The sequence below is a fragment of the Rhineura floridana genome, chromosome 3, assembly GCF_030035675.1.
Source record: "Rhineura floridana isolate rRhiFlo1 chromosome 3, rRhiFlo1.hap2, whole genome shotgun sequence".
NCBI lineage: Eukaryota > Metazoa > Chordata > Lepidosauria > Squamata > Rhineuridae > Rhineura > Rhineura floridana.
In genome coordinates, this window is record NC_084482.1 from 64,304,305 (window position 1) to 64,592,662 (window position 288,358).

General features: G+C 41.8%; 2 protein-coding genes across 8 annotated transcripts; one reads left to right on the plus strand and one right to left on the minus strand.

Annotated features, from left to right (window-relative positions):
* The first annotated feature begins 17,335 nt into the window (after positions 1–17,335).
* Positions 17,336–18,953, plus strand: LOC133382156 (GTP-binding protein Rhes-like). Its single transcript, XM_061621827.1, has one exon. It carries the CDS (start codon positions 17,555–17,557, stop codon positions 18,179–18,181), a length of 627 nt encoding a protein of 208 aa, XP_061477811.1. The 5' UTR covers positions 17,336–17,554; the 3' UTR covers positions 18,182–18,953.
* A 46,638-nt stretch (positions 18,954–65,591) lies between these two features.
* Positions 65,592–222,577, minus strand: TNRC6C (trinucleotide repeat containing adaptor 6C). Of its 7 annotated transcripts, none has more exons than XM_061616341.1 (23): positions 221,009–222,577; positions 187,579–187,675; positions 179,530–179,551; positions 147,968–148,300; positions 126,869–129,457; positions 110,348–110,554; positions 109,572–109,741; positions 107,882–107,962; positions 106,854–106,911; positions 106,419–106,564; positions 100,925–101,074; positions 97,277–97,423; positions 95,886–96,005; positions 94,169–94,252; positions 93,650–93,881; positions 92,517–92,684; positions 89,833–90,024; positions 89,251–89,394; positions 80,820–80,936; positions 76,174–76,368; positions 72,493–72,563; positions 70,123–70,262; positions 65,592–68,772 (listed from the first exon to the last, which is right to left on the minus strand). In XM_061616341.1, the coding sequence occupies exons 2-23, from the start codon at positions 187,639–187,641 to the stop codon at positions 68,412–68,414; spliced, it is 5,790 nt and encodes a 1,929-aa protein (XP_061472325.1). In that variant the 5' UTR covers positions 187,642–187,675; positions 221,009–222,577; the 3' UTR covers positions 65,592–68,411. The 7 variants fall into 7 exon arrangements, with proteins under 7 accessions (XP_061472325.1, XP_061472324.1, XP_061472330.1 ...); XM_061616340.1 differs by having other exon boundaries at positions 110,348–110,557; XM_061616346.1 differs by lacking the exon at positions 147,968–148,300 and having other exon boundaries at positions 110,348–110,557.
* Positions 222,578–288,358: the final 65,781 nt, after the last annotated feature.

A 288,358-nucleotide genomic window follows, 5' to 3' on the forward strand; every position in this document is an offset into this window, starting at 1 on the left:
GGCCCCAAAACAGATTCTCCTGATTGCTGACATGGCTTCCTCCAGGGATACTAAACACTTGTTGAGTTTAAGCAAGCTTGCATGCTGCCCCCTTTGATAGGGAGATGTTCCCTCTAACTAATATTTAGGGAATATCTCTATGTACCTGTTTACCATGATGTAACTTCCTTAAAGGGTGGGGTTATTTACCTTCTTCCTCCTCCTTTGTCTGGAGATATTGTTGATTCCTGCATATCCACCATTATTGAGCGTAACCTCTAGCAGAGGCAGCATGGCAGATGCTCTTCCAGGAGCATCATCGCCAAAGCCTAAATGGACTAAGACTCCTACTTTTTCCATCTAAGCTAGAGTCTATGTTTCCTGAACATATGAAAGGTCGTGAGTAAATATTCTTTATTTCTTTTTACCTAAGAAGACTGTGTCTGTTGTTAATTGTGTCTGAGGGAAAGGTGGGCTGGTTGATTCTCAAAATCCGCTGTTGTTACTAAATACTTCTGCTAAGAAATAGGACTACATACAGGTCCTATTTCATTTTTAAACCAAACAGGTTATGGGCCCAGAGTAAACTGAGAATTAAACCAGATTTTTTGGGATTTATTTTGAGTATTTTTTTAGCATGTTTGTTTCCCCCTTTGCTCTGTATCAGACACTGTTTTTTTAAAAAGAGAATTTTTGGCTGCTGAGTTAATTTGCAGACCAAGTGCTTCTCAGACCAGCAAGAAAGAATGTATCAGCATAACAATAAAGGTCTTGCCAGACTGCCACAGCTAACTGCTAGAAGGATCACATGCCCCTATAGGGCCAATCCAGGACCCCAGTTTGAGTAAAAAATACATCCTTTGGTCCAGTGGGGGGCCACATGCTCACGGGGGAACAGATGGCTTCCATTTCCAGGGTAAGACATCAGGGATGGGGCTTCTGGGGGGCAGGATATCCAGTGAAGTCATCAGGGGACCGGAACTTCCAGGGTGGGATTTCTGGGGTGCAATTTCTGGGGAGGGATATCAGCTGACATCGTCAATCAAACTCAAAAGGGGCGGGGTGTAGCAGCTTGACAGGCGGTGGTCTTATCCAGTACTACTGTATACTGGGCTTGTGCTTGAGGGCAGTGTTAGATGTAAATTCACAAAACAAATTAATTGGACAAAATTAGTCAGCAGTGCAAAGACCACTGTAGGCAGTGGCATTATTGACTTTATGGATCATAAAATTCTGACAATTTTCTTTCATAGGCTGAAGTCCTAAGTATATTTGCCAGGAAGCAAGTACCTATTGAAGGCAGTAGATTTTATTTCCAAATAAACCAGGATCAGGATATTAGCAGTACAGTGCCAGTGTGGTCCAGTTGATATCTAAATGAACTTAATGCTAACAGACAGACAGCCCTACCATTAGGCAGAGAGAGACAGCCAACTCAGGCTGCAGATGCTGAGGGTGTGGAATGGACAGAGCTGTGTGTGCCATGGGATCTACCCTACATCCTCTACACCAGCCTTGTCCAACCTTTGGGTTCCCAGAGGTTGCTAGACTGCAACTCCCATCAGCCCCAGCCAGCATGGCCAATGGTCAGGAATTATGGGAACTGTAGTCCAGCAACATCTGTGGCCCAAAGGTTGGACAAGGCTGCTCTACACCATTTTCAGTCCCCAGATGTTATTTATTTATTTATTTATTATTTCAATTTATATACCGCCCTTAGCAAAATAGCTCTCAGGGCGGTGAACAAACAAGATAAAATACAATATATCATAATAAAATACAAAAACATATACAAACAAACAACAAAAAGCACAGCAAAAACAAAATAAATACTACAAAAATTAAAAATACAGATTAAAAGATTAAAAAAGATTAAGAAGATTAAAATGCCTGGGAGCATAAAAAGGTCTTTACCTGGCGCCGAAAAGATGGAAGTGTAGGCGCCAGGCGTACCTCTTCGGGGAGGCTGTTCCACAAATCAGGGGCCACCACAGAAAAGGCCCTAGATCTCGTAACCACCCTCCGGGCTTCCCGATGGGTTGGTACCCGGAGGAGGGCCTTAGATTCTGAACGAAGTGAGCGGGTAGGTTCATAGCGAGAGAGGCGTTCCACAAGGTATTGAGGTCCCACGCCGTGTAAGGCGTTGTCAGACTACAATCCCCATCAATCCCCGCTTAGCCAATGGCCAAGGATGATGGGAGTTGTAGTTCAACAACAACGTCTGAAGACTGATGGTTGGATAACAGTGCTCTAAACTAACCTGCTGTGCAGTGGAGGATGCTATCCCATCACCAGTGTTGAAGTAAGATTCAGGGATCAGTCCACTTAACTTCTGTATGCAGAATGGGAAGGGCTTCATCTTGTCCTTTGCCTTGGGCAGCAAAATGTCTTTGTCTGGCCTTGGCTGGAAGGACTGCTTTCAAATCCCATAAGAATTGAAGGATTGCCTTACTGAACCAGGCCAAGGTCCATGACCACAGCAATCCATTTCCCAAAGCAGCCAGCCAAATGCTGTTGGAAAAATCACAAGCAGCTCATGGTGTCAGTGACTAGTCCTTTTTGTCCCCCAGCCAGCCAGCAATTGGCAATCGGAGGGACACCCATATATGCCACTCTGAGCAATGCATCAGGAGGATGGGATAAAAATGTAACCAATTACAGGTGGGAGAGAGAAGCCTTACAGTGTAGAATTCCTGAGTGGAGCTTTCAGAAAGCCTTGATTAATTTCAGAGCATGAAGGACCAGGGTGGTGGAAAGAGAAGCTACTGATGGCCAGATCTATCTCATCAGCCCCACAACAAAATACTGACATGTTACTTGCACTGAGTTCACAGTGGGCTTTCTAACTCTGATACAGTTGTGAACACTATGCAGTATCCTATGAATGACAAGTCCAGTCTGTTTCAAGCACATACTCAGGAACATGTAAGGAAATGAAAGGCATATCATCTAGCAGTGGCTACAATTGAAGGGGGATGCATATAGACATGTAAACAAAGTTAGTGGGGTCAGACAACAAGGCTCATAGTTGCTCTTTGCAGTTCTCTCTCTTACGAAAATGGCAAAGTCAATCGGACAGCAACCACACCCTTAGTCTGGCGCTTTGCAGTGACACATATATATGCTGTTTCAGAGAACTTTATCTTCCCTCCCAAAGAACTCCTTTATAATTACCCATTAATGGTGATGCTTTACAAACTAGAATGACAGGATAGGATCCAAATGGTCTCTTACGTATTCCAAGGCTTTCATGGTTTGTTGGTTTGGCTTTTTTGTCTCAGTTATAGTTCTTCAAGCTGCAGTGAATGCCTGTCCCAAACATCCATACACTTCACAATTGCCCAGCATAGGAAGTTGTGCTCAGAAAAAGAGAGAACTCAGAAGAAGCCCTACTGTGGACAGGCTGTTCCTTTAGTCCTTTGAATCCAGACCATAGTCAAGGATCACCTGACCTATCCTCTTCTCTCGGAATTTTGTTGCACTATTGCCCTGCATCTCATTCTCTCTTCTTTATATACAGTTGCACTGTGACAAACCAATGGAGCACATTAGAAAAATAGGTTTATAGCTCTGATATATACACAAGATCTCTCTCTCTAATCTATCTGTGTTACAGATTATATATATCATATTACAGATGACGAACTGAGGCTGAGAGAGAATAACAGAAAACAAGAGTTGGAAGAAACCATAGGATCTTGAGGCAGTACACTTATGGGCTACATGTTATGAAACGCATGGTTAGCCCATTCCATTGGCTGGCATTCTGTGATAAATCAATGTGCTGGATAACCAGGCTTGGGAATGTGTAGCTCATTCTCCCAACTGTAGGATTTTGCATGAGCCTCTGTGAGAACAGAAAAATGGAGGTAAACAGGAGGTATATGGCTTATGGATTGAAACCTACATAACCAGTCTGATCAAGAGTCTGATGGAAGCCAGCAACAAAGAGGATAATACAGAGCTGGAAATACATATGGAATCCTCCCTAATATAGCTGCCCTGACATAAGGTTGACAATGGTCCTGTGGGCTGTTACCAAGGGTTATGCTGTTATCAAGGCATTATTGGGTCTTAGAAATGAGCGGTAGTGTAGTGGCAAATTCAGAAATGCAGGGTCCTTTCATGATAGTCACAGCTACACCCTCTCCCTTTCTTTTCTTTTTCTTTTGCTGCTGGGTTGAGAAGGAGATCCTTGTTATGCAAACATCCTTAGAAGCCAATAAGCATGAAAGGGGAGAGTGTTAGCTACTGAGAGGTGTCTTCTCAGTGGCTGACACACCTCCTTTCATTTTGATTGGCTCCAAATCAGCAGGAAAGGACAAGGTAGCATGTAAGAAGGCTCTTCTCAGTGGCTAACACACTCTCCTTTCATGCTGATTGGCTCATAGGATGCTGGAGACATTGGGACCCTGCCCCCAAAGAAGTAAGGGGTCTAAGACCCCCTGAGTCCTCGGGCATCTATGCACCTGTAAATGAGGTACCCTGAGAGGTCTGCAAGCCCCCTCCAGTTGCACAGCACCTAGAGGTTGAGCCCGTGAAGCCGGCACAGCAGCTACAACAGGGAGCTGTCAATGGTGCTTAGTGTGATGGTGCAGCCAGGCAAAGCTGCTTTTATTTAACTTTGAAAATTAGTCCTCAATTTAGCTGCATTAATAAGCAATGAAAACCAAGGATAAAGAGAGGGAGCAGCTGCAGCTGCTGTCATATCTGCCTGCTCTCTAGGAGAAATGCTATAGTTACTGTGAGCAAGTGGAACTACAAGGAGTGACTGGCTGATATCTCTGGAAGATGGGCTGATAAGGAAGACCAGATTTCCCTTATTCGAATTAGTTTTTCCTTACTGCAGAACAACATCGCCCAGGGGATGAAGGGTGACTCTTTAGATTACTACCAGCAACACAGAATTCTGTGGGTCTGGAGAATCCCTAATTTGCGGTCAGGCAGGCATATGCTCTGTTATCAGTGTGGCTACGGTGCCTGATGATGTGGAGTGCTGCTTAGAGGCTGTCTAAGCACATTTTATTGATCAGTATTACATTATATGTTTTTATCTTTGGTTTAAAATTGTTTCCTTGACTTTTTTTGTTCCCAGCACGAGGGTCTTTGGTCAAGGCTATCTTTTTGTTTACTTTGGGAATCCCTAATTTACAGGCCGGCAGGCTCATGCTCTGTTATCATTCTTGCTGGCATGTACTATCTTACTATGGGCTGCTTAGAGGCAGGTCTGTACAGTAGTAGCTCTTGAGTACAGCAAACAGAGAACAGACTCACTCCAGTTTATAATGATAGATGTGAATGAGTGTGGCTCTTTGATAAATAACACAGCTTCAAGGTTATCATTGCCAAATGGAAATCACTGCTACTGGCCCACCGCATTGTTGGAAATGGAATGGTGATTCTAGTGTTCCAATATATCTGTTCAGAACAAATCACAATGTCCTTGGTCAGTAAGCACTTGGAAGCTTTATGAGGACACAATAGGTTGAGGCCCGATGTCATGCAGAAAAAGTCACAAGATTGCTTCACCGTGTGAGGAAGTCAACGTAGGCTGACTTTATCACATCAAAACGCACAAAACTATGATCATGTCCATTTTTTCTAGGTCAGGCTGCTGCTAGTACTGCTGCTGCTGTCCTTCCAGTGCAAACTTGAATTTTGCTACCACCACCTACAGCCCTGTCACTCAAGTAAAGTGATATGAGGAAAACGCATTGTTCAATGTACCTTAAGATATTGCACCAGGTAATTATGTTCCATGCTTTAGGCATTCCAAAGTCTGATCAGCTTTAATCTGGAGCCATATGTCATTGCTTAAAGACATTCTGCTTGAACTGAAACAGCAGGGCAGCTAAAAGGAACTATTCCCTCTAAAGAAAAACTGGAGGGGGCAGGGGTGAAAGAGGCTGGAATATTATTTTATCATTTATCACGTTTCACTAGGGATGGGGAAGAAATTCAGTTCAGTTTGCATTTAAAGCCGAATTTATCAAATTTGCACTTTCTGAAACAATATCAGAACTGAAACACAGCCATCCTTTGAAATTCGTGCTTATCTAAATTTTGCGATGCAGTTCTCAAACCAAGCAATATTTATATTCAGTGAAATGGAAGTGGACTGCCTTCAAGTTGATTCCGACTTATGGGCGACCCTATGAATAGGGTTTTCAGGGTAAGCGGTGTTGAGAGGGGGTTTATCATTGCCTTCCTCTGAGGCTGAGAGGCAGTGACTGGCCCAAGGTCACCCAGTGAGCTTCATGGCTGTGTGGGGATTTGAACCCTGGTCTCCCAGGTCATAGTCCAACACATTAACCACTATGCCACACTGGCTCTCCTTATATTCCGTAATAGGCAAAAAAAAGACATTTGTGGTTTAAGAATGTACTTATAGCCAACAGATATTTCTATCAAACTTTAAAAAGCGGGGAAATTGGGCAGCTATAGTGAATGCACCAGGGGAGCAGAAGACCTGACCTCCTCTCTGAGATATTGTACTGCCCAACAAATTTATTTATTTATTTATTATTTGATTTATATCTTGCCCTTCCTCCAGCAGGAGGAAATTATACAGTAAATTTGTAAAAATGCAAACACAGTTTGGGTTGGTCTTTCACAGTCCAATCTACTTCCTATGGAGCTTGGAAGAATTTGGCAACATGTGCCTCTGACCATATGGTGAGTGGTAACAACACCTGCAATCAGCAGGTGTTGATAGAAATATCTGTTGACTATAGGTACATTCTTAAACTGCAAGGGTTTTTTTTGCCTGTTAGTGAATTTCTCTGCTTTTTAATCCGGTAGGTACGAAATAGGATCCTGTGCAAGTTTGCTGAGAATGGATTGATCATTTGCATGATTATTGAGGTCAATGGGATTTACTCCCCTGTAATCATGCTTAGGATAGGTGAAACTGACCACAGGGGATGGGGAGGGGAGGAGGAGGAAGGGCAGAGGGGAGGAGGGGGAGGGAAGCAGGCAGGAGGGGGGAGGAGGAGGGCAGGTTTGATCATTTGCATGCTTATTGAGTTCAGTGGGATTTACTCCCCTGCAGTCATGCTTAGGGTAAATGAAACTGACCACTGGGGGCAGGGAGGGGAGGAGGGGGATGGTCAGAGTATGGGGCAAGGTCAGTAATAGGATTACAGTTACTCAGTGAACATTGCTGATTTTTAATAAATTTCAACAAATCATGAGAACTCTGACAGAAAATAGTTCAAAAGGGGTCTGGTTTCTCTCTCTCTCTTTTTACACTTTGAACTCTCAAGTCTCTCTGACTGTTTTGTGTATCGCCATGAAAATTTAGAGGGTTGTTAAGCAAGTGTTTCTGAGTTCAGAGCTATACATTTTGTAAGGTTTTGTTTTGAAATGAGCATACGGGAAGCATCAGAATGGCATGGGGGTATTTTCAATTTAATATTGAGGAAACTGAAAAATCCATGCTGACTATAGTATACAGCCCCTCTTGTGGCTGTATAATAACATACAAGGATGCATTATATTAGGATAAATTTCTTGCAAAAATGTGTACATTAGTCCAAATGGCATACAAAAAAATTAGGAGAAATTTGAACTAAAATGCTGAAGCATTTTCATGATGATTTTTTTTTAAATCACAAATTGCTGCAGAAATGTGCAGAACCAAATTTAAGATTAGAAAAATGAGAAACTGAGAGCACCAAAATTGGCAGATCATTCCATTCCTACCTGCCAGACAGATTTCAAGATGATGTAGAAAATGCAATAAAAACAGCTGAAACAGTTTCAAACAATACAGAAAAGAGCAGCAGATTTTTTAAAAAACAGTACTAAGTAGACAGCCATGGCAGAGACCCATTAATCCAGCTGGGAAGGCTTGTCGGAACAAAACATATCTTCAATTCTTTCCAGAAAGTGCAGATAGTGGGCACCTGCCATATCTCAACAGGAATGCCATTCCAACACACACACACACACACACACACACACACACACACACACACACACATGATGAGAGAGAGAGGGGGGGGGGCACTTCCTGACTGATGCAATTTCTGAGTGGGATTCAACCACATACCGCAAATTTAGGCTGTGCAATTATAGTTCATGGGAGGACTTGCACTACAAACTGGCTTCCACAAAAGAACAGACTTTTCGTGATAAGGAAAGTGATGGGAAATGCAGCGGAAAGTATGGGATAATACTTTCTTTAACTCAATGCCCTTTAAGCTCCCTGCAAACAAATCAGAATAAATGCTCAGTAAATAGCTGTCATTGTCCAATCTCCCAGCAAACAAATCAGGATGAATGCTCAATAAACAGGTCGTCTGGAAATGCCCAGTACAAACAGCAACAAAGCAAAATAAATCAACAACCTACCAATTAACACCCCTACCAAGCAACGACTCTTTTTCTCCTGTCTCATTTTTCCATGCAGGGTTGGTGATCTTGCTTGAATCATCAGGATGACTTTGACTAGACTACTTCCTTAGCCTGAATCACAGAGTAACCTCCAAACACACACATGTATGTTAGATGTACCAGTTTTCTCTAAACCCATATCCTGATGATTCATAGCAATGATTCATGCTGAGATGAACGCTACAAGACCTATGCATGCTTATTCAGAAGTGAGACAGTTCAATGGGACTTACTCCCAAGAGAATGTATGTAGGGTTGCAGCCTAGATGACCCACAGCTAGACCCAAACCCTAATCATGCTAATAAATAATGTTTAGCATTGAAATCCCACTTGTTCTATCACTTTACATACATATATGGCATTTATTTATGAATGTCCCACACATCTCAGTAATCCTCAGAACCTTGTGAGGTAGGTCTGGATTCTTAACCCAAATTGCAGATGTGGACTGAGGCAGGAAAATAGTGGTGGGGCTTGCCTACAGTGTCTTAGACTGTATATACCTTAAATGTGCCTGTAATGGAACAGTCCACTTTGGACACATAATGAGAAGACATGATTCACTAGAAAAGACAATAATGCTGGGAAAAACAGAAAGGGGTAGAAAAAGAGGAAGGCCAAACAAGAGATGGGTTGATTCCATAAAGGAAGCCACAGATCTGAACTTACAAGATCTGAACAGGGTGGTTCATGACAGATGCTGTTGGATGTCGCTAATTCATAGGATCACCATAAGTCGTAATCGACTTGAAGGCACATAACAACAACATCAGTATACCACACAGCCCCTATTTTACTTGGGGTGAAGGTGAGACAGGGAGTCCCAAAAGAGGCATGTGCTCCATGCAAGAATCCAATGTTTTGATAAATGGAAAAGAAGGCGAAGAAACTAAATTAAGCAAATCCCCACCCCACCCCATGCGTGAGATTGGTTTGCAGAAGAATTTTAGCAATGTATTAATAGAAGAGGAGAAACTAGCACGATGGCAAATCCATTAGGAAATGATCCTCAGTTGTTAGAGGGACTAAAAAAGTTTGATGTTCGTTGCTTGTCACCAATTCCTGTAATATGTTTATGTTGTAACACATTCTTTTATCACTTGGCAACATGAATGTGTGGCCGTTTATCCTAATATCATGGGCTATGAATCCACTTTTTCTGACATTGCATCTGCCCTTTATCTACACATAAAGATTACCCAAATACTTTTATTGTTCACATAATCTTTGACAGATACAACTTGATTTTAAAAAAAGCAGCAAGGGTAGAGCTGGGAGGGGAAAGCAGGAACTGAGAATTTAACTTTGCATTTGCAAATCTAAGCTGGCATTACAAAAAATAGGACAGCCTTAGCCAAACCTCCCCTATCTGAAGCTTGCCATTTTTAAATTCATTGTTTAGTGATTGTTGTCCATTGTATGTCTCCATGTTGGTAGGCAGACTTCAGTGTTTACTTGAACTTATGATTATTTATTTATTTAAAGCATTTATATACTGCTTTTCAGGCAGACCTCACAAAGCGGTTTACATAAGATTATTACAACAATATTTTTTTTAAAAGTTACAATTAAATGGAAAAGACAGCTTTTTTTGTTTGAGAAGAAACTCTTATTGCTTCTTCTCACTCCCCTCAAGGTAAGATGGCTGTGCAGATGGTCCCTGTGGGGTGACAGTTGCAGAAGGGGGAGGGGCCAGTATGGGAGCTGGATGGTGACAATTCCTCAAGCTTCTTTTTTCTTCTCTTCCCTCAGGGCAAGACAGGTCTGCAGATGCCTCTGTGGTGACAGTCTGGGGAGTTTTGAATGACTCCTTGTCCATTTGGAAAAATAGATAGAAACCAGTTGCAGAAACTAAATGACCAATATTGTGGACAGGCATTTGGATACTGCTCCTGTACCATTTTGAAATGTCTGATGCAGCATGGGCAGGAGTGGGATAAAATTGCTGTCTCTGTGTGTGTGTTGCATTCAACCCCCCCGTCTCTTTTTAAACTATGGTTCTGCTAAAATACACAGGCCAGGGGAGTGGAGGGGTCCCTGTTATGCATTCTTCTGCATCAGCATTGGCCTTATCCACACAGGAGCATTACTTCATACTAAAAACACTGTTTTACCTTCATTTTCTGTTTGCACCCTCTGCAGTGAGTGCTCAATGCTAGCTGCAAACATGGTCTTTTCCATTCACACCCTCTATGAAGGATCAAACACATAGTTTCCTAATGATCACTCCCTCTTTTACATTTCCACTCCCTCTGGTTGCTAGGGAACAGAGCATGCTCAGTTTGTTTTACCAGCTGCAGTAGATTACATTATAAAAACAGACAAACTCAGAAGTGCTTTTTTCACTGCCTATGGTCCTCCATGGCGCAGAGTGGTAAGCGGCAGTAACGCAGCCGAAGCTCTGCTCATGGCCGGAGTTCGATTCCAACGAAAGGAGGAAATCAAATCTCAGGTAAAAGGGGTTGAGGTCCACTCAGCCTTCCATCCATCCGTGGTCAGTAAAATGAGTACCCGGCATATGCTGGGGGGTAAAGACAGGCCGGGGACGGAACTGGCAATCCCACCCCATATATATGGTCTGCCTTGTAAATGTCGCAAGATGTCACCCTAAGAGTCGGAAATGACTCGCACTACAAGTGCAGGGACACCTTTACCTTTATGGTTGCTAGGTAACTGGGCATGTACAGATTTCTGTATTTCAGCACGGCAGACAATACATAAAATTAGTGTAAACACATTAGATCAGGAGTTCCGAAACTTTGTCCCCTACCATACCTCCGAATTGCCAATGGTCTGTGTAGGCAAATGAATTAATTTTATTCCTGTTTTAGCAATTGTAATTTGCTGTGCTAGATAATCTATGACTTTTACATTGATTTGTATTGCTACTATTATTTCTGCTTGGAGTTCTTATATATATTGATACTTTTTCAACTTCCATCTACACAAAAGCTGCTTAAGTACCCCAGCCAACTGAAGTTCAATGGCTAATCTCCTAATGCATCACCAGATAATAATCTGTCGTTAGATATGTTAAATCGGGTATCCAGCATGGCAACAACAACCAAACTAGCTGGACAAGACCAGGAAAAGGTGAATCCCCTATCTACAAGCAGACCACAGATTTCCTTGTAGATCATTTCAAGTGAAGGGTTTGAGGTATTGCCACGAATCCTCTAAAACCTTTTAAATGCGTTTGAGTTGGTTATACAGCTGTACAAAATTACAAATTTACACTTTACACTTATGCCTAAAAAGGAACCCTACAAACATATATCATTCCCAAGGACCTCTAACCAGCAAGACACATTGCCCTCTCTTTGCATTGCCCCAAAGGACAACAGATGCAAGATAAATCCAAGAGAACACAGAGAGAACAAATATCAATTAGAAGCAAAAGCAGTTTATTTTAAGTTGGTAAAGTTTATTTTGAGCTGATACAGGTGAAAGTACAAACCTTTGTTTGAGCAGCATTACACTTTTGCGAAGAAGTTAGGGGCAAAAGAAAAAGAAAGAAAAATAGTGGGGCTGCTTGTTGCAGTAAATAGCTGTAGAACATTGTCAGTGGTCTGCCCCCTGTGGCTATTTGCAGAATTGCAGAACTGTTTGCCAGCAGAACTGAGAGCAACTGGAAGTTGCTTGTCAACCCACAGGAAACAAAATGAACAAAGCTAATTATATAGTGGGTGTGGAAAGGGTTGCATGAAAAAGTAACAATTGACACACTCACCTACAAACATTGAAGCAAAGCGTCTGCAACCACTGATGGAGTGGAGTGGAGAAGGATTGTTCTCCACTTTTCCTATTATCAGCAGATTGGGTTGGTAAGGATTTACAGGGGGCAAACTGTGTGATCGCTTCTGTTTGCCAGTAACGTCGTGTGAACAATGCAAATTAAAAGGAGATGTAAGTAGCACCAAACACACAGTAAACCACAGGGTAGACAAACCCGTTATCTGTGACTTCATCTGCTTCTATCCCAACCATACATACAATAATATTTTACGTACCTTTCATATGCAATTCAAAAGAAACAACTAAAGGACAAAAACGCTAGGCAAACACAGCCTCTAAGCATGCCCATACATGCCTTCTAAATTCCCCACAAGTGTTGCCAGATTGAAGCCTCAAAAATGATGGTATTTTTCAGACTGTTGATAGAAATAGGAAGGGTCTGGAAAATCTGAAAAAGCCCTAGGATGTGAAGTGCTTTGGGGGTATTTATCTGCCACTGCCCTCCCCCCGTCTCCTTCCTGCTTTTCATTTTTACTTGTGGGGTAAGTGGTAAACAGAAGCTCAGGTACTTCACTACTGAATGATTCACGGACAGCTGCTCTCCCTCCCTGCAGTTAAAGCACAGTCAGAACATGATCTGTGGTCCTGTAGTTTGTGGCATATTCAGAAGTGCAGGGTCCCTTCATGATAGCCACAGCTCCCCCCCTTTTTTTTTTGCCCTTGGGTTGAGAATGAGATCCTTATTAATAACTTATCCCTCGACAACAGATGTCCCAAGTAGCCAATAAGCATGAAAGGGTTATTCTCAGTGGCTGACTCACCTCCTTTCACTCTGATTGGTTCCAATTAGCAGGAAAGAGAACAAGGAAGCATGTTAGAAGACTCTTCTCAGTAGCTAACACACTACCCTTTCATGCTGATTGGGCTGTAGGATGCTGGAGACATGGAGACCCTCCCCTCCCAAAAGTAGGATGTCTAGGATCCTTTGAGATCCTGGAGGACTACACTCTTGCCTCCAGCACAGAAATGACTCAGGTAGTTAACACTTCCGCTTTGATATTCCAGGGCAGTGAGGCCAGGGGTGGGAACAGTTTCCCCTGTTTAGGGGCGGGAGGATGAAAACTGTGGAAGTGAGTGATGTATGTCCTTCAGCTTCCTCTATTATCATGGAGTATCCCTACTTTTTGGTACTTGCCCCAGTAAAAACAGTGTCTCTATTTTTGCCTTTTGGAGGGGGATGTTGGGAACCCATTTTTTAAAAATATTGTTACGGAGCAGTATTCACTTGTATTAAAGTTTCAGCCCCCTGCTCCCAATTGCCTAGAATGATGTATCTTGAGTGCACATGCACTTGTGTGTTCCTGGGAGCTGTTCTATAAAAAGTACAACCGGATTCATTCAGAAGTTCAGGATTCTATTAAATGTTCTTACATTTTAAAAAAAGCACCTACCCACAAGTAAGGCTATTTAATAGAATTTTTAAAGTGCAATTTAATTGACAGCAGGTGAAGAAGACCAATGTGTAATAAATGTGTGTGCAAAAGAGAAAGAGTGATGAAAAGAGCTCAGGCATGTGTTATAAGTCCATGTGTCCCTATTTTAACTGAAGAAAATATGGGAGTGCATGTAAATGCCCATCCATTTTTACGAGGCTTGATTGTTCTGGAATGTAGAATAGATCTTTAAAATAAGCGGTGTTGGCAACACTGCCTCCAGTTCCAGAACTTTCTGCATAGATGCGAAGAAAAGATGTATGCACACAGCCACAGGTCTGAGGTGCTTGTTCTGATCTTTTGGAAAGAGGTAGGGAAACTCCTGGGATATACACCCATGTTAGAAGCAGCATAAAAAAAAGTGAGATCTACACACAATTGTCTTGTTCCCAGGACAATTCGATGATCTCCCAGACTTACTTCCTGTAGGCTTAGCCTCTGGACATTTTTTCACAGTGAATGTGGACATTATAGCTCTGACAGCAACTTTTAATGCGTTGTTAGAAATGGTTATAACTTCGAGCAATTAGAGTTAAAATATGTAAACAATGTGACGTTTGTTCTCTTTCTGCTCACTGAGTGCCGATTCACACATAACAAGGGTCGGAAAATAATGTAAGGGCATCAGTGTAAAAACCTGTGAAGATAATGCCTGTTTTGCCAGCTGTGCCCTTCTTAGGAAACTGCTCCCACTCGTGTACAGGGGTATAGTCATCCAAGTTCTTGGGTGTGTGTGTCTTAGACCCCTTACTTTTTTGAGAGCAGGGTCCCTGCAGGGTCCCTTTGTCTCCAGCATACTATGGGCCAATAAGCAGGAAAAGAGAGTGTGTCGGCCACTGAGAAGAGTCTTCTAACATGCATCCTTGTCCTTTCCTGCTTATTGGAGCCAATCAGAGTGAAAGGAGGTGAGTCAGCCACCAAGAAGGCTCTTCTCAATAGCTAACACACTCCTCTTTCATGCTTATAGAAGCTTGTATAATCACAAAAGGCTATGAGAGGGCGTGGCTGTGAGCATCATAAAGGGACCCTGTACTTCTGAATTTGCTGCTACACTACTGCTCGTGCATACTTACAAGCAGTGCTTTTTTGGTAAAAAATGAGGTGCCAGTATTAATCTTCATAAAAGTGCTGCTGGTGCCCGCACAGAGTGGTTGCCATGGGCAGCAAAGAAAGAGGTGCCAGTACTCCATACTGGTGAGTATGGAGCATATCTGTCACAGAAAACAGCACTGCCTACAAGGATACCCCTAGCAAAACAAACACTTGTGTGATCATTGAGTGCAATGGCATACATGGATTTCCCCCCTGTATCATTGTACACATCAGCAGGGGAACTATCTGATGGGGTGGGAATGGAAATGAGAAGCAGAGGAAGCACACCCTGAAAGCTCGGGAGGTATTGCAGCACAGAGAGTCCCCAGCATCTCCAGACAGGGCTGGGAAAGACCCAGAGCCTGGTAGTCATTAGTGACAAAAAACAAATTACTTGTAATTTATTACTTTTTTGAGGAACGAGTGGGTAATTCCTTTACATTTTGATTGTAATAGGATGAGGAGTAATTTTATTACTTTTGAGCAGTAATTGTAATATTTCCAGCATTACGTTTGGGCATTACTTGGGGGGGAAGCAGGGGAAGTCTTCTGCTCTTCTGATTTGTGGGTGAAAATCCTGTGCCTCAAACTGGGCTTCTGTGCAGCGTTGCTCTTCCCTTGTGCTCTGTGGGTGGGTAGGAGGTGACAAGGGAGGAGGTGGAGAGCGAGATGGGGGTGGAGTGGAGAAAACACTTGTTTAAAAAAATGTATGGTGGTGGTGAAGAATGGAGGGGAGGGAAAAAGGAGCCGGAGGGAAGAACATGGATAAAAGAGGAGGAGGAGGCAGCAGCAGAACGGAGATAAAGAACTGTGGAGGTGAAAGATGACTCTGTGTGTGTGTGTGAAAATATTGTGTTTGCACTTGGCACGCAAAGCGGCCACCACCGCCCTCCCTGGCTTCTTTGCTGCATTTGCAGTGTTTTATTTTTGCATATTAGGAGAAAATGTTTGCTTAGGCGGGTGTCCCTTAGCTGGTGGCAGGGCAGGGTCTGGGAGGTGGTTAAGTGAGAGAGATTATGCTTGCTAGCTGAGTGAGTGTGTGTGTGGTGGGGTTGCACTTGGTTTGACATGCAAAGATCTGAGTAGTGGTCTCTGCCTCCCTCCCCATCTCCCTTACCAGCGGAGTGACCGCCACTGCTATCTTATGGATAAAAAGTATTATTCTATTACCTCTCTCTGTCTGTGTTTATTTTTAATGTTGTTTTAGGTGACTTAGTGTGCAGCAGCCAAAGCCAGCGCCTTGTAGACACTCTAGGTTTTCTTTAAGTAATTTAAGTGTAATAATTGTAGTGATTACTTTTGAGTAACGGTAAAGTAATCAATTCCTTTCAGAACAATTGTAATTGTAATTTATTCCTTTTTAAAAGTAATCTTCCAAGCTCTGAAAAGACCCTATGCCTGAGAGGGCTTCCCATTCCAGATGGAGGGTTCATAATACAAATGAGATATTGAGATATCACAAATGGGCCATTGGCAACATGGTTCTGTTTTTGTTTTAATTTGTTGGATTTTCCCTAGAAAGGGTAAATCCAAAATATATGGAACAGGAAATATGGGCTGAATGCAGATAACATTGTGGGGATTCCGCCGAAAAACTTGCAAGCATGACCAGCATTACCATAAACAGCTGTCCGGGAGCGCACTGAAACCCTGGATAGCCACTGTCAGTCAGTGGAGACAATCCCAAGCTAGATGGACCAATGGTATGGCTTGACATAACACAGCTTCCTGTGTTCTTAAAGGCTGAAGTGGGAATTCACTGTTTGCTTTCACGCTGGCTGCCTTTCTCTCCCTTATTCAGCTTTGCAGAGCCCCTCCAGCAAGGGCAGTAAATGAAACGAAAGAGGCATTTGGTTGCTCACGGTGCATTTAGCAACTCCAGGAAATCCATCTCCTGAAAGCCCCAGCCCTTCCCTTCCATTAGCCTGTAGTGTATTGAAAAGTGTGTGAGGCTAAATTCATGAGGAACATGAGCCTGCTCTAACATCTGAGCTATGCATTTTATTTGTGACAAATATTGGTGTTTTTTTTTAATGGGACGCAGAGTCTGAGCTTCACAAGGAAAGTACACTTTAGGAAAAAGCAAGGAACGCCCCCCCCCCCTTTCAAATGCTGATTTCTTTCTTATCTTAGTCTCACACAACCTCATTTGTCTGTAGAACCAACGCATTCTGTATGTTAATTTAAGCTTTCCCTCCCCTGCAGTACAATCTGCCAATGAAGGGCAGGAAAAGGGCAGTGGACTTTCTGGGAGTTATAAAGAGCAAAATAATTTTGCCATCTAAAGTGAGCTAAGCTCCAAGGAGGGCAAAAGCATTAGGGCTTGAGTGTGCACAGCAGCCGAAAGGCAGTCAAGCTCCCTCCGGCAACCAGTCGTGGAGTGCGCTGTGTGGGATGTGTGCTACTGTGTGTGTGTGTGTGTGTGTGTGTGTGTGTGTGCGTGCGTGTGTGCGTATCTCTCTCTCCCCAGGGTCTGAGGATGGATTTCAAAGAGAGCGCTCAGCTGATTGGCCCAGAGCATCCTTCTGTCTCCTGCATTTTGCCCCTTCCCCAACATATTCCCTACAGCAGAGATTGGAGGAGACAGTCAAGGCAGTGTGTGTGTGTGTGTGTGTGTGTGTGTCAGGAGGGAGTGTAAATAAATGGAAAGACAAGCTGGGTGACTGTGTATACAGTAGCAATTCAGCTGGGAGAAGTTGATGAGTAGAGTGGAGGCGAAGCTACAGTGGAAGGAGACACTGCTCCCTAAAACTAGTTCACATAAAGACCAGGCACACATTGCTTCAGCACGCATTTGGGACTTTAAATATCTCGTCTCCCTCTAACCCACCAGACCCACACAGACAGGTCCAGAAGCATGTCTTTGGAAGTGAAGGAGAAGAGCCAAGTGCGCCTGGTGTTTCTAGGCGCAGCAGGAGTTGGAAAGACGGCCCTGATCCGGCGCTTCCTTCAGGACACTTTTGAGCCAAAGCATCGGCGGACAGTAGAGGAGCTGCACACCAAGGAATACGAGGTGAGTGGAGCCACCATTAAGGTTGAGATCCTGGACACCAGTGGTAGTTACTCCTTCCCAGCAATGCGTAAACTCTCCATCCAGAACAGCGACGCCTTCGCTTTGGTCTATGCTGTGGACGATGCAGAGTCCTTTCAGTGTGTGAAGACTTTACATGAGGAGATCCTTGAGCTGAAAGAGGACAAGTTTCCACCCATCGTAGTGGTGGGCAATAAGGCAGAAGCTGGTGGGCTTAGACAGGTGTTGCATGAGGATGCCCTTTCCTTGGTGGAGCTAGACTGGAACAGCCGGTTCCTGGAGGCATCTGCTAAGGAGAATGAGAATGTGATGGAGGTCTTCAGGGAGCTGCTTCACCAAGCCAACCTACCTAGCCGGCTGAGCCCTGCCCTCCGCAGGAGACGGGAGACCTTTCCCAAGGAGCCCCCACTGAGGCCCCCCATGAACAAAGCCAATAGCTGCACCGTCTGTTGAACTATGTGAGAATGACATCTGCAAGAGTTTTTGAAGGCCTTGGGACCTCAGTATAGCAATCAGGTTGCACCTGCCACAATAGCATTGTGGTACTCAGTCATTTTGTGGCTCAGGACCCTTTTGTGAACCTTGATGGTTTGTCATGACATAATCATCTCAGCTTTAATGCCCACAAGTAACCAGTATTTGTGCCCATTTCATTCATTTGATTTTGAGCTGCAACCTAAGCATTGGGAAGCCTTGATGCTGTGCGCAAAGCAACATCTGTAATTCTAATCAGTTGTCCTGATCCAAACTCTTAATTTGTAAATTGGAAGAGATGCCCTTAAGTCATGGACCTTGATGACCCAGTTTGGTCAAAGCAAATGATGACTGCATGACCAAACAGACTGATGTTTGAGGCAACATGGCTGATGTCGACATCGCATGAACTTGGAAGGCAAGAATTTGAGGAGTCTCTTAGGAAACATTCACTTCCTGGGATACCTGTTTACTTTTGGTGTTTCACTGATTTCATTGTCTGTGTTTTATGAGTGACTGAACAGACACTGTATGCTTGAAAATGGGAAAGACAGACATTTGTGGTGTTTGTTGAACAGCAGGTGTGTGTGTGTGTGTGTGTGTGTGTTGCCTGCCTCCCACACAACAAGTGGTTTTTGCTTTTTATGTCTGCATTGACAATTTGCATGCATGTGCTCTTGTGCAGATTTTTCATTTACACTGAGCTAACCATTCTCCAAGGCAACTTTGCATTGTGGAAAGTAGTATGTGTTACCTGGTGGGTCAGTCTGTGCCTGAATAGGTTTGGTTTTAATTTTTAACTTTTCAAGGATTGTATCGAATAAAAGAAAACTCAAACACCAAGGAGGAGTGCTGAATTTTATTTTACTTTGCTGTGAGAGTTGCAATTGGAAGACATCCACACTACCAGATCTTGTTGCCTGGTAGTTACATTGTCTCTCTTACATTCTGGTTTATGCTTTTGCCATCCTGTCTTTGTAGGACATCCACCCTGCTGAGTTTGTGTAGGAGCTTTTATGCTCTTACGATTTTTATGACAAACGTAGTCAAGGGACAATATTGTCAGATTCGCTCCTAGCAGACCATGGCTCAAACTCCTTCTGATCCATAAACTCATGGGCTTACCCAAATCACTGCCTTTCAACTGGGTTTCCACGAAATGGGAATATTAATGATAACTCTTACAGAGCTTTTTTGAGGACATTGAGAGAAACACTACACATTATTTAGCACATTAGCACCCCAATCCTAAACTTAGTTATTTGGAACTATGTTCCAATAATTTCAGTGGACTATACTTGTGACTGATGTGCTTAGGATTGCAACTTGAAGGTGGTGAATAGACACAGCATCAAGTGTTACTAAGGTGGGAAACAAGTAAATGTCATTTGTCTTATCACAGCAGAAAAAGATGAGGAGCCATGAAATTATATTTCATGTGGTGAAATAAAATCATAGATACGTTGAAACAGAATGCAGTTAAAGATCTCCTAAATTAAGCCACACTATGGGGCTATCTGTTGGATTCTGATAATGTTTTGAAGCCAAACCTTTCTGTAATTGGTGGAAAACAGACACTAAGCTTATGGCCAATAAGAATACAAATGGCTCTTAAATACAATGCTGTTTCTCATGCAAAGGGTGCCCTTTAAGCAAATACAGGGTTATGGTTATTCCTTTAGGGCATGGATGGGGAACCTGTGGCCCTCCATATGTTGTTGGACTCCCAACTCCTTCTGCCCTAGACAGCATGGTTAGTGCTCAGCAATGATGGGGTTGTAATCTGGAGGGCCAAGGGCTTCCCATCCCTGTGTTAGAGCTCTGTGCTGTTATATATATATATTCACAGACCAAGACTGCAATCCAATACACACTTCCCTGGGAGTAAGTCCCATTGAACCCAATGGAGCTTATTTCTGAGTAAACATGTATTGACTTGCAATCCAAGACAGGATCCTGGGCTAGAAAGAAGACAATTGGTCTGATCCACTACGGCTTCCCTTGCATTTTATACTCTGTTGGTGAGCATTGGAGTCTACACTCGAGTCTGTCACTACCATTTCATGAAACATGATTAGCCAAGCATTCTAGTTTTTTTTAACTGTCTGCTTATATTATAATTGAGCATATTAAACATGGCACACCCCTCAAAGCTTCCTTCATCTGCTATGAGAACAATCATAAGCCCTATTTTTTCCCATCTTCAATATGTTTATCTACTAATGAGCTACATTTGAACCCAGCTCTTTTCTGTCTATCACTCCACATTCAGGGCCTTACCACTTAATGCCACTGTCTTGCTTGTTTTGATTTATAGCATCAGTGCTGCAGCAAACAATCTTCTGAAAAGGACCTCAGTTCACTCAGACTCTCACCTATCCAGGTATCAAAGGACTATTTTTCTTTGTCCCCCCCCACATGCTGAAGGTGTGTGTGGGGGGGGGTACATAAGCTTCTGTGACAGGTAAGCAATCCAGTCACTGCAACTGAGAGATTCATTACAGGCCCATCCATACCTGACCACAAAATCCACATTTTCCATATTCCATATTCAGTTGGTGGCCTTGAGACCCATACATGTCCTGTTCGTGATCAGATTATTGTGAAAACCAGATTTTCAAGCATCCATACATGTGCATCTCTCCCCCCCCTTAGCTTTATCATTGGCCACTCCCCTAAGTCCATCCCTTTTCAGTGCTTGGCCCATAACGGTTGTTTGCTTTTCATGCACTTTTTTGGAAGAGTGCAGAAACATACTGTATGTCTTTTTTTAAAATTCCTATGCATGCAGAGGTTTGTGGATGTGCAAAAGGGGAAAGTTAATGACCCCCCCCAAGCAAAATAAACATCTGGGCTGTTACATATAACGCAATGCATACTAAGGATGGGAGTCACTGGTTACTCCCAATTCCACTGAATTTGTCGAACTGGGAGGCAAATCCCTTTCTATGTTCAGTTGTTTCCCACTATCTCCTGCTGTTACCATTTTGAAAGGGCTTTTCTTCTGCCCAGTGCACCCACCAAATCTCTTCATGCCCCCTCCTCCTAAATTCTATTAGATCCAAGAGATTGCCTGACATTCAGTTTCGAGTTAGCAAAGGGAGAATCCAGATTAGTCAGTTTCAGGCTTGGAGGAAAAGAACACCACTTAAGAGTGCAGTGGTCTCTCTCTCTCTCTCTCTCTCTCTCTCTCTCTCTCTCACTCACACACACACACACACACACACACACAGAGAGAGAGAGAGAGAGAGAGGGAGAGAGAGAGAGGGAGAGGGAGAGGGAGAGGGAGAGGGAGAGGGAGAGGGAGGGAGGGAGGGAGGGAGGGAGGGAGGGAGGGAGAGAGAGAGAGAGAGAGAGAGATCTGGCTGCCTGGCTCTTTGGTATGTTTGGCTTCCCTTCCCATCCCCATCACCTGCTGGGTGGAAAAAGGGAGGCTTTGCCTGCTGCAGGATCAGCTGCAAGATCAATGCCACATTAAAGTACTAGAGCTTGGTCCTTTCCCCCCTTCCCCCTATCAGCCCAAGGAAGCTCAGTTAAAAATCTCTTACTTTAAACTCTGTGTTTTCAATGAATTGTTTGCATAATATCATGAGATAGCTTTTAAGTGGAAATATTTTTCATTAAATTTTTGATTTTACATTTGACTGAAAAAAGTAATATTTTTTTAAAAAAACAATGTGATACAGTTACAGAAACCAGAAGGAGGAAGTACCCCAGTTTAGTACCAGAAGCAGGAATGAACTGTATGCAAGAAGGAGGAAGTGTGGACAGAAGGTGGATCTAACTTCAGAATTCAACTGGGCTCCTGCTGGGAGGAAGGGCAGGATATAAATCAAATAATAAATAAATAAATATTAGGGGGGAAGGAGATGGGGCTTGGCATATGATGGAGGAATGCCCATGGACCACTTATTGCAGGAAAGTCTGCTGCATTGTGTCCGAGCGCACAGATATTGATGTGATTGATTATCGATACAGGAAAGTATATTGTTTTTTGGGGGTATTCCTAATGCAGATTCGTGAATGCAAAAATCCATACTAGCTTGCAATGTCATATGGATGATGGTGAATTAATGAGGACACAAAGCAATAACACTGCATATTATACAGTTTTATGGACTGCCCCTACATCTCCTAATTTTGCATGAGTGGCAGCTGATTCCTTCACTATAGAGTCCTAACTGGCAAACATTTTCACCTGATAACTATGTAATTTGGAGGTACACTCTACATTCCAAAGATGGCAGCATCATATGTTTCTTTACTGGCATTGAAACATAACTGCATTTTTATGCAAGGTATACCCTGAATAGGAACCCAGCTGGACTACTGTCAAGAATAAATGAAAAAGCTTCTAGCACAGTTGCTCAGAAGTTAAAGCTCCAATCCCATGATGCATATGAATACCACTTCTGAATTTCAGGGCTCATCTACACAGGGTTTTACTGTGTGTCTGGTGCTACTCACACCCCTTTTAATTCTCATGGTTCACATGATGTTACTGGCAAACAGAAGCTATCACACAGTTTTCCCCTTGTAAATCCGCACTAACCCAATCTTCTGATAATCCAAAAAGGGAAGGAAAAAACGTCTTCACTCCATATCTCTAGGGTTTGCAGATGCTGTGCTCCGATGCTTTTAGGTGGGTGTGTCAATCATTCCCCTCTACACACCAACTCCCTCCTCCTCCCTTCGCTCATTTTGTTTCCTGAGGGCTGCTGTCTCCCATTTTGCAAGCCTTTTTTAAGCTGCTGCAATTGGTGCTTTATTTTTCTTTTCCCCCTAACTTGTGCACAAAAGTATAACACTGCTAAAACAAAGATTTGTATTTGTATTGTACCAGTGAAAATACAAATAATAGCACTTCTGGGTTGTTGTTTTTTTAAATGAAACTATTCACTTTTAAATGAAACTGGAAGAACAAACTGAGCATGCCTGGTTGCCAGGTAACTAGAGGGAGTGAAAATGTTAAATTAGAGGGTGTGGTCTTTAGGAAAGTGCGTGATTGATGCTTCCCCATAAGTGTGACTAGAAAACACCATGTTTGCAGCATGTATTGAGCTCTTACTGTGGATGGTGCAAACAGAAAAGGGAGGTAAAAACAGTGTCTTTAGCATGAAGTTATGCTCCCATGTGGATAAGCCCTCAGTTGCTGGAAACTGCAACTGGAGAGAGTGCTATTGCACTCAGGTCCTGCTTATGGATTTCCCACAGGCATCTGGTTGGCCACTGTGAGAACAGGATGCTAGACTAGATGAGCCATTGGCCTGATCCAGCAGGCTCTTCTTATGTTCTTATATGATTTAAGTGTAAGTACACTGCTGAAAGCAGTGGGGCTTACGTCTAAATATGACATACATCAGATAAGTCCGCAAATATAAAACCTGCTAATTCAGTTGGTACTATGGAGTCTACACTTTGCCAACAGGCACTGGATGCCTGAATGTTGCTGGGCTTGGGAGACATCCAGCATCTTATGTATGAAAAATAAAACCAAGCATAGTTGTACACCGGGGCACAGAAGCCATGATGCTTCAGAAGTAGCTGAACTAAAGCTCACATCATCCCAGACCATTAGTCATGCTGCCTGAGGCAGATGGGAACTGGTGTCCAACTATATCTGAAGGGTTGCAGGTTCCCTGCCCCTGCTGTACTAATATAGCTACATATATTCACACTCACCTTGGAACAGGGCTTCCAGAGTTTGGACTACAACTCCTATCATCCTTGACCAGTGGCCATGCTGACTGGGGCTGATGGGAATCTGAGTCCAACAATGTTTGGACAGACACAGGTTTCCCCTCCCTGCCTTAGAAAATTCCTATGGAGATTAAAAAGTTTCCAAAATATCAAGGGATGTAAACCATGGCTCCTTGGCTGCAGAGGAAGAAGACACTTTGCACCCATTTCCCACAACTGTAGCTTTTTGTAAGGGGTGGATTCTACTCATTTTCTTAAAAAGACTTTCCTCCCTAGAGTACCTGAAACATGTGGAAATATACCAGTTGAGTGAATAACCTGACTTTTGTTGTTGTTTAAGATCTTGAGTATTGTAAGTACAGTTACATTATAGTCCATCTTCTGAAGTTGCCAATACTGATTTCAGCCATGGTTGTGAGCAATCCTTGGTAGGGTCTTCTTCCTAAATTAACAAGGGAAAAGCACTCTCACACCATAGCCCGTTTGAAACAAATCTGCACCCAACTGTATGCTTCTTTATTGTTTGATTGGACTCCACTCAGCCCCTCTGCTAATGTTAGACCTTTTAGGCCTGCCTACTGCAAAGTGTTTCCATTGGACACACCTCGGAGTCACAAGGGGTTGATTGACAAAACAGTTTTGAAGTTGATGTGAAGCTGGCTTGAAGGGAAAATGCATCCAATCTCAAAAATCCCAGATGTTGGGGGGGAAAGGGGTGGAGCATAATAAACATTGTGCGCACCTAGATTCAAAAGCAGAGGTGGAAAAGCAATGAAGCCAGTATAACTGCAAGTGTGTCTGCACACAAATATGCTTAATTAGGTCAGAAACAGGAGACCACATATCAAATTGTTGCTTCCACAGCAGCTTAACTCAAGTCAACTGCACCCTCTCCTGGCCTTATCTAAAATTGCCAGTTATCCCCATATCATTAGAGGGCAGATTTACATATTTACAATTGACTTATAATAGATAGTAGTATCTCTTGAGCTAGCACAAATCTCTGTGCAGTATCACACTAGATATTCCCCAGGCCATCACAGTTTTCAGTATGGGTCATTTATGCATCAAGCCAACCTAATTTACCAACATGTACAACCACTAATGGACATGTTGATCCTCCAAGCCAGTTCTCATTTTGCATTTAGGTATTGATACCTCCAGTATAAAATACATGCACCTCCTGTCAAGTCTGAGTGTTGCTTACATTTAAAATTCAGGACATTCCTCTTTAAAAGCAGTACTGTGAAAGACGCATAGACCTGTTTCCAGCTGTGAATTTTCTATGCCCAACAAGTAAGACTTGGGAACCCAATTAAATAAATAATAAATAAATAACTTGAGTGCAGAATATAAAGTGCAAATCAACTAGCCCTCAATGTCTGCAGCATGTCAGGTGAAGTGTCAGGCCTGGCAAGTCCCACATCACTTCATTATTCTCAACATGCATTACTCTCACTGCTGCCACAGGGTGATACCTCTGGCACTAAAGTCACATGTTTTGAAGAATGGAGTAAGAGGAAGGAAGGTTAATGTCAAATGGGATAAGATATTCATGAACAATTTGTGATACCCCCCTCACACACACTTGGTTTTTTTAATTATAAATGTGCTTCTAAAGTTGCACATTTATACGTTCAAGCCAGAGCTTGGAAGTAACTCATTATTTTTAACGAGTTACTTGTAATTCGTTACAATTTTAAATAACGAGTGGGTAATTCCATTACATTTGGCAAGTAATGGAACGACTAGTAATTTCCCTACTTTTCAGCTGCGACTTTAACGTTTCCACATTAGGTTGGATGTTACTTGGGGGCGGGAACAAGGGGAAGTCAGCTCCTGGCTGTGATTGGTGAACACAAGACATGTGCCTCACACTGATTGGACCTCTGCGCAGACTCTCTCTTCCCTCGTGATAAGAGGTGAATAGGCAGGGCCTGCTAGCATCTGAGAGGAAAAAATGGACGCTGGAGGAAAAAGCCAGGGCAAGGACAATGGAGGAGAAGGCAGCAGCAGAATGGCGAAGAGCTGTGGAGGTGAGTGATGATGATTTGTGTGTGTGTGTGTGTGTGTGCCTCTCCTTACCTCGCTGCTGCCTCCGCGGCACCTTCTGCCCCCCCACGGCCTACTTCTCTTCCTTCCCCCCTTTTTGAACTCTCCCCCTTGTTCCCATGCATACCTGTGTGCTGTATTTATCCAGACAGAGCACTCCTGCCTTTTAAAATGCCGGCTAGCTTTTTATTGTATATTTATTTGAACTCCATCTTTCTTTTTATTTGTATTTTTGTCCTGTTTAATCACAAGACTGAATTGTATGTGGGACAAAAACTGTCTCAGTAATAATAATAATAAAAATAAAAAATCATTAGGCATATAATAAATGGCTTAAGGCTGATTTTTTTGTTCTTGGCAGAGATGAGGTGAGAAGTAGGGTCCTTGCAGCTCCTCCTCTCAGTCCCCCAGCTCTCAAACTCATGTTCTGTGAGAAAGAGAGAGATTCCCAGTCCCAGAGAGAGACAACTCCTGTAAACCCCATTCTCTCCAACAGCATCCCCAGGCGGGGTACCTGTGAAGATCACGTCTTGTTGAAAAAAATCCATTTATTGCAGCTGAATATCTGGGCAATGTAAAATTAAAATGTTTAACTGATTAATCCTCTCCCTTTCAATAAACTGATCAATTACATTTCAATTGATTTGCTTATCACCAAGACTTCAAATCTATGAGAATTTCCAGAATATAATAATTAAAAGGAGTGCAAGACAATGAAGAATTCAATACAGAAGCTCTAGGGCACACAGTTAAAAAAAATCAAGGCTGATCTTTGTTATTGTTTCATGCATTCCCCGGTACAGTAACACACAAAATTACTCTAAAAACAATAAACAAGTGTCTCATATTAAAACTCATTCTTACCAATAAAAATAGGCCCCACTGATTAATCAACTCTCCTTTTAGTTAATTAATCTGCTGAAAATTAAAGCTTGTAGCCCTAGAGTTGGTTTGTTTTTTTTAAAAAAATCATTTGACCAGGAAGACAAGTACCGTTCAGTTAGCATACAGTGAATTTCAGAGTTGAGATTAATCTGTTCTCATCACAGCCCAGGCTTGTGTATTTATGTGCAAGCCCTTTCTTGATGACATTGCCATGTGGTGACCAAATCAAGGAGGAGAGAAGTCTCAGGCTGTGTGGTGCAGTCACTGCAACACAATTGCTGCCTAGAAAAGAATGTGCAGGTGCAAAAAGCAGAAGCTCAAGTAAGCTTCAATAAGATGAACAGTGCCAAAGCTGCACAGGCTGCAATAGGCAATGTTGCGGGGTTTCATCATTACTGCTTTTTAGGAAGTGAAGGTCAACCACTGTCAGTGCCGCCCTGGGCTCCTACTGCGAGGAAGGGCGGGATATATATAAATATAAATAAATATATATATATATATATACAGAAAGAAAGAAAGGAGAGATGTAAAGGGGAGTATTTCTTTAGATGTTACCCTACTTTCCATTTTTGCTTTCTATTTGCTTCTAGCCCTATTCTGTCACTCTCTAGTACACATGAAGAAGGGGCAGTGAGGGCAACTCCCAAACCTGGGTGTTGCGCCTCCAAGTTAGTTACTTAGAACTAGGTATGCCTTTCCTATCTACGATGTATTTCTATAAATGAAATAGCTTTTCTTGTTTTACTAAGTCTTAAGTCTCAGGGATCTCAGTGCAGGGTAAAAGCCTGCCACAAACACACACATTGGCACACACAAGCATCATAGACTGTTGACAATCTCTGCTAATATCTATACAAATGTACATAACATGCATCACTTGAACTCACATGATCTAGAGTTACCTTAGATCTTGCAAGATTTGCAAATGAGAAGCAATAGGGTTTTATATTAGTTCTGATTGTCTATTGGGCTATCATAGGTTATATGTTTTTTTCATTTTCTATGGCAAAAACTCCAACTTCAGTGGAATTTATGTGATGTGTTCTAATCATTTGAATTTGGCTAATGAATGCTTTATTCTTTCTTTCATCAGAACTTTAGCAGTAGTACTAAAATATTAATAAAAAAGAAAAGGGAAAGAAAAATACTTTTACATACATCATTCAGCTGTATTGCTAATTATAGATATAGATATAAAAGATAAACAGCATTTTGTCAAAAGTATTTTTGTCTACATTTTATACCTCATCCTTGGTTTTCCAAGCTTGGCATGGAATGCTTCTCATACAGAATTAATTTGAAATGCTGCATATTTATTATCATAATCATCATATTCAAAATAAAAATATATGTACCGCCTTCAAGTTGATTCCAACTTATGGTGACCCTATGAATAGGGTTTTCATGAGGCTGAGAGGCAGTGACTGGCCCAAGGTCACCCAGTGAGCTTCATGGCTATGTGGGGATTTGAACCCTAGTCTCATTTTGTTCTCACAACAACCCTGTGAGATAGTAGGTTAGACTGGCCCAGGCAGGGTTATTCAGTGAGCAAAAATGATGCAAATAGGATCTCTTTTAATTGTGCTATCATCCTGCTTACTTCCACTCTGACTGGGGGATCTTGCAGCATGGGGAAGAGATGGGGGCACATCACAGCTGAAGTTCACCCATATAGGAGCATTATCTCTTGTTTATTACAGAGACGCCTGTTGCAGGTTTTGCTGCTGAGAGCAGCAGTCAGTTAGTGTGGCCACTTGAGTCACAGCTTGTTGATCCTGAGGAGGCAAAACTAGAAAGTGAGGTTCAGAAAGGAGGCCCTGTGCATGAGGAGGAGGAGGGCATGAAGCAGTGCCAGTTGCCCACAGCCACATCTGCAGAACAGCAAGTACCATGGTTTGGCTTTGAGAAAGCTTGTACATTTGTGAGCCAGAGTGGGAAAAATGTTGTTGTACGATGCAATTACTGCATTCCAAGGATCAAAAACCTGAGATCAGCTGTTTCCTCCTCATCCAATGTGAAGAAACATTTTGAGGTAAGCCTTTGTCATGCTGGTCCTCAAAGAGTGTCCATTGTCTATTTATGTTTAAATTGTGAAGTTCCTCTTCCATTTTTTCTTGGATTCATGCTTTGTTCTTCTTCCTCAGAGGGCACACCCTGAGAAGCTGAGAGCAATTGAAGAAGCAATAAAGGCAAGGAGACGTGGCCTTCCTGAACCAATGCATGACACCCCTCCTCCCAAAATGCTGAAGCAGCAGCAGACAACCCTTGAGAGGTGGGGATCTGGCAGGGAGCCTGTCACCCAGAGCAATCTCGACAGGAGAATCATTGATTTCATTGTAGAGGAGACATTACCACTTCAGTGGACAAACCATCATTCATTAATCTGGTTCGCATTGGACTCCCCAAAGATCTCACCATCATATGTGCCAAGACTCTGAGAGACAGAATTGAGAAGAGAGCATGCCACATGAGAGAAACTCTTGCAAACCGAATGGGTGCTGTGGCATATATAGCAACCACTGCAGATTGTTGGACCAATGGCAAGAAGAGTTACTTTGGGGTAACAGCCCACTGGATCAACCCAACTACCCTGAAACGTGAGGTCGGGGCCTTGGCTTGTAAGTGGCTGAAGGGGCGCCATACATACGATGTCCTTTCAAAAGCACTGCATGATGTACATGTGCAGTACAGGATCCACAACAAAGTTATGTGCACTACTACAGACAATGGCTCCAACTTTGTGAAAGCGTTCAGAGTTTTCATGGCCAAAGAACCAGTTGAAGCTGCAGGCACCAGTGACGATGATGGTGATAACCAGGAGGAGGAGGAGGAGGCTGAGGTGGAGTTTGTGCCTATCTGTGAGATCCTGGACACAGGACCTGAGGCAGAGGAAGAAGCTGCAGACTCAGGAGAGGATTTTGTTTTACCACCACACCAGAGATGTGCTAGCCACACCCTCAACCTTGTGGCAACACAAGACATAGAGGCCATGCTTTCTGACTCCTCCAAAAGTAGTCTTCTTGGTCCTTTCAAGAAACAGTTTCGTTCCTTGATGGGAAAGTGCAGCAAGTTGTGGTCCAAGCAGAACCAGTCAGCACAGATTGCTGAGTATATCCATGCGCAATGTGGTGTGTATCTGAAGGTACTGAATAAGACCAGGTGGAATTCCACCTTTGATGCGTTGAAGCAACCATGAGCTCCTGTCAACTGTGCCACTAAAAATGCATGCCATAATGGACCGCTGCTCCTTGTCCAGGATCACAGCTGCTGAGATTGAAGTGGTACAGGAATACACAGAGATTATGGAGCCACTAGCCCAGTCCCTAGATATCCTGCAACGGGAGAACGGCATGTTCATGGGGTATTTGCTACCAACGCTCTACAATCTGGACCGCAAGTTAGAAGGACTGGAAAACAAACCTGAGAGGTACACATACTGTTTTCAGCTGCTGAGAGGTGTGCGCAAAGCCCTAAGAAAGCGGTTTGCAGCTATCTGGGAGGACAAGAGGCTTCTTCTGGCAGCCTGCCTACACCCTCGCTTCAAACTAGATTGGCTGGAATCGTGTCAGGCCACCACCCATACCAACAAGTAAGAACATTAGGGAAGCCCTTTGGGTGGATTACTCCAAGGGAAATGTTGTCTCAAGGGAGGCATCAGAGGGCTTAAGGTGGTAGGCAGGGGCTGGGCCTTTTCTTCCTGGGGCTCCTCATCACAACCTTGGGTTGCTGCAGGTAATCCTTAAGGGTCTGCTGTGCTGCCCCATGAGTGTGGTGACTTGGTCTCCTTCCTATCTTCCATGTCATCATCCACAGGCTCAGGCTGGACCCTGAACCAGGGGACATGACAAGTATCAGGAAATGAAGAGCAGATGATGGTTTCCTAACATATATGTGTTAACATATCCTCTCTCTTTCTTAGATACACAATGGAAGCCTTGTTGAAAGCTGAAATAAAGATGGGTGTACTTAATGAGGACAGTGATCAGTCTTCAGATAAAGACCAGGAAGGAGATGACTTAGCAGATGACTTCTTTAACTTTCTGCCCCAGGGCAAGAAGTCAGCAGTGGACACTGCTGAGGAGGAACTGGTGAGGTACCTGAGGTCTCCCAGCAGGGAAGTGTCATCACTCCATGGCTTTCCACGTGTGCTGCAGTGTTTTTTGCAGCACAACACAGGCATGCCTTCAAGCGCCGCAGTAGAACGCCTGTTCAGTACTGGTGGCAACGTAATGACTGTAAAAAGACATTCCTTGTCTGACATGCTCTTTGAGCATCTTGTTCTTTTGAGACATAACATAAACATATTATAAAAGTATTTCAAGTGTAAAATTTGATTTCAAGAGTTGAGGTATCATCATTGCTTGGGGGGATGTGAGATTCTGTTATGCCGTTATGTTAATCTTCAAGTGTTGGGGTATCTTCATTGCTTGGGGGGATGTGAGATTCTGTTATGCCATTACGTTAATCTTACAGATAATTTTTTTTATTCTACTACCCCCTGTGTGTGTGTGTGTTTATTTTTAATATTGTTTTAGGCTTCTTAGATGTGCAGCAGCCAAGGCCAGCACCTTGTAGGAGTTTTTTTTTAAAAGCAACTGAAATGTAATTGTAGTGATTACTTTTGAGAAAAAGTAAAGTAATCAGTTACTTTCAGAGCAATTGTAATGGTAATGGTAATTACTACTTTTTTGGGCCAAGTAATTGTAACTGTAATTTATTACTTTTTAAAAGTAATCTTCCAAGCTCTGGTTCAAGCCATAGATTCATAGCTCATTCATGAACACAGTTTTGCTGCTGTATTGCAAGTAGATTATAGCATCTGTTCATGAGTGAATTCCTGCTCTATTGACAAGATGCCACTCTTGGTTGCATTTTGGCAAAAAAAGCATTTGCAAACAATATGCATGTTACAGTAATCAACCAATGTATGGTAGCTCTCACCCAGAATGACATGAAATGAAAACAGATGCTGATAAATCTGATGAAATCTTTATGCTTCAGTCTTCCAACACACACTCATATGTTCCTCTGGGGTCAGACTCAGAGAAATTATAGGAAAATTATTCCACCAGACTCATATAATTTACAAGTGCTACAAGCATCATAGCAGAAGCCATCAAAGGGTGTTCCTGGCAAGCAATTGCCAGGAACTTAACTGGGTAGCCAATGTAGTGTCCTCTAGATGGTGTGGACTACAACTTTCATAATCTCTTACCATTGAACATGCTGACTGGATGAGAGCTGTGGTCCATAATTATCCAGAGGGCACCACACTGGCTACTCCAATGGAATGCCTTTTAAAAGAAGAGAAAAACTCCAATAATAATCATTAGAGGGCAGTTTTGATTCCAGATTAGTTAACCCAGAACACTTTTGTCTCTGGCTGTATCTGTCATCAGCTCTGAGTCTGCCCACCACGAGCAGGAATCTCTCAACAGACGACCTAATAGATTACCTCTGTGGCCCTGAACAGAAAAAGGATTGTCTGCCCTGCTCTCAATCATGGTGACCCATTTCAGTATCCCTGTCAGAGAGATAAACAGCAAAGGACCAGCACCTTTAACTGTAATGTGAGGAGGGTAGGGTTGCCAGGTTCATGGCCTGAGACTGATCCTGTATGTTTAGGAGAAGAGAAAGTCAGCCAAGTGCAGGTGTTCTTACAACACTGTAATGGGAAAAACCACAAGGTGGAATTCTATCTCCCCCCTCCCCACACTTTAAAGATACAGAACATCTCTTGGAAGCTGGGCCTGGCAACCAAGAGATCTTCTGTATCTTTAAAAGTTGTGCAAGGGGAATTCCACCTTGTGTTTTTCCCATTACATTGTTGCAAGAACACCTACACTTGGCTGACTTTCTCTTCTCCTAAAGATATAGGATCAGTCTCAGGCCATGAACCTGGCAACCCTAGTCTAGCCTTGTGGCAGATGTTTGGAATTGGACCTTGGGACACACCAAACAAACAAACAAAAAAGGGCAATAGTATTAACTGCCTAGTTTGAAGGATGAATTTGAACATGGATAGAATGGTACAAGGTATCCCAGGGCTTAGCTGGGACAATGGCTCAGGCCCAGAAGGAAACTATTTTCAATTAAAGGTGCTATTGCAGGGCAATTTATTGCAGACTGTGTGCTGCTCATGCATGCAACTTTTGTGCAATGGCCACAGGATGTTATTGTTACAAAAGGAGCCAGGCCTGAATGGAGGCCAGACTGATAGGAACTCTATATTCCTTGAGACACCAATAAGGAATAGAGATGAGACCAGAGTACTGCAAATATTTGCCTTTATTTAAACCTTTGCAAAGGGAGGGCCACTCTCAAGTGGCTCTCTCGAATTGCTGACAGTCATCATATTTATAGGCTATAGATACGTCACATACATAACATTAGAAATGCATAGCTAATCAAGAATACATCATTGTTTAATTTCTCAGCATCTGTCTATTCTGGTCCACTTCTCTGTTCTCCTTCCAAACTTCCTCTATCCTTGACCTTTGCTTCGATAAGCTGGGAACAACATCTTTAATTGTTAAAGAAGCCGATAAGCGGAAAACTCCCATACTTTTCATAAGGGAGGCAAGCATATGTTTCACTTAGCATTGTTTGACTTCATTTCAATACAATATTTTAATTTTAACTCATTACAACATTATCCTTATTTATTTATTATTTGTACTTATACCCAATCCTTCACCAAGAGGTCCCAAGGTAGGTTATCAAAATGCATCCCTATATTATTTCCCCATTTAATCCAGATTTACTGTGCCTACAAAAAATCTGATACTTAAAAAAAACATAGAACTGTTAAATCCAGGTTAAATCTCCAGAGGGCAATACAGGATGGCATTTTGATGAGAATGATGTTGTGTGGACCTTTAAAAAAACTTGCACACAATAAACTACCATATGGCAGCATTCAGTTCTGGATTGTGTGAAATGGTAATAAATATACTCCTGAACATGTGGGCATACAGGGCTCACCAACACGGTGGTTTAGTATGTGTTTGGTACTACTCACATCCTCTTTTAATTTGCATGGTTCACATGATGTTACTGGCAAACAGAAGCTATCACGCAGTTTTTCCCCTGTAAATCCGTACTAACACAATCCATTGATAATCCAAAAAGGGAAGGAAAAAATGTCTTCACTCCTTATCTCTAGTACTTGCAGACGCTTTGCTCTGATGCCTTTAGGCTGGTGTGTCATTCGTTCCCTCACTGTGCCCACTCCCTCCTCCTCCCTTCTTTATTTAATTTCCTGTGGGCTGACAAACAACTTCCAACTGCTCTCCCCCATTCTAGAAGCCTTTTTTATGTTGCTGCAAATGGTGCCTTTATTTTCTCCCCTCACTAATGTATGTCCAAAAGCATAACACTGCTCAAACAAAGATTTGTATTTCAGCTGTATTTCACCAGTGAAAATACAAATAATTGCACTTGTTTTTAAATGTAACTAACTGGTAGAACAAACTGAGTATGCTCGGTTGCCAGGTAACCAGAGGGAGTGGAAATGTTAAATTAGAGGGTGTGGTCATTAGGAAACTGTGTGATTGATCCTTCCATTCAGTGTGAATAGAAAACACCATGTTTGCAGCTGGCATTGAGCCGTTACTGTGGATGGTGCAAGTAGAAAAAGGAGGTAAAAACAGCATCTGTAGTACGAAGTAATGCTCCCATGTGGATAAGCCCACAGTGTTTAATTCAGCAAAGCCTAAGCAGGCTTTTCGACTAATCAATCTGGCTCAGAAATCTGCTTCACCTCAAACTTGTTGGAGTATCATCCAAACCACTCAGGCAGATGAGCCCTATCACATATAAAAATTCACCCCCAGGAAAATTGACCCATGGCCCCTTTAAAGGTGTTTCCATGTTTTCTCACTCTTTTGAATACAGCTCAATATCTCCTGAAATAACTTAGATGGAAAAATGAATCCAACTTCATCTGAAAGAGTATATCTCAAGCTTCAAATCAATATATAACACTTTGACTTTACATGAAATTCAAGATGCACTATCCCAAGTAAATTGAATTTTTCTTTTGTTTTAAATGGTCAATAATGTTTTTCCGTAGAATGGTTTTAGATACTACATGTCATAACAAAACTTGTAGAGCCTTGCATTCTGCACATTTTGATGTATAAAACATCATTTAACCTAAACTCCAGGTGACCAAGCTCCTTCCTGTGTAGCATTGTCCCTTGTTAATCCTCTCCCTGCAATATACTTCCATTGGAAAGTCATTACTGATGGAAGCTTCCACTTGGATGACATAGATGACAGAGGCTAGGATGCTGCATGCATACTCAGTTCCATGTGCTCGGGATCTCACAGCTCTAAAAGTGGAACATTGCCAGGGAATGCAATGTAGTGGTCTTGTACTAGTTGGCCTTAGTGACTGGTAACCCAACCTGCTATTGGCCAGATCTTCTCCCTGCTAACAGCTTGTAGGGTCCATTCCTCTGCACTTCAAGACTCATTTCTACTGACTGGCTCTGGAACAAAGTGTGTGCTTGCTTGCAGCTGAATTTGGAAAGAACATTGGTTTCAAAATTATTATTTTTTCAAAGTGAAGTTATCAACTGTGAGAGCTTCCACCCGCACACTACAGATCCCAAGGGTCTTCAGAGCCCCAGCAATTCTCTTGCCTTTGTAAAACACCTGGTGAGCTCTTCACTCACATGAGTTTAGAGGCCAGCTCAGCCTCAAAGTCTTTCTGAGATCTTTATTTAAGCAGATTTACTTCCCCATTAATCCATCCATCATCAGGTGTGTAAGTAGCCTCTCCCTCCAGTTAATCCTTTCCCTCTTTGACTCGCCGCTGGCCTGGCTCGCCCCAGACCTGTTGCCTTTTCCTTTCTCCCACACTGTGTCTAAGTCACTGTGACAAGGCATCCCATAGCCAAGCTCTATACTCTTCTTTTTCTGTTACTCCTCCTCTGTCCTCCTCTCACCCTCCTTGGGCCCTCCTCGAAGTATGCCACTCACCACACCTTTATACTCCTGTTGGTTGAGCATCTTTTCTTCTCAAGCTGGGCCACCTTGCCCAGCCTCTTCTGGTCTGTTTGGCTCACCTCCACAGCTGACAGCCAGGCAGGCAGCATGAGCAGTGGTGGGCTCCTACATTAGCTGTTTCAGGAGAACATTCAGACATCTGTATGATATGACGTGTACATATTCTCTGCTGTGGGTGATCCACTCAGCACATTTTTATGTCACCCTGTTGAATTTTGCCTGTTGTACAGGCACAAGGAGTCCCACTGAGATAAATCACTTGCTTCAATATTATTTGGGGGTGGTCATCCTGGTGCCTGTATGATGGCACTTGATAACTCTGGGTTAACTAACTCCTTTTGATTAGGTTCATTTGAGACCAGCCTTGTGTTCAGTATTATAAAAATACACACAGAAATAGGAACTAATTTGGTTGGTCCTATTTCTTAGCAGAGTTGTAAAAATACAAGCAGCAGAATGAGAATAAACCAGCCCCACCTTTCTCTATATAAATAACAACAGACACAATCCTTTAGGTAAAAGAAAAAGAATGTTTACTTACGACCTCATATGTTAGAAGAACATAGGCTCTAGCTTGGAAGAAAGAAAAATAGGAATCTCAGTCCATCTTAGTCTTTGTATTGATGCACTCAGCAGAGAGCATCTTGCCATGCAGCCTCTCTCAAAGTTAGGAAGATCAGCAATGGAGATTATTCAAAACTCCCCCAGGACAAAGGAGGAGGAAGTCAGGTAACTAAACCCCACCCATTAGGAAGTTACATCATGGTAAACAGGTACATGGGATATTTCCCAAATATCCCTTAAAGTGACCATGCAATATTTGCCTATTCCAACACCTTGTTGTGGAGGCCGCTAGTGAGAGCGTAGAGAAGCGTTGCCTGAAAGCATCCAATCATTTTAGCAAGTTAAGTGTTTGCAGCTTCTTATAAAAAGAAGTCTACAAAGCACTATACATTTTCAGTTGGGAAGTAGAACTGAGCAGCCCTGGGACCCTCTGCAAGCTTTTGCTTGATCCTGCAGCTGTCATCCAATGTTCCCATCCTCTGCTCGCTAGACGCAACAGTTTCACACAGCCGGAAAGGAGAAAAGTGAGAGCTGCAATCACTGGGAAGTGACACAAGGAGGGTATATCAACACCCCGAGGAAGAGGCCTCATCTGCCTGCTGTTCTCTATGCTCATCCACATAATCTCTCTCCTTTCAGCCCCTATCAGTTGCTTGAAATACCACCTTTTCTACCAAGGAAGATAGAGAGCTACACACACATGACTCGTTTGCTCTTTCAGGAATTTAAGGGCTATCCAGAACTTCACATCACTGCATGCTAAGTTCTCTACCTCTTGCTTCCTAGAAATAGGCAGAGAGTATAAAGGGGAAAGGGAGGGGCAAATGTGGTGACAAGAAGAGGAAGGTGAGGCCAATCAGCATTAGTCTACTTTGAAGGGAGGAAGGGATGTATGGCCCATCAACACTTCACTGTGTTCCATTAGAAAATTAAAACCTCCAAAAGCTTATCTATCTACTCCAGTATCTTATTTTCCATGGTGGCCAACCAGATGCCTATAGGAAACCCACAAGTAGTACATGAGGGCCTCTCTTGCTTTTATTTATTTATTTATAATTTGATTTATATCCCGCCCTTTCTCCCAGCAGGAGCCCAAGGCAGCAAACAAAAGCACTAAAAACACTTTAAAAATCATAAAAACAGACTTTAAAATAAATTATAACAAAAACATTTTTAGAAACTTTGAAGACTTCTTAAAAAAAGGTTAAAACATATTGTAAAAAAAAGCGGTTAAAAACATATTAAAAAGCAATTCCAACACAGAAGCAGACTGGGATAAGGTCTCACCTTAAAAGACCTTTTGAAAGAGGAAGGTCTTCAATAGGTGCTGAAAAGATAACAGAGATGGTGCCTGCCTAATATTTAAAGGTAGGGAGTTCCACAGGGCAGGTGTCACCACACTAAAGGTTGTTTCCTATGTTGTGCAGAACGGACCTCCTGATAAGATTGTATCTGCAGGAGGCCCTCACCTGCAGAGCGCAGTGATCAACTGGGTATATAAGGGATAAGACCGTCTTTCAGGTATCCTGGTCCCAAGCTGTGTAGGGCTTTGTACACCAAAACTAGAACCTTGAACTTGGCCCAATAGCAAATGGGCAGCTAGTGCAATTCTTTCAGCAGCGCGGTGACATGTTGGCAATACCCTGCCCCAGTGAGCAGTCTCGCCGCCACATTTTGCACCAGCTGCAGCTTCCGGACCAACCTCAAGGGCAGCCCCACATAGAGTGCATTACTGTAATCTAGTCTGGAGGTTACCAGTGCATGGACAACAATTGTCAGGTTATCCTGGTCCAGAAATGGCTGCAGCTTGCTTACCAGCCAAAGCTGGTGAAAGGTACTCCTAGCCACTGAGGTCACCTGGGCTTCTAGCGACAAAGATGGATCTAGGAGCCAGGGCTGGCTCCAGGCATGCCGGGGCCCTTTCCTTTTTCTGCTTGTTTGCACAACAGAAGTTGAGTTAGTGTATAACTTTCAGCAGTGACAAGATTGACTTTCTTTCAAGAACTAAAGATCACTGCAGGATCTTGGTAGGCATGCATTCACAGTAAACGATTTCAGTTATGATTGTAATAAAAGTGTACATCTAGGTTTTGTTTAATTACTTACAAAAATAGCATATTATACATTTTATCTTTCAAATAATTTTTGAACAGAAATTTGAAGTGTACATGCTGCAGCATATGATGCCATTACAATGGGTTATACTTTTCTAATTATAAGGAGTCAAACAAGTTTAAATTTTCCTGGGCTGTTGAAGAGAGCAGTTTATTTGTCTGATTCATAGCCTGTTGTGAAAACCTTCCCAATATGAAGCTTTAATCCTATACTCACTTTTCTAGGAGGAAAACTGCAATGCTAATTCCACATACCTGGGAGTAAGGCCCATTGAATTAAGTAGGACTTTCTTTTGAGCAGACATGGCTAGGATTGTGCTGAGAATTAATGGGACTTTTGAGTGAACACAGCAAAGGATTGTGTTGGAAATCTTTCTGTTCCCCTCCAATCCTTTTTTCTATTTTGGTAAGCAATTAGGCAGGGAATACTTAGGTGCCACTGCTTTTATTTGGTAGGAAACTAATATTGATTTAAAAAAAAAAGTTCTGCAATGACCACTTGGGTTTGACAATAAACTGTTATATGGGTTGTATGTATTTCTACGTCTCCAGTGTGTGCATATGGAATCTTTTGAACAACCCTGTGAGGTATGGTTGGAAACCAAGACAGCTAACAATAAAAAATAAATCCATGTAAAATCCAGTAATCATGAAACAAGTATAAAACAGTCGCAAAACATCTTAAAGTGGCATGATTCTGAATTTTGGATTGGGCAAGTGACATTCCTTATCATTAGAGGTTGCAGTCCTGTGCACACTTCCCTGTTTGAGTAAGCCCCATTGAATACATTGGGACTTGCTTCTGAGTAAACATTCATAGGATTGCACTATAAATATCTTTATAGGTTGTGTAAATAATAAACATATTTTATAGTCATGCTTATATAAATATTTCTTCATACATTGTCTCAATATGAATCTGAACTTACCTTATGGTTGTACATTATTATTTCCTCTACATTTTAAGAGTGCCCTTCTTGTTTGAGGTGGTCATGGTCCCCCTCTGTTGTTTTCACCCTGAGGGGCAGATTAGGCTGAGAGATGGTGAGTAGCCCGTGGTCACCAAGTAAATGTTGTAGCTGATTTCCATTTTAAAAATTAATTAAAATGATTTATATGCAGGCAAAGTTTATAAAGTAATGCAGATCCACACAATACATTTAAAGCACATCCAACTCGCATTTAAAGCACATGACGTCCCCCAAATAATCCTGAGAAGTGTAGTTTCCCACTCACAGTTATAGTTCACACCACCCTTAACAAAGTACACTTCCCACGATGCTGTGGTGGGATTTATGTGCTTCAAAAGTGTGTTGAATGTGCTTTAAATGAATTGTGTGGATCTGCCCTAGGTATGCTGTTCATTCATTAGTGAACTGAAAAGAACAATTTTAAAAGGTACTTTTTTAAACAGGGGAAGGACTATAGCTCAGTGTTAGGGCACATGCTTTGCATGCAAAGGTCCAAAATTCAGTGTCTGGAAAAGACTATTGCCTGGAATCCTGGAGAGCCAATGCTAGCCTATGTCAGTACTGAGCTAGATAGTACTAAATGCTCTGACTCGGTATAAGGCATATTCCTTTGTTCCTAAAAGAGGAAAGAGACCCAAAGGCCACAGTGACTCTGAAATTTATTTATGAATTTTACTTATAGTATTTATATACCACTTTATTGTAAAAAACCTCAAAGATGTTTATAGAATGAATTAAAACAATAAAATTATTGGCAAAAACAGTTAAAAACAGGTATTTTAAAACATTCAAAATAATAAAACCAACAATGAGTTAAAAACAGATAAAAGCATAATAGCTTCTACATGGCTGGGTAGGCTTGACTAAACAAAAAATGTTTTTAACAGGTGTCGAAAAGAGTACAATGAAGCACCTGCCTAATGTCAATAGGCAGGGAGTTCCAAAGTGTAGGTGCTGCTACACTAAAGGATCCATTTCTTATAAGAGCAGAACAAATGCTATGTGACACCCGTAACATGTAAAGCACACCTTGAACTTGGCCTGGTAGGAGATCAACAACCAGTGCAGATTTCAGAGCAGAGATATTATGTGCTGAAAGGGTCTCACTTATGTCAGCAATCGTGCCACAGCATTCTTCCCTAACTGCAGCCCCCAGGTTAGGTTGTGCTGCATAGGGATTTCTGTAATCTTGGCTAACTGGCTGCCAGTTTTTTTAAGTCTTGGTTTTTTGTTAGGAACTCTGACTGGTTGTGGGATACTGAGTTTTCTGCCTTACTCATAGGAATCTTGTGGTGGCTGGTATGGTATTGCATTTAGGAAACCATCACTGTCATTTCTTTTTCTGACCTTACTTCCTTACATCCATAGAAGCAACAACAGTGTTTCCATGCACTGAGCTCAACTCCTTTAAACCCACTGACAGTGCACTTTGTTATTTGCATGAGAGTTTGTTTCTTGCTCAATAGTGGTAAAAGGGAATTCATATACTGGGAAGTGTGGCTTCAACTGCAGTTATTCTCAAGCTGCTGTCTGTGAAGGTAGATCAAACCATGTGTGTGTTTCTCTCTGTCAGTTATTACTCACTGGAATTGGATTGACTGTCAAAGTGAGTTTATAGCAGCCCACAGGGTAGGCAGGAAAGAGTGGAGAATCTTTTTAATTCTTACTCATTTCACAAACCTCTCTCTGCAGTGAAGGGTCAAGTCTGTAAAGAAGTTTGGAGTAGCAACGTTAGAAGGCAGGCAGGGCATTCCAGGCAGGGGATTGCTAACTCTGCTTGGAAATGGATATTGTTGCAGAGGATCCCTAGTCAAGCCCCACTGACATCACAATCCTAATCATATCTGCTGAGAAGTAAATCCTGTTGAGTTCTATGGGGCTTAGTCCCTTAGTGTGTTTAGAATTGCACCCTTCAGGGGCATCCATCTTTACTCCTGAGTGCTCCCGTCTAACATCTCCACAACATTGTGTAACGCCAGGTCTGTGATACAGAAAACATCACTCATCCAGGATATATTACAGAGACATGGCTGGATGAGGCCTCAGCTCCTATACTTGAGGCCATGTGTCCAGCCGGTTTCCGATATGCACAGCAGCCGAGGATTGGGAGGTGGGGAGGGGGAGTGGCAGTTATCTACTGGGAATCTTTGTGTTTCGCCAGACCCCCTCTCCACGAGACCAAGTTTGTTGATTAAGAACATAAGAACATAAGAAGAGCCTGCTGGATCAGGCCAGTGGCCCATCTAGTCCAGCATCCTGTTCTCACAGTGGCCAACCAGGTGCCGGCTGCATGTACTGGAGGTTGGGCCCAAAGGGCAGTTTAGGGATTCTGCTTGTGTACCGCCCACCCCGCTGCGCAGCAGAATCCCTGACTGAGGTGCTCGAGGTAGTCTCGGCTGTGCAATTGCTCTCCCCCAATCTTGTGGTCATGGGGGATTTCAACGTACATGCCGAGGCTGTCCTCACAGGAGCCCCTTGGGATTTCATGGAAACCATGACTTCCTGGGATCTGCAGCTTAGTAATATAGGGCCTACCCATGTAGCTGGTCATGCTCTCGACCTTGTGTTTGTCTCGGGAGGGGAGGATAGTGCTCTGAAAATGGGGGTGAATTCTTCTAACCCCGTGTCATGGTCAGATCACTATCTGGTGAATATAGATTTCTCGATGCCGCACGCCCTCCGCAGGGGACAAGGACCTATTAGAATGGTCCGCCCCAGACGCCTGATGGAGCCCAAAGGATTCCTGAATGCGCTGGGGGATCTGGAGCTGACTGAAGGTCGCCTGGTCGAATCCCTGGTGATGGAGTGGAATAAGGAGATCGCCAGGGCGGTTGACCGGGTGGCTCCGAAACGTCCTCTCCCCCTGAACAGAACTCAGACAGCACCTTGGTATACACCACGGCTGCGGGGTCTGAGACAGGAGGTGAGACGACTTGAGCGCCGGTGGCGGAAATCTTGCACTGAAGACGATTGGACACAGGTTAGAGTAGCAATAGCTGCCTACCAGGTGGCAACAAAGGCAGCAAAGAAAAATTTCTTTGCTGCCTCTATTGCGTCGGCAGAGTGTTGTCCCAGGAGATTGTTCCAAGTGGTCCGAAGCCTGGTCAGTCCAGTTGCTCAGGAACCCATGGAACATTCTAAAATCTCCTGTGATACTTTTGCTAAACACTTTGCCGATAAAATTGAACGTCTGAAGAGCACGCTTCCGCTCGCCGTGGAGACAGGAAGTGGGCCAGAGTCGGCCAGTTGCATTCCGGTCTGTTGGGATCGGTTTCAGCCTCTTCTCTCTGAGGAAGTGGACAAGGTTCTCTGTACTGTGAAGCCGACCACCTGTCTGGTTGATCCTTGCCCATCATGGCTCATCATGAGCTGTAAAGAGAGACTGGGCGAAGGGATCAAGGCGGTGGTGAATGCATCCTTGCAAGAGGGTGCAATGCCATCAGCCCTCAAGGAAGCGGTAATAAACCCCATCTTAAAAGAACCGTCTTTGGATCCCCAAGAGTTAAACAACTTTTGCCCAGTCTCTAATTTACCATTCTTGGGCAAGGTGATTGAGAGGGTGGTGGCTGCGCAATTACAGACACACTTGGAGGAAACGGATTATTTAGATCCATACCAATCGGGTTTTAGGACTGGTCATGGTACGGAAACAGCCTTGGTCGCTCTGGTAGATAATATGCGGAGGGCATTGGATAGGGGTGAATACACCTTCCTTGTCCTCCTGGACCTCTCAGCGGCCTTCGATACCGTTGACCACGGTATCCTTTTAAACCGCCTAGAGGGATTAGTAATAGGAGGCACTGTCTTGCAGTGGTTCCGTTCCTATCTCTCAGATAGGCAGCAACGGGTGGCATTGGGAGATGAGGTTTCAGACCCTTGGCCTCTTCATTGTGGAGTGCCACAGGGTTCTATCCTCTCTCCCATGCTATTCAACATCTATGTGAAACCGCTGGGAGCAATCATCAGGAGTTTGGGGTTGCAGTGCCATCAGTATGCAGATGACACTCAGCTCTATCTCTCCTTTAAGTCCTCACCGGAGTTGGCTGTGAATACCATGTCCAAGTGCCTAGAATCCGTAAGTGGATGGATGGGAGAGAATAGGCTGAAGCTGAACCCCGACAAGACTGAGGTATTACTTGTGGGAGATAAAAGGAAGTTAGGAATTACTGACCTGATGCTTGATGGGGTAAGTTTACCTCTGAAGGACCAGGTCCGCAGTCTTGGGTTAATACTTGACTCCCAGCTGTCCATGGAGGCTCAGATTACAGCAGTGAGCCGGGCAGCTTGGTATCAATTACATCTGATACGGAGACTGCGTCCCTATCTTCCTGTTCACCAGCTCCCTCAGGTGATACATGCCCTGGTCTCCTCTCGCTTAGACTACTGCAATGCGCTCTACGTGGGGTTACCCTTGAAAACGGTCCGGAAATTACAGCTGGTACAGAACGCAGCGGCATGCTTGATTACACATAGCCGTCGCTGGGATCATATCACCCCAGTGTTATTAGATCTTCACTGGCTACCAGTTGTCTACCGGGCCCAATTCAAGGTGTTGGTGTTGACCTTTAAAACCCTATACGGTTTCGGCCCAGTATATCTGAAGGAACACCTCCAGAATCACCGATTGTGCCGCCTGACGAGATCAGCCTCGCAAGACCTTCTCTCGGTCCCACCGGTGAGAACAGCTAGGCTGGTACGGACCAGAGAGAGGGCATTCTCTGTTGTGGTCCCCACCCTCTGGAACTCTCTCCCTTTCGATCTCAGACATGCTCCCTCCCTGTCCAGCTATCGCCGAGCCTTGAAGACCTGGCTATTCAGGCAGGCCTACAAGATTGGGACAGATTAATTTATGTTACTTTTGAATTAATGAATGGTCTTTTAGCTTAAAATTTGATTATGTTGATCTATATGTATTGTTTTTATTCTTGTTGTTCATCGCCTAGAGTGTCCCTAACCCGGACAGATAGGCGGCTGAAAAATAAAATTTATTTATTTATTTATTTATTCTTTCTACAATGGCTTTCTGGTGACTGGCCTAGCCAGAGGGCACTTAAACCCTTCTTGCCAGAAACAAGTAGGCTAGATTAAATGTTCCCTACCCAGGCTGTCTAAGCAGGTGAGAAGGAATTATCCTGTTACTTCAGTTGGACCTGGGAACACCCTCATTTGGCTAAGATTTCTATCCTATTTTCCAATCAGAGAATGTTTTTTTGTTTGAGTGATATGATCCAAGCAACTGTGGTTGATGCTTAATGTATCATGCTTAATGATATCACTAGGACTCGCCCCTGTGACATCAAATCTCAGTGTTTGGGATGCTTCTGACATGGCAACCCTATCCCACAAAACATCCCTTCGTAACATGTGGCAACTTAATCACATCAGGAAAAATCAGGAGCAAATTCAAGCCATCTACTGGACTGAGCATGGGAATACTATGAGGTTGCCTTCCATTGGCACCAGCCAGATAGTCAGCTCTGTGTTAACTACCCTACTTCCAGCCAGCTGCAGTGGGAGGAGATGTAGCACTGGATTTACCACATTGGGCAGAGGCTGCAGACAATAACCTCAGCAAGTCTTTAAGTGGCTTCCATATGATTTCTGGTAATCTCCTTCAGTATTTGGCAGCTCAAGCCTTGTATTGCCAATCTCCAGAAGAATCTCGATGTAAACGAGGAGGCTTAGGATTGTCATGCCCTCGTGCCACCCTACAGGTGCCAGGTACATGCTTCAGACCCAATCACCCCACCTTGGGCAATTGATCCGGAACCCAATTTCCCTCCTTGCCAAGGCTGTGCAAACCAACACCAACCCTGCAAGGCAGAAGATAGGCTGCCACCACCCCTCCAACTGGTTCAACTATGAGTTAGAGGAAACCCAGAGCCCAGATATAGGTAAACCAAGGATTCCTAAAGACAAGAGCCAAACAGGTACTCCTTGTCCAGAAGCCTTTGGTAAAGCCAAAATACACTCTTGGTAGTTTGTGGTCAGTGATCAAGGTGCTGGATTCAGAACCAAATTGTTCTCACTCAATAAACACACGTAAGTAATAAGAAGTAACTTTATTAATAAAATATAAGTGCACAACTAACAGCAGCAAAACAATTCCTCAAAACCACACCCAACCAGGAGTTTAGGTAAAACATAAGAGAGTTCAGACACAACAGAAAAATAACAAACTAACTGACCTATTGTACTTACTGAAGAGGTAGTTGTAAATCTCATCTCTCCTCAGAGAGACATCATCAAGATAGTAAAAGGCAGTGGAACCCCCACACGGATGACCACCCTCCCAGATGGAATCCAGGGGAACATCCAGGGAAACAAAGGCTATGGGTCTCATCCCCTATACTTAAGGAAAAAACCCCAGCAGCAGTTTATAATGATTCAGCCAATCGGGGCTTTCTGATGAAGTAATATTCCCGAAGCTTCTTCACTTTTCGTGCCTTCCTGATCTCAAACCTTCTCAGGCCCGCATGGCCTTGAGTACCAGGCTCTCACCAGATAACCAGGTGCTGCTTTTCAGGCCTCCTAATTAGTCGCAGCTGAGAAACGAAACTCAATGTTTTCCACTCACACAGAGGCCCATCTCCTCCCAAGATGAAATCCCCACAATTCTCTGCATCTGAGCCATTTTACACAACCCTTTTTAAACCAGGTGAACCAATGTTGCGATTTCATGACAAGGATGACATGTGCATGGTCTCTGTCCCATAATTCATGTCTCATACCCCTGATTTATTGGGGTGCTTATTGATTCTGCACCCTGTAATTGTATAGTATTGGAGTCTGGAGAGCTTGAAACACAGGCTTTCTGATAATAAGCTAAGAAATGTTTCACTCTGGGCTCATCCAAACGGAGCGGGATAATCCATGTTTTTCATATCCGCTTTGTCATCTGACAGTCCCCACTCACCTGTTTGTTCACTCTTTCCTGATGTAAAAAACCACTTTTTTCGCACACGCAGCGGGAGGACCCCCACATTCTTTTTGCTTTTTCCCAGCTCTGCCTCCGACACAACCCACTACCAGCCAATTGGTGCACAAAATCTGATGTGTGCTTCTCCGCCCATTCACCCACAATCAGCAACATGCATGCGCTTGAACGTAAGAGCGCGAAAGTTTGAATTTCCTGTGTCAGTAATGGAGTTCCTTGCAGCTCGCCACTCTTATATTTTCAATATTATGCAAAAACGAATTTATGTGTTTTTGCTGATCTTTTCTACAGTGCAGTGCTCGGCTGTGGCTCCCAGCTCCTTCCCAGGAATGCTGTCCCTGAGGGAAGCAAGCAGCACCCCGCTGCAGGTGGCCGCTCTTGGCTTGGGCAGGGAATGCGGGCAAAGAGCCCCGCGCACTGCTGTGCAAAGCCTGAGAGATCCAGGCAATTCTGCAAGGTATTGGGGGGGGTTAGAGAGAGAATGGGGCAAGCCATCGTCATGTCGACTTTGCGTGGGGTTAACATGCTGATTTTTAAAAGGGTTTTTAAAAAAAAAAAAATCTCCCCTCTGAAATTGACAAGAGAGCAGGGAACAGGCTAGTCAGTTTCACACGAGGGCGGCTCAAAGCATCCCTGCAGATGATGAGGGCACCCTAGTTACACAACTTGCTCCCCCCACCCATAAATCCATATTAAAATTGCAGAAAAGAGCCCCATGCGCTGCCGTGCAAAGCTGCGCTGAAGCAGCCAGCACAGGCTTTGCGGTGTTCCCACTGATAAAAGAAACGTGCAAACCACTTATATGCCAATAATACCTGTATTTCTGTTAGTTTGTATTTGCAATATTTTGCAAAATTGACTGTATGCGTTTCCACCTTTACGCATATTAACATTTCTGGAGATACACGTGGCTGGCAATTCCACTTATTTCTCCAGAAACGCAGTGCGATGCTCTAGCAAACCACCTACAGGAATACCCCGCTATATGGACCTTCACTTAACGTACACAAATCAGCTGGGAGGCACGATCGTGATCAGCTGAGAGACGCGGCACCACAGCAGCAGAGGCTTTAGCGCGTGGGGGTGGAAATAGATGTGATCGTGCCACCGCAAATCAGCTGGGAGGTGCGATCAGCTGGGAGGTGCGATCAGCTGAGAGGCACGGCAGCGCAGCACCAAACGCTTTAGCGTGGGGCTTTGAGGCTCCGCATGAAGGAGAGGTAAAAAAAGTTTTAAAAGGTAGTGCTTCACTTTAAGGACATTTTCGGTTTATGTACTCACTCTGGTCCCATTGAGTACGTTAATGCAAGGTATTTCTGTACCAATATTTCCTGTATCTGCACAGTAGAAGTTGCAGAGCCCCCCCCCAACACTGGACCATTGATCTGATTGGTCCCCTTTTCCCGAGCTTTCCCCGGACATTCGCGCACATGCGCAAATGTAGAAATACGCGATTGGCTGGGAATGAGGGAAGGAAACGCCCAAGAACCGCCCACAGCTGTAAAGTCCGTGGTATTGCATCCAAGCGGCTGAAGGCACAGCGGATGATTCCCAATTTAAAAAAGCAAATCGCATTTTTTGCAGTTATGCCAAAGCGGATTTAACCGCACGAAAATGCGCAAAAGCGCAAGAGGTCATCTGGACGACCCAAAAATAATGAGAACACAAAGTGATCATGTCACACATTATACAGTCGTCTGGATGAGCCCCTAGTCTGTGTTCAAAAACAGCACTTGTAAGGAACTGTTTGTTCTTACTGTAAACTGTGTTTTTTCATGGATGACAAGAGGTCTCCAAGTGGGTAGTGTAGCTCCCCTACAGCTCAGAGACAGGAAACTCTTCAGCAGATATTTCGCTCCTCCCTTCCTGCTGAGGCTCAGTTTCATTTCTTGGAACGCTCCAGAGGTCAGCCTCAATGGGAAACTCAAGCATGAACACCAACAATATGAATAACGAAACATTTAACATACAAAAACATGATAGAAAAAACAGAGCATAGTAGTAACAAGATCATTGGAATAGTGAAAATCATGGCACTCAATGACTCAGTCCCATCCACCAGAAATTACTGACAGGGTGGGCCTTGGAGACCTCTTGTCATCCATGAAGAAACACCATTTATGGTAAGAACAAACTGTTCCTTCTCTCATGGATGACAGAGGTCTCCACGTGAGATGTATTAAAGCTGCAGACCTAGGGTGGGTCAGATGACAGCAGGACCTGTTGCAGAACCCTGTGGCCAAACAAAGCCTCTGCCAAGGCATAAAAGTCAATTCTGTAGTGCTTTATGAAAGTACTAGGAGAGGACCATGTTGCTGCTCTGCAAGTATCTCCCATGGGAGCATTTGTGGAAAAAGCCACTGATGTGGCAGCAGACCTGGTGGAGTGTGCCATGATGTGCAGAGGCATGGTAAGTTAAGGGCCTTATACACCAATGAAATGCAAGCCCTAATCCAACGAGCTATAATCACACTGGAGACTCTCCTCCCCAGCATAGCAGGATGAAAGGATATAAACATGGAGTCAGATCACCTAAATGGTTTTGTTCTACTAATATAAACCTTTAGTGCACGCCTGACATCTAATGAGTGCCACGCCTTCTCTTTGGGGTGGGAAGGGTTAGGGCAGAAATAAGGCAGGATTATCTCCTGGTGCCTGTGGAAGGCAGTGTTGACTTTAGGGACGAAAACTGGATTAGTGCGAAGCACCATTCTGTCTTTTTGGAAGGAACACAGGTGTTTCTCGACTGATAGAGCCTGTAACTCGGAGACCCTGCGTGCTGACATGATGGCCACCAAAAAGACTGACTTGAAAGAGAGAATCCGTAAGGGGACATACCTCAGTGGCTTGAAAAACAGCCTTCACAGGGCAGAGAGAACAGAATGTAGACTACATGAAGGAAAATGGTGTTGAACAGGCAGATTAATTGCTGTAGCACCCCACAAAAATCTTTTAACTAGCGGGTGGGAAGCAAGGGACTCTGAGCCTTGCACTTGTAAGAAAGACGCCGAGGCTGATGCCTGTTGCTTCAGAGTATTTCGATGCAAACCCATCTGAAGATCGTCTTGCAGGAACAGGAGCAATTCAGCCACCCCAGCTGACTCAGGACTACCTCTCTGTTTTATGGACCATTGAGAAAATGCCTTCCATGTCGCCTGGCAACTGCGGATAGTTGAAGGTTGTCTTGCTGCTAAGATGATACTTACCACTGCTGCCAGGATGCCTGAGTTGATCAGGCGCTTGCGTTCAATTTCCATGTGGTCAGTTGAAGACACTGAAGATCTGGGTGTAGGAGAGAACCCTGGTATAGCAGGTCCAAGCGAGACGGGAGATGGAATGGAGGCGACATGGTCAGTTGGATGATTTCCAACTGTACCATCCAAGCCTTCTCTGACTGGATCTTCTTCAGCATCCTGGACAACAGTGGAGTTAAAGGAAATGCATAAAGCAGGCCCTTTGGCCAAGGAACTGCCAATGCGTCCAGCTGCTTGGCCCTTGGACTCTGGAATCGAGAGAAGAAGCACTGTGTCTGATGGTTCTCCTCAGAAGCAAACAGGCTTACTTTGAACATGCCAAACTTCGCTTGAAGGGAGTGAAAAACCTCCACAGTGAGGGTCCATTCCCTCGGGAAGAGTTGTTGCCCACTCAGCCAATCCTCCATGACGTTCAAGTGGCCCTGAATGTATTCCGGCATGACTGACAATGTGTGTTGTTTCATCCATAACAACATTGCCACTGCCTCTGAGTGCACAGCGATCGAGCAAGTACCCCTTTGTTTGTTCAAGTGGGACCGAGTTGTCATGTTGTTGGTGCGAATTAATACCTCTGGAAACCTGATTGTGTAAACAAAGTGGTGGTGGGCCACATGTGCTGCCTGCTGTTCCAGCCAGTTGATGCTTCTGCACACCTCCGGTGCCAACCAGAATCCCTGGATGTACTACCGTTGGCAATGGGCTTCCCATCCTTTGAGACTTGCATTGGTGGTGATGACTGAGCGAGGAGGATCCTGAAGGGGAACTCCTCTTTCCAGGTTGCTTGCTGCCATCCACCAATGAACAGAGAGCAGTACATAATAGTGTGTGCAGTGTGCAATGTCTTCTTAGTAATGGAGTAGTAGCCATTGAAGTGGGTGAGAATGCAGCTGAGCCCAGGGGGTAATCCCTATTGCTGATGCCATCATGCCTAGTAGCTTCTCAAGTGCCATGATGCCTGCTGTTCGTAGCTGAGCCAATGAAAGAGCTAAGGGTATGATTTTCTGAATCCTCTCTGGTGACAGGGACATGAATTGTTGGATGGCATCCACTCTTGCCCCCAGGTGCACCAGCTGTTGGGATGGATTGAGGTGACTCTTCTGAGAATTCACCAGGAAGCCATGATCCTTCAGGTGCACTAGCGTTATCTGGACATCTTCCCAGGCCCGATGAACAGAACTGGCTTGAATCAGAAGATTGTCCAAGTACGAGTATATGTGCAGGCCTTGCAGTCGAAGGCTGGCCACCAACGTCACCATCACTTTGGTGAAAACTAGTGGCGCTGATGCCAGGTTGAATGGCAAGGCTTTGAATTGAAAATGGCTTCTGACGTAGAAGAAGCACAGCAGTCGCCGGTGCATCACGAATATGGGGATGTGCAGATAGGCTTCTTTCATGTCTATGGATGCTAAAAAATCCTGGGACTGGAGTGCTTCCTTTATGGATGTTAGAGTTTCCATCCTGAATTTTCTTTTAATGACAAATTGATTGAGGAATTTGAGATCGAGCACCGTGCACCAGGATCTCTCCTTCTTCCTGACCAAGAAGAAGACTGAGTAAAGCCCTGAGAAAAACTCCCTGGAAGGCACCTCCTCTATTGCAGAATGTCTAAGAGGTGATGAATCTCGTTTGAGACCACTTGCTGCTTCACTGCAGATTTGGAAACGGGCGAAGGAAGAAACCTGGCGGATGGATACTTCATCAACTCTATCTTGCATCCCTCTTTGACTAGCTTTAAAACCCACCTGTCCTGGGTGGTGCCTTGCCAACGATGGAAAAACTGGCTTAGCCTTCTTCCCACCAGTGGCAGCTGCGCCGAGGCAGAAATGCTATTGGTTCTGATGTCCCTGTTGCGACTGATTGGCCAAAGACCTGGAAAAAGGGTCTTGTTGAGACTTCTGTTGGTATCTCTATCTGTTCCAGAGGGCCAGCCATTCCTGAATTGGTGATCTCAACCCATGAGTCTGGATCCACGAATAGGATTGAAAGGAATTGAATGGGCACCTGTATGTATGTCTATCATCCTTTTTCTGTGATGGCATCATCTTTTTGTCTTTAGACTCTACTAGTACGTCCTTCAGCGCCGCATCTCCAAATAACTTAGAGCCTGAGAAGGGAACTGAAACTAGGGTAGCATGTGAAGAAGCACCAATTACTAAGCCACAGGTGTCTACGAACAACTACTGCTGCTGCCATGGCCCTGCAAGAAAATTTGGTGGAGTCCATAGGTGCATCTGCTATGAATGTCAGCGATCTGGACACTTTCAGCAAAGATTTTTGAACTCTAGCAGGATCTTGATTAACATCATCAAGCGGATCCTCCACCCACAGAAGTGTTGCTCTGGTAAAGACTGGAGCTGAAATGGAAGCTCGTATCGAAAGGGCATTAAGCTTCATGGGAGCGCTTAAGGGCTACCTCTGACTTATGCTCATTCGGATCCTTCAGTTGCGTATCTCCATACTGGGGCAGGAGGGCAAGGGAAAGCAGACCAGAAACTGGACCATCCACTGCCAGGATCCTAAGTTGCTCCATGACATCGGCATCTAGAACATAGAACGTATTCGCATAGTTAGTACCCTTTTTGCATTGAAGTGGTGAATCCCACTCTTATTTCATTACTGCTTTAAATGGGGCTGGCAACGGAATACACCCAGTTGAGGTTGTTGGAACAGGGAGAACCAATGCACTTTTGGATAGAGGCTCTTGCTGTTGCTGCTGCGCTGTATTTAGTTCCAGGGCAGCCACTACTTTGGAAAAGAGGGGAGGGAAATGAACATCTAAGAACAGTCTTGCCGAACCCAGCTCCTCTATATCTGTTCAATCACTCCATTCCCCTTCCTCTACCATATCTTCACCTTCATCATCAGGCTGCGTCTCATTAGCTGCAAGCCCTTGGTGTCTGCCACGTCCCTTAGCAATTGAAAGGGGACTGGGGGATGACAGTCTCTCCTGCTGTTGTTGCCCTCCTAAGTGCCTCTTTGAACGGGGGGAATGTGCTTCCATATCCCCTGTGGGGAAGGAAGAGGCCTTTTTGGTGCCCCCCTCTTGCCAATTCAGCTGCTAAGTCACCCATCATGGCCTCCCTCAGCTGTTGAAGCACTGCAAGGGAGAACAGTTCAGACAACAGAATGTGCTGCTGTAGCAGTTGTTCCACGGGTGGCCAGGGGGGGCTGCATTGAAACTGTGTGACTGTCTGCAGAAAATGACCCTGTCCCCTTTTGATGGGGATCTCCTCATCCGAGGTCACCACCTCTCAGCTTCAGCTTTGAGTAAGGCTTCAATCTCTTTCTAGGTCTCTGGCTCTGGAAGTTCATCTCTCATGAGGTAAGCAAATCTCTCTGGCGGTACACCTCTGTTGGTGCATTCAGAGCGTCTGGGTGCTGGAGCTTCGACTGCCCCTTGTTTGTTTGTTTGTTTGTTACATTTATACCTTGCTTTTCTCTCACCCTGGAACCCAAGGCGGCATACGTTTATTCCAAGGCGACATACATTTAGGGCCCTTCTGGCTCTGTTGCCTATTCTGGCTCAGATTCCTCGCCTTCCTCTGCATGTGTATCATTGTTATATCTTCTGTGGTGGAAGAATACCTCAGCTTCTTCTTCCATTTTGCTGTCATCTGTTTGGTGTGGCGCCCCTTCTGGTTGGCCAGTGGACTTTCCTTCATCAAAGTGGACAGCTCTTATACTCCAACTTCACCAGTTTTAGGATCTATGACTCGGTATCCCTTCTGCGTTGAAGAATATCCAATGAATATTACTTCCTTGGGAGTGTTGTCAAGTTTTGACCTCTTTTGTTTCAGGATGTGCACAAAAGCCTTGCACCCAAATACAACCCATTTTGTTCTGGGTTGTAGACAACTGTAGTCTGGTGCTCTATGCCTTCCTCACGGAGAAAGTCTTGCATAGCCCTGGACACATATCTCCTCCATTGTCAGATCTTATGATCTTTGGTTTTCTGCCAAATTTGTTGGACACAGTTCTGACATAATCCTTCGATTTTTGAAGTACTTGACCTTTCTCTTTTAGCAGGTACATTGTACCTTGAGTAGCCTACTACCTTGAGTAGTTACTCAAGGTTACTCATACTACCTTGAGTAGTCATCTATAAAAGTCAGCATGTATAAATTTCCACCTTGAGATGGCACTTTCATTGGCCCACAAAGATCAGTGTGAACTAATTCTAGAGGCCTTTTGGTTTTCCTCTCACTTTTCTTAGCAAAGTTTGGTTTCACACTCTGTCTTTATACAGCACTCACATGTTTCTGTACATTTGCACTGTCTCATTTTAATGCCTCTTGCCAAATTCTCTTTCTCTAGAGCTTTAACTCTGGCTAAGCTGGCATGTCCCATTCTTCTATGCCAAATATGCAAACATCCAGAATCACAGCTAGTTAGTTAGTTAGTTAGTTTAGTTTATTACAGTCAAAGACCCAAAGTGAGCACATATAGGAAAATTACAGCAGAGCAAGAAATATACCATGTGATATAATAAAAAAACACAAAACAAGGCTCAAAATTACAATCATTAAAAGGAAGCACGAATTATTTGGGCTGCATGTACAAATTTAGCGGCTTGAATAGTGATGTCTTTATCAGAACCGGACAACAGCATAATTATCATTTCATTAGAAGAGAAATTTTTAAATTTCTGATTCATCAAAATGGGTTTGAGAAATTTGGATCGAATTTGTGTGTAAAGCACGCAATCCAACATGGAGTGACAAAGTTTCAATCTTTTCAGAACCACAGGGGCAGATTCGATATTCATAAGGGATATGGCAAAATCTCCCTTCCATAATTGCAGAGTTTAGAGCATTAAATCTGGCTTTCGAAAAAGCCAGACATAATTTGGGGAAAGTAAGAAAATAGAGATAGGGAGCAGGTTTACCAAATTCAAAAGTTAAATTTAAGTATATAGGGGAGCAGAATTTGGAAGCGCCAGCAGTTGAATTTTGCAAATCAGTATCTGTAAATCGGGAACGGATTAGTGAGGATACCGCACTTGGAGTCTGTGTGGTCAAGAATCACAGCTTTGTTTGGCTACATTTACATACATAGCTTCAAGGTATTCTAAATGCAAAAGTACATATTTCAATTTTGCAGTGCAACATATTTCTCCTTCATCTAGAACGTGGCAAAATTCTCCACTCGTATAAAGTTCCCCTCCCAGTTCCATTATTCTAGTAGCACTTATTAAGTTGTCTTTAAAATCTGAAACATATAAGCAGTTTTTAAATTCAAGCTGTCTTTTGCCTTCTGGCATTTTGCAAAGCAGTTGGACCGTACCTATTCCTTGAGAATGGAAGCTGTCTCCAGAGGCAGTTGACACAATCTGCATATGGTTCTTAAAACTTTTAAACAAACTTTTATCTTTTATAAGGTGGGCTGTACAGCCTGAATCAATTAAAAATCTGTTTTTATAATCATCTTTCCTTTCATCAGATACATGGTAACTAAAAGCCTTTGTTTTTGCCTTTTCAGTCTGTCTTTGTTTAAAGTCAGGTTTTGCTCCTGTCTGACACCTATCACAATCTCTTTGAAGGTGATTTGGAGATTTGCATATGAAACACAACTTCCCCTTTTTGTCTGTGCCCTTCTGTGGTTTCGGGCAATGACTCATCCCCCTACTTTGTCTTTGTTTGCTGTTCCTGCCCACAGTAAGATTTGCCTTCTCAGACAGAGATTGTTCCTGTCTCTCTTTAAAATCCTGGTCCTTCAAATATGATATAATCTGATTCAAATTCTGGTCTGTCTGCTTTTACCCTGCATTAGGATCACTGAGACTTAAGACTTAGTAAAATAAGAAAAGTTACTTTATTTATGGAAATACATAGTTGAAAGGCATATCTAGTTCTAACTAACTAAGTTGGAGGTGCAACACCCAGGTTTGGAAGTTGCCCTCATGGCTCAGGAGGGAGGGAGCAGAGAAAAAGCAATGTCTCCTCTTTCTCGGACAGTCAAAGAAGAGAAGAAGGGTGGAAGGAGAAGGGGCAGATAAGCTTCCCTAAGCATATCAGTCTGCGATGGAAGGAAGTCAGTCAGAGCATCACAGATAAAGGTAGTCAAGCCTAGACATCTGGAGGACCCTATATCCCTTCTGGAACATAAACAGAAGAACAAAACAGGAGTTGCTCTTGCCCCACTTCCAACAGACAGAAGCTCTAGTTCCCTAGTATTGTTAGGGAGAAGACATGGGGGGGGTGTCTGGACAGCATGGTTGCCATGTCACTGAAAGAGCATTAGTGCTTAACCTGGAGCAAGTAGTAATGGAAGGGCCCATCACTCCCTCATATGCTGCTATTACTGGCAATACTGCAGCTCTCCATTCCAAACTGGTGTGCGTTATTGCTCCACTGCAATCCAAAATGGCAGCCACTGTCAAGTTGCTCTCCAAAATGGTGGCTGCTGCCATACTGCCGCGATCCTCCTGCAACCCCACAACATGAAGAAGACTGAACTGATGATCAGAAGGTAAGAACAAGGTATGGAAAATATGAAGAGAGGGGGGAAATAGCAAACAAAGGGACAGAATCTAGAAAAGGAGAAAATACTATCCCTCAGTGAGGATAAAAACTCAGTAAGATGAGCTCCAAGCTGAGACAGGAAATGAAACTGAGCCTCAACAGGAAGGGAGGGGTAAAATATCTGCTGAAGTGTTTCCTGTCTCTGAGCTGTAGGGGAGCTACACTACCCACTTGGAGACCTCTGTCATCTGTGAGAGAAAGTTGTTCAAGCTCAAGTAACCAAAACAATCCAGCTCATCTCATACTCCTGCTCTGCCAGGTGGACTTGTGTATGGCTTTCCCAAGCTCTGAAGGGACAGTGAGTGTAATTGGTTTACGAATGTTCTCACTCTTCTTGTGTAAACAAGACCCTGGATCAGCCTTTCCCAACCAGTGTGCCTCCAGATGTTGTTGTACCACAATTCCCATCTTTCCTGACCATTGGGCAATGCTGGCTGAGGCTGATGGGAGTTGTGGTCCGACAACATCTGGAGGCACACTGGATGGGAAAGGCTGCTCTGGATAGACAAAATAAGGCAGGTATGCCCATTAGCTCATCAAGGGAGGGCATGAGTGAAAGCTGGGAATACTGTAGCACCTGCAGGGTCAGGAAAGATAAACAAAAGTCACCTGAGGGGGAAACCAGCAACCTGGATGCTGGGAAGATAATGATCTAATAGGTATAAGGTGCCCCCTCCCAGAGGATATTTTGGGTATAAATGCAGGACCCCTAGCTTAGGGAGATTAAGGCTCAAGGGGCCTCAACAAGCCTTGAAGCAACATCAAGAAGACTCAAGAGCCATAACTCCTCCCAAACGAGAGCCTCGCTGTGGCTGTTTGTGAGGCTTCCGGCCAGTGAGATACACATAAGAACAAAGGCAGGAGGGACAGGCAGGGACTCATTAGCCATGAGCTTTGTTTTAGTGTTTTATTGGCTGCAAATACTGTAACCAGCTGGCTTCAAAACCATTTAACTTCTTCATCACCAGTGTGTTCATTGTCCTTTTCAAATCTCAAACTTACTTGCCTTAGGGAAGGGAAAAACCTTTTGCAATACAAACCTAAAACCCAAAGTTTGCTGGATGAGAACTAGAGCTAGAAGCTTTAATCCAGAGGTGAACCTTTTCCAGCCCAAGGGCCACAATTTCTTCCGGGCAGACTTTCAGGGCCACATTCCCGTAGTAGGTGGGGCCAGAGGCAAAACTGGGTGTAGCAACTTATGTAAATCTTACCTTTATACAGTAGGGTAGTGTTTACACACAAGCACACACACCTCTCTATCCAGACAACGAAGAGGTATCAGGAGTTCAAGGACACATTCTAGCCTGGCAAAAACACTCAAGGATTGTTCAAAGCAAGGCTGGTGAAGGATGTGTCCTGGAAAGACTGCCAAGGGCCAGATAGGGAGACCTGGAGGGCTGCATTCAGCCCCCAGGCCTGAGGCTACTCACCCTGCTTTAGTCAGTAGGTTTAGATGCCTCAGTGGGGCCCCTTCCTTCTTGCTGTTACCCACTTGCTCTCCCTTTGCTTCTAGGCCCAGCAGAGCTGGCCCCAGCTTGCCCCAGGCCCCAGCGTGCATTCATGCCTACCTGTCTCTTGCAGGGAAGGAGCTTCTTCTACCTGTCCATTCGCTGGCTCCATCTCTCCTGTCTTTTGCAGATGTGCACGCGCACATCGCTGCCATCAACCAAGATGGTGTTGGAGGCTTCAGCCGCTTAGGGAAACCTCTGCCACCATCTTGGTTAATGGTAATCCTGCACACACAGCCCACGCAGCCTCAAAAGATAGGCCTGATGAACTGCATCCCAGAGTATTGAAGGAACTTGCGGATGTACTCTCGGAACCTCTTGCCATCATCTTTGAGAAATCCTGGAGAACGGGAGAGGTGCCGGAGGATTGGAGACGGGCAAACGTCCCACTCTTTAAAAAGGGTAAAAAAGAAGATCCGGGGAATTACAGGCCAGTCAGTCTGATTTCAATACCGGGAAAGATATTAGAACGGATAATAAAAGAGTCCATTGGCAACTATCTAGATGACAATGCTGTGATTAGTAGGAGCCAGCATGGGTTTGTCAAGAAAAAATCCTGTCAAACTAATCTCATCTCTTTTTTTGATCGGGTCACTAGCCTAGTAGATGGTGGAAATGCTGTAGATGTCATCTATCTAGATTTCAGCAAAGTGTTTGACAAAGTCCCCCACAACCTTTTGATTAGCAAACTCGTCAAATGCGGACTACATGGACATACTGTCAGGTGAATTCAGAACTGGTTGGAAAACCGTACTCAAAGAGTGGTCGTCGGTGGCTCTGGTTTGGACTGGAAGGAGGTCTCGAGTGGAGTGCCACAGGGTTCTGTCCTGGGGCCGATACTCTTCAACATTTTTATCAATGACTTAGATGATGGGGTGGAGGGAAACCTTATGAAGTTTGTGGATGATACGAAACTGGGAGGGATAGCTAACACAATGGAAGACAGGAATAAAATCCAAAGGGACCTGGATAGACTAGAAAATTGGGCTGAAATTAATAAAATGAAATTCAATAAAGACAAATGCAGGATTCTGCATTTAGGCCACAAAAACAAAATGGACGGGTACAGGATGGGAAATACCCGGCTTAGCAGTAGTGCATGTGAGAAGGACCTTGGAATTGTAGTGGATCGCAAGTTGAACATGACCCAGCAGTGTGATGCTGCAGCAAAAAAGGCAAATACGGTTTTGGGCTACATAAACAGAGCTATAGTTTCCAGGTTGAGGGAAGTAATAGTCCCGCTATATTCTGCATTAGTCAGGCCTCATCTGGAATACTGCGTTCAGTTCTGGGCGCCTCATTTTAAGAAAGATATAGACAAGTTGGAGTGGGTTCAGAAGAGAGCGACGAGGATGATAGCCGGTATGGAGAACAAGTCTTATGAGGAAAGGTTGAAGGAACTTGGCATGTTCAGTCTAGTGAAGAGAAGGCTGAGGGGCGACATGATTACACTCTTTAAGTACCTGAAGGGCTGTCACACAGAGGAGGGTACAGATTTGTTCACTGCTGCCCCAGAGGGTAGGACTAGGTCTAATGGTTTTAAGTTGCAGGAGCGTAGATTCAGATTGGACATTAGAAGGAACTTCTTGACAGTAAGGGCAGTTCGGCAATGGAACTGACTGCCTAGGGAGGTGGTGGGATCCCCTTCGCTGGTGTCTTCAAGCAGAGGCTGGACAGCTATCTGCAGGAGATGCTCTAGCTGTGGATTTCCTGCTGTGAGCAGGGGGCTGGACTCGATGGCCTACAAGGCCCCTTCCAACTCTATGATTCTATGAGAGATGGGTAGGTGGAGCCAGCAGGCGTGTGGAAGAAGCTCCCTCCCTGCAATCCATGGCAGCTACTCTGCTGTGGATCACAGAAAAGGAGCACTACTCCTCCCCCACCCTATTGAGAGGCCCCTCAGGGGCCTCTGTGGCTCCAGGGGCCCTCACCCAGGGCATGACCTGGCCAGCCTTTGGGACAGGCCCTGAGGCCTCAGAGAAAAAGAGATGACTAAGCAGGCCTCCTGGCTCACTTGGCTTGCTCCCTCTGGGTCAGAGGAACTGAGCAGATGAGAATGGCGAGAATGGCAAAAACAGCAGCAACGGGCAGGAGGTTCTGGTGGTCCACAGTGAATCCCCTGGTACAGAGTAGGTCTTGGCAGGTGCCCAATATTGCCAAACACTGTCACCTCATTATCCAATAAACGAGGTGTAGGGAAACTTGAGGCCTCCAGATGTTACTGAACTACAACTCCCATCATTCCTGGCTATTGACCACGCTTGCTGGCACTGATGAGAATTGTAGTTAAACATCTGGAGGGCAAAAGGTTCTTCACACCTGTCATAAATACATCTGTATTGAGGTTTTAGTTATGTGTAAATGTAAATTTACTTAATAGACAGTGATTAATCAAAAATCAAATGGACAGACCTAGTTAAAACACATTATTAGGGCTTCAGCCATGGTGTATAGATAATTAAACATTGATACCTGCAATCTCTTTAAGAATGCAGAGTGCTTTACAAGTTCAGCTCATTTGTTTCTTCTACTATCTCTGAGGTAGTTATTAATATTTCCCTTTCTACAAAAAGGAAACTAAGGCAGAATGAATATGGTGTGTTCCTTCCTAATCTGTTCTCCGTTGAGCATTTTAATGGAAAGTAAAATAATTTTTTCAGCCTACATATTGTAATATAATCTTGAGATTGTGAATATTACAACTTTTTTCCAATCTGAAATAAAACACAAAAATAATGTAATCTGAGAATATGTACATTACATTGTGTCAGCCATGGTGAAGCATATGACACTGATTGGCAGAGCTGGTGTGACACAGAATGTTCGAGTATTCCAGTTGTTCAGTATACTAATGTGTCATAATATTTGCAATAGATTCTTTCAAAGGAGGAAAGATTTGATGGATTGAAACCTTGCACAAGATTTACAGACCTAGATTTTGGAAGCAGGTTGTAAACTGAGAAAATGTTATGAGACACAGAGATGCTAAGGGGTATGTAGCAGAAAAGGCAATGGACTGAGAAACACGAAGGTGAGGGACAAAGGTGAGGGAAGTTGTAGGAGGTTTGAGGGAAAGGGTTTTATATATTGATGTGAACTGAGCAGCCATTTTTTTAAGGTGTGTGCTTCTAGTATTATATTTTAAACTTTTTAATACTGTATTTTTAAATTGCTGTAATCTGCACTGGGACCTTATGGTGAATTGTGGGCAAGGAATCCAATAAATATGTATAGACACTTGGGCCTCATTTATGGGATTACTTAGGATACATGATGATATTACTGGGTGAAATATGGTACTCACGTAGCCCTAGTCAGTCAGCGTATACTCAATACATGGGATACAAAGTGAAATGTCTCTTCACGCCATTCAGAAAGTTGAAATTTGGTGCACACTCAGAAAGTCTGAAAATGGTAAGTTTTTGCACCAAACAGCCAAAATCTGGGCCATGAAGTTAGTTTATCTAAGATGCCTGCGCTCCAAACTTGCTAGGTGTTGGCATTCTGTTGCCTCTTCAGGTTTTGATTTGTGTGCAGAGGCACTTTCAGTAGAAGGCAAAAAACAGACTTGAAGAATGACCTTTATTTACTGTTATAATACAAAAGACACTTGGACCTCACTCACTGTCTGACTCACAGAGGTATTGATAATAATTAGGTACTTCCCTATGCAATATAAAATTTGTTTAGTCCAAGGAACCCTGAAAATGGGATGTTCCCTCCACAAGGAGACTCCAAATGGACCCCATATGGTTTAGGAGCTTCCACAGCTGCAAGGTGGTTTGATACACAAGTAGTTCAAGATTTCCAGAGATCTAGCCATGTTATTCTTAAGCAGAAAAAACAACAAAGAGTCTTGTGGTGCCTTAAAGACTAACAATTATTATGGAATAAGCTTTCATGGACTTCAGTCTAATTCATCAGAAGTGTTATCCTGAGTTGCAAGTATATATACATGTTTTTGGGGGGAGGGATTGTAAAAAGTGAGATCAGAGGGAAATGAAATGCAGACAAGCAGTGATAATTACATACTTACCAGTGGTAATTCACAAAACTGTTTTGTGAATTACCACTGTTAAATACATAATTATCACTGTCTGTATTTTTATGCATTTCATCCCTCCCCACTTTTTACACCCTCCAAACACAAGTAAATATACCTGCTACTCAGGATAAGACTTCACACATCTGATGAAGTGAACTGCAGTCCACAAAAGCTTGTGCCATAATAAATTTGTTAGCCTTTAAGGTGCCACAAAACTCTAGTCCAAGAAGCTCCGATTACTAGAAAAACAAAAAGGGGGCATCTGCACACCATTCTCTCAAAGAGGGACATGAAGTGTACTCCAGAATCATTAAATACCTCCACACTGCCCCAAGAGATGACCACCTTTCATAGGCACATAAACAAGCCATCCTGGATTACACTAATAAAAGATACAGAGCTCAATGTTCCTATTTCAGGCAAATGCTAGTTAAATAATACAAAGAGAAGGTCAGAAGTGGGGCTTGATAGGAAGCAGTATTTATCACCAGCTAACCAAAAAACCTAGTTTCAAACCTCGAGATGTCATGAGCAACAGCGCCCACTAGTTGTTTCCTTCAGATACTTCTGAAATTGATGAAACATAAATTTATGCTAGTGAGCATCACACCATCCTGTGGCAGTAAATTTGACCGTTATACGTTGCATTAAGAAGTATTTTATCTTACTTCCCTCCCCCAGTAATTTAATGGACAGTGAAATTCTGCAGTGTAAGGGCTATGTTTGTTTCAGCAGTAAACAACTTCTTCCAAACTATTATCCTCCTTCAAAAAAGCTACTAGCCACACATTAGCTTCTTTTAAAAACTTACTCTGGGGAGCATTAGTGGTCTGTAGCTTTCATTCATGTGGTAAAACCCAGGACTGCACTGCCTCATGCTTCTCAGTACCATACTAAACTCCTCAGATAACCAGAGACTACAGGCCAATTCTCCACGTTGAAAGAAAGAAAAAAAGCACACCATGCTAAAAATCACCTGAACGAACCCTCAAGCCCAATTGAAACAAGATGGTCAGAATGTATGAAATATCTGTGCAGGGTTCTGTGCAGATTACAGATCACTTAAAGGGCTCTGAAGTGCCTACATTGGCATCATTTGGATCTATGCAGATACCCATATATTATACTTTGTGCATAAATGTGTGTTTATTGTGGTAGTCCATGGTTTAAGAACTTTGAATGTGACAATCTAGCACAGGCATTTTTTTAAAAAAAACATAGTATTTTGTTTGGTGTCCATTACCTTCTTAATTTTAAAAGTATACCAAGCAACATTTTAGCTCAGAAATCAGTTGTTTCAGTGTGGGTTAGTTCAAGTGCAATGGTTTCAAGGGTCTCAGTTTATTATATGCTGTAGATGTCATTTAAAAATATAGGAATGATAAAAAGTGGAAAGCAACTCTAATGGTGTATAACTGAAAACGTGTAAACTGCCATATGTAATAACAGCAAGTATCTGGGGGTTTGCATGTTATTGTCCTTCCACCAAAAAAAATGTCTCCTTCCTTGTTGTCGAGATGGGTACTAGTTTTTAAAAAGCTTTTTTAAAAAAATGTTGAATAGCTTAAAAAGATGTTTTTTAAGCTTTTTTAAAAAAGATGTTTTAATATATTTTAAAGCATGTTTTTGAGATGTTTTAGGGTGTTTTTGTTTGCCACGCTGGGCTTCTACTGGGAGGAAGGGCAGGATATAAATTTAATAAATACTAAACAAGCAAACAAACAAATAACTCCACCACCTTCCAAGGCAATTAGTTTCCACTCTTGAACAGCTTGTGCTGTCTGGAAGTTCTTCCCAATATGTAGCCTAAATCCTCTTTCTTGTAATTTGAACCCCCTGGATCAGGTCCTGCCTTTGGGAACAACAGAAACAAATTGCTCCATTATCTATGTATATAAATAAATTTAAACTTATATATGTTATGTGCCTCCAAGTCGACTATGACTTATGGCGACCCTATGAATCGGCGACCTCCAAAAGCATCTGTCATGAACCACCCTGTTCAGATCTTGTAAGTTCAGGTCTATGGCTTCCTTTATGGAATCAATCCATCTCTTGTTTGGCCTTCCTCTTTTTCTACTCCCTTCTGTTTTTCCCAGCATTATTCTCTTTTCTGGTGAATCATGTCTTCTCATTATGTGTCCAAAGTATAACCTCAGTTTAATCATTTTAGCGAACTTTATATATATATATATTAAAAAGTTTCTAAACAGAGCTTTTTCATTCAAAACAAATTCTGAACCCTGAAAGTGATACTAGTAGAATCTCACTATTGCAGAAAGTCGTGCGTGAAAAGGGCTGAAGAGGACATGCAGGAGAGTATCTCAAAAATATTAATACTAATTGCACAGCTGGGAACAAAGATTAAGAAAAAGCAGAATATATTTTTAGGGCTAGATGATGATATATAGCCTAGTTGAGATAGTTAAAGCTGGACACTGCAAAAATTTCAATTGCAGTATTGGAGGTCTGCATTTATCTCAGGTCTATGAGGCCTAGTGGGAACATCTGCCTATAAATGTTTACTGAACACAAGGCCCTATTTCCCCTCCATTGTCAGGTTTTATTTACTGACATTTGATTACTTCGTGAGAGCCAGTGTGGCATAGTGGTTAAGGTGCTGGACTACAAGCTGGGAGACCAGGGTTCAAATCCCCACACAGCCATGAAGCTCACTGGGTGACCTTGGGCCAATTGCTGCCTCTCAGCCTCAGAGGAAGGCAATGGTAACACCCCTCTGAATACTGCTTACCTTGAAAACCCTATTCATAGGGTTGCCATAAGTCGGGATAGACTTGAAGGCAAGAAATTTCCATTTCTTCATTGATTACATCTATATCCTGCCTTTTGGTCAAGGTTGACAGAGGATGTGATAAGAGTCATTTGTGACACACTATTACTCACTTGCTCTGCTATTTATTGCTTACTGAAAGCTGTTCACAGATTTGCAGAGGTTGTGAGAAAAGTCTTACCAGCTGACCTTTGTTATCCAAAGGAAAAGAAATTATTACCTAATAATTATTTGGGCCCCACAGGTATTAGAGAACCCACTCTTAGGCAAATAGATCTATCTGTGCCTCTTAAATCTGTAATTTCCTATTGTGGCCAAGTGAATAGCCTTAAAGTGCAAATTTATACAGGTCTACTCAAAAGTAAACCCCACTGAGTTTGGCAGAACATATTCTCAGGCAAGCGTGTAAAGAACTGCAGCCTTAGTGCCTCATAAAAGCTTTTCACTTTCAGAAAATTATTATTTGAAACCATTACATTAGAGGCATTCAATTTTGATTATGCTTAAATCAGGAATTAGGGAAAGAATGTTCTTACAATAATTGTAATATAAAGAGAAGAAAAATGAGGGGGATATAAGTTTACCATAAAAAATGCTCATAAACATGAACATTGTCTTGTAACCATGATGACAGTCTTTTGAAGACTCTCGGCTGACACGTTTGCAATTCTGTATATGGAAGTCTTTGTTCTCAAGTGGTCCAGTAATACCAGAACAAAAGCAATGGTGGCTCAGAAGCATGACAAAATTGGGTTTGTTTGCAGAGGGTATACTCTGAATTTTGTCTCTATTTTGTCACAATTTCAGCAGTGTTAATAGAAGTTCTTCCACAGTATTGTAAAAGACAAAAACAGACGTACAGCATTTTAACAAAAATACAGTAACTGTTTCATATAAAATGCATTCCTATCTTATGTCAAAAAGATTAAGAGGACAGCTATCCGATACAAATAGCAAGAGTAGGCAATCGCAAGCAGCAAATCCACAATCGATAACTGGAATATAGCATGTAAATTAAAGCATACACGTATGGAAGGTGAAATTTTAATCATTTCAGATATTTGCTGGTTGCACATGTAACATGTAATGAATGTGGCAAGCCTCAAAAATGCCTGCAACAAGAACTGTGATCAAAAGCTAGAATTACAGTCATCTCTGTACACAAGAAAAATACACGCCGTCTTAACAGCCAAGAAAAACTGCAGTTTATTAAGTTTCAAAGAATCTTCGTACTCTTGAAAGCAACTTCTGGTGCATGTTTTTAACAATCACATTCTATGAGGAGAAATAACATTAAAAGCCACAAACTTTTTTATCTTTTTCATCTCAGAGTTACAGACATCTTGAATTTAAAATGAGAAGGCAAAAAAAAAAAAGTTCAACAGGATGTGTTTTTTTTTTTAAATGGCCATACCCAATTTTAAATGATCAGGAGTTATTTTTCTACAACTCATTTCTAAGCTTCGGCATGGAAAATTGTATTGACTATTTCAATACGCACATAGGCACATATGTATTATATATATATATATAAATATAATGTGTGTGTGTGTGTGTGTTAAGAGTTATATATACACAATACATATGTAGAGTGCGAGTATGACAATGAGATGCATTCACTCTGAGAAAAGGGTATTTAGCTAAATACACTACGAAAACTTGAGAAAACACAAGTCTGGAACCCAATCTGTGCATAGTTCATGATCCTCTAGAAAACCAGCTTTTGTTGATTTGCAATCTTGCAGGACCCTTTTCAATTGGACAAAACCATTAAAAAGCTAATCTTTAACAAAACAAAAAAAATGTAATGCACAAGTTTCCTGATCCAAGCAGGCAGGGAGCACAATGTTCATATAATTTTTCAAAACATACTCAAAGGGTATGTTATTCCATTGTCTTTCTTCCTTTCAAAACAATCAAAACATTGATCATTTTTAAACATAAAGCAATTTTTAATATATAAAGCACTCTTCAAACATCTATTTCTTTTGAGTCCATTATTTGGTAAATATGTAACTGCTACACATTAGATTAGGTATTTTTCTTCTTCTCTTACTGTCTTTTTTTATTTTGTTTTTTAATAATATCTTCAGTGCTAGGAGTTGGGTTTAAAAAATACATGAAATGGTGTGGAGTTGCTCCTCGGGAAACCCGGCTTTCCTGAGACATCTTCCACCATGTGCAAGATAGTGATCACAATATTTTTCGCCACTCTGACGAAGAGGAGGAAAAAACAACAAAAGAGTACACAGCAATGGCCAAAGAAAAGGATAAACAACAACAACAACAACAACAACAATAACAAACACTGTTCAATCCCAGAGCTCTGAAGTAGCATATCTTCATTCTGAAAATAGGTTTCTTTATGATGGAAGTCTATTTTTTTTATTTTTTTTCAATTCCTTTTTTATTTTAAAGTTTGAAGGAGAAAAAAAAAAGGTCTGTAAACAGGTGAGAGCCGAAACCGTAGGCTCCTCCAAAAGCAGTCAAAACCTATGTCCAAGTGCTTGTTTCCGTTCCGGCTTGCAGGGAACCATCCACTCTTTACAAGTATTTATGGCCACAGTTCAACAAGAGTTTTTTTTTTTCCTTTTTTAAACTTTATATTCCGAATGGAAAAAAATGGTGCAATACTCTGGTATTTATTTCCTTGCATTAGTCCACAATAAAAAGCTGCTAAAGGTAGATATACATATTATTCTCCAGAGATACACACTGTAAGTTTTTAAAATGCAGTAAGAGTCCTTGAGTAAACATTTACACATGAATTGTCGCCAGCCCCTCCTATCAGTTTTTTTCATTTTTTAAAAAAACCAAGTAGGATTAGCTACAAGAAGGGCTGTGGACACTCAGTGCAAAGTTAGAAGCTAATAACAATTCAACGTTTGACCAATGAGCAAATCAAAAGCATATACTGAAAAGGAAAAAAGAAAAAAAAGTCACACAATTTGTTCAGTTGTACACCTGGTGCGCACACACGTCCATACGTTCACACATCAATCCATCTTTTCCCCAATGCATACGTATAAGAAAGAACTTAACAAAAAATATTCCTAGAGCCTGTTCTTTTGTTTTCTGATGCCAACCTGGAAGTGTAATAAGAGAAAGTGTTCACATTTGTTATTGGCCTGCTGGATTCAAGTATAGTTGCATGTTTGATATGTTTTCTTAAAAAACCTTTTTACTATTTTTGGGGGGGAGTTTAAAAAAACAATGACACAAAAAAGTAATGAAACAAGTGTAATGTGCATAGGCAAGACCCGTGGGAGTAGTGGACATGGATATCCCACCCCACCTCTCAATCCAAGTCGTACAGCTCAGGAGCATAAGATTTGTTCCCCGATGCTGCTGGCGGGTTGGTCGGATGCCACCCCCTACTGATTACTGGATCCGCCTCTGGTAATGTGCATAATTATCACAGGCTCATTTTAAATAGGCTTTCTCACAACCCCCCCATCCCTCCCCAACTCCCATAGTTGATAAAATAACCCTTTCCAGCCCAAATTCTGAAAAGTGCCCTTCATGATAGAACTAGTCTAAGCAGCTTTTATACGTCTTTAAAAACACCATACAAACATAAAAACAAAATCAAAAAGCCATTGGAAAAAAACCCACATAAAACCTATCATTAGCACGTGACACTGACCAAAGAGAGCCCATACTGTTGCACTAACAGTTCACAAGGACTTCAGCAGAGTTTCATAGTTGATATTGGACAGAGGTACTAAAAAAAGGGCTGCCAGTCTGATCTATTAAAGCTGGAATCTTCACGATGCCCTGGACTGGAAAGGGTTACCATTATTTTTCCTTTAGTGCTGATGATTGTTACTTCCATTTTGTTTCTCTGATGTCCTAGATGGACTCCCCGCTGAGAAGGTCACCTGGGAGCAGAGTATTCAAAGGCGTTGGGCTTCCGATAACCCTGCCGTCATCGGTACTGGGTGGACCCCAAAGGCTGCTTGAGTACTGAGGGACCCCGCCCCAGAGCAGATCACTGCTCCCTTTCCCACCTAGGCAGGGGGTATTCCAGTGGCCTGCATCATTGCGCACCATTCCGTGTGAGCTGCTTGTGGAGCCCAGACGGGTCTGAGTGGTTCCAGTGTTGGACTGCCAACTGGAGGTGGGGGGCAGTGGCTGGCCTTGTGCTAAGAAACGGTTCACTTCCTCTTCTCCAGCGAACTCAGCCAAGATGGTAGTGTTCCCCAAGACGCACCTGAAAACAGAAAGAAATGGGGATGCTCAAAAATAAACCACTGATGTGCACTCTTTAGTGGGCTCAGAGGGGAAACATTTTCTAAGGCCATTTTTGTATTATGTAATAACATAATGCTATGAACATCTAACAAGTCAATTCTTACCATATACTACAATTGTCACTCAGTGGAGAGAATGTTAGAGATGAGAAACCAGGGCATGAAGCTCAATGCACCAAACAATGGGTGCATGTAGCTTACGAAGTATGTACACATTATTTTGCATAATTTATTTTTATTCCAATATATAGAGCTAGACCAGCTTTCCACCACCTGTTTTTTTGGACAACTGCAGATGTTTTGGACAGCAACTCCTATTAGCCCTATGCAGCTCCGCTGTTGTAGGCTGGGGCTGATAGGAGTTGTAGTCCAAAACACTGGGAGGGCACCAGGTTGGAGAAAACTGATGCAGATCATTAAAGGGCAAAAGAAATGTGGTGGGAGGCGGAAGTGGTGGACAGACTTCAAAGACAGAGGTGGCTAATATGTGAATCATCACTCCATTGCCTGTTGTTAAGACTTTGTTGTTCAAATCCTAAAATTTGGCTTTTATTCCCAAATCCTGTATAAGATCCCACATGTCTGCAAGTACACGTCCATCCACTTTCTCCCCTTAAGCCAGTGTGGGTGACAAGAGATACCATGTGAAAGCTGAAAGGGGGGGGGAGGTATTAGGCTGTGTCTTTTCATCTGGAAGAAAATATCCTACACTCCAACCTGCATACCTATCAACAAACACACCAGACAGTAAACCAAGGAGTGGAGACTACCATTCTCCTTGTTAGTGGTAATAAGACTCAATACAACTCTCAACTAACTCTAATCACTACTTTTGGGCTTACATAATAAAATATCACAAAAATACTCCACGTTCAAAACTGAGGCTCATCTTCCATGTCTCTCTGTTTCTTCCTCCTCCTCACCCCCCCACCCACCCCCGTCCTGCAAAACCCTTGTTCTACATTTAGGAATGCAGTGGAAAATGCAGACATTAAAATGCTAAACTTAATTTTACTGGTTTTGAATTCAGCATGGGATAAAAGTTTCAGAGAGTTCTGGTCTGCTCGTGAATGAGAGAGAAAGGATATCGGGAGTCCTAAGCAGCAACGAATCTGCCTCTTTTGGAATTTGCCTGTTTTTATAGGCATGTCCTGTATCATAAAGGTGACTTTTCACTTATTGCCCTGCTTCTCTAAATCTCACAGCTTATTTTTCATTACTCAGTTCTTCTATTTCTGCTCTTACAGGCACACCAAACTAAGTAGACAGACCATACGTAAACCACAGCAAATACTGAACAGATTGCATACATATGCAGAGATTTCTGGGCCTTCGCTGCTTCTTCCTTTGAACTGTATCGGACCACAGCATTCCCTTGAGTCAGGTTCAGATGGAATGTAATAAGAGGACCATGCTGCAAGCACAGAGTACGCAATGTAGAGCCATCAATCTAAATGGAAAAGGAAGATTTATTATTTTTCCATGGGGTGCTCATTACTTCCTTTATTAATGGTAGCCTTTTAACAAGGAAGTCAAAACAGTATCTCACAAAATATCAAAAAGCCTATTATTGATTTTGACCAATCTTAATGCAAGACCAGTTTACTCTGTGAAAGCTAGCACAGCCAAGCAGGAGGCTGGGAGGGTCTCATATACCAAGTCAGCAGACAGACTTTATAGGCAACATTAGGAAGGAGTGACTGCATCACAGTTTTTGTATCCTGCCTTTCCCAGAGACTTACTGCACCCACATACGTTCTGTATGGAGGTCTAGTATTCTGAGGAAACTCATGCCGACTTCTCCTTCTGCCAGCTCCCTTCTATCAGCAGAGCTACAATCAAGCTGTTGCTGTAAACCTCTGTGCCAAGGATTTTGGCATCCTCATTAAGTCTGAACGCTTTAACTGGTAGGATTGTTTAATTACCTCATTAACCAAAAAAGAGAAATAAGACTTTAACCAAGAGTAAAGCATTTGAACTGGTTGCTAATCCTGTATCTTTTCAATCAGGTAACTTGTCTGATTTTTTTTTCTGGAGTGAATTACTTCTCTTTCTTATGTGGTTTTGTGACACGTCTCCACTAAACACTCACCATATTGCAATAATGGAATATTCCAACAGTCATGAGTGGTCCTTGTGGTACCGTCCTCCTGCCACCAAGATTGCTGTCACTCACCCAAATGGTGAAGGGCTGGTGCAGGTCAAGGCTGGAGGGGCACACCCACAGGAACTCTGGATTGGCTCTGCCAGGGCACCAGCACAGTCAAGTAAGCAGCAGTGATGCTGGTGTTGGGAGGATAGCACCGGCCCACTACCTCTGTAGATACAGCAAGAGGGACGGAGTGGCACAGGTAGAGTGGCATTGCTCACCTGCCTTCACAACACTAAATGTTGCTGCTAGTTCTTGAGGGGCATGGCGCTGAAGCCAATCTGACACTCCTGTCACTGTGCCTGCACCAATTCCCCCCCCCCGCAGCGACACTTGGAGTTGGGAAGGCAGGTGAGTTATGCCATCTTGCCTACATTGCTCTGCTGACTACTGCTGTATAGGTGGCTGAGCTTTCATCAGTTAAGAGTAGATTCATTACAAGACTATAGTTTCTTCTGTTACACCTGGCTGGGGTTAACATCTGAAGAGGAAACTTGTGCATCTCCTGTATGGGCAGGTGACTGAGCTGAACCTATTTCTGGTGGCCATGCATTTCACTATGGGATTGAGCGGTGATTTTCTTCAGATATTACACTGAAAAGTGGGTGTGTGAGTGTCTCACACAGTTGATCTTACTGCTTCCGTATACCACTCAAAGCCATCCTGGGGGATGGTGCACTTCTGTAACATGAATACCAGTAGCTATGCTACTAAAAGGCAACCTTGTGGTTTTCTGGGTGTTGAGCCTTGAACTGCCTTAAACTATAGAGTCCATCTGAGTAGTCTGATGCCCCCACTTTTGCTTTTAGATCATATTTTTGCATTGACTGATGGCCCTATTACAAATTTAGGAATGAAACCTGCAAAAGCAGGGAGAAAAATCCAGTGTTTCTGCTAAAACGGTTACTTTGCAAATGCCCATTGCTCATGCCTACTTCATGCATTTTATTCTACAAGGATTCAACCAAGAAATGAATAGGTTAGGACAGGCAGAAGGTAGATCAGGATCTGGGTGATTTGCAATAGATCACCAAGGATTTCTGACCCCATATTGTCTAACAAGAACAACTTTTTCTCCCCAGATCAGGCTGGTGAAATGAAGAAAACTTGGGGAGGAACCAGGATTGGATTTTGGTGTGAAAGGACGGTGAGCTCAGTTCTGGTACTGAAAACAAATTCCTGGACTCAGATTCCACAAGCTTGAAGTCTGCTCACTTCTGGGTAAGGAGATATTTTCTATTTTAAATTTAACAAACTTAGCAGTGCTAAAGGAAAACAAAGGACTTGCACAAGGTTGTAGATAATAGTACATAAATGTTAAATGAACCAATCCTAAAACTTGTTGCACCAGCAAATGAATGCGTAGGATGGGCTGCTTCAATGGCTGTGATAGTGCAGTGTCATAACCTCATTGAGAGCTATAGGCAGATACTTAGCACAAGGATTAAGAAGCAGGGTGCCAAATTTTATCTCCCTGATATCTCAGATAGCCCATAGCTATTTGCTTTATTAATCACTGAGTTTTGCTTACCTGGGGTGTGAGGTTACGGAGGACCAGCCAGCTACTTGTTCTTCCTGAGCTGTCAGTACTCCATGCTGAGCCTATACCACAAAAAGGGAAAGATTTGAGAGAGCCCAACCCAACCAACCGAATGAAGGCTCTACAACATGCAGGACACAAACATGAGGAATACAGCTGCTATAGGGATCAGCTATCTCTTGATCAGCTGACTTATCAAACACCTATTAACCTTTCTTCCTTGGCAGCTGCTCTGAAATTGTAATGTGGAATAAATACCTATACCACCATCATGCATCAGATAATGTGGACTCTAGTCTGCAAAAGCTTGTGCAATAATAGTCTTTAAGGTGCCACAAGATTCTTTCTGGGTTTTTCGCTGAAGCAGTCTACTCCTCTGGAAGCTGCAGAAGAGATGTTTCACTAAAGACATTGATGCTATGTTCTAGTAGCTAGCAGGTGAGACTAATGGCAGGTAGACAACATGTGGCCTTTTCTGTTGTTATTCTTGAAACTTTTAGCCATCATGTTTTAGAAAATGACTAAATCATGATTTTGAAGACTACGTTTAACTATATAGTTTCAAATGCTCAGAAAGCAAATTCAAAAGGATATATAATTTGCTGTTTCCAGATATCAGGATTTTCAGATTTGCTGAGTTAAGGCCTTAGGAGTCCAGTTTATCTCAGGCTGCAATCCAATACACACTTACCTGGAAGTAAGTTCCATTGAACCCAATGGTGCTTACTTCTAAGTAGACATGTATTGGATTGCAGCCTTATTTGAATAGACTCTTTAGGTGATATGACAGGGTAATTGTGGACAGCAGAATGTCATGTAAGGCACAGGTCAAGTACTTATCTCCCAGTTGTGATCCAGACACCCAGCACCTATTATATGTATGCTAAAAATAAGCAAATCAACTGTAGATTTCCTGTTCATTATTTCCCCTCCCATAAGGCAGGGTTAGTTGCTGAATCTAGGCTCATTATATCTCATGTACTGTTCAGTGCCAGAATACTATATTGTCAGTGTCAAATCACTTTAGTGTTATACTGCTCTACAAATTAAAATATTACAATAAAGAAGTTTGGTTCAACTAGAAGCTCCATAAGGATACGGTACTGATTAAAGATACTAAAAAGGCAACTCCATCTTCAGCATATACTTCATTCTGTAAGGACAAACTGTACTGCTTCAACATTTAAGTGGCAGCACTTAATATATTTTTAAAAACTACTTCTAAAGTCAGGTGGGTTACTGTAAAGCTGCAATTAGAATCCTTGCTATCTGGCCACCAGGTGGAGCTCATAAAAAGCTAAAGAGATATAATGGGATAGTGGGAGCATTTCATTTCCACACTTTCTGAAAAAACAATAATGTGACAAATGTTTTTTGAAAGAGACATTCATTTTATTTAAAAAATCATGAAGAAATCCATTTGAATAGCGTACGGTATGCTAAATGAGAGCAGCCAAAGATTTGGATCATAGAGTCTGGATGGAGATAAACACCTTCTGGCTTTTATAGCTGATGGGAAGCTATGTATGCATTACATATACATCCTTCCCTTCATTAGGAACTAACTTACACAGCCTCACAAATACCTATCATTGTTTTCTAGAAGATTCCACCTTGTGTTGCATTAGGGGCCCAAACTTAATTCAGGAACATTTGGGCATGATAGGATCACAGCTAAATCATTTTTCAATAGTTACCCCCCCCTCAAGATCTAGTAGCCATGCCTCTGTAACTACCCAACACTTCCACCCCCTTTCCCGTAGTTTCCTGGCTGATTGATCATCCCAGTCATGGCCTGCCTAAAACTCTAAATATAATTTCTATTTCTTTTTCTCCCGTAATGCCTAACTCCTCATTGAGCTTGTCTCTGATCTTCCTATATTTCCAACAATTTGCAACTGCTCCTCTTAGGTGTATTTTAACTGGGCACTTCTCCCACTAATTTGTTTTGGAACCAAATTGGAAGCATAGAAAAAAAATGCCCCCAAAGAGATGTGATGTGAATAAACTAAACCTTGGCATATGCAAGTAAGACAGCCTGTGCTCTCCCTGTTGTCAACCTTCCTGCCCTTCGAAAAGAGACCAGTGGAATCACCTCACAAAATGTGCTGCTTGTGGGGATGCAAGGTGCATCCTTAAGCTTTGTCTGGACAGCCACTTCCACTGTGATGGTAGAATTTTAATATGAAGAAGAGTTACCGATGAGCTCCTAGGCATGATGCTACATATGCTAATCCCCTGCCTCCCTTTCCTCTGTGACCAATTTTACTTTGTAAGATCCTCAGGCTAGGGCACTTGTCCTCTTGCATGCTGTAAAGTGCCTTGCAGACTGAGTGTCATATAAAATAATAAGAATAACAACAACAATAATAATTGCAGCAGTATTTTGTGCTATAGTAACTTGTGCCACTTGTGCTGAACATCCAATCCATTTTGCATAACCAGCAATCATCGTGGAGATGAGCACAGTTCCCTTTAGGATTGTGCATAACAATCAATAGCAAAATAGATACTGATTGTTCACAAAAATGTTAATCTCATTTATACTTTTTCATGAACTCCAAAAGCTCAAGACAGTTATTTCCCAAGTGCAGCACAAACAACCTAAGCCTCTCCTTCCATAACGGCACACCCCTTCCCAACATTACATCCTGAGATTTGAATAGGGCCCTCTTGTAGCAATTTATGTTATGTTATGAAACATGGCTCTTTTTAGAAAATTCTGCTTAGCATACAGTACAATTGTGCAGGACTTTCTCTACAAGATGAGGGGTGGGCAAAAGACACCTCAATCAATTATCCCTTTCAGTAACTTGCACACTAATAGCAAACTCATTCTTATGGATCCTTATGTAGGTACATCATTCATAGGAGGAGGTATTAGCAGGTTGGGAGAAGCACAGAACAATTTATAGGGAGAAAAAACACTACTGGGGATGGGGAGGACCAAAATAGTCCAATGAGGACTGAGCATGCTCCTTGGCCATGAAATGCCGGCTGCTGGTGGGGGACAACAGAAAACCAGCAGAGAGAGAGAGTGGAATTCAATACTAAGCAGCAAGCTCAATCTTCTGAGTGCCAATCCTATCAATGCAGAAGAGGAATGTATTACACACACAATCCCCCACCTTCCACATGGACCAATGAGGTCTGAGCTTGGTCAGCGGCCACAGAATGCTGGCTGACTGTTGTGATGGGGTAAAAGAGAATATCGAATGGGAGTGGGAGTGGAATGGAGTATCATGGTGGACAACATGGCTGACGGGCTAGAACCCTGAATAGGGACACTGCACACTACATTTTGTTGCAGGCTCCACTTCTTTAGGCAATGCACTCCTAGACATATCCATTCAGGCAGAAGTCTCTCTGAGTTCAATCTGTGAAGGATTGTAGCCTTAATTTCTGAAAGCAGAACTGCTAACAGCACACAGAAATGCAGCTATCACACAGAAAATTACTCAGAAAACTATTTTTGGACTGAATTGTCATGATTGGCTGATTGTACAAATTTTCCATCCTAGGAATAATCCAACAAATGGATGCATTGCGCTCACCCTTTGAGGCCTGAACTTTTGGCTACATAAAAAAACCTTAAAACAAAAAGAGAGGATAGGAGCAGTAAAGTTGTTGCGCTACAAAAAGAAAAGCAAAAAAGACAGGAGTCAGGAATACCAGAGGAATAAGAGCTGGTCCAACCCAGTGGGCTGGCACCCCAAGTAGACGATGGCTTGGTGTTTGTTAAGCCTGGAGGTGGTCTTGTAGGAGCTGTAGTGTTTCTGGGCACCTTCCACAGTTCATGGGATAGAGAGGCCTGGGTGTGAGAAATTGGGCCAGAGGACCACGTTGACTTGATGTCTGACAATTTACCTGCAACAGAGAAATGCAATTCATGTGTTTGTTAGAAGTAGTATATGAACAGCGTGTGATCTCCAGGGTTCTGCTCTCTTCTTTACACCAGTATAACAAACACTGTATTCTATAGCAAACACTAATCATAACCTTATTGTGCTAATATATTTGCAGTTCTCTCTGCCATGCTAGAATTAATCCACCTTTAAAGATCCCAGAATTGTTTTCGGGGTTTTGACAAAAGTCCCATTAGACTTTTACAAGCCATTTACAAATTTTAAACACATAGCTTTAGTCTTTCTACTTCCAAACAGAGGTTACTCTGTTATATGTTTGTTTCTGAGTTTCATAGATGCCTTTGGGTCTCCAAGTATTGCTGGACTACAGTTCCCATCATTCCTGACCGTTGGCCATGCTGATTGGGACTGATGGGAGTTGTAGTTCAGCAACAGCCGGGGACCCAAAGGTTGGGAAAGACTGTGATAGAGGTTAGGTGGATCAAGTCTCCTCCTAGCTCTAAAAGTGATCTGCTGACAAGCCCCATTGCCCTTATCACTGTACTTCATTCTTTCTCTTCCTCCTCCTTCTCCTCCTCCTCTTTCCACAGGCAGGATTCAACTGTTGACATGTAAAGTTATTGCTCAGCAATTACCCTTGATGCTCTCCAACTGCTTTTAGGTAGCCTGAAAGCAGTAAGAGACCACATCAGGCTGTTGCTTGCTTGACAATACATTAACAGTTTCCTCTCCCACAATCTGCGGGAAGAGGATGGGAAAAGGAAGATGGAAAGCAGGATACAAGATACAGGGAGAACCTGTTCCTCTCGCTTCCTTTGGAAACAGCTTATTACTGAACCTAAGCTACGGCTGACTGCTTTTAGCTTGGCAGCTTTTAGCCTGGCTCTCAGAAAGGAGGGACTTGACCTCTCAAATGCAGCCCAGAAGTGAGAGAAGCACCTTTCTCTCTGTCCTTCCATATGGTACCTGAATTTACAAGCCAGAGAGAGAGGTAAGGAAGATGAGGAAGCCCTTATCGCCTATTCTAAGCTGAAATGTTTCCACAAAAAGGACCCTTCATGGCACAACATTTATGCTTGCAATCATACATCCCCTTCTGACTCCTTTTTATCATCACTATCACAAACATATTAAGTTCAATGCCACTAATTTATAGGCCAAATGGTCATTCGAAAGCTAAATATTTGAAAACCAACTAAAACAAAGAAATGCACATAGTTAAGCATCAATCATATAAATTATGCACTTAGATGTCAGAAAGAAAAATGCAAGATAACATTCCATCCTTAAAATATTTTCACATGTATAGAAAGGCAGCTGATTCACACATGGCCTAAAGATGCAGTACTGAACACTATGGAGTAGGCCTTGACAACTTGTGCTATAAGCCTGTAGGTTAAATACATAGCACGCTCCCAATGTGAGCCTCAATCTTGTGTGCCCCTCCTCACCACACATTTAACTTTTTACTGAGGACCAGGGCTCAGCCCTTATGCTGTGTAAATTGTACAGCTGTGGCATGTGCGGACTGGCCTACAGTCAAAATAACAGAGTTGTTTCCCATTCTAGACACAATTTTATCAACAAAATTAACTCCAAGGATAAAAATGGTAAATGCTGCAAAACTGCATTGGTTTTTAAGAACCATGATTTTAATTACTATTCAATGTTGAATCTTCTATTTTTTTAAAAGGAGAAATACTTTTAAAACAGTTTTACTCGACATTATGTTACTGATTCTCACAAGGTCAATGCACAATATACCGTTTAGAGACGACAGTGTGAAGTGGTATATATATGATTGAAATAAATAATGAGTAAAATGGTAGAAGGAGAAAAGCTACATGAAAGCATAGTGCATAGTAGTTATGATTAAAGATAAGCAAACTTGTTTTTATTTCTTTTTAAAGAATTGTTAATAAGAGACCATGTAATCTTTAAAAATATACACTTTACAACTGTTACTGCTTAACCTGAACAACTACTTTTACAACTGCTTTTACTATTTTACAACTTTTACTGCTTAACTGCTTAAAAAGCTTAAGACTTAGGGTTGTATCCAACAAAGTCATCCCATTAGTGAACTTCTACTTGTTTAACAGGACTTCCTCTCCTCATCCCCTTCATCTGCTCTGGAGGGTTGGGGAAAACCCCAGAACAGATTTGGAGGGAGCACACAGGAAGAGGAGATGGAGAGGAAGTCCTGTTGCACATGCAGAAATCCTAGCACTAACAGGACGAATTCACTGGATACAACCCTTAATGGGTACATAAATATAAGGAACACTTTCCACAACCTGCCAAAGTCATTTAAATTAAGCCATGGTGTCTGTTCTGTGCCCTTTCCCCCATACAGTTCCCAAATCAAGCCCTGGGGTGAGTGGGGGTGAGAAATCTGAACTAGAGTAAAAGATCCCAGCTCTGCATATGAGTTTGGTGCACATTTCTCAGGATGGCAGACAGTGTGGGCTAAGAAAAGAAAAGAAAACCAGCCCAGGTTTCACTATTCCTTACTTTAACTGCCCATTCAGATAAATTATTGGGATTAACAATTTGGCTATCTGAATCTGTATCCATTTATGGTGGTAGGTTACATGTTGTTTGCATGAAGGCTAACTACTGCAGGGACACAATATGACTAAAAAGAAGGAAGAAGTGTTCAATATTTTTGTTGAGGTTTTGGGCTACAATTGAAAACATCAGATCCATGGGCTGCCCAGCTGCTGGCTGAAAAGCGGTTCAACATTCCTTTCTGTTTTCAGCAGTGGGAAACCTAATACACTCACAGTCTTCAGTCTAGAGACTAAAATAAAAGAGCATCATGTCAACATATTAACATGTTGATTGTGGCTCTCAAATGCTATCTATTAAATGTTAACTGTCTTACTTTTAACAAATCATCCAATTAAAATGCATAAATTTATAACGACAACCTTGGCGGCATTCTCTGTGACTAACAGAAATTACATTTCATTTGCTTCTAGGGCAGACCTGGCTCTACCCACAGACTGAAGCCCCCGTCCCGGGCAGCAAATTGGGTGGCAGTGGCAAGAGTAACCTGCTGCCCAGGAAAGAAAAACACAGCAAGTACCTGTACTCTCACTGGGCCCCACCCTTTCCAATGTGTGATATGCAATCAGAGGGGGGTTTCATTCCATACACTCAGTGAATACAAGTTGTACTGGCTGCTTCCTTCCTGGTCAGTGGGCAATGTGAGAGAAAGCACAAGCTATCCCACCATTTGCTGACTGGTCCTGTCTCCAGGTAGGAACAAAGCATCCTCATAGAAATGATCCTCCCCCTTTTGAAATGAAGAAAAAAGAGAAGAAGCTGGGCCTTCCCATGACCCTGCGCAACAAGAAAGGAACAAGCTCAACACCTTTTCCCCACCTACTGTGTATTGAAGAACACTGGGGAGCAGGCCAGTTAAGCATGGCCTCTCACTATGTGCAGAGCTCTCATGAATGGAGAAAGCAGTAGAAAAGAAACATTTAAATAACAACAAAAATATTTTTCCGCCCCACCCCAGATCAAGGAGGAGGTCACCGGGACAAGGCAGCTGACCTTTTTGCTTCACTAATCTTACAATATAAATACAAGTGGTCTTTTAAAATAAGATGCTTCATATGAAAAAAGCATGATCAAGAATGCTACTGTAGAATTTAGAGATGGGCCAAAAGCACACAGCAGAATTTATTGCTCTCCTCAGCCCCAAATCCCTTGCCCCATAGAGTCCACTTGCACTTATTGGCCTCAAGGTGGCTGAACAAAGTAAGATGGCTGCCAGAATCTTGAAATTTCTGGGTTTGTGTAGAAACAATGCAATGGATGTTCAGCCACATGTAAGTTGTCAGTGCTCACTTTTGCTTTCATCAAGACATTTGCTAAGATGGGTGGGCAAAGTTGGGAAGGGGAGGGAGGAGAAGAAGTGAAAGCCTGTTTTTTTGTTTTGTATTGCTTTTAAATGTTTTTAGGTTGTTGTACACCACTCTGTGGTTTGTGAGAGAACAGTATATAAATAGTTTTATAAATAAATAAAGACTTTGGCTGTATTGATGAACTTACTTCCAGAAAATAAGATACACAACATCAGATAGGCAATGTGCTTTATTTCACAGCTTCTGTTGATGATATAGTATAAACCAGCTCTAATGAAGGTCTAAAGCTATTCTATTTTCATGAACAGAAATTAGTCCAATAGGCACCAAGGTGTTTGCACTATATCTAATTTAGGTTTCTCATTATGAAGTGGTATTTTCCGTGCCAAACATCCTCATTATATATTCATCACTGTCAAACCTCCACAACAGTTATTTGACTGAAGGAGAACAGAATGCAAAAGACATGCAGCACACCTACAGGATCATCATTATCACCGAGCAGAAGCCTTTTCAGAACCTCCTCTCTTTGTGGATAAAGAGGGGCTCTAAGTAGAAAGACCATTGGTCATACCTGCAATGCTAGGTGCGGATGCAATGCTGCTGAAAGAGCTACTGTAGCCGGAGGCACTAAGTGGCCAGGCACTCGATGAAGGCAGCGTGGCATTCTGAGATGATGTTGGGGATGACCCTGCAGAACCAGCAAAGAAGCAACTAAGAAAGATGGGCAGAATGGTGTCTACTGTAGCATATGCAATTCTAACACCATTATGTGCAAATAGAAACCATGCAAGGTAAGAAACTAACCCAGTCTTGCCTTTGAGGCCTAGGAATGAAATGTTATAGGAAGCATGATATGATGCAGCAGAAGGCATAGTGACAAGAATAGTAGTGCCCATGCAGAAGGGATAGATGTTCAATGCCACCATATCCAAGATACATGAGTTGTAGATGAAAAATGTATATGAAAATGTAGCCATGACACAAAAGCAAAAAAACACCATTCTATGCAAGGCAAGTCAGACAGAACTGCTCATCTCTCCTCACTTGCCTTCAAGAATCCCTAACACTATTGTCAACTGATCCCAACCCTCCATGGGTGTTTGTCACAACAACAGTGGTGCCTGAAGTTGCACCACAGGCCACAGCCAGATCTGCAGGACCAGTTGCTCCGTTAAGAATTGCACTGGAAGCTGAGCATCAGAACCCAGGCTCTGTTACCACTTTGCAGGTGCCAGTTAGGATGTTGAAAGGCATCTACTATTAGGAAGATCAAGCTGCTAGAAGCTGTTTGGAATTATAACTTCTGTTGTAACGTTTGTTAGACAGAGGAACACAAATTACCTTAGAAGTTATTTATATACTCACAAAGGCTAAACATGATTCTTACACACATGGCATCTGGTTGATATGAGCAACATATACACAAAGAAAGAATCTCAAGGATTCCACATACACCCTCCAATAATCTGATCTAATCTACATTAACATTTATTTAAAACTGAACAAAAATTCTAATAAATCAAAGGATGATCCAAGTTTTTACATGTGGTAGAACAAACATCAGCCACTCATTATTTGATCTGCATGCAACAAAAATGGCTCAAGGATCCAGTGCTGAACTGTTCTATGGCAGATTGTGTGGTGTGAAGATATCCTTTGTTTGAGACACCTTGTTATAAAGACTGGACGCATACATGAATGGATTCATTTTGATAAAATAATCACTCTTCAGTGAACGCTTTGCTGCAAGGAGTCTTGCTCTTGAAACAATTTTGGCATTCTGCATTTTTACTGATGATACAGGGTCAATGCTCCAGTGCAAAACCAAAGCTATAATGCCTATAAAGAAAATGTACCAGGTTACATAGGTTTTTGCATGTCTGTCACTCATGTGCGCTGTATCACCTCAGACTACAAGGAAGCCAGCTGAGCAGTGAGTGATTGTTGTGTGAAACTGGCTCTTCAGCTCTTGTGAACTTATGGATTTGCAGTTCAATGGCTCCCATGATTTCAGGAAATCAGCAAACCAAGCTATCAACCTAACGATATGGGCTCCATATGTGGTGGTGATTCTGCCTTAGCGCATATTTATACAGAAAAAAGCTGGATCTACAGAAAATAGTGGAAGGAAAAGATGACTGAAATTACTTGTTAAAAGTATTGGAAACAAAACAATTACAAACATAGAGGCAATATATGTAAAAATGCTATGGCTCAACTCAGATGGATGAGCCTCAACCTTGTGCGCTCATTCCTCCCCTCATGTATTCTGATTCGCTCCTGTACTTCCTAGTTCTCAGCAAATGGTAAACCCACTCTGAATATCACTTACCATGAAAGCCCTATTCACAGGGTCGCTGTAAGTCAGAATCGACTTGCAGGCAGTCTATTTCCATTTCATGGTGACGGTCTGTTTGAGTGTTAACTCTTTCCTGCCTCAAGCACTAGCAAAGGAAGACACTACCCACTTGGGGGTGTCTTGGTGCCCACTGGAGAAAACATCGTTTGGCATTACATTTAATTCATGCCAAAGTTGTAGCACATGTGGATACTGTAGTAAAACCAGGGCTGTGGAGTCGGTACGCCAAACCTTTGACTCCAACTCCTCTGTTTTTCTACTGTCCGACTCCGACTCCACCCAAAATTGCTTCCAATTCCACAGCCCTGGAAAGGGCTGTAAATGTCTTTTTAAATTGGAAGCTCTCATAGGAGCATTTTTATCGCTGCCTGAATATGCACTGATCTTGGCATCACAGCATTTGTCTTCATCTGGGTCCTGTGTCGTACACTGACACACAAAATGTTTTCCATCCTGAGTTATGGTGAAATGCTCAACTACAGCTAACTTCATGGGAAGCTTCTTTGACATTTTGAATATATATTTTTAAAAAATTGTCAATCAAAATTTATTTTGAAGCCAGAGTTGGAGTCGGTACATTTCTACCGACTCCGACTCCACTCAAAATTGTTTCCGACTCCGACTCCACAGCCCTGAGTAAAACTGTATCAGTGAAAGAGTAACAGCCTGAGAAGAGGGATATTTCATTGAAGACACTGGGCTGGTTTGGATGTAACTAAACCATTCTCCTCACTCCTCCTCCTCCAACATGGCTATGAGGAGGAGTTTGGAAGCTTTCACTTCCATTTTTGGTTAAATGCTACTTGCCCTGTTATCTAAACCAAGACTAATTATGGTTAGAGGCAACACGCTAACTTCAAATCATAATTTATGAAGCTGGCTTGTTTTTGCTAGCCATAGTTAAGTTTAACCACACTTTAGATTTCAGATGATCTCCTTATGGCTGCATCAGAGAAGAAAGTGTGTACAGTAGGGCCCCACTCATACAGCGGGTTACATTCCGGACCCCCACTGTAAAGTGAAAACCACTGTAAAGCGGAACCCACTGAATAGAATGGCACACAATGCCCAAAAACCGCCATAAAAGCGGAACAAGCACTGTATGAGGGGGGCTTCAGTCTAATTGCAACCGCTGTATTAGCGAATCACTGTAAAGCGAAGCACCATAAAGTGGGGCCCTACTGTATGTGCAACTTCATGCTCATAATGGTTTAACATTACATCCAAATACAGACAATCTATTTTGGTGTAAAGACTGAACAAAAGAACAGCCTACTGGATCAGGCCAATGGCCCATCTAGTCCAGCATCCTGTTCTCACAGTGGCCAACCAGATGCCTATGGGAAGCCCGCAAGCAGGACCTGAGCAAAAATGCACTCTCCCCTCCTGCGGTTTCCAGTAACTGTCATTCAGAAACATACTGCCTCTGATGTGGAGGAAGAGCAAAGCCATCATGGCTAGTAGCCCCTGATAGTCTTATCCTCCATTAATTTGTCTAATCCTCTTTTAAAGCTATCCAGGTTGGTAGCCATCACTGCCCCCTGTGGGAGAGAATGCCACAGTTTAACTGTATGCTGTGTGAAGAAGTACTTTTCTTTGTCTGTCCTGAATCTTCCAACATTCAGCTTCAGTGGATGTCCATAAGTTCTAGGTTATGAGAGAAGGAGAAATACTTTTCTCTATCCACGTCTTCCATGCCATGCATAATTTTATACACTTCTATCATGTCACCTCTTACTCGCCTTTTCTCTAAACTAAAAAAGCCCCAAATGCTGCAGCCTTTCCTCATAGGGAAGTTGCTCCATCCCCTGCTTCATTTTGGTAGCCCTTTTCTGAAACTTTTCCAACTCTACAATATCTTTTTTGAGATGGGGTGACCAGAACTGTACACAATATTCCAAATGTGGTCACACTGTAGATTTTTATAATGGCATTATGATATTGGCAGTTTTATTTTCAGTTTCTTTCCTATTGATCTCTAGCATCCAGTTTGACCTTTTTACAGCTGCTGCACCCTCGGTTGACATCTTCACTGAGATATCCACTACGACCTCAAGTTCTTGTTCCTAGTCAGTCACTACAGTTCAGACTGCATGAGCATACATGTGAACCTAAGGTTTTTAGCTCAATATGAATCACTTTACTTTAGATTCCATTGAATTGCATTTGCCATTTTACCACCCATTCACTCAGTTTGAAGAGATCCTTTTGGAGGGGCTCTACCGATCCTTAGGGGACTATTCTTTTTACATCCTTCCACTAGGAGAACTGTCCATTTGCTCCTACCTCTCTGTTTCCTGTTCCGTAGCCAGTTCCTGACACACAAGAGAACCTTTCCTCTTATTCTGTAACTGCTAAGCTTACTCAGGAGTCTTTGGTAAGAGATCTTGTTGAAAGCTTTTTGAAAGTCCAAGTACGCTACATCAGCTGGGTCACCTCTATCTATATACTTGTTGACACTCTCAAAGAATTCCAAAAGGTTAGAGAGACAGGATTTACCCTTGCAGAAACCATGCTTCAGCAAGGCTTGTTTTTCCTATATGCTTGGTTATGTTAACTTTCTATATACTTGGTTATTTTAACTTTAACAATGCTTTCCACCAACTGTCCCAGAACAGAACTGGCCTGAAATTTCCAGGATCATCTCTGGATTCTGTTTGAAAAGTTGGTGTTACATTGGTCACTTTCCAGTTCTCAGGTACTGAGGTAGAACTTAAGGACAGGTTACATATTTTGGTTAGAAGATCAGCAATTTTACATTTGAGTTTTTGAGAACCCTCGGGTGGTTGCCATCCAAACCTGGCAATTTTGCTACCAGGACCTCACAACTACATTTCCCCATGTCATTGGTACACTGGAAAGCCTCCCCCCCCCCTTGCTGGCTTCCTACTTGCATAATTATTTTTTGTAGTTTATAGAACTACTATATAAAGTTTCTATAGAATATCGGTTTTCTTTGGGTCAAGGAATGGATGGGCAGAGTGGTATGCCCTAGCCTCCTTGCCCTGCTGCCAAACTTGCTCTGCTGCTCAATTCACCTTGATGCTATGTCAGGTGGGGCTCGCTCTAGCTCAAGGAGCTCCCCTCTAGCTTGAGAGATACGCAGATATGCTCTCTCTCCTTCTATATACTGAAATCAATTGAATTGGGAAAAGTGTAAATCTCAGAAAGCTGATCTAGCTCTGCTGTAGGTAAAGTGGAAATGCTGTTGATCAAGACAAATAAGCATGACAGAACATTTCTGTCTGCACTGAGGACAAATAGGTGTATTACAGAAACAACTGTGGATGAAGATTGCCTGCAACCTCTGGAACAGGAGCTACAGTGTAGCAGAAGAAGGCAGAGTCATTAAAGACAGTAACTCTGACAATGCATTCACAACTGTGCTTATGTCGTTGGCTGAAGAATAACACTCAACAATGAATTTACATGGTATTTCTGTATCCCTAACAGAGAGTTTGAGTATCCAGGCAGCATATACAAGATGGATAAAATGATGGTTCTAAGTGTTAGGAGGAAGATGCACTGATAAATAGGCATTAAGATACCTCAGCTACATGCAAAGACAAAGAAATGATCTTAACCATGCCAACACTAAATCTGCATTCAAAACAAAAAGAAAAAAAAGAAAGATTATGTACTGCAAATTCAGAAATTATCAAGAAGCAATATATAATCAAAGCAAGTTTCCATTATTCTATATTTGCCATCTTATGTTGAATCTGAACTCCTGAGAATCTTAGGAATGCTTCAAATGTTACAAAAATTCAGTGAATACACTGAGTGCATCCTGTACCCTTTAATGTGCAAGAGGAAAAATGTATTTGTAAAACCATGTATAAAACACATGCACAAAATCATGACTGGTTCAGATTCCCTGTGATGTGTACACATGATGAACAAGGGGTAAAAAAGGCAACACATTTTCCCCTCACAGATTATAAGGTACATGTAATGTGCTTGTGGTGAACCCACTTGTTCTGTAATTTGTGAAGTGGCACATAGAATCTTGCTTTGTAGACATGAAACTAACTCGCATGGCTGCAAAACAAGTAAAAAACAAGGTATAATCTATAATATAAAAAGCTTCACTATTCAGCCTATACAGCACAAATTTATCTTGCTCTTCTTCATAGCCTTGGTTTCCACATCTAGAACAATCTACTGTACCCCTTCTCCTCTCAACACATTATTGTTGATGTTGTTATGTGCCTTCAAGTCGATTATGACTTACAGCGACCCTATGAATCAGTGACCTCCAAGAACATCTGTCATGAACCACCCTGTTCAGATCTTGTAAGTTCAGGTCTGTGGGTTCCTTTATGGAATCAATCCATCTCTTCTTTGGCCTTCCTCTTTTTCTACTCCTGTTTTTCCCAGCATTATTCAACACATTAGTCAGAGATAATTCAGTTTGCAAATCCACTTCTAACCATGGTTTCAAATCTAACTATAGTGCTAACTGTAGTTTGTCAAATTTCATCATTATAGCAAAATGTAGCCAGTTTCCTGTCTTTTTCTGGTTCTCTATGGATAGGTGTATCTGCCATTACTCCACTTATTTTCCTATGCATCCCATAGCATTCTTCTTTCTCCACTACAGATCTCTTAGCATCCAAATTTCCATTTTCTCTACAACCCATGATTCCTTCCCCTCCCCTTTGTCTTTTCCCACTCCAGAGGTCTGTACTCCTGCTGGGAGGAAGGGTGGGGCATAAATCAAATAATAAACAAACAAACAAACAAATAAAATACTCATACCTCTCAGTTCCCCCTTTTACTTTCTTCAATCTGTATTCTGCTCTTTCCTATCCTCCCATCCCTCTCTTTGTCCCTCCCCTTCTTGCTGACTTTGACACCCCCCTTTTCCAAGTAATGCATAGCAGTGAAGGAATCTCAGAATCAAATTAGAAGTTTCTGGGTTTTCTTAAGAACAGGTCCAGGATGTGAATCTATCCTGAACCCAATTGGAATGCTGGCACTGGGAGAGGGGGACTTATGCCTCCTTCACATAATCTTCTTGATTAAAATTCCCCTCCTCCCCCAAAGCTGCTATATGTAGCTATATAGTTGTAGTATGTTTCATGGTAGAAACAGCAACTTGGAAGAGAATTATTGTGAAAAAGGTGGGAGGAAAATGATTAAATTCCATACCAGCACCTCAGATTATATTTCCTGTTCCCTCACCACAGTTCCCATTAAACTGTTTGAAAAGAGCGGGAGATCTGATCATAGATCTTCCTTCATCAAGTCTAGCTGCACCTTCAGATGCAGAAATGTGGCTGGCTAGCTGGAAAAACTGGCACCAGTTCCATCATGTATCTGTGAATCTAGGGAGAAGAGGGGCAATGCAAATGTAGTGATGCCTGCATTATTTCACCTCCGACTCCCACACTTGATGGGCTTTCATGGGCTTTAAATGTTCCCACAAAGATGCGGGAAAGGACCAGAAATAATGGGTATTTGGAATTCCTTCAAATTCCAAAGGGCTGCCATCACAGAGAAAGGGTAGACACACTAAGGCCATAGGCCTCATGTTGTGCAGGCCTGGGGGGAAGGAAAGAAGGTACAGAACATGTAGGAAACAAAAGACAGATCTTGCACATACATGCAAATGTCTACTGCTGAAAATATTCTCTTACTCCTATACATTGAGCTTCTATGTATAATGTACACAGATGGCACTATATAAACAAATAATTCCTTTTTAATAGAATAAATACTTTAACTTCCATTTTTCTTCAAGTATTTCCTTAAGGTGCTAACTCCTGATTTATGCACGCACATAACTGACGTTTTAGCTTGAATGTAGAACACCTTCTGGCAAATGCTATAACATAACTTAAAATGCATCAGTCCTCCCTTCAAGGTAGACTCTAGTCATCAAATATACAAAACTTCTAACAACAAACCTGCTTTGCAGTCATCCTTGAATATAGGTAATGTAGCAAAACTAGAAGCCCTAACTGTAAAATTACTATCACAACTATATTCCAGTCAGTAGTGCTGCCGCTAGACTTTCATCAGGCAGTACAGTCCCTTCAAAATAAGTCAACATTCACTGCCTTGTTAATAGAATTGCTTACATGTGGATTAAGACTTCACAGCTGTGAAGTACAGGAAGTGAAACTGAAAAGGAAATCTTTATTGAACCCCAAGGATGACAGAGCAACATCTTGCTCTTACAGGTCAAAGGTAAAAGAAACCAACACTCAAGACAGATATTTCAGTTGAAGCAACTGCTAATATGCATAGGGATATTCAGGCCCAGTTTTAGATGCACAAGAGTAAGGACCAAATCAGACATGGCATGTAGTGATGTGCATCTTTCTCTCAGTGCTAGGAGCTTGTGAATTTGAGCAGAGCGGGAGGGGACACTTAACCCTTTCCCTGTCTGGCTTTATCTTCCCTCCCATAAATGAAAAAACAGCTGGGGGGATTTGGGGTGGAAAAACAGCCAGAGAAGGTTTCTGTAACTCTTTTCCCTGCCATTCCTTTGGGGAGAAGATCCATGCAACTGTAAATTATGTCATCTTTGGTCCTGTGTACAGATGGCTTTCAACACTTGGGTATAATATAAAAACAGTTGAACAAGCAGGAAGGGAAACAATAAAGGGAACAGGACATGTGGCTGTTACGCTACCTCCACTCTTGAGTAGATAGCGATTAACATCCTGTATGGTGGTGTTAATAGTTGGCCCTGTTGGAACACTTCCAGGTGTAACATCAGGATCATTCTCAGGATCAATGTTCTGCAATCCTTTCCATGGTACTCCAGGATGAAATTCTGTTGAAAAAATAAGACAACATCATATTTCTTAACAAGATCCACAGGAGTGGGGAAAGATACAGTTGCATAGTATATAAAAACAGATATACCACTATCTGATGATGGAATGGACATTTTGATAAAGATTTAAGGAAAATATTGCCTATAGAAGGTTCAGCAGATGGGTTTTGCTGTCCAAAGTCATCAGCATATTAGGCAGGCTGGATTTTTTTATCCCAGTTCACACTGGGATAAAACATTTTATGTGAATACATGTCTAGTCCAACAATAATGTGGAACAATGTTCTCCTGCTTTCACCTTATGGAACACTACAGCTGGACTAATCTGTTAATAATATTTGGATATTGAAAACACTGCCCCAGTACACGGGTTGTACCACACTTCTTTCAGATACCTCCCAGCTCCATGAAGTGAGAATACTTATTTTTCATTACCCGGTGGCCAGTTGATGCTGGAGCCATTGGAGATTTTATCACTATCAGATTTGGCACGTGACCAGCTGTGAGGAACGGCTACAGGAGGACTAGCTGGTGACTCGTTGTTTTGAATCAGATCATACCGGCCATAAGAGTCATCAATGGAGGACTTTCCTGGAGGACCAATATTCAGACCTCCAGGGATAGCACCTGGAATAAAGAAAGTGGGAAGAGCAAAGGATTATTAAAGTCATGGTTAATTTTTGGCTCTTCCTCTTAACAGTAGTCACTACAGTTTTTCTTTCTTTGTTAAACACTTCAGTAAAATTAAGAAAAGCATTATATCAGTCACACGACACAACTGTGACTCTGGAGTGAAAGATAGCATATTAAACTGGTAGCTACCTATCAGAAAGGTAGCTAACAAAATTCTGAAGATATAGCTGCCAAGGATTTATGAGATTAAGGCTGTAATCCACTGCACACTTACCTGGGAGTAAGTCCCTTTGAACCCAATGGAGCTTACTTCTGAGTAGACATGTATTGGATTGCAGTTTAAAACTGCTTCTGGGAGTAAACCTCATCAAACACACTGGGACATTTTAGAGTAAACCTGCATAGGATTAATTTACTACTGATAAAAGTGTCACATAAAATAAAACCGATTTAATGAAGAATGGAACAGACACCACAAGTTATTTTAAGTGAGCATCAGCAAAAAACATTTTGCTATATAGACACAATCAGTAGATCAAGATCCTTAAAAAAGCATCTTTAATGTACTCATAAAAAGTGTTTTTAAAGATCACAGTATTAGCTATGAATTTAGGAAACATGCATTTGAAAATGGAGCAGGAGGGTTTTGTTGTTGTTATGTGCCTTCAAGTCGATTACGACTTATGGCGACCCTATGAATCAGCGACCTCCAAGAGCAACTGTCTGAACCAGATCTTGTAAGTTCAGATCTGTGGCTTCCTTTATGGAATCAATCCATCTCTTGTTTGGCCTTCCTCTTTTTCTACTCCCTTCTGTTTTTCCCAGCATTATTATCTTTTCTAATGAATCATGTCTTCTCATGATGAGTCCAAAGTATGATAACCTCAGTTTCATCATTTTAGCTTCTAGTGATAGTTCTGGTTTAATGTGTTCTAACACCCAATTATTTGTCTTTTTCGCAGTCCATGGTATCTGCAAAGCTCTCCTCCAGCACCACATTTCAAATGAGTTGATTCTTCTCTTATCTGTTTTTTTCACCGTCCAACTTTCACATCCATACACAGAGATTGGGAATACCATGGTCTGAATGATCGTGACTTTAGTGTTCAGTGATACATCTTTGCATTTGAGGACCTTTTCTAGTTCTCTCACAGCTGCCCTCCCCAGTCCTAGCCTTCTTCTGATTTCTTGACTATTGTCTCCATTTTGGTTAATGACTGTGCCGAGGTATTGATAATCCTTGACAAGTTCAATGTCCTAGTTGTCAACTTTAAAGTTACATAAATCTTCTGTTGTCATTACTTTAGTTTTTTTGACGTTCAGCTGTAGTCCTGCTTTTGTGCTTTCCTCTCTAACTTTCATCAGCATTCACTTCAAATAATTACTGGTTTCTGCTAGTAGTATGGTATCGTCTACATATCTTAAATTATTGATATTTCTCCCTCCAGTTTTCACACCTGCTTCATCTTGGTCCAATCCTGCTTTCCGTATGACATGTTCCGCATATAGATCAAATAAATAGGGTGATAAAATACACCCCTGTGAGCAGGAGGGTAAAATACAGTCATTTTAGTAATGGGCTGAAATGTATAATGACCCTGAGGGCCATACTTAACCACTTTTGCTCTATACACAGTTGACGTAGTCTGCATTGGATTTATATTAATGTGACGGATGCCAAGCACAGTTGGTAGATATTCTGTGCTCTCTTTGGGATGTATTTATTTGGGAGTTGTCATTTAAGTGAAAAAAATGCCAACTTCTTTTAACATCTCAGAATATTAATAAGATCTAAGGAATCACTAGAAAAATATAATGCATCTGCAATTTCATTTTCTAACAGTGCATTCTATGCATGTCTGTTTGGAGGTTAAGTCTAATTGGGTTCCATGGGCTTATTTCCAAGTAAATGGGCATGGACTGTAGTCTAAGGAACTCAAAAGCCGAGGTGCTGGAAGTTCTGCAATTTTCAAGCTAGTTTTCCCTTCTCGTTTCTGGGCCATTTATTGCAAGATTTATTGTGACCATGTTTTAAAAACAATCAATAAAATAATGAGTGGTATTTTTTTGTAATTGAAATGGGAATACTTGGAATTCAATATCCAGGGCTAATGGCATTGGTATAAAATATATCTGTATATCTCTCAGATATATTAATGATTTTTTCCAAGCTAAAAAAAGAATATTTTAAAAAATCTGTATTTGAAAGCAATTGTTTTTTATATAAGCTGCAAGATGATTTCCTAGTAACTTAACATGATGTATCTTAAATATCAACAATTAACTAGAAGATATTTACAAGAATACTGTCTACATTTAACAACATTCTTCTCAGTACACATTTTAGTTTAATATTCTGATGTTGGTCATTTCCACATACAAATTTAATACTCTGAAAAGTACTCTGCGATGCCACTGCTAACCTGCGTGGCAAAAAGAACACCTGCAAAAAGGTAGCCGCTTGCAGTTGGGAGTGATACACATACCGTGCTTGCTAGGATTCTGGTCAAGTGTAGAAGCAGCACTGGAGAGATTATCCATTGAGTTGGGATGTGTCCACTGAGGAAGGCGAGATTGGGACTGAGATGTGTCCTTTACTGACAAACCACCAGGAATGTCCATGCTGTTTACATTCATGTTTGGGTTCAGTCCAGCTAAGAGGAAGTAAGCAGGCTGTTAAGACCCCATTAATTACCTACTTGTTATTTAATCACACTTTACTTGAAGCTAAAGTCACAAGCTGATCTTTTTACTCCTATAGGTAATGCAATCATAGGTTAAAGCAGTGAACAAGGGTACAAGCAGTAAACTGGGAGAGAAAATCAAATACTTTGCAACCACCTAAACTAATAAGCAACATCTTTTGTTCCTGTTGTCATTTCTGGCACCAGGAAAACATAATGTGTGATGTGGTTGGGAGTGCTTCCCAGAGGCACCAGGAGTCAGAGGCATGAGAGTTTAGCAGCTGCATGGCGGAAGGTTCCAGTACCCTCTGTCCCAGCCTGCCAAATGGAAGGAATGTTCAACTCTATGAGCAAGTCAGTGTTTGCTGAAATTGGGCTAGAGCTATTTCCAAGAAGAGAAATCAAGCTTATTGGGCATGATTTCTTAGACAGACAAGTTCATTGATGACTCTCCTGCCAATGCTTAAAAACTGCAGTTAATAGCAGGACCGTGCTTGCCATTACATTACTTATTTTAGAAGGTCTATGATTCATTCATTTTTTTCTTTCAAGGCATCTAACACAGGGGTTCTATGAGTGCCACAGACTTTCTCTCTCTCTGAACCTTATTCTAAGACAGAAAAAAACCCTAGTGAACAACAGCTACTTTGAGAACAGGTCTGAGACAGATGTTACCTACTCAACTTCTTACAGCATTTTTATTTGAAATGTCATCATGTGATTTTTTTAAGTTGAGGAACTGCCTTCACTGGCTGCCATGTATGGGAAATGGTTAGGTGATTTTCATTTTAAGTAGTCAGCTGTTCATAACAGGGTAAAAACAGTAAGCAACACGGTTATAATATTTTAAAAAGGGGGAGGGAAGAAATAAAACCACTGTATGTATTCATTATTTGCATCCTTCTAAGTAGTGCCCTTAAATAAATTGCATATACCAAGGGGGTAAGGAGCAAAGGTGTTCGGCGAAGACTGTTGCTCTTTGGTCTGCAGGTCAGATAGGCCAGGAGCCTGGGGATGGGGTGAAAAGTTATCCATGGCTGATTTGCCTGCAGAGGGGTGCAAAGATAGATGTGGAGGGGGTGGCTGCTGCTTCATAAGCAGGGCCTGGGCCAGCTGGCGCTGGTGCTGCTGGATCTGCTGCTGCATGTTATTGATTGTACGTGCAACCTGGCAACAAGGAAAAAATAAAAATACATCAATGAATACTGGATGGAACAAAGGCTCCTGACATTTTATCTTAAACCACCCAGCAGACAATGAACTCAATGGATTAAAAATTAGACACGTCCCAGATACACCCAGAGAAGCAGAAGTGTGTCAGCCGTGTTAGTGATTTATACCTGCATAAAAGCATGCAACACAGTAGGTTTACTTCATGAATAACCTTTTTCATGCAACATGCTAGATTCTTTAGAGACTGCACATCTGGAACCGAGTCAACAAGTTAAACCTACTTGCTGCTCCTGTTGTCTAATGGGTCCGGAAACATTACGCTGAGCCTGTAACATCTGCTGCTGGATTTGTAAACGTTGGTAAGCCTGCAAGTTGGAAATAAGGGAAGTCTAAGGTCATGGTGTGAAGAAGCCCAACACTCTCAAAACTGCATTAAATAGAGTATGAAACAAATGCATGTTCCAAATAATTTCTTCTTGCAATGAGTAGACCCAGAAACAGAAGTCAGTTCAATCAAAGAGTGCAAACAATTCGTGGCAATTAAAGCTATTAAAATTGTGATGAGGAAAAACATGAGAAAAAGCATCATCAACTGAATATAATTGTTCAAGAAAATGTAAGCTCAGAGATGCAAAGGGAGAGTTGGGAGCATATGTGGTAACTAACCACAAGAACCCAGGTAGACATAACACTTAATCATGGTTCATACTAATCCTGTTCTTAGTTCTGGTTAAGAACTCAAACTAACAGGAAAAGTATGGTTCAGAGGTTGTCAACATGGCACCTGCCAATGTGCCGCTAGTTACCTCCTACGATACCTGCAAAAAGTCTCCAATATCCCCTAAAAAATCCACAGCCCCTTAAACATGGCCATATTTAATTGGGTTTCATTAGCTCTAGATGTCCATCCTCTCATCTGATCGGAACAGAGGAGGGGTGCAATGAGCTGCTCTCTGTGAGCAAGTGCAGTGGAGGAGGATGTAGATGCTTTCTCTCTCATTGATGGGGAGGGGTGGGGATTCCTGCACCATTCTGTGGTCCTGTCTCTTTCTAATCTTTTAGATGTAGTAGCCATTATGTCATGCCTCCACAGCAATCACTTTGTATTATGCTACACCTCCATGACCAACAACCATGGCACTCGCTCAAAATTCCCAGTGTGCCTACTGGCCCAAAAAGATTGGCAACCCTTAAGCTTGTCAAACTAAGCCCTACCCCTGGAGCACACATATAAAGAGATACTAGTGCTTGTTGCCTGCCTCAAACTGCCTATACTTATGGTTCAAACCACAGTTTTGCATCCAGTCCCTGGCTAGTGCTTAACCATATTTAAGATATTTAGGCCATAGTTATGTGTTCTGTCTGTACAGAGCCTTACTCCTATGTGCTCACAAAACTGAAAGACAAACAAAAAGCTCTATGTTCACGACATGGGGTAGTTTTCTCCAAACTAAAGCACAGTTCTTGCAACAGGTTACTCTGAATTCCACACTAGTATCTTAACATGTGGAATAATGAGACTTAGTTTTTATTCTCTGTATCAAATAAAAAAGGTACAATCTGAAGTAACTTCAAAAGATTTCCAATGAAAATACCAGCTTATTATGGGCATGACAGATTGCACAAATGAATGGGAATAATGCTCAAATACATCTACTGATGAAAGAACTCGTGCAGAAGGTCAGTTTTAGTAGAAAAAACAAACTCAGAGGAATCTGAGAAATACTGTTGGTACTAGAGGCTGATTTTGAGGTTACAGTCCTATATATGTGTCTCAAAAGTTAAGAGTAGAAAAAAATCTGATTGATCATCAGCACAAATTTGAGTCTTTACTGTATTGAAAGTGTCAGATAACTTTTCAAGATTCAGGTTGATACATACATTCATTATCAGAATTAGGTCTAGTTATTTCTGAAGTGAAGAAGACAACCCATATAGCTCTAATTGCAAGATTTTCAGTCTGGATTTATCACTTTCTCATTGTGGCTTTTAACTCACCAGCTGCAGCTGATAGAGCTGGTTCAACATCGTCATATGCTGAGGATTAATTGGCGAGGTTAATAGTGCAGGATTGAGACCAATGTTTTTTGCTGCGAACTGCAAAAGCTGTGCTTGAACCTTGAGAAAAAGAACGTAAGAGGAGAAAATCCAATACGACAGTTCCATTAGTTACAGTGCTATGTTCCCCACAGAGTTTAAATAAGACTACTCCAAAGGAAGTGCCTTGTGAGCTATCAGCTGAATTTTTTGTTAAAGCTATGTATAGAAAGTTTAAGTAAGCACTACATAATCACAGCAAAATAAATCTACATTTTCAGACGTGCTCATGTTTTCTAAATCTCACATAAAATATAAATACTTGTATCCAACTAAATCACTGCACATGCAGAATACCTTGCAAGTGGCACAACACTTTCCTTCTCCTCTCACGCACCCCTCATATCTGCTCCAGAGGATTGGGGGAACCCCAAGAGCAGATCTGCAGGGCACACAGGCAGAGGAGAGGAAGGGGAAGTTTTGTTGTGCTTGAGGAAGTCATTTTGTGCACGCAATTATTTTGTATCCTATTAAATATTGCAAGTTACTAATAAGCTTTCCCACAATATGCCAACTTAAAAGCTCTGTGATATTTCTGTATACATGGTGCTTGTCATAGAAACATATTGCAGACGCTTGATTTTGTCAGTATTTTATGTCTTCATTGTTCCAATTGGCACTATAAACCATCTCTAGGTGTAAATAACTTCTTAAAATTTAGTGGATTTCTTTCAGTTTAAATGTTTCACTCAATATGCATTAGTTGTGGCATAGAAATGACCATCACATGCAACTGTTTTGCAAAACTGAGGAATCAGCTAGGAGGCAAAGCCTGAATTCTGACTAGGGATGGGGGAGAATATCCACTAAATCAGACTTAGTACTGAATTTTGACTGAATCCGACAGTCAACTGTCTTTTTGGACCGGCACTTATTTTTTGCAGCAGGCCGCAGCTGTAATCGGCACAGCTTTCCTCTCCCCCAATTTTTCATCCTGATTTTATGTAATAATCTTTGCAATTACAATTACTATTATCCATTAATTTCCATGGATTTACATAAGCATTTATGTTAAAAATTACATTTTTTTTTTTGCCACCAAAACAACAACAGTGGATCGAATCAGCAAGTACAAAAGCAAGTGGGAACAAAAAAAAGTCAGATTGGAATTGAATGACGGACTACTGGAATACAAACAGATTGGAATTAGGCAGCGAATCCTATCCCTAATTCTGACCTCATCAGTAACCCAGGTGCCAATCATTAGGCCCTTTTTAAAAGGTGCTAGTTGTTAGTGACACCTGGAATTTAGTACCCCTGGTTATCACTAGTCCTACAGAGCTCAATCTAACCTGAGGGGAGAGAAACTGAGGCACTTGAGCACGAAGACTAGGCTGGGATGAGTTAAGAGGTTGCACTGGCGGTTGCTGCGGCTGTTGCATGGTCCTGGCTTGTGCTGCTCCGCTATTGCCAAACATACCCAGATTGCCACTCGGTATCTGCGGGATGACAAGGTTAGAATATTTAAGATGCATAATTTCAGTTTGTGACAGTCACTGTAGACTAGTCCCATAACTCAAGACACTAGGAAACAATGGAACTCTCATGCGGATTAGCATCTGTTTCTTGAAACATCAGTAGACATGTATCACTGTACACATGTCAGTTGTACTGTACAAATACATTAACTGATCTAAATTACACATGCAGCCAATCACATCCACCATATGTTTGGAGCCTTTTGAAAGATGCTTGTGTGTACAAAACTGCACCTATTTCAACCAGGCCATAGCAAATGCTCCCAGAAGCGGGCATGCTATGATATTATTTTATTTATTTATTTAAAATATTTCTATCCCGCCCTTCTACCCTATAATAGGGCACTTGGGGCGGCTTACAAAAATAAAATCAAACATGTACATAATAAAATTGTAAACAGTAAAATCACAAAAACATTAAAATAAATTAAAATACATAAAATACAATTAACACATAAAATACTTTACACACACACACACACACACACACACACACACATAGGGATTGGTACTAAAGGGACTACAAAGGTAAAATTTAATGCAGAAGGCATAAAATCAGTGTCAGGCTCTACCTTCAGTCCCTCCCAAAGGCTCTCCGGAACAAGATCGTTTTCAGAAGTCTCCGGAAAACCAACAGGGAGGGAGCAGAGCAAACTTCTTGGGTAGAGTATTCCAAAGCTTGGGAGCCACAGCTGAAAAAGCTCTCTCCCGTGTGCCTGTCAATCTAACATCTTTCACTCCAGGCACGCAGAGGAGACCAGAGGCAGATGATCTTAAATCCCGGGAAGGTACATATGGGCGTAAGCGGTCCCTCAGGTACATTGGTCCAAGGCCGTTTAGGGCTTTAAAGGTCAGAACAAGAACTTTGAATTGGGCCCAGAAACAAATTGGGAGCCAGTGGAGTTGATAAAGCACAGGGGTAATATGCTCCCTGTGCCATGCTCCAGTTAACATTCTTATTGAACATTATTGAACCTGCTGCAACTGTAGAAATTACTACCAAATGCCATGCAGCCAATTGAGAGATAGGGTATCTAAGACAGATCCTTAAAAGGTGATTGCATATGTAAAACAGGTTTATATCTCACCATCAAAATGAAACAATAATCCACATTTATGTGAATTAACTTTTTAGCTAGATAATGACTTTCGTCCTAGACATGTAGACTTTGCCCTCTAGTTTTAGTTTTAAAAAAGTATGTTGCATATGTAGAATGTATGTCATTAAAATGTAGATAGGAACATTTCCTTTTTATAAGTAGCTGGAGTTTGGGAACTCAAATGCTTTATTCGGACATCATGATAAACCATAGCTTGCTCTTCTTCATAGCCATGTCAGAGGACAGGGGAGGATGTGACCCCTAGGCTCACTGCAGCTCATTTGTGCCCTGCTAAACTATGGTAAAGTGTGATGTCTAAATGTGGCCAAAGTCAAAACAAATTATTGTTGTTCTAACATGTTTTAGTCAACCTTCCAGTTTCTCCTTCTACCTCTTTTACTTTTTTTTTAAAAACCCTGTATTTCCTGGTTGTCAGTTATGGGAAACAGTTACAACATGTGGGGCTTTTTAGCTTACAAAAAAGGTGCATAAGTGGGGGACAGGGGATAAACAGATGTCTATAAAATTATGTATGGTGTGAAGAAATTGGAGAGTCTGATAGCACTAGAACCCAGCACAATCCAATGAAGCTGAATGGTGGCAGATCGAAGATGAACAAAAGGAAGCATTTCTTTACACAGCACTTAGTTACACTATGGAATTTGCTACCATAAGATGTAGAAATGGATGCAAACTTGATAGCTTTAGAAGGTAATTAGACAATTTCATGAAACATAACATTATCAACAGCTATATATTATCTCTAGTATCAGAAAAAGCATACCTCTGAATACACAAGCAGAAGAGTGCTAATGCATTTCTGTTTTGCTTGTGGGCTTCCCATAGGCACCTGCTTGGCCACTTGAGGAACAGGATACTGGACTAGATAGGCCTTTGGTTTTATTCAGCAGGGCTTTTCTGAGGTTCTTAATAAGTGTTATAATCTTAGAAGCTATTCCTCCTACGTTTCACAGCTATGCATTCATTTATTCATTTTAAAACATTTCCACCCTGCTCCTCCTTCCAAGGATAAACAGAGTGGTTAACTTTTTTTTTTTTTTTTATTATTATTATTATTATTATTATTATTATTATTATTATTATTATTATTATTATTATTATTATTATTATTCATTATCAACAACAACAACAACAACTATATCCCTCCCTTCCTCCCAAAGTGAGCCCAGGGAGGCACCAAAGTGAGACAGCACTGTATTGCAAATTATAGCGTATCACTAAAAAGGAGCCTATTGAAATTGTCCCCAAAGCCTGCCTGATAGTCAGTAAAGATGAAGCCAAATGCCTCTTCCATAACAATGTATTTCAAAGACTCTCTGCACCACAACATAGAAGATCCTGCCTGTTGTGCCTGCCTGGCACACCTCCAACAGCAAGCGAAACATGAAACAGGCCCTCTAACATGGATCTCACTGTTTGTTAAGATTCATATGGGGAAAGATATTTATTTTGGTAGCCTGGTCTCAGATCTTTAGAACTTGAAAGGTCAAAATCAACACTTTGAATTTTATCCTACCCTTCCTCGAAAGATCTCAGGTCAGTGTATATGGGAGAGAGGGTTACGTCTTTATATTATCACAACCACCATGTGAGACAGCGATAATGCCTAATCTCTTTAGGTACCATGTGATTGTGATAGTCTAACTCTAAGAGATTAAAAATGCCTAACTAGATCAAAAGTAAATTATTTTGTGCATATGCTTCACAGTTCAGGATCGCCACTATATTGTAGCACTGGTAAAAGGGGAAACATTTGGTTTCTCTAGTGCTGGAAACTGGCTCTGTTACATAGACTTGGTAGCAACACCAAAAGGGCAAATTGGACAGTTCAAAAATGATAACTGGTCTAGTCCCAGTTAATAAGCACATACTGCAACTAAGAAAGCTTTGGGTACTGGAAGAGTAATATAAATGCCCTGATACAGGGAAACCCTTGAGTGATTATGAGCAGAAAAGGCTAGGAGGCAGGACAAAAGAAGGGAAGGAGCTACAAGTTGAGAGAAGCATGATCTGCATGAGGATGGGAAGGAGTGTCAATGTTCAGGGATGTTGTGGGATAACAGCAGAGGAGAAAAGGAACCAACAACAAAAACTCTGGAGGAAATATAGGGAAGCAAGAGCAAGGATCACAGCTAAGGACCTTTGGCAATCTTGACATGCAGTAAACAACTGTGCTTTGAAAAATGCTGAGATGACAAGTTGGGTTTTGACTTCACATTCATTTCTTTACATTTGAGAAAAAGGAGATCTAAAATGAAAACAAAAGCCAAACAAATATTTTGCTGACTAGTAAAAGCAAAAGTGCTGACATTCAAATAATTGTCACTCAAAGGTACCTTACCTGTCTAGAAGAATTCAAGTTTTGCATGCCCAGCCCTGAGGCAATCCCACCCAGGGTCTGATTAGGGAGTGCACTGTTTGAAAGGGGGAGCTTCAGGCTTGGTGAAGGCAAAAATGGTGAAGTAGTGGGCTCTTCCACTAGGCCGCCATCCTGATTGAAAAAAGAAAGGGTGAGCTGTGTGCAGTGTCCAGATACAGACAGTGCACAGAACAGTTTCCCATGGAAATATAAGTGGAACATGGATGAATAAAAGTTCAAAAATATTGTTCAAAAAGGCATGAAGAATATATAATGAAAAGTATGGGGTGGAAGGGAGAAGAAAAAGAGAAACAGAATTAAGATACTGTTTATCTTTACTTTTCACTTTGCATTTTGTAAATCTATAACTGAACAGTCATTCTGAAATATGAAAAATGGCAAGTACAAGAAGTGATGCTTCCTGTAACACTTTACAATAGGAATGTTACATGGCAGCCAATCACTTGCCTCAAGTGTAAGAACACCTAAACAAGACAGATTGTTGTCCAATCATTACTTCCATGCCCACTTTATTTCCTCTCTTTTCTCTCAGATTACAAAATAAAAAGAGGGGAAGGGCAAAAGGAAACTCAATTTTTCTGAAAACCTAAAGCCTTGACTGCATTTTTGGAGCACTGCCATAAGGCAGACTGGAAACAGACTTACGACTTATGGAAAGTTAAAAATTACAAAGGTCTCAATAAGCTTTCTTTAATGATTCTTTGGCAATATGCATAATCAACAATTCCTATTTTAGATACTGCTCTAAATTGCAAATCAGCTGTTCAGAAAACATTCCATTAATCTTCTGTACCATCTACTGTTAGGTACTTGACAGACATGACACTATTTTTAAACATTAGCATAGTAATCAGTTTGTAAACAAACATCTGCTATTTAATGCAGGTGCATAACACTTAATTTATTTTAAAAATCAGTTATCAATTTGAGAGATGAGGAAGAAGACAAGGGGGCTGCTATGTTGAGAGTGTCCTAGTCTAAATGCCATGTTCTTCAAAGAACTCTGCATTGTCAACCGCAGCCCCAAGCGTATACCTGCTTATATGCATACAAGTCTCACTGATATGAGTAGAACTTTACATGAATATGTGGGCTTAATTTTAGTGCCCAATTCTCCAGCTTTGTCATAGCAGGATTCTCTAAAGAAAAAACAAATCATAATTATATTTCCCCACCATTCCCACCTCCAAATTTCTTCTAAGAATCTGGAGCAAGAACGTCCCATGAATTGGTGGATTCAGATATACCATTTCTGATCCCCCAAGAAACAAGATTGCCTCTTCACTCCCTCCCTCGTATGCTCAGGGTAAATTAGTTCCTGATCTACACAAGCCATTACATCTGTGCTATCAAGCTGGTTTGTGCACGTTCTCCAAATTATGATTGGAAATCACAATTTGAAGCTGGTTCCCATCCTAGTTTGAAGGCCAATCACAAACCACACTTTATTTATTTAATTTAATTTATATACCGCCCTAAGCCCGAAGGCTCTCTGATTTGCTGATATGGATGACATGACTAACTGATTTGTCGGAAACTGGGAGGGAGGGAACTGCCATGTGAAAGGTGAAGAGCAAGGAGTTTGCATAAGGCTCATTTCCAATCCTCTGAACCATGGTTTGGAAGACTGGAAACATTACATGTGAAATAACCCAAACTATCAAGAGGAAAATCTCAAAATTGAAGCCTTAGATGGAAGGGGTTTGGGAAGAAGTCTCATCAGCCCATCAAAGTTTGCCTAGCAGGCCAGCTTCTGCTTTGGGAATTGTGGCTCTAAGGAATAGCACCATCTATTTCCCTCTTCACCAAAAACATTTTGCTGTGTACAGCTAGTGTCTCTGGTACAGGATAAACACAATGGGCCAATCTGGACGTAAGCTAAACCATGATTTAGAGTGACATTCATGAGCCATGATGCATCCCCTCTGGCATGTATCAGAGCTCAGAACGTGCAATTCCAGCTTTAAACTAACCATAATTCCTTATTATACCCAAGTTCAGGGAACGTATGGTTAGCATGAATTCTACTTAGCAAATTAGCCAGGATCATAAACCACAGGTAGACCCTGGCTTGTCTGAACTAACTACAGTTTAAACTAACCAAAGTTCTCAGAGTTTGGACATAATGGGGAACTCTGATTAGCTTGAAATCAAAACTGGACACTTTCAAACACCTCCTCTTGTGTGCAAAAGAGGGGGAGTGCACACCTTGTTTATGTACATTTTTTTCCCTAAAAATGTCAAGTGGTATATAAATGATCTAAATAAATAAATATTGTATGTGGGACCTGGTGCTACCTGTTCCTTCCCTTCCTCATTGTTCATCTTCATTCAATGCCTAGTAATATTAGACATGCACCCTCACCATATTGTTTTAGATGCTTGCTGAAAACCTTTCCATTTCAGCAAGCCAATCCAGACATATAATTTAGTTATATACATCTGAACTGGCCTAGTGTGTGTGCTGTGGAGCAATACATACAGAAATGGAAAAGGGGGCTTCTACAGCTACAGTGCCTGTCAGGAAGAATGATAGTAATAAAAAAGCATGTTTCTTCCATCCCCACCGGTCTAGCATCACAACCTGAAGCAGGGTACTGCCTCTTATGGAGCCAGATTATTCTCTGTTGCTTGAATATTCCCCCTTCAGCAATCAAATATTCTACAAGTTAAAGCCTGAAGTCATATGGAATAAATCCCAATTTTGCTGTATACTTTGCAAACAATTATAGCTTCAGGAGTGTATGTATGCTCTTTGTTAACTTGCTAAAAGCAAAATTTTTATTTATTAAATTTATATCCCACCCTTACTCCCAGCAGGAGCCCAGAGTGGCAATTTGCAGCTAATTTGCATCATTTTCCCACCCATTCCCTCAGAAGATTATTAACAGTTCTTAAAAAGGGTGAAATATTGTTCCATGCCAATCAAACATAAAAGATCTGTCATGTGCTAAATAATGAGTTTTTCAGCAATTCCTTGTAGAGGCCTAGGAGAAGTTTCTTTATCATCAACAAAAGTGATACTTGTTTAGTGCTGGAAAGCACTGAGGGAGGACACCAACATTTTCTAATCATATCCCCAAGGTCTTTCAGCTCAACGTGTTTAACATTCTGCAAGAATATCCGTCATGCTCCACAAACTACAGTTTGCATGACAGTAACAGGTTCAAGGATTTCTTTTCTCCAGATCATGAGCTGTTTGGTATCCTCTCCTGCCTCTTAAGTAGGAATACTTTTCAGTGTCCTACATTCCTTCTACTTGGGATTGGTCTGCTATGTAAACTATGGCTTTTATTCACATACAATATATAGTGAAATGCTCTTGAGAAGCTCACACACAAGCTTCAAACCTGATCACACAATTCCAGTATTTTTAGAAAATACTGAAGTAAATGCTGGCATTCAAAATTCTTATTGTTAAATACATGTTGAATGTAGAAAGTTAACTGAAGTGACCTGGGATTGAAATGTTCCATTTTCAGAAAGGATTCTGTTGTGGGAAACTAATATGAAGGGCAGCCATTCCTTTTCATGAAGAGTTCAGTGGTGATGCCCACCTGACCTTTTCATATAGTTTTTGGTAACTCCCAATAAGAGTAGACGTGGTTCACAAATTTGTCCCCAAACTGGAGAAATATAACTCATGCCGTTTATCTATGAAATAGCTACACAAACTATATACTCTGATTATAGAAGACATTTTGGACCCACTAAAATGTCCTCCCCACAAAAAAGGCCAATTGCTGTCAAATTAGTTTGGCCTGGACAAAGCTGGAAAGAAAAAGAAAATAATTCCTCAGAATGGGTGAAAGAGGGTTTTTCTTAGAGCTTAGAAACACTACTGAGAAGTAGGCTGAAAGGTATCACTGTGAACCACTCTCTATAGTATGGTCCACAGCAGAGCTTTCAAGGAATGTATTTAGTTACAATGGAAATCTACATCTTTTGTGTTAATGCCAAATAATAATTATTTTTGAAAGTTATGCTTCCTGAAAGCATCCTATACTAATGGAAAAGGAGCTCTAGGAATCTTAAGGCTCAAAGAGAAAATCAACAGCATATATTACTTACTCAAATGAGCTTTACCCCCCCCCCCGGTCAACTTCTAATATTGTTCATTGTACTATGGCACTAGTCTACACTGGTCGGGAACCCAAACCTGTACTCAGCAGAGTTCTTCTTGTGCTAAAGGAAGGGGGCAGGGCAGTGCTTTTCACAAATTCCTCCTTTCTCCTGCAGCCTCTGAAAAGCTGCTCCAGAGGACTGGGGAATCCTCTGAAATAACGTGGGAGGTGGCATTGGGGGTGCCTGTAGCAGAAAATTGGTGAAAATCACTACATCAACTCCCTTCCTCCAGTGGGAAGCTTCCATTGGATTACAGTTCCTTCTATGAATGAATGGACCCTTCTGTTCACCAAGGGGCAAGTCTGGATCCAACACATGGTATTCATTTGTTGTGTTTACCACCTTAAAACATAATAAAAAAGTGTAGTACTTTACCTAGAATTATAAACTGTCTGCAGAAAAACTGGTCTTTTTGTAAACAAAACATAGGAACTTGCTAAGCAATTAGTAATTTTAGAAATAAAATTGGGGATGCATATGATGATCAATTTAGCCTGATGTCTCAATTAAAGCCTTCTGAGATTAGCAAGTGTTCTTACTTGATTTTTGTTCCTCTGGAGCATTACAAATTGCCATGGTTAGGGATGGGATTTCGGATGTGGTGGAAATATTAGATGATCTAAGGCAGGGGTGGGGAACCGTTGGCCCTCCAGATGTTACTGAACTACAACTCCCATCAGCCCTAGCAAGCACAGCCAAACTTCCCCACTCCTGATCTAAGGCAATCCTGTAAGAGGAGCTCCATGAAGTGGCTGAGGTTTCCTATTACTTTATGTATTCAGGAAAGTTAATCTATTTCTGGTGTCTATTACTTGGCAACTCCAAAGGACAAGACAGCTAAATGAATTTTTGAGATTTCATATATTTCTATTGCAGCAGGGTGGCTCAGCTCAGTGTTTATTGTTTATATGGCACCATCAATGTACATGATATTTTACAGAGTAACAAACAAAAAGGCAGGTTCCTACCCTATAGCACGGATGGGAAACTTGTGGCTCTCCAGATGTTGTATGGCCAGTGGTCAGGGATGATGGGAGATATAGTCCAACAACATCTGGAGGGCACAGGTCCCCCATACTTGCTGTAAAAGAACAGCTAGAAACAAGTCCCTTGGGATATGATGTCAATGCCAAATGTCTACATCAGTAGGTGAAACTGATCATCTCAATCTCCAAGGCAGTAACTATGCTCTTTTTTACCAGTAAGTAAAGGGAATAAACCCATGAGGCAAAGCAGTACATTTATGTGCCTTGTCTGCACGCTCTAGGTTAACCTAACTTTTAGCATTTCTTCCCACTATCTCTCTGTACTTCCAGGATGCTGTATCTACCTTGTCAAGGAAGGTGGGGCGGTCCATGGAAGACTCTTTGGAGATCGGTGGTGGGCGGCAGCCAAGGGGTTTGGTGACCATTCCATTGTAGTCAGCCACTCCCATTCCACGCTTGTCCATTTCCACCTTCTTTTCCAGCAGAGCACCTGCAAACAGTAAAAACACAATATGATGTCAAAGAAAATTAGAGAAACTTCTGAAAATCAAGATGATGGCCGTATTGATACAATTATTACTACACTACCACGGATATTACTACACTTCATACACTAAAATTTAAAATGAGTTTTGTCTTTCAAAGCATTAAGATTGGCACTTTTGAAAATTCACAACTAACCCGATCCTTTGATAAAATGCTGTTGGGAAATGTGATGCTGATTTCATTGTAATAGATCAACCCTCACAGATGTCTATATCAGTTACAAAAATACTTACTCATGGCCTGATCTAGATTCATACTGTTACTCTTCAAGGCCTCTTCTGCTGGCTCTCTCTGCAAAAATGATAAAGGAGATTGAATAACAACTGTACAAACAGAGGGGCAGACACACTTAAGGCTTTCAAACTGGTTTCAAGCTATTCAACTGGTTCAAATGTGCAATTTTGCAATCAAGTCAGTAATATATATATATATAGTAAAATTTGGAGCCAACAGGATTTTCTAGGACCCATGATTGTGAGCACCTTAGATCAACTACTGTTAAGAGATCGTAACTTGACATGCTGACGTTGCTTCTGTGTTTTTACACTTTTGCCAACATTCATTGTACGAACTGATTGGTTGGGATTTTGTGTTACTGATTTACTAATGTAATGTTATTTTAAAGTGATTTTATTTGATTATTATTATTTTGTACTTTGATTTTTATTTTGTATACTATTTTGAGATTTATTTGTGTCTTATCTTTGAGTTCTGTTTGGTACATTGTTTTGATTTCTTTTGTACTTGCATTCACATACTTCCACCGACAGGCAAACCAACCTATGTACCGAAGCTATTTGAGCTTTAATGCTGCCTTTTCACTCAACTGGCTCCAAAGCTCCACAACAGATACTGCCCTCCCTCTCAAGTTCAGGGCAGGAGCTCTCTTATCATGATGAGCGGGGGTCCTTAGCCCTGGTAAGGGGATTTGTGTTTGTTTGCCTACAATAATGATGTACAAGTTCCTTGCTACTGATTAACGAATGCACTAACATTTGCCAATAGGCAACCACAGAAGTTTAGGAAAAATCAAAATGGCTAACAATGTGGTAGGAAGGCAGACATAATAATATTTATATGCAGTTAGAAAGCTGGCTGGGAGCTGGAGTCCAACAATGTTCGGAGGGCTACAGGTTTCTCATCACTACTTAATACTGTGGAGCCAAAGCCAGAAGAAATACTAGCACATGACTATTTCTGGCCTAGAACCATATGGTGAAGGGCAGGCTAAAAATAAAAAACGAAATAAAATGTTACTCACTGGGAAGCCCATGTCTGTGAGCTGTTTTATCAGACGGTTCATGATCCAGGCCTCATCCTGCTTACTAGATGTCTTCATGCCCTAGGAAAATTGAGAGGGGAAAAAGGAAAAAACTTTTTAATGCCGCTATCCTATGTATATCTACTCCAAAGTAAGTCCAACTTAATTCAGTAGTACTTACTTCTAGGTAACTGTGTATAGGACTGTAGCCGAAATTGATTATTTTTCATATTTATTGCAGGGAAAGATAGAGTTCAAAACTATACAAAGGCTTTCCATAAAAATATTATATGTTACTTTAGGGTATATTTACAGCCAACGCATTTGTATGTTCTAACACTCTGAATATGGGATGGCTTGGATATGACACTAAATCATGGCATAGTGTTGCAGTAGACAACAAAGTTTGACACAGCTCATGCATGTAACACAAAACCCAGGACAGCCAACGTGGTGCCTTCCAGATGTTGCTGGGATTACAATTACCATCAGCCCCAATCAGCATGGTCAATGGTCAGGGATGATGGGAGTTGTAGTCCAACAACATCTGGATGGCACCACTTTGGCTAGCCGGGTTTATTGTTACATGCATGAGCTGTGGCAAACTTTTGGTTTGTTTGTTTGATTAGTATACCACTTCATACTTGGAAAAAAACACTAAGCGGTTTAGAGTGTTGGGGAAAAAAATTAAATCAAATTGCATATTTAAAACAATACAAATGTTTAAAAAAGAAACCATCTTAAACATTAACATCTTAACATTATGAATAAATATCATAAGAACCAAATTACACATTTAAGACAATACAATTTTTTAATAAAAACCTTAAACATTAATATAACCTAAAATAACTAACATAATAAATCATAATCACTACTTACAGATTAAAACACAAATATACCAGGAAGACAAAACAAACCCACCCACCCACCAAACGAGTGTGTGTGTACAGGTTGCAGAATCACTCCCACTTCTGTTGCTACCACCCCAACTTATAATTTCACCAAAAGGTGGGGCAACACTGCAGAGTTCACACCAGAGGAGAAAACTGAAAACATCCACTTGCAGTTTTAAAGTAACCTGAATTCCTCCTTACAACCAAACTCGAACTGGTTGGGGTAAATTCTAGCTAGTGAACAAGTCAGGATCAGAAACCATGGTTTGATCCTGGTTTCTTTTAACTAAGTAGAGTCTACTAACCAGAGTTCCCTGAGTTTGGACATAAAAGGAAACTCTGGTTAGTTTAAAATCAAAAGTGGAAGCTTCCTACTTTCTCCACTTATGCACAAAAGAAGAAAAGGGAACATGTAAACTTGAGGCTTGCTGGAGCTTTGGGATATGACAGTAAACCATGTTTAGTTGTTTATGTCTGAACTATAAAGAAACTTTCTTTCACATCAAAACTGGTTCTAAAAATATATTTATTTTACACAAACCTCATATAATCTGTTGAGAAAGATGACTACTTTCTATCTTATTTGTTAGTCTGCAGAGAAATAACCCACTCTCCAAACTGAGTAGTTTAAGCTCCTGTTAGCAAGCAGACATGCAATATGACCTGTAATATTCAGAGCCCCATCATTGCTAGAACTCAATCCTGACAAGGAGGACTTTGTATGGATGTTGCAATTCTGCAAAAAACAAAACAAAACAAAAAAATCAGGCAAGTATGTTTGCGTGTGTTCTTACCTTTTGAAGTCCTTTCTTTGGAGCATTCCCCCAGGAGCTACAAGAGGAATTACTCTCCTGTGAAGCAGTATTATTCCACATATCTCCATCTTCATCTTCCCACTGACTTGTACTGAGATTTACTTCATCTCCACCACCGCCCCAGCCTTCTTGCATAGAAGATTTAGAAGCTGTGGGGAAAATGGAAGTTTCAGTTAGCCTTCCAGTACTTTAAAATCAATGGCTCACTTCACATGTACAGTTTGCGTAGTGAACATGTGGGCTCCTGAAAAGGTTGCGGCCACTTTGCTCCTCCAATGCTGCTACTGCTGTACCACTGTGAGCCAAGCCATGGTTTGGCTTAGTGCCTCATTCCAGACAAACCATGTGTGACAAGCCATTGTCTGGAGTGAGACAAACCTTGAGGCTGGATTTGGCTCAGCTCACAACAGTAGCAGAACCAGAGCAGGAGAAATACTGCAATCTCACCTCCAGGACCCCACATGCTCAGGCCACGCGAAGCCATAATTTGGCTTAGCATTACATATGGATCAATATATCTGCAAACATACCAAACCCGTATTATACTTTACTAGTATGTATAGTTGGAGAACATATGCCTGAAGTGATAAAAATAAAGCCTGAGTTCTAGATGTTGGCCTTGCTTTGGTCGTACAAGTGATCAAGCAGAACATCCATTTAAACTAAAAGGGGATTATGAAAACATGACAGGATGACGTTCTTCATGCTTGTCTTCTCTACTTCAGCCCAGACAAATCAACACACACACACATTACCTGGTTTGCACAGTGCTGGGGCAGCAGCTGGTGCGTTTGCTCTTCCGTATGTCCCTGCTGACTCAGCAGAGTTCTCTCCCCACCCTGTACCGCTGCTGGGAGGCTTCCCCCATGCTGAAGTGCCATTATCAACTGCAGCAGAAGGGGAGGACGGTTCTCCCCATGAAGCTTCAGGCTTTGCATGGATAGCAGGCATCTCTCCCCAGCCTGCTGAAATCAGAAATGGGAAAACCATGATTAGAAGGAATGTCACATAAAGCTAACTTTTGAGACTACATTTCTGAATAAAATTAAAAAATAATTAGCTATGTACAACTTCTGAACATGAAACAACTGGTGAATACAGGATTTAATTAGATGTGTAAGACAGACTAATTTCATTTCTTCCTCAAGAAAGAATATTCAAGAATTCCTGTGCACAGCAGGAAGCACTTGCTAAAATTCTGAAATGTTGTATGCCCAGTATTTGCAAATGTTAGTTATAAAAAAGTGGTGCCTGTCTCATTAGAAATAGTATCTATGAGTTCCTTTGGATAACTGAGTCACAAACATCCCCCACCCTCTGCAAATGGCATTTGATTATGGCAAGAAGCATCACGTGAGAGTAATGAAGAGATAGCCAACACAGAGCTTTCCAGGTGTCGTTGGACAAGCTGGCTAAGGCTGATGGGAGACTGACTCCAACAGTATCTGGCAACACCTTGGCTACCCTTGGAGCAATGCATGCTTTGACAACAGATATGAATCAGTTATTAAATCAGGGAACTAAAACCAAAGCAAATGTTGTACAGAAACCACATAATGATTTGACCACATGCTAAGTATGCCTGGATTTGATCCAGTGCAACAGACTATCACAATGACAAAATGTTGTGTAGTTTACAAGGACAACATGGTCTATTTGAGGGAGCAGGAGGAAACATGAGGAGAAAAGTCATTTACAACTTGAAATCAGATATAAGCCACAATTGGCATGTAGTAAATACCTAAACAAATATATAGGAAAGACTGCACCAACCTTTACTTATTGTTATTGTAAGCCATCCAGAGAACACTGGGCAGCATATAAATACTGTAAATAAATGAAACAATATAATTCCCTATCAGGAGCTAAGAGATGGACTGAGTGGACTGGGGATTTTCTTTTGCTTTCTCTGTAGCATATGGAACAGCTTACTTACCTGTGTCCAGGGAGGATGGAAGGAATTTATTGATTTTTTAATATGGCCACTTCTGATGTGTTGCCTCTGACACTCTATAATCAGGGCTGTATGCGTTTCTTATTTCTGTGATCATGCTGCTCATATTGTGACCAAAATTGATGACTTTTTAAAAAAGAAATCAAGCATAGAATTCAGCATTCTGTATTTTCACTTAAAGTAACCAAAAAAGGGTCCTTATGGCTATGAAGAAGGACTTGGAAATAGAAGGGAAACAAATACAGAATCTCAGAAGTAGACTAAATACGGCTTTCTGAGATCAGGCAGTATAGTTTCAGTACTCAGCACATTACCTTTCCTATCTTTATGGCTAACAAAAGAAAAGGTTGTACAAGATAAATAAATATGGAAATCAGCTTAACTTGCAAAATTTATCCACTCACCCTGATAACGGGTAGATATGGATCACCATTTGCAAAGTGATAACTTATCACAGTGTGCAAGTTGTCTGCCAAGTGGCATGAAGAATTTCACCACACCATTCATGTGCATGTGTAATAAAATGGTCCTCTGCACCCATGTTACAATGGCCTCATTTAGATGTAATGCTAAAGTATGATTTAGCATGTCAGCTCCTCCCTTCTGCTTTTCCTGTCAGGAGATCAGAAGCTTTTGCTTCTGTTTTTAACTAACCATAGGGTATTGCTTGTTTATTAATTTAATTTATGCATCACCTTGCATAAATTATTTTGCATAAATTATTTATTTAATTTATGCATCACTCTCACGACAATTTATATAAAAACAATTACAAATAGCTTTAAAAACAGTACAAAAATGACAACTAAGAACACCTTGAAAAGTAATACAGAATAAACACATGGAAAAGTCTGTCAAGACAAAAATATCTTCAGTTGTTTCTGGAAAGTAAAGACAAACATATCTCAACAGGGATGCTGTTGCATAGAACAAGTGCATTCACATGAAAGCCCTGCTCTGAGTTACTACAGACCAGACTTTGATATTTTAAGGGCTTCAAGGAGAGGTTCTCCTGCAGAATGTAGCGATCCAAAGGATATATAAGGGATAAGGTGGTGTCTCAAGTAACCTGGTCCTCAACTGTATACGGTCTTATCTGCTAATACCAAATTCTTGAACTTGGTTTGGTAGCAGTCTGGCAGCCAGGGAAAATCCCACAGACAAGGTGTTATATGGTGGTAGTGTCTTGCCCCCACAAGCACCCTAGCCTCTGCATTAGCTGCAGCCTTCAGACCAACCTCAAGGGTAGCTCCAGAGAGAGGACACTGCAGTAATCTAAGCTTGAGGTTATCAATGCATAGAGAACTGTGGTCCACCACAGAGGACATCTGTGCTTCCAATGAAAGAACTGGATCTAGGAGCATCTCCCCCCCACCCGGCTATTCGCCTGCTCCTTCATGGGGGGTGTTACCCCATCCAGGGCAGGCAACCGTCTCTCTTCCCAGACCTGGGAACCACTCATCCATAGAGCCTCTGTCTTGCCAGGATTCAGACTGAGTTTATTAGCCTTCATCCAGCCCACCGCTGCATCCGGACATCACTCCAGGGCCTGCACTCTTGATTCAGATGTATCAGAGAAATAGAGTTGGGTATCAACAGTGTACTGATTACACCTCGCTCCACATCTCTTAATGACCACTCCCAATGGCTTCATATAGATGTTAAATAGCACTGGAGAAAATATAGTGTCCTGAGGCACCCCACAGAGCAAGAGTCACGGGGCTGAGAAACCCTAATTCAATGCTATCTTCCAGAACTTTCACTTGAGATCAGGCTGGAACCATTGCAGAACAGTGCCCCTGACACCAATCTCCTGCAGATAGTCCAGGAGGATACCATGGTTGATGGCAGAATCATAAAATAGTAGAGTTGGAAGGAGTCTATAAGGCTACTGAGTCCAATCCCCTGCTCAATTCAGGAATCCAAGTTAAAGCATATCCAACAGATGCCTGTCCAGTTGCCTCTTGAATGCCTCCAGTGTTGGACAGCCCACCATCCCTCTAGGTAATTGGTCTCACTGTTGTACTGCTCTAACAGTTACAAAGTTTTTCCTACTGTTCAGCTGAAATCTGGCTTCCTGTAACTTGAGCCCATTACTCCGTGTCCTGCACTGTGGAATGATCAAGAAGAGATCTGTGTAACAACCTTTCAAGTACTTGAAGAGTGTTATCATATCTCCCCTCAGTCTTCTCTTCCCAAGGCTTAATATGCCCAGTTCTTTCAGTCTCTCCTCACACGACTTTGTTTCTAGTTCCTTGATCATCCTCGTTGCCTTCCTCTGAACCTGTTCCAGTTTGTCTGCATCCTTCTTAAAGTGCGGTGTCCAGAACTCAACACAGTACTCAAGATGAGGCCTAACTAGTGCCTAATAGAAGTACTTCATGCAATATGGAAACTATACTTCTGTTAATGTAGCCTAAAACAGCATTGCCCTTTTTTGCAATCATACTGTTGGCTCATGTTCAGCTTATGATCAACAATTCCAAAATCCTTCTTGCATGTAATATTGTTGAGCCAAGTATCCCCCATCTTATAACTGTGCATTTGGTTTCTTTTTCCTAGGTGTAGAATTTTGCACTTATCCCTGTTAAATTTTATTCTGTTTGTTTCAGCCTAATGCTCCAACCTATCAAGATCCCTTGGAATTTTGTTTCTATCTTCCAGGGTATTAGCTATCCCTCCTAATTTTGTATCATCTGCAAATATAAGCACTCCCTGCATTTCCTCATCCAAGTCATTAATAAAAACATTGAAGAGTACTGGGCCCAGGATCGAGCCCTGCCGTACCCACTCGTTAACTCCCCCCAGTTTGAGAAGGAATAATTGATAAGCACTCTGAGTACAATTCTGTAGTCAACTGTGGATCCACCTGATAGTTGTTCTATACAGCCCACATTTAGCTAGCTTGCTAATCACAGTATCGTGGGGCACTTTGTCAAAAGCTTTGCTGAACCTGAGATATATTATTCCCACAATCTACCAGGGAGGTTACCTGATCAAAAAATGAGTTAAGATTAGTCTGGCAGGATTTGTTCTTGGCAAATCCATGTTGCCTTCTAGTAATCACTGCTTTGTTTTCAAGGTGCATACAGACTCTGCTTCATCTGCTTCAGAATTTTCCCAGGGATTGATGTCAGGATGACTGGTCTGTAATTCCCAGGTTCCTTCTTTTGAAGATAGGGACAACATTAGCCCTTCTCCGGTCATCCAGCACTTCACCCATCCTCCACGATTTTGCAAAGATAATAGACAGTGGTTCCGAGAGTTCTTTAGCCAGTTCCTTCAATACACTATCAAAGGTTGTTGAGAGATAGAGCAGAAGCAGCAGGGTCACACTTTCCCTGTCCCTATCCCAATAAAGGTTATCTGTCAGGGTGACCAATGGCTATTGTCCCAAACCCAGGTATGAACTTGGGTTATGTCTTAACTTGGACAACTGTGGTTATTTTTAACTATGGTTCAGGGCAGGGGTGGGGAACCAGTAGCCCATGGGCTAGATATAGTCTAGTGTGGCCTTTCCATCTGACTTGGAGCATCCCCTCCTCACCCCACACAGATTTTATGCTTGCAAAACATATCCAACTGGATATTTTTTTCAAATCTAACTGCAGCATGGAGGACCTTTTTTGGGGGGGGGGGAACACAACTGGGGAGAGAAGGGTTAACCCTCCCCTGCACTAACAGTTGGAACTTCCAGGAGGCAGGGGTAGAGGACCCACCATCATCACCCACCCCCCAACATTTTCCTTTTTGCTGCTGCTGGTCTCCTCTGGAGGACAGAAGAAGGAGCCATCTGTAGGTCATCTAGCCTAGTGAAGAGGACCCCTCCCCTCTGAACTGTGCTTAAGCTAGGCTGCTGAGGCTCCTTGGAGTGCAGCAAGACAAGCATCTGGAGCTCTGCTGTTTGTTAGCTTTCTTTTTTGCTTTGTACTTATGTTTTTCGATCTAGATTATTTCTCAGATAATACTGAATTATTTTATGTTTGTTAAAACTGTTGCAATGTCCATGAAGACCATCCCACTTCTGGCAATTAGGATTGAAACAAACTAAAATGCCTTTTCAAATGTTGGGATGGGGGGGGGATGAGAATCTGTGTGCATGGTTGTGTGCTGTGTGTGAATGTATGAGAGAGAAAAAATATGGGATGATCATGGCTATTTTGGCCCCACCTATGTGACTCTGGAGGGTTGGCTAAATGGGAATGTGGCCTCAGACAAAAAAAAGGCTCCTAACCTGTTAGGAAATGAGCCAACTTCAAGCTTCCCTAATCATTAAGATTAACCACAGTTTTTGGTTTGGTCATAACAATAAACTATAGTACTGAAAATGGAAGCAAAAGCTTCTACTTCCTTCTGGCTACATTGGAGGTGTGTGGAGCACATTAGCTCAAAGTTTGTACATGTAATACTAAACCACAGTTTAGGATTATATCCTGACTAGATTAGTATATGCTCGTTAATATCTTAGGAATGTTTAACCATCTATCTAGCTCTGTATAAGAAGGTTGGTCTACTCTTTTATTCTATAAAATGAGGTGTAGTGGCCTCTTCTTAGGCAGCAAGACTGCAGTAAGATCATAGTTACAGTCCACATTTGCCCTTTTATAGAATTCTGCCTACCACTCACCATTATACTCATTTTCTTACCTCTGATGTAAGATGGATCTTTGTTCAGTCTGACATTGTGCAATTTACTGTTAAAAGGCGTTGAAACTGTAGGAAAAGTCCTGAATCCTAACAAAAACCTAGTATGTGCAGCACCATTTGTTTTGATACATCCTTCCTTCATAAACAGCTTGTAAACTGACTAGGAGGTAGCATCTTAACAAGCAACCCTTCCTCGTCTACTCTAATCCCCATAGTTCTTTTCCAGAAGAAACTGTTACCATAGGAAGCAACACTGCAAGGTCAAACATCATGCTCCTGTTTACCAATGTCTGGCTCTAATGCAGTAGCTGCTGGTGTGGATAAGTCACTGACAGCACACATCATTCCACTAATCACCTGGGTGCCTGCCAGTAGCAGAGGAAAAGTCGCTTTTAGCTTTTGGTATCAGACTCAACTTTTTCAGGTATCTCTGTCTCCTCTCTAAAAACTGTAACTTGCTGAAGTAACATGTTTAATGTTAGATCTTTATTTTTAAATTATTTTGGTGGAAGACTTCAAAATACAAAATTTTGAACTTCTTTTATTCAGGCACAATGAGAAAAAATTAATTCAGAGCTATCTAGAAAACTTTTTTTTTTAACTGTGTGTGTTCCAGAAGCTATAGTATTTGGAGGAGTTTCCCCAAGAACTTGGTTCAAATCCCTGGATGGCTTTCTGCAAGCCCTTCTTGCTTGGTCTGTCTGCAAAACTGGAGTGACCTCAGAGGCTTATATAAACCAAGATGGGGAACCTGTCATGGTCCCAATTTGGCCCACAAGGCCATTTTCCTCAAACCACACCCACCTGCCCCACACCTGACATCATATGTGACATCAGGTGTGGGGCCGTTAGAGGTGTGGCTGGATCAACTGCATGACCGAGGTCCCTGTGGGGAATTTAATAGTGCAGCTAATCCCAGCAGAAAGCAGGCTTGAGGTCACCATTCATCAGCTGATAAGATGGTGATTTCAAGCCTGCTGATCAGCAACATTTTAAAGCACCACACAGGGTTCTTTGCAAGCCCTGCATGGACCTCTGAAGTCCTGATGATCATGATCACCTGCCATCATCGTGATATCAACTGATCAGCAGGTAGGTAGCACCACCCACCTGTCAAACCTGGCCCACTAGCGTTAGGGGAGATAAGGATCTGCCCCACCAGCCAGAACAGGTTTCCCACCCCTAATATATAAGGACTATAAGATACTTTGCACATTAAAATGGTACAGAAATTATAAAGAAACACAAACAACAACAGCTAGTTAGCAGCTTATTCATGGTTTCTATAAGGTCAATGTTAAAATTGCATAACATGCAGCAAATGAATTAAATATGATTTGGATTTGCCTATGCAGAGAATTGTACATCTTTACTGCACCAAACCCAACTGTGAGGAGTTAACTATTTTTTTTATTATGCTTCAAGTTCTGAACATGCATTTCAACAATTAAAACAAAGAGGCTGTACGGGTATCTGCTTTCTACTCCTGACTTTATATTTGTTTGCTTAAAATATTTATAGACCATCCTTCATTCAGCTGAATTCCAAGATGGTCTACAATGGACACAGCGGTGATGCTAGGTTGGGTGGGCCCTTGGGCACCAACACCCCCCTCTCCAAGGTTGCCCTGCCTGAGTCAGCTGCACAGGGGGTGTTGTCTGGAAGAGTGGTGAAGCACCTGCTCTGAAATCAGTACTGGGTTGCAGGATGTGATTTGCAGTTGCAAAACACGCTCCACAACCCATCGCCCTCATGAATTGTGCAGCTCCTCCCTCCCAGCCCTAGTCTCTAGATCAGCCTTTCCCAACCAGTGTGCCTCCAGATGTTGTTGGACCACAATTCCCATCTTTCCTGACCATTGGCAATGCTGGCTGAGGCTGATGGGAGTTGTAGTCCAACAACATCTGGTGGCACACTGGTTGGGAAAGGCTGCTCTAGATCTAGACAGGGGTCCCTCAGGAGTGGCAGGGGCCCTGAGGTCCATGCCCCACCGGGTCTGAATGAGCATGACACCCTCTATTAATGCCCGCCAAAGACCCCAGACCTTCCCAATTTTTATTTTTAATGAGAGTTTTTGGTTTGGGGGGCTGTCTACTCTTAGGGAGTTATCTCCTTTTTTGCCTGTGTTTTATTTGTTTGGGGGGTATCAAGCTCTTTTTTTGGGGGGAAGGAGGTTCTTAGCATCACCAGTTTTTCTTCTGTGAAATGGGTATTCTGTGGTGCCCACAACTGTTGTTAGTTTTACGTATGTGCCCTTGGGTTTAAAAAAGGTATATTGTATAATGCACTAGGGGAGGGGTAGCCAATGTGGTGCCTTCCAGATGATGTTAGACTACAACTCCCTTTATTCTTGACCGCTGTATATATTAGCTGAAGCTGATTGGAGTTGCAGTCCAACAACTTATAGAAGGTACCACGTTGGCTACTCCTGCACTAAGGTGCCTTATGCTGCTGGTGGTGGTAGTGAAGCTGTCTGAAAAGACTATGAAGGAGCTGCTCTATTATTATACAGAGTAACACATGAGGCACCTGGGCTGACTTTAGTCAAGGTAATCCTAGAGAAGAGGAGGGCGGAGCAGGCAGAAAGATGTAAAGAAAGTAAAGACTAGAGAGAGCAGGGAAGAACCTGAGAAGCAGCAGCAAAAGAAGGCAAACAGCCTAGGAACATGGAAAAGGAATTGTTCCAGACAGAGAACTGAAAAGTTGATGCCAGATGGAGGTGTGTGTGGCAGAGACTGGAGAAAGGATGGTCAGATAGGAAAGTTCATAAGGCTAAGAGCTTCAGAGATATTAAGTTAACATACTGATGTGAAATAACTAGCAAATCTTTGGTTGGATGCCTCTCACATGGGAAAATTGGGTTGAAGGGGGTTTCCCTCATTTCATCCTGCAGTCATATATTGACATACATGTTGGTATAGAAGAAATTAAGTCTCATTCAATATTAGAAAGGAAGCTAGAATGCACAATTTAAAAGCTCCAAGCCTTTGCAACAGTACATTTAGCCTCAAACCGAATACTGCAATTTCCACTGCAACATGTATTCATTTATTAAGTACAAAGAAAGAGGGACAAGTTTCCCTGGGTTCTCTTTAAGTTCAATAATAATGATTAATCACTACCAATCTGTAATGTATAAGTGATTTTGTTAAATACATTGCATTTTGAACCACAAAACATTATGTAAATTATTACTCACAACAAGGGAGTTCATGCCCTGGCAAATTACTTGTAATTACATGAAAACAATAGCATGCATTAAGACACCCATAGTTTGTAAAGTTCTCAAGAGATCAAATCAATGCAAAAAAAAATGCAGAGTTGAATATGATAGGTAGTTAGAAAAATCCTTAAACAATAACTTGGGCATTGCTGACGTTCGAATCCCTGAAACAACTCCACTGGTGGTTTAAGTATAGTTACAGTGGCTAGGAGTGCCTTTTTCCAGCTCCAGCTGGCTTGCCAGCTTTGGCCCATTTTGGACAGAGATAAATTCCAGACTGGATTATTGCAATGTTCTCTATGTGAGGCTGCCCTTAAAGATGACTCAGAAACTTCAACTGGTCCAAAATGCAACAGCCAGATTACTGTCTGCGGTTTCCTTTAGATCTCATATAACCGGTTTTAAGGCAACTGCATCGATTGGCAGTTTGATTTCATGCCCAATTGAAGGTGCTTATGCTAGTCTTTAAAGACTTAAATGACTTAGGTCCCAAATATGTGAAAGAACACTTCCTCCCTACAGACCCATCTTGGGTGTTGAGATCAGCAGACAGGCCCTTTTGGAGTTCCACCACCCTCAGGAGCTGATGGCCTCGGAGAGGGTATTCTCAGTGGTGGCCCCTAAGTTGTCAAACTCCCTCCCCATTGAGGTGCATCTGGCAATTTTGCTATACAGTAGGGCCCCACTTTTTGGTGTTCTGCTTCTTGGTGTTTTGCTAATACGGCGTTTTCCCCATTTACTTGTTTATTTTGGGTGCAGACGGGCGCCATTTTTTCTCCCTTTGTTCTTTTAGGAGTTGTTTCCCCCATTTAGCCGCGAAGGGTGGCGCAGCATGCACCCCCACCTCACAGCTACAGCCGCCAAATGTTTCTGGGCTCCCGCAGCGCCAGTCAGCCCGGCTTCGAGGATCCTTCCCCACACTGCTGCACCGCGCTCTGCAGCGGGCGGCTGCGCAGCTGACCCCCCTTGCAATTTCCACCGCTACCTTCCCCGCCAGCCAGTCCCTGAGTCAGGGCCGGTTGATGTAAGCTGTTCAGCACGATCAGCTGTTTGGCGGCCGCACGGCTACTGCCCCCCCCCGTTGCCATATTTGGCACTCTTGGGGTTGGAAGGAGGTTTTTTCCTCTCGTGGGCTTTTACTGCTCTGATTGTTCCTTTACAAACAAGGGGGGAAGGCTGACCTTTACCTGCTGGGTCGGCAGCAGGTCCTGTTTGAGGTTTTGCTGTCGGCAGCAGCAGTAAGTTTGAAGCTCATGGTGGCAGCTTCAACTCGCATCCCGCTTAACCGCGGCATCCCACTTGCCTCACAGCAGCTGTGTCTTTTCCCTTCAACTGCTATTGCGGCTGCTAGGATCTCGCAGTGGTGGCTCCCTCCTGTTGCTCCTGCGGCACGTTTGGTGCTCGTGGCGGCAGCTCTTTCCCTCTCATCCTTTCTCTGCCCCCCCCCCGGAGGCTGTCTCCTCCACCATGGCGGCCACAATTGCGCTCCTTTGAGCTATTTTCTCTTCACCTCCGTGACAGCCACCATTTTGTTTTTTAATTTTCCCACCTTTTTCATGCTGTTCCACTTTTCGGCGCTTTTCGACGGGGCTCTGGAACCTAACCCGCCGTATGAGTGGGGTCCTACTGTACAGTTTGAGGCAAATGCTGAAGACATACTTCTTTACCCTGGCCTTTGACACCTGAGACATGTACTTTTAGGACCCACCCTACTTTGGGACTTTAGGTCATTTTAAAGTTGTTTTTAATGTTATATTTTAAAATTGTTGTAACCCGCCCTGGGACCTTTGGGTAAAATGTGGGTAACTAATAATGATAATAGTAACACTGACATTTCATAGGCTCACAGGATAAGGTATTTAGGCCTGTTCACATGGATTATATTGGAGGAAGAAGTGAGAGAACTCCATGGGGGAAGATAGGTAGATGAGTGGGAACAAACTTGGGTGGGATATTTCTTTTGATTTTCTACACCCAGCCATTTATGTGTAATGCCTCAAAATAAACTGACTTATACTGTGAGAGGTATTCCTTGATGGCCCACACAAGGAATTAACTATTCTATAACATTACTCTGCTTTCCCCAAGCTTAAGAAAGACTTGGCGTTAAAAAGGCTACACCTGTTTAGTTTATGCTAGGATACCATACTTTATTTCAAGGAAGGCTAACCTGTTGCCTTTTCAATGTTGCTGGACTACAATTCCCATTGTCCCCGACTGTGGCCATGCTGGCTCAGGCTGATGGGAATTTTAAGTACAACAACATCTGGAAGGCCACAGGTTAGCCATCGCTGCTTTATTTCACTCTAGCTAAAAAGCCAGTAAGTAACTGATTTATGGAAATTCGATAGTCCTAATATTGAGAATCCTGATTCCACACACCAGCTATGAATTTCCATTTGACGTAGGAAAAGCAACAATATGTCTATAGTTATCTAAGGGGGAGGGTGTCTTCTAAGTATTTCCCTAAATTAATGGGATATGACCCATCAAACACAGGTGCTTTTGGATCCACATGAATAAAAGTTGATAACATACTTCATACTTTTGTTTATCTTGCAGGGACATGCTGTATTTGAACTGAATTGGTTACACTAGGAGGGGGAAAGCTCATTTCTGCAAGGAGCAGTGAGAAATAATTTGGCACTTACCTCTCACTTTGTTATGCCTGCACTATTGCTGAAAAAAAGCTAGAGCAGCCTTTCCCAACCAGTGTGCCTCCAGATGTTGTTGGACCACAACTCCCATCAGCCTCAGGCAGCATTGCCAATGGTCAGGAAAGATGGGAGTTGTGGTCCAACAACATCTGGAGGCACACTGGTTGGGAAAGGCTGAGCTAGAGAAACAGCTTTCTTATCCTACAGTAGCTTGCCCGGACGACTTCCTTACTAGAAGAACACTTCAAAATAAAGCACGGGAGGAAACAGAAGACGGACAAAGAGAATAACTCATAGGACAAACAAGAACATCAGTAAATGAAGAGTTCTGTGCTGTCACTTTATGTGATTGGAAACTTCTTTTTTTCTGTCCAGTCCAGCTAGGATGGAAAACTCAAACAGGATTATACTCAGGCTTTTACTTTTTTATGCACAGCTAGGTTTCACCAAATAATTCCCTTTAAAATAAACAACCTATATAAGCATTTGCTTGGTCTGCCTTAGGATGCTTTATTTTAGAATTTCGTCAAAAATTGATCAACTATATTCCCAAATTTTTATAAACTGCTTAGAGGTTTTTTTTATTAAGTGATATATAAATTTTGCTAAATGTGGAGAAATGCTCATTTTTCTTTCAAAGGTACAAGAGCTCTTCAAATGAAATTTCAAGGATAATTATCATAAAACCCATTGAAACCCCTTTCTACAGATAGAAGATGAGTCAGAACTGGTAGCCTGTGCTATCCCAGATGGCAAAGTCCACCAGTTCTAGATTGACTATCCCCAGGGAAAGGTACATTAGGGAGCTAGACTCCCTGTTGAGTTCCCCATCTCCTTACCTAGAACTGGATGCTCTGAATGACTGAACTGACAACAGACAAAAAACACAGAAGACAATACGGGGAATCAAAACCCCTGTCTCCATTATGTTATCTCCTTTGTTAAGGGGTAGAGACGTTAGTCCTCTGAGTCTCTTTTCACATCATCTGGACAGAAGGTTGATACTAAGGAGGATTAATCCTGCTCAATGAACTGCACAGGACCACAGAAATATTCAGTTCTCAGCCAATGAAAACTTTAAAATTTAACAGTGTATCTTACATTCATGGCTCATTTATAATGCAACTCTTGTAGCATCCAAAAGAAATAAATAGATTCTATTAGTCACTGGGGGCATTTAAATAACTCAAAATATGAGAGTTTCATGTCTTGTTAAGGCCACCATATTACATTACTAGAGTTTTAAGTTACATCCAAATTGTGTCTTGTTTTCACATTAGTTTCCCCAAATGGGAAGTACTGCCAAGCTCAGATGGGTAATTCATTAGGGACTGGCACTGAAATAGCATTGTAGAGAAGAAGTATAGGCCCTTTCCCTCCACCGTGCAGATAATCTCCTGTGCAAACTGGGGCCTTTCCATAAATGCCTGGTCACACAGAAGCCTGTCCATGTGATCTTCTCTTCCTATGAGCAAAGAGGCATTTGTATGGATGACCCAGCTCATGTGGGGCGTGGAGGTGAGGGTCTTGTATTGCTAGTCCACCATGCTATTTCAGCATGGTGAATATATGAACTGGGGCCAAATTAACAGCAAGGACAGGTAATATCCCAAACACATATGCTGTTTTATGTGAGGAACCTGAAAATCTGAGCATTCCCTTTAAAAAACAAAAGATTTTCAGGATTATATGGATATAAAGAAAGGCATGTAGGTATGACTGCAGTAGGTAGTTGTGAGGAAGGAAGATGGGGCATGCCTTTGGCCCCTCTGGACTCAGTCGGAGAGGAGATATATGCCATTCCTTCTCCTCTGTAGCTACCATTTCTCTTCCTGACAAGAGACAAAGAACTCTTTGCCCCTCACTTCTGCCTGTTACATACTGCTTTCTAGCCACCCCAGCTGCCTGTCTCTTTTGCTTTGTTCATAAATAGGCCTCTATTCCTAAGCAGGCTATTGACAATGTGGGGAGGTTGGTGTGTTACAGGTGCCCCAGCAGAGCCAAATTAGCACTCCAGTTAGTGTGCCTGCACCATACTTCTCTCCCCTCGCAGTAAGTGACAGCGATATACCTGCCGGGCAGCCAGTGTTACAGCTCTGCCCCACTGGATGAGCCCCTACTGCTGATAGGCTACTCTACAACTTGTAGTTTGTATTGCTGTTCTTGATTCTGGAAGTCATTGATTTGGAATGCCTGGATAGCTTTGATCAAATCACTCACCTTTATCCTTAAATTTCAATATGTAAACTCAGCAGCATGCGCACACTAAATATATATGAAATATTAGAACCCTAGTAGGTAACTAGTTGTACAGGAGATTCACTTTGAGGGGGGAATATGGGCAGGGGCCACCATTCCACTCGGACACATACCATCTCTTGTTATCAAATCGTATTTTCGTGGGGAAATTCAGCTGCTGATCCCTAAATATAGGAGGCTGAGATTCTGGAGATGAGTGTGTGTAAATAAGTAACTTTTAAGATAGGGTAGGATGCAAGTCTAAACAGGTATGTGTCAAGTAAAGTTATAAAACAGTGCTTTGTGTTGATGAGTCCCTGTTACAATACCTATTAAGAATCAACTACACAGTTTGTGCATTGTTTTGGTTTTATGTCTCTTTTCAAGAACATTACATTCCTGTTTCACTGTTTCCCCCCCACTTAAATGGAGACTGGCCAAGCTTGGAGAGACCCCAGCCACCAAAACAGCCCTGTGGCTGTGCCAGTTGCTGCCACCTCTGTGAGTCAAGCTACTCACTTCTCTGTATCATCTGCCTTCTACTTTGGCATCTAGGTGAGGGCAACTGTCCACTTACCACATTTACTACAGCCTGATATTTGAAGTACTGGGCTGTGGCCATGCATATATCAACACAGGAGCAGCCTGTGCACACCAGGGCTATTCAATTCCCAGGTGTGTGTGCATGTCTGTTGAAGGGGTTCCTCAATTTGCCAGCATGCTTTGACCACAGCACAGTGACAATGTTCAAATTATGGGGTAACAGCAGGGGGACTTTAATGAAAACTACAAATCCCACCCCTTTCACAGCTCCCAAATTTAAAAATGTTATGCTGCCCTTATACGCACACGAGACTTGCAAACCAGCAGCCAATGTGGCTGGCATGAAGTACAAGGAGACAGGCCACTCCTGCCCCCGGTAAGGCTCCACATATGCACTGTGCCTGAAGGCACAACAGGGCAGACTCACACAGCTGTTCCATCGTGGCTCACAGTTGCGTGAGCACATGTGGAGTTTCCAGGCACTTGCCAGGTATTAAATCATGCCCACTTCCATTATGATGATGATGATGTCCCATCCTTCCACCCTAAGGGAGCCCAGGACAGCAGAGATAAAACACTAAAAAAAATCTTAAAAACAAAACATGTTTTTAAACAATTACATGACAGAGATGCCACATCTAACGTAAGTACTGAATATTTATATTTTATATTGAAGTACTAGGTGTTTTAAAAAAAACCTTCCCAAGCTTGATATGTCACTACTCCAACCAATGAGCTTGAATACAGGTAGCTGCCTATGTACGACACATAGTAAAATCAAGAAGGTCAGGATTCCAGAGGTGGGCCTGATTATAAGAAAACCCACCAAATCTGATTAAAGGGTTACAAAATTGCAAGAGGCATAGTGTCCAAAAAATATAAGAAATGGGGAACACCTCATTTGCAGGGGATGAAAATATTTTCTTAAACATTATCAAGTGAAATGGAGAAAATGACATAACAGTAAAACCTGAATAAACAATAAACAATAAATATGAGTTGCATTCTTCTTGTAATGATCCAGCAAGTTAAAACCTGAGAATTACCTAAAACTATAGAGGATTTTCAAATGTTTCCTTCATTAATGTAAAAAAATGGAAGTTTTTAAATACCGCATCTTTGTGGGACAACAGAAATTACAGCTAATTCTTTTGTTCAGCAAACGAACATGAAACATGTCGTTTCCTATTTCTCAATACAAAAATCTCTTTGTATGAGATAATGAATAAAAATCACTGGTTCCAACAACTAAGCAGCCTCTTGATTAATAGCCACAATTGAAGAAATATGTCTTTGGCAGGAGACAGCCAAAGTAACAGAAACAGATGCACATCATCTGAGATTGGACATCAAAGATAGAACAACACAGAGGGACAAACAGCAACAGAGCAAAGAAAGTAGATTTGAAATATGACACAATTATATTAAGATAATATTTTCCGATCTGTTCTGTGAGGTGCTAATGAGCTGCCAATCATGTTCCGATTAAGTGACAATAACATCCCATAAAATTACCAGTTTATGGCATTAAACAAACATACTTGGTTATATATATATTAATGCAAGGATTTGGTACTACCAAAGTAATTTCATAATCTGATAATTCTTTACATCTTTTCAATTTATTCTGCATCTTTAGCAAAAGAAATTAGTTCCGTAACAACCATTTCAAAAGATGGATGTTCCACAGACTGATTTAATGGCATACTGTCTCCATCTTTTATCCTTTTGTGGATCATTTCTTACATATGACATTTTATCTGGTCACTCTAACTTAGCCTCTTGTGTCTGCCCTATATGTGTGCTTTAATCAGAATGGAAAATAAAATGGCAAATTCTAATACAAATTAGCATTTTGGACACCATTTTATATCTTATTCATACTAAATGTGAACTCATATTTAAGACAGGAAGTACATAATCTGAATATAAACCATTACTGCTTACATTATACTTATTGAAATTTCTTTCCAAAGGGTAGTATTATTTTGAAAAAACAAAACTAGTATCATACCTGGACCAAGCAGCGGGGACCGGTTTGACTGGGCACTTGACTGGTGCGGTGGCTGAGGTTCAGCCATGTTTGCGTTGATAATGGTGGTGCTAGTGGTGGTGGTTGTGGTACTGCTCTGGATTACAGGATTGTTTCTATCCCACATGTTTACAGTCTTGTTATTATTGTAATTTGGGTCACCCCAAGCTGAGGTACCATCATCAATCTCCATCTTGCGCCGAATGGATGGTGGAGAGGGCTCTTCCCACCCAGTTGCTTCACTACTATCTTTCTGTTTGGCTGGTACTGGTCCACCAACCCATCCTGATCCAGTCTGTTTAACAGAAGCAGCTCCTCCCCAATTACTCACGTTGTTGTCCTGGGATTTAGAAGCCCAATTCTGTTGGGGACCAGGTTTTAAAGATTCCCCCCAACTCGTACCTGCATTAGTCTTGCTGTTTGTGCCATTTCCCCATCCAGTGGTCCCAGAACGCGTAGTATCATTCCAACCAGACCCTGATCTATTATCAGCATCCCATCCAGAACCATTCTTTTTCCCATCTCCCAAGTGTCCAGGGACAGATGAGGAATCAACCCAATCTCCACCCGCTGAAGTCCAGCCTGGATTTGATTTCGGTCCATCTCCCCAGTTTTGAGATTTGGGTTTCTGAGGTTCACCCCAAGTAGGCGACTTGTCCTCCTGATTTGTGGTCCCACTCCAAGTGTGGCCACTTTTGGCGGCAGCAGCATTATTGACAGCAGTAGAACTTGCTGGCTCTCCCCATCCCCCAGGGCCATTTGGCGCTTTGTTATTGTTGTCGCCCCAACCTGTGTTAGTTGGAACTGTTGCAGGTGGAGAGCTGACCCACCCAGATACTGAAGAGGTATTTGTACTGTTCATGATGGACCCATCATTCTTGCCCCCCGAGTTTGAAGGCTGAGTAGCTGCACAACCCCAGGCCTCAGTTCCATTGTCATTCTTTCGCTCAGACCTTGGAGATTCTTCAAATTCCCAGGCAGTGTTTTGCTTTACAGGAGTCTGTCCCCATCCAGTGTTGGACAGAACCCTTGGGTCAAGGTCATTCCTTGGCAACTGGACTTGTCCTTGCTCTAACATCCCCTTGTCTCTTCTTCGACCGTCTCCAGTTCCTTCCCTCCCAGTACTGCCTTCATTCTGACTCCCATTGCTATCATTACTTCCTTCACTACCTGTATTGCCAGACGCTGCAGCTTTGGCCCAAGAGTTTATTTGTTCATTGCCCTGCTGCATGGCAGGATTCTGGCTGGTAACACTAGAGCTATCCCACCCTGTTGATCCTTTCCCATTGATGTCATTACTGGAATGCTGGTTTGGGGGCTTGCTCCATTCACCATTAACACCATTACTGGTGCTGCGGCTTGGGTGACCCCAAGCACCAGAATGCATATTACCAACGCCACTGTTGCCACTGCCCCTGCCCCATGCTAAGACCCCAGGACCAGCAGGAGGTCCGGAATCCCATGCACTTGTTCCATTCCCTTCCTTTTGCACAGTACTGCTGGATCCATTTTGTTTAGCACTTAATGCTGAGTTCACAGTGTCTCCATTCCCCTGACTGAACCCAGAATTGCTATTTCCTGTGGCAGGATTACCTGGGGATATCCCCCACACTGAATTGCCCATTCCTTCACCACTTCCCCCACTGACTTGAGAAACTGATGTCCCATTAGCACCAGGAAGGCTTTGCAGGTGGGGCGGGATGATGGCCCCCATGCCAACAGCCATGCCCCAGTTCGGCAGTCCATTTGTCTGCATTGCATTGATAGGGTTTGGTGAAGAGTTCATGGGGTTAGCGTTATTTGGTCCATCAGTGTTAAGGTTCTGAGGTTGTACGCTGAAAGACACATTCTGAGAAGTGGACGTTTGTGGTTCTGTGCTCTCTTGCGGCAGCAAGTTTCCCCAAGCACCTAAGGTGCCCGTTGGGTTCCCATTCTGGTTCCCCATATTCTGACCTATGGCACTGACTGGACTGCAAATACTGGAAGGGTTGCCTGCTCCCACAGTTCCTTCATGTCCGAGTACAGGCCACGCAGCTGGATTGGCATTGGGATTAAGGTTAAGATTAATGCCAGCATTTGAGTTGGAAGCACCCCAGCAATTTTGACTTCTACCATCTCCAATCATGTTGTCCATCTTTCCATCCCCACCACTGGCAGAGCAATGAGCTAAGCCAGAGTTGGAACCTGTGGCAACACCCCACACTCTGGCTGAATTTCCATTACCATTAGCTCCACCAGCTCCAAGGGCACTCTGGTTAGAAGTGCTTTGGATGAGTGCTCCGTTGGTGCCATTATTGCCATTGGGTTTCTTTGTATGTCCAGTGAAGTTGCCTTGGGCACTCCCTGTAGCCATGCTACTGTTCTCTGAGCCACAGTTGGAGGCAGAGTCAGTGTCTGTAGTACATTCTGAGGCAGATTCAGTCTCAGTTCCTGTAATGGAAGGCCACGCTTCCTTGTCAGTCCTGTCTATTATCACTTTATCCCAGCTGCAATTGGCTTCACTTCGGAAAGTGGGCTGCTGTCCCCAGTGAGTATTCTCATAATGGTCTCCCAATCCGCTGTGACCAAGGTCTGAAAAATTAAACATGATGCAAATTAGTCTGCTATCCAATGACCCAGATACATCTGTTGAATTCTTGGCTTAATTACTATGGTTACATTCTTTAAGATCTTCCTTCCTCCTTTATAGTCTAGCATACGGATGTACATCAGGGGTGGAGAATCCAACTTTCACTAACCCCTTGGCTTATGAATCTAAACAAATACCTCAATCTATGAAATAATGCATTTTGTTTTCTAAGCTCTGAAAAACAATGATGTTTTATGCTAACACAGAAAGGTTTACATACAGATAATAGTACTATTTCTCTTTTATTAGGCTGCACTAATAGAGCCAGGTTTCATCAGCAATACTGTGGGGTATGCAATTTCAAACATTTTCCTGTATATCACAGAAATTTTAAATCAAACCAAGATTTACTGTAAACTGCCCAGAGAGCTTCGACTATGGGGCAGTATACAAGTACAATAAATAAATAAATAAATAAAGCAGCTATGTTATTAGCATAGAACTGATCATTAATACAGACCACCAAATAAATTTTATGAACATACAATATACTTTAAACAAGATTTAGATTTTGAGAAAACTCCATAAAAACAACTTCGCCTATTCATACCTTCTTAAACTGAGAAACACAAAGAAAAGCTTTGTTGGGGGACTGACTTCCAAAATTAGAAATACTTCTCAAATAATTCAGTTGTGTTTTTCACTACATGAAATGAAATCAAAGAAATACTTTAGAAAGTATTATCACTGTAAACTAAGACTTTGATGAAATGTCTGACACTCACTGCATACAACCTGCCATCCCAGCAGGAAATTGGAGCCAACACACAACGTTGGAAGATGGGACAAGATGTTCCTTTAAGATGGATCCTATGTACTAGTATACTTCACAGCAAAGCACAGGCCTAGGCTCTTAGACTAGAAGCCACAAACTATAATAGAGAGAATTACTTGTAAGTAGCTTTAGGACTGCATATATATATATATCAGCCTTTCCCAACCAGTGTGCCTCCAGGTGTTGTTGGACCACAATTCCCATCTTTCCTGACCATTGGCAATGCTGGCTGAGGCTGATGGGAGTTGTGGTTCAACAACATCTGGAGGCACACTGGTTGGGAAAGGCTGATATATATGAAAAATCTAAAATATGGGTTCTTTTAAAAAAAGATAATGATGAGGGAAGTTAATAATGAAAATCACTTACATTTTGTTCTGCTGTACTGATAGCTATTAAATATAAATTGCATGTTCTGTACTTGTCATATATGATTTGGGACTTTAAGAAGATACTTGATTGATACGTTAATCTCCCTCTACAAATAAGCTGGATCTTGTCAGAATTCAAACAGCTGTTACACCTTCCCTCATCCCGATATAAGCCATTCCTCAAACAGTTAACACTGTGGGGTTTTACAATACGGGCTCTTTAAGACTGACATGATAAAACTCCCTGATTCTAAATGGCTAACAGCTTCCCTCCTTGAAACAAGTCAATTATCAGAACCATGACTCCATTGAATGTTTTTATTATTTATTTATTAAATAAATAAATAAATATCCCCCTCTTCCCCCCAAAGGAACCCAGGGCAGCATTGTAATGGACCCCCCAAATTTGATATCATATTCACTATTTTAAATTATCAATTAAGACTTATCAGAAAGCAATTTCCAAAGCAGAGTGAAAATGCAGCCTTGTGAATAAAAATATGGACATTCACTTCAAATGTGCAGCATGGAGCAAAAAAACAATAACATGCAAATTCAAAAGGGACCTTGTTAAGTCTATCAATATATGTTTAACAACATTAATAGGCATTGCCTGATTTTATCAGCACATAGATCTGAGGTCAGAACCAATCTGAAAACTGGTACCAATCTGAAAGCATCCAAGAAGAAAACTTCTTACTATTTGTTTCTTTCATGCCAGTAGCTGAAATACATGTTTGCACTTTCTGAAGTCCGTACTTCAACAACGTTTAAGTGAGAATCTGTACTGTAAACTCCATAAATGCTTAAGCTGTCAGACTCTGCCAGAAAGGCATACGTAAATGTGTAAGGGTTAAGAGATGAGAACACTAAATAAAACAGCTTTATTTAGAGACAAAATCCAAAATTAGGAACACCAGTGAAAGAGCCTACTATTCTTTTAATTTTCCTCACCACAGTATGCTATCAAGTATGTTCCCTCTGATGTTGGAATCTTTAATGCATTCAGAAAAAGAGCTGAGCAGCATAAAAATGAGCATTCTTCACTATTAGACAGCGAGTACTCCATGAAATACTAACATTCCAAAACCAAACAGCAGTAGATAATGACAAATAACAACTTCATTTTTTTGCACAGCACAGCATATCTGAAGCAAGCAGCTCTTTCTCTGAGGACGCCATTTTATCAAACCTGAAAGGCAGCCAAAAGCTTAGGACGCTGTGCTGCTGCTGCCTCTGAAACATTATGTAATAAACTGATTTAGTAGAAGCAGATGCTATTTGCCCTCTTTTCCTGCTCTATAGGGGCCAACAAGTAATGAAATACCTGAGAAAAGGTGCTGCCCAACCATCCTAGGAAACGCTACATTATGTGCAGAGCTGTCTCCCCTCCTGCATCTAGGTTCGCCTGGGCTCTCGGATTCAATATGTCGGCTGTGTACAGAGTGAGCCTCATCCTGTAGAGCTGCCAAGAAAATCGCTCAGTGCAAGTGTGCACCCAGACAACCTGCAAGCTTGCTCAGGCCTTAGCTGTGCTGGTTTTGGAAATGCCCTTTCCACACAGGGAGACTCCTCCACCCTCCTACCCCCACCCCTAACAGCACACAGCCTCCTTAACTCTGGGTAAGGTATCAACAGATGAGGATTTTAAAGCTTTGATTATCTAATTGCAGCTGACACTAAACCGATCTTCCTTCCTCTTTAAATTCTTTCAACTGTCACAAAACATTTTCACTTTGAGACCTAGCCACAATTAGCACGGTGGCTCCTTTTCTTCTGGTTTTTGAAAGTCAGCCAAAAGAACAGCCGCATAATGCCGATTGGCTGCATGCAAATACATTCCTGCCTCCTTCATGTTTCCACCCCTCTCCTTCCCCTCTCTAAACAGCAGTGCCACACACTTGGCATACCAACACTAATGATAATATTGGCAAGCTTCCAGGTGCCTAATTACTTTTGTGCCTCTATCCAGAAAGCAAAAAACATGCGTCTATTAAAAATCACAGCTTCTATTTGTGAGCATACCGAATTGTCATTGCATGCTCAAACAATATATTATTGACTGCAAGTCCTTTTCCCTTTCAGAATTTCCAAGTGTGGAATTGTAGAGGGAACTCTTAACTTGCTGCTAAAAGTTCATTGTCACCCTTTCCAGCTTTTGAGTGCACACCATGAGATTTTTAGTTTATGGGTAATGAATTATGGTGCCATCAACCTATCCAAACCATAAGACTGTAAAACCCACAACCAACAGGATACAGCAAAATAATCACTTGGTCTTATTACTGTGAAAATATCTTGTTCTAGCATAGAACAGGTATTCCCAGAAGTAGCTAGAGTATGCAGACTTAACTTGCTACGACAGCAAGAAAAAGTTCAAAAGCACCCCACACCACATGCACCAATTCTCTAGCTTCTAAAACGTCTTTGAAGTATATACAGATGTATGTATTATAAGACTGCACCAAGCATACGCAGAAACATAATCAACATTTTGTGATTTATTTTTTTTAAAGAGCAGGTTTCTAACCCATAAGAGTTAGAAGCTAGGCTCAAAAGTATGCAGGCACTGCTAGTGAAAGGAGCTGCCAAGAAGCTGCTGAGCAGGATTCTCGGTGGGCAGAGCTTCAGTTGTGTTCCAGAAGCAAGGGTTCAATGACCGGCACAGTGGATTGTTCTCTGCATAATTGAAATAAATTATGCAAAATTTAAAATGCAAATATGCTTAGTTTGCATTATTCCATTTGTGTGTGTTATGTGCCTTCAAGTCGATTACGACTTATGGTGATCCTATGAATCAGCGACCTCCAATGGCATCTGTTATAAACCACCCTGTTCAGATCTTGTAAGTTCAGGTCTGTGGCTTCCTTTATGGAATCAATCCATCTCTTGTTTGGCCTTCCTCTTTTTCTACTCCCTTCTGTTTTTCCCAGCATTAGTGTCTTTTCTAGTGAATCATGTGTCCCAAGTACGATAACCTCAGTTTCATCATTTTAGCTTCTAGTGATAGTTCTGGTTTAATAGAACACATTAAACCAGAACTATCACTAGTTAGAACACAATTATTTGTCTTTTTTGCAGTCTATGGTACGTGCAAAGCTCTCTTCCAACACCACATTTCAAATGAGTTGATTTTTCATTTGCAAATGTCTAAATCCTGCAGCCTATATAAATTTAGGTTACTTTGGGGCAATTTTTAAATGTAGGGTATACATGGCATATAATCTCATTTATTAAATGAGACTGGGTATCACTGATGACTCTTTAAAGATTTAGCCGCTTTGTTCAACAGCTGTCACTCATTCTTAGTAGTTCCAACTGCTTTACCTTTTATTAAAAACTCATTTTTCGTTTCAGTATTTTATTTAACTACTGTTCTTGCTTCATGTTACAAAGTGCAGTAGGGCCCCGCTTTTCAGCATTCCACTAATATGGTGGTGCCAACGGGGCGATCAGCTGTAGTGCGGGGAGTTCCAGCCGCCACGCTCCAGCTGACAGCGATCAGCTGGAGCTTGCATGCTCCAGCTGATCGCTGTCAGGTGGAGCGCAGCAGCTGGAACTCCCCGCACTCCAGCTGATCGTGTGCCCTGCTTTTCGGTGTTCCGCTAATATGGTGGCGCTAGCGGGGTGATCAGCTGTAGTGTGGGGAGCTCCAGCCGGCGCACTCCAGCTGATCACTGTCAGTTGCAGCGTGGAGATCTCACGCACTCTAGCTGATCGCTGTCAGCTGGAGCGCAGCGGCTGGAGCTCCCCGCGCTACAGCTGATCGCTGTCAGCTGGAGCGCCATGGCTAGAATACAGTAGGGCCCCACTTTCCGGAGGTTTTCGCTTTTCGGTGCGGGCCTGGAACGTAACCTGCCGTATGAGTGGGGTCCTACAGTATTGGATTCTACTTTTTGTGTATTTTATTTATAAAATAATTTATATACCGCCCTCTCATATCAGGGTGGTGTACAGCAATATAAAAACATGAAAAACCATTAAAAGCAGTACAAAACAATCTATGCATAGGCCTGTTGGCATAAGAAAGTCTTCAAGAGACACCTGAAAGTCAAAAGTGAGGATGCCTGCTGAATCTCTGCTGGAAAAGTATTATACGGCATGGGATGAGGGATGCTGAAAGATCACCTTGAACCACTGGATTGGTGGCATGTTAGAGTTCTCCCCGCCCTGAGGCAGTCAATGTGCTTAAATTCAGGGCTGGCAGGCAAGAGGGGAAATTGACTAATAAAAAAACTGTGCTGTAGTTACTTAATATTAATGTATCTGTGGCAAAAGTATAAAAATCCAAACTGTAAATTTTAAGAAAAACATTATGATGTGTCGAAAGTACTATTTATGTGTTAATTTCTAACAGTTGCTAAATAATGTAAAGCCAAACATTAGTTTATGACCAAATAAAATTACTTCTGCCCTATTAACGTACATCTGGCTTCTTTTTCCATTCCAAAGGTATCCTGAAATGGGCTACAATTGTCAGGAGTGCTATGGGGATTGGGTGGGCATTTAACAGTATCTTTCCCTCCAGAATGTATGTCTGAATTCTTATCTCTGGATAGAGTTATACAGTACTTGTTGCTACTTGGTTGTCCTTTAAGCAAAGTAGACTTCAAAAGTATTTAAAAAGTGTTCCAAACAATTTCAATTACTCACAGACATACTAGATAGAGAGATGAGCTGTTGGGAGGATCTGAGCAATGCTGGAAGAATTCCAAACACCTAATGGCCAAGCACCTACAAATTTTTTAAAAATGTTTCCAGCATGTGACTTCTAAGTCTGACATAAAAATATGGCAAAGGCAACCCCAAAATGTGTTGCTAGGCCCTAGGAATTCAAATCACTTCTCCAGTCTTGCATCCAACAATCTCCTCACCACCAAGTACTGGAAAGGAAATGGGAGCAATGATTTTCTTGCATATATATCCCATTTTTCTTCCATCATGGAATCCAAGGTGGCGTACATATGGTTTATTACAGATGATCAAATTTATGCTTTTCTTTCCTTCAAAGAAAAGAAGTTCTTGTTGTAAGAACTGAGTGTATGGGCCTCCAATTTCTCAGCTGTCTGGATTTTTCCAAGCAATTCTAAAGCAGTAAATAAAAGCAGTGTTATCTTCTGGTACATACAAAAATGGTACAGTTTTACACTGTAATGTGGCACATTGCTTAGAGATTTTTAAAATAATAAGTGGCTTATAAATGCTTTTCAGTAAATAAATAAAATAAAATAAATAAAATAATGTGGCCACTTCTACCAGAGAACCACACTGCTTAGGACTATGAATACATGTGTATATGTAACTTGAAACAAACATGTGCATATGTTTTATGAGATACATTAATTTATAAGCAGAAATATTATTTTAATCAATTTATCTGGAACTGCCATTTGAAATCCTGAACTTGTTTTCATCATAGGGGCCTCCCTCTCCATGGCAAATAACTGTTATATCATAAACATCCCAAAGGAAGATTATGACTTCAAGTGGGGCACAAGCAGCAGGAAAAACACGTCAACTTCCAACCCATTCAAAACCAATTAGCCATGCTAAAAATATACAAAAACTTCATTGTGAGGCAGCAAAGGTTACATAGTGGACTTTTCACAACCTCCCAAAGCTCAGAAATGCAAAGTTTGGCCAACTGTCAAAGCTAGCTCTTCCTCTTTTACCTCAAGACTACCTTTGTAAGGCACTGCAATTATTATACAGCCACAAAAGTGGCTGTATATGATAGCCAGCATGGATTTTTCACATTCCGCAATGTTAAATTGAAAATACCCCCCTTGCCATTCTGATGCTTCCCATAAGCTCATTTCAAAACAAAACCTTCCAAAACATATAGTCCTAAACTCAAAAACGCTTGCTTAACAACCCTCTAAATTTTCATGGTGATACACAAAACAGAGAGAATTGAGAGTTCAAAGTGTAAAAAGAGAGGAAAAAACCCAGACTCCTTTTGGACTTTTTTTCTGTCACAGTTCTCATAAGTTGTTGAAATTAATTAAAAATCAGCCATGATAACAGAATACCTGTAATGCTATTACTGACCTTGCCCCATACTCTGACCTTCATCTTCTGCAGTTTAAAGGTTTAAAAAATGCTGGCCGATATTTAATTAATATAAGAAATTTACCACTGGAGTAGATGACAAGCCTGGGCATTCTCAGAAAGAACCAACTGTCAGTGTTCTAAAAGCCAGACTCACAGATGCTTCGCTTGGCTAATCAGGGGGCCACACCCACACCAGACCTTTATTTCACTTTACACATTCATGGCGTCCCCCAAAGAATCCTAGGAAGTGTAGTTTGTGAAGGGTGTTGAGAGGTTACTCCTATTCCACTGACAGTGGCCAGATTGAAGCTGTGTGAGTGGAACTGGGCATCTTCTAGCAACTCTAAGCACCCTTCACTAACTACAATTCCCAGGATTCTTTTGGAGTACAACAACACTGCATAATTTACACTAAAAAAACTCCAAAAACAATTGTGGAATAATGGCACTGACTATTCTGAAGAATAGTTTCCAATGGACATGAGGAGCATCTCAGTTTGCACAAGATAAAATAGTGGGAGATGAAATATATTCTAGCAAAATTCTAGATGTGCTCTATGTTTTTAATTGACCATGTCCACCCTTCCTTAAGTGGAGTGGTTTACCACATCAGGCTGAAAACATACATCTTGGGCAGGCCAAGTTTGTCTTTCCCAATAGCAATATTCATTGCTTAAGTAGCAACATATTGTGATCAGTCTGATTTTACATCAAACTGCGGTTTCAGATTAAACTGTTAATGCACCCAAAATAGAAATAGAATATAACCTCCAGTTTGAAACAAAAAAGGCTATCTTCACCATCATATGACATTGACCAATAAAAAGGCTTTGAAATTAATAAAAATAAATTTGATACAGATTTCTAGGATGAATGATGAGGGAAATAAAATTTTCTAGATTAGATTCTCTGTAGAAACAATAGTAACACAGGAAAGAAGCAAAGTAAGAAGAACACCAACAAACATACAAAAATGTAATTCTCCATCTTTGGAGATGGCAGGTGTTGCCACCATTCACCATATGCTCAGAGGCACGTTACCAAATTCTTCCAAGCTACACAGCAAGTGAATTGGACTGTGTTTGCATTTTTACAAATTTGCCTGTTACAGAATAAAAAGGTGGCGGAAACGCTGAAAAACAATGATACTGTTCACAATTTGGAAAGGAATAATAAATAATAATAAAATTTTATTTGTTAGTCGCCCATCTGTCTGACTTAACAGACACTCTGGGCGACTTACACAATATAAAACACAATTTAAAACATATTCATACAACAGTAAACCACCTGTTAGTAATAGCCTAATCCACCCCAGAAATCCCATAGGCCTGCCTGAATAACAAGGTCTTTAAGGCTCGACGAAAAGCCATCAGGGAGGAGGCATGTCGAAGGTCAAAAGGAAGCAAGTTCCAGAGGGTGGGGGCCACGACCGAGAAGGCCCTCTCTCTGGTCCGCACCAGCCTAGCTGTTTTCACCGGTGGGACCGAGAGAAGGTCTTGTGAGGCCGATCTTGTTTGGCGGCATATTTGGTGATACTGGAGGCGTCCCTTCAGATAAACTGGGCCGAAACCGTTTAGGGATTTAAAGGTTAATACCAACACCTTGAATTGGGCCCGGTATACAACTGGCTTCCCCTCTGTCCAGTGCCCACCGACCCACCCAATCCTCTTCCCTCCCCTTCCTGCCCTCCTCCCCCTCCCTCCTCCCCCGCCCTGATTCTCTTCCCCTCCCTCCATCCCCCCTCCCTCTTCCCCCCTCGCTCAGGTCAGTTTCACCTATCCTAAGCATTGCACAGGAGTAAATCCCAATGAACTCAAAAATAATGCAAATAATCACACCTGCCCTCACCTCCTCCTCCCTCCTATCCCCTCCCTCTTGCCCATTCCCTCCCCCTTCCTTCCTTCACCCTTCCAATCCCCTCCTCTTCCAATCCCCTCTTTCTGCCTCCCCCTCCTCCCCTCTCCATGGTCAGTTTTACCTATCCTAACCATGATTTCATGGGATTAAATCAAAGCTTGGGAGATTACTTTTAGAAAGTACTAAATTACAGTTACAGTTACATGGCCCCCAAAAAGTAGTAATTACCATTACAATTGCTCTGATTACTTTACTTTTACTCAAAAGTAATTGCTGCAATTACATTTTAGTTACTTTTTTAAAAAAGAAAAAGCCTACAAGGTGCTGGCCTTGGCTGCTGCACATCTAAGTAACCTAAAACAACATTAAAAATAAGCGCACACACACACAGAGGGTAGTAGAATTTTTGTTATCCATAAGATTAACAGAATGGCATAACAGAATCTCACATCCCCTCACCCCACCCCCAGCAATGATACCCCAACACACATATTTTTCTATATATATATTGCCTCCAGCTCTTTTCTCCTTCCACTCCTGTCAATTTTTAAACAATTGTTTTCTCCACCCCACCTAGCTCTCCACCTCCTCCCTTGTCGCCTCCTAAGCACCCATAGATTATGAAGGAAGAACAACGCTGCACAGAAGCCCAATTTGAAGCACATGATTTTTATTCACAAATCAGAGGAGCAGAAGACTTCCCCTGCTCCCCCCCCCCAAAGTAATGTGCAAAAGTAATGCTGGAAACATTACAATTACTCCTCAAAAGTAATGAAGTTACTACTCATTCTATTACCAGCAAAATGTAATGAAGTTACCCACTCGTTACTCAAAACAGTAATAAATTACAAGAAATTCGTTACTTGTAACTCGCTACTTTCAAGCTCTGGATTAAATCCCATTGAACTCAATAAGCATGCAAATAGTCAGACCTACCTTTCCCCTCCTTCCCTTCTCCTCTCCCTTCCTCCTCCCTTCTTCCTCCCCTCCCTGTTTCTTCTTCCTACTCCCCTGCTCACTCCAGCCCTCCCTTCCCCATGATCAAGCCTGTCCTTCACCCCGCTCCCATCCCTCCCCTCCCCTCTGCCCTTTCTTCTCTCCCTCATCCCCATTTTGCTGTATTTCACATACTCACAGAAACAGAAGCAAATGAAAATGATTTACTATAGGAAACTTCACTAAAATTGCAAAATCAAACATATTTAAAGTGACTATCTGAACTATTATCAACTGTTTTAATATTGTTGCTTCCTCCCTGCTAAAACAAGATCAGCACAGCACATGTCTTGTTTCTGTTCTTTGGGCTGATTGCAGGTGTTGCCACCACTCACCATATGCTCAGAGGCATATGTTACCAAATTCTTCCAAGCTACACAGGAAGTGGATTGGACTGTGAAAGACCAACCCAAATGGTGTTTGCATTTTGACCAATTTGTAGCTCTCCTGCTCCCCTGGTGCATTTACTATAGCTGCCCAATTTCCCTGCTTTTTAAAGTTTGATAGAAATATCTGTTGGCTATAGGTATGTTCTTAAACTGCAAGGTTGTTTTTTTGCCTATTAGTGAATTAGAAATTAAGGAAGCAATACAAATTCACTTAAAGTTATCTAGCACTACACATCACAGTTGCTACCAGAGGCAGAAAAATCATTTAAGTCATCCATCAAGACTCTCAGCAATTTTCAGGTGGTCTATGGATAAACGTTTGCTCTAAAATAGATTTTGGGGTGGTGTGGGGGACTGCAGAGAGAGGAAGGAAAGGAAGGTCAGAGCTCAATTGCAACACTGGATACAACCTTACGCATAGTAATGTTTGTTGTTGAAGGATAGCTGTGCTGCAACCACCATATTTTGATTCTGTTCTCTTTCTCATGGATTAGTTCATGTGGTGACACATATGAACCTCAGAGGCTTGATTGAAATAGCGTAGGTTTAGAATGAAAGCTCGGTTATAACAATGTAATTCTGCTTTATCTTCTATTTAGATTTTTAACTCTGCCTATTCTTGAAGTCTCAGGGTGGGTAACATTTGAAAACAATAAGCAATAAAAAAATAAGATATGAAAATAAATCTGCCATCAAGTTTCATATAGTTCTGAAGCAGACTGCTTAGTCTTAAAACTAAATTATTTTCGTTTCTTGGTTGCACATCAAAGGTTTAAATGTCTATAGAAGAACTCAGTTGTTGGCAGAGGGCCTCAAATAGATTTTCTAAGTGCTGATGCTGTTGAAATTTAAATATGTAAGTGGAGAACCAAAAAGAATGCTAGCACTAGATGTACACTTGAAGGAAAGATGACAGGAGGGGGTGGTAATGGAACTGAAGGAGTTTTATTCCACCCAGTAAATCTTTAAACTATATCAACAATAAAATTGCTAAGCTGCAACATAAACTTCTGTGTCTCTAACCAGTTAGCTAATAGATAAAATACGTATGCAAATAAGTACCATGTTTATTAAAACTTTATTTAGTTAGTTATTTACTCACTCACTCTATCAGAGCAGTTTACATATGGTTGCCAGGTGATTTCCAATCTCGGCAACTTCCCTCCATTTCTTTAGCAGAAGAACTGTCAAGTGTATTCTGATTATTTTTGAGTACTACTGCTCCATATTTTGCTAATTGAATATATATGGACAGATTAATACAGTATGGATTACCACTTTGAAAAGCAGATGTAAGGAGTGGGAAGAGAGAGGAGAGGGAAGGAGGAAGGGAGGGGAGTGGAAGGAGGGGATTGGAAGGGAAGGGAGGGGGAAGGGAAGTGATGGGAGGGAGAAGGGGAGGGCAGGTTTGATAATTTGCATGCTTCTTGAGTTCAGTGGGATTTACTCCTGTGCAATCATGCTTAAGATAGCTAAAACTGACCATGGGACTGGGAGGGGAGAGGGGAGGGGAAGGAGGAGGAGGGGATTGGAAAGGGATAGGGGAGCAGGAGTGAGGGATAAAGGAAGGGAGAGAGAAGGGGCAAGGGAGGAGGGAAGGTAAGGTTTGATCATTTGCATGCTTTTTGAGTTCAATGGGATTTACTCCTATGCTATCATGCTTAGGATAGGTGAAACTGACCTGGGGGAGGGGCAGGGAGGGCAGGAGGGGGAGGGGAAGAGACTGGGTGGGTAGGCACTGGGCAGGGGGGAAGCCCCTTTCTTTTCCAAAAGGAAAACATTGTGAATAGCATCACTGTTTTTCAGGGTTTTTCAGGCACATGTAGTCTCCCACCCAAATTTAAACCAAAGCTGTCACTGGTCACATCCACAACAGACCTTTATTCCACTTTGTGGGCATGGTCAATTAAAAACATAGAGTCCTGGGAAGTGTAGTTAGTTAGTGTAGTTAGTGAAGGGTGCTGAGAGGTTCTAGAAGAGGTCCTGTTCCCCTCACAGAGCTTCAATCAGAGTGGCTGATTGTTAAACCACTCTGGGCACTGGAGCTGTCAGGAGAATAGGAGCCTCCCCTCAGCACCCTTCACAAACTACACTTCCCAGGATTCTTTGGGGGAAAGCCATGACTGTCTCAAGTGAAATAAAGGTCTAGTGTGAGTGGGGCTCCTTGATTAGCCAAGTCAAGGAGCTGTGAGTCTGGCTTTTAGAACACTGACAGTTGGTTCTTACTGAGCATGCCTAACATTATCATTCAGTTCAGCGTAAAATTTCTTAAATTAATTAAAAATCAGCCAGGCATTTTTTAAACTTTTAAACTGCAGAAGATGAAGGTCAGGGTACGGGGCAAGGTCAGTAATAGGATTACAGGTACTCTGTGAACATGGCTGATTTTTAATTAATTTCAAGACATTATGAGAACTCTAACAGAAAAAAGTCCAAAAGGGGTCTGGGTTTTTTCCTCTTTTTACACTTTGAACTCTAGATTCTCTCTAACTGTTTTGTGTATCGCCATGAAAATTTAGAGGGTTGTTAAGCAAGAGTTTCTGAGTTCAGGGCTATAAGTTTTGTAAGATTTTGTTTTGAAATGAGGTTATGAGAAGCATCAGAGTGGCGGGGGGGTATTTTCAATTTAACATTCCGGAACGCTAAAAATCCACACTGGTTATAGTATACAGCCACTCTTGTGGCTGTATAATAATAACAGAAGGAAGATGGTATAATACCTTATCTCCCATAAAAAGGATGTTGACACTTCATACTTACAAAGAATTCTTAGACTTTTTATTAATAACCTGCTACAAAGAAACAATACTGAAGACCAATTTTTCTCTCACTGTGAAGATTAATAAAGCATACAAATAAAAGGAAACTGGAAATCAGGGCTTAATTATATTCAATGCTTCAGGATTGAACACTTGAAACTTTTTTTTAAAAAACTGCTCCAGTTCAGTCCTGCTGTTCATGAATGCTTTTCCCTCACATCTGAGAACCACAGTCTAATCCCGCACAGTTGAGTTTCAGCCCTGGTCCCTCCGAGCTATAAAAGTTTTTAATTGATAGAAGGTATAAGAGTTTACTAATCAACACTTTGTAATAAAATGTTTTGTTTTTAAATTACATCTGAAGCATTTCTCAGTTTGTTTTTGGATAAGGGGTAGGAAAGAATTTCAAATTCCTAAGCACTTGTATGATAGTCTCAAGTAGCTGGGATTTTTCTAACCCTAATGAGGACACTTGTTCATCAGCATTATACCTCATATTTCATTTAATGTTGTTCAACTGAATATGACAATAAAGATGGGTGTGTGTGAATCAAATTAAACAATGCTTAAATAACATGCTTACAAGCATATATTACCAAAATAATTATTCTGATTTTCTGATTATCTTTCCCTGCTATAAGTCTTGGAAAGAGGTGCCAAGTAAGAGGGCCTGTGGATGCTATTATGTAAAAGTCAACAGAGTGTTGTGTTAGTATAAGAGTCCTTGCAGCCCAGTGAGTTGCAGAAATCACTCCTAGGCCCTGCTGTTCTTACACCAAGACAAACCCTTTGGACAAAGCATTACAGTTCATAAGAATGTAAGAACTGCCCTGTCAGAACAGACCTAAAGCCCATCTAGCCCATTATCCTCTTGCATACAGGGTCAAACAGATGCTTCTGAGAAGCCCATAAGCAGGGCACCAAGGCAACAGCTCTGCCAACACATACTCAAAGATACAATGCCTCTGAACTTGCAGGCTCTATTCAGTCATCAAGGCTAATAGCCATTGACAGAGCTATTTGTACATTCGCAAAATCTTTCTTGAATACCTTATGTGGCCATGAATTCCATAAATTAAGTACACAATTATAGAATTCCTCCTTTCTCCAGCAACTCTGAAGTGGAAATTTAGATGGATTGTCCACCTGTAAGATTTTTTGGGGGGTAGGCCTCTATTTCATTCAGAATTTGAGAAAGAACCCAATAGCAGTATCAGTGCTTCTTTATAGGCTGGTTCAAGATGTGTGCTCAATGTTTCTTGAACTGTTTCTTATGAAATAATGCCTCCTTCTACTCATGTGCTCTGAATAACCCTTGCATTTCATTCACATCGCCTGGCTTAGCTTTGGTAAACCCTGTTCAGCCTCATCTTTTCTTAGGGTATTCTTGGGAAGGAATATACTCTGAGATCCACAAGTAATTCCTCCCAACCATGATATCAACTGGCCTAAATCCCATTAACTCTCCAGGACTAGTTTATCCTGCTACAATATCATATAATGCATTTATAGGATGCATGGTTGCCAACTTTCATGGTTTGAAGTTTCTTAAAGTAACAGCTGCTGAAAATCTCAGCTTATTTAAACAAATTATAACTTCAAACTTAGATTCTGAGAAGCAAACTGTGTCAACATTCTATATAAATTATTTTAACTCTTGTGGTTTCAAACCAGTATGGAGACAAATTCACTGCTTTTGGGGGGAAATACTAAGACAACATTGTACAATTTACTCTGTGTTAATTCTTTATCTTCATATTCACAATAAAATACTTCTTTTGCTTTGGGGACGGGTTGTAGATCAGTGGTAGAGCACATGATCAAAGAGTTGGAACAACTATATGAGGAAAGGTTACCACATTTGGGGCTTTTTCGTTTAGAAAAAAAAGGTGCATAACAAGGGACTTGTTAGAGGTATATAACATTATGCATGGTGTAGAGGGAGTGGATAGGTTTTCTCCCTCTCTCATAATGCTAGAACATGGGTCATCCAATGGAACTGAATGTTGAAAGATTCAGAAGAGACAAATGTACTTCTTCACACAGCACAATGTAATTCACTACCACTAGATGTAGTAATTGCCAGGAACTTGAATGGGTTTCACAGGGGGTTAGACAAAAACACACAGACTAAGGCTACCAATAGCTACTAGCCATGATGGCTGCCTACTACTTCCACTACCAAAAGCGGTATGTCTCTTGACTACCTGTTGCTGGGAATCACAGGTGGGGACAGTGCTGTTGCACTCAGGTCCTGCTTTTGGGCTTCTCATAGGCAAATGACTGGCCATTGTGAGAACAAGATGATGCAATAGAAAGGCCTTTGGTCAGATACAGCACTGCTCATATATAGAAAGTCCCAGGTTCCACACCTGGCATTTTCAGATATGGCTTTGGAAGACTCCTTTCTGAAACCCTAGAGAGCTACTGCCAGTTAGTGTAGACAATTCTGACCTAGATGGAACAGTGGTCTGACTTGTTATAAGATAGCTTCATGTGTTCACAGGCAAATTTTGCAAAAGTCACAGGTAGCATTTCTCAAACTCGGTGGTGCGGAAGACTAATGGGTGAAATATTTGTGAATATTTGAATATTTATTATGTGAAATATTTGTATCATTCTTATATAAGCCATAAACAGTTAACAGTCAGGATTTTTCAATATGTGGTGAGCTGCAACCCTACTGGAATTGCTGAAAATGGAGTGGGGAGGGGGGAGAGGCTGAGATCTCCTACTAGCCTACAGGTCCAATTAATTCAAAGCAGAGATTAAATGGATCAAGGTGAATTATGTGTGGAAAAGAGTGGGGAGTGAAGCAAGGACAGTGGACAAGAAGCTGCTGCACAGAGGTTATAGGAACAGGACAGATATCCACTAATGAACAAAAGATGTAGAGTTTTGAAGGGATATAGGATTTCAAAAGTGTCAGTAAAACTGGGTAATGATTATTATGAAGCATTACTTGAATACATGTTTTATATTTTCCCCACAACAGCCTTCTATTTTGTGAACTGATGGTATGAAAGGAATACCTGACATCAATGAAGCACAAAGCAAAAGTAAATGTTATTTTTACCTATGTAGATTACAAATGACTATGAAGAAAATTAATATTATAACAGCAGATTTTTCCAGAATGCCCACATTAGTGATATCAGAACTAATGTTAAGATTATACACATGCCACTAGCATGGAGACAAAGTCCACTGAGAATGCAACATTATCTCATGGCTTGCAGAACATACTTATAGCTTGTGAGCACCATGATAAGAATGCAGCCCTGACAAAACCAAGTCAATCAATCAGTCAATAAACAAAATGAAGTGAACAGAACAAGACTTTTTAAAACGTGTGTGACTCCCCTTAAGTTAGAGATAAACTATATGAGCCTCTCCAAATGTAAACAATAGAGCACGGCTGATAGCATCTGCTCATCTAAGCACAGATAGATTCAATCACAACAGTATGTTTCAAGCTCTATTCAGAATGGGACCAAGTAAGCAAAAGCACAACAACAATAAGGAGTGAGATTAATAACCCTTAACACATTACCACAGTTTATTAAGTCAGAAGATACAGACTGAGAAGGAGCTGGTCAGTACTCGTCACTTAGTCCAATCAAGATATACAAACATCTGGCTGTGAGGGTTTTAGTGAAAGGAATGCTCACTTCCCAGAACTTGTCTCACCACTTTAGTGAGGTCCATGTTCCATTTTGAGAGTCATAATCCTACTGTATACCATGTTTAGACACACATGATTTCAGTCTCAATTAATTGATTCTAACTGCTGCCTGTAGCAAAACCCATTCCTGAAATCACACAACTGTCAGCTTATCAGTCAATATGTGTTCTTACAGTAACTCTATAACAGGAATAGGGAACCTATGACACTGAACTTCAATTCCCATCATACCTGACCAGTGACTGTGCTGGCTGAGGCTGAGAGGAGTTGGGAGTCCAACAATACTGGGAAGGCCACAGGTTTCCCATCCTTGCTCTATAGGTAACACTGAGTTGTAAAGGGTCAGGTAGGACCCTGCCCTGGGCTCCTACTAGGAGAGAGATATCAATCAATCAATCAAATAAATAAATAGGATATCAAGGGCCTTAATGAATAAAGATTCTGTAGCTTACCAATTTCAAGACATTTCCAAACATGCTCTTTAGTTTTGAAACTGATCATCTAACAATTGTTCAACAGAGATTTAATTTAACAGAATCTTACAGTTACAATCAATGAATCAGACTGTGACAAACAAAACTAAAACAGAAATTAAAGCTTTGTGTCAGCTTCATATTGCCATTTGCCCACATTTGGTAGTGCAGGTACATGAATAGCTGGGCAAACTGGTAAACTCTGTCTTTTTTGCTTTGTATTCTCCATCCTATATTCAGAAAGATTTCAAAATATCATTTTAGCTTCAAAAGCATAGGCCATTAAACAGCCGCTAAAAATGCAAACCTATACATGCTTACTCAAAAGTAAGTACTGTCGAGTTCAATGGGATTTACTCTAAGGTAATTGAGGCCTATGATGACAAACTGATAGTTAAGGGAAGAAGTTTTCAACATCTGAATAACAAAGGATGAGACACAGAACAGGAAATCCGTTTATGCATTTGCTGTTATAGTCTACTTGATATAAAGCCAAAGGAGAAGTAAAGTCTCAGACTGTGCTCAAAAATGGCATTTACATACATTTGATATATATTATCAGCATATAGTCTTAAACTGCAACTCCACACACACTTACCTGGGAGTAAGTCCCAGTGAACTCAGTGAGACTTTCTTCTGAGTAGACACAAGATTGTGCAGTTAGTGACTTTATAATTACAAGCCACTTCTTATTTCAATTGTTTCAAGACTTTTAGTTTATTAGGTTTATATTCTACCCTCTCAGGGAAGCATACAATGGAAAAGTTCTCAACTAGAGTATGGTATGCAGAGATCAGCATTGCTGGAACAGGCAACACGCGACACAGAAATAGCATGTGACTACTTTTTAATAAGCTACCAATATGACTTTATTTTAGTGTTTCTAAAGAATTAAGTCACATTTCCACTTTGTTCATACATGCTTTCTATGTGAACGTGCTCCTGTAACAGAGAATAGAACAAAGTCTTCCCCTATAAACGACCACTATGTTCTGAATGGGAGAAAAGCAATTTTGGGTTAAATGTTAACTATTTAATTGAGCACCTGAAGTCCTCTGCATACAATGCATTTTCCAGCATAAATCCTTACCTGTTGGGGTCTGAGTTTTACTGGGGTGGTGATGTCCACCTATTCCTGGTTGTGGAGGAGGACTTGCTCCTGCTTGTCCAGTACCTTGCGCTGGGCTCGTGCTGATCAGAGTTCCAGCAGGTAGAGGCTGGCCTCTTTTTAAGAGCTGCTTCTGTTCTTGTTGGCGGAAGCGTGGAGGCACCTCACGAGGCAGGTATCGGGATGCAGCTGGCTGCTGCCCATTGGCAGATGCACGCTTGCCATTGCTATTATTAGTAATAGTGCTGGTGGAAGTACTGGTACTGATACCGGCAGGTTGGGGCTGGCTTAAACTGGTCTTAATAGGTTCTGGCACTGTGAAAAATGAAATATTAAGAACACATTTATTACGAGAAAGAATTAAGCATAATTCCTTTTTAAAGGCAGCTTAATTAAAATTAGACCTCATTTGCATGCCCTTTGCTGGAGCAAACAAACAAGTCACCTTTGTACAGTTATTTTTCATAGAAAACAAGAGATTTTTCTCTAAGTTTGTGTTATGGAAAACCAGCACATGGTACACTGAAGTGCAATTCATTTTTCTAAAAATTATTTATTGGCAACATTGGCTGATATAATATAAAAATAAAAGGGGCATAATCACTGTGCATTTAAATTATTTCCAAACCTTTATATTGTACATTTTCATTCAATCTTTTGGTACCCCAAAGCAGCTGAAAATTCATAAAACACCAAAAACATTAATATATATTATTCATGCTTTCTGTTGTTATTGGCTAGTATTAACATTGTTATAGTTGCTTATCTCTAAGATTCCGCATGCCTGCCAGAATAAAATAATTTATTAATAGCACGAACAGATCTAGCCAAGAAGGCTTTACCGGAGTGAGCATTACACAAAGATAGTGCAATAAAAAATGCTCTGTTCCTGGTGCATATCAACTTATACTCAGATTGAAGGTGCAGTCCAAGCAGGGCATCACTTGATGATGATGATGCAAGGGTACAAGGATTTGATACAGGAAAATGCACTCTATAAGATCACGTGAGGTAAGGCTGTTTACAGCTTTAAAAACAAGCATCTTGAACTGAATCCGAAAACTAACTGAAAACCAATGGATCTCCTTCAGCATTAGTGTTACATGCTCACAGCAGCTGAACTAGGCCAAAAGCCAAGCACCTGTATTCTGGCTAGGGTTGCCAGGTCTCCGGTTTTCGGCCGGAGACTCAGGGAAAAAGGGGCCGTCCCCGGCCTCCGGCAATACTTGTTTTAAAAAGGTGGATCTCCGGTTTTCATTGGCCCCCTCAGCCACACATGCGTGATTGACCACGCATACGTTGGGCTGCGGCTGGCCGACTTCCGCTCTTTATCATTCAGGCTGCTCAGGCAGGCAGGACTTGAGCAGCCGCCACAGTGAGGGAGAGGGACCTCTCCAGCAGCAGCAGCCCTTGCCCGCTCCCGCCACCACCCACCCACAGAACATACAGGTGAGGCGCGTGCGTGAGGGTGATGATCTGATGGCCCATGGGTGGGTGGAGGCGAGTGGTGGCAGCGGAGGCTAGGCTGGGCCAGCCTGGCTCTCTTAGCCCCGGCCCGGACTCGGAGCCAGTTACCCTGGGGCTCAGGCTGCTGCAGTCTCTGGTTGGGGGCGGGGGACCCATCGCGGCCGCTGCCGTGGGTGGAGGCGAGTGGTGGCAGTGGAGCCCAGGCTGGGCCGGCTCCCTCTTAGCCCCGGCCCGGTCCGGATTCGGAACCAGAGCCAGTTCCCCTGGGGCTCAGGCAGGCTGCAGTCTCTGGTTGGGGGGGGCATCACACGGCCGCTGCCGCACCCAGCATCTCAAGACGAGGCCCATGCCAGCGGGTGAAGCCGGCGGCCGTCCTTTCCCAAGCCTCCTGCTGAGCCTGTAGGCCGCGTCAGCCCGTCTCGGCAGCGGTTGCTAGGAGATGGGCAACGCGGCTTGTCAGCCTCAGCAGGAGCTGTGGAGGGCAGGCCGGGCCGGCTCCTTTTTAGCCCCGGAGCCGGTTCCCCTGCTCTGGAAAGGATGGCCGCCGGCTAAACCCCTCCTGCTGTGGGCACCGCTGGGCAGCAGCGGCCGCGATGCCCCCCCCAGCGGCGCCAAGCAGGAGGGGCGAAGCGGCCGGCCGTCCGGAGCAGGAGAACCGGCTGGACTAAGGAGGAGTCGGCCCAGCCTGCCCTCCACGGCTCCTGCTGAGGCTGACAAGCCGCGTCGGACCCGTCTCCTAGCAACCGCTGCCGAGACGGGCCGACGCGGCCTACAGGCTCAGCAGAAGGCTTGGGAAAGGAGGACGGCCGCCGGCTTCACCCGCTGGCGTGGGCCTCGTCTTGAGACGCTGGGCGCGGCAGCGGCCGTGTGATGCCCCCCCCACCAGAGACTGCAGCCTGCCTGAGCCCCAGGGGAACTGGCTCTGGTTCCGAATCCGGACCGGGCCGGGGCTAAGAGGGAGCTGGCCCAGCCTGGGCTCCACTGCCACCACTCGCCTCCACCCACGGCAGCGGCCGCGATGGGCCCCCCCGCCCCCAACCAGAGACTGCAGCAGCATGAGCCCCAGGGTAACTGGCTCCGAGTCCGGGCCGGGGCTAAGAGAGCCAGGCTGGCCCAGCCTAGCCTCCGCTGCCACCGCTCGCCTCCACCCACCCATGGGCCATCAGATCATCACCCTCACGCACGCGCCTCACCTGTATGTTCTGTGGGTGCCTTTTTTTGTAGTTTTATTTTTACTATTTAAGTTTGGAAATGATGCCAAATTTTTGTATCTCTTAAATCAATGTGTTATATTTGGTGATATATATTGCATTATATATTGATGTGTATATCAATATATACTGATATGTATTACACTTACACAAACACATTAAAAGGGTGAGAATTCTAGCCTTTTGCATACTACATAGCCTCTTCATAGAGCTCCCAAGCAGTGATATCTTGGTGTTGTGATGTACAGAAATGGAGAATATACCCTGGATTCCTGATTTTATTTTACTGGGGTGAGGTGGGGGTGATTTGCAGCACTGAATTTTTCTGAACAGAACACTTACAGATTTTCTGACAGTTGGCTGACTCCTGATACTAAACAATTGCACCAGCTTATCTGCCAGTAGGTCAGTGGTGCCTTTAACCACATCAATCCATCTCTTGTTTGGCCTTCCTCTTTTTGTACTCCCTTCTGTTTTTCCCAGCATTATTGTCTTTTCTAGTGAATCGTGTCTTCTCACTATGTGTCCAAAGTATGATAACCTCAGTTTCATCATTTTAGCTTCTAGTGATAGTTCTGGTTTAATTTGTTCTGACACCCAATTATTTGTCTGTTTTGCCTAGAATGTAAGTCCTATTGAGTTCTATGGGGCTTAGTTCCTTAATAAGCATGTTTATAATTGCTGCCTTCAGGAGCATCCATCTGTGCTCCCATCTAACATCTCTGCAACACTAGGCTCCTTTCTTCCAATAATGGCCTGGCCTGAGGGCACATAAACCCTTCTTGCCAGAAGCAAGTAAGCTAGATTAAATGTTCCCTAAAGGCATTGAACTGTGACCTGGCAGACCAGGGTTCGAATCCCCACACAGCCATGAAGCTCACCTTGGGCCAGTCACTGCCTCTCAGACTCAGAGGAAGGCAATAGTAAACCACCTCTGTCTGAATACTGCTTACCATGAAGACCCTATCTGGGACTAACTTGAAGGCAGTCCATTTCCATTTTGCATCACCCTAAGCTTGTGAGAAAGAATGACCTTGTCACTTCAGATGGACCTATGAACACCCTATTTTAGGTAAGATTTCTATTTTAATCTCCAGAGAATTTTTTTTGAATGGCATGCTCCAAGCAACTGTGGTTGATACAATGTATCATGCTTAATGATATCACTAGGGCCCGCCCCATGACATCACTAGGGCCCGCCCCATGACATCACTAGGGCCCGCCCCGTGACATCACCAGGGCCCGCCCCGTGACATCACCAGGGCCCGCCCCGTGACATCACCAGGGCCCGCCCCGTGACATCACTAGGGCCCGCCCCGTGACATCACTAGGGCCCGCCCCCATTTTCTCAGGTTTTTGGATGGCTCCGACCTGGCAACCCTAATTCTGGCCCAAGTGAAATTTCCAAACTGTTTTCAGCCCTATTCAGAGTACATTACAATATTATAATCTTGGAAGTTACCAAAACATGTATGATAGTGGCTTGTTAATATTTTTTTAAATAATGTTTTAACCCTTTTAACCCTGGTTCCAGATTGTTTAGGGATTTAAAGGGTAAAACCAGCACTTTAAATTGGGCCTAGAATTAAATCAATAATCAACGCAAATAAAATAATATCAGTGGCATACGTTCAATGCAGTCCTATTTAGAAGTTTGATGGCTGTATTTTAGAACCAACTGAAGTTTGAGCACTCACACAGAACACCTTATCACAGTCTAATCTGGATGTTACCATGGTTTAGTAAAACTTCATACAGCATAGTAACAGTTCATACAGTTCAGACAGCAAATAATGATCTCGTGTAGTTTACAGGCTAGGATTATATTGTATTTTATGTTAATATAATCTTACTATCTTAACACAGCACAATGAAGACTCAATTTGTGCCTTCTCATAAATGCCACACTTAACCTCATATCTTGGAAATCAGTTGCTTGTACGTAGGTACAAACAGAGAAGTCATTCTGCCATTCCCTCCTTCTCTGAACTATTACAGAAGAAAAAGGAGCTTAAGTATTCTACAAAATTCACATCGGCCCTTGTGTTTTACATTCTTTTCAACTTCATTTGTAAGGCTCACAGTCAAAGTGCTGTACTACATATACAGTACATTTAATACAGTCCAGGAATGTATACTCTGGGAATACAGATGAAATACTGACTTTGTTTAAACCTCTGCAGCTGCTCGAAACTGGAAACATTGCCTGGATTTTTAATTGGAATGAAACCAGAGCTAGATCCCCACCATGATAACATTATCCAAGAACAATGAAGTATCAAACAAAAATGATTATATTAATTTTTTTTCACTGTAACCTGCTAAGGTCAATATATAGAGATGAAATTGCTAAGTAATTGATGAGAAAGCATAACATCACTTTTGTATCCACAACTGTAAAGTTAACCTGCTGATATGACAGTATTTGCTGCAAGAGTTAGGCTCTTGGAAAGTCTGAAGTAATGTGATCCCATTAAACCTGAGTACCATCTTACTATGTTCATTACATTACCAAATAAAAACATTTTGTACCATTTAAATACAATGGCTTAAAACATCGTCACATAATCATCTATTTTCTCCCTAAACTGAAATATTGGCTTAATATGTGCCCTAACTGGTTCCCCAACTTAAGCCCTTTGTGGATTGCACAGTCAGCGTATGTCAACCAGGCACAGGAAGGAGCTACCTTTCCATCTGCACGTATGTGCACACATATACCACCCCCCAAAAGTAGTTTATATCAGTATTTGTTTGCTTAGACAATCTCACATTCTATCTCACATTCTGACAGGAGAGTCTGCATTTTGGAATATCAAATTTCCCAATGTTTATTTATTTATTTTAAAATATTTCTATCCCGTCCTTCTACCCTATAATAGGGCACCCAGGGCAGCTTACAAAAATAAAATCAAACACATACATAATAAAATTGTAAACAGTAAACTCACAAAAACATTAAAATTAAAATACATAAAATACAGTATGTATATATACACACACACACAGATAAATTTGGGCAGTATGAATTTGGGCAAGGGTCAAAGGAACAAATAGTGGCCCTCCATTCTCCCAGAATCCTGTCCACATCCTCAGGCTTTACAAGCTGAAAAGTACCCATAGAAAAATGACAAGAGGAAGCTTCGGGGACATCTGGCACAACTGTGGTTAATGAGGAGTCTGTCAGTCTGAATGCAAGCAATTTTACCTGCAAAGTGCCTTGCAAACATGTCACAGCGAGCGACTGAGGGCTCAGAGTCTAATGTAGAGTCAGAGCCCAAAAGACCCCGGACCACCCGGAAAAGCATCGCCGGACAACACTGAGCAGATGCAATGGTGGCAGAGAAGTGCACTTTCTTCTCTGCCATCACCGCCACATGATAGACTCGAAAATGGGCTCTAGCCTGTGTTCGATCGGAAGCGAACTGAGTTTTTCTCCATTGTCGCTCTAGCTGTCATCCCTGTCATTTCATCAGGCCCAAGGTTTGAGTAAACCAAGGTGTATAATGGGCCTTCTCTGGTGGGAGAGGGCGTTTTGGAGCAATAGTGTCTACTGCCCGGGTCACCTCCGTATTCCAGAGATTGACCAGGGCTTCGGCAGTATCACCAGCCATGCTGGGAATATCCCCCAGAGCATTCAGGAAACCATCTGGATGCATGAGTCTCTGGGGGCGGACCATCTTAATCGGCCCTTCACCTCTGCAAAGGTTACCGGGGGCACAGGGTCTAAACCTTGTCAGGTGGTGATCTGACCATGACAATGGAGTCACTATGAACCCCTCCACCCTCAGATCACCTTCTTCCTGTCCCGAACAGAACACAAGATCAAATGTGTGTCCTGTCACATGGTTTGGTCCAGATGATATTAGAGACAGCCCCATGGTTGTCATGGCAGCCATGAAGTCCTGAGCTGGACCTGTGAGTCTAACCTCGGCATGTATGTTGAAGTCACCCAGGACCATCAACCTGGGGAACTGCAACACAAACTCCAATGTTTGTAGCTTCCCCTCATTTTTGCTTCAATAAAATCAGAAAATGAGACCAACATATAAGACTACATTAAATTTGAAGTGCTAATATAGTGTCTGAAACCACTATCCTACAATTTAAAGAATCAGTTCACACTTTAGGGTTGCAACCCCACACACACTTACCTGAGAGTAAGTTCCACTGAGCTCAATGGAGCTTACATCTGAGTAGACATGTATACAATTACACTACAGAATTCTCTTTAAACATTTTAAAGAACTTTTCAGGTTTAAGAACTGAATGTGCAAATCTTCCCTGCATAGTTTCTCCTTCATTCATTCAACCACTCTCTACATAGTGAATACATCCAGTTGTTTTACAACTATTATGGATTAAACCACTACATGCCCATTATAAGCTTCAAGGATTAAATAAATAAACCTTTTCCTTGTACAATTCTCTCATTACAATTTTATCTTTGGTGAAAGCCATTTGTTCACAGGAGATAGCACTTCTTTAGGCCTTGAAACAGAAGACACTGCATGTATCCATTTCACCCACAGTGAAAGGCTGGTGTTTATACAGAAAAGATATTAGAAATCTTAGATCTCTATTTAGAGTTTTTAGACAGGAAACCAAAATTATAGTAGGAGTAATTCAGAGGTGAATTCTGTGTCATCATGCTAAATCTTTGTTGTCTAGTTTTTCTCATTCAGACCTATTGACTTATTTATATCAGTGATGTGCACACATCCCAATCACGATGCATGCCTTAGTCCTGCCCTCCAGATTTCTATCAGACATGTCACACATGCTAATCTTGGCTGAAGTAATGAGGCCACACTCACTTGGTCTGTATCAGATTCTGGTGCAGAGCAATTGAAAATCTAGCTGGGAGGGGGTGCTAACTACCTCAATGCAACTGGCAGCTGTCATTCCAGTTATCAGAATTATTTAAAGAGTGTAGAGTGCTAATCAAAGAAAAACATGACCTTTCCGGCTGGGAAATTCACCCACTTCAAGCATTGATCTAAGGCAGATTTTGCAGAAGTTGATGTTTGACAGTCCCAAAGGAGAAAATATAGAAATATTGCTATGGTTAAATAGAAAAACACACTAACTACTGAGAAAACATGGTATGCTCAACAAAGAACTCTGACAGCCAGTGTGGTATAGTGATTAGAGTGTCGGACTGGGACCTGGGAGACCAAGGTTCAAATCCCTGCTCGGCCATGAAGCTCACTGGGTGACCTTGGGCTGGCCTGTCTCTCGGTCTAACCTACCTCACAAGGTTGTTGTGAGGATAAAATTGGGAGGGGGAGAACCATGTTTGTAAGCCACCTTGACCTCCTTGGAGTTTAGGTGGGATATAAATGTAATAATAAAATGATCAAGTTGGCAAAGAAAACAAGTATCAATGCACAATGGAAAGGAAGATGAGTTTGCAAAGGGATTTGGAGGATAGTTATGACAAGCTGCAAGTTTCTTTTGTAAGTAAAATGAAACTGTGATGAAACAACAATTTGACTTTTCATCAACTCTCAACACATAGCTGCCATTAGTTTTTAAGAAGCAGGAAATGAAAGGCAGTCTAAAACTATTCTAATTGACAAAAACACAGAATTCAAGGCTACAATGCCACTGGCTAAGGAGATGATGGGCCAGGTTCCTGGTTCTGAGCCTGATGCTGTTGTTTAGGGGAGGCAGGCAGAAGTCTGTTGAACCAGTTCTCACAATATCAGGACCTGTACAACCAAAGACAGAACCCTAACAGTCACCCTTTTCTGGGCCTGAGGAAACAAATGCCTCCCATACTTCCTCACCAGTTCAATGGCACAGGGAAGAAGACCATGGAGTGCAAGTGAAGTGCCTGTCTTCAGGCCAGAGGACTGGCCCCTTTAAGAAACTCTAGTTGTCCAAAAGTCCTAGAAAAAACCCCTGTGTTTGCCTTTTAGACATGCTTTAATTGAGCATGCTATAAAAATAGGTATGTACCACTCCAAATGCAGCTTAAGCTGTATTCAACACTTACCTGATGACGTATGCTGATGGGGTATTGTAGCAGGCATCCTTCTGCTTTATAAAAATCTGATATACCTTCAAAATGTTTATTTTCCTTAAATACATGCAGCAATTTCAGGACAGACTCCACTATTCCAAGTGACCTTTAAGGAATACACTTACAGCATGTAGTATGAATTAAACTGACTGTAGTCCCTCAGGAAATGAATTTCAAGCCAGCCTTGTATTGCTGTTAGGAAGGACAGGGCTCCTACTTATTAACAGACTCTGTACAGCCAGCAATCAAATATGCCATGCAGCAAATATGAGGGTGGTCTTCCTATTTCCACCAGCCTTTCTGCTTTTTAGAGATCTGAACTGGTTAATACTTACCTGTACCCAAAACCTCAGTCTAAACATTATCTCTTCTGATCTATGGGGAAACTTGATGAGCTACCTAGCTTTGCTCCTGGAGAGGGGAGTCAAACCAGTAATAGGTACAGTTCTTCATTTCCTTAGCCTTTGGCAAAAAAGCAGCTGAACACCTATAATGAATCTTTTGAGGTATCATGTAGCCACTTAGCCACATGGTTTAACACCACAGAGGGCTGGAAAAACAGCCCCCACCAACTTAGCTCTCTGGAAATAGTTCCCCCACCCTATCCCTGAATTCCTGCAAGGTGCTACTTATTTTACCAAGGCCATCATTATCTATTTGAATGCATGGGGTTACTAAAAAGAAAAGTGATCTCTCCAAAAACCCTGCCCAAATTGATTGCTCTCCTAGATTAGATGCACTAGGTGAGAAAAAAAAATTTCCTGGCACAGGTTCAAATTAGATAATATTAGAAGTCTAAATTGTTTTAAATTCATCCTCAACCTAAATTAGCTCATTTTTTTCTTGCCTGGTGGGTGGAAGCCTTGTAATGTTGGCAGCTGCCTATCTTGTAGGACTCATCCAAGTAGAGAAGGGAATGGTTGTGCTCATCAGTTTGAGTGAGTTTGTTCACACAAGACAGACATTTGCAAAGTATGTGAGCCATATGTCAAACGGGCAGGAAAGGACACCCCCCAGAAGGGTGACTGATGGAAATTAAAATGCCAGACAAACTGGATATAACTGGAAAAGGAGAGAAAAAGAGAAAGAATGAAATCAAAGTATAAAGACAATAAATTTTGTGTTCTTTTCTGTCACAGAATGCACTCTAGCACAGAGCTGTTCTCCCAACATGCACCAGTGAGATGACTGAAAGAGAACTGAGCAAAGACACATGCACAAAGACCAGGTGTGTGGACCTCTGATCCTCCAGATATTGCTGAACTACAACTCCCATCATCCCTAGCCATTGGCCATTTCCCATTCCTGACACAGATGGTAGGATTTGGCACCCACCAAAAGCCTAACTTAGCTTGAGAAGTATCTCAGATGAGCTCTACACAGGCAGAGAAACCATGTATGTGACTGCACAGCGACCATGAAGAAGAAAGTAATATATACACCAGCTTTTCTTTACTAATTTTCCTAGTACAGTCAAGCTCAAATAACTGCAAAGTGGTAAAATGAATCAGGGTGACAGTAAACAGCAATGTTCCTTGATAATTTCTGTAAGTGATCTATAAATTGCATTTCACTGGACCAACAACCAGTGTGAACATTAATGTCATTGACACACTGATTAAGAGCCTTTACTATGGAAGGACTCAATGCTATACAGGCACCACTGACACACCAGATCTCTACTTTTCCATCCAAATGTACGCAAAAGAAAATGTTTTCTTTTTAGCCAGAAGATAAGAGACTACCTTTGACAATGGAACTGTTATAGCTTTCTCTCCTCGCACACAAGCTAATGAGCTGACATGCAGCGGAATTCAATGTCAATAAATCCTTTAAACCTGGATCTTCTGAAATACTGACAGCAGTTGAACTTGTTTGTTTTTGTGCCACTTTGCCTCTGGGGTGCTATTGCACCAGGATACATTTGATGGAGAAGAAAACACAATAAAAGATTTCCCACCTTTTAAACAGTGAGATGTGTAACAAAAATCCTACATTTCAACCTTAAGACAAAATTATGCCATCTCTTTAAGATACTTTTAAAAGTCATGATCAGGAGAGTTTTAAAGTATGCAAATGTATTTAAATATAATCAATCAGACAAAAGTTATAAAATGATTTAAAAGCTAATCAGTTGACAATACTAGCTAGGCATATGGGGGCAATTAGCCTATTAACACAAATAAATATTTATGGGGGCTAACATTTTTCAATAACCTATACAAGGGTTATGAATGTATTCTGATAAAAGCACAGTCCTCTTTCAAGCTTATTAAAAAGGAGGGAACCATTTAATAATAATAATAATAATAATAATAATAATAATAATAATAATAATAATAATAATAATAAAGTCTTCTGGCCAAAATGTCAGGTTCACCTGATTATGGAAGTTGGAGGAGAGGCATTCAGCTACACCACCATGATAAATTAAAACCTTACACATCACATATGGCTTGCTTCCAAATGATCCTGCTGCTTTGGATATCAAGTATTTCAATTATTTGCATAAGGTATTTTAAAGTAACAAAGCATCAACTGGTAAAACACACTAAAATAAAATCTTTTACATGCAATTTTATAACAGCCCTCACTGCCAGCTAAGTAGCCGTGGAGGTTTGCTACAGCATTGTGGGAAATGCCTGCGGCTTTGAGTGAATGCATTAGCTTTGCAAAAGCTTCTTTACTGTAGCAGATTCACTACTGACTTATAAACTGTCAACTGTTAGAGAGCACCTTTCTTGATCTAAAAGGTACATTTTGGAAGGGATGGTTTTCTTCTGAATGTACAAATGTACTCTCATAAATACATCTAGCAAACTTTATAGAATGATACAACATGACAGTGGCTGTGGTCAATAGAGGCTGACTAGAACACTAAAATGCTCTGCACCACACAGTTAATCAGCCCCAAGGGCCAATCTGCCAATCTATAAAAAGATCTTGCCAGTTACACAAGAGGCTTCCTGTCTACCCTTTCACCTGATGTTAATATATTGTTGTTGCTCTTGTCATTTAAGCAGCTGCCTTAGATAGAGAAATGAAATCTAGTCTAGTGTCGTCATGATGCCATTGAGAAAATCAGTCCACTTCTGAATACTGTATTGTTTGTTTCTAAATGATACTATTTTGTGCACTATTTCAGTTTCTAAACAAAATTCAAGAGCTGCGGACTGCTTCTTTTCTAAATAAATCCAGCAGGAGCCAATTGTGATATAAACAGAGAGCAATCTTGGGCTTTAAGAGAAAAAAAAATACTAGTCTGCATTTTTGTGATAGGTATCTATTTGTAATACACTGCAAAAGCTTTGCATGTTCTAAACAAATTGCTTGCTGCTAATAATCACACCATACGTAATGGTATCTAACTTCCTAATCCAATTTTAAAGAAACAAATCCAATAATTACTTAAATATACTTTTTAATGATTACAATCTCAGAGGAATTCCAACCCTACACAAAAGCATTAAGAAATTCTATATGGATTTTATTAATGCAATGAATGGGATCAGTCACCCAGATTTCAATTACTACAAAAGCTTTTATTAAGCACATTTCTAGAACAGAAGGAAGGAATGCATACAGAAGTAACAAAAACTGATTTGAGCCCCACAGTGTTGACTCGACTGTTTTAGACCTCCAATCTCCTAAGATTGAATACTGTGCCTTCCACTCCCACAAAAGCACACAACTCCCCTCCCACACACACCCAAAAAATCCCCTTGCATTTCTTCATAGACAGGAGAAAGGAGAGGTAAAACACAAGGCAGTATTCTGGAAGAGGAACAGTTAAACCCAGCAATGCATTCTTGGCCACTGCTGTGACAGGATTTATTTACAGCTTCCATTAAACACAGCAGCTCCATTACAAAGTGCTGTATGTGAGAAGAATTTTTGATTATACAATGCAAGTGCCTCACTGCATAAAACATAGCATGCCAATGTATCCCCCCCCCAATCCCGTAATTGGTTTGGGTCATTGTTTGATGGGTTTATGAATTCATTACAGGAAACAGATGGATCCCATAAATCAGAGCTATTCATCCGGCCAATCAAATGGGCAATTTTCCCCCTCATCTCCTCCCCCACCCAATCTTAATGAAGCCACTTCCTTCATGTACAAAACTGTGTGTGTATAGTGTGTAGAGAAAGAAGCTGTTAAAGCACCCTCAAAACAGGAACAGGAAACACCCTTTAAATAAAGCCAATAAGATTATCATACCTACAAAGAGGTACCCCCATTGAAGCTAGATACAAACACAAGAACTTACCCAGTTCAGTCGAAACCCATGAACAAAAGCAAAAAGGGTAAGATGTTCTGCTTTTTAAAGTTCTGTTTTTAAGGGCAAGAAAACAGTTTTATAATAGAAATGCTTATTTTTTCCACATTCCACTTTCAGATGGTAAAATTTTATTCATAAAATTACTTCCTTTGTCTACTAAACTCGCAAGTTTGACAACAGTGACATCTGCTGGTAAAAGCGAAGGTATCCCAAAGGTTACATAAGAAGTAATTTTCATATGGAAGTAGTTTTCTTCTCTCTACAAACAGAAAATTCCGAATCATGTGGAAAATGAAATTTTACATTTGATGCTGAAATAATTTGACTCACATGAAATTTAACTATAAGTGGGGCTTTTTTAAAAAAGAAACAAAGCTTGTAATTTTTCTCTCAATCCTGCTGCTGTAAAGATTTCAGTTGTATCCTTCACATCTTTTTTCTCTCAAATAGTGCTACTAAAAGGCCGTAAGTCTGTTCTGATTTACTGTATAGATTTAAGCTTAACACCTCAGTCCTAAGCATATAATTTGAAGACAGTTCCACTGATTTCAAAAGGAACTTATTTTCACATAAGAGTTTTTAAGGGGTTAGGAGCCTATGTCAATGAATCAGTTTGTTGAAGCACCCCCCAGATCTCTTCAGGACACTAATCACGTTTTGATTTGGACTGTTGTCTTTACAAGTTTTATGTTTCAAAAAGAACTTTGCACTTACATTAAATTCATGAAGCCTTCTATTGGCAAATTGACTTTTAAATGCTTCCAAGCAAGATCTTCTGGGGTTTGGTGTGGCAAAAGTTAAATTTACAAAAAGATCCTTAAATTCATGCATTTACTCATTCATGAGAAAGAATTCCAAACTCCCCATTTACACATCTGTTTTTAGCCCTCATGCTGAACAGTGACAGGTTTTTGTACAGCTAAATATTTCCAGTGTATTAGTTCAGTTTTGCAATTTGCCATTCATGTGTCCACCCAGGGTGAGTAGAGTTTGCCTCTTGGTGAGCATCTACATTTTAACCTTCACCTACAGAGGTGAACAAACCACATATCCTGGCAAAGGTTTTAGCATAACTCCTAAGAGGCATCTCCTCTTTCTTACCTAAGGATTTGTATGCAGAATGACTTTCTAGTTCAATCCCCCCCCAAGAGTCCTTTTCATCTGTGGGTCTTAAATCAGAGGGACAACACATCAGTTTAGCCTGTTCTCTTCTGAATACCTTTTTAATGGGCCTCAAGGTGTGAGACATAATTTATTCTGAAAGCGCACACCAAGACATATGATTATCAAATGAAGTTGCTAGATAACTCCATCCTAAATGGCTATTATAAAACAGTGAAATTTATTTGCCATCTATTCAGCAGCTTCTGATTCAGACAAATTAATTCCTAATTTTGGTGCCAGAGATGCTGCTTGAAAATATGTCATCCAGAAAGAATTTAAAACCATCAGTGGGATACCAACGTTTTATGAGGAAGCCATGGTAACTTATAGGTTCTACAATAAATGAGTCACAAATCACATTTTTCAGAGTGAGCATATCCTATCACTCTGTACAAATTACACATTTTCACTTGATTCTGCCTTTCTTATCCTCCCTCAAGCATATAAATATGAGAATACTAAGAATAGCATTTAATGTGTTGTACTTTTATTTTGAGAGCTTTAAACATTCTGCTTTTATGTATACTTTCTACATTAATAGCCTCTCTTAAAACTGGGCTTTTAAAAATCCATTATTTCTGCATCTCTCCAGCATCCCTGGAGATGCTGCTATCTCACTAGATATTGAATCTTGGCAGAACATATGGAACTAGAGTTGCTATTTGGGAACCAAACTTAATCCTTCATTCCTTCACTAGTTTAGCTGTCCTGATAGCAGTTCCTACTGCCCCATCAATAACCATGCCTATCCTTAACATAGCCTTCAGAACGCTGTTGTACTAACTTCAGACATAGCACAGAGTTACTTAACTGTGGGATTCTGGCAAAGAAAAGATCAGGGCTACCAGTTTTCCTCAAATATCTTCATAACTCTTACTAGATTTCACGTATTTCATCAAAGGAAGAGGTAACAATTTGAAGAGTGAATTTCCTTCTGTTTCTCTGTAAACAAACCAAATTTTGTCCAGAAGACTATAGAAAGTCAATGGCAGTTCTGGAGAACCAGTATGATGTGTTCCTAAAGTCCTATCCCATCAGTCACATTACAGACTTAACAGTTTGCAATGCCATACAAAGTGCATCAGAGTAGTAAAAAAGGCAAATGACAGTTCCCAGGCCCTGTCAATGACAGAAAGAAGCAGGTATAGCTTTCTGTACAGCTAAGGAAGAACTGTTCTTAACTACTGCTATCCTGGGTAAGTGATATACCCAAGGCATAAGAGGGCAACATATCTGTGTTACTTACTTGACTCTAGCCCCATAGGTATTTTTACATACTCTAGAAGTGTAAACCCATTTTCAAAGGGCCATCTCTTGAGCTGAGCAAGGGCTGAAGGGCCAGCAACACTGGTTATACAGACTGACCCACACCTATGTGAGTCAAAGGTTGTTTTAACTCCCTTCTCCATAATAGTGGCTTTGGTAGAGGCCCCTTAGGCACTCCAAGATGCTGGTCTAGACCATAGTCTGCTGCAGTTTGAAAACCTACACCCAGTCCTTTATTGCAGAACAAAGACAGCAGGACCTGGTAACAATATGGTGAAAAAATACAGAGCTAGGGCTTCATCAGTACTGAATATCTTCAAGGTGAGCTAAAACTGCAAGGCAATATGTAATTCTATTATTTTGCCCCAAAATGGGGCAGTAGTGTTGGTTTCTTCAACAAAGGCTGGCCAACTGCTTTTTAAAAGTTGAATGTAATCTGGGCTCAGGGCCAGCCCTACTGCCATTCCCATTCTCCTGAGCCAGTATCCCAGTGGTGGAAAACCATGGCTGTTGCTGTCCTGGATGTCTGTCCTGTACCCCATAAACTAGCTTGCTACTTAGGAGTGGCTGGCAGGGCAGGGCAGTACCATGAACCCAGCCTCCCAGTAGTGGTGATGCTGCTGTTTCCTGAAATGGAAGAGGGGTGGAGTAGGGCAGCAGTGAAGTAGAGATGGGGCGGGTACAACCGGAATGGCTGTGGCAGCAAAGTCAGGGTGGCACGGGTGGATCCGTGAAGCCAATCTGGTGCTCCCACCATGGTAAGTGGCAATGAAACCATTACTGTGAGACCAACTTCACAGTGTCGCTTACTCTTGTCTTCATATACAGATGCTGTTTAATCACCCATGTTTAAGCAAGACTCAGCTGCCAGTCATGTCAACTTTTGTATGTAGAACTGGGAGCTGGAGATGTCAGGAGGCACCATCAACCTCAAGCAGTAAAGTTTCTGATTTCATCGCAGATTTTTGCTACCTGTGGAACTAACTCACACAGCTAGTTTTCTTCATCCCCCAAGTTTCTTCACTACCTGAGTGGGCTACAAGTAAAAATCATCCAAAGAAACCAAACCAAGATCATCACTTCCACACTCTACACTCTATAATCTGGGTCTAAAAACATCCACAAGTTATAAGAAATTCTATTTGTACAGCAAGGAACAAACCCTTCACACATTTCAGCTCAGACTTATGAAGAATAATTTTGCTTTAGCTGTAGCAAAAAAAGGAAGAAAAAACAGTGACTGAAGGTCTCACCATAATTAGCATAACTTTTTTAAAAAATGTTTCAATTGTAATTTTAAAATGCTAACTGTGATCATTCCTAACTCAAGTCCAGTATCATTCCAGCCTTTGACCTTCTCACTTGAACTGCATCAGCTTCCTTGTCCCGCAGCGGCATCTGTAATACTACAGCAGGGGGAGAGGACACCTAAGTGCAGCTGTGTTTGCCATCAGCAGAGCAATCATCTCTGTTAGTGGCCTTGCCACTGAAATTGAGCTTATTCCATGAGATATAAAAGGCTGGAGATCTAAGCCATCAAAAGGTAATGACACAATTATGGCAACTTTGACACTCCTGCCACAGCACCTCATTCTAGGCTGGCACAAATATAAATTCCAACTTGATCCAGGAATGTAGAAATGGCAAGTAAGAACCAAAGCTGGCAAAGAAACAGTCATATCATAAGCCAGTCCCACAAGTTTAGTGACATCAAACAAATATTAAGTCTTGGAATTCTCAGTATCACCTCAGAACCAACTGAGCAAAATTGGGTTGCTCAGCATCGGGGTGTCTGGTATGTTGTTCAGTCTGGAACTCTACTAAAGGACATATTCTATCGTAGAATTGAGCATGAAGATAGCCCTAAAATCAAAGAGTCTGTAAAAACAGAAACTTTGCAATTTCATTTCACATTTTCTTTCTTGTTCAGTACTAATTCTTTGCATATTTCCAATACATATACACTTTCTGCTCTCAGAATTTCAGGATTTGGTTTTTAATTTTTTTAATTCAAGAACAGTGACACAACAGTGATACAATCTAACACACAAGTTATGGAGACAGAAGAAGGCTTGCTGTAAAGCAGGTGGGCTCCAGGATCCTCCCAAGCTTACCTTCTCCATAGAATCATGGAAGGGATCCCAAAGATCCCAAAGTCCAGAGGTGAGAAACCTGCAGCCCTCCAGATGTTGTTAGACTGTAATTTCCATCAACCCCAGTCAGCATGGCCAATGATCAGGGATTTTGGGAGCTCTAGTTCAACAGCTTCTGAAAGTCCAACCCCATGCCAAACAGGAAATCTATTACTGGAGCACCACTAATAGATGGCTATCTGGCCTCTGATTAAAAACCTCTAACAAAGATAAGATGGAGGTTCTGTGGGTTGGTGGTTCCAGAGTTTGGATAATTGCTCAGTTGCCTGCTTTGGATGGGGTCGCACTCCCTCTGAAAGAGCAGGTTCATAGTCTGGGGGTGCTCTTGGATCCATCTTTGTCGTTAGAGGCCCAGGTGACCTCAGTGCCTTTTACCAGCTTCGCCCAGTAAGACAGCTGTTGCTATTTCTGGACTGGGATAGCATGACCACTGTTGTCCATAAGTCTATGGACTTCGCTACCGGGCTAAGTTCAAGGTGCTGGTTTTGATGCACAAAGCCCTATACAGCTTGGGACCAGGATACCTGAAAGATTGTCTTACCACGTATATACCCAGTCGATCACTACGCTCTGCAGGTGAGGGTCTCCTGCAGATACCATCTTATCAGGTGGTCCATTCCACACAACATAGGAAGCAGACCTTTAGTGTAGTGGCACCTACCCTGTGGAATTCCCTCAGACAAGCACCATCTTCTGTTATCTTTTTGGTGCCTACTGAAGATCTTCCTCTTTCAACAAGCATTTTAAGTAGAGACCTTATCCTAGTCTGCGTCTGTGTTGGAACTGCTTTTTAAGATGTTTTTAAAGCCTTCTTAAAATATATGTTTTTAAAAATGTTTTAACATGTTTTTAAAGATGTTTTGTTTCAATATATTTTAAAATCAGTTTTTATGATGTTTTTAGTGTTTTTGTTTGGTGCCCTTGGCTCCTACTGGTTGGAAGGGTGTGATATAAATTTAATAAATAATAAACAAGGAAACAAAGAAATAAAGAACTCCACCACCTTCCAAGGCAATTAGTTCCACTCTCAAACAGCTTGTGCTGTCAGGAAGTTCTTCCTAATATGTAGCCTAAATCCTCTTTCTTGTAATTTGAACCCCCTGGACCAGGTCCTGCCTTTGGGAACAAAAGTAACGAATTGCTCCATTATCTATGTGACAGTCCTTCAGATATGACTATCTTATGAAGATAACTATCAATAATCTTTTCTCCAGGCCAAACATACCCAATTAGCAAGGAGTTCACAGTGAATAGGTGCACAGATGTGATGGCTATGGGGAAAAGTAAAAAGCTATGCAGAGCCATAAAGCTGTGCTTCTGCTCCCAAATGTGCTCAGACACACAAACCTACCTCCAATATCAAAAGGCCTAGAACTTTGCTTTACCAAAAATAAGAGTTGACATTCTCTAGAATGCTGAGAATTCTGCACCTTATATCAAATTCTGCAATTGTATTGTTCTTGCTTAGAAATAACTGATTGGTGTCGATTTTTAATTATTATATTTTGCAGAGATAGAAGGCTAGCCATAGCTAAAAGGAAGAGAAGAGTTGAATTTATGCCATCCTTTAAAAGTCTAAACAGGTCACACATCTTTGCACAGAGCAGAAGGAGAAGTTTCACCTTCAAAACAGATTTAAGGACGTAGGAATGTATCACTTGCTGTAATATCAGAATGTCAGCGTATAAACTGTAGGTTGTATCCAATGTTGCACTAAGTGCAAAGATTACTGCTGGCACAACCGGACCTCCCCCTGTATGTCCCCTAAGCCTGTTCTAAGGATTCCCCCAACTCTCCAGAGCAACTTTGAGGATGATGCGCGCAGAAGGAGGAGAAAGTGGAAGCCCTGTTGAGCCAATGGTAATCTTTGTGCTGATGGGCAAGTTAGGTGAATACTGTCCTATGTTTCTGATTTCAGTCAAAACAAATACATTTTCAGAGGATTCCAAAGATATTATAAATATAATTGATCCATTACAGGACATGGAACAGAAAAAGTGGGAAAAGACTGTTTAGGGTTCCAGTTCATGGGGACAACTTATGCATAGTTAGGTTTCTTTTTACAGAAATGCCCCCAACATCTCTCCCCTTAAATATTCCTCTTCCAACAACCCTTTTAAGTAGAGCTCTTTCCCAGTCTACATCTGTATTGGAATTGTTTTATTATTATTTATTATATTTATTACAATAATATGTTTTAAATATGTTTTATTGTTTTGTCGCTTGTTTGGCACCCTGGGCTCCTTTGGGAAGAAGAGCAGGATATAAATGTAACAGAATAATAAAAATAGTAATTGGACAGGTAGCAGAGGATGTAGATGTGGGACCAGTGCATACATGTGATGTTAATACCCAAAAAGCGTTATAGTCAAAACAATACCCAAACAGGCTGTAGTGGGCAGCTCATCTACTAAACAGATAATACATACTATTTTCTGGTGCTTCTGCCTTTTAAAAACGTCAAAATAATATATTTCTAGATAGGAACATTTTGACATTGATGTTAAAAAAATTATTCACACACAAGATCCTAATATTTTGTTAGCTTTCTTGATTCCCTTACTTCTTGTATGTTAGAACACAGTCCAAGCCGTTTCCAAGTGTTTCCATTGGCTGATTAACACTGCCAACATTTTTTTTAAAAAAGAATACACTTTTTAAAAACAGAGACATTCTAGTGCTCAGCACTGAAAATTTGCAATGATACAGTATCAGGAAGACTCTTCATTAATTCAGCAGAAGCCTAACAGAATTTTATGTCTGCAGGGCCATCATACATTAATGGCATATATGGGAAGGAGCATTTAAATTATTCAGGAACACTAGGAATGCAGATCCAGCAGTTTTTAGATTTCTCAACTGCTGTACAAATACTGTAAACTCTCTCTCTCTCTCTCTCTCTCTCTCTCTCTCTCTCTCTCTCTCTCTCTCACTCACTCACTCACTCACTCACTCACTCACTCACTCACTCACTCACTCACTCACTCACTCACTCACTCACTCACTCACTCACTCACTCACTCACTCACTCACTCAGTTCTCCAATCACTGAGCTGATGAAAACTAGCAAGACTCCTTTCAATTTGTTGCACACATAACAACGAACCCTTCAGTGTATCTTGCAGATGTAGCCACTCTTTTACATGACCAGACAAGCCTTCAAAGGTATATTCACTAAATCTTCTACGGCAATTTCAGCAATTACAAACATAAACAAGCGGCTTCCTTTAAAAACACCAAAGAGACTAGAATGAGGCATAGAGCAAACAGAATCCATATGTCTGTGTTTACAGACTAACAACAACGGTGCCAGTGTGCAGAGCTGGCTTATTCTATTTGTTGTTTTAGTTGACAGCTCCTACTTGAGCACCCGCTGCCATGGCAACTCTGTGCACAACTCACAATGCACCCAAACGAACTCAGAGCTAAATTAACTTATTGCATGTCACCAATGAGAAATGACTGTTCAGAGGTAATTTTCTGTACTAATATGTAATAGAGTTAACTCTCTAAATTGAATTAAATTAATTAAATGCCACTCCCAGTAAATCAGATCCTATTACATCAATGTTAAAATAAATTAAATGTTTTATTAAAACCACTAATAATATTATGATATTACTTCATTCATTCAAAATTCTGTACAGCTGATTTTAAACACGTGCATGCTTTGCACTATTTGAACAGTCTGCATTTGTTACAGCTTTGCTCATAGCAAGTTATGACAAGGAAGAGGGAAAAGTTGGTTTTGATGAAGTCATCCATGCTATAATACCACTATGTTAACATTTTATTCAAGCTGAAGATGTTGACTCCATATTCTTCAACACACACTCCAAACTCTCTCTCTCTCTCTCTCTCTCTCTCTCTCTCTTTCTCACTCACTCACTCACTCACACATATTAGAGGGGCAACCCAGAAAAAAACAAGAACATGTGAAGTGACAACATCTAACAGAACTTGTTCAGGTCTAAGGCAAACTGCAAAAAAAAAAAAAAAGTTACAGAAAGATCTAAGACCACAAGGACAGGAAGCACTAAAAAGGAAATAAAACCCTCGCATGTGGAATCCCAATACTATTTACAAAATGCTGGTTTTCAAGTTACATATTATCAATACATAGAAATATTTTGGAGTCACATCAGAGGGTTCAAAAGTCACTGACAAGTTAGCAATTATTAGGAAACACCAAGAGTACTGTACAGAGATACAACACAAAAACTGAAAAAGATACAGAGAAGAACAAAACAAAGACATACACAGCATGGCATCCTATCAATGCAGAGGAAAACCCTGCATATCAGAACCACTCTTTATGAACAATCTACAACAGGAATCTTATGTAAACAGCAGAGGGAGCACACACTATTCTTATTGCAATGTTGATCCTACTGATACTAGTGCTGCTCAAACAGAATGGGGGAAATACAATACTCATTTCATTAAAGGTACAGAAAAGTTAACATTTTTTGCATTTCTTTAAAATTCTTTAGACTAGAGTACAGTACAAGCTGGAGCTGCATCAAAATGTTTTAGTGTGGAGTTCTCCTTTTTAGGGGTCTAGCCTGTCAGCCATGTCCTCTTCCAGGATACTCCATTCCATTCCACCACCACCCCAAAAAAACCCCACTCAGCATTCTGTTGCTGCTGAACATGTTCAATCTTCACTGGGCAGTTTTTCAGTTCTTTTGCCCTCTTAGCACACACACACAACCGGAATGCTGTATTTTAGAAATATGAATATTTATAAAACTTAGTTATTTATTTTTCTAATATAGCTGCACAAGAGTGCCTTCTCTTCTGATGTGTATTGGACAAAAGAAACACATCCACCCTATTGATTGTGAGAACATCCCCTTACATGAATGCCCTTCCTTTTAAAGTACGTGCCCTTCTTGGTAATTACATCTGTGTGTCGTAAAGAAGAAAACAACTATTTACATATATAAGCACACTTCACTATTGACATGGTGTATGTATATTTGTAATCTGGTATTTATACCTGTGTAGAGAACAGCAAAGAGAAAGATGCCCTAAGAATTACCACACAAGTTTGAAAATATGCCGGTTTTCATGGTGAGTGTGAATTAACATGTGAATCTGCACATAGAAGGTCTCCACAGTTGGTTATAGAGAACTTGTGTGCCCATGGTCCTCAGGATTACCGCCAATATATCTATGATATATGAAATATATGCTGTTGTTGGTATCAACTCCAGGAAATGGAGTTTTAGACCCTTCAGAGGTCCACTGTGAATTGTTTGCAAGGCACTTTGAGGGTAAAGTTGCTCGCCTGCGTAGCAATCTTGATCCCCACCCACATCTACTGTAGTCCCAAGTGAGGTGTCCAGTGCAACGTCTGCTGCAACGTCTTGGGAACGATTTCAGTTGATGTGGCCTGATGATGTCGACAAGATGCTTGCGATGATGCAGCCAGCAACATGTCCTCTCGACTCTTGCCCTTCTTGGCTTATTAAAGCTTGCTGAGGGGGTTTGATTGAGTGGATCCAGGGTGTGGTGAACACATCATTGTAGGAGGGAGTGGTTCCAGCCTCTCTGAAAGAGGCTGTGATCTGACTGCTCCTGAAAAAGCGCACCCTGGGCCCACTGGTTTGCGATAATTACCGACCAGTCACAAATACCCCCTTCTTCAGGAAGGTGATTGAGAGAGTTGTGGTGCAATTTAACTACTCTTGGATTAAACAGATTATCTTGACTCATTCCAGTCTAGGTTCAGGCCTGGTTATGGGACTGAATCTGCCTAGGTCACCCTGATGGATGACCTTGATTGGGAGAAGGACAGGGGGATTGCGACCCTGTTACTCTTACTTGATCTCTCAGCGGCTTTTGATACCACTGACCATGGTATACCTCTGGGACAACTTGGTGAGATGGGTATTGGAGGCACTATTTTACAGTGGTTCCAATCCTATCTCCAAGGTCATTTTCAGAGAATAGCATTGGGCGATTGTCTTTCGGCCCCCTGGCAGTTGTGCTGTCGGCTGCCGCAGGGTACTATCTTGTCCTCCATGCTGTTTAACATCTATAAGAAGTCCTTGGGAGGAGATCCGGGGTGAGGTGTCAGTAGTACTCTGAAGATACCCAGCTCTGTTTGTCTGTAACATCTGAATCAGGAGAGGCCATGCAAGCCCTGGACCGCTGGATGAGGGCCAATAAACTGAATCTAAATCTTAGCAAGATGGAGACGCTGTGAGTTGGTGGTTCCCAAGTTCAGATAATTGGTCAGTTGCCTGCTTTGGATGGGGTCATACTCTCTCTGAAGAGCAGGTCCGTAGTCTGGGGGTGCTCCCATCCATCTTTGTCATTAGAGGCCCAGGTGATCTCAGTGGCTAGGAGTGCCTTTCACCAGCTTCAGCTGGTAAGATTGCTGCAGCCGTTTTCTGGATCAAGATAATTTGACCACTGTTGTCTATGCACTGGTAACCTCCAGGCTGGATTATTGTAATGTGCTCTATGTGGGGCTGCCCTTGAGCTGGTCCGGAAGCTGCAGCTGGTTCAAAATGCGGCAGCAAGATTGCTCACTGGAGCAGGGTATCGCCAACATGTCACCCCGCTGCTGAAAGAATTGCACTGGCTGCCCATTAGCTACCAGGCCAAATTCAAGGTTCTAGTTTTGGTGTACAAAGCCCTATACAGCTTGGGACTAGGATACCTGAAAGACCATCTTACCCTTTATATACTCAGTTGATCACTACGCTCTGCAGGTGAGGGCCTCCTGCAGATACCATCTTATCAGGAGGTCCTTTCCACACAACATAGGAAACGGACCCTTAGTGTAGTGGCACCTACCCTTTCGAATTCCCTTGCCTTAAATATAAGACAGGAGCCATCTCTGTTATCTTTCTGGTGCCTGTCGAAGACCTTCCTCTTGCAACAAACCTTTTAAGTTAAGACCTTATCCCAGTCTGCGTCTGTGTTGGAACTGCTTTTTAATACAGTAGGGCCCCGCTTCCCGGCACTTCGCTTCCTGGCATTCCGCTAATGCGGTGGCTTTAATTCCTCTTTTTAAAGCCGATTTTTGCAATTTTGCGGCATTTTCACACAACACGCCCCATTATAATCAATGGAGTTCCACTTTACGGCAATTTCCGCTTTACAGCGGGGGTCCGGAACGGAACCTGCCATATAAGCGGGGCCCGTCTGTATGTTTTTAAATCTTTTTTTAAAAAATAGTTTTTAAACCTTTTTAAAAATGTTTCTAAAGATTTTTTGTTTTAATATATTTTAAAGTGTTTTTATGATGTTCTAAAGTGTTTTTAGTGCTTTAGTTTACTGCCCTGGGCTCCTACAGGGAGGAAGGGCAGGATATAAATCAAATAAATAAATATGCTACTGAAAAATTGCAGTATGACTAGAATAATCCCTCCTGCATATTACAATATAGAACAGTCTCCTTTCTTCATATGGCAACTAACAGAAGTTACCCTCTGTATACAGTCAGTAATCCCATAAGTACCTAGATCCCTTGTTAACTCAACCTACTTTACTCCACCCTCTTGCCAAAATAAAAATGAATTTTCTAAAACCATTGTGATTTCTAAAATTTCTACTGTTGGGGCGTATCACAGCTGATGTGGCTTAATAAAGTGCACTAGGCAAAGCATATAACCACAGAAAAAGTCTTTTATTGCATAGTGAAGTATACACTGTGGGCGGATAAATAACCATAAAGCAGCAGGAAGCTAGATCACAACTACCTCAACTATTGTTGAATAGTTGGGCTAAATTTATATTCTAGCCAGCACAGTGCTATTCTGTGAGATTGATTTTCCTGAATGACCTTTTGGCCTGACACAAAACCAGCAAACTCTCTCTGCAAATCACTGACGCTCAGTGCTGCTTTTCCTTAGAAAAGCAATGAAAGGCAGGCACAGTATTTTGCTTAATTCAATTCATCAAACAAAACAGAGGAAAGGTGGGAAAAGGCAAGGATGTACTCTCTACCAGAATCACTGGAGGATTTGTGAAAGCTGAGTTGTTCAATCTACTATTCCTATTCCACCACTAGGGAATCTGGACTAAAGCTTTTAAGCTTTACATATAACCAGAGGGGGAGGGCAGAAAGCGATTCCCACGTTTGACTAGTTCTATCTGAATTTTAAACATTTTGTTAACTGATGAATAACTTTGGAAAGGTACCTAACCTGTCACCTCCCATTAGGGAAGATGTGTAGCACATCCAGTACATTCTTGAAGAAGGAGATCTCACCAGGGGGAAGAGGGAGCACGATACAGTGTAAGTATCCTTGTTTTTGCTTTTGTTTATGATACTTTGTAAGTAGCCTGTACACTGAGGATGTTCAAGAAATGAATAATAAACTATGATGAGATCTTGCAAAAGAGGAACTATAAACCATTCACTGTTCTCTGCAAAGACCATGGGGAAGCCCAGGTGACAGCGAACTCAGCAGACTCATCAAAACTAGGTATTAATTTTGTTTGTTCTTTACAACCCAAGCATTTCCCCCAAACCTAATTTTTTTTCCTCAAAGAGTTACTCAGGATGATGAAAGATCATATTCTAGGAATGAATTATGGAAAAACAAAACCAATTCTCCACAAGAGGATGGTATGCCAAAATCACTGCAAATTGTATCCAAAGAGAAGAAATACAAAATAATTCACATACAATGCAGGAATATAGTTTGGAAAAACATGCATGGAACTACAAAAAATTCAATGTGATGGGACCTGACAAAGAAAAAAAGGCAGGTCCTAGAATTCTCCAAACTCCCTTCATAGTCAAAGTTTGAAGCCCAGGTTATGGAACAGTACATGATGTTCCAGGATGTGATGGGAAAATTCTGGATCAACGTATAAGATTTCATCCAATGTTAGTCTTACTCAGAGTAAATCCAATGAAGTTAATGGACATAAGTTAGTCATGCCCATTAACTTCAATGGGTCTACCTTGAGTAGGACTAACAGTGGATACAATCCAACAACAGTGCTGAGGGAGGCACATTGATAGGAGCCAACACTGGAGCACTTAAGGATTGTGATGCTGTACAGAAATAAGCAGCACGTGTGTGTTCTATATCCAGTCCAAATGACAATGTGAACAGAACAGGTGGAGAGTCAGATGTTTGAGGTGGCACAGGAAAGGCATTTAGTTAATCTACATGATGTTTCTTCATTTTCTCAGGCTCTTGACTCATCTATGCGTTATCAGACTGTTCTGAGGACTTGTGGGTTAGATGCAAAGCTGTTTTCTTGCAAACTTGATATTTGGGTCACTTCATATTTGGGCCAATTCACATTCCATTGTTGGCTTAAAGATTGTGCACAGTAAAGGTGGATAGCATCTACTCCATCAGAAAAGGGAAAAAAAGGGGGAACCCCAAGATGCAAAGAAAAATTGCTTATGAAAGTAGTCCAAAGTGTTTTATTAAAAGAAAATGAGCCCAACGCGTTTCGGCCACTTCAGGGTTTGGCCTTTGTCAGGGGCGGAGATAAGATGTAACTTCGAAATTATCTTATAGCTGGTTGTTTCAAATATTCTTAATGGAGATTCTTTGTAATAAGGAATTGTCCATGTAGCTTTCACAAGCAATTTTTCTTGGCATCTTGGGGTTCCCCCCCCCTTTTTTTCCCTTTTCTGGCTTAAAGATTGTACCTGGAAAGCTGATTTAGAGAGCAACTAAGACCAAGCACTGAGGTGACAATGCTATTCAAGTTAGCAGAAACCATCTGTTAAGCCTTTTAAGCAGAGACCTTATCCCAGTTTGTGTCTGTGTTGGAATTGCTTTTAATATGTTCTTAAGCCTTTTTAAAAAAACAGATGTTCTTAAAGCTTTTTAAAAATGTTTTTAAAGATGTTTTGTTTTAATATGTTTTTAATGGTTGTTTCGTTGATGTGTTCAAGTGTATTTAGTGCTTTTGTTTGCCGCCCTGGGCTCCTACTGGGAGAAACGGCGGGATATTGATATATGGATATACAGATATGGAAATAAATAAATAAATAGACAGACTTGTACAGAACACTGCTGGGAGTGGTGCCTGTTTTATACTTTTTTGCAGTGGAAACAGCTCCGCAGATAAGGCATTGACCAGGTCCCTTATTAGTGGAAAGTTTGCTGCCTAATCCAAGGCAACAATCTCTAGTGAAATGTGAAAGGACTTAAAATGCTAACTGAGAAGCAAAGTGTTTTTCAAAAGAAGTTCTTCACAATACTGTTGATGTGATGGTCACAAAAGAACTGAACAAGAGGGAACCTGCCCCACCAGTGGAGGCATGTGAAAATAGAGGGTGTGTGTGTCTCTCTCTCTGAGGAAGCACCAAGCCTAAGTTTTAACTTTAGAAAGTTTCCAAATATTACACTGCACAGACAAAGACCCCCTATGTGGCTACACAGAAGAATATAGGTGTATTCATTGGAGCTACTTTTTCTGGGGATTGTCATTCTTATCATCATCAGCCAGACCCTGAGTCCATGTGCAGCTTTTTCCACCCCATCTCTTTGAAGGGAGGAAGGGAAGGGTGTGAAACCTGGACTATCAACAGTAACCAGAAGAGATGTCATAAATACCTCCATCAATCCTAAACATAGTGCATTTTTTGCAAATTGTAATTTTAAGCCACTTTGGAAGCAAATCTTGACTGAAAGGCAGGGCATAAATATGGAAAAATAATTGAAGATGATGAAGCACATATGCTTTACACCTGATTAACAGACATGGAGCTACACATTTACATGACTGATTATGCCAGAAAAAAGCAGAATGCAGAAATTAACACATGAATCTTAAGAATTGTGGCAGATATAAATGACATATTTAATACTTTTGAACCATTTGTGTGAATAGCTGCAGGGCTCTTTCATATTAACAGAGAACATGTGGATAAACATCAAGGGATAGCTATCGCCATCATGCTCTATCTGCATGTTTTCCAATGTCACCTGATTGGCCACTGTTGGAGACAGAATACTAAACTGGATATACCATTAGTCGTATCCAGCAAGGCAATTCTTATGCTCTTCTATTTGTGTAGGAAGCAATCTTTCTTGAAACAGCCCTCAGTTCTGCACTGGAGCAGAATTTTTTTTCCGAAGAACCTTCTCTTGCAAGATGGTACATGTATTTATTTTGGACAGTTTCTACATTCTATGCCATGATTGAAAACATTAAACCATATGAGGCCCCTGTGCAATATTTAATTGGCAGCATGCCACATACACCCACATACAGGAAGACAGTTTTTCTGCTCAACCAGTCTCTCCTTCCTGAGACTGCAGGAGACAATGTGGCTAAGTATGCAATAGCTGGTGTTATTTTACACAAAACTATACCTAACAGGATATGTGATTCAGCTTTCTTTCAAAACACAGTATGAAATGTAACTTTTTCTTATTCCATGTTAGAGGGGGAAATTCAGCAGGGGCCCCTGTTGAAAAACATAACATATTTTTGAGAAGAACCAAGAATCAGCCAGAACATTCAATCAGGTTGAAGAGCCAAAAGGTATACAGGCCAACTGGATTCTCTCAGGATGACCTCTGCTGCTGATTCCATCGTCTTCCTAAAGGTCCTGTCAATTATGGACTGGACTGGGATGGGGTTAGAGAGAGAAAGAGAAAGCCAAGAGACCAGAATCTACCACTAGTCACTTCACCTTTGGGCTCCTACACCAAGCCTTTAATTTTTTAATTTTTATAGCAAACAGGTTCACAAATGAAATCCAAACCTGCTAGTTACTTCACCTGTTCAGTAACAGGTCTACTTGTTAATTCCTGAAAACTATGATGGTGGCTCAGGTAACAATTCCCTGATGAAGTTATCCAGATGGGGGTGGAACTCAAGGGACAACAGGTTAGTTGAAGTGAAACAAAGCAGGAGGACTCAGTATTGAAACTATTGTTTACAATAAGACCCTGGAAAATTGCGATCTGAGAAACCAATATTAATCACCCCCAAACATTTTAAAGACAGGGCTATAAATGTCTATTCAGACATACGCACTACTGAGTTCAATCAGACTTCCGTCCAAGTAAATGGGTACAGGAGTGCAACTTTATTTTATTGATCTGGAGATGCAGAACTACTTTTTAATGACCTCCTAAGAAGAATTTATGTGAAGGACTTTTTAAAAGGTGGTGGTGTTTCTCCATGCAATTTCTATAGGGGGGGAAGCCCCCCTCGAGGTTTGCGTCATATTCCCTTCCTCTTTCCCCACCAGCAGCTGCTTCCTGTAGCCCCTTTTCCACTGCTGTAGCACATCACGGAGGGAAACAAAGCAAACAGGGGAACGGGAAGTCTTAAAAGCACCTGCCTATGCTCTCTGACATTGGAAGGGAAGGCTTCCCTTACTGGAGGGGCATGGAGAAGATTTGCACTTGCATCACCGGAAGAGAGGTTAGGATTAAAAACCTCTCACACCACCTGTTAGCCTCTCCTTCCCAACTGCCTCTGGGATCTGCAGAAACCAAAAGCAGAGCCCACCTCAAAAACAAGCTGGGAGAGAAACAAAACAAAGAGGTGAGAGGGAACGCTTGCCTTACCACGGCTTACACTCACAGGAGGGAAGACCAGGGAGGGGTGAAAGAAGCTAGAATGAGATGTGGGCCCAGTGGCAGGCAAAGCGGTAAGCTGAGCAAGCAAGAGGTGGAAATGGACAACAGAAGTGGATTGGTTCCATTTCCTGCAAAATAGCTGGGAGGAGGGCGACAGACCCACTGAACCTCTGTAGAGCCACTTCCATATGACGGGCACCTAGCCAATCAGGACACCTTTATTCACTCTTGTATTACATAAGGTAGAGCAGAGGAGCGAATAAAAATGATTGGCTAATTACAAAAAAAGAGACTATATGGAGAGTCAATAGGTCTGTCACCCTTCTCAAGGTTTTTCTATAGCAATTCATTGGGAGTTGTTTTTCCTGGACAGTTATGGAGGAGGGGGCAGAAATGTGTGCATCAACAGCTGACTGGATGTCCTTTCCTCTCTTGGTAAAAGAAAAATACGCTTTTAAAAAAGGGGCACTTTAAAAGCCATCTATGGCTGTATAAGTGGTGCATGTCAATTATTACAGCATGGGGAACAAGCAGAGAGTTGGCTTGTCCTGAGAGGGTGCTGCCCTCTTTGTCCATAGGCACTGGCCAACTCTGGGTGTTATTTCATTTGTGGCATGTGTATCCTGCCCTTCCCCCAAGGAAGTGTGGTTGTCCTCACAGGATATTCAAACTTCATTTTAATAAGAACCCTCTGAAGCAGGTTAGGTAGAGAGAACTGATTGATTCAAAGTCACCCAGTGAGCTTCGTGGTTGAGCAAGGCATAAGATCTCAGGTTTCTCAAGTCCCCCCCCCCCAGCAGCTCTGTAGGAGAAGTATAGGAAATAAGCATATAATTATGCAAATATGCTTAATTTATGGTACAGATATGAGCTTTTATTGGCACAGAATTTTGATTTTTTTTAATGCCATGTATATTGGTCTGCAGCTTAAGGCCTCTTTAGATATAGAAGGTATGAAAGCCCCAAAAGAAACAATGTAAGCCTTCATCTCCTCACTGGGAGAGAAGAGAAAACACCTTCTTCTTGTCCCTGTGGTTCCCCTCAGACTGATTCTAAGAGCTTTTGCTCAGAGAAGATGATGCAGGCAAAGTTTGTCTCGGTACTAATGCCAACTCCTTAAATATGAAGTTTCCCAGCCAGGGTCTGAAACCACCTTTTGATATTCCCCATCTTAGAGGCAAGCTATAGTTAAGCAGGAACCACAGTTTGCACAAGGAAAACGGTGGCTATCTCAAACCAGGCAATGGAAGGAGGAGGAACTTCATGATGCCTGAAGTAAGCAGATGTCTACAAGCTAAAACCAATGTTACTCCAGAGACTACACTCACAATGAAACACTTTCCTGTCTTAACAAATAAACACCTATATTCTGCACTGAAATGACAATTTAAAAAAATTGCAGCACTAAATATTTTATAAGGAATCAAATATTCGATTACCTTTGGTTTTTTGTTCAGCAGCCTGAAAAACAAAAAACAAAAAAGCAGTTAGTAGCAAGATTTTTACCGAGAGCAACTGTGAAAAGTATCTTGCACTCAGCCACCACCATACATAAAATATAACCACCACCAAATATGGCCTCTTCAACTGGACCATTTTGCAAAAACCAGGAGGACAGAGTTGTTATTTTTCCATAGCATGTTACTGGCAGCAGAATACCTGAAGTATATTTTAGTGCTTACTTTGTTTCTTCTGGATGCAAGTAATGTGCACTTAAATTTAATAAAATTGTGCATTTCTGTTTAAAAACATCATTTATTTTAGCATTTCTTAAAAGAGCAAATGGTTTGATAATATTACCTACACTATTTTAGATCTAAGATCTTCTGTGGGCATGTACACAGTATCATCCCAAGTAATCCCAAATTCCCTGATCCACACTAACTAGAAAGATGAGCAGATTTCTGAAACCTATGTATGGTTTTGCAATACCTAGCACACTGGGGATACCAAAATCTCCCTCTTGTCTATACAAATAATAGGTACCCACCTCACCACATCCTGTGTGATATGGATCAGGGTGGGGAACCTTCAGCTTCTGGGCCAATCATGGCTTCCCAAGGACTCCAAGTTGGCCCATGAGACCCCAAACCACGCCCACCAGCTGAACACACTGGTGACGTCAGCTGATGGGCAGGAGGACAGGGTTTAATCGTGCCTTGGCTGTGCAATCCTGTTTCCAGTAATTTAATCCCTGTTCACCAGATGAATGGGGATTAAAGCCTTGTGTAAAAGCACCCTTTGATGCAGCTCGCACACGTGCACTACTTCAAAGAGGCTTTTGCATAAGACTTTAATACAGTTTCTATACTCCAGTTTGCTCAAATAGGAGTGTGGGAGCTGTTTTAAAGTATTTTCCAAGTTTCCCCCATGCTACCCTAAAGTCTCCATGATCAAGGAGTAAAAAGGGGAGATAGTGAGACTTGGAAGAGGCTTTTCAACATCTTCCCCCCTGCCATGAAGTCTTCAATCACAGAGATTTAAGGGAAGTGTAAGGGATTTTCACAGGTGGGCCCCCCACCCGCCTGCCAATCATGTGACATCATAATGATGCCCACCTGTCCAATCTGGTCCATGCGGCAGATCCCGATAAGGATCTGGCCTGTGGAGTAAAAAAGGTTCCCGACCTCTGATGTAGATGAATGGGAATGCTAGATTATGCAGAGTGCAATTGGAACAAAGCAGTGAAATCAGAACACAGATTAGTTAGTATAACTTCCAATGAAAAATAAGGTTTTATTTTAACATTTGGACTATTAATTCTTCCTTTTCTGCCCTTCCGATATATTTGGAATTAAGTTACATGGAATTAATTCTGAATGTTCCTATTCAGCAAAGTGAGAAGTTTCAACAGGAAAAATAAGCACAAACAACAACACTTTCTTTGAACATCAAATGGCTACGTAGACCTGGCCAGGCTTAACACTAAACCACAGTGTAGTGGTACATGAACAAGCCTTGAGCTTGTACATTCCCTTCCCTCTCCTCCTCCAGAATGACCATGAGATTCGAAGTATCTGCTTCCTGGTTTAAACTAACACTAATTTGTCATTTTGTCCAAAATGGACAAACTGACTAGTTTAAACCTGCTTTCCCAATGTGTGTCCTCCAGATGTTGTTGGACTAGGCTGGAGCTGATGGGAATTGTGGTCCAAAACATCTGGAGGAACCCTCTTTGGGGGATGCTGGTCTAAACTATGTTTAGTAGGTTCAAACTATTGCTTTTTTATGCTTTTTTTTTAAACAAAACATCATTTAAACTAACTGGAGTTCCCACTTCAATGTAACAAGAAACTCCAATGAATTTTAACCAGAAATCAGATGCTTCAAATCTTCTTCTCACAGCCTGCACCAAAGGAGAAGGGAGTATGTGAGCCCAAAGCTCACTGCTGCTCATTAACATATTGCAAAACCATGGTTTAGCATTATTTCTGAATAGGGCCCTTCAAACCATAACTATAATTCAAAATTAAACTTCCATCTCTTTTCCAAGTTTCTAGTAACCATGTTGTGCATTCCAAAAATATGGGCAGACAAGGATGGCATTGCTAGGAATGCTGTGGGTGCAACTACAAAACAGTGGCAACCATGCCATTTCATATAAAGCAGGAAAATTAAGCCCTATTGATTTTAGCAATAAAGTGTTTAAAACTACAGCAAACAAGCTTGTCAAACAATTATAGGTACCGCTATACTATACATTATACATTACACAAAGTCCTTCTGATGTGGGGTCTTCAGGGCTTGCAGCCAAATAATGGTAGGAACTAGACTTCAGTAGAAATGGGTATCTACTTCATATCTATCTCTTCACAACAACAACACACATTCTTTATCGGACCTCAATATATAGGGACGTATATGTTTAATGCCACATACACATGTAATGTGAGCTGTGACCACTCCTGACTCTCTAGTGCATGCATGTATATAAGTTCACATGGCAGCCTTTCCCAACCTGGGTCCCCAGATGTTGTTGGACTACAAGTCCTATCAGCCCCATCCAGCATGACCAATGGTAAGGTAAGATGGGAATTGTAGTCCAGCAACATCTGGGGACCCAAAGGTTGGGAAAGGCCAGTTTATGACATGCAAAACGTATTATATCTGCATATAAAAATGTGCACTGCACATTGGAAGTCAGTACTTTAGTTATTTATATACCTTTTCCTCTAGAAGTTTGTTGGTTTTAACTCGTGATCCTGCTCTAAAGTGAAAGGATAGGTCCTCATTGTTTGTAACACACACAGCAGTAACAGAGACACACACATATAGGTCTAGTTTGATAAAACAAATTGCTGCTTTGCCGCTTGAGAAATGAATGTATGGAACACACACTGAAAATATCACTTTGCATGTACATTATAAATTACAAACTACCCATGTATACAAACTCAAGTACATGTATAAGACAGACACTATTAAACCTTGAAATCTGAGTATCACCTAATGATACATTATGAAATAAGGCACTTCAGTATATTTATATAGAACTCTTGGCACTAATCACACAAGCAGTTAAATAATTATACAAATTGAGCAATAAAAATAGTTTAGAGTGTCAATGAATGAATTAGACTGAGTACTGAAATATATTTCAGTCTTCAAGATATGTACACAGTACAATCTACAAGTATTTTAAATTAGTATACTTGCAAACAACCATTATTCTATTGAAGCAAATAGACTTAAAACTACTTTAAATGCAACTAAATGGCTGTAAGTTGTTTATAAAATTAGATTCACAGAATTAATTTTCCTTGCTGTTTAAATATCTTAAGTGTTGAATGAAAAATAGTAGATACTAGAAGTGTTAATGGGTAAAATTCATAAGGGCCAGCGTCCAAAGAGCTACTTTAAGCACACCCAAATACCTGGACATTTTAGTAGGAATTTTGGCTTCTCCTTTTCTTTGAACAACTGACTCTTAGGCAATAACTGCAGGACAAAGGATTTCAAAGATCTTCCCTAAGGAAATATGCCTGGTCCTCTCACTGCCTGTGCTTAAGTGGCCAGTGAATTCAATTTTAGATAACCAGGCTTTTGTAGGTGTCTGATTTTATCATGTACTCAGCTACTGTTTTAAATCGTTGTGTTATTTTTATCTATGAATATAATATTTTCGTAAGCCATCATGCAGTGTGATGGCAGCATTCCATGGGGGGGAGGTGTCAGGTGTGAGGCAAGTGTATGGGTCAAACAAGGATCGCAATCAGGTGGGAAGGCAAGTGAGGATGGCAGTTGGGCAGCTGAACAAGCAAGGATGGCAGGAAGACAGCTGAGCAAGCGAGCACAGCAGGCGGGCAGCCAAGCAAGCAAGGTGGGAGAGTGAGGCAGCCCACGCGAGTCACAGAGGAACCGTCAGGACAGCCCAGGGTAGTTCCTCATCAAGTGTTCTGCTCTGCTGCTGCTGCCCCCCACACCTTGCCAAAAGACTTAGTGGCAGAAGGCAAGGAGGAGGGAAGTGGTCCCACCAGCTTCCCCAAGAACATAGGGGCAGTTGCATGATTCTTTATATCCTGGCCAACATGTGCTGCATGATCCTTATGAATAATGAAAATACAAATTATAACCTGAGCTTATATGAAAGAAAAAATCCTTTTATATATAACTAGCTGAAAGTAGTCGGCATTGCTCGGGAATTCTAAGAAACAAACAAACAAAAAATACTGAGATTTATACACAAATAATGTAATTTGGTAGTTTCTAGGGTTGTGTGCACACACCCAACCCAAGCCACTGACCCATGGAACACCAGACTCAAATCTGGCCCCAAATAAATTTGGGAGAGAGCTAAACTTGAATTAGGGATTTTTAAACCTTATACTGTCACACTGCAAAGAGCAGAAGGGTTCAGTTCTTCTGACTGCTGCTTTGGCAATGCATTCCTTGCAGGAAACATGCTGGTGAAGCAGACCCCTGCACCCAGAAGGACTTCACTCTTAGCAGACAACTCCTGCATTGCTGCTGCACATGCTCAGCTCCTATGCCAGACCAGCTTGCCGTACCACTCTGCCCTCCCATGTCATTGCCCCCAATGTGTCCTGGTTCACTGCAATTCAGGCCCCAGCCGTCACTGCTGCCACCATCAACACCATCATGTCCTCCTACTTTACCCACTTCACTTACCTAGCTGCTGCTTCTGTAGCTGGATTATTGGAAGCAGCCACCTCAGCCTCACCCACCTCATTTGCTGCAGCCGCCCAAACTGACTCCTGCATTAGCTGTTGCCATCACCAAGTGGGCCAACACTGACGGTGAGAGTTTGACCAACCCCATATGCTAGCCCAACATGGGGGCAGTAGCCAGTTCTTCTCTCCTCCTCTCCGCCCCGCCGGTCCTGAAGTTAGGTCTCCTGTCCTCACCTTGGGACCTCTGCAGTCTCAGACACCCCTTTTTTCAAACCTTTTGGGGGTTTGCTTTCCTAGTGCATTCCCTGAGGGTAACACACGAGTGAAGCAGATGCTTGCAGCCAGCAGGATTGCACCCTCTGCTCAATAGCTGGTGAGAGCAGAGTTCAATCATGCTCAGTTTAATTCTGCAGCCAAAGTGAAGTGTGGGATGCCTGAAAGCCCTCTTGTAAACAGCTCTGCACTACCTCTTTGCAAAGGCTTCTTGCTTCTCCTTGTTCCTACCCCACACCCTTCCTCCTGACAGCCCTGTATCGCTCCAGGAAGCCCAAGTCAGGGTGATCCGGGGCTGCCTCGACCCAACTAGCTAGAAGCCCAGATCTGTCTGAATCAGCCCAATTCGGTTTGAGATTCAGAATCTGTCCAAATCTGGTGCACAGATGTATTAGTTGCCTGCCAAATTAAGTTAAAATCAGTGCAGTTTCAAAATGTTCAGCCTGCCATATTGATTCAAAATAGCATCACATGGTATTCAAATATAGAAACCTCCTCCTTGATTTCAGGAACACACCAAATTGGGAAGCAATATCTTCAGAAGGATCAAAATCAGTAGTGTTTGGAACTGTTCGATCCACGATCGTGATTTAAAATGGCATCCAACAGTGTTTAAACACAGACCAAAAACTGCTCCTTGAACTCGGGAACCATCACACCAAATTGGTGATGATATCTTTAGAAGTGTCCTAATTGGGAGAGTTTGGAAAGCTTTGTTCCGCCATCTTGATTCAAAATGCTGCCCGACTATTTCCAAAAACAGACTAAAACCTGCATCTCAGGAACTGTTACACAAATTGGGCAATGATATCTTCAAAGATGTCCAAATTAGTGCAGTTTGGAATGGTTCACTCTGCCATCTTGATTCAAAATGATATTTGATGTTATCCAAACACAGAACAAAACCCGCTGCTCAATCTCAGGAACCATCACGCCAAACTGGGCAACAGTGTCTTCAGAGATGTCCAAATCAGTGCAGTTTGGAACTTAAATACCATTCTATTTCTGTGGCTTTCAGCAGCTAATTATTACTTGAGCAGCAGAAATGGTACAGCCTTGACATGTTTGTCATGCCAACTTATTGTTTGCTTTGTGCTGGCATTTTAGTAGCATTTTGAAATTAATGGATGTTTTAAAATGTTGTTTCATTGCTTATGATTTTGTATATATTTTGTAAACTGCTTTTGGAAGAACTTCTCTTAAACAGCAGAATCATTTTCTCTGAAAAGCCAACATAGGAAGCTGCCTGATACTAACTGAAATCATTGGTCCATCTAGCTCAGTACTGTCTACACTGGCTGACAGTGGTTCTACAGGATTTCAGACAGGGAACATTCACAGCCCTACCTGCAAACAACAGGGATTGAACCTGGGACCTTCTGCATACAAAGCATGAACTATGTTCCTTCCCTAATTGTGTAGGGTTACCACATATAGATAGTGAAAAGGCTTCTGGAACTTTAAGGGCTGCACAGAAAAGAAAAATCTGTCAAGCAACTGTCAAATAGCACTATGATGAGAAGGAAAAATCCATGTAACCCTTACATTTGACACACATCTTTAGTCCTGAACATGCAATCCTAGATCTGTACAATAAACAGCCAATAATCGTATCATTTTTAAAAAATGGAAGAAGTTGATAGTTCTGAAATAAATTACTATTTCCAGAAAATGGGAGTGTCAAATGAATCTGCTACTGGAAAAGGAGTAAGTCCTATCTAGAGATCTGGCAGATGTTCCTAAATTTTTTTCAGGAAATTACTATTTCCTGCCATCACATCATTTATTTTATTTATTTATTTATTAGATTTATATACCGCCCGACTAGCAATAGCTCTCTGGGCGGTGAACATAAAATAGCATAAAAATACAATGAATAACAAAATAATACTAAATAATACAATCAAAAATCCAATACAATAACATTTTTAAAAGTAAATCAATTTAACTTAAAATGCTTCAGAGAATAGGAAGGTTTTGACCTGGCGCCGAAAAGAGAGCAGAGTCAGCGCCAGGCGTACTTCCTCGGGGAGACTGTTCCATAGTTCAGGGCCACCACTGAGAAGGCCCTAGATCTCGTCACTACCCTCCGGGCCTCCCTGTGAGTTGGAACCCGGAGGAGGGCCTTCGTAGCAGAACGTAGTGTACGGGCCGGTTCATATCGGAAGAGGCGTTCCGCAAGGTATCGTGGTCCCGCACCATATAAGGCTTTATAGGTCAATACCAACACTTTGAATCTGGCCCGGAAACATATTGGCAACCAGTGCAGGAGGGCCAGAACAGGTGTTATATGCTCGGACCGCTTGGTCCTTGTCAGCAATCTGGCCGCCGCATTTTGCACTAGCTGTAGCCTCCGAACTGTCTTCCAAGGTAGCCCTACGTAAAGCGCATTACAGTAATCCAAACGTGAGGTTACCAGAGCATGTACCACTGCTGTAAGGTCCTCTTTACTCAAAATAGGGACGTAGCTGGGCCACCAACCGAAGTTGGTACAACGCATTCCTAACCACCGAGGCTACTTGAGCCTCAAGTGAGAGGGAAGAGTCTAGAGACATCAGAACCTTTCTTCAAATACAAGGAATGGAAAATTATGTAACCTAAGGACTAGGATGAGAGAGAGTTTTTTATTTGCATGTATATACATCTGTGTTCACTATACTTTCCTATACAGCTTTTATTGGATGAAAGGGAGGATTTGCTAATAAATAATATCAGCTGTGTACAGCATTTTAGGGAACATTACAAGCATTATAAGTTCTAAGTGTCCTTCTTTTGTTACCCAAATATTGCCTTCACCTGTGGTTAGATGGTAATTTTAGCTGCAATCCACAAAGACCTTAAACCAGACCATAGTAAAAGTATCCTCTTAGGTCCATGGATTTGTAAATCAAATGGTGTATTTCTGTCTCTTAGAAGAAATATGAAGAAAACCAAATATATGCATAATATTTGATAACTTGTAAATATTGGTCACAGTCTGTGGGACCATTTACAATGGCAAATCAGAATAATTCCTTCAAGTCTCACTAGTGAAATTGCCCCAATATACTAAAGTTACATCATTAAAGAGACATTTTGACAAACCTTTTTCTGAGCACCTTCCTTCTTTTTCTTTTCTTCCTGCTTTTTCTTTTTCTTTTCTTCCATCAAATGTTCCTCTTCTTGTGTTTGTTCTTTCTCCCTGTTAAAAATGGGAGAATAGTAATTGTTTTAGAGAGAGTTGTTTCACACAAAGTGTTATAGAAGCCTGAACCATATAGGCTACTAATATTTTAATATATCTTATACTACAATACTCATTAAAAAAATAAAATAACCCACAACTCTTTACTACTGCAACAAATAGTATTTAGACAAAATTACCATTAATTACCCTACAAAAAGCAATCAAATATTCCAAATCAGCCGCTTCCTATATGTTCTACACACATTATGGATAAGATCCAGCATAACATGAGCAGACATCTGCTTCTGCAACAGAGCTTTTTCTTACTTGCCACTGCAATCCCCTATGTACCCCCAGAATCTGCTCTGGATTATTGGAGGACACTCTGGAGCAGATATTGGGGGTTCCGCCCCCTGTGCAAACAGATTTCTATTGTGCAAGCAGGCGGACATCATTGGAAGTTGCATGACACCTACAGTATATTAACTGAACACTTGAGAAACATTAGAAAACAAAGCTCAAACACACCAAAAGACCTCAAAAAAAGAATATAAACCAACTTAAAGCTTTCCAACATTAGAGTTTTACTAGATTTGTAAGAAACATTAAGCAAAAAAGATAATAGTCTATAAATTTATTTTGAAGAATCATTCTATACTTACACATAGGCAACCTAATCCGCAGTCTACAATCCATTAAATTTAAATCCAATAATTTGGTTTACCTGGTTTGTGGATCAGGTTACATGTGTTAAATATGGTAAAAATCCAAAGAATTTCTACAGTATACTGTCATGCTGTTTATGGTTATAGCTCATTTCCCAACTCTTTTCCAGCTGGTAACAATAGCAATCTTTCTCATGGTCACTGTGCTATAGTTGTAAATTGGCAAATTTGAAAAAATAGGCAGGAAGTCTGTCACTCTTCTGTCATTTTCACCCAGTGCCAGATATCCAGCATACAAAATCATGACCTGTTGTGATAGCAGATGAAACTTTTGACCCTACACCACAGCTCTGTGCAAGCAAGATCAATGAACTGTGAATTATGTTGTTACGCAGCCAACAGCTATAAACTCTTCTAAAAATAAGCCTCTCTCAAAGCAGAAATTTGTTCAAGACTTAATCATTGGTCTATTTTCAAGTATAACCTCAGTACAAAGTCTTTGAAAGGGAGCATTTGAACAGTATATAGGGAGAACAGAACAGTATACTCATACAGAAAGTATATACAGACACACTGTCTATGGCCAAATTTAAAGTGAAACATTAGAAAGAACAGGGCAGGGCCTAATGATCTAAGTGGTCTTACTGGGGAACATGGGGACAACGTCCTTACAAAAAGAGGCGTTTTAGACCAGGGAAGGAGAACTTGTGGCCCTTCAGATATTGTTAGACTACAACTCTCACAACTCTTATCATACCTGACCATTGGCCATCCTACCTGGAGCTGATGGAAGGTCCAATAACATCTGGAGGGCCATAGGTTTCTCACCCCTATCTTAGACGGTTCAATGTGATCTTCTTTACTTCCTTTAACACTGCACTCAAGGGGTTTGGAAACTACAGATCCCAGATTACAATGAACCTACCCACTTTGTCTTTTGTGTTAATGGAATATTTTAACTCACAGTTTGCTATGGAAGCAAAAGAGCTGGTGTCTGTATGTTTGTGTTAAAATCATGGGGAAAATCATACAGATAATGAACTTGAAACATAGGAAGCTGCCTTATACCCAGGGCTGTGGAGTCAGAGTTGGAATTGTGGAGTCAGAAGCAATTGTGGGTGGAGTTGGAGTTGGAGTCAGTAGAAATGTACCGACTCCAACTTCCAAATACATTTTGATTGACAAGAAGCAATTTTGGGTGGAGTCGGAGTCGGACAGTCGAAAATTAGAGGAGTTGGAGTCAGACAGTAGAAAAATAGAGGAGTCGGAGTTGAAGGTTTGGCGTACCGACTCCACAGCCCTGCTTATACCAAGTCAGACCATTGATTCATTCTGCTCAGTAATGCCTACAATGACTCCAGGGTTTCAGACAGGAGTTTCTCCCAGTCCTACCTAGAGATGCCAGGGATTGAATCTAGGGCCTTCTGCATGCAAAACAGATGCTCTATCAACGAACTACAGCCGTTTCCCAAACAAAGAGTAATTCTTGGAGAGTTGAGATTTGAATGTATGGGCACAAAAATCTTGGAAAGAAAAGGCATGAAAGATCACATAAGATCATTCAGTATCATAGTGGATAACCTGAAGAAGAGGGTGGCCCAATGTACAGCAGCTGTGAATTCCACGTTAGGGATCATTTGGAAAGCGATTAAAATAAAACTGCCAATATCATAATGCTGTTATACAAATTTATGGTAACTTGGAATACTGTGCACAGTTCTAATTACCTCACCTCAAAATGGATATTGTAGAATGGAAAAGGTTCAAAACAGGGTAACCAAAATGATTAAAGGGTTGGAGCAACTCTCCTATAAGGGAAGGTTACAATATTTGAGGCTTTTTAGTTTAGAAAAAAAGTGAGTAAAGGAAGATGATAAGAAGTGTATAAAACTATGCATGGTGTATAGAAAGGATGTCTTTGAAAGAAGATTAGACAAAATTCACAGAGGACAGGGCTACTAACCATAATGGCTATTTTCTACCTCTACTCTGTCAGAAGAAGTGTGTCTTTGAATAACAGCTGCTGGAAATCACTAGTGGGGAGTGCTACTGCACTCAGATCCTGCTTGTGTGCTCCTGATGTGCATCCAGTTGGCAACTGTGAGAACAGGATGCTGAACTAAATGTGCTTTTGGCCTGATCCAGCAAGGTTCTTTTTATGTTCTTCTTCTGAGTGATTTTAGTGGGCATTAAAAAGACTTTTTCCTACTAAAGTAGAAATATTAATTTAATTTTTTTCTTCTAAAATGTTTTACTTCTAATGGTAAATCAATGTACAGTAGGGCCCCGCTTTTCAGCGTTCTGCTAATACGGTGGCACCAGCGGGGTGATCAGCTGTAGCATGGGGAGCTCCAGCCACCGTGCTCCAGCTGACAGGGATCAGCTGCAGCGTGCGAGCTCCCTGCGCTCCAGCTGATCGCGTGCTCCAGCTGTAGCGTGCAATCAGGTGCAGTGTGGGGAGCTCTCGCACTCCAGCTGAGTAAGGCCCCACTATGCGGCGGATTTTGTTTTTTGGTGGGGGCCTGGAACGGAACCTGCCGTATGAGTGGAGCCCTACTGTATCAGGAAAGCACTCAAACATAAGGGGCAAATTAAGTCAGTCTTTACAATTACACATTTTTAATCCTAACATGATCCTACGTTATTTCACCTTATACATAAGGAAAGTACCCAGCATGATGGTGGGGGAATAGGGAATTAGACATGGAATAATAAGATGACTAAAGCCTTTAGCATAGCAGAGAACTTGTCAATAAGGGTACCAGCATAAGATATGGAAATGTCACTGCTGGAGTGATGGAAGTGAGTGTGTGACAAACTTTTAAACACCTCAGATATATATTTTTAGGATCCACCCTATTTTCTGTGATCAGTTTTTTTAAGAACTGTTTTAATTATATGTTTTAAAACTGTTGTAACCCACCCTGAGGCCTCTGGGTGAAGGGTGGGTAATAATAATAATAATAATAATAATAATAATAATAATAATAATAATAATAATAATAATAATAGGTTCTTATCCAGTGAGCTTGTCCCATTAGCACAAGAACTCCCACCTACACAACAAAACTTCCTCTCCCTCTCTTCTCCTCTCCCTGCCATTCCCCAAAATCTGTTCTGGAGTTTTTCCCAACCCTCCAGTGCAAATGGGGGGGGGGACACAAGACGTGGAGAGGGAGAGGAAGTTCTTTAGGCTTTTAAAAGATGTTTACACTGTAACTTATCACAGCTCAAATGTGTACTGTTACTTCACAGCTATTTACACAACAATAGGCTATCAGGAAAATAAAACTCACAGATTTTTGTGTATGGCTTTCTTCCCTTGGCACGTGGCTACAGGGTCACACATCTGTTAGTATTATAGGTTAAGGAGTTTTTGTTTATCTCATACAAATTAGAAGATTCACAGTTGCACCATACTAAAACATCCTAACTGCAGCAACTCGTGAAGGAGATCTACATAATCTCCATCTTGATCGTCCCAGAGTGCAGTGGGCTCAAGTTACAGGAAGCCAGATTTCGGATGAGCATCAGGAAAAACTTCCTAACTGTTAGAGTGGTACAACAATGGAACCAATTACCTAAGGAGGTGGTGGGCTCTCCAACACTGGAGGCATTCAAGAGGCAGCTGGACAGCCACCTACTGGGTATGCTTTATTTTGAATTTCTGCATCGAGCAGGGGGTTGGATTCAATGGCCTTATAGGACCCTTCCAACTCTGCTATTTTTAAAAATATATTGGGAAAGCTGAAATAATAAACTAGTCTGTGCAATACATGAACATAGGAAGCTGTCTTATACGGAGTCAGACCATTGGTCCATCTAGCTCAGTATTGTCTACACTGACTGGCAGTGGCTCTCCAGGGTTTCAGGCAGGAGTCTCACCCAGCCCTATCTAGAGAGGCCAGGGATTGAATCTAGGACCTTCCTGCATGCAAGGCAGATGCTCTACCACTGAGCCACAGCTCTTCTCCTATAATATGCACATCATATAACAACCGCAGTGGGAAAGGCAATATACGGCACATGGAAAAGTAGATCTTGCTAATGTTGAGCAATCACAAACCTAGGATAGATATCATCACATCCTGTTTTTCGATTTAAAGTTTCAAGGAGAATACATACCAGTCTTCAAGTAGTGTCCTGTGCAAACACAGGTGGAATCATATTAGTTTTGAGTATTTTTACTGTACATCAGCGAATGGCTAATGCAATCACAACTCAGTTGTGGCCCACTGTAGATTTCTAATACAGATAAACTCTTAAAACGATGAACATATTGACTTTCAAGGTTCTAGAGAAAAACAGACTATAGAGAATATCTAAAACCTTAGAAACAAGATAATAGAACTGGAATTGTTCCGGTTTAAGAGCCAATTCTGATATTCATTTTTTCATTGTAGTTACTGGATCTCCCTATGTCTGGAATACATGGTTACAAGTGCCATGCACCTGCTAAAACACACAGGGGTGTATCCAACACTGCTGTTCTATTAGAGCAGCAAACTTCCACTTGCGTACCAAAGTTTTCCTCTGTAGTACCCCACACACCCTCAAATCTGCTCCAGAGGGTTGGCAGCTACCCCAAAGCAGATTTTGAGGGTGTTTAGGGAGACAAAGCAGAAGTCCTGTTGCGTAAGCAGAACTCCCCGCATGCAGCATTGGATACAACCTACAGTTTGCCATGGAAAGCACCAAAAGCAGTTCCTTATCTTTGAAGTACTGGAACCCCTCCTTAATTGAAAGAAACATATGATGCAGAACAATGTCTTTGTAGAAGTACAGGTCCAAACACACACACACTTTGCCCATATGCGCACCCAGAAACTGTACAGGGCTTTGCAGAGTAGTATCATACTTCTTCCCTAACACCATTTAATTTGAGTCAGGATTTGGTAAACCTCTGGCTAGTACTTGTTTTTATTGCTAGGATTCTAAGAACGTGCAAAACAGTAGTTGGTTTGTGTGCATTGGAAAAATGCCTTTTTAAAACTTACAACTAAGTAATGCAACATTAAAAAGTTACACAATATAAAAGAGGTTCCTAGGCTATTTTCTGTTAAGACACCAGCAGTAAATGCAAACAGCAGATGCAGTTTCCAGATGGGTAGCTGTGTTAATTGGTTGCTGCAGAAAGAAAGGAAAATATTTTGGCACCTTAAACACTAAGGGTGAGACGCAACATAGCACAAACAGGCATCAGTTCATGTAATGGACCTTTTCCATCTCTCTGTCCCCCCTGCAGCTGCTGCATACTCCCCAAAATATGCTCCAAAAGGTTGGGGGATCCTCCAGAGAAGATTTTATGGGCCCACAGAGGACTAATGGAAAGAAAAGAGAAATTAGAGGTCCTGCTGCACAAGGGAATCTCCATTGTGCAAGTGAGTAGGCATCACTGGATGTTGGACTAACAACTTTTAGGTCTTTAAAGTGCCACAAGACTCTGTAGTTTTAGCTAATTAGAGTTCACTTTATACAGTGCCTTGCAAAAGTAATCAGACCCCTGACCAATGCTCTCATATTACTGAATTACAAATGGTGCACTACGATTTCGTTCTGTATGATATTTTATTTTGAAACACTGAAATTCAAAATCAATTATTGTGACATTGGTTTTATGTTGGGAAATGTTTGTAAAAAACATAAAAAACTGAAACATATTGCTTACATAAGTATTCAACCCTTGTGCTGTGGAAGCTCCCAGTTTACACAGATTAAAGAAATTGCCCTATCGAGGATACAATTACCCTACCACCTGTGAACCATTAAATTTGCTGTCACACTGTCAGGATAAAACCCCCACTGTTGAAGGATCATTGGTCAGGATGTGGATCTGAAGGAAAATGAAGACCAAAGAACATTCTACAGAAGTGAGAGATAATGTAATACAAATGCATAGTTAGGAAAAGGGTACAAAATAATATCCAAGTGTTTGGATATCCCAGGGAAGGCAGTTGGATCAATAATCACGAAGTGGAAGCTACATCACAGCACCCAGGCACTACCAAGAAAAGGCCACCCCTCAAAACTCAGCAATCAAACAAGGAGACTTGTGAGCGAAGCCACAGAGAGGCCAACAATCACTTTGAAGAAGCTACACAGTTCAGTGGCTGGGAGTGGAGTAATGGTGCACCAGTCAACCATATCGAGAGCTCTGCATAACAGAGGTGGCAAGAAAGAAGCCGTTACTCAAAAAGTACCATCTGAAAGCATGTCTGTAGTTTGCCAGAAAGCATGGGAGTGCCCCAGCTGTGATGTGGGAAAAGATTTTGTAGTCAGATGAGACCAAGATAGAGCTTTCTGGCCAAAACCCAAAGCGCTATGTGTGGTGCAAACCTAACACTGTCCATGCCTCGAGACATAACATCCCTACAGTAAAGTATGGCGGTGGCAGCATCATGCTGTGGGGATGCTTCTCATCAGCAGGGACTGGGCATCTGGTTAAAATTGAAGGAACAATGGATGAAGCAAAATACAGGGAAATAACTGCAAGAGAATCTGTTTCAGTCCACTAAAAAAACTGAAGCTTGGGAGGAAATTCACTTTTCAGCAGGACAATGATCCCAAGCACAAGGCCAAAGCAACATTGGAGCGGCTCAAGAACTAAAAGGTGAATGTCCTACAGTGGCCCAGTCAAAGTCCTGATCTCAATCCCATTGAGAACCTGTCGCACTCTTTGAAAATTGTGGTCCACAAGAGACATCCAACCAACCTGAATGACCTGGAGCATCTGCCAAGAAGAATGAGCCCAAATCCCTCTGACATTGTGTGCAAAGCTGGTACATACCTATCCCAAAAGACTTAAAGCTGTTATTGCAGTGAAATGTGGTTCTACCAAATATTGATGTGTGGGGGTTGAATACTTATGCAAGCAACATGTTTCAGTTACAAATGTTTCTTACAAACATTTCCCAACATAAAATCGACATCACCTCCAGATATCGACATCACCCCAACTTGTTTTAATTGGAAAGATTACCTTAATGGTTTTTATCATATTGCTATATTAGATTAGCGTTTATGAACAATATGTCTCTTTGTGTAGTCCTCCATAACTGAAGTGAAGTCTTATTGTTAGATGGGCAACAATTTCATAAATACTGTTTGGCCAACAATTTCACAGGTAAAATGTGCTCCAGATTTTCTCACTATTCAACCCCTTGCCCTCCCAAGTCCCAGTCCACACCAAATCCCCCGATTCTCTTCCCTGTCACTTCATACACTCATGTTCCTGCACCATCTCTTTCACCAGGTGCTCCTTTTCCCCACGAGACACTCCTGGAAAAAGAAAAACCAAGAGAAAGAGAGCTTTGGATAGGGTTGATCATGTCCCCCAATTTCTCATCCCAGTTCTTCATTTCTATCACATTCCAGTGAAAAAAATGGGTTTTATATATGACATACAGACAGCAAAGGACCAAGCTGGATATAGTAGGGAAGCTATGGATATGCCTTGCCCCCTTCATATATATGGTGATTTTGGTGGTGCCAGTGTTCTGTTCTTTATATGAAAAGAAACCCATGTGGAAGGGTAGCAACAAAAAAGCTAACCAAAATCTAGGATTTAAATCAAGTTTACTACTGATACATCTTCATGTTTCCAAAAAAGTGATGCAATTCTGACACTAAATCATGTTAATTTAAACAAAATAAAGAGCATTCATTATTAGAAAATGCATGTGTTTGGTGAAGAGAGTGAAAATATTCATATCTGAGAAATGTAGCTCAATGCATCCGGTAAAGGCTGTGGTTTTGAAAGTAATTGTAGGGCTAACATGCTTATCTACAGATTTAGTAGTAAGCAGTAATTATTTAAAAGAAACAGCATTTACTGTTTTTTTTCTTTTTCTTTTTACAAAAATCAATTTTTATCCACCCTGCCTTGCTGTAATACACACTGACTAGGAGAAATGTACTCAAAGCAATGGAATACAGCAAGACCATAAGGAAAAAGGCTCTCCACTGTGAATTCCTTGCCATGTAAAGCATAGGCTTCCCCATTTTATTTGAATGGAACAAACATGTGAGAGATGTGTGGTGGGTCTGAGAGACAGGGCATTTTCAGTGATGATGGGCAGAGTTTGAAGTGGCCTCCCAAAGGAGGCACAGCTGACCCCTTTGTTGTCTACTTTTTTGGCAAGGTTTGAAACAATCACATCTCAGCGAGTTTTTTAAAAATTTTGGCTCTTAAAAAAAAAAGGGAAATGGACTGCCTTCAAGTTGATCCCAACTTATGGCTACCCTATGAATAGGGATTTCATGCTAAGTGGTATTCAGAGGGGGTTTACCATTGCCTTCCCTCTGAGGTGAGTCCTCCCCAGCTGGCTAGGGCCTGCTCAGCTTGCCACAGCTGCACAAGTCAGCCCCTTCCTTGTCCACAACTGCCAGCTGGAGGGCAACTGGGCTCCTTGGGACTATGCAGCTTGCCCACAGCTGCACAGGTGGCAGGGCACATAAGCCCTGAGTCACTCACTGTGAGGTTGATCTTTAGCTGGCCCTTGACACCCAGGAGACACCAGCGGGTATTTGAACTCACAGACTCTGGACTCCCAGCCAGAGGGTTTTAAAACTGATGGTTGTTTTTAAATAATTTCTGCATTTTTAATGAATTTTTTCTTATTGTACAACATTTGGCTCTAAATAAAAAGACATCAAATTTGAATGGTAAGTGGCAAGAAGAGAATGAGTGTTCCAATCCTTTCCGTGTCCTTATTCCTTTACTTTTCCTTCCCCAGTCTCCACTTCTTATCCACTGAGGCTACTCCCTGAACAAGAGTTTGTTCGATAGATCGATCAATCAATCAATCACATTTATATCCCGCCCTTCCTCCCAGTAGGAAGTAGGTTCAAATTACAAGAAAGAAGATTTAGACTACATTAGGAAGAATTTCCTGACAGTGCAAGCTGTTCAAGAATGAACTAATTGCCCTGGAAGGTGATGGAGTTATTATTTGTTTGTTTGCTTGTTTATTATTTATTACATTTATATCCCTTCCTTCCTCCCAGTAGGAGCCCAGGATGGCAAACAAAAATAATAAAAATACTATAAAACATCATAAGAACAGATTTCTAAATATATTAGAACAAAACATCTTTAAAAACATGTTAAAACAAAACATTTTAAACACATTTTTAAAAAAGCTTTAAAAATATCTTAAAAAGCAATTCCACCACAGACGCAGACTAGGATAAGGTCTCTACTTAAAAGGCTTGTTGAAAGAGGAAGGTCTTCAGCAGGTGCTGAAAAAAATAACGGAAGATGGCATCTGTCTAATATTTAAGGGGAGGGAATTCCAAAGGGTAGGTGCCATTATACTAAAGGTTCATTTCCTATGTTGTGTGGAAAGGACCTCCTGATAAGATGGTATCTGCAGGAGGCCCTCACCTGCAGACCATAGTGATCGACTGGGTATACAAAGGATAAGACGGTCTTTCAGGTATCCTGGTCCCAAGGCTTTGTACACCAAAACTAGAACCTTGAACTTAGCCCAATAGCTAATAGGTAGCCAGTGCAGTTCTTTCAGCAGCAGGGTGACATGTTCGCAATACCCTGCCACAGTGAGCAGTCTCACCACCACATTTTGCACCAGCTGCAGCTTCTGGACCAACTTCAGGGGCAGCCCCAAATAGAGCACATTGCAGTAATCCAGCCTGGAGGTTACCAGTGAATAGACAACAGTGGTCAGGCTATCCTGGTCCAGAAACAGCCACAGCTGTCTCACCAGCTGAATCTGGTGAAAGGCACTCCTAGCTACTGAGGTCACCTGGGCCTCTAGTGGCAAAGATGGATCCAGGAGCACCTCCCAGACTACAGACCTGCTCTTTCAGAGGGAGTACAACCCCATCCAAAGCAGGCAACTTACCAATTATCCAAACTCTTGATATTTTGGACTATATTAGGACTATTTTGACAAAGCTGGCCCTGCCTTCTGTTCCTCCAAACAGCGTCCAAGCCCTGACAAGATAAGGAACTTCCACTGCTTGATGTCATGGCCTCTGGAATTTAGATGTCCCACAGGGATCCATTTTGGTTCCCATGAAATTTAGCATCTACATTAAAGTCCTGTGAAAGGCCGTCCAGGCATTTGGAGTATGGCATGATCAATATGCTGATGCCACTTATCTCTCTTGCCTCTCTACCTCCCCCTTTCCATTAGATTTCAAGGAAGCTGCTATCTGTGGTTGCTCATAGGCAGTCCGACAAGCTGAAGCTTAATTCAGATCTGGAGTTATTTGTTTGTTTGTTTATTTATTTATTTATTACATTTATATACAGCCCCATAGCTGAAGTTCTCTGGGAGGTTTATAGCAATTAAAAACATTAAAAACAAATATACAAAATTTAAAACACAAAAACAATTTAAAAACACAATTTAAAAAAAATTAAAAACAATTTAAAAGCACATGCTAAAATGCCTGGGAGAAGAGGAAAGTCTTGACCTGGTGCCGAAAAGATAACAGTGTTGGCACCAGGCACACCTCGTCAGGTAGATCATTCCATAATGGTGTTCGGTGTTCTGCTCACATTAAACAGGGCTACACTCCTCCTGAAAGAGCAGGTTCACCATTTGGAAGTGCTACTGGACCTAGAATTGTTCTTGGTAGTTTAAATAGCAACTGTAACCAGAGGTGTTTCTAGTCAGCTGCATATTCAAGGAAATGGATCTTAGCCAATATCACCCATGCCTTGGTTACCTGTAGATAAGATTACTGCAAAATGCTCCACTTGGGTATGCCTTTCAAAAGCTGCTGTATTCTGCAATCATTCAGGAATGATTCTGGAATCATTCAGACTGCTGATTCCTTCCTTTAAAGTTATAAACAATTTGGGAGCAGGATACTGCAAGGACAAATCCCACTTCCATATGAACCTACCTGCTTCTGAAGATCTTCCTGTGAAGCCTTGCTCCTTAGCTGATCCACAACTGAAATACATTGGATAGGTACAGAAGGCCTTCACAGCACTGACAACCCAGGCTAAAGAATTAATTTTCATGGGAAATATGTCAGGTTTCCTCTCTCCTTGTTTATAGGCACAATGCCAAACTACTGTTTAAGCAAGCATTTGTGCTGAAAATCCTTGACTCGTTGCTATTTCTCTATTACTAATGCTGCTATTTTACCCAAGCAAGGTGCCTCTTTTTAAATGTTTTATGAGTCCTGGCATTATTATGGAGGGCTAGCATATTGATACTTGTATTTTGGTTTTACTTATATCTGTTTTTACTGTGATTTGTCTGGAATGTCCTTTGAGAGCAGAAAGATGGAATATAAATATTTTAGTAAGTAGAATATAAATTTCCTTTCCCCTCAGCCCAGAAGCTGAAGTGGGCAAAGATTAAATGTTCCACTCACCATTACCCTAATACCTTAACTACCTTCAGGAAGGGGAGGAAGATCACCATCTTTCCTCCAGCATGTCCCTCCGTGGTGGCTGTCCCACCTCAACACTGTCCCAATATGTAGCATCTTCATTTCCTCACAGAAATAAACAGCCATACGGAAGTAAGTAAAAGCTCACAATCAAAGACATTACTATAACAGAGGCTAATCTTGATTATATTGACAGGTTTCCCGAAGTGGAAAGCAGGTTTGTATTAGACTACAGCCCTTTAACCCACATAACTCAAGGAGAGTAAAGCCAACGCGTACCTACACAGTTCCTGCTGCAGGTTCATTTTTTTGCTCAGACTAGAGCTAAATGATGCCCTCCAGCTGCTAACTCCCATTATCTCTGACCACCGGCCATGCTGACTGGGGATGATGGTAGTTACAGTCTAACAACTTCAGGGGTCCATGGCTGGGTTAGGTTTGTATAAATGTACAGGTGGATCATGAATATCCATGAGAGGATCAGATCATACAGCTAACTCCTACCTCTAGCCCCTAGAAAAAAATATGCCCATCCCTTGCTTTGTCATCCTTTTCCAATTATCTGGACCTGTGCTCATTCTACATGAATTCTCAAGTGTGGCAGCAGTTCTGAGACTTGTTAAAGTCCTCTAGCTTGTTGGATGATTGTCATCCACTGACCTGAAGTCTTACTGTGAATATATATTCTTTGCCATGCTCTTTTGTTACTCTGACCTGCGATCTTTCTTTCTGCTCTTTTGTCAGATGCTAAGCATTTCATCACAGCTTTTCTTTTTATCCTCTAACTCAACATCTCTCAACATGCACAAGGCAATGGACCCAGGATATCCTTTTTTCTATCATACACACTTCAAAAACAATATATATAGTTACTATATTTCACATGAATTTGGAAACAAGTGTTTTCTCCTTTCCAAATATTGAGCCATGAAATTTTAATTCAAAAGTGCTGGACTGTAGGAAAGAGTGAATGCTATTTTGTATTTATTGTCAGAATTTATTAATCTGCCTTCTCACTAGAGCAGCCTTTCCCAACTAGTGGGCCAGATGTTGTTGGACCACAATTCCCATCTTTCCTGACCATTGGCAATGCTGGCTGAGGCTGATGGGAGTTGTGGTCCAACAACACCTGGTGGCCCACTAGTTGGGAAAGGCTGCACTAGAGTATCAAAGCAGTTAACAAAAAGCAAACAAAATACAAAGTCACAATCAAAAAAAGCAACTTATCTAGAAAATAAAAATAAAATCAAGTTTATAAATCAGCAAATGATAAAAGCAGTTTAGATGGCATTAGAAGCTCAAGAGAACAGGATAGCCTTTGCCTGACACTTAAAAAAATAGCAGAGAAGCACTCTCTTGGGAATGAGGTTCACATATTGGGTGTCATCACTGAGAAGACCTTCTCACCAGTAGCCATGCATGCCACTTCAGAATGCAGGGTATGCTGAGGAGACCTCCTAAGATCGACAGGAAGGCTCATGTAAATTTTCATTTATTATGGAAAGGCCTCAGTTCCAGCTATAGCTGAGTGTATTTGGAAATCGAGCCAACTCATTGGAAAATAGTATTTCACTAGAGGTGACCAAATATTAAAACTAATGGAGAATTAATATTGCAGGATCTGGATAAAACTTTAACTCTTATGTACTGTCTCCAAGGTAAGTTTATCTACCCATATTCATCTGTTTACTAAAGCAGGACTTAATCAAGTTCAAAGCATTACTAAATTAGAATATCTCAAACTGATCAGAAAACCACATTTTCTCAATTAAAATACAATGTAATTTGAAAACCACCAAACGAATGTGTCAATTACACATATAAGAGGCATCAAGTGTCAACCAAACCTTCCAATCAGGTCTCTTGTATCCCTTCTATGCTTGCTTATCAGCCTTCCCAAAACAGCCATCTCATCTCACATTCCACTCTAATCCAATTCTTTGCTCAGCCTCTCCTGCAGCAAAGCTTGGTAAGTCAACTATTCAACATCATCACCAACATATGATAGCAGAGAGAAAAATAAGACAATGCACCCTATACCATGCTGTGCCCAACAGGTCAATGATTCCATCATTCCCCTCTCTTCTATTACTTCAGCAATCCTAGCCTCTTCTCAGCATTTGCATCTATACACCGCTCTAAAACATTCCAGTACTGCAGCACTCTCACTCCCAACTATACACTATCCCCTTTGGGATCCAGTTAGCAAGACATAATGCTAATACTTACAAAGTGAATCACATCACTTCTTTACAAAACCAAGAAAAAAACAGGCTTGAATGTTCATAGGTGATGTCTACCCAAAACATCTGCTCAAGTCTACTGAGGTTTAAGAAACATAGCAGACATTTAATGCAACAAGGTTTTATCAGGGAATTCTCTTTTTTATTTCAGTGCATTCTTCCAAATGACAGGATCACTAAAACAGCTTGTTCCTCCCCCCCAATCTCTTTCCTCTAAAATGGCTGAACCATTACCCTGAAACTTTCCAAAACAAGTTTAGCCTGAGGCAAAAAGCTGGCACAGAATGCTTCTCAGACTGAATTGTTTAAGTTTGGCAAATTAAACTGAAAAGAGGGATTTTATAGAAGGAAGAAATGTAACTTAATGCAAGGCAGTTAACTCCTGACTATGAGGGACTTCTTAACATACATCTTACAGCATTAACGAGGTTACCCCCCCATTTTACACCACTTCCTTGTGTTTATGAACATTAAAGTCTCTTCAGAAGGATGCTAATGGTGAGGTTATGTGTGTACTACAATTGTGAAGGAACAAAGATGCAGTTGTTGTTGTTGTTATGTGCCTCCAAGTCGACTACGACTTATGGCGACCCTATGAAGCAGTGACCTCCAAGAGCATCTGTCATGAACCACCCTGTCCAGATCTTGTAAGTTCAGGTCTATGGCTTCCTTTATGGAATCAATCCATCTCCTGTTTGGCCTTCCTCTTTTTCTACTCCCTTCTCTTTTCCCCAGCATTATTGTCTTTTCTAATGAATCATGTCTTCTCATGATGTGTTCAAAGTATGATAACCTCAGTTTCATCATTTCAGCTTCTAGTGATAGTTCTGGTTTAATTTGTTCTAACACCCAATTATTTGTCTTTTTCGTAGTCGCAAAGCTCTCCTCCAGCACCACATTTCAAATGAGTTGATTTTTCTCTTATCCGCTTTTTTCACTGTCCAACTTTCACATCCATACATAGAGATTGGAAATACCATGGTCTGAATGATCCTGACTTTGGTGTTCAGTGATACATCTTTGCATTTGAGGACCTTTTCTAGTTCTCTCACAGCTGCCCTCCCCAGTCCTAGCCTTCTTTTGATTTCTTGACTATTGTCTCCATTTTGGTTAATGACTGTGCCGAGGTATATCCTTGACAAGTTCAGTGTCCTCACTGTCAACTGTAAAGTTACGTAACTCTTCTGTTGTCATTACTTTAGTCTTTTTGATGTTCAACTGTAGTCCTGCTTTTGTGCTTTCCTCTTTAACTTTCATCAGCATTCGTTTCAAATCTTTACTCGTTTCTGATAATAGTATGGTATCGTCTGTATAGTAGCAAAGGTGCTCTCAGTAGTCAGGACATCAATGTTCTTGCCATTTAATGACCAGCAAAACCTAAATAATTTAATTAAAAATAATAATATATGCAAAACGTATACATGTCACAGGACTCAACTTTAGTTGGCAAGGAGCTGATGACTTGGGTGTAGAATGTCTTTTTTTGGTAGCATGATATGCACATGCTCCAACACAAGCCATAACTAGTGCAAATTCTTCATTTCCATAAATTCTCCCATGTGGTAGCTACCATAAAGGGCAAGCCTGTTAGACTTGCATGAACATGGAATGATTAAGCAAAATACATGCTGAAAGAGGTATTTCAACTAAAAAGGGAGGCATTAGAATCTTCCACACTGGTATTATTTTGAAAGCAAAGAGCCACTTTTGTCGTCCATTCTCTCATTTGCTGCCCTCCCCAAAACTATGTCAGCAGCACGCAACCATGCATTCTAACTTATGGTTTTCCCATATATATCCATTTCTGTCCTCCTTTAAATCCCTTTTCTATAATTTCTGAAACATGGTAGTAGTTCGAAGGATTTTCCACTTTTTTCTTTTTCATATTAAACAGATAAAGATCCTACTTTTCAACCTTTAACCATCTGATTTACACTTGTTTTCATTAAGGTTTGTACAAGAATGGTTATGGGGACACTCAGGAGCAATGTCAACACTCACATTCATTGCAAGTGATGCTTAAAACCTACTTCTTGAAAAATGTTACTGGAGATGAGCACTCTCAGGATTACTGTCGCCTGACACCTTGCCTGTCTCCACCAATACCTGCAGATACCAGCATTCTCCTCACTTGCAAAAGGGCTTACCCAATAGTGGTGCTGTAATGAGCCAGGAGCTAAGCAACCACTCATTCTCCTGGCCCATTGCAACATTGACACCACTGGGTAAGCCCAGATGCAAGCATATGAAAGGGAGGGGAAAGTTGGAGACTGCCCACCCCCTTGTGCACTTATTCAGCAATAGCACTGTAATGGACTGTGGGCAGAGCACCACAGCTAGGTAAACCCATAAGAAGAATGCTGGCATATTCAGCAGTGGCTTCACAAGGGCCCAAGTGGCAAAGGGTGCTGGAGGAGCCAGTGGGAACTCTCAGGGCCCATTAAGAACAGCCTGGCCAAGCCCCCCAAACCTCTGGAACCACTAAAATAAAACAGGATTCCATCAATGCAAGTCCCACAGACCCACAGTCTTTAGTGTGCAGAAAACTGAGTGATCCTAATAACTGCCATTAATATATTGGTCAATTCACTGAAATGGCAACCTTAATGTTGCTTTTTCCACTCTACGAATTCTTTACATAGTCAAAGGGTTAACTCTCAGTTGAAGAAGATGAAAAAGAAGACAAGAGTTCCTAGATAGATAATTTTCTCACCTCTGTTCTCACTTAGGGGTAACAAAGGCTAAAAACAATGAAGTTAATAGTGCAGGTTGGTAGTTAGGTGGACTTCTTAATTCAATTGGCAGTCTCTGCTTCAATATAGTCCCTAATCATGCCATCAAGGTTTTAATACTGAAAAATCCACCATTATTGTACAAATATAGCAAATTGCTACTCCATCAATAAAGGACTCTGTTAAATGACTGGGAAAAGGGGGTGTGTGAGGGACTCATCACCATACCATTGAAATAAACCAGGCATTACAGGTTTTTGCAAATCTATTCCCTGCTTGACAAATGCTTTCAAATTATATGTGTAATATGCCCACAATAATTATTTTTTTATGATTACATGAAACAACAGGGGCAACCTGCTACAATAGGCAGGCTTGCATGTAAAAGCAAACTATGGTTTGGCACTTTGGGAATGAGTCTTGGGCTCACATGTTGGATCCTCTCTCTCCCCCCCTTCTCCTCATACACACAGATTTCCGTCAAACCAATTTCCTGTTACATCCAAAACAAACTATGGTTTGTGCTCAACTTGCATACCTTGACTGAACCCAGGTTTGGCAGGCAAGCATATGTTTCAGTTTGCCAATCCACAAATTAATGCCACATTACAGTTTGTCAAACTATGGAAATGGAATGAGTGCTAAAGGGAAACAAAGAATGTGAGCACAGAACTCATCTCTATAGCACCAAAACATGCTTTGACACTATGAGTGACAAAACATCCAACTTAATATCTGCTGCCCTTTGACCCTCCAGCAGCACTGTTGCAGCTGCCAGCCTCCTCCTCACTTGCAAGCATTTTTACCAGGAGTGGTGTTGTAATGAGCAACTTAACTGTCAGGCCCAGGATGCGACTCAGGAACCAGACCAGAGGTTGTAGTTAATTCGTGTTTTATTAGAGTAATGTCCAAACAAAGACTGAGCTTTCTCATGAAGCAATACAGGGATACAGGTCCTGCGACATTGGGAGAAAGTTGACAGAGCAAGGGGCTGCTTCCCACCTGTTCTTTAAGAAGGGGCTAAACGGGCGTGCAACCTTTCGCTCCTCCTTAACTCCCCCTCAGGTACTGCCCGCCTTCCCCCCCTTCTCTCCTGTCTTTTCAACCGTCTGCGTGTGCGTGGTGAGGGGGGAGGCATCACCTCCTCCTCTTCTGAAGTGTCCGATTCCCCTATGGGTGATAAAGGAGGAGCTGAGGGTAAACCATCTTTCCGCCTTTCTGCTGTGATCAGCCCTCCCTCTTGCTCTGAGCTGAGGAGAAGGGAGGGCCTGGGAATGTCTGGGGGGGATTCTAAAACTTCAAGGCTCTCAGGCTCCCCGTTGCTAGGCGACCCTATCTCTGGCATGTCCTCTATTTCGGCTTCGCTCCACAGAGGGTAAGTTCCTCCCTCCTCCCTCTGCCAGCCATCTGAATCCTCTTCTTCCAACCCCCCAGGAGCCCAGCTCATCCTCCCGACACCATCCCCGTTCTCAAGCTGTGCCACCCTCCCCCTGTCTGGCTTGGGGCGGTGAGGAAAACGTTGATGGAAAAGTTTTACTAACTCTGGAGCATGCACATCATCTGCATTTTCCCATGATCTGTCAGCCACTCCATAGCCCTTCCAGTGAATCAAATACTGCAGCTTGAGGCATCTGATCCTGGAATCCAAGATTTCCTCAACTTCAAACTCAAGCTGCTCATTTATCAGGAGTGGGGACCCAGGAGGCTCCTCCGGCCGCAGCTCACTGGGAGGGGCAGCTTTCGTCAAGAGGGATCGATGAAACACAGGATGTATTTTAAACGTGTCAGGTAGCTTCAGCCGGTACGCCACGGGATTAATTTGAGTTTCTATTTCAAAAGGACCCACCCTTTTGTCTTGTAATTTTCTACATTTGCCCAGCATCTGGAGGAAACGGGTGGACAGCCATACCTGGTCTCCTGGTTGAAGGGGGGGACCCTCCTTCCTGTGCAGGTCAGCAACTCGCTTGTACTCTGTTTTGGCTTCGTTTAACTGCTGTTTCAGTGTTTGTTGCGCCGCTTGCAATTCTTTTAGGAAGTCCTCAGCTGCCGGTACCAGCATTCCTTCTGAGCTGCTTGGAAAGACTTTAGGATGGAATCCATAATTCGCGAAGAATGTGGTTTGTTGAGTGCTGGAGTGTAGAGAATTGTTGTAGGCGAACTCTGCAAAATGCAAATATGATACCCAGTCAGTCTGTTGATAGGACACATAACTTCTTAAATATCTTTCCAAAACGGCGTTCAAGCGTTCCGTTTGCCCATCTGTCTGGGGGTGATGGGCGGAGGAGAGTTTTAATTCCGTCTGCAACTGTTTCCACATTGCTCTCCAAAATTTGGCTGTGAACTGAGTTCCTCAGTCTAAGACTACACTGTTTGGCAACCCATGCAGTCGGTAGACTTCTTTGATGAATAACTTGGCCGTTTCCTTAGCCTCTAAGGCCCCTGCACAAGGGAGGAAATGCGCCATTTTGGTGAGTAGATCTACCACGACTAAAACGGCTGTCATTCCTTGGGATTTGGGTAGATCAGTTATAAAATCCATGGAGAGATCCTTCCAGGGTTCATGTGGGACAGGTAGCGGTTGTAACAGTCCTGCTGGTTTTCCTGTTTGTGTTTTTGTCCGCAGACAGACAGAGCAGGACTTTACATAGCTTTCAATATCCCTACGCATTTTAGGCCACCAGAAGTCCTTGGCCACGTTCTGAATGGTCTTGTAAATCCCAAAGTGTCCCGCTGTGATGGAATCATGGCACTGGCGTAGGATTCTGAGCCTTAATTCTCCTTCTGGCACATATCTGGCTGTTTTGAACCATAATAGTCCATTCCTCCAGTGAAAGGTTACTTCTGAGTCTTGACTTTGTCCCGTCTCCTGCCCATATTTTAGTACGTCTGCATCTTCTTGTTGTGCCTTTTTGAGTTCCTCTTCCCACGAAGACTGGCATGATCCCAACATTAATTTCTCTGGCGGGATCACGTACTGAGGCTGGTCCTCGGATTCACTTTCTTTGTACTGTGGCTGTCTGGATAAGGCATCAGCTCTCTGGTTTTTGGCTTGGGCTTGGTAAGTGATCTTGAAGTTAAACCTGGTGAAGAACTGGGACCATCTTATTTGTCTCTGGTTCAGCTTTCTGGCAGTTTGGAGGCTTTCCAGGTTCTTGTGGTCGGAGCGCACTTCGATCTGATGAGGGGCCCCCTCTAGGTATTGTCTCCAGTTTTCAAAAGAGTCCTTGATGGCCAGCAGCTCCTTCTCCCAAACTGTGTAATTCTTCTCTGAAGGCTTTAACTTCCGAGAGAAGTACGCACAGGGGTGCAGCTCCTTTCCTTCTTGGTCTAATTGCAGAAGGACCCCCCCGATAGCAAAATCTGAAGCATCTGCTTCCACGATGAAAGGGCGGGTCGGGTCAGCAAAGCGCAGAATGGGCTCGGAAGCGAACCTTCTCTTCAGCTCCTCAAAGGCCTGGGTGGCATTCTCTGTCCATTGAAACTTCTTCTTCCCCCTTAAACAGTCAGTAAGAGGAGCTGTCAATTTGGAAAACCCTGGAATGAACTTTCTGTAATAATTGGCAAACCCCAAAAACCGTTGTACATCCTTTTTGGTGACAGGTTGGCCCCAGTCCAATATACAGCTTACTTTCCCTGGGTCCATCTCCACGCCTTCCGCTGAGATTCGATATCCAAGGAAGTCTAGAGACTTGAGGTCAAATGCACATTTCTCTAATTTAGCATACAGGTGATTTTCTCTCAGTCTCTGCAACACCGTCTTCACATGCTGGTCGTGGTCTTCCTGGTTCTTTGAGAACACCAGGATATCATCTAAGTAACAGATTACATATGTGTCCAACAAGTCTCTAAACACGTCGTTCATGAATTTTTGAAAAATTCCTGGACTTCCACAAAGTCAAAACGGCATGACCAGGTATTCATACTGTCCGTAAGCGGTCAAGAACCCTGTTTTCCATTCATCTCCCTGCTTCATCCTGATCAGATTGTACGCTCCTCTCAAATCCAACTTCGTGAAGATTTTTGCAGAGCGCAGTCGGTCCAACAACTCTGAGATCAGGGGCAGCGGGTAGCTGTTGGGGATGGTGATCTGGTTCAATGCGCGATAGTCGTTACAGGGTCTGAGTCCCCCCCCTTCTTTTTCACAAACAATAGTGGCGCTCCAGCAGGGGATTGTGAGGGGCGTATGAATCCTCGTCTCAGGTTTTTATCCAGGAATTCCTTCAGGGCCTCCCTCTCAAGGAAGAGCTCTGCAAACAAAGCAACTTACCCAGAAGAAACATAACTGAATTGGTCTTAATTCTATGCAGGTAGCACTTATAATAGCAACACAGTTCTTTCACAGAGCAAGGTTTTGTATCCCAAACTAGTTGATAAGTTTCTGGAACAAAATGATTGGAAACTTTGGGCTTAAAGCTTAGGATTGCTTCAAAAACGTGGTTTTCCAAAATAACTTCTGAACTTTTTATTCCCGTAGCATATTTCCATTTAACACATTAAATTAACATCAGAGCTGCAGATGTCCAGCAACTCTTCAATGAACTGACAGCTTCTTTGATAATTTCAATAGCCACTTTAAAATTGTTCTAAATACCATACTTGTTAGAAGCACTGTGAATATAGAATTCAGTATATTAAGTGGATGGAAAGAATTCCAAATGCAGAGCTAGTCAAGAGACACAATGAAATGTCAGGGGTCCTGGGATTCTCAAGAGGGAGGGAAACATCAAATCAGGGTAGGAGGAAGAATTAAGAGAAAAGTTTTGCTCACATAACAAAACATAGGATTTGGAATAAAGATTTATTATGGTGATTATACTTAGTAAAACAGAATATTAAGCACTTCACAGAATATCAAACAGAAAGGCACACTTTTCTTTAATATTGTCTTTTGCAAATGACTCTAGTCTAACAGCTACTAAACAGTAATGCTCTTTAATGCAAGATGGGAAGTCATCATTTTATTCTATCCCATTCTCATACAAGTGAAAGCTTGAATCTACAAAGAACAATTTTAAATGAAATTTACTTAATCCTGCCTTGAGCCATTCAAGTACAAGAGATGCACTTTTGTAAGCTAAAAAATAGCAACACAACTCTGTATTAGCCCCGATATGGATAAGTTTACCACATCTTACCATCTATTTTAAAGTGCATATCAGCTGAATATCTTTGGAAAGTTTAGGGATAACCCAGTCTCTCCGTGCATTCAGAAAAAGGTTTCAGGAGGAGAGCAGCTATGAAAAGGAATCAATGAGCTACCCTTTACATTCACATAGATACTGTATATAACCAGGAAAGGAGAAAATTCAAATGCCATCGATGAACCAAATTTTTGAGTACTGTAGTACATACATATGCCGTCTTCTATGTTCCATTAATTTTGAGTTATCAACTAAAAACATTTTCTTAGATCACATTCATACCATACATTTATTCCATTGTTATTCCACTTTTCCTGGGAAGTGTAGCTTGTGAAGGACACTAACAATTGTTAAGAGACACCTATTTCCCTTGCAGAGCTACAATTCCCAGACTTCTCTGGGATGAAGGACTGACTGTTTAAACCACTCGGGGCATTGTAGCTCTGTGAAGGGAATATGAGTCTCCTAACAATTCTCAGCACCACAAACTACACTTTCCAGGATTCTTTGGGGGAAGCCCTGACTGTTTAAAGTGGAATAAATGTATGGTGTGAATGGGCTGGTTTCTCTTTTCTTCTGCTGACTTCCTGCACAAACACATGTATGCTTCATTTAAGGTTTAGGAGAGATCTGTGTGAGAACCCGGATTTTAATTTCTGAGAAACAGGGAGCAGATATTGCTTCATTATTCCACAATCCTAGGTGTGTAACCTGATATCTGCAACACCTGAGAGGCCTGTAGTTTCCATCTTGAAACAGAGTCTAATCTAAGCAGATATCATGGCTACAACATTCAGCCTAATATTTGTACTTCCCCCCCAACCCTCCCCCCCCCAGAAAAATCCCATGCTTTGTGTAACATTTTGCCTGAGGAAGCGTTCTGGAAAACGCAAAAGCTTGTTACAATTTTGTAGGACTTTGGTTGGTCCTAATAAGTATATTGCCCAACTGGGAATTTTGGAGTTTTTACCAATTACTACTTCAGATATCAAAGGAAACATGGTTTTCAGCTCAAATTATTCATTTTTCACCAATAAAGGTCCAAGATATCTGTTCATAAAGAATACTAAAATATTATAAAAAAAATAGTATAACAATGTGACACATGCTCCAAAACCAAGTACAGTCATATTCTGAAAACCTGCTATACACACAGGCAGTGAACCTTCAAATATTATTGCCTTATGTTTTTACAACTAGAACCATTAGAAAAATAAATCATAACTTTTATACATTCATATTATTCCAAGACTGACAAACTATTCCATGCTAGCAATAATTAGGAAAGGTATTGAAAATAAAACAGCCAATATCATAATGCCGTTGTATAAATCTATGGTGCGGCCGCATTTGGAATACTGTGTACAGTTCTGGTTGCCTCATCTCAAAAAGGATATTATAGAGTTGGAAAAGGTTCAGAAGAGGGCAACCAGAATGATCAAGGGGATGGAGCGACTCCCTTACGAGGAAAGGTTGCAGCATTTGGGGCTTTTTAGTTTAGAGAAAAGGCGGGTCAGAGGAGACATGATAGAAGTGTATAAAATTATGCATGGCATTGAGAAAGTGGATAGAGAAAAGTTCTTCTCCCTCTCTCATAGTACTAGAACTCGTGGACATTCAAAGAAGCTGAATGTTGGAAGATTCAGGACAAAAGGAAGTACTTCTTTACTCAGCGCACAGTTGAACTGTGGAATTTGCTCCCACAAGATGCGGTAGTGGCCACCAGCTTGGATGGCTTTAAAAGAAGATTAGACAAATTCATGGAGGACAGGGCTATCAATGGCTACTAGCCATGATGGCTGTGCTCTGCCACCCTAGTCAGAGGCAGCATGCTTCTGAAAACCAGTTGCCGGAAGCCTCAGGAGGGGAGAGTGTTCTTGCACTCGGGTCCTGCTTGCGGGCTTCCCCCAGGCACCTGGTTGGCCACTGTGAGAACAGGATGCTGGACTAGATGGGCCACTGGCCTGATCCAGCAGGCTCTTCTTATGTTCTTAAACTCTGCTTTGGGAACATATGTACCATTTCACGATAGAAGTGCACATTAACAATACAACGTTATATGTCAAAAAAGTAGCAATTTTAACATCTAAGTTAAAATTTTAAAGGGACTGTGGATTTCATGGGACATTTGCTTAAATCTATTTACATTAAAGTAAATGGTTTAATCTCCATTTAATCCCCATGATATAATATTCATTTGAATCACAATGCTTCCATTTGAATGCTTTAAAATAAAATATCCATCCAAAATTGTGGATGCAGCAGGTTCCAAGTTCCCTCTTGGACATTAGGACAGCAGTCCTACTCACCAACAAGCCACCCCTAAATAATGCAATGCAAGCAACTGTTTTAGGATGGGAGAGCAAGCCCTTGCACATGACTGAATACCAGCTATTATTACTGCACACACATTCAGAAAGAGACAAAGAGGCTCTAGATGGAGCATTCCAGTACATTTGTACTTTACAAATTTAATGAAATGGTCATAGTCTAGCAGAAATATCTGTATTAGCCATACCTTGTATTCCCTGTTATTCTTCATAGTCAGAAAGGACAGACTACACAAAAACATTAGTAGAGAGTAGCTTTTGTTGTTCGGTATTGTTTTTGAAGAGTTATTTTCCCTCTAATTATATTTAAATCAGCTGGTTTCTGAAAGCACAGCTTTCATGGCAACATATTAAACTAAAATACAAACTCATTATCTTAGGCAGAAACACTGCTTATTGTGCAGTTTCCCATCATTTTTCATTTAGTTACCTTCCTAACCTCAATATCAATACATGCCCAAATTCAATAATATCGATATGGGGTTGCATCCAATGCTGTCCATTCTCAATTAGAATGAACTTCCACTTTCACAACAGGACTTAACCATCCTCTCTTCCCCCATGCAGTCTTCTATGTAGCCTCATAATCTGCTCCAGATGATTGAGGAACCCCTCCAAAGCATATTTATTTATTATTGTATTTATTTATTAAATTTATATCTCATCCGTCCTCCCAGAAAGGAGCCCAGGGAGGCAAGCAAAACACTAAAAACACTCTAAAACATCTTAAAAACAGGCTTTAAAATATATTAAAACAAAACATCTTTAAAACATACTAAAAAGCAACTCTGAAACTGATGGAGACTGGGATTTGAAGGGCAAACCAAGGCCTGTAGGTGATGGAAGGTAATCCCATTGCCCAAGAAAAAGTCCACTCATGCAATATTGGCTTCCACTCATGGTGTATATTTATCAGAGGGTTTTTTTTTTAATGGGAAAGCTAAACCTTTAAGGCAATAAAAAGCCATGATTTTACTAGTTAAAAATCCATATCTAATTAGCATACCATCCAACCATCTGAAGTCGTAATGCTTAAATTGTTTCAATCAGTCCTGTGCTAGATTTATTAGAATCTTCTTTATTCCTATTTAGTATACTTATCTGTATGTAATACTGCTTTTTTATTTTATTTTGAGCAATATTTTTCAAAGGTGTAATTTATTTCCACAGTTTAAAAGCATCCATGCTGAATTATCAAAACCTATGACATACAGTACATTATTTAAGGCTTCTAGTATACCTAACTGGATAACATTTTAGAAACTTTCTACAATCCTAATTTAGTTGAGAAGCCAGATTACTAGCCTTCAACCACGAAAGAGCGTCAACCATCTTTGTCTGGTTATAAAAAAAGTTGTTGAGAAGTATGTATAGAAAAGGAGGTGAAACAAAAAGAACATAACTACAATGAGGGAAAACTGGGTTCCTATACCACCTTTTCACATCTGTTTCCCATTATTACATGCAGTTCTAATGCAGAACCTGAGCTCTGAATTGATTTACCACTAGTCTCTGCCACCAGCCAGGGCACCAAGGGCCACTGGGAGACCATACCTCCTGCCTCAGAGGAACATCATCCTGGTGGAAAGGGGGAGACCCACCTGGCCCTACCCATTGGCCAGCAGAGGAGCAACTGCTCCAACACTTGCTTTCCTCTTCCCTCCTCATTCCTCTCACAAAAACAATTCATGCTAAATATACAGGGAAACAAAATAATGTGATAAACACCACATTTCACAGGTATACACTTTCCACAATTTTTAAAATGTTGCAGGCCCCCTTCAGAAGATGAGAAAGATTGTTAGAGGAGGCATGAGTTTCTCCCTTGGTCCTCCTCCTCATTGTATGAATACATGTGTTCTGTGTCCCTCCAACTGCACAGGTGGCAGCATATTATTTCCATGTGACTGATGAGTAGGGTGCTGGGTGCCAATAAAGCAATCCCCTATCATGCTCATGCTTTTGCTTTCCTGGGATCATTCTTCAGTGGATTCATAAAGTATATGAAAAGTTATTACCATTAGAACTTCAAAAGACATGGCTGTGGGGTCAGGACAAGAGAAAGAGTCCAAGATCAAAGGTCTACCTTAGCTATAAATTAAATACACCTGGGAAGATATATTGGGTAGAATTAATTTGGTCCTCCTGGCACTGTTGCTTCAGTGGGGGCATCTGCTAATGTAAGAGGTGGGGAGGGGTTTTTTGCCAAACCCTCCCACCTCTAACCCCCAGAAAATCAGTTCTGGAGGGAACCCTTCACAACAGATTTTTGGAGTGGGGTCCTGAAGATTGCAGAAGGGGGAATTGACAAAAAAAATGCTCTCCTCCTCTGTTAGAGGGGGCCTCCTGCTGGATCAAACGTTTTTAGCTTGTGCAAGGGGAACCAACTGGATGCAGCCAATGTTACTTTTCTTTTGGTTCTTGAAGAACCCCTCTACAACTAAAAAAAAAAAAATCCAGCTCTGAATATATTAGGAAAGACCAACTTAAGGTGGGGGGAATGGAGAGGGAGACAACAGCCACGGTCAGTCACAGGAGAGGAGAGGTCAGCAGACATCTACCAACAAAAGATTGCTATAGAAATACCGACAGAATTGGGAAATGATTCTCCTTAACTGCAATATGCCACACCAGCAAGACAGATGGGGAAGAAAGGGTTACTGTCCTAGCAGTTAAAGCAAAGTAGTAATTATAACAATATTATGTTTAGGGCTACTCAAACCAAATAGGTCTCTTATTGGGGGGAAAACTAATATTGTTTCTGACAGCAGTCTTTCTAAAAAGATGTTTGTATCCTGATAAAGAGCAGCAGTAGCCTAGCCATTTTTTTAAAAAAAGTTAATATTTGGTGGTTAAGTTACAACTTGTAAAAAAATGAAATCAGCTTAAGATTTGAAGACCCTTTTTCAAAACTGGGAAATGCAATTCTGCAGAGATAACACTGTTTATTAAGAATATATTCCACCTCTCCAGTCCTCCAAAGACAAACTGCAGAGCTGTGTGCAAAGCTAGACAATCTGGGCAGCCAGCCATAAAACATCATTTCTGTAGCACAGATACTGCTTTCACTCTCTTAAGGCCTCCACAGCTGTAAAATACAACAAGAGGGGCTCTGGTAACCAGTCTTTACTGTCTCAGACCCTTTATGATTCATGGGTCAAAGTTTGTGCATGGATTGTATCTTTTCTTAAAGAACAAAACCACACCCAAATGAGCATTTGGAATTAACATTATGGAACTGTACAGACTTTTCAAAAGATAAAATGAGCTAGCATATGCTGTCATGTGGCAGAGTTCACAACAGGTTTTCACTGAGAGAGCAAGGCAAAAATAGATTACAATTATAGAAGGCTTAACTAGAGTAAAGAAATGAGACCAATTCTTTAAAAAACCTCATAAAATACACATTGATTTGAGAATGAAGCAATTTGTGAAATGCAGATTTCTGAATAGAAATGTTTACAATTGATATTTTTGCTTTTAATTCCAAATCTTGGTCAAAATTCAGTGCACTGTGCAGTATTACACACACACACACACACACACACTTTAGCTTCCTTCTCCAGCAGACCCCTGTATCTACCACAATGGTCACAGGTTCTCCAAACCAGCACCCCATGTGGAGTGAAGGGATACCACCAGAACTAAAAAATATCAGTCACCTTCCTATGGGTGTGCAGAATTGCTCTGTACACAAACATGAGCCTCTCTGGATCTCTGCTGTTAGTACACATACTTCAAAGCAAGCTCTACTGCTATCAATGGAACAGTCTTCCAATTTGGAATGTTTCTGATTGGGCTGCAAATATAAAAGCATGTGTGACTCATCCATCTCCAAAACTTCCCACATTTATCCTCTAAAAGCAAAGATCATAAACAATTGAAAGCCAATTTTGTTTGTTATTAAGTTTGTTATTTCAAGAGCATATTGCAAGATATCTTGGGCCTTTAAATTCTTTTGACCTAGCTGGTATTTTATAAAGCTACGGAAAACCTCTAGGCATTATCACCAGAAGGCAGCACCAACTGATACTAAATTGGCTAGACTGCATCATCATCATCAGGCACTTAAGAGGTTTCTTATCATTCATCTCTATAACTAAATTGCCTGATGAACTCCTTCTTGTAGCTTCAAGACCAGGGGAAAAATATTCCAAGTATGACATTATCTTGTAATCTGAATTTTAACTGTGTTTTAAAAATAAATAATGAATAAAATATCACAAGCCAAAAGCAGTCTAAAAAATAAGAAATGAGAATCTGAGACCATCTACAAAGTAACTCTCCTACAGTTCATAATATATGGAACAACTGGGGGATTAACAAATGTATAAAATCTACACATTTGAAATGATTTTGTATGAAATATTGTAACAGATTTTTAAAAGCAAAGAAATTAGCATATATTCCTTGTCTGAATAGAAATGGGGTGGGAGCTAAGCTTTAAGTCAGCAGTGTTCTCATAGGGACTTTCTCCAGCAATTCTTTCCATCTGAAAGCCTTCCTTTGCTGAAGTAGAAGGCTGCCCCACCCCTGACCTCCTCCTCCAGTTTGTTTTGGAAAGGAGCCAGATGACGGCATTGGGAAAAGTGCATATTTATCTCAACAAGACCAGCTGCATAAAGCAACTAAATGTAATTTAGAAGTATTATCCATTCTCTTGCGCATGGTGGCTTTAATTTTTATGCCATCAAGATTCTGAGTGACAAATCATTTTCATGTTTTTGTTTAGAAGGTATATTGCTAAAGGCTTCACTTTTAGATTAACAAGTGTTCCAAAATTGGCAATCACTATGGCAACCATTCCCCTTATAAATAAAGCTGAACTATCTACACATGGAAATTTGTTTGCATTTTAAAATAGAAGTATGGGGAAATGTATTCAAAATGTTTATGCTTCCCCAGATTGACTATGTTCATATATAAAAAGGTTTTTTAATGTCTTCAAATACATGTCTGACATGCTCTTTTGTTTTTTAATGCTGGAGTTTCACACTTGCTAAAATGTCTGAAAATCAAAAGACAACAACAAAATCACACACCCATACACTGAATATTGAAGAAACTTAATATTGAAAGCAGTAAAAATTGTTTAAATGTTTAATTTCTGTCCTAATATTGTGCCTGCCCAAGAGGGTTAATAACCATCACCAAAAGCATACAACTATTTCAACTTCAGGAATAAATCAAGAATCATAAATGTAATTATAAAAGCTAATTCTTTGTTAGCAGCAGGACAAAAAAACTATTGGTAGGTGAAAGTGATTAAGGATCTCTTCCAGACAATAAAGGAAATCGGCCTTGAATCTCTTCAAGGATGGAAGTGAATGTCAAAATACTGAACCCTTTTGCCGTTACTACAGAAGATATGTTGAAGGACCATAAAATGAGGGTCAACACCAGGAATTTGTGACTAGAGACCTTATTAGACTAGGATTTCTCACTAGGATGTGGGTCAACAGATGGTATGACCCATTTCTTTGTCTTTTATCTCTCCCACCGTATAGTAGCTTTCGTTACCTTCTCATGTGATGTATTTCCCAAAGCAATCAGACAGCCCAATTAGAAAAAGGACGCACCACTGCTTCAGACTGAGGGCTTAGGACACCTGTCCTTGATGAGCTAGTGCTCACACAGCTGAAGAACAAACTAACCCTGGCATAATATTTAGAAATACAGGAGGTACTGGAGGGTCAAGAGTTCATCATAATGCATAGGAACACAAAAATAAATCCCATCTAATGCTTTTAATCTGTACTACTATGTCCACTTTCCAGATAGTAAGTCTGGTGAACTTAATGGGACTTAGAAGTAGACATCTAAGTAGATGTCTACTTAGAAGTGACGTGCATAAGATTGCACCATTAAAGTGCTTTATGGCCTTCTTGTTGACATAAGAAGAGCCCTGCTGTATCAGACCAAAGGCCTATCTAGTCCAGCATCCCATTTCCCACAATAACCAACCAAATGCCTGTGAGAAACCCACACACAAAACATGAGGAAGACAGCCCTCTCCCACCATTTCCCAGCAATTGGTTTTCAGAGGAAATCTGCCTTTGATCCTGGAAGTAGCATATAGGCATCATAACTGATAGCCATTGATAGCCTTATCCTGTATAAATTAGTCTAATCCCCCCTTTCAAGCCATCTAAGTGGATGGCCATCAGCACATCTTTATGGAAGCAAATTCCATCGTTTAACTATGTGCTGTCTAAAGAAGTACTTCCTTTTGTCTGTCCTCAATCGCTCACCATTCAGTTTTATAGGATGACCCCAGATTCTAATAGTATGAGAGAAATTTCCCTTATATTCCTCCACACCAGCCCCCTGATAATTTTGATTGCTGCCCCTTTTCCAGCTGTCCAACATTCTTCTTGAGATGTAGTGACCAAACTTATACACAATATTCCAAGTGTGGCCACACCATATATTTGTTAAAAGGTATGCCTCCTAACACAGAATCAGTCTTTTTCACAGCTGCCACACACTGGATTGAGGTTTTACTTGAGCTACCCACCACAACTCCAAATTTCCTTTCCTGGTAGTTCCACTGCCAGCTTGCACATTTTCTCTTTCGGAATGCATGGGAATTAAATGGATAATGGAAAACAGGTTGGGTTTTCCACTTATGCACTGCAAGGGCTACCTTTATGAGCCATACTACTTACTGAGACCATTTCATTCTTGATCAGTGCAATGGCCAGTTTTGCAATGAAAACACCTTTGAAATCCCCTCAGAATGCATCATAATTGTTTTGGTTACTGCATAACTACAAATCTCTTTCATAATGTACTTCTCTTTCATAATCTATCTTATGTACTAATTTATGCATGTCCCAGGTTACAAGGGTAGAAAACATTATAGCTTGCTACTAATGCTGTAGGACATTACACTATCATCAGATAAATCAAAATTGTATTTAAAATCTATAACCAACTAAATGTTGCAATAGAAAAGGCATTAATACTGTTTAACACAATTGTCTTTTCCACCTTTTCTACCAAAAGGTATCTGTAGAAAATATTCAGTAAATTGAAAATTTACCAAAGTGCTTGAACAGAAAATTATGCATATGTATATTACCAGGTAATAGGGAAATAACTACATGAATAAAGGATGCTTACACCTGTGAAGGCAATATTAAATATTTCTGAAACACTGTTTTGATATCAGAGTTCACAGATATTAGTAGCCAGAAAGGCTAAAAGGGGTCAGTTGATGACTGGAAATTCCAATAACCAGTCATGGGGGGATTAAATCATGATATTTAAAATATAACTGTTCAACTCTATTTAGATTCTAAGGGAAATTAAATAATTACTAAATGTTTATCTAGACAACCACAAAAAACATAGGAAAACAAGCCAGAAGCAAGCCTTGCTATGTAGAAATCATTATGATATATTATGGGCTCTTAAAACATATCTGTATCAGTTAAATACAAGCTGTCTTATTCTTTATTCCCTATGTGTTCTTACATCTGTATTGCTAAGCATCCATCTACTGCATCCCAACAGTTTACCCATATAATGTGATGTATTCAATCAGCTTCACTAAAACAAGTGACAATTACTGGATTTTATATACTTCAGCTGAACCAGGTGATGGATTCCTCTCTCACCCAGACTCCAATGCCTGTAAAAATTCATTGATATGATAAACATGTGACAAAATTACAATGGAAATATTGGGTTGTATCCAAAGTTAGTCCTAGTCAGAGTTGACCCAATGAAATCAATTAATACACTACCTTAATTTCAGAATAGATAGATCTACTCTTAATTTAGATACAACCCATTGTTTTGTTTCCTATTGTACACATGGAATCTTAACTTAAGAACTCTCCTAGCAGATGACATTAAATTAAAAGCAAAGCCTGATCTTTATAAAGTGCCTATCTAACATATCTAGCAATGAATTCTGTATTAAATAAGTTATTAATACCCTTTTCTATATTTTGAGAAACATAAGTTATTAATACCCTTTTCTATATTTTGAGAAACCTTATGTGCATGGACAACTGCACTTCCAAGGAGCCCAGCCTTTGAAACAAATGAAGCAGATGATTTTCCAGACATTTTAAATAAATTTCCACTGCAGAATTTTGTACAAAATGAAATTCTACTTTTACCCTGATATTTTAATAACTGATTATTTGCTTCATTTAGTCATAGTTACCATAAAGGGAAGTGGTCACACAAAAATGTCTCACAATACTGTACTCCATCAAACAAATTAATAATACGGATGCAAGGAAAACCTGCATTCCAGATAAATGCAAAAAGAAAGATTCACCGTCATATTTTTATATTTGACTATAGGTAATCAGGGATGAAGTTCAAGTTTTGTCCACTTGGTCACATTCAATCAGCTTTTCTGTTCTAGCCACACTTAAACCAAGACAAATTGCCAAGGCTAATTATCAGTATTTTCCAAACATTACACCACATGGTAATGTGAGATGCTATCAACAGCATGCACACACTAATATAATTTAGGATTAATCCTATTCCATCATTTATATTGCTTTCATATTTCTTAATATTCAGGATGCTTATTTTTTCTCTTTTTGCAGTGACAAGGAACTACATACAAAATATGTCTGGCAAGTACTGAAGTATTTAAAGCTACCATCCAAGTATATTTTAGCCTTCAAACATAATTGCTTGTTTTTGAAAAACACTTCATCGATTTATTATTTTAATGACTACACCATGACATTTAAAAAATTACATTGCAAGAAACAGCCCTCTTCCGTATTTATGGCACCAGGAGCTGCATGCACTGAACTACTTGAACGATCTTTTCCATTTTTAACTTTTCCTGCCCCTACATTAAGAGAAGGGAATGGCCCTCCTCTTACCTTTGCGTTTCCTTCTGGGGCTCTTTGGCAGCTTTCGAGTCAGTCTCCTTGAAAAAGAACAAGTGAATATTTTGTCTGGTTTCTGGGAGTTCCACTAGCGTGCTCCTTTTCTTTCTTTAATGCTTTTTCTTACAAAAAGTACCCGTATTTTTTCACGTTGAATACGAAAAAAATCTCACACGGCCAAGAAAGTCAGTTTCTTTAATATATATATTTATGCCCGTTCCAATTTTTTTAAAAAATCACCAAAAATAACCTGCCACAAAGGAGGAGGGAGGGGGTTGGGGAAACCAGACAAGAAATCAACAGTATCCAAGTAGAAGAGCTAAAAGCTCCAGTTTGATTCCAGCCCAGAGAAGTGCAGCAGATGCAGGTCCAATTAAAAAAAAAAATATTTCCAGTGAAGCAGAACTAGCAGTTATGAGTCCCCAGCTAGAATTTTGCACACGGAATTTTGTTTCAAAATGAAACGTATGTGGTTGCAGGAAAGATGTACTGTCGGGATGCAAGAGAGTGTAAAATGCTATGCTTTCTAATTGATCAGAACACGGCTTTTAAAAATATGTGTTGGGAGATTCTCAGTTTATATGGATGAGCATCTGAATATTTTGTTTTAAAAAGTGCAAATTAAAATGAAGAAAATTGTACCCATCCAAATGTGTACAGGGGAATAGCAGAGGAAAAACAAAAAGGAGCCACAGAGGGATCCAGAAGAGTCTCAGGGATCTGATCAGAAGTACCCAGTAGAGTCTCTCTAACAAGGGAGGAGAGACATGGGACAGAAGCAGGAAAAGGATCTAGCAGTCTCTCTCAGGCAGATCCAAGGGAGAGGAATCCAGGCAGTGTCTCAGAAGGCAAGGATCCACAAATGCCAGGAAAATTCACCAGCTGTGCCTTTCATATGTGGATCCAAGGAAGGGCTCTCCAACAGTCTCTCTCGTATACAGGGATCCTAAAAGGATCCAGAACATAATCTTCTTGCTGACGAGGGGGTCCGCCAGTCTCTCTCATGGGGATCCACCCAGCTAAGCCAAACATCCAGAAAAGAAGGCGAAATCCAGTCTCCTTCTTTTTCACAGGCGCAGGATTCACAGATCCTAGGGCGATCCAGCAGTTGAGTTTCTCATAAGGAGGTCCGTGACTCTCTCCCGGAGGGATCCAGCCAATTAGGAGCAGGATCCAGCAGCCTCTCGCTCCCTCTCCTCCTCCTCCTCCTCCTCCTCAGGAACTCAGACTCTAGGGGGATATGGGGGGTTTATGGAGGCAGCAGGAGCGACTCCTCGGACGGAGCTTTTGCTTGGAGGGCAAGGGGGTTGGGCCGCTGGCGGGACAGGCAATGCCGCCGGGCTCAGTGATGCTGCCGGGCCGGCCCCCCACTCCTCCTTGCAGCAGCAGCAGCCGCCTCCATCACCACCGCCGCCTCCTCTGTCCTCCGCTTCAGGAGCAGAGCTGCTGCCACCGCAGCCATTTTGTTTCTAACTGACAAGAGCCCCGCCAAGCAGGCAGCGCGAGACCACAGCGGAGCGAGGGGGGGAGGGAGACGCGAGAATTACTCCCTCCTCCCCTCCGTAACCTCAAACAGGAAGTCCCTTCCGCCTGCCAAATCACGTGGTAGGGGAAAATGCATAAAAGACAGCTCTGAGGCATGCAAATGAGGTGGAGAAAAGAGCCAATGATACAACGGAGAAGCTACATAGCTCCACCCTTCTCTCAGTCTCATCTCGCCGCCTGAGAGCCGAAGCTGATGCCTCTCCTTGGCAAGGTAACTGTACTGTTGCTCGTCGCAAGGCTTGCCTCTCTTTCTCCTCCGTCCATCTTGTGTGTTACCTAATCTGCACAGAGGGAGATATCAAATACATTCAGTCCACTATGGACGAAAAAAAAACAAAGGTTGTGAATGAAAAAGATTGGGGGGAGATTGTGGTAATTTTGCACAGGAAAACATAGCACTAGGATTCTATCTATCTGTATACTCGACTAGCATGCACTTGGATCATTCATTTTGCAGCCGGTTTCCTTCTCAATCTGTTGTTATTTTTAGCTCTGCAGAAAGCCAGCGCTGCTGTTTTGAAAGATAGAGGCAAAGGGAAAGGATCCACTGAATGAAAAACGGATCCTCATGAATTTGCATCATTTTTTCACAGAATTCACACACAAAGAACATAGATGATCAAATTACAGTTTACGTTGGTATGTACAAGCTGTACTGTAAAAGTCAGATCTGGGGAATAACAGGACAGGAGTGCTCTGAATTTTTATATGGAATGCCAACAAATCACATATCCATACCCAGAGACTGCATCATGGGAGGGGGGAAATGATCTAGGGCTTCACAGTCTCACTATAACACAAAAACACAAACATGAGCTGAGACACATTCCTCACAAAACTATTTTTACATGACCATACCAAAAGCCTCCATGAAATCACAGATCACATCTGTATCCATGAACTGCACCATAAAGATAATAGTCTGTACTTCACAGCTTTGCTATGGTGCAAAAACATTAGACCAATGACTGCACTATGGCATTAGCAGTAATGTTTATGATGCAGTCTAGGGACATGGATAGGATTTGATTTAATCGTAGTTGTAAGGCAAACTTGTGTAAAAATCAACAAAATTCACAGGAAGCTGTGTCCTGGATCCATTTTTTTTTTAACCATGGTGACACTGTGAAGTACTAGTTCCATGTTTCTGTGCTATGGCAGCACCACAAAACATTAGATCTGTGATTTTTATGGGTCAACCACAGAGACAGATGTGATCTGTGGTGTGGCAGATTTGGGGGATCCCATGTAAAAACACAAATCATATGAATTCAAGACCCAGAGCTACTAATACAAAACAAAAGCTCTGAGACCTAGACCTTCTGATGCAAAACAAACCAACCCACAATACACTTAGCTGAATGTTTCAGGCATCCACACAAGCTTTCTGATGTCAAAATAAAATGATAGGGGGAAAATATAACAACAAGGCTCCTGTTCCCCAGCATTATGAGTATCTTCACAGTCTGTCATTTACAATAGTTTCTGCCCCTTACAATTTAGTGGCTAGTTAAATGCCTCCTTGCACCCCAGTAGAAAGATTAGGGTCACAGCAATCTTGACAAATCTAATTTCAAAACATATCCTTCCTGAGAAAGGAAGAACTCCCATCTGAGATCCCCAGAGGGCTGCAAGAACATCTAGCGAAACAAAAACAAACTGAGCTTGCCAATGCAGGATGTGCCAGTGCCAGACAGGCTGTGTATGTGTGTGTGCGTGTCCCTGCACACCAATACATCAGTGTGAATTGCTTGGCATGTTTAGTAACAGTTGTAAGGAAGGGAGGGAAATGCACCCATAATGGAATGCACCCTAAGCTGTGGGTTCTGTATGGCTCAGCCAGGCATGTAAGAAGAATTCTGTCTGAAATTTATTGGACCCAACATGTAAATCTTCACTTTATAGAGGAGTGGGGGAGGATGTTTCATAGAATCATAGAACAGTAGAGTTGGAAGGGTCCTATAAGGCCATCAAGTTCAACCCCCAGCTCAATGCAGGAATCCAACTTAGTTTATTTCTAAGGCAGCAAGCATATGCATACTTAGGAGTTTGGAACTGAGTGGCACAGACTTCTGAGAAAGCATGCGTTGTATCATGCTGTGACTCTCTGTTTTATAGAAAGGCTTTATGGTTGTAAGGATTTCCCAAATGGCATCAATAAGTTCAACCTCCTAGCTGCTTTTGCATCAAGAACCTAAAATATTAAGTGGAATGTAAATGATTGCCACAAGCCCCAGATCATGCCCTTGTGCTTCATATTAATTAATCAGAAACTTATTAGCCCTTTATTCCAAAGTCTCCATAATATAAATTTGGTTCCCTTCCTCACTTCATCCCTCAGCACACATTGAGAACAAGCCATCTTTTAAATACATGTGCAGTATACAGACAGAGAAACAGGCAAGTCAAAATGAGATGGTGACTATGAAGTGGCAAAGGCAAATAAAGAAAAATCTGCATTATTGAGTGTGCCTCCTTGGTCAATAAAATCATGATGCCTCCTAGAATGGGGCCAGAAGACCATCAAAGTTCCTCAACTCATCAGCCATTGACAAATTAAGATACATAAGCCAACAAAACAGTGTACTACAAATGCATAGAAAAAGTGAACAGAAGACTCTTTGCTTTCCCAAGAATCTCAGCCTTGGCATATATATAATGGGCTAAAAACATTTGCTTGTTATCTATGTTACCTAACCCCCAGCCTTTGGCTGGGCTGCTGTTATATGCATTTCTCACAAATATCCTAAGATTTCATGAAAAGTGGTCAACAACCCAATGTCTGTGAAGGACCAAGCTGGCTGAATAGGATCTCACATAAGACTAAGATGGGAGAGTTCATTTGCAAGAAGAGAGGGCAGAAGCAGAGATGCTCAATAGGAAAGAAGGCTGAAAGATAAGAAGCTGAGTGGAAAGGATCCTAAAGGTAAAGTTGCTGTGCCAGTTAATGAACCAGTCACATTGGTTAATCAATCAATTGACTGCTTGTTGTTTGACGATGGTCAAATATTAAAACAAGAACACCCTTACATATGTGGGGATGAAAGGTGGAGCCTTCTCAGGGGTAGCACGTCAGATACGGAATTCCCTTCCTGAGAAAATATGGCTAATCAACACACTGTTTTAGGCGGCAATTAAAGAGGTGTCTATTCACTAGTTTTAGTACATAACATACAGTGTTTTTGCCAATATTCTGTTATTTGATTGGTCTCCTGCTGTTTTTGGTTCTAATTGTGTTAGTTTAGTTTAGTTTATAGCTGAATTGTATGTTGTGTACTGCCCTGTGCTCTGTGAGAGGAAGGACAGTGTGTAGATAGTTATATGGCTGCTTAACTTTTTGTTTTCATCACAGAGATATCTAACAGCAGTGGCAGTCCCCTCTTTTCCCCCAACACCCACACACATATCATTTAGGAATACAGACCCTTTACCCTGCAACTTTTGCCAGGGAGCTTTCAACCCTATCTTTCCAATTACAGTGCATAGCCTAGCGTATCATTTTGGCCAGACACTATAGCTAAAAACATATCTGAAAAGAAAATGTGGGGTTGAGGAGGAAGCATAAAGCAAGTGTACAAGCAGTTTTCAGAGCAATGTGGATCACAAGGATCTCCGTGTGATCTAGCACTGGAGCAGGGATATAGTCTAGAAGTTCTGATTGTCATATGTGATCTTTGTTTCTTACTCTCCTAAGAAACAAATGCATTAAACTGACTTGCTTATTATTTTGACAATATTTACTCACCAGTCAATTGCTCAAGTTTGTTGGTTTGTTTGTTCTTTACCGGTCATAAGAGCATAAAAAGAGCCCAGCTGGATCAGACCAAAGGCCCTAGACCATAACCAGTGTCCTGCTCCCACAGTGACCAACTAGAGGACTATGGGAATCCCTGAAGCAATGCCAACTCTACATCTAAGTAGTAGAGCTAACAGATAGAGGGAGGATATAGGAAGGAGGGGGCATACTGAAAAAGAGAAGTATGATAGAAGGTACAGTCTGGAGGGTAGGAAAACAGGCAAGGAAGGGGCTGAGAAAAACTGGGAGAAAGAAGGGCTATGAGAATCCTGTGACAGGTCCAAGAAAGAGTTTCTAGGCAAGGGACTTTTAGAAACTATGAGATCATGAACCTGAGAACCAAGAGAATAGGGAAGCTGTCAAGAAAATGGTTTCACTGCATAGGCCTCTGGGTAAAAGCTGATCCCTGGATAGAAATTATTTCTCAATACTTGGAATGATCTCATAAAGTTCAAGCACCTGTGCTATCTAAGTCTGCTGTACTCCAAGGTCAGACATGAGGCCTGCTAACTGAGAAAGTGGCTTCAGCTGTGGGAATGCAGAGTACCAGAAGATTCTAGCCTAAAAGCTTTCTGCTTTTTAGGAAACAGGTAGCCCTATTTTCGGCTTTGGTGCTTCACACTTTTTTGCCCTATACCTTGGCAATGCTTTGGAGATCATCTCTGTTGTAGGTTTTCTTCATGTGGGGTCAATGCTCTTATGGTATCTATAGAGATAGGACAAGTTAGCTTTGCTGTTTTCTTCTGGTTTATCATTCCTATGGTGTGTCTTCATGGGTAAAGCCTTACTACTGAATCCAGTTCCTTACCTGTTGGTTATCTGCTGCTGGGTTATTTTGCTACCCTAAGACTCAGGAAGCAGTCCAGTTTTTAGTTCTTGCTTCTTTGGAATCGGGGTTGTCCAGTAAGTTCTGGGACTCTCCTGGCCCAGGATGGTTGGACAGAAGGAGAAATGGCAGGCCTAGCACCAGTGGGTGGTCAGGTAGGGCATGGGTACGGGGGCCCCTGAAGCTCAGAAGAGCCCCTAGAAGGGTGGAGCTACCACTCCATGACCCATGCCAGCATCAAGTCACCAGGTATGATTTGTGGCACATGTCAACCCCTTACCCCATGCTGCAAATCACACCCTGCAACCCAGTGTGGATTGTGGAGCTCCACCCTCCCAGACAACAATGCCTCCCATACAGCTGGTATGGGCTTAAATAGGTCTGGCCAACCCACCTGCCACATTGCCACATCAGTGTGTGCCATCAACTGGCACGCTGATGTGATGAGGCAGAGCGGCTAGGCCAATTTAAGCCCTCACTGGCTCCATTGGGGGGTGTTGGTGCTCAAGGGCCCCCTTATCCTGACACCAGCTCTGAGTAATGGCAGTGTAATACCTTGCAGGGTTGGTATTAGACCCTGGACATTTGGCAACTGCTGGTACCGAGGACTGGTTCCTGGGATTTATTTTAGGAGCAAGTTCTTGACAGAAGTTGTTAGAGAAAATGTTGCTGCATCTTGCATGATTTGAACTAACCAGCCAAAACTTGGATTTCAAGTTTAGTGATAACAGAAACTACACCCAAGTGCCTTTCCAATGTGGGTTTCAGAAACAGGATTGTCCTCCTAGTTTTATAGTTTCTGCAGCTGTGAATGATCTGCACATTTTGCCCCATAGCCCACTCTCTCTACTGAGTGGGACTAGGGCGTCTGTTCCACAGTAGGTGGCAGAGGCAGATGAGCAATTGGAGTGTCTGAGCTCCTCAGGGTGGTAGTGCCAGAACAGCCTCTTCTCTAGATCTCTTAATTATGACAACAAAAACATCTGGATTGGGAACCCCACTGTGTAAAGGGTTTTGATTAGACACCTTGGTTAAGCCTCATTTTAGTGCTGTTTGGTTAACTTACAGAATCAGCTGCTTGCTTGTTTAGCTATGAGGGCCTCCAAACTATCAGTATTTTGCAGGAACGACTCAAGTATATACCAGAATTTTAGGTTTGCACAATTAATGTAGATCAAAGAGCCTGGTGCAACAAAGACACTTTTAAAAATGTTTTTAGTTACTGTAAACCGCCCAGAGAGCTTCGGGTATGGGGTGGTATACAAGCATAATAAAATAAATAAATAAAAACAATGTTTTTCAGTTTGGAAAGTGATGGAAAATTAGTTGGAAAATGTTGGATGATCAAATGACTAATAAGAGGTCTTATAAACACTTCACAAGCAAATTAGGATGAATGTAGGTTGAATGCTCATTGTTGCATAACCTTCCTGCAAAGAAATTGGAAAGACTGCTCAATAAACATGGGATGTAATCTAACCTCTACGAAAGCTCAATAAATAAGTTGTTTGGAGGAGCCCTACAGTAACTGCGGAAAAGAAATCCCAGTCTTTTTCTTCAGCAAGCAAATGATAATTGGAGTTAAGGTACAAAAGCATTGCTCTCCTATGTACTTTTTGAATATTCAAGCACCCTTTGCTGTAGTTAGTTAAAGGTACAACAGCAATGGCTACAGGTCTCTCTCTCTTTTTCTGGAGGAGTAGCTATGTCAGTCTGCTCTAGCAAAAAGAACAGAGTCTTATCCCTCTTTAAAGCCTAATAAATGATAAAGTGGACTGTAGTCCACAAAAGCTTATGCTGCAATAAATTGGTTCGTCTTTAAGATGCCACAAGATTCTTTTTCTTCTCTGCTTGAACATAGTGTGAGGTTGCCCCCTTTCCCTATCTTTGGAAAGTGGGCCAGTGATGTGAATAGCATAGTTCCTTTCCAATGTTCATCAGTAATGACTGCACTGAGGTTTAAGTGTGGACAAAGCTCCTTTTTCTCTGTGTGCCATCAACTCTCTTATTGTGACAGTGCTGCTGTTGTTTTAAAACAAGCAAAGCACCAGGTGGCTGTTATAATAGCTTTCTATTGTACTTCTGGTCTGGATTTTAGTAACTGCAAGCTCTGCTGGTGTTTTGATCTCCTGTTTTGAGGGACATTTGCTCTGGCACAGACAGAAAGAGGTCTCTGTATGCTGAGTATTGAGTATAACAAGTTTAACAGGATGCTAAGTGTGAAGCAGTGGAGAATCCTTCCCCCATTCTCGGTACATAATAGTGCTATTTTTAGCTGTTGTGGATCAGCTTGACAGTGTCTTCAGTTCACAGGAATGGGGATATAATTAGATCCATTTTTGCCACTGGAGGGAGACCACATTACTCGAGAAAGCAATAGAAAGAGCAGTCCAGAACAAAGCAAAACAAATACCAGAGCTTTATATTTAGAGCATACTGTTTCCTAGGGCAGACAAGATTTACATGCATGCAAAGTATGTGAGCAGTGAGATTTAAACTTAACCTTTTGCTTTTTGCACAAAAAGTACTGACAATCAAAGATAAGATTTTTTTGCGCCTAGAAGTTTTAGCAAACCTGATATACCAACAAACAGCAACAGCCAGTACTGACAATACAGGTGCTGGGAATATTATTTTCTCTGTTGCATATATGTCTAGATGGAAGACAGATGAATTGCAGTGGAGGAACCAGGGCTGCATTCAGACGTGGGGTTTGTGTTATTTTTTCCTGATTATAAAGCTAGTGCTTCTGTCCTGATTTCTAATGTTCCCTTCATGCTGGAGTACCTGCTGCATTATGGAACTGTGTATTTTCATCAATATACCACCATGTCGCACTAAATTTCATTCACATGAGTGGACGTGATGTGACACAATAGCAGATGTCCTTGGACTTGTCACCGCTCCCCACCCTGTATGCCAGAATACTGCCCCAAATTTCATTCATTACATGAGCGGCAGTGGCATCATCTCAAGAAAACTGTGGGGAAAATAAAACTCCAAACTCCTGATATTTTCCATGTTAAAGGGATTGCAAAAGGATTTTTTTCTGGAAGCAATTAACAAGGAAATGAGTACTAAACTTCCACTTGATTCAGCTACATTTCCAGAAGTGGCTTTTACGTCATGTGAAAGATCACATAAAACACAAAAATTAACAGGTAGGGAAACATTAAGAAAATGGAATAAAGTGCTGTCTGAATGCAGCCTGAGTAAAAGAATACAGCAAATAGAGTTCTACTTATGCACTGTGCCAACTTTGCCATTCTTATAAATATAGGTCAACACCTGCAACACGACCTTCCCCCAGCAGCTTGCCAAAAGGCAACAGCAGATTGATACTTTCAGAAAGGATTTGGTTCTGCCATAAGCCGAAAGCCTGAAACAAACAGAATGGGCACAGCCATGTGGCTTCATTGATGATATACAGTACTATCTAATTAACAGGACATAACATGATTACAGTATCACAAATTAAATAATATAAAAAGCTGCTGTCTGATTAAAATGGTTTGTTTTGCTGTATTAAGAGAAAACATGCCAAGTGAAATTTGCCTCCAGATTAAGATTTTGTAAAATATCACTTTCAAAGTTTTGGAATAGCTTTTTAACTAGGTGTTTTTATGCAGTATTTAAATAGTGCCAAATGTTATAGCTATATTCTAATTGTATGTGATTCATCACTTGCAACTGATACAAAATGAAATACTATCCTTTGGGTAGTTACACTGCTTGCCACCGATACAGAATGAAATATGGTTCTTGGGGAAGGGACATAATTCAATGGTAGAGCATCTGCTCTGCATGTGGAAGGTCCCAGCTTCAATTCCTGGCATGTCCAGGTAGAGATGGGAGTGTCACCTGTCTGAAACATTGGAGAGCCACTGCCAGTATTGAGCATGAAGGGTAGGAGGAAGACAACCATTTGATGCTGTGGCTTAAAAGATAACACTGCAGGAGAGATTCCCATATAGGAGAATGCTTGTGCATAAGTCTAATACAACTACTTGTTTAAAACAGCCATCTATCTGTCTGTAAGGTACCTAACATTTTGATAGAACCGTAAGGGCACTTGGAACATATGTAGCCAAGAACTCATAAGCTGCAAAAAAATAATGTTCCAAACAAGATTTTCACCTGCTGCTTTCCACCTCACTGCATTATGGTAGGAGAGATCAAGTTTGCTTATGTTTGTTGGACGTCATTAAGGCTCCTTATGAATATTTTTAGGCTTCCTGAAAAAGCAATAAAGTTCCAATGTGTGTGATTTTTCCTTGCATAATACGTTATAAAAAAGGTTTATTTTTTAGTTAGGATAAGAATCACTGAAATGGTCTCTAATAGCACTATCTTCTTTTTGCATTGGTCTGTTAGTTCACTGTCTTAACATTCAGTGTTTTGGATCCAGTTGAATTAAACGCCTATGATCTATGGTGCTAGAGAGAGAGGGGTATTGACTAATGCTGGATTTGCAAAGCAGTGATTTTTCTAAGGACAATGAGATAGTGAACATAGTTTCTTGTTTCTGTTTTAAATTTACAGTGTTGTTGTGTTGTGCTTATGTTGATAGTAACTCTCTAGTCCTAGGAGTGATATTTCCTCCAATTGCTGGACGTTTAGGAGTGTCACTGTGTTTTGAGTCAATTTCAGCAGTCAAGAGGGGGGGGCCTTCATGTCACAAATGGGTTGTTCAGATCCCCCTTTTTCCAGGGCATGATTGGCCACATACTCCATTTTTTAATCTTAAAATTATCACGGATGTTCTGATGTCCAGAGGGTACTTCTTGTTCATTTTCTGGCCCCTACCCTCAGTCACTACTCCCCCAGCGTCCATTACCTTTTCCTGTTCTCTGCATGCACATAAGTGTTTATGTATGTGTGTGCCTTTGAGGAAAGGTTTTTCACAGAAAGTGTGTAAGAGCACAAGAGCAAATGTTACTAGCCCCTAGTTATCACGTTTCATTATGGAGGCTGGTGCTTTCTTTTGTGGGGGTCGAGGGTAAGCAACCATTTCCATTTGGGTTTTTTCTTTTTAAATGTAACATAGAGGTCTTGCAAAAGGCCTATATTTTTCTTTTTAAAAATTCTGATGTATCTACTGCACTTTTAGTCTCCAAAGAAATCCCTCACATGTGAGAGGGATTCTAATTTGAGAGAATAGGTTTTTAAATGGATTATTAAAATACCGCCATGCCTTCTGCATGCAGCAAAATTGGTGAAAATAAGCATGCTTGTATTGTTTGGACTGCCAGAAACAATATGGCTAGGTTGTGCTCAGGTGAAGATCAAATGCAAGTAAGCATGTGGCGATAGGAACCATCCACTGAAATATAATCACACACATGACAGACTGCACCCGCAACATACACACATACCCTCTAATGAGCTTCTACACCCGCAGTGACTGCAGATGTATTCATTTTTACTTAATGGATTTTCCGCTGTAAGAGAAAATCCATGTTAAAAGTATTGGTTTACATTGGACTCCTCTTGGATACAGTTTGGAGACTGCAGGTGGGGCAAAATAGCAGAGACACTTATAGTATTGCCTAGGAAGCACATACGTTTGCTCCTCAGGCTGTTCCACTGGTTGTTTATTTGTCACTGAGCCCAATTCAAGGTGTTGAGTTTACCAGCTACCTGAAAGAGTGCCTCTCCTAGTAGCATCCTATCAAAGACTTGAGATTGGCCAGGGAGGCCTTGTTTCCTGTTCCATAATCAGAGGAGATCTGGTAGCCAGAACCTGGAACAGGGCTTTCTTGGTGGTGGCACCCTGGCTCTTGTATTAGCTCCCCCATGCAGTCAAACAGGCTGCCACACTATATGGTTTTCAACTGAAAATGTTTTTGTTTTGCAAAGCCTTCGGGTAGTGGCAACAGATGAAAACTGTATTGTTATCAGATTGAAAATTCTATATGTTGGTTTTATATATAATAGTTATATTTTGTTCTATTTCTAATTTTGTTTCCGTTGTTATTAAAAACCCACCCTTTGACCTGAGGTGAAGGGTGGGATATAAATCCCAATAATAAAGAAATGTTTTTATTTTATTTACTTATTATTTGATTTATATCCCAGCAGGGATTTATTTATTATTTGATTTATATCCCAGCAGGAGGAAGTAGAGCCTAGCATGTTGATGAGTAAATTGTCATGTGGACAGTGTGAAAAAGATGTGAGCATGAGCAGCATTGATTTCACAATAAACCTCCATTTGGAAGCAGACAAGGACAATTTCACTTACAAGAGAGCTTAAAATAAAAGATTTCTGAGAATGTGCTAATTGCATTTTACCAATCCTCAGTGCCAGGTCTGATGAATGTAGGACCATGCAAGTGCAGAATTGGTGCATAAGCTTGTACTGTGTCTCAATTTTAATTTTGAACAGGATCAGAATTTCAGGGTAAGGTAGCATGATTCACAATACCATCAAGTATTTGCAAGCTGCTGTGTTTGAATTTCATCAGCAACACTAACAGCTCAATCCTATATGTCTTTACTTGGAAGTAAGTCTCATTGAGTTCAGTGGAGCTTTTCCCTCCAGGTCAATTTGAGTAACACCTGTGTCATGTTGAGATTCCTTGTGCTCACTTAACCACCTAACTCTGCATGGCTGACTCCTTCTTGTGTAACAAGCCCTTAGGAGAGCCATCTGGAAATGACCCCCCCCCCCCGGAAAGCTTTTGTTTCAGCCTCCGACTGTCCAAGATGAATCTACTCCCTATCAGATCGGTTTTGTGATCTTTCTCAGTTGCCACTGTGCTCCATAAAGAAGCTCTTCATTCAGCTGGTTCTGTCACCTCTATTGAGTGATGACCATGAAGGTGTCAAGCTTGGCAGGGGAAGCCTATTGTAGGGTCAGTAGATACTATTAGTGTCATCTACCAGAGCTAATATGTTCCTGCTGTGTGTGTTTAAATGTGCAGAGGCTGTAAGAAGCACAGAATATCTCATATGAACAGCCTTACTAGGGGCTCCTCCAGACAACTGGTTTATTCCGCATTCATCCTAATATGCTTGCACAAAACTTGTGTGATGGTTAGACTGTGTTTGGTCTTTATTGATTTGTCTACAGGGTGGTTATTCAACGAGCATTCATCCAGCATTCATCCAGATTTGCTTGCAGAGTGTTTATACCAACACAAGCTAGTTATTCTTTCACCCCTCACTTTTCATTGCATTACCTTGTTACTTTTGAAACTGCAAAATGTGAGGTTTTTTGAAGTTGGATTTGTTGCACAGGGGTAACAGGGCACTTTAATCCACCATAAATACACAAATGTAAAATTGAGGTATGAGCTTCAATCCCTCTCACAAAATACAAACAGTCTGGAGGCACCCTAGGTTAGATTAACAGTCTTACATAGACCAGTATTTTGTCTCAGATATAAGATTAATTCAGAAAGAGGCAAAATGTATTGGCAGCAACCTCATGTGAGGTATCTGTTTCTGGAGCAAACCATTTCAGACTGCAGATGGGGGATCAAATGTCTGAATGTTCCCTGGCACTTTAAACAAACAAACTAGCAAGTGCACATTAACAATGCTGGCATTTCACAGAGATTATTCTAGCCAATCTTCCTTCCTGCCATGCTAGTTTTCTATATGCAGGGAGCTTCACTCAAAAACACAATGGTAAATATTACAATCCTTGTTCTATGTCTCCTATACTGCTGGCATTACATGACAAATTAAATAAATATATGATATTCAGTCCAGTTGACTCTGGAAACAGATACATTGTGTGGGGGGGAGGGCTTGGCTTCTCAGTTTTAGTCAAAGCCAGTTCAATACTGAAATGGATGAGGGCCCATCTACTACACAGCTTCCTGCACTGCTCTTAGTAGGTTCACTAGAGGAAGCCTCACATGCTACTAGGCTTCAATCCTATGCTAACGTATCTCTGAGAGTAAGTCCCATAGAACAGAAGAAGAGCCCTGTTGGATCAAGCGGAAGCCTGCGTAGTCCAGCACCCTGTTTCCCACAGTGCCCAACCAGATGAGAAGCCCAGAAACATAACATGAGACATCTCCCACTGCTGCTCCTCATTGACTGGCATTCAGAGGCATGGTGCTTCTGATCCTGGAGGTAGTATACATACATCATGACTAGCAGCCATGGAGCTAAATAGTGCTTACTTCAGAGTAGACTTGTATAGGTTTGCACTGTCAGTGTTTCTCTTTCTCTGGGTACTTCCAGACAGGGACTTAATACTGCAAGTCAGATATCCAAAATGGGTCACCCTCATTTTGTCTGTCTGGCACACATACCCTTTGATTACATTATCCTTACAACAGGAGAGTGGAAAGCTGTGTCACCCTGGAGAGATCTCTCTTATTCAGAAATGAACACTCAAGTAAAATCCTGCTAATTCCTGGCTATATAACACCCACCAGCATTTCTGGCACATCAGCCAAGCTATTTGCTTGACAAAGGTTTAGCTAGCACATGGCAGCTGTCCATTAAGGAGCTTCAAGCAGTCCTTCTACCTCAGTTAACCCTTTTCTGTCCAAACCCAGATTCCTTCACAGCAATCAAATAGTTTAACCTTATAATAATATTGTGTAACTGACACAGTATTGGGAGAGTATAATTAAGTACAATGCTAACAGGAAAGTCTTCATTATACAACCAAAAGAGTGGCTGTATACTATAGTCAGCATGGATTTTTCGCATTCCGCAATGTTAAAATACCCCCTCATGCAATTCTGATCCTCTCCATAAACTCATTTCAAAACAAAACCTTACAAAACTTATAGTCCTGAATTCAGAAACACTTGCTTAACAACCCTCTAAATTTTCATGGTGATACACAAAACAGTCAGAGAGAATAGAGAATTCAAAGTCTAAAAAGAGAGAAAAAAAACCCAGACCCCTGTTGGATTTTTTGTCAGAGTTCTCATAATCTGTTGAAATTAATTAAAAATCAGCCATGTTCACAGAGTACCTGTAATGCTATTACTGACCTTGCTCCATACTCTGACCTTCATCTTCTGCAGTTTACAAGTTAAAAAAAATGCCTGGCTGATTTTTAATTAATTTAAGAAATTTTGGCTTGAACTCAATGATAATGTTGGGCATGCTCAGTAAGAACCAACTGTCAGTGTTCTAACAGCCAGACTCCCAGCTGCTGGGTTTGTCTAATCGGGGCCACACCCACACCAGACCTTGATTTCATGTGTCATAGTCATGGATTCCCCAGAGAATCTTGGGAAGTGTAGTTTATGAAGGGTGCTGAGAGGAGACTCCTATTCCACTGACAGAGCTCCAGTGGCAAGAGTGGTTTAACAGTCAGCTGCTCTGACTGAAGCTCTGATTGGAACAGGGCATCTCCTAGCAACTCTCAGCACCCTTCACTAACTACACTTCCCAGGATTCTTTGGGATAAGCCGTGACTGCCTAAAGTGAAATAACAGTATGGTGTGGATGTGGCCAGGGCCAGCTTTGTTTTAAATTTGGGTGTGCCTGCTGTAGAATAAAAAGGTGGGGAAAACCCTGAAAATGAATGATACTGTTGCAATGTTTTCCCTTTGGAAAGGAAAGGGGCTTCCCATCTGCCCAGTGCCTGCCCACCCAATCTCTCCCCTTCCCCTCCCCTTCCTGCCCTCCTCTTCCTCCCCCCCGCCACTCCCCCAGGTCAGTTTCACCTATCCTAAACATGATTGCACAGGAGTAAATCCCACTGAACTAAAAAGCAGGCAAATTATCAAACCTGCCCTCCCCTCCTCCTCCCTCCTATCCCCTCCCTCTTGCCCCTTCCCTCTCCTTTCCTTTACCCCTCCCTTCCCCTCCCCCATCCTCTTCCAATCCCCTTTTTCCCCTCCCCTCTGCCTCCCCCTCCTCCCCCATGGTCAATTTTGCCTATCCTAGGACTACAACCTGCAGCAGTCATCGTGTTCCAACTGGAGATTGGTCCCCTTCCAACAGTGGCAGGACTATTACACCGTATCTGACATTGGACTGATACAACAAAGGCGAATCTTCTTCAGTGAAGAGCAAATGTTATTCTCTGGAATTAATTAAAATACCCATGGTAGGGTAATAACTTTTGTTTGGCCACATACATTATAATTGAGAGTGTTCAACCATCACCTTGATGGATCAAAACCTTGTTCATTTGTATAAGTGAAATACTGAGAGAAACAAGGCCTCCTCCCTTATTGACCTGCCCCAAGCCTTTAGGTCTTTCAGGGAAGCCCTCCTGATTGTGCTGCAACCATCTGAGATCTCTTATGGTAACACGGGAGACGGCCTTCTCTGTGGTGGCACCCAGTTTATGGAACACCCTCCTCTCTGATATATGGCTGACATTGACTCTTACCAGTTTTCCATGCCAGCTGAAGACTTGTCTATGTGAACAATAATTTACAGGGATTAGGCACGGTTAGTGATTTTTAAAAAAAACTGCTTGCTGTGCTGTTATTATCCTCATTTAAGCTAATTTTTGCATCGTGGTTGTTTGTTATGTTGTTTTATTGTACCCTGGCCTGGGATTTGTTGCCTATGAAGGGTGGGCTAAAAGTATCTTAATAAATAAATATCAACAGTAATTTAATAATAGTTATCATTACCCTCCTATTTTGGATGTATATACTAATTATTATTTCCATGGATAAATAATCCACAGAACAATCCCTAACTAATACAAGTCCTGCTTCAGTAGCTTGATTCAAAGAGGATACTTATTATTATTATTACTTTTCTATCCCACCTTTCCTCCAAGGAGCTCAAGGTGGTAGACATGGTTCTCCTCCCTCTCCATTTTATCCTCACAACAACCCTGTGAGGCTGCAATACTGTGACTGGCCCAAGGTCATCCAAGGAACTTCATAGCCAAGCAGGGATTTGAACCATGGGCGTCCAGGTCCTAGTCCAACATTTTAACCACTACACCACAGTGGCTCTATCGATTGTGAGAGGAGGGGGGAGCCTATTGGCTCCATTTTTTAAAAAAGAAAAAGGTTCACCCTACTGCTGGAGTGTGACATACAGACTACACTGTCCATAAAAGTAAAAATATTTTATTTTGGTATGGGGAAAGGTAGGCTGGGGAAATAGATATAGGTATAAACTTCCAACTCATAAAAATATCATGGTGATGTACAGCTATCTGAGATATGTTACGGTAACGTGGGTAATAGTATGATAATATGGGTATCAGTATGAGTTTATAGTAATGTGAGTAAAGATGATTTTAAAACATTATAAAAATGATAAAATCTAAAAATATAGAACAAATGACCAACACTGAATATCTATTTCCTTTTCAAAGGTCTATATGAGTTCTCAGGTGGATTTCATCTTTTAAATATTTAAAACAGTTTTTAAAATATCTCTTGGGGGATGGTGAAGTGTGTCATGTGCCCCGTTCATTCAGTAGGTGCCTTTGACAGTGGCAACGGTAGAAGCCACAGTGAACCGGAGTCAGAATCCGACGCACTGCTGTGTGTCCCTGCCTTTCAGTTATGAAGCCAGAAGGAAGCTGAGTCAAGAGCTGCAGGATGCGCTCTCTCTCTCTTTATATTATGTCTGTCTCTTGACCCTTAGGCTTCTTTGCTGCAATGTGATCAAAAACATTATTAGGCCTAATATAAACCCATTTTGAAACTCACATCCCCGCCCTTTATTTTACATGCATGTGCCTGCATGTCCATTCTGGCTCCTGAAGCAAGGAAACAACCCCCCAACAGGACATATATGCCCTTAGGATGGTAAAACACAGTTGCAATTTTGGCAGGCACACCTTGTCACGCAAGGGTGAAATCTACCTGCTCCTGCTGGCGGTTTGATGGTGATGGAACGGTGTACTTCTGGCAGAGTCGTATCTTTGAATGTCTTTCTTTGAATGTCTATCTAGTCCTATCTTTCAAAAGCAAAGGGCTAAAATTTCTCCAGATCCTGTCAATTCAGCACTGAATTGATTTTCTAGAAAACATTGTCCCATGTGCATCATCCTTGAAATTTTATGACAATATGGATCATTAGTGGTCTGTTTCACAGAGATATTTAGATAATGAAGGTGAATATTGAGGCAGTCCACACCTTTGATCCACTCTTCTCATCTTAATATGCTGTTCTACAAGAGAGCTATAATAATTGAGTTTCATTAAAGAGAGTAACCAATTAGTCATAATCTCAGACATAGGAGAATGGTTATATCTATAGAGAATTTTCAGAGGAAAGCCACATGCTAAATGTACATTAATTGCCTGGTTCTGTGGCTTCATGGACTTAGATGATCTGGCACAATAATATGCAGAATTTGGGCACAAAAGTCACATACTCACTTGCAGGCTTGAGAATTTTTTTACGCCAGCCTTCCCCAACTTGTTGACCTCCAGGCATTTCGGACTACAACTCACATCACCCCAGGCATGATCATGGCTGTGCTGGCTAAGGCTGATAGTCAGGCCATTTTAGAAGTAATAGTTGTGTGTCCAAACGCCAGTTAGTGGATGCCCAGTAGGTATGATTTGGACGCCTAAAATTCATTTAATGAAAACGGGAGGTAGGGAAAACTTAAACATAGCATTTTTAATAATATTGTATACAACATTTAAAAAGAAGTAACAAACTTTATTTAAAACAATATTAGCACTGGATACTAACTACCAGGCCACACTCCATGGCTGGTGGGCTGCCTTCTCTTTAGTGGGTCACAAGTTATGCCGGTCTGATGTATATAAAGTATCTGCTCCATTGAGTTGATTCATTTTCATCACAGAATTACTACAGATAAAAGTCAAGACTCATTGGTTATAATTTGTGGGTACACTTTTGATTTTTAAATGATGGCTTCTAAATCATTGTGGATAATTAATGCTGCATCATTTTTGTCAGCTTAATCTTGCCTTCTCTCTTTCTCTTAGGGTCCCTTGTACCTAATTACTAGCACAATTTGCAGAGCATCTTAGTACACCTTTGAGTCATCTAGGGAGTCACCAGAGTTCCGTCTGCCCCAAGGGAATGAGTGCCTTGTGGGTTGCATGAAGCAGTACAGTGGCACCGTGTGCAGCACCAGCAACTAGAGCTGCCACCTTTTTTTACTTGCTCAGCTCCTGCTCCTTTAACAGCTTGACACAATGAACTGCAGTGCAATCTTATACGTCTGCTCAGGTGTGCGCACCCTACTCATTAACAAGAAAGAAACCAAATATTTCACTTGGTTTATCCTCATGACATCTTTTGGGCAGGGACCTGTCTTTCTTGTTTGTAAGATGTCAAGCCCTATGATAGTGCAAGATGGTTATGAGCAATAAGTAGACTTGGCTATCAGTCCATCCTACATGAAAGAGATTTGATCAATCAGTCCTCTGAATTAAAATCATAAGGTGGGAAATTACCTATTTTAAATTCTATGAATCAGAATGTTTTTCTTTCGAGGGCCGCATCTGTAGGGGCCACATGTCAGAGCCAAATTGGGCAGAGCCACCTCCTCTTTCTGCCACCCCCTTCTCTCATCTTCTTCCTTCCTACCCAGGGGACTACTGAAACAGGGAAGGCTTGTTGTTCCCAGAGGTCTTTGAGACCACTATGCATGGCTCATCATCCGTTTCAACAGAGTAGTATGTCAGCTGGTCTGTAAAGCAAAATGTGTGTTTGGACTGGGTGGGGGGTAATGAAACAAACTAGGGAGTCCTGAGCTGCATGCTGTCTGACCAAAGCACTCAGACAGGTGTGAACTCAGACAGGTTACGTGATCCAGCCTTACTGTAATATGCCTGACTGTTGATATCTCCTGGGGTATAGATGTTGCAAATGAACATATTTGTTTCTCCTTTAGGGATTTTGCTGTGCATAATAATGCATCTCTCGTAATGAGAACTACAGGAGTTTTATACATTTAAATTTGTCCAATTAATTATCCAGGAATGTTTTTAATAGGCTTTATCACTGTAATCTCATTCTGAAACAAATATTTCTTATTGGATCAAGATTTGATTCCCACCACCACCACCACCATTTCTAGCATGGTGATGTAGCATCTCCTTGTATCCAGGGAAACAAATCTGGGTTCATAGGTGTGTGGTTTTTTTCTAATCCACAGCTATATTTTAAAGATGCAAATAGTAAGCATGCCACTACCTACAAATAAAAGTAAATAATACTTTTTTAAAAAATAACATTGCTGTGCAAGTTGCATTGCAAGCAGCCAGGCCATGTAATTGTAAGTACTGTAGGTCTGTCATCCCCAAACCCCACATGTATCAAGAGAGGCAGTGGTCACTCTAGCTTGAACAATGTTTGCGAGGAGGTTAGATGACATGGCTGGTTATTGAGCATTCATGCTGATTAATTTGTGAGGATGTTATATGACGTTGTGCCAAGCAGTGCATTTGCTTTCCTTACTCCTGTTGCTTTCCTTACTGCAAAAAGCCGACTGTTTTTGGAAGTTTTTTTGCATAAGAGGGCCAAATGCACTTATTTGTGCATCTGAATTTGTTGGTATGTGATTGAATCCCATCCACTAAATAACAACAGTCTGGAAGCACCCAGTGTGCTGGGTTTGGATTAGAGAGTCCTGGGTTCAAATGCTACTCAGTCATGAAGTGAAACTGGGCAAGTCAGTATTGTTCAGTTACATCACAGGGCTGTGAGTATAAAATGGGAGGAAGAGTGAGATATAAATGTAATGATGAATAAACCTTCAAGAGTGTGATTTTCAGGATTGCAGCACATTGAGAAAGGGTTAAAACCTCCTCTTTATGTACCACAATTTCAATCCAGATTATTCCTCCCATGCACACACTGACACATCATGTGGCTGCAATTTCTAAAGGTGAAAACAGACACATTAAATGCAACCCTGACTGTCCTGAGATACCCTGCTCTCTGATCAATCTTAAGCAGTGACGGTTACTGCAGACCCTGGGACTCATCCCATTGAACCCAGGTATCCTTCCTTTCTTCCTTCCTTCCGGCTTGCTCAGACAGTCCAAATTGTGATATACTCAATGTCTGAAGACTGTTTTGAATAGACACCCGCAACAAATGCATGTCCACACATACATGAATTCTCTCCCACTTTTAAATCATGCTGGTCTCCCTAGGTGCTTCTGGGAAGCTACAAGCAGAACACAAAGGTAACTGCCCTCCTGGTTGGTTGCCTACCCTCCAGCAGCTGGCATTAAGTGACATACTACCTCTGAAGAGGCATGTTCCACATAGCCATTATGGCTTACTCTTTATTAGGGTCAGCCCAAGGCATTTTGATGCCTGAGGCAAAAGACAAGATGGCAACCTTTTCCTGCTCCATGTACATAATTTGACTGGACTGGCAGCTGACTGGCAGAATGCTAGTTGAGTGTGTCTAAAACAGGCTATAGTCCTTACACAGGGACCTTAAGGTGAAGTGTGGGTAAGAAATCAAGCAAATAATAATGAATGCACTGCTCTATCCTCCAACAGAGGGGAATGGACCCAGAGCCTAGGAAAAACCGTCAGGGGGCAACTGTCACTGTAATCTGTTACCTGAGGTGGTCACCTCACTTCGCCTAATGATAGGGCCGGCACTTGATTAACATTTTTTCAATGAATTTGCCTAATCCTCTTGTCAAGCCATCTAAGCTAGCAGCCAATGCCATATGTAGTGGCAGTGAATCCATCAATTAAGTGTCCATTGGCTTCATTCAGAAATCACGTTTGCCTTGGCCAAAGGTTTCTTCTTCACTGCCCAAAGTTTATTGGGTAAGTAGAAAGTTCAAATTTTTACCTTTCTGGGATCACATTAATTATAAGATGCAGCTACTGAATGTGTGATCTGTTATCATTAGCATCCATCCAAAGAACCTTATAAACTCCAACCAATTTGCGTCCCTCATGACTATGGAAGTTTGAACAGAACCAGTAAATGTTAAGAACAGTATCTAGATCTGAGCAGTTTTTTCCAATAGTAAGTGATGGAACTTTTTCATTTGGTCCTGCTTCCTGGGCCCTTAGGCTGCTTCTAGTTCTTATCCCCATTGCCTCAAAATAGTTGACACACCCCAATATAATTTTCCCTTCAACCACAAAACATTTGCATTACGTTTCTCCCCCAGCCTGGCAAATCTGTATCCAGAAGGAAATAGATACTGCTTTTCTAAAGAAAAATTAACTGTTTTAAAATTTATGTCATGAAATGACGAAAGATGATGTTTGAGCAAAGACCAAAATTATCAAGCAGTAATAACTAAAAACAAAAACCTAGTGGTTGAAGGACCCACTTTACTCATTTGTTTTCCCCAAGACACTACATGTGTGGTTGTGCAATAATGTTTGTTTTGTATTCTCTGAAGTGGCTAATCTACATTTGTGCAATGAAAAGGTGGCTTATTAGGCTAATTGCTGATTAAAAAAAACTACCATGAGCAAATATTGCAAGACAGACACAGAAGGCTGGGGGAGAAAACAACAAATACAGATTTCAATCTTTTCCCCCTGTGAAGTTTTCCCAACAGTAATGAGGCAGTTCAAAGAGGCGTCCAGCTAATCCAGTTCCTTCAGCCAGCCTGAACTGATGTTGTTCATTAGCGGTCTCATAATTCTACCTTGCAGAGTTGGATTAATGGAAAGGTGACTAAGGAAACTATAAACCCTTAGAAGAGCCCTCTCTCTGACTATACTCCCCACGTATGACACACTGAATACAAGGCAAGGATGCACTGCTACACAACCAAAAGGCATCAGACTTTTTAGAGGACAAAAAGGTCTCTGGCAGGTTGGGTCCCTGAGACTGATGGAATCCAGGCAAAATAATTGCATGCAGGGTTTTTTTTTCCTAATGCAAGCAAGGAGAGTCCCCCAAGCTCATTAAAACAGATGGAAGTTTAAAAACCTGTATTACTTCAAAAAAATTAATTTACAGCTGTAGGGCTCAGTGGCCCAGAGAACATTAAAACGATAAATCCAGAAAGGTGATGTGATTAGAAAAGCACATTTCTTGGGCTGCAACATGGAGTGAAAAGCAGGGAAGGAGCAGGGAGTGCTCTTGAAAGTTATACCTTTGTCTCACTGTTTCTGGATTTGTCCTGATCTTGTAGAGATAAAGGAAGCTAATAAAAATTCATCCCAAAGTGAATGGTGGTGCACGAGGCATGCAAAAAATATATGCCATAGAACATTCATTCAGCCAGACTCCTAAATATTCAACTTCCCTGTCCCTTTTCAGTACAATTCCAGCAAGCAGTACTTCTGTATTCAGCAATCCAACTTCAGTAATTCAACTCAGGGGAAGCCGGCATAAGTGGTGTCGGCACAAGAGAAGCCGGCATAAAGTTCTGCTGCGTCCAGTTGCTGTTCAGGAGCCTCTGGGTTGGCTGAACACCAGCTCAGCTGGAAGCTGCGTGCAGGGACCAGAAAGTAAAGGCCTGTTCCCCCAAATACTCCTACTGGGGAGTAAGCCCTCTTCATTGACTTCTATTGTATTTATTTTCTTAGACCAACCTTTTTCCTAGCGTGACTTTTGCCTGAATTGGGACTTGCAGGAGTGCTCTGAACACAAGATGGATGTGGCCTAATTTCCAGCTGAAATCAGACAACTTACTACAGACATTTTTGTCTAGGAAGGTGTAACCCAGAAATTTAAGGAATATTTATATCTGATTAAACTGTATTGTTGTTTGTATTGATGGTTTTATTGTTTTTAGAGTTAGCTGAAATGATTTTTTTAGAGCTTGTGTTTGTGTGTTCTGTTTACATCTTGTACACTGCTTCAGTGGCTTTATACTGTGAAGCGGTCTATACATTTGTATAATAATAATAATAATAATAATAATAATGCATTATTATTATTAGCTACAATAGAATGCTTCTTTCAAGCCTAACTTCGGCAGGAGGGGTGGAGGAGGGAACACTGTGAGCACCAGAGAAGACCGTTGTGGGCACATGGGTAGCCATGGGCACCTAGTTGACGATCTCTGGATTAGGCAATTTGTGCAGCAGAAATTAATCAATGGCTGTTAGTTATGATGGCTACATGGAACCTATAGATTAAGAAGCTGCTGCTAGGAGCAACAGGAAAGTGCTAGTGCCTTCATAGCCTGCTTGAGGGCTTCCCGGGGTATTTGTTAATTGGTTGGGCTCTGTGGGAAGCAGGATATTGGGCTACATAGATCTTTGGGTTTGTCCCAGTAGAGTTCTGCATATGTTTTTATTTACTACATTTATATCCTACTCTTCTGCATCATGGAACAAAATGATATTTTTTCATGATTCTTGTTATGTGCCTTCAAGTCGATTACAACTTATGGCGACGCTATGAATCAGTGACCTCCAAGAGCATCTGTCTGAACCACCCTGATCAGATCTTGTAAGTTCAGGTCTGTGGTTTCCTTTATGGAATCAATCCATCTCTTGTTTGGCCTTCCTCTTTTTCTACTCCCTTCTGTTTTTCCCAGCATTATTATCTTTTCTAATGAATCATGTCTTCTCATGATGTGTCCAAAGTATGATAACCTCAGTTTCATCATTTTAGCTTCTAATGACAGTTCTGGTTTCATTGGTTCTAACACCCAATTATTTGTCTTTTTTGCAGTCCATGGTATGCACAAAGCTCTCCTCCAACATCACATTTCAAATGAGTTGATTTTTCTCTTACCACTTATTTCACTGTTCAACTTTTACATCCATACATAGAGATCTGGAATACCATGGTCTGAATGATCCTGACTTTAGTGTTCAGTGATGCATCTTTGCATTTGAGGACCTTTTCTAGTTCTCTCATAGCTGCCCTCCCCAGTCCTAGCCTTCTTCTGATTTCTTGACTATTGTCTTCATTTTCAGTAATGACTGTGCCGAGGTATTGATAATCCTTGATACGTTCAATGTCCTCATTGTCAGCTTTAAAGTTACATAAATCTTCTGTTGTCATTACTTTAGTCTTTTTGACGTTCAGCTGTAGTCCTGCCTTTTGTGCTTTCCTCTTTAACTTTCATCAGCATTCGTTTCAAATCATTACTGGTTTCTTCTAGTAGTATGGTATTGTCTGCATGTCTTAAATTATTAATATTTCTCCCTCCAATTTTCACACCATCTTGGTTCAATCCTGCTTTCTGTATGATATGTTCTGCATATAGATTAAACCAGAGCTTGGAAGTAACTCGTTAAAAATAACAAGTTACTTGTAATTTGTTCCTTTTTTAAGTAACGAGGGCGTAACTTCACTACATTTTGCTAGTAATAGAGCAATTTCCCTACTTTTTAGCAGTAACTGTAACGTTTCTGATGTTATATTTGGATGTTACTAGGGGCGAGAGGAAGAGCAAGTCTTCTGCTCATGTGATTGGTGGACAGAAGACGTCCCTCACACTGGAGGTCTCCGCAGCGTCACTCTTCCCTCGTGCTCTGTGTTAGGAGGCACGAGGGAGGAGGTTGTGGAGTGCCGGAGAGAGAAAAAATGGACGGAGAAGGCAGCAGCAGAATGGAGGGGAAGAGAGCTGTGGAGGTGAGTGAGGATGGTGTGTGCGCGTGTGCCCCGTGCGTCCTGCCGCCCCTCCACTGCTTATACCCCCGCAGCTCCTGCCGTCCCCACTGCGTGTCCTGCTCCCGCCCCTGCCACCGCGCGCCCCTCCGCCGCCGCCACGCCGCACTTCCTCTTGGAGCCGCCGCCACCGTTCCCCTTCTTTCTCAGGAAGGCTGAGGAGGGCGTCCTGGGGCACCAGCCTTCATGCTGTCTCTCCTCGTGGTGCGCGGCAACTACTTTCTGCTGCCGCCGAAACACGCGCCTCGAACAACCCAAGCCAGCTGTGCCTTGTCCCGCTGCGGCTCCCAGGCATGTAGAGCTGCGTAACGCTCCTCCGCAGAGTCTCTTTTGCTGGCCGAGCAAACAGCGGGCGACGGCAATGCTTTCCCTCCACTCCCCAGCTCGCCCAGTCAGAGCTCCCCACGGCGGCTTGCCTCACGGCTGCTGTGCCAGAATGCGCCTTTCTCTCTTCTCAGGCGAGGGAACACACGCAGACAGCCACCACCCCATGCAGTCTCCGCCGCAAGGCAGGTGGTCGGACTGTGGGTGTGCCAAGGAGTCCGCTTCATCCTAGTTCTTGTACACTCCTGTTCACAGATGGATTTTTTTTTTACTGATGTGGGTGGGTGGCTCTGTGTGTGGAAGTGGAATCATATTCTTTTAGTGACACAACTTGACCCAAGTTGACCTTTGTTGATAAGGAAGGCAGACTTTTAATCAGGGTATGTGTGTTTGTATGTTGGATGTTACATACACGTGTGTGTCTGTGTGTGTCAGAGGAGTTAAAATGAATAGATGTAAGTTCCTTAAGTCCACTGATTTCAATAGGTCTACCTGAGTGTCATCAGCATTGGGTATCATCCATACACACATCCATGAACTGGGCAAATACCTTCTAAAGACACTCAAGTGGGTTCCATTTTTGTTGGCAAATTCCATGACTTGACAAATTGGGGAACATGTAATATGAGGATTTTCTGCATTTACCTTTTCATGTGTCTGCTTTGAAAGCTAAGATCAAGAGTGTTCCCCCACATTTTCTGGTTCCAACACAACACCCGCATTCATCAGTAAGATCAGCTTGATGATGTTGCGAAGAATTTTGTGCACTTGGCCAGTTAGCTGTTTGAATAGTTATGCTCAGGCTGCAATCCTAATCACACTTACTAGGAAGTAAGACCCACTGGAGAAAACAAGACTGATTTCCAAGGTTTGTGTAGTTAGGCTGAATCTTATATACAGGATTGGACTCAGTGGGATTTATATCTGAGTAGCATGCACAGGATTGTGCTGTCAAAACTCTTGTCACTCCCAAAAGCTAAAAAGACTTTTGTAATGCATGACAAAGCAAGTCTGTGTATGAAGCCAGAATCTCTGTCTGAAGACTCAAGCTATCAACAAACTCCCACCCACTCAACAAAGTCATCTTCAATGTGCCCAATAGGTTATTTCAGTCCCAAACTAGAATTTTGTTCATGGGCATAGCTCCTGGCTCCATCTCCAGAGAGTTTTGGCTGGACCAAAATGGGAAAAGCAAGGGTGCCACTTTAGATAACAGTTCCAGAGGTCTTTAAAATATACAGCAAGCTTATCCTGTAATAGCTTTAAATATATTTTCAGTGATCTCACGAACGATTCCCATTCAGGCAGTGACCAGACCCCAGGCTTACTTTCAGTTCAGGTTGTTGCATCATGTGATCTCAGACCATGCCCTGAGACTGGTCAGAAATACATTTTTAAAGATGTAAGTCATAAGGAAAGAATATAGGGAAAGATCAGTGTGTACATGATGTGTCAATGTTTCCAAAGCAAGTTGTAACTATTTCAAACCTCCCTGAGTTTCTAGTGATTGTCTGTTTTCCCTCTATAAGCTAATGATTAGGTTTCTTAAAACAGTTTTTCAAACTACTTTCCAAATGAGTTATATGCATTGATTTGTAAATCACCAAATTTTGTTCTTGAAAAAATATATTGTTCATTCTTTCACAGTCATCGGAGATTTATACTGTCTTCCACAGATGTTCAAATATAGTTGCTAACAGTTTAGATATTTCCACTGCCTGTGCCTTCAGCACCCTGAGGTGTAAGTCATTAGCACCTGCTGTCTTAAAATCATTAAGATTAGTTCTGCTTTGTTTCTACCCTTACCTGCACCTCTTTCCCTCCAACTACCATGACTAGCATTTTTGCGAAGCTAGAGACAAACCCCCACACTGCTGCCTGGATCTAAGATGCTATTCAGCAAGAGAACTTTGAGCTTAAGTCTATTCTCTGCTAAATAAAATTAGTATTTCATAGGAGAAACTCATTCCACGCCCTCCTCATATGGAGGTTTTATTATGGGAAACTGCAGCTGAAGACCTTGTGACAGTGTTAATTTGACAATAAGATGTATTGATTTCTCACTTCTGTTCAGAGTTGTAGGAATCTATTGACTAAAAAAATTCACTTCAAGTGAATGAGCATCTGTCAAAAGAAAGCAAACAAGCTTCAGAAAATTCTTTGTGGAACTGTTACTGAAAGATTGGTACAACACACACATTTTGCATACCACGGACTGCAAAAAAGACAGATAATTGGGTGTTTGAACTGTCACTAGAAGCTAAAATGGTGAAACTGAGGTTATCATACTTTGGACACATAATGAGAAGACATGTTTCACTAAAAAAGACAATAATGCTGGGGAAAACAGAAGGGAGTAGAAAAAGAGGAAGGCCAAACAAGAGATGGATTGATTCCATAAAGGAAGCCACAGACCTGAACTTACAAGATCTGAACAGGGTGGTTCATGACAGATGCTCTTGGAGGTCACTGATTCATAGGGTCGCCATAAGTCATAATTGACTTGAAGGCACATAATAACAACAACAAAGCTTGCTTCCAAGATATAACTTTTCTTGCTCTCCCAACAACCAGCTCTTAGAAGCCATAATTCTTAGATAAAACTCCTGGCTAGGCTTGCCTGCCTTTACCTGTGATGCTCTGCGTGACTTCCTTCCCTTGCAGACTGATATGCTTAGGGAAGCTTATCTGTCCTTCCTCCTTCCACCCTTTCCCCCTCTTCTCTTCTTTGACTGTCTGAGAGAGAGGAGACACCTTTGTCTCTGCTTTCTCCCTCTTTGGGGTAACAGCCCACTGGATCAACCCAACTACCCTGAAATGTGAGGTCGAGGTGGGGGGATGTAAGATTCTGTTATGCCATTCTGTTAATCTTATGGATAATTTTTTTATTCTACTATCCCCTGTGTGTGTGTGTGTGTGTGTTTATTTTTAATATTGTTTTAGGCTACTTAGATGTGCAGCAGCCAAGGCCACCACTTTGTAGGAGTTTTTTTTTAAAGTAACTGAAATGTAACTGTAGTGATTACTTTTGATAAAAAGTAAAGTAATCAGTTACTTTCAGAGCAATTGTAATTGTAACGGCAATTACTACTTTTTGGGCCAAGTAATTGTAACTGTAATTTATTACTTTTTAAAAGTAATCTTCCAAGCTCTGGATTAAACAAATAGGGTGATAAAATACACCCCTGTCTAACACCCTTTCCTATTGGGAACCAATCGGTTTCTCCATATTTTGTCCTTATAGTAGCCTCTTCTCCAGAGTATAGGTTGTGCATCAGGACAATCAGATGCTGTGGCATCCCATTTCTTTAAAACATTCCATAGTTTTTCATGATCTACACAGTCAAAGGCTTTGCTGTAATCTACTGTCAATCTTTTTGTCAAAATTTGGACAGATTCAGTCTCAGTAGCTTGTAGCAAATCTATTGGTATGCCATCTGCTTTGCTGTAATTACTGTCAATCTTTTTGACAAAATTTGGACAGATTCAGTCTCAGTAGCTTGTAGCAACTCTATTGGTATGCCATCTGTTCCTAGTGATTTGTTTCTTCCAAGTATTTTAAGAGCAGCTTTCACCTCACATTCTAAAATTTCTGGTTCTTCATCATACGGTTCCTCCATGAATGAATCTGTCATCTTCTTCCCTTTTTGTTGTCCTCTTCTATTTCTATACAATAACTGTTGCAATAGTTCTCTTTGTCCCTACGTACTAGTCACTGTATTGTTGCATTTAGGGTACTGACAGTGTTTCTATCTCCTTTTGCTTTTGCTTTCCTTCTCTCTTTAACCTTTTTAAGAGTTTCTTCAGTCATTCATTGAGGTCTTTCTCTCTTTTTAACTAGAGGGATTGTCTTTTTGCATTCTTCCCTGATGTCTCTGACTTCACTCCATAGTTCTTTTGGTTCTCTGTCAACTAATTTTAAAGCCTCAATATATTTTTCATGATACTTGCATGATATTTGACATGATATTTGCAAGCAACCTCCCATCCAGTCATTCACCAAACCCCAATCTGCTGAGCTTAAAGCTGTTGTACTGTGTTTCTTCAGACCATACTCTGGGACATTGTCCAGCAGAACCTCTGGCTAAAAAGTCCAGCTTTCTAAAATGAATTTTTCTGTCAACTTCTAAATCCCGAGAATGTCAGCTCCCCCTCCCATTAAACAGCAACAAAATAGTTTCTCAAATATTTCCTGGCTGTGCTTTGGAAACACAGAGGTAGTGAAGTGGAAAATTCCACCTCTGAGGGTCATTATTGGTATGTAGATAAGATGGAAGGGGATGGATGTTGCAACAGGCCTGGGCAGACAAAAGATGAGTATGTGCGTTCTTACTTCCCTGTAATGGAGAATTACCTGGCGAATCACATAGCCAGGTGGAAGCGGGAAACAGGTAAAGCCCCTTATTGGGTACCTTGGGACACATGACTACATTGTAAAAACCTATAAAAGACCCTCAATTTGGGGAAGAAGGCAGTCTCCCGCCATAGCACATGCTGGCCGGAGCTCCTTGCAATTGTATAATAAATAGCTGTAAGCTTCAACCTGCCTCAGCGTTGTTTCCTGGAGAAGGACTCCATTAAGGAGAAAATTCCACAACAGTAACTGCCAACTTGGTAAATGGGATTAACGCGCTGAAACAGGCTTTTGGGTGCAGAACCTCTCTCATTTAGGGCATACTTTATTGTATCCATGTTCCTTCAATCAGCTGGCCCCTCTGATGGTGTCAGTCACTTGATTCCAGTCTTTCCCCTGAGCTGTCATGTGTCTTACTTTACAGTGGACAGTCCTCTATTTAAAGGGCTGTCCTGTCCAAACCTGTTATAATAATGAACTGCATGAAGGGAGAGAGGCAGGGGCCTTGAAGTGGCCCATCAACAGTTAGCACCTGGGCAGCAGATTGATCAGGCACACAGGGCACCTGGTCACAGTCTTCCTTACTATGATATGTGTAAGGAGGTATGCATAAAATGGGGGTTTTATTCTCAGATTAATCTCAGTGGATCACAGCATAAGAATCTATAGGTTGGGTGACCTCTATGAAACAGGCCTCACGTTGACCCCAAACCACAGAAGGGTCAGAACAGGAGTTGCTGACCTCAGGAAGACATGTACCAACAGAGTTAACAAATAATAAGGAAGGTTCCAAATTCCAGTTTGCTCAGGAATAATCTCTTTAACTAAACAATGGTCTGTGCCCAGGGTGAAGCTTGGGGCAACAAAACCCACACAAGATAAGGTATAAGTTTAATTTTCACTTGTACAACTTCTCCAGAGGCTGCAGGTAAAGGTTTAACTCTGGACAGGTTGAACAATCAAGACACAAGATATTATTTCATGTACCAGATCGCTCACTAGTACACCCCTCCCAATTTATATTCAGTTCAATGAAGAATCAAAATATATTTAAATCTAGTATTTCGGGAAGTGGAGAGCCAGTGTGGTGTAGTGGTTAAGGTGTTGGACTACAACCTGGGAAACCAGGGTTCAAATCCCCACAGAGCCATGAAGCTCACTGGGTGACCTTGGGCCAGTCACTGCCTCTCAGCCTCAGAGGAAGGCAATGGTAAATCCCCTCTGAATACCGCTTACCATGAAAACCCTATTCATAGGGTCACCATAAGTTGGAATTGACTTGAAGGCAGTTCATTTCATTTTCATTTTGGGAAGTTAGCTAGCACCTCTCGGGGCTCCAACGACTTTCTCAGTCTACACACCGCACCCTAGGAACAACATCAGGGCTACATGGAAACATGAGAACTAAGAGAGGGCGAGATCTTTTGTGTCTAGCAAAGGTTACAGTACGGGTGGAGCCTTGGCTCATGGGCTAGATACAGAAGTCCCATTCTGATCTAGAGTCTTGCCACATTCTTCAGCAAAGGCATATTCATCCCCAACTCTTGAGTTTCTTTCTCTCTTTTGCTCTCTGTATGACTTGGTGCAACTTTGAATGTAATTAGGTTTAGGGTCTCTATCGTATGCTATCTGTTACATTAGGAAATGAGTGATTGGATTAAGTTAGACACTGCTTGTATTGTAATTAAAAATGCTATATTTTTCCTAGTTCCACTGTTTCTTTGTGTGCTTCATTGGGGCTATGGGTAAGGTTAAATACTCATAAAAGTGACATGCAGGTTTAATTCCAGTGAAAGGTTCCGCTGCACTCACTGGAGTGGCCTTTGAGTTCCCATTGGGTATACGTGCATGTGGGGATTCACATCTACACATGTAACAGATTATTGTCTTTCTATTTAAATAATACTAATTATTTTTAAACTTCTATCTAAAACATAAATTAGCATATACAAGTTCTATGCAAACCTGTGCCCTCTTTGGTTCTCTTTTTTTGGGATATATTTCCTCTCTTTTTGGCAATGTATAAGGGGGCTACCGTAACTTGAGCAGGTTCATGTGCAGATTTCTGGATTGTGGCCAGTGTCTTTAGAAACTGAAATCTCAAAGTCACGCCTATGCAGGGCCAGCCCAAGACACTTTGCCAAATGGTACCCTGATGCCACCCCACTTCCTCCTCCTCCCTCCCTGGCTGCAGCTGCAGTGACTGGCCTGTTCCTCCACCCCTCCAACCATCTTGACATCCTTCCTTGGAACAAAGCACTGTAGAGTAACATGGCAAGATGAGCCCAGACTCAGCTGTGGGAGTGCTGCCATTTTGCCGCCTCAGTTCAAAACTGTTAAATTTTAAAGAGATTTTATTCTTGTGGCAAAGAGGTGGTGGTATTCCTAAGCAAGAGCCAGTGGTGGCTGGCAGCCTTTTTCATGCAATGAATGGTGCAGCCATTGGCTGTCTTTCCTGAGGGTGGCAGTGGCAAGCAGGCAGGCAATGGCAGGCAGGCCCTCATTCTACCACCTGTCTGAATCCACTGTCAGAGCCCAAGGGTTCACCTTGGCTCTTGGTAGGGCCAGCTCTGCCCCTGCACCACTTCTTGTCTCCCTAACTCTTTGTGCTTCATCTGTTGCCTATTCATGATTTATTCTATTTGCCAAACTTTTGTTCAACCATTTACATAGGAGCTATTGCCAAACTTGATCCCTTGCAAAATCGTGTTTGTAGAGATTGCATAGTGTATCAAAGTTATAGAAACTTGAGTTTTTCTGGCACAGAACAGATACCTTCATTTATTTTCATTTTATCCTACCTTTTGTCACAAAAGGAAACCCCAAAGTCTGAAAACCAGAGGGGGTGGGAAGAGAAGGTTAGAGCGGAATTCTTTCTCCTACATGTGAGCCCCGGGTAGAACAGTTGATCAGCCTTTCTTTAATTACTTGCTTGGGCAAATAATGATGAAGTATGACACAAGTAATTTTACTCTCTGTTGCAGTTCTTTCTGTTTTCCCTAAAAGTGCTGGAGCACATACAAATTTTTAAAAATGGCATTAGATGAAACAAAAAGATGCAGCATTCATTCTGTTTGTATGTCAAAATTTGACCCTAGAGTAGCAGATGTGAAAAGGTCTTCTCCCCCTTACCCCCATCCTCCTCTCAGTGTTGCAAGCAACACTGATGTCTCCAAGAGACACTGAATAGGCCTTTTAAGTAAGCCCAGAAAGAATACACTGATTATCTGTTGTGCAGAATTTCCTATCAGGAAATGGAGCACTTTCATTCCTGTGCCTGCATGCTCATTTCAATCTAACCTGTTCCTTCTTCCTTTCTCTTAACCAGGGAATTAACTCCAATAGTAAATTAACTTTACTCCTCTGCTGGTTTAGCTCTCTCGGAACGAGAGTGAATCACATTCTTCCCTTTGCTCCTGTTAATGGAAGCCCATCCCTCATTCACCAGGCAGCCTGCAAGGAACCACAGGGCTGCAGGCTGCTTATTCACTGCATCAGCAGGCTAAACAAAGAGTTCATTCACTCCTGTTCTCTTTCTGCCAGCTTTCCTTTGAGCCTGTCCTACATTTCTCCCTCCCCACACTTTCTTTCCCAAACATTGTTAGTTAATTTCATTGACAATATTCATAACATGGGGGGGTGAGAGAGAGAGAGAGAGAGAGAGAGAGAGACAGAAATCTCTTCTCTTTGGTTTGTTCATTATTTTCCAAGCTCTCCTTCCTTCTTCTGTTTCAGTCTATCAGCTTTTGCAGACTGGATGGCTAGCAAAGAAATATATAGTATGAAAATGAATGGGTGAGCTGTGTGTATGTTTGCATATGTGGCCAGAGACACATAGGCATTTGTGTGTGTTTAATGCATGCTAAGGGGGTCACAAAATTAGCAGTTTTGAAATGATTGTGCATCATATAATCAAATTGCCTTATAAAATATATGGCAGATATAAAACACACAGAGGCTTGTTTCACTTTTACAGCTGCCTGCAATCCACAAACCACTTAATTTTGAAATAATCCCATAGATTTAAGTACCCATAGAATAAATGGCTTGCAGAGGGCAACCTATGCCAAATCTGTTTGGTGTCCATTTTCATGCCACTACAAAGCAAAGAAAACCATGGTACCTTAAAGAGTACCCTCCCTTCCTAATTGTGACTTCTTGTTCCTACCTGCCAATCCTCCCCATCCCATTCTGAGGAACGTCTCTCACAGTTATGTGGTCTGTCTCACTTTTAGACTGCAGTTCCTGGCTTGCCTTTCAAAAGTGCCTTTGCCTCTATCAGAGGCTGGACTGGAACCCCCAAAGTATCCTCCTGTGTATATGATGCCAGTGTGTGTATGTGATATTGCAGATTTTCACAATTCTTTCACTACCACCTTCCCCCCCTTCCTTTGTGTAATGGAAGAATGGCAGGATCTGGATGTACAGATGCCCAGGTCCAGCCCTGCTGTTAGGCACAATAAATCAGCTACCTTAGGCAGCTGATTTTGGGTCCTGGGAGAGAGGAACACTTGTGGAGTTTTCTGCCTCACCTGCCAAAATAATATGACTTGCTTTGGGGAAGGATAGACATTCGCTCCTCCACCTCAGGCAGCAAAATGTCTTGGGTCATTCCAGCAGATTCCTCACTATATTTTGGTGTGATATAATAATATTTCTATATTGGAAATGTTTTGACCTAATTTTTGGAGCACATAGATCAAATCGCCGTCAAACCTAATAATAATGGGAGTTAGATAAGTGATCCACTCCCAGCCTAATCTAAAAAGCAAAACTAGCCTTTCATATACAGTGATAGTGGAGATACAAATATCATATATGTTACAAGGTGCCATGGGTCCTCAGGACAGTTCTAGAAAGAAATATAAATAAATAGAATGTTGGTAGATATTAAGAACATAAGAAGAGCCCTGCTGGATCAGCCAAAGGTTCATCAAGTCGAGCATCCTATTCTTACAGTTGCCAACCCAGTGCCGGTAGGAAGCCCACAAGCGGGACATGAGTGCAAGAGCACCCTCTCCAGTTATCATGCCCAGCAACTAGTATTCAGAAGCATATTGCCTCTGATACTAAGGTATACAACCATAGTGACCAGCAGCCATTGATAGCTGTCAATGATGTGTTTGTTGTTGTTGTTATATGCCTTCAAGTCGATTACAACTTATGGCAGTCCTATGAAGCTGTGACCTCCAATAGCATCTGTTGTAAACCACCCTGTTCAGATCTTGTAAGTTCAGGTCTGTGGTTTCTTTTATGGAGTCTATCTCTTGTTTGGTCTTCCGCTGATAAAATACACCCGTCTCACACCCTTTCCGATTGGGAACCAATCAGCTTCTCCATACTCTGTCCTTACATTAGCCTCTTGTTCAGAGTATAGGTTGCGCATCAGGAGAATCAGATGCCGTGGCACCCCCATTTCTTTTAAAGCCTTCCATAGTTTTTCATGATCTACACAATCAAAGGCTTTGCTGTAATCTATAAAGCACAGGGTGATTTTCTTCTGAAATTCCTTCATCCGTTCCATTATCCAATGTATGTTTGCGATATGATCTCTGGTACCTCTTCCTTTTCTAAGCCCAGCTTGGACATCTGGCATTTCTTGCTCCGTATATGGGTAAGAGCCTTTGCTGTAGAATCTTGAGCATTACTTCACTTGGGTGTACTCCTGGACTCAGCTTTGAATTTGGAGGCCCAGGTCTCTGCAGTGGCCAGGAGTGCATTTGCCCAGCAAAGACTGGTGCGCCAGCTGCACCCATTCCTGGAGACGCCTGATTTGACTACGATGATGCATGCCTTTGTTACATCCCGTTTAGATTACTGTAACGTGCTCTACGTGGGGCTGCCTTTGAAGACTGTTCGGAAACTTAAACTGGTACAGAGAGCTGCAGCCACAGTGCTAACTGGGGCTGGTTACAGGGACCATACAACCCCCTTGTTACGACAGCTCCACTGGCTGCCAGTTTGTTTCCGGTCACAATTCAAAGTGCTGGATTTGACCTATAAAGCTATATATGGCCTAGGTCCAGGCTATTTGTCAGACCGTATCTCCCTATATGAGCCTGCCCGGGCGTTGAGATCCTCAGGAGAGACCCTTCTCTCAGTCCCAACACCTTCGCAAGCGCGATTGGTGGGGATGCGAGATAGGGCCTTCTCAGTGGCTGCCCCCAGGTTCTGGAACTCTCTTCCTAGGTAAGCACAAATGGCCCCTTCCTTGCTATCCTTCCGTCAGCAGGCAAAGATTTTTTTATTCCGACAGGCTTTTGGAATAGATGTTTAAGATAGGGCCTCATAAGGTCTGTTGTATTGTTCTATGGTCCTATTCTTAGTGTTTTAAATTGTCTTAGTATCTTAAGTGTATGTTTCATGGTTTTAATGTCACAAATAGTTTGATTCTATTTTAATTGTATATTTTTGTATGTTTTTTTACCTATGTGTAGTTTTTATTTGTAAGCCGCCCTGAGTTCCAGTTTTGAAAAAAGGGCGGGGTAAAAATAAATATTCATTCATTCATTCACTTGCATGGAATATTAAGGCAATAGTTCGATAATTACTGCATTCCCTGGGATCCCCTTTCTTTGGAATTGGGATGTATATTGAACGCTTCCAGTCTGTGGACCATTGTTTAGTTTTCCATAGTTGTTGACAATTTTTTTGTCAAAATTTGGACAGATTCAGTCTCAGTAGCATGTAGCAACTTTATTGGTATGCCGTCTGTTCCTGGTGATTTGTTTCTTCCAAGTTTTTTAAGAGCAACTTTCACCTCACATTCTAAAATTTCTGGTTCTTCATTATGTGGTTCCTCCATGAATGAATATGTCATCCTTGCATCTCTTTTATAGAGTTCTTCAGTGTATTGCTTCCATTTTTTTTATCTCAGTCAGTCAGTCTGCTCCTCTGTTGATTATTCCACATCCCTACTCTTGGTTTAAATTTCCCTTTAATTTCTCTAATCTTTTGGAATAGGGCTCTTGTTCTACCCTTTTTGTTGTCCTTTTCTATTTCTTGACAACTATTGTAATCGTTCTTTTTGTCCCTACGTACCAGTCGCTGTATAGTTGCATTTAGGGTTCTAATCGTGTTTCTATCTCCTTTTGCTTTTGCTTTCCTTCTCTCTTTAACCATTTTAAGAGTTTCTTCAGTCATCCATTGAGGTCTTTCTCTCTGTTTAACTAGAGGTATTGTCTTTTTGCATTCTTCCCTGATGTCTCTGACTTCACTCCATAGTTCTTCTGGTTCTCTGTCAACTAAGTTTAAAGCCTCAAACCTGTTCCTTATTTGATCTTTATATTCTTCGGGGATGTTATTTAAATTGTATTTTGGCATTCTGATTGCTTTGTTGTTCTTCCTTAGCTTTACTCTGATTTTCGATATTGCCAGTTCATGATCTTTACCACAGCCTGCTCTTGGTCTTGTTTTCGCAGAAAGTATGGAACTTCTCCATCTTCTGCTACTAATTGTATAATCAATTTGATTCCTATATTGACCATTTGGTGATGTCCACATGTACAGTCGTCTTTTTGGTTGCTCAAAAAATGTGTTTGCAAGAAACAAATTTGGCTTCACATAATTCAATAAGTCTTTCTCCTGCTTCATTTCTATCTCCTAAGCCCCATTTTCCCACAATCCCCAGTTCTTCTGTTCCCTACTTTTGCATTCCAGTCCCCCATGATTATCAGCACATCTTGTTTTGGTGTGTGATCAATTTCTTCCTGTACTTCTGCATAAAATCTTTCCAATTCCTCTTCTGCATTTGCCGTTGGAGCATAGACTTGGATGATGGTTATGTTAATAGGTTTCCCATTAAATCTCATTGATATCACTCACTCAGACCTTGTGTTATAACTCCTAATTGCTTTTGCTACATCACTTCTCACTACTGTATTAAAGCAACCCCATTTCTTCTAGTTCTATAGAAGTTTTCCAACGTCCCTCTGTTCACCATTCTTGGTGTCAAACTCCCTTCACAAAATCCTGTTGTATTTTTAACTAGTATATATTATGCAATGATTTGTCACTGTGTTTACAAAGCATAGACCCCTTTAGCATATCAACATAGGAAGTGCCTGCTGGATCAGACCAATGGCCCATCTAGTCTAGCATCTTATTCTCACAATGACTAACCAGATTCCTATAAGAAGCTGAAAGAGCACTCTCCCCACCTTTGATTCCTAGCAACTGGTATTCAGAGGCATACTGCCACTGATAGTGGAGACAGAGCACAGAATCCTTGCCCAAAACTTAATGTAATTGGAGTTGGTGGGGAGATGAGTAACCCTGATATTCCCTTATGCTGGAGTCCACACGTATTTAGGAGGATGCTCTACTGAGCTTAATGGGACTTACTTCCAGGGCTGTGCATTACATAATTATGAAATCTTATTAAAATTTATCTCTTTCTTAGCAAAGTACATGCAGGGCAGGAAGTTCTAGAATCGTATTCACTAAATGATCAATTACCAAACGAGGCTTTTATCTTATGCTCTTTTATAAACATAAGGTATGCTGCTTTATCTTCTTTCTCAATAAAAATCTTCATCCGTTTCATGAAGACCATTCCACTTGGCCATCCCTGCACACTTGCTAAATAAATGTGAAGGGACTGCAGGACAGCTGTGTATCCCAGGGAGATAATGTTTTTAGCCCAGAGGATTTCTCTTGTTGATTTTTTTCTGGCTTAGTGCAGCAAGTCATCATCATCCTAAATTTATTGTTCTGCTAGGACATAACTCCCAAAATGATATGGATAAACTATGGGGTGTTCAGGGTTGTGGTGGGTTTTTTTATGTCTTAACAGCACTCCTAACCCCCAGATATACTCAGAGAGGGTTGGGATGGAGCAGAAGGCATCTTCACTCTAACAGCCCCCAGTATGCCTGAGAGCTCCACGGTACACACTGAAATGGGGCATTCTGCAGGGTGGAGATAGCCTAGCACCCTCTGGATCCAAACCCTTTTATTTCCGAGAGGTCCAAGATTGGGCCCATCAACAACACCAGGCTGGAGCTAACATAGTTAAATCCCTCCAAGTGAAACCAATGGGGGATTAAATGAAGAAGCAAGAACAAAGAAAAAGAAAAAACTGACCATTCCACTTCAACCTGGCCAGTACAAACTGGCAGGGGTTTGGAAGTGGCAGCTCATCTGTCAGTGCACTCACTTCCCCCTTAGGAGTGCTCTGCCCATCTGTGCTCCTATGCACTTTTACCTGGGAGTAATCCCCTTTAACACAGTGGATTTTCAAATAAACATTTGTAGGCTGCATAGGATTCTGTGCTCTGAAGGGAGATCATGGGTGGAACAACTATTATCTGGATTGGGGAAGCCACGGTATTTTTGATAGGCTGTTGCTGCACAACTATTGAGGGCTGCAAGCAGCTGCCTAGTTCTCTAGTCCAGAAACCTGTGTCTCTGAATATGTTCCAATGTCACATCAGAAGAACACGACTAGATGTTATGATAACTAATAGCAAAAAACTTTGTGGTTTAAGAACATACCTATAGCCCACAGATATTTCTATCAAACTTTAAAAAGCAGGGAAATTGGGCAGCTATAGTGAATGCACCAGGGTAGCAGGAAACCTGAGCTCCTCTCTGAGATATTGTACCGCCCTACAAATTTGTCAAAATGCAAACACCATTTGGGTTGGTCTTTCACAGTCCAATCCATTTCCTGTGTAGCTTGGAAGAATTTGGTAACGTGCTTCTGAGCATATGGTGAGTGGTGGCAACACCTGCCATCTCCAAAGATGGAGAATTATATTTTTGTATGTTGATGTTCTTACTTTGCTTCTTTTCTGTGTTACTACCGTTTCTGCAGAGAATCTAACCTAGAAAAGTATATTTCTCTCATTACTCATCCTAGAAATCTGTATCAAATTTATTTTTATTAATTTCAAGCCTTTTTATTGGTCATATGTCATATGATGGTGAAGATAGCCTCTTTTGTTTCAAACTGGAGGTTATGCTCTATTTCTATTTTGGGTGCATTAACAGTTGAATCTGAAACGGCAGTTTGATGTAAAATCAGACAGATTACTATATGTTGCTACTTAAGCAATGACTCTAGCTGATGAAAAAAACAAACTTGACCTGCCCAAGATGCATGTTTTCAGCCTGCTATGCTTAAACTACTCCACTTAAGGAAAAGTGGGCATGGTCAATTAAAAACATAGAGCACACCTAGAATTTTGCTAGAATATATTTCACCTCCCACTGTTTTATCTTGTGCAAACTGAGACACTCCTCATGTCCATTGGAAGCTATTCTGCAGAACAGTCTGTGCCATTATTCCACAATTGTTTTTAGAGCTTTTTTTTGCAAAGTGTTTTTGCAAAGGGCAAAGTGTTGCAAAGTGTTGCTTTACTTCACATATTCACAGAAACAGAAGCAAAAGAGAATGATTTACTATAGGAAACTTCACTAAAATTGCAAAGTAAATCAAACATATTTAAAGTGACTATCTGAACACTATCAACTGTTTTAATACAGTTGCTTCCTCCCTGCTAAAACAAGATCAGCACAGCACATGTCTTATTTCTATTATTTGGGCTGATTGCAGGTGTTGCCACCACTCACCATATGCTCAGAGCCACGTTACCAAATTCTTCCAAGCTACACAGGAAGTGGATTGGACTGTGAAAGACCAACCCAAATTGTGTTTGCATTTTGACAAATTTGTAGGGCAGTAAAAAATCTCAGAGAGGAGGTCAGGACTCCTGCTCCCCTGGTGCATTCACTGTAGCTGCCCAATTTCCCTGCTTTTTAAAGTTTGCTAGAAATATCTGTGGGATATAGGTACATTCTTAAACCACAAGGTTTTTTTGCCTATTAGTGAATTTCTCTGCTTTTTAATCCAGGAGGTAAGAAATGGGATCCTGTGCAAGTTTGCTGAGAATGGATCAATCATTTACATGCTTATTGAGTTCAAAGGGCTTTACTCCTGTGCAATCATGGCTAGCATAGGTAAAACTGACCATGGGGGGAGAGGGAGGGAAGAGCAGAGGGAAGGAAGAAGGGGGAGAGGGGAGCAGAAGGAGTGGGTATGGGAAGGAGGGGATTGGAAGGGGGAGGGAAGGGACAAAAGGTAAGGGAGGGAAAGGGCAAAAGGCAGGGGAGGGCAGGTTTGATCATTTGCATGCTTATTGAGTTCAATGGGATTAACTCCCGTGCAATCATGCTTGAAAATGAAATGGACTGCCTTCAAGTCAATTCCGACTTATGGCGACCCTAAGAATAGGGGTTTTATGGTAAGCGGTAATCAGAGGTGGTTTTACCATTGCCTCCCTCTGAGGCTGAGAGGCAGTGACTGGCCCAAGGTCACCCAGTGAGCTTCATGGCTGTGTGAGGATTTGAACCCTGGTCTTCAAGGTCATAGTCCTATAATATAAAAGGATAGGTAAAACTGACCATTTTTACCTATGGTAAAGGGGAGGAGGAGGGGGAAGGAGGGGATTGGGAGGAGAAGGGAGGAGTGAAGGAAGGGAGAAGGAAGGGACAAGAGGGAGGGGATAGGAGGGAGGAGGAGGGGAGGGCAGGTTTGATCATTTGCATGCTTTTTGAGTTCAGTAGGATTTACTCCTGTACAATCATGCTTAGGATGGGTGAAACTGATCTGGGGGAGGGGGAGGACAGGAAGGGGAGGAGATTGGGTGGGTGGGCACTGGGCAGATGGGAGGCCCCTTTCCTTTCAAAAAGGAAAACATTGTGAACACTATGATTCTTTTTCAGGGTTTCCCCCACCTTTTTATTCTACAGCAGGCACATGTAGCCTCCCACCAAATTTAAACCAAAGCTGTCCCTGGCCACATCTACACCAGACTGTTATTTCACTTTAGCCAGTCATGTCTTCTCCCAAAGAATCCTGGGAAGTGTAGTTAGTGAAGGGTGCTGAGAGTTGCTAGGAGATGCCCTGTTCCACTCACAGAGCTTCAATCAGAGCGGCTGACTGTTAAACCAGTTTGGCCACTGGAGCTCTGCCAGGAGAATAGGAGTCTCCTCTCAGCACCCTTTGCAAACTACACTTCCCAGGATTCTCTGGGGGATGCCATGACTGTCTCAAGTGAAATCAAAGTCTGGTATGGGTGTGGCCCCCTGATTAGGCAAGCCCAGCAGCTGTGAGTCTGGCTTTTAGAACAGTGACAGTTGGTTCTTACTGAGCATGCCCAACATTATTGTTGAGTTCGAGCCAAAATTTATTAAATTAATTAAAAACCAGCCAGGCATTTTTTTTAACTTTTAAACTGCAGAAGATGAAGGTCAGAGTGGGCAAGGTCAGTAACAGGAAATGGTCGGAACACAGGGCAAGGTCAGTAATGGGATTACAGGTACTCTGTGAACATGGCTGATTTTTAATTAATTTCAACAGATTATGAGAACTCTGACAGAAAAAATCCAACAGGGGTCTGGGTTTTTTTTCTCTCTTTTTAGACTTTGAATTCTCTATTCTCTCTGACTGTTTTGTGTATCACCATGAAAATTTAGAGGGTTGTTAAGCAAGCGTTTTTGAGTTTCTTAAGTTTTGTAAGGTTTTGTTTTCAAATGAGCTTATGGGAAGCATCAGAATGGGAAGGGGGGTGTTTTCAATTTAACATTCCGGAATGTGAAAAATCCATGCTGGCTATAGCATACAGCCACTCTTGTGGCTGTATAATACATGTGGTTGCCACTAAAAGTGGCAGTCACATTCCTATTTCTTTCACCATAGTAAATGACTGTCACCCATTGTTTGCCGCTCTGCCTAGCAGCTGGTATTTGGAGGTACATGTCCTTTGATTTTGGAGGTTCCATTTGGCTGTTATGATTAGTAGCCATTGATAGCCTTATCTACCGTGCTTTAACTTCCTTCTGTTGCACACATCCTATGGCATGGGTCACCAGCATAGCACCTATGCACCCACAGATACCTTCTCTAGCACCTTCAGGTTCCTGCCACCGCCCCCCCCCCCGGATGAAGTTAGGCTTGACAGAAACCAAGTGTAGCCAACAGAATAATTTTTTTCAAGCCTAATTGTGGAATGGGCACAATCTGGGGGCTTAAAGCCCCTTCGCACACGTAGGCTTTAAAGAAGCCTTCTGCTGGCTACAAATGAAGGTTTCTTTGAAACCTAATTACAACAGGGGTGTCCTGTCTGGTGAAAGGTGCTAATGAACCAAGGCAGCACCATGGAGAGTTCTAAGTGAGCAACTTGCTCCAACAAAGGCTGGAAAGTAGACTGAGGCCTTGTGAGGCTCTGCTTCCAGTCCATATCTGCTAGGCTCCACACTCTTTGTAAGAACTGTAGTTCTTAAAGGGCCAACCCTCTGGCTTGCAGATGAGCAGTTCTTCTGTGCTCTCTGGCCTCCCACCTGGTATGCTCCCTGTGCTGCTAGACTGCCAAGGTAGGTTGGGACTCGGCATTCAGTTCTTCAGGGCCAGGGGAAGACACCCATGAGGGACCCAGCTCTGGCTTTGTGGGTCCTGGTGATGGGGGATCTCTTCCAGGGCACTCCTGCCCAACGGGTATAGTCATCCAGAGTCTTGGAGGGTCTTAGACCCCTTACTTTTTGGGGAGCAGGGTCTCAGCAGGGTCCCTATATCTCCATCATCCTATGAGCCAATCAGCATGAAAAGGGAGTTTATTAGCCACTGAGGAGAACCACCTAATATGCTTCCTTGTCCTTTCCTGCTGATTGAAGCCAATCACGGTGGAAGGAGGTAAGTGATCTACACTCCCCTTTCATGCTGATTGGCTCCTAGGGACATCTACTGTTGCAGGAGAAGGCATACCTGGCAAGGAGTGAGGAGTGTGGACACTGCGGTGAGCAAGCCAGTGAGTTAAGGGGCATAGCTGTGAGGGGGTGTAGCATGACTATCACAAAGGGACCCTGCACTTCTGGATTTGCCACTACACTACTGCTGCCCAACAGCCTCTGTTTTAATGGCTCTGTAGTCATCGGCATCAAGCTCAGTGTTAGGTACCTGGTCTGGATGCGTAGCAGATGACTTTGCAGTCTCTGATGATGTCTTGATTACTGCTGCATTCTGGGTCATTACAAGGGGTCACAACTGGGGAGGTATGCCGTGTGCCCCCCAATATTGCCCCTATCCCACTTTAATTAGGCTGGAAAAGGCTTTGCTTCAATTGAAAGCTTTTTCCAAACCAGATTGCTGTGGAGAGAGAGGGGTTATTTTCTTAGAGACTTCAGAGGGGGACTTTTGCCTCCCCAGCTGCATTCTCTGGGAAGACCACCTCTCCCCCAAAATTAGACTTGGGAGAAGAAAGCAAACACATTTTTAAAGCTTAATAGCTGGTAATAAAGGGGGGGGGAGAGAAAGAGAATGTGTGCAGTTGCCCTGTATGTATCTGTGCATGGTTGTAGTGTGTACGTGGTTGTCGGCAACAGTTTCTCCAGTTTGCAAATGTGTCTTTGGACCCAAAAAAGGTTGGCACCCACTGTGGAATACTGAGGCATAAGTGGGAGAATATATGTGCTTGGTGAAGAATACACTCTGCAGGATCAGGACCTCACAACCCATACAGACCTCTAAAAGAGTCAAGCTATTAAATTTACCCTGGGTGATGGTGTTTTAAAAAACAGTGACAACAAACCTCTGACTTTGCTTTTGATTTTATTTATAAAAGTTTTAGAGACCATGCATAATTAACAGCACTCGGCAGATGCTCAGGAACATGAACTGCTGAGCATGTGTGGGCCTTTTTCTTAGCTTGAAAATGAGGTCCATTGAGGGAGGACTATAGGTCAGTTAGCAGCGCACATGCCTTGCATGCAGGTTGCCAGATTCAATCCCCAGAATCTCCAACTAAAAGCATCCTAGGTGATGGGAAAGATCACTGGCTGAGATGCTGAAAAGCTGTTGCCAGTCAGAGTAGACAATACCTGCCTCAATGGACAAATAATCTCACCTGGTATAAGACTACTTCCTATGGGGATAATCTCTATGAGAATGAAATGCCAAAGTAGTAATCACACTAACTTTTAATAGGATACCAGACAAACTCAAGTGTTTTCCACCTCACTAAATGCTCTCTGCACAGTTTCTTTTTCTTGGTCCTATGTCAGGCTTGATTCCCTGCTGAGAGGCAACATTTAGAGACAAGGTATGAGTTTTTCAGTCCACAGAGAAAGCGATCTGCTTCTTGAGCCCAGTTGCCAAAAAGCTGTACGCATCCTTCAGCTTCCACTCCAAGACAGCAGACAAAATTGCATTAGCTAAGTTAGCTCAGCCAGTTGCAATCATTGTGCCCTGTGTGGGTGCCAAACTGACAAGAGGCCAAGTTTTTCAGCAGTGCTTTGTTTCTTGTGAGTGTTGTATGTGGGAATAAAATCAGCCAGGTTTTCTGAATAACCAGCAACACTCAGTACACTGAAAGCAAGGAAAAACCCTTTGCAATGTTGTTGTTAACCATCAAATGAAAAATATTCAGAAAGGCATATGTTCTCTAATGGGGAGTTTGATCAGAAATAGATTAAAGAGTATTTTTGTCGGTTTCCTGGCTTTAAAAGCTGCCCATTGCGGGCATTGAACAGGTGGAGTGACCAAAATGCTTCTACCAAGTCCCATGGCTGGCCAATGCATTAAAGACTTTTGGAAGTCATCATAATAAGACCCAAGAAAGGGCCAGTGTCTTTCTGCAGTGTCATTTCTCAGTTCTCTATGCATTCCATAGCATTCTCCTCTTCTTACATCATCACAGTTCTCCCATTTCCTTACCAATTCTGTGACTCCCATTTTTCTGTTTCCTTACCCAGCAGCCCTCTTCTCTGCACCCCCAACTCTCTCATGCAGGGGTGGGTGGGATGGGCCTGCATGGTGCTGGCACTTTTGAATGGAAGCAGTGAGCAGGAGGCAAGCTCAGCAACAATGCACAGTGGCCACTTGCACCTGCCATTAAATTACCCAACATTACCCCTATTGGGCAATCTGTTGACAGACAACCACCAGTCATGAGACCCAAGCGACTCCAGTTCATAAGGTTGTTACCACATCGCTTGCCTGCTGTGTGATTTGGCAGCCGGGTGAATGAGCACCTGTGCATGGTGGCCAGTGCAGCACGGTCAGGGTCAGGGCAGTGAGGAGCCATTCGGAGCTCCTGGGACCTCTGTCAGTGCCTGACTGGGCTGACCAGTAGCACTACATCAAGGTTCTTCCCTTCAGGGTCTGGTCAACTCCATGGGCACACAGTAGTACTTGCCTAGAGTTAGTGTCCATACCTTTAAATGGTTCAAAGTATTGTGCTTCTCTATGAATTCACCTCCCACCTTGTTCCTTCACTGGTCATCTAACCCACCCTTTTCCACCTGCTGGGGCCTGCAACAAGTGGGAGAAAGAGGGTGAGAAGACCAGTGGAGGAATGGGCAGTAGCTTCATTCCTTTCCTTGGAGCATTTAAAGGTATAGGCATAATGATCTCAAGGCAAAGACCTGGCGGCCTTCCAAGAAAACCACTCCTGAATTTTACTAGGATCAAAGGCCTTCCTTAACCATCTCCTCTGCAGGCGTAATCTTACTTAAAAACCTCTCGTGCCTGCAGTCCAAACCTTATTGTAGAGCTTGCTTTCCTAAGCTGTGGAAATCGCTCCCAAAGCTTATCATGTGCCAGCATATCTCGCTGCTGTATAAAAGGTCAAAGCTTTGCTCCAGTTTCAGTCAGAAGGCAGACGTTTGTCAAGCAAGCACTAATAATTATTTAGCATTCATATTCACCTACTAAGGCTCCCTATGCTGCAAACATGTCTATGAATTAACAAGGCATCTGGCCTCTTTTACACAATATGGACAGCTTGGATCATGAAGTGTCTGCAGAAAATAAAAAGTGCCTTCCATCTGTCTCTCCAAAACATAGCTCACTATCACCAAAGCAAACAAATCACTCTTCCAAACATGCCATCTCCCCCCCCTCCACCCATGTGTTACTCAAACAGAACCCACAAGTGGTTCATAGGGAGCAGTTCATGCTTTTTAAGTTTCTTTTGTCAACTAGCTGATGAAGAGGGGGAAAAACAGCATAGAATAGGGTAACAATCCCTTCTCAATGGCAAAAGAAATATGGAGGGTAATATCATAATGGGTGGGGGGACAGCCAGAAATGTCATCACTAGTGCCACCACCATCTATATTCTCGGCACACATGGGCTGTCTATAATGTCACATTTACTTTATCAATTTAAAGCACATTTAAAGTACATGGCTTCCCCCAAAGAATCCTGGGAAGTGTAGTTTAAGGATACTGGGGATTATAGCTCTGTGAGGGGTAAGCTACAGTTCCCAGGATTCACTGGAGGAAGCCATGTGCTTTAAATGTATGGTGTGGCCTGCTCCAGTCCCTTGAGGCACAATTTCAAAGATCTATAGAGACTGGAAACAGAAAGTAGTGCTTTCAGAGAGCGGAAGGTAGTTTGAAAGAGGAGCTGCTGCTTGTGGTGTGCTCTCTCATCCCACTTTTGCCTCTGGTGGACAGGTGATGCTGATTTTTGTATTGTTTCAAACACCTACAAAGCTGATTGAAGCAGAAGTGATGATGAGAGACAAAAGAAACGTGAATGTATATACCAGCCTTCCCCAACCTCATGCTCTCCAGATGGGCTACAGCTCCCATCATTCCCAGCCAGCACAGCCATTGATAGGAGACTATGGGAGTTGTAGTCAAAAATATCTGGAATGCACCAGGTCAGGGAAGGCAGGCATATGTCACGGGACCACCTTTTTCAAAACCACTTTCAAGTAGCTTAAAATCAACTGCCTCTTTCCAGCCTGATAATGCTCTTGTGAACAGCACTGCATTTGAAAGGGGCTTGGGAAAGGTACCATTTCCCATGACAGATACCCTTCCCCAACCTGGTGCCTTCCAGAGCTTTTGGACTATAGCTCCTATCTTCTCTGTACTCCCGAAATATACTCCCCCATTCTTGCACATTACCTTTGAGTAAAACAACAAATATGCCAGATTTCTTTTTTAAAGAATGGGGGGGGGGAGTTATTTATATACTGCTTAATGCCAATGTTTTATGTGCAAAACATAAAGACCAATTGCACAACATTGTTAAAATACAACATTAAAAATGTGCCATAATTAAAATAACTAACAAAACAATCTTATCCAAACATTAAAATGCAAACATCCATGATTAAAATATATCATAAAACAATCCCATTGAAACAGCACAGCAATTAAAACAGAAGACTCAGGTCAAGAGAATACCTGTGTAAACAGGTGCCTCTTCAAAAGTCAGCAGACTGCCAATATGCTTATATTTCAACCTCTTACATTCAGGGAGTGCATTCCACAATACTGTTGGCACCAGAGAAAACGTGCACCTCCACATCACTACAAGCCGATAATCATCAGGCTGTGGTAAGACTAACCAGGTTCCATTTTTTGATCTTAATGCGCTTATTGAGCAATGGAGGGGAAGCTGGTCTTTCAGATAACATGGTTCAGTATTGTTCAGAGTTGTAACAATTTGTTTTATTATTTTTCTGTTAAACCAATTCTAGAGGAGATTGGTAGTGGGGAGGGCATGTGGTGCATGTGTAGTTCCTGCACAGGGTGAGAGTCTGTGCAGTGAACTGAATGATAAGAGAAAGTCATCAGATGCCTTCAGAGTGAGAGTCTGTAACTGGCAGAAGGCTGGCCCTCCCTGGGTGTGAGACAGAGGGGGAGTAGACATGCCCTGTGTGAAACATTTTGAATGGGTACGACTGTTTCCAATTCTCACAGAGGCCTACTGGGATAATTGGCTCAGGCAGGTTTTGTTGGTGGACTCTTGTTGGGTCCATATCAGGTGTTTAGGAGGAGTCTTTGTACGGAGGAACATGGGCGATGCCACCCCAATTTCAGTGATTATGGGTAGAGGGAAATACAGACATGGGGAGGTGGTGAATTACCACAGAAGAGGAGGGCAAGGCGATCTGCACCTTGTTCCTTGCTGCCACTCCTTTCATGGATGGGTTCCTCGTTGCTCATCTGCTATGCCCACTGGCTTGTGTGTATTGTTGTTTAACGCCAGATCGGTACACAATAAGACCACTCTCATCCATGATTTGATCGTGCATGAATGTGCCAATTTGGTGTGCATTACCAAGACCTGGGTGGGTGAGCTGGGAGGAGTTGACCTGACCCAGCTTTGCTCACCGGGATACTTGGTGCAACACCAGTACAGGCTGCAGGGATGGGGGGGGAGAGAGTTGCTGTGGTCTATAGAACTTCCATCTCTGTCACCAGGAAACCACTTTGTCTTGGAGCTGGCTATGAGGACCTGCACCTGGTATCAGGCCGAGGAGACAGTAAACTAGGGTTGCTGCTGGTGTACTGTCCACCCTGCGGTCCCGGCAGCTTCTCTAACCAAGCTGGCCGAGGCCATCTCGGCTGTGGAGTTGGAGGAGTCCAGAACAATAGTGCTGGGTGATTTCAGTGTCCATGCTGAGGCTGCCTCTAGTGTTCCAGCTTGGGACCATGGCCTCCATGACGACCATGGGGCTGTCTCAAGTTGTCACTGGCCCGACGCATAGGACAGGGCACACCCTCCCGATGGAGGAAGGGGTGGTCTGGAGATATGGGAGTGGATGTCACCCCATTGTCATGGTCAGATCACTTCCTGGTGAGGTTTAGATTTATGGCTCCAATCCTTCCCTGCAGGGGTGGTGGACAGATTAAGATGGTCCACCCCCAGAGACTAATGGAATCTACAGGGTTCCTGAATGCCCTGGGGGAGTTCCCAGTAGATAGAGCAGGTGAAGCCCTTGTCATGCTGTGGAACAGCAAGGTGCATTGGGCTCTTCACACGGTTGCCCTAAGCGCCCTCTCCGGCATTGTGGAGCCCAGTTTGCACCTTGGTACACCAGTGAGCTAAGGGCAATTAAACAGGCTGGACGAAGGCTAGAGAGCAAGTGGCAAAAGACGTGCTGTGAGGCTGATCAGGCATGAGTAAAACATCATAACTGTGCCTACTGTGTAGTGGTGAGGGCAGTGAAGAAGGCCCACTTCTCTGCCTCCATCACATCCTCAAGTAGCCATCCGGTGGAGCTTTTCCGTATTGTCAGGGATCTGTTGACATCAACTCCAGGAAATGGTGTTTTAGACCCTTCGGAGGCCCACTGTGAATTGTTTGCAAGGCACTTCGAGGGTAAAGTTGCTTGCCTCCGTAGCAGTCTTGATGCCCCATCCACATCTATTGTAGTCCCCAATGAGGTGTCCAGTGCAACGTCTGCTGCAACTTCTTGGGAACGGTTTCAGTTGATGTGGCCTGATGACTTGGACAAGGTGTTTGCGTTGATGCAGCCAGCAACGTGTCCTCTCGACCTTTGCCCTTCTTGGCTTATTAAAGCTTGCCGAGGGGGTTTGACCGAGTGGATCCAGGGTGTGATCAACGCATCATTGTGGGAGGGAGTGGTTCTAGCTGCCTTGAAAGAGGTGGTGATCCGACCGCTCCTGAAAAAGCCCACCCTGGACCCATTAGTTTGTGACAACTACTGACCAGTCGCAAATACCCCCTACTTAGGGAAAGTGGTTGAGAGGGTTGTGGTGCAGCGATTGAAAGTATTGGATGAAACAGATTATCTTGACTCATCCCAGTCTGGGTTCAGGCCTGGTTACGCGACTGAATTGGCCTTGGTTGCCCTGATGGATGACCTTTATTGGGAGACGGCCAGGGGGAATGCAACCCGGTTATTCTTACTTGATCTCTCAGGGGCTGTTGATACCATTGACCATGGTATCCTTCTGGGTCGACTTGGTGAGATGGGTATTGGAGGCACTGTTTTACAGTGACTCCAATCCTATCTGCAAGGTCGTTCTATAAGGGAATAGCATCGGTTGACTGTCCTTTGGCCCCCTGGCAGTTGTGCTGTGGGGTGCGGCAGGGTACCATCTTGTCCCCTATGCTGTTTAACATCTATATGAAGCCGTTGGGAGTGGTCATCATGAGCTTTGGGGTGAGATGTCAGCAGTATGCTGATGATACCCAGCTCTATTTCTCTATAACATCTGAATTGGGAGAGGCCGTGCAAGCCTTGGACTGCTGCCTGGACTCAGTGGTGGGCTGGATGAGGGCCAATAAACTGAGTCTGAATCCTAGTAAGACGGAGGCACTGTGGGTTGGTGGTTCCCGAGTTCAGATAATTAGTCAATTGCCTGCTTTGGATGGGGTCGTACTCGCGCTGAAAGAGCAGGTTCGTAGTCTGGGGGTGCTCATGGATCCATCTTTGTCGCTAGAGGCCCATGTGACCTCAGTGGCTAGGAGTGCCTTTACCAGCTTTGGCTGGTAAGACAGCTGCAGCCGTTTCTGGACTGGCATAGCCTGACCACTGTTGTCCACGCACTGGTAACCTCTAGGTTGGATTACTGTAATGAGGTTGGTCCGGAAGCTGCAGCTAGTGCAAAATGCAGTGGTGAGACTGCTCACTGGGGCAGGGTATCATCAACATGTCACCCCGCTGCTGAAAGAATTGCACTGGCTGCCCATTAGCCACCGGGCCAAGTTCAAGGTTCTAGTTTTGGTGAACAAAGCCCTATACAGCTTGGGACCAGGATTCCTGAAAGACCATCTTATCCCTTATATACCCAGTCGATCATTGCGCTCTGCAAGTGAGGGCCTCCTGCAGATACCATCTTATCAGGAGGTCTGTTTTGCACAACATAGGAAACGGAGCTTTAGTGTGGCGGCACCTACCCTTTGGAATTCCTTCCTCTTAAATATTAGGCAGGTGCCATCTCTGTTATCTTTTCAGCGCCTATTGAAGACCTTCCTCTTTCAACAAGCCTTTTAAGTTGAGACCTATCCCAGTCTGCATCTGTGTTGAAATTGCTTTTTAATATGTTCTTAAACCTTTTAAAATGTTTTTAATCTTAGGTGATGTTTTGAAAGATTTTTTTAAGCAACATTTTTAAAGATGTTTTGTTTTAATGTGTTTTAAAGTTTGTTTTTATGATGTTTTAAAGTTTTTAGTGCTTTTGTTTGCCGCCCTGGGCTCCTGTCGAGAGGAAGGGCAGGATATAGATCAAATAATAAATAAATAAGTAACAAGACTAGCTCAGTGCCTAATAGGCAGCCAGTGCAGATCCCTTAGCACCCAGGATCCAGCATTCTGCACCAGCTGCAGCCTCCTGAGCAGCCATAATGGAGACCCCACATAGAGCACATTACAGTGATCTAAACATGAGTATACCAATGAGTCACAGTGGCCAAGCTATTCCTGTCCAGGAAAGAGCACAGTGAACGCCATCCAAAGCTGGTGATAGGCACATTTTGCCAAAGAGGCCACCTGGGCTTCCATGGACAAAGATGGTTCCAAGTGTACTCCTAAACTGCATACCTGTTCCTTCAGAAGGAGTGCCTGGGATTCCTTTTCCTGGGCTGGGTTGGTGCACAAAACGCACAGGGGCAGAAGCATAAAAGCTAAGCATGAGCAGTTAGAATTGGAAATGGGACTGAAGTGGGAGCCAATGGGTGAGAAATTCAATTCAGTTCACATTTAAAGCCTAAATTATCAAATTTGCACTATGCGAAACAATATGAGAACCGAAACACAACCACCCTTCAAAATTCTCACTTATCCAGATGGTGTGATGCAGTTCTCTAACCAAGCAATGTTTTCCAAAAACGCATATATTAGGGGAAAGTGTGAACAAAATGAATATATCGGTGAATATAACACACAAAAATGCATTACGTTAGGATAAATTGGTCTCCTGCTGGGAGGAAGGGCAGGATATAAATCAAATATTAAATAAATGTAATAAAATAAGTTGCTTGTAAAATGTGTACAGTAGTCAAAACTGCATACAAAAATGTATTTATTAAGAGAAATTGGCAAAATGCTGAAGAATTTTCATGAGGATGTTTTTTTAAATGACAAATTGCTACAGAAATGTGGAGAACTGAATTTAAGATTAGAAAAACGAAAAACCAAGAGACCCAAATTTGATAGATCATTCTATCATTTCTATCCCTAGAGCCAATTGATCTCTTTAAGCACCGCCAAGGTATGTTCCAGATGCCTGGCTCCAGTTAGGGCCTATATTTTGAACAAACTACAGTTTCTACACAGTCTTCATTAACAGTCCCACATACAAAACATTGCAATAGTCTAATCGGAAGGTTATGATATAATGAATTACCACAAGTGTGGCTCATACAAGATGAACAGAGCCCCATAGAATAGACACACCTCACAACAGCCTTGTCACTGTGATTACCTGATTAACACACACACCCCAGCACTATATATAGCGAGTGTGGATTTAGACACCTTGGAGACATCATCATTAAATAGCTCCTTAAAACATGCCATTTGGTACTGGCTGGGGGAAGAGAGATTACCTGTAATTTCTGAGCATGCAGCCAAGCCGAGAACTGCCACCCATGCAGCTTTTAGGGAAAGCAGATGGGATTAACTTTGTGATGGGAGGCCACAGATGACTGCTGCCTCACACCCATGGTTAGAAACACCATACCGTTAAGTAGGGTTGCCAGGTCAGAGGCATCTCCAACCCTGAGATTTGGGGGGCGGGCCCTAGTGATGTCATAGAGGCAGACCTGAGTGATGTTATGGGGTGGCCCCAAGTGATGTCATTAAGCATGATACATTAAGCATCAACAACAGTTGCTTGGAGCATACAGTTCAAACAAAATCATTTCTCTGATTGGAAATGCCGCCCTGGGCTCCTGCAGTGAGGAAAGGAGGGATATAAATCAAAGAAAGAAAGAAATCTTAGCTAAAAGATAGACCCCGGCTAGGGAACATTTAAATTAGCCTACTTGCTTCTGGCAAAAAGGGTTTAAGTGCCCTCAGGCCAGGCCAATCACCTGAAGGCCATTGTAGGAAGAAAGGAGCCTAGTGTTGTGGAGATGTTAGATGGGAGCACTCAGGAGTAAAGATGGATGTCCCTGAAGGCTGCAATTCTAAGGGACTAAGTCCCATAGAATCAACAGGACTTATTTCTGAGTAGATATCATTTGGATTGTGCTGTTGGTAAAGCTTGACTAGGCATCCTCTGCAAAGATATTGATATTTATTTATTTATTGCATTTGTATACTGCCCCATAGCCGAAGCTCTCTGGGCAGTTTACAACCTCCTGCCTTGAATGCCCTGCCCCTACCTTTTAACATGGCTGCTCCAAACTTCTTTACAGATTTGATCCTTCACTTCAAAAATGAGTAAAAGTAAGAATATTCTCTACCCTTTTCTGTCTACCCTGTGGGCTGCTATAAACTCACTTTGACAGCCATCCCAATTCCAATCAGTAATAATTGACAGAGAGAAAACACACATGGTTTGGTCTACCTTCACAGGCAGCAGCTTGGGAACAACAATTGCATCAAAAGCTCATCAAAATTTTTAATTCTGATTGATTGAAATGATCATATGGTCAATTTTTTTTCCAAATCACCTGGAAACTAATCAAGACAAAGTGATTATGGTTTTCAAAGTGGAAGAAAAGCTAATTCAGCTCTACCACACATCCTGTAATCTGGTGTGAAACTCCATACCTAGGGATTGATTCACATAATTCAATATGAAGAAGCAAACCCTTAACTTGATTTTGAAATGGCATCATTGTTGTTCATCTCAAATTCATCCAGCAGTAGTATCTGCCTACATTTATATATTCCCTGATGAAGAGAGATTGCTTGTCCGAAATAACCTCCTCCCCACCCCAATGACCCACCCAATCCTAATTCCACCTCATGCTGGGAAGGGCAGAAGGGTCTGCCTTCTAGAACTTCATGAGCCATTTTTAGCCCTGAGGGAGCTGGCCTTTGGGAAATCTGTTTTTTTGACCCCAATCCTGCGCCCAGAGAAATCAATGTTGGCTTTGTCACTGGGCTGAGTGGAAGAAGAATCAGACTTTGATGCACAAGGAAAAATCTTTCAAGCATGAAAGCTAATTTAAAAGGAACCATACTCTGCATTCAGAGTGCAAGTGAGCAAGAGAGAGAGAAAATCATGACGGATTTCAGTGTATTTTAACTGAATTATTGTCCAGTGGGAATTGAGCTAAGACCACAAACATTATTTCACTTTCTTGCAAGCCTTCCATGATGAATTTGAGTTTCAAAGCAGAAAGCTCGAAGGTTTCTGCTTTTAATAATAAGTGATCTGCTGTCACTCTTCAGATGCATACATGTTAATATTGCACTTTTTCAAACAAAGATTCTTTATTATAATGAACAAATATCTGAAATGTAAATCCATTTCAGCCTTACAGAAGATAATGCCAAATGCAACTAGAATTTTCCACTGGGGTTCTGCTAAGAATATTCTGTTTAATTGATTTTTTAAAAAATCTATTATGTTGCTCCAGGCTTGGTTATCGATCGCCAATGCTGTGGAGGTAATGAAGGAGCCTTGAAATCAATAAGGCAAAAGTATATCTCAAACTGTATCTGCTTCACCAGCACATCAAGGATGCAGCCAGTCAAATTCCCTAGACAGGGCCTGTAGTGCAAACCACCTCTCCTCTGACTGCTGAGATTTATTTCTATTGGCATAAACATAACTAATGAAACCCCAATGACTCTTGGTCCTGCGGACGCCAATAATATATTGCATCGCTGGTGACAAAATGAGCAAGGGCACAATCTGCAAAAATAAAGTAAATAAAATGAATTAAATCCTCGGGTGCTTGTGAGAGGACAGGTTCATTTGTATGTTAGTATGCTTAGTATTCAGCTCCACCCAACCCTGTCCAGATATTTCCCTTATTCAGATTCTGTGCTGGCTCTTATCACTGTGTTTATAATTCTAGGAAAGGCTGGTTTTGTCTCCCTCACCCCCCCTTCTGCTAATATAATGTAGGCAACAGCAATCAACAGCTGATAAATATGTTTGGTACTAAGCATGTTATCTAATCCAGTTTGCAATCATATTGCCCTAGATAAGCCACCTGGATTAGCTGAAGACTGTCTTCCAAAGAAGTGACCTCATTGAAGTTCAGAAGACCATTGACTGTCATGAGAAGAGCTGAACTGCTATAAAAATAACAACACACAGCACTTCCTTTCCTAAGGCTAAGATTTTTCCTTTGCTGCTTGCATTTCATACTTCAAAGCACATGGCAGCTGAAGATGTGAAATTGGTAAAGGATCTGTCTTTTAAGATACGTTCATGTAGCAGCAGTCCTATGGACACTTCCCTGGAAGTAAGTCCCACTGATTACAGCTGGACTGACTTTTAAGCAAACGTATAGGATTGCACTTTGGGTCCTATTAACTCCATCGTGTTAACCTCCATCATGTGGTAAATGTGCTGTCAATGTAGGATTTCTGTAAGTCTTATGAGCTTAAACAAGCTTCTGAGGATGGGCAATATGAGGTGCAATCAACTGAACCCTTACAAGATGGAGTGTGAGTAGGTGATTCGACTGTTGAAGGAGATGGTGTTCAGCCTATTGTACATGAGATTGCACTTCCCCCTGAAGCAGGGGTGGCCAGGAGCTGCTGGCAGGGAGAGGCAGCAGCAGCAGCACACATCTGGCCTCCCAGCACTGGCATCATCACAGCTTACTGGGAGGGGCAGGGAGGCAGTGCTGTGTAGAGCCAATCTGGCACTCCCACCAGTGTGTCTGCACAGTGCTGATCTCCCTGCCACCTCACCCCTCTCCCTCCTAGTAAGCTGCAGTGACACCAGTGCTGGGAGGTGCATGCCGCTAACCCTCCCTGCTTGCTGCTCCTAGGTGTGGCTAATCTTTTTTGGCCAAGGGGGCCACATTCTCCCTTGGCCAACCCTCTAGGGACTGCATGCCAGCAGTGGGTGTGGCCATCCTGCACTCTTGCATGCAGACACACACATAGCCCCCTCCTCAGCTAATCCATGGAGTTCACCCGAGGAGATGGCTATTGCCCCCTCCTCACTCATCAAATGATTGATCTGCTGAGTGGTAAGGGGCATTTAAAAGTAGACACACAGGACAGTAGTCAACTAACTCATTCTGGCAGCACAAGGATTTCCACTTGCACAACTTAACTTCACCCCTCTCCTCTAATCATGCACCTCTTAAAACTGTTCTGGGGGTTCCCACAATTTGAAACAATCTCTATCATTTAAATAGGAATAAAGTATATCTCATTGTGGCAGGAAAAACTGATCAGGTGATTTGTGTGCAAGCTTAGTCTGCTATCCAGTGTGGTTGATTAGACTGGACAGCCTTGAAACAGAGGACACCTTCAAAACAGAGGACTGTCCTCTGACAGCCCTTCAAAATGCTTATTGTGATAATTTATTTATTTATTTATTACATTTATATACCGCCTATTAGCTGAAGCTCTCTGGGCGGTTTACAGCAATCAGGGCCGACTCCAGGCATGCGGGGGCCCTTGGGCATCAGCTTGCCCTGGCCCCCTGGTGTATGTGTGTGTGTGTGCGTGTGCGTGCATACGCACATGTGTGCGGGCCCCTGCAGGCCCCCCACGCCCCCCCACCTGTCTAGTCTTTACCATTGCCCTTGATGACGGCCGCGGTTTCCCTAAGGGGAATGAAGCCTCCACCGCCATCTTTGTTGATGGCACACGTGCGTGCTACGCGCGCACATCTCTGCCATCAACTAAGATGTCGGCAGCGGTTTGAGTACCTTAGGGAAGCTGCAGCCGCCATCTTCATTAAGGGTAATGCTAAAAAGCCGACTGACAGGTAAGTGGGGGGGCGCGGATCGCGGAAGGGGAACAGAGGGCCCCTCAGGGGCTCCTGTAGCTCCAGGGCCCTCAGGCCAGTGCCCAACCTGGCCGCCCTTTAGAACCAGCCCTGACAGCAATCTAAACTCTGAAAGGAGATACTCTGCTACAGTGGGTGTTACATCTCTCTCTGCTTCCTTTAAAGTCGGTATGTGGGGACTGTGATGCCCCTGTATTTATAATACTGTAAATATGGTAAGTGTGGGTTTATTAGAGTAAATGAAGTAAGTGGACTGAATGAGAGGGGGGAGTACATGGGTTGGAATGTTGATGCGTGTTGTATTATGATTGGCTGAGAGCTTGAGGGTCTGAAGGTATAAATGAGACGATGACAGTTGAGATTTTTGAGTTAGTTTGGTTGGTTTTAGTTGGTGGATTTTGGAGTTGGTTGGTTGGTTCTGGGTTTTGGAGGGTGGATTGAATTAGGTGGGTAGTGAGACAGGTTATTGATGACTAGAAACGTAAAGAGTAACACATTTTATGAAACCACACGCTTGTTGACTACACCTTGTTATTCTTGTGTATATAAATAAATATTTCTTGGTTTACCTAACGCCTGATCCTTGGCTGGGTTTACATAGACCAGAAGGGTGGGCAGGGCATATACCAAGGTTGGGAAACAGTATCAATGGTGGCAGCGGTGAAGAGAGAGTGTAACATCATCAGGTATCCAGAGCAACCCAGGGCTGTATTCTTTATAGGCACAAAGATACAGGGGGGTTGTGACCTGCAAGTGCACCCAGACACAAAGTATCAATAGGCCAGGAGGAGACTAAGGCACAGTCTCAAGGCAATATTGTTTTACAGGGAGTGTTTGGTGGTGCTGCCTAGCAGTGGGATCTTGAGAGATCTTTGCTAGAGCCGGTGAGAGAACTGTTTAAAGACCAGGACCCTGAGGTGGGACTGTGACAAGGCGGTGACCACAGGCAGGATCCTAGCAGGTGGCGCCTGAGGTGGGATCCTGACAGGAAGGGTCCTGACAGGGACTCACCTGGTATTCCATTGGGAAATGTATAATTAGCACCTTTCATGTTGACATGCTGGTCTTCAAAACAAGTATCTTACAACAATGTATTTTGCATATTTTCTCATCTCTCCTGCCTCTCCCCCCCAACTCTAAGACAAATCGATACAGGATTATAGAATTGTGTTCTTTGCCAACTTAAATTTCAATATATCTCAATTTCCAAGGCAAGAGAACACACACACACACACACACACACATTCTTCCTACTACTTTGAAAAAAACAGGCATAGAGCTTCAGCTGTCTTTGGAAACTCAGACATAGAATTATGTTCTGAACATATGTACCAAATTTCATGCCAATATGTCAGTGTTCAAAATAGATATTCTGGGGGAAAAGAAAAGCTAAGCAAAGACAGAAGTATGCCAAACAAGCAAGTTCAACCAAAGGCCACACTTTGCTGGCCAATCAACACAGCATCTTGTCATCTGTGTACTATTTCAAAGTACATGTATTTGCTGATAGATGCACCCAGTGTCAAGTCTGACCCTGATGCTTCAAGTTTATACCTTTCCCCTCTAGCATGTACATTAAAGACCAGACTGCGGTAGCAGCATCTGGCCGGTTGTTTTGCCAGAGAACATCTTGTTGGTCCAGTCAACCAATGCAATTGCTATCAATCAGGACAAGCACAAAAGGAGAGAGCACTCAGTTCAAATAAAACTGAGACACTTCCAGCTAGGAAATTAATCTGATTATTTTGGAAATGTCTCAATCTAATCTGCATCTCCAAAGTTTAAAAATATGGTAATGCAATTAGTAGCTTTGGCTGTCTAATGAAAGCCACTTAAAACCCCACAAAAATACCATTAAAAGAGAAAGCTGAAGAGCCTCTTCAAACTTTCCAAAAATGTGAAGTACATTCTTATTCAGAAGATGCCAATCTAGTGTCTTTCCTTCCAGGGTTCAAGATTAATTAGGGCTTTGTTTAGTGCATGAATGAGGAAACAAATGAACTCTTGCATCGCACACCACTGGAACCAATTTTTCAATCTTTTCCCCCTTTTTACAATTACATTCATATCATGGAACTCTTCATTAGACTTTTCTGTCACATGGCTGTATTAAGTCAAGCAACTATAACAGCTGCTTGCCACACTCCCAGATTGAAGATTATGCACAAATAAATGCAGAGGATGGATTTTAATGCAATAACAAAAGTCATTAAACTATTGAGTTTTTAAATTAAAATGCATAGCCATATTTATATCCCCCCCAAGACAAGCACATTGTTCATATTCAGTAGCATTTAACACTGGACCCAGACAATGCACACGTGAATTGCTAAGAAATAAACCATTTGGACACTGGACAGTGCAGATTAGCATAACACTATAACCACTGGAACTCTCTGCCACAGGAAATAGTTTCCACTAATGAAAATGGAAATGGACTGCCTTCAAGTCAATTCTGACTTATGGGAGACCCTATGAATAGGGTTTTCATGGTAAGCGGTATTCAGATGGGGTTTACCATTGCCTTCCTCTGAGGCTGAGAGGCAGTGACTGGCCCAAGGTCACCCAGTGAGCTTCATGGCTATGTGGGGATTTGTATCTTGGTCTCCCAGGTTGTAGTCCAACACCTTAACCACTACACCACACTGGCTCTCTCCACTAATAATATAACAATATTAAAACAAATTTATGGAAAATAGAAATAGTTACTAATAAAGATGATTGTGTGTCCACTGAATATCCCAGCACATGAAACCACTGGGAGCTTAGAATAAACAACATGAATCAAATAATTTACATTTTGTGATTTTGAACATTTTCTCTGTTGTAGTGTTTCTCAAATGCTAGGGTTGGATCCAGATTAAGTGAGCTCAACTCAGGCTCCATTGAAATCAATAGGATGAGTTAATCATGACTGTAAAATATTTAAACTGTCATAAATTAAAAGCAGTCTGAGACATCCAGATCTGTAAGGCCTGTTTAAAAATAGTAAGAGAAGCGGGCATTCCACAGAGACAGGTCCACCACAGAAAAGGACCTTGTGTCTGAAGACCAGATAGATCTTACTGGAAGCACATGAGCAGGGCCTCTGTGGACAATTTGAGGGCCTACACAGTTTTCTACAGGTGGGGTGATGTGTCAGATAACCTAGTCCCAAGCCATTTAGGAATTGAAATTTATTATTTATTTATTAAATTTATATCCCACTTCTTCCCAGTAGGAGTCCAGGGTGGCAAACTAAAACACTCTAAAACATATTTAAAACAAACTTTAAAATATATTAAAACAAAACATCTTTAAAAACATCTTTAAAAACATCTTTAAAAAAAACTTTAAAAAGCAATTCCAGCACAGACGCAGACTGGGATAAGATCACAGGGCTTTGTACACTAAAACCACAAACTTTAACTTTAATGAGTAGCCAGTGCAATGCTTTCAGCAGCAGGGTGACATGTTGGCAATACCCTGCCCCAGTGAGCAGACTCGCCACCACATTTTGCACCAGCTGCAGCTTCCGCACCAACCTGAAGGGCAGCCTCACATAGAGCGCATTACAGTAATCTAGCCTGGAGGTTTCCAGTGCATGGACAACAATGGTCAGGCTATCCTGGTCCAGAAACGGATGCAGCTGTCTTACCAGCCAAAGCTGGTAAAAGGCACTCCTGGCCACTGAGGTCACCTGGGCCTCAAGTGACACAGATGGATCCAGGAGCACCTCCAGACTACAGACCAGCTGTTTCAGAGGGAGCAGGACCCCATCCAAAGCAGGCAACTGGCCAATTATCTGAACTCAGGAATCACCAGGCTAAAGCACCTCCATCTTGCTAGGATTCAGACTCAGTTTATTGGCCCTCATCCAGCCCACCACTGAGTCCAGGCAGCAGTCCAGGGTTTGCACGGCCTCTCCCGATTCAGATGTTACAGAGAAATAGAGCAGGGTATCATCAGTGTACTGCTGTCACCTCACCCCAGATCTCCTGATGACAGCTCCCAAGGGCTTCATATCAATGTTAAACAGCATCAGGGACAAGATGGTGCCATGCTGCACCCCACAGCACAACTGCCAGGGGGCCAAAAGGCAAATGCCTAATGCTATTCTCTAAAAATGACCCTGGAGATAGAAACCACTGTAAAACGATGCCTTCAATACCCATCTTACCAAGTTGGCCCAGAAGGATATCATGGTCAATGGTATCAAAAGCCGCTGAGAGATCAAGAAAGAATAACAGGGTTGCACTCCCCCTGAAAGGTAATCACCAGTGCTGGTTCTACAGAATTAGTGTTATATGCTCAAATTGTGTAGCAATTTCACGGCTGCATTCTGCACTAGCTGAAGCGTCCAAACTATCTTTAAAGGCAGCCCCATATAGAGCTGGTTACAGTGGTCTAGTCTGGATACAACCAGGGCATGAAATACTGTAGCAAGTTCTCCTTTCTCCAGATTGTCACCAGCTACATCTCCACAGATAGCACTGAGTCCAGGAGCACCCCTAAGCTGTGCACGTGGTCCTTTAGGAGGAGTGCAATCCCATTCTGCACTAGTTTCATATCCTCCATATCTCCAGATCAGCAGGTTTTTATTTAATTACTTTTACTATAAAAAAATAATATTTTGCTTTACTCTTGTAAATCACCACTTTGGTCATTTTTTTGTTGGGGTACTCTAGAAACACAAGTGGTGCTCTAACTAAAAATATCACTCACCGGGAAGCCTTAGTTTTGACTTTGCTCTGTATGTTTGGAATTAGGAAAGGAAGAAAGATGCACTGATAAATAATCTCTTGGGTGAGTTGTACACACAGTGGGGCAGTGGGATGGAAGAGACATGACTGATATTTGTGCAGGTGTGTATTTAGACTGGTTTAGTTTTACAGATAGATTGGACTATTTTTCTTGGTATGTGTGCATGCTTGTTCCTTGGCCTATACACAGCTGGCTGATTAGTTTTCCAGACTCAAAAATATGGAAATAGCTGCCCAGGAACCCCTGGAAGCAGCCACTCTTGGAAAGAGTCCACTACACTAATGTTTTCATATTTTAAGCCTTCTTTTTCATACGAGGATACTTACCCATACTAGATATAATAGCATCTATATGGAAAGCACTACTAGGTGCTTTAACCATAAGTGGGCAAACACATGGAAAGTAATGATTTGTTGCACTCATGTGACCCGTTTCCATGGAAGAAATCCACAAATGGCTTTGCCACACTTGGCCAAATGTGCCTACCATCCCATTAGTGTTAAATAACTGCAACTGTAACTGTAGCTGTTATAAAGTAGCACTTTATGTAAGTGATAAAAGAAAAAAGAGAAGCAAAAGAAATGTAAATTAGTAATGTTTTTCAAATGGGCAGTCGTTTGATCCAGGCCCATACACTTCTGGATCAGCATGAACAGATACAATTGATTTCAACAGAACTATCAAATTTATCACTTAATTTGCTTCCACTAGATGTCTAGTGCTGCTGAGGCATGACTTTTCCTCAGTCATGGTTAGGGTGCTTCTATAATGTTTACTCATCAGCAGTAAGTCCAATTCAGGAAAGATCCTTTCTAATGCTAACATAATCAAACACTGGCTTAAGCCTATTCAGGGGGAGTGAAGATGGTGAATAAAACTTACTTCACCACCACTGCGTTCTCAGCTTGACATCCAGCAGAGCTGTTTAGAGTGGCTAAGGGCTTATTAGATACTGGCCCTAGGGAGGTGGCAGAGCCATCTAAAGATCACTGTGACATGCTTGCTAAGCATTTTGAGGATAAAATCATTTTCGTCCACTGGGATTTGGACTCCATCATTGGTGCTGATGATCCTGGTGAGGTGTCTGGAGTACTTTCAAACTCACTAGGTGAGTTTCAGTTGCTGCGGCCTGAGGACTTGGAAAAGGTATTTGGCCAGGTTGGTGCAGCTACTTGTGTCTTGGACCCTCACCCCTCATGGCTCATTAAATCTGTGGGGGGGGGGGACACAGCTGAATGGGCCAGGTAAATAATAAATGCTTTTCTTTAAGAAGGTGTGGTCCCAGGCTGCGAACGAGTCCAGGCACTAGTCCTGGGCTTTCATGGCCTCTCCAGATTCAGATGTTACAGATAAATAGAATTGGGTATCATCAGCGTACTGCAGATACTTCACCCCAAATCTCCTGATGATCGCTCCCAACGGCTTTATATAGATAAAACAGCATTGAAGACAAGATGGTACCCTATTAAATAGTGAAATAGCACTATTTCACTATATAAAAATGAAAAGAAAAAAATACTGAGAGAAAATCAGTAATTAAAACTCCCCCTCCCTTCTTGCAAGAAGGAGAAACTGACAGAGGTAAGACACAATTAATAGAGGCCAACAGGAGACAGTAAAATGGCCTGACCCTGCTAGCAAAAAACTTTTAATTAAAGTCTCCATTTAAAGTTGTCTGCCCATACTGGTTTAACAGGTGCTGCAATGTGTTTAAATGTTAAAAGATCATCAGAAACCACGTTTGAAAAATATGGGAGTACAATACAGAAAACACTGGGCTGCAACAATTTTACAATGACACTATCTGGATGTGAATGAAAAGTGGATGGCAATTTCACAGAAAAGGGCTAGTGTGGAAGCATTTTAGACACTAACATACGCACACACAGCCCGACATTATGTTTTATATGGGAAACATTTGGTCAGGAGCCATTCCAACATGCAGTTAAATATGCCTATGTGTGTAGGCATACACATAGGGCTCCTTCTGGGAGGAAGGGCAGGATATAAATTTAATAAATATTTATTTAAAATATTTCTATCCCACTCTTCTACCCTACAACAGGGCATTCAGGGCAGCTCACAATGAGATCACACACAATAAAAACCACACACAAAAATAAAAGAGATAAAAATACGTAAAATATAATTAACAATTCAAGGAGAATTATATTAAAAGGGGACTAAAGAGGTAGAACTAAAAAAGGGGGGAAATAAAATCAGTTTCAGGCTATACCTGAAAAGCAGTGTTGCTACATTCTACTCATGTTATCTGTTTCACTCATGTTATCTGTTTCCATGGATTGGATTGTTCCAATTTCTCTATTGGTGTGGAAAACAGGGCTTTTACATAAATGGTTATCCAGAGATAAATGCATTTATAATTGGAAACACCCTTTTCTTTGGGCAGCGTATAGTGAAGGAAACTATGCAAGGATATTAAAACTCATGCTTGTGATGAGTGTATGATGGGCAATGGGGCACATATAACATAGACTGACAGTTCTACTTATTCTTTTCTGTTAGTATCAATTTACAATTATCAAGGCCTCTACTAGACTTAGCTTATAACGTTTTCCCTAAGTGAAATGGTAAAGGTATAATTTCCATAACTGATGTGTTCAGTACTGTTTTATATCCATTGAGCAGTTGCACATTAGATCTATGTACATCAACGCTCACCAGCATGGGGATTTTTTGTACATATATATAAAAAAAGCTTTATGCCACTTCTAGACCATGTTGTTTCATATCCTCATTTCTTTGATGTCACCAAAGGAGAACTTTGCATTATAATGCTTTAGCATACTTCTCTAGTCAATATTAACAGGATTTCAAATGTTCTCCAAATAAGCTCCAAATATTTTGTCCATAGCGTCCATACTGGTGGACAGATTAAGATGGTCCACCCATGGAGACTAACGGAATTAACTGGATTCCTGAATGCCCTGGGGGGGTTTCCAGTAGATAGAGCAGGTGACTTGGTTGAAGACTTTGTCATGCTGTGGAACAATGAGAGGCATTGCGCTCTTGACATGGTTGCCCCTGAGTGCCCTCTCTGGCATTGTGGAGTCCATCTTGCACCTTGGTACACCACTGAATTAAGGGCAATGAAACAGGCTGGATGATAGCTAGAGCACAAGTGATGAAAGACATGCTGTGAGGTTGATCAGGCACAAGTAAAACAACATAACTGTGCTTACTGTGACAGCAGCAAAGAAGGCCCACTTTACTGCCTCCATCACATCCTCATGTAGCCATCCATTGGAGGTTTTTCACATTGACTGGGGTCTGCTAACATCAACTCTGGGAAATAGATATTTAGATCCTTCGGAAGGCCACTGTGAATTGTTTGCAAGGCACTTCGAGGGTAAAGTTGCTTACCTCCATCCACATCTGCTGTAGGCCCCAGTGAGGTGTCCAGTGCAACATCTGCTGCAACTTTTGGGGATCAGTTTCAGTTTATGAAATCTGATGACATGGAGAAGTTGCTTGCGAAGATGCACCAAGCAACGTATCCTCTCGACCCTTCTCCTTCCTGGCTTGTTAAAGCTTGCCGAGATGGTATGACTGAGTGGATCCAAGGTGTGATTAACATGTCTTTGTGGGACCGAGTAGTCTCAGCTGTTCTGAAAGAGGCAGTGATATGAACCTTGGACCCACTGGTTTGTAACAACTACCACCCAGGTGCAAATACTCCCTTTTTAGAGAAGGTGATTGAAAGAGTTGTGGCATATCCATTGCAAGGACTCTTGGATGAAAAAGATTATCTTGACTCATTCCAGGCTGGATTTACGCTAGGGACTTGGTCACCTTGATGGATGACCTTTATCGGGAGTAGGACAGGGGGGTGCGACCCTGTTATTCTAACTTGGTCTGTCAGCAGCTTTTGATACCAATGACCATTGTATTGTTGTGAGTTTGTGGGTTGGAATGGATGATCCCTATGAGTTCCCTTCCAGGCTCTGATTTGGAATCCTGTGCCTTAGGGTAAGGAGCTGGCTTTGCTGGAATTTCTTTTGTTAAGTTAATAGCGTGGCCAGGTTGTTAATGGGTCTATTAGGTGCCCAGCAACTGGTGAATGGGCCAGGGACATCCTTTTGTCATTAAAACCTTTCAGGAGAGCCTCCCCCTCCCCTCCTGGCGCCTGGGAGAGGCTTGTGTTTAGTTGTGTTGGAGAATGGCTGGGAACTGGAGGCAGGCAGAGAGACTGGCTCTCTGCACCATGGCTTTAGGATGCCTCCTGTAACCCTGATGGAAAAGCTGTATATTGGACTGCTGATGCTTTGAACCCCTCCATCCTAAGCTCAGGTTGGAATGTGTGTAAATAAACAAACCATATTTCATAAAGACACCACAGTCTCCGCTGACCTTCTTCTCAAAGGAAACCAAACCCAGGGCGAGCACAGGGACCCCTGAAATCTCACCACTCAGAGATTGGGGAGGCGCACAACAGTATCCTTCTCAGCCGACTTGGTAAGATGGGTATCAGAGGCACTCTTTTGCAGTGGTTCTGATTCTATATCAGGGGTCAGTTTCAGAAAATAGCATTGAGTTATTCTCTTTTAGCCCCCTGGCACTTGTGCTGTAGGGTGCCGCAGGGTACCATCTTGTCCTCAATGCTGTTTAAGATCTATAGAAAGCCATT

Coding starts and splice junctions, on each gene's coding strand:
- LOC133382156 (XM_061621827.1), top strand. CDS start 17,555: ATGTCTTTGGAAGTGAAGGAGAAGAGCCAAGTGCGCCTGGTGTTTCTA.
- TNRC6C (XM_061616340.1), bottom strand. CDS start 187,641: ATGGAAGAAAAGAAAAAGAAAAAGCAGGAAGAAAAGAAAAAGAAGGAA. Junction 96,006..97,276: donor CTCAGTTTCTCTCCCCTCAG/GTTAGATTGAGC, acceptor CTTTTTCTCAAG/GTTCAAGCACAGCTTTTGCA. Junction 90,025..92,516: donor CCAGAATCCTAGCAAGCACG/GTATGTGTATCA, acceptor TCTTTATTCCAG/GTGCTATCCCTGGAGGTCTG.